The sequence below is a fragment of the Pseudopodoces humilis genome, chromosome 1 (assembly GCF_049639895.1).
Source record: "Pseudopodoces humilis isolate 2021_Gansu_Grassland_sample_001 chromosome 1, ASM4963989v1, whole genome shotgun sequence".
NCBI lineage: Eukaryota > Metazoa > Chordata > Aves > Passeriformes > Paridae > Pseudopodoces > Pseudopodoces humilis.
In genome coordinates this window covers 65,385,053-65,673,410 of record NC_142200.1, presented here as the reverse complement: position 1 = coordinate 65,673,410, position 288,358 = coordinate 65,385,053, and the positions used below count along the sequence as shown (strand labels likewise).

Sequence of the window (288,358 nt, the reverse complement as noted above, 5' to 3'; positions counted from 1 at the left end):
GCCTTTGCCTGCAGGACCTCTGCTCATTGTTTTTAAGGAAAACACAGAGAAGCAGCTTTTGGCCCAAGAACACTGACATTCCTGAAGGATGAAAGCACCCTCCTATTGTCCCACAAGTGCATCCCTATGCCGGGTTACTCCTGTGGTTAGCATTGGCCACATGCTCAGCATGCTGGCTTGGAAGCCCCTGTCAGAAGCAGGGGACTTCCCAGGCACACAAGTGTCCAGTGCAGGGCTCCAGGTTCTGGATCACTCGCTTCATCATCGTGTGTTGCAGCCTCTGACTTTCAGACATACTGGTACCTTTCCTTTCTAGCCTGATGGAGCTTTTCTCAGCATACTGTGAGGCTTTGAATACAAACCACAGCCATGGTGTCTCCTCAGAGACACAAGTACTTTGTTAAGTCAGCACTAAGTTACATTTTGTCACAGGCCTTGTCATGCTGCTGTGTCTGAGCTGAAACCATTTACTATTCAGTACAAGAACTGAACAATTATCTGGGCCAAGAACAGCAAAGTGCCATGGAAACTGAAGTGGGACATTATGTGTCCACACAGGGCAAGAGTCCTTTGCTTTCTCTGTGCAGAAAGTATCATCAGCTCTTTAATAAATACAGGCAGTCAGGACTTCATCTTCTGCTTTATCAGAAAAATAGACCCTCCAGCCATGTCAGCCTCCTGGTATTGTTCTCATCCAGGAAGGCTGGAAGGCTGTCAGGACAGCACAGGGAGAGGCTTTAATCTTCTTTTGATAGTCTAGGTATTTGGCTACTTCATGGTTACTCCCTGTGTGAAGGCTGAGTCGCCTGTGACTCACATACCAAGATATTCACCTATGCCTTTTCTGGGACACCTGCTTTTCCTTTTGACCCCATTTCTGTGCCACTCACAGCAGCTGCCCTGCTTCAGAAAGATACTCAACCCCACTTACCTTCTTTGACAGGACATAACAGCCTCTGTAAGTCACAACTACAGCACAAGGTCTTTTTCAGCTGGAGAGGTTCAGTGGCTTGGCTGGAGGATGGAGCAAAGCTGCCTCATATTCCCATCACTATCTGGTTTGTACATCTGTCATCATCAGCATGAGAGTGTAATAATGCCCCAGGCACCATTTCCAGCAAAGGACATCATCAAACCCTTCCAGGACTTTTTTTTTATGCCACTGCAGATTTATAGAATGGACTTTTAATCATTTTTTATTGCTAATTTCACTTTCTATCACTCTACTCATCTACTCAAACCATCTTTTTGGCCTTCTCTGGGCAAGAGATGATCATCCTATTTGAAACCTGAAGCAGAAGCAGGCTCTGTGTCCTGTCTCTGCAAAGAGCAGGCAACTGAGGAAGGAATTTGGCAAAGAGGAAAGGCAAGAAGGAAGGGAGTGGAGTAAGAGTAGCCCTAGCGCTAACACAGCTATTCTAGTTTGAATACTTGGTGGCAGAAATGCTCAGAAGCACATCTAACATTTCTTAGGTGCTGTATAATGTCAGACAGAAACAGCAGGAACTGAGGGCAGTAAGCATCCAGAAATATTTGATCTTCTGAGATTCAAAGTCTACTGTGTATATATAATATATATATATATATATATCTTTGCACAATCCAAGTACCTTTCTCAGAGACCCAAAGGAGAAATGAGGGTGATCGGGGTAACTTTTAAATTTTGGCTATTGGCCTTGAAGCTTTCCTAAAAGATTTTCTTGTTCTGACTACTTTTTCCTTCCCTTAAATATGGGACTGAGTTGTATTTCACCATATAAATGTCAGAAAAGCCTTACATCAGACCACTTGAAGTATAGCTCTCCCCTTATATCAAAACCATGAATTAAAGTTTGCTTTTGGCAAGCTCACAGAGAACCTTGGTCCCTACCTGCTAAATACATTGAGTTTCCAAATAATTTCACAAGCTGTTCCAGATAATCACACAGTAAGTAGGTGAGGCAAATAGATTTATGACTTCTGTTTTTTTCCCAGCCAAGTTTTTAATCTCAGATGTTACAGCACAAAATAATTTGGATATTTCTGTTACTGGTGACTTCTAGACTGTGCTGGCATAACAACAACTAACTGAAGGAGTACATGGCAGCGCTGATATGACCACAGGCCACAAAAGCCTGCATACCCTCACACTGTATGGGACATGGACTTGTGAATGGGACATTGGAAATGTTCATTTTTATTGTTGCTTTCAAAGCTCTGAAAGTCAGGGTGGAGTATTTGTGTTTGTTGAGTTTCAACAAGTGGGTAGTCAGAGTGGGGGGTGGGGATGGGAATGAAGGTGAGAGTCCTTCCTGCATTTGAGCTGACCACAGTTGCTGGTACTTTTGTTCAGCCTCTATCAGAGTGCAAACAACAGGGAAAGACACTGCAGCTTGGAAATTTTACTTCTTAAATTCATTCACTTGTGATTAGCCCTGAGACTACAGAGGTTGCATTTATATTAGTTTAATATTTATGAGGCATGAAACAAGATGTTTCTGGTGAATAAAAGGTGAACTTCTATATGAGCATGTAAAACTGAACTTTAGCCTTGATAGTTTGAAGATAAAGTGTTGAACTTGAACCTAGAAAAGGAATTTGTGTAGACCCTTCTGGCCAGAAAGGTGACACAAGCTTGCCCATGTGAATTAAATTGCTGTCTTTAACCTCTTGGTGCTACTACTGACACTGACATCACCACTTTGCTGCAAAGAGCCCACCCCCTTTGTCAAGAAACTCCAGGTCCTGTCATCAAGGGGTTCATTAGTTTGAAATTAGGAGCTCTGACACAGTTTGGACTTCTTCATAACCCTGACCTCATTGTTCACTGTGAAGCAATCACATTACTTTAAGTGCTCCCCTCTTGTCAAGTTGCCTCCTCTGTTACACTGATGTTCCTGTTTTCAAAAGTGCCCTTCACGTAAGAAGCCAAATAGTTTCTGTTAAATTAAACACATACTATCACCTTGCCTTTTCTTTCATGTCTCCCAGGAAAATCCAAACCAAAGAACAACAAAACCTGTTCTATCTGGCACAATATCTGCCCCTCATTGCACATTGCGCCAACCCCCAGTGAGAGACACTGTGAATTTTCCTGCTGTTTGCAGGCAGAAGAAGGGGAGCACAGTTCCTCCCACCTGAACTTTCACAGCACTGGTGTAACTGAAGGCTTCAGCCACCCTGTGCAGCCCAGCAGTATTTCCAGTGTGTCTGCACTGTTTGCCTTCCTGAGAGGAACCAGTGACAAAATGTACAATATACATGAGCCAAATCTTATTAAGAATGGCTTCCTGATTGTTGCTGGGTTCTCCTGACATCTAACCCTAAGGCTGCCATCCTCTATTCCCCTGATAACACACGCTCAGGTAGGTGTGGGTCTCCCACTAAGCACACTGTCACCAGCTGGCAGTGACTGCCTCCACCTCTGTGCCTAGCCAGTGCAGCAATTGCACACAGTATTTGCACTCAGAGCTTCACACCTAATAATACTTCAGCACCTCTTTAAGTGCTTTATCCATTTTTGCCCATTTTCAAGCCTCAGGCTCCCGATAAGTAGATGGTAAGTGGAGCTTGTAAATTAAAAACCTACATGCTTCAGGCTTTTAACATTAAAAGACCCCAAAGTTCTTCTAGTTCATACCATTTGCCATTAACACCAACTCCACTGTCAGCAGGTAAAACTGGTGGTAATATTTGCCAATTAAAAAGTCTATCACTGTCTTCAATTCACTGGCATTATCATTTTCCGGTGTTAGAGAGCAAGTTCAGAGTTGCAAATACCTGAGAGTGTTCTGCCCAAGGAAGATAAATGTCCATTTTTAGATCAATGTTTGGTGACAGAAAACTGGAAAGGACTAAAAAGAAAGAAGGAATTAAATCTGTGTGTCCTGGTATAAACGAGTTGCTCTTAATGGGCTTTTCTGATAACACAGAAGAGGCAGTTGTGTCCAACCACAGCCCCAGGAGGTAAGAGCTGTATCCTCATCTCAACTCAGATATTGATCTGCTGGGTAGCCTGGGGCTTGCTGACTTCTCTTACTCCTCTCAGCTGATGACAGGACCAGGAACCAGAATAAACCAAGAGTGTTTGCACAGCAAGGACAGTCGTACAAGTGTCCCACCTTTAAAACATAGATCAAACCCTTTTTTTCCTTTCAGCTTGCTTACGGCCTATGCTCTTCTCTGATTGTTTCCACTGTAAGTTTTAAGCAAATAAGTTCATGACTGAACAAACTGGTGACACTGTTCTCTCTCATTCTGTCATGTGTTTGAGAAAAATGGAAAGAACACATGCAACAGCTTTGAAACAGAAAAACTGAGGTCAGCTTGAATACATGATATGAAAACATTTTGAATCTTCGTGCTTTAAATCTTCTATTTTCTGTCCGGCTCCATGGGAATACTACACATCCTACAGGAACTTTGGAGATCTCAATTACCATGTAAGAACAAAATGCTATTGAAATGTCAGACGTGTGGCAAGCCTGGCAGGGTGGGCTGATTCAAAGGCACAGGGCAGAATACTTCTGGAGCGCTGATGCTACGTTTGGTGCTTTAGGACATATAAAAAGCACAGAATAAAAACCCAGATCAGATAAATAAGATCATCTTTCTTATGAAAGAGAAAGTGATATTTAGTATTTCTCCCTCAAGGCTTATAAACAGCTGCCACTCAGGCAGAATAGATAATACAACTTTTAGACTAATCCATGAAATCAGGAATTGGAATATAAACCTTTCCAAGTGTAGTTTTTCCTTCTGGGTACCATGACTGTTCAGCGCTGCTGAAAAAGGGGGCTGTTTGCCCTCTGCAAGATGTGCTCACAAATCACAGAGGAAGAGCCTGCCTAGAATGGAAAGGCAGAAGGATATGTTAGACAGATAGAGATATGCCTGCACAAATCACTAAGGATCACTTTATGAATATGTTCTGGTGTTATGAAACTCTCCTCAGATATTAATGACATCCCACACTAAACCAGGTAGATTTTATATTTTTTGGCAGGGATCAAATTCAGATTCTGAGCAAATTCAGAGGCTTGAAAAACCATTCAGCTCTTTGTTAACTACTGTTTATTTTCTTAGTAACTTCACAAATTCACTGGAAGTTGCCAGAATTCTGCAGCTGTAGTAAATATGTGTGCTTCATGTTCCTCCTGAGTATGGAACCCTCACATCAGACTAGTAGAACCTTCCCGTTCTCACCCGCTCTCTGCTTATCCTGCTCCTCAGCCTTCCTGGCTGCAGCATTCCTGGAATATGGAGCAAACCCTGTGCACACCCAGGCTGGGAGTGCAAGTGCCTCAACACGAGGCAATATCAGGGATGTGCACAGGGAGCTCTGCATTACTCCGAACTGTGGAAAACTGTTTTCCAGGGTCTTCTGCAAGTTTTAAGGTCTGGGTGGGATCAAGGAGGGAATTAGACGAAGCTCATGTTTCAGTGGCCAGCCTGTTTATGTGTGGAGAAGCATTATTGCAGGGATGGCTGGCAGCACGGTGACACTCATGTTATCACTTAGGCATCCAAATTCTGGCTGCCAATTTGTTCACTCTGTCACAGAGAAAGACATAAGCACAGAAAAGCAGAAAACAGCTAATTAACTTTCTCAGTTGGCCAGGGAACCAAACTGATATGTTTCAGAGAGAATCACAGCCTTCAGGCAGAGACCGTGGGTGAGACGGATGAAAAGTGGTGAAGTAAGGTTTTCCATAAGAAAACTAACTTGCTAGTGTACTGTGTAAAGTTGATAATTAGTATTGTCATGGCAGCATTCAGCTGAACCACTTCCCAACAAGCTCTAGAGCCAGCAAGCAGAAAAAGACTGAGCCTCCATTTTCTCTCCTGGGTTTCTTCCTTGGCCAGAGATGGAGAGCAGGGCTAGAGCACAATGAGAGTGAACTCAGGGAGTTCTTCAACTCCCTGCAGCTTTCTGTCTACTCTGCAGTACCCCCTGAATGACTGGGCTTTGGCATATAGATGCTAAGAGAGGTTTGAGCTGTTTTTTGCAAATCTTGCATTTGTGTTGGAGCCAGAATACTTGCACATGATAAATACCTCTCCTAAAGAGTTATCCTTTATCACACGATCAAAACCAGCCATTACCCATTCAGCAATCTGAGACTACACATTGAAATTTACGTGACCACTCATGGCCTGCTCAGCATGAAGAGGGGATCAATGAAGTCTGCAGAAAATCTGCTGAGTAATATTGCGTTGGGCTTCCCAGCAAGGAGAGACTGAAGATTGCTAGAGACTAAAAATTACTTTATAAACATAGGTCTGTGAACAACTTAAAAGCAAGAAGGGAAGTGAATAATTCATCATTATTTGCAGGGAAACATCTAATCTTTTTTTTGCAAGCTAAGCAAATTAAATTCAGGAATTATGGAGAGATTAGGAGAAATATTTAAGATTAGCGTTGTACTTTACATGGAAAGTTCCACAGCTTGAACATTCTTCTTTTGTTTCACTTATATAAAAAATTTGGCTAGGAACTTTCCATTACCTGTAGCCAGGAAAGAATCTCTGCAGCAAACTTCCAAGATATTCCTCAGAATATGTTCCTGTAAATAAAATGAGAATTACTTAATAAATGTGAATTACCAAGACCTGAGCCCTGTGGTGGTATTAAATAAAAAAAAAGGAAAATTTAGTAAGAGAGAATTTATTAAATACAGTTGCAGCTTTCAGCTGACTTTAGTTAACATCCTTTATTATCCTTGAACCTCCAGATTTCAGTGGCCCCTGTTTATCTAAAGTTCTAACTGTTACAGGCATGGAGCCTAGATCAGAGATAATAGCATGCTAACTCAGTGAGGTCCTTTTTGCTGCCTTAGGCCAGATCTGGGACATTGCCATGTCTTAGTTTGCCTTTCCTATCTCATGCATGCTTTCTTCATGCTAAAGTTTTCTGGGGCATATTCCTTAGAAAAAGAGAGTTTTAGAGACAAAGAACTCTCTGCTGGGCATATCTGAAACTGCTAGGCCAAGAAATAAAATAACTGGGACTTCTTATACATTGGGTTTCTTGGCAAGTGCATGCCAGAAATTGTCATGCTGTGTTTAAACAAAAAACACACAAAAATTGTCCCAGGCCTGGAGGACTGAGCTTCTGCAGAGGTCTACATGTTCCTGTTGTTTAAGTGGGATCCTAAACAACTGATTTTGATAAACTGGAAAATATTCAATTTCAGGTATGGGAAGCTCTGTCTCTAATGTCTGGTGTTTTAAGCAGCTAAAATTACATGCTAGCAGGCCCCATGCTCTTAACTTGTTACTCTTCTGATGTGTCCAAATTCCAAGATAAAATTATAAATTCAGTAACTGGCATTTAGAAAAGCCTAAATTTCTTAACTCATTATGCAGGAAGATTATCTCACAATGGCACGTCATCTCAAAACTGTATTTTTATGCAGCTTGAAAATTAAGACTGTATTAGACTTGATTATATCACATTTGACCAGCACACTGTCACAGAACCTATTTTAAACATTCAAAGTGTCGTTATCACTATTATTATTGTTCGTTACATAGACCAATTGGAGCCCCATGCTCCTGCCAAGGTTCTAGAGCCAGTACAAAAGGAACTTTCCAGTTAACGTTTTCCTATACCGTTCAAAACCTGGAAAACCTTTCAAAACCACCTTTAAAAGAAGACAGACCTCTTTCTTATAATTCTGCTCAGAGGGGCTTTTTCTTTGTTTGAAAAGAACAAAGAACCATATTTTAGATTTGCAATCAGACTGAGACTGAAAACAAATGCAGCCATATAACCTGCTGTGAAACAGAACGCATAAGAAGTTATTTTCTGAACAGTGTTGCAACAGAAAACAATTTTTGAGCAGATAAAGAGGAACCTTCTCATTAAATAACAGACTAGAGCAAAGTCAGAATGACCAGGGCTTGCCTGCTTTTCTTCAATTTTATACACTTTGTCTCATCATTAGTCTTAGCAAAACACTTACATCTGGTGTGGAATTGTTACCTTTCAGGCAGCCCATAGCTACAAGATTTGGGAATGTGGGCGTGTGACAAAATTAAATATGACATACTTTTGTGTGTTATAGACTAAGAGGCAAACAGACCCAACATCAGTGAGTAAATATTGAATGAATGCATCCCCCTGAGCTGCAGATTTGGTTGTTTGTGGAGGGACTCTCAAATGGATGGCAATGTCTAAGGGAAAACAGCCAATAACCAGCTTGGTGCTGGGCAAAACACATCCACCTCCTCCTCTGCCATGACCTACAGGAGGGTGCACATCTGCCTGTCAGGTGCAGTGTAACCAGGAGCAGTCCCCTGGGGCATTCACAGCTCTCCTGTGAGCCACCAGTCTAGCTAAGACTGGGACACAGGCTTCAACCATGCACTTCCCATGTCTGAGGGGACAGCTTAACAATACTGTGTGCTGAATGTAAGAGTCCTCTGCTATCAGCCTTCTCCTCAAGTAGTTATCAAAGGAACATGTTCAAGCCACCTCCTAACCTTCTCTTGGATAGCTGAGCTCTTGGAGAATTATGTCTTTTGTATTCATATTGTCCTTTTTTTGGTTCGTTTCTAGAATTTCTCTGCATCTTTTCATAGTTCTTTCAACATCAAAGACACTAGAATCAGAAACATATGGCAGGGGTCTCTTCAACAGCTCTGCACACAGGCAAACTTCAACCTCCATGACAATGGTGTGCATCCTCCTAGATATTTACCCGAACCACTGTTTGCTTGTTCTCTGTTTGCTATTAGCTTTTGAGGCTCTTCCTTTCCCTTGGCCATCTTCCACTATTTCCTGTACATTTCAAGTGGGAGTGCCTAAAGAATGAGGAGTTTTCAAGCCTAACTTATGGTTGAGTGTGAGGCAAAATGGCAAATATTAATTTGGACTCTATTCTTGATGCTGAAAGACAGCAGGGAATAAAGAACAAAGTCATAGTAAGCAAATTGGCTGGAAGAAAAAGATGCTGCCACTGACTACAGCAAGTCACCTACTGTGTTAACAAGCTGGACCTTCATTAGTGTTTTTAGGTTTAGTGTGAATTTCCTCCACTCATAAAATTATTTTCAATCATGCAAGGAAGAAGAGGCCAACTTCATCCACTTTTTTTCAGGGCAACACAGATGCCGACCTAATGTGACCTGCTCACAAAACAGCTGAAGAGCAGAGACTGGGCCGTGTGACCAGGAACAGTCACTGCCATCTCTTTACCAGGGTCCTGAAACATGCAGCTCCCTCTTTCGAGTAATGATGAAATGTAAGCAATCCAAAATGAAACATCTGTGAGCATGGAAAGCTGGGAACATGAACAGCCTTTGTCAGAGCAAGATGTGCAACCTGCATTATGCAGAAATATGGTGGGGAAGGCATGAGGCTCCTGGAGCAGCAGGGTGATAGCGGTTATGGAGAAAAATCAAAACAGTGTACAAATTAAAGGGTGAGTGGCTCTTTTTTTTCTTTTTTTTTTTCTTTTCTTTTAATTAACCACCTTGTTTCCAACCACACCATCTGTGGTATCATGTTTGGTCTTCATAAGTTAATCTCAAAAGAAAGATAATTATGAACTTAGTAACGAGATAGTAATTTTAATATTTCCTGTAATATGTTTCTAAAGTCTTATCCATATGTTTTCAGAAGACTGTATCATAGACAATCAGTGGGAAGCCAGGAACGTGATAATAAATGCCTGTGGTAGAAAAGCTAAGAAAGAAAATAATGGTGGTCCCCCCCAGGCCTGTTTCCTGCACTCTCTCTAAGGCAGTAGGTGATAACATGTTTTCATGTGCAAGTATCTGGTCACTGGAGCAAAAAAGGCAGCCTCTACCATGAGGAAAATGGGTAAAATAGAGGCATATGAACATGAAACAACATCAAAGAAGAGAATAAATGATTTTCCTCCTTAAAATCATAGTTTTAGGGTAGCAGCAGCTTCAAATGAGAAACAGGCTGTGTGAGCTGTCTGACATACAACATTACATTACATTACTCTGAGTACAACATGATGACCACTCTAAAAGCTGCAGAGATGAGTTTGAGAGCTGGTTCCACAATGATAGGAAAAAAACCTGCCCTAAATCTGGGGAGAGTTTTTGACAATTATCTATTCAGAAATACTTCAAGCACAACAAGAATAGCATCCAAAGCACAGCTTGTAAACTGCCATAATTTATTAAAGTGAGGGCATTTTGAGACCTGGGAGATCTAAAACTGAGCCTCTGGGAAAAGGAAACAACCAAGAAATGAAAGAGTCAGAGAGCACTTCTGTAAAAGGTAAACCATTTCAAAAAGTTAAAGATGGAAAAGTCTTGCTAGGTCATGTAAGTCAGTGCCCTTACAAGTGCATGAGAGAGAATGACAACAACAAAAGCGCTCTGGGCTTGAACATCACACAGTGGCTGAGGTTGCAGTGACAAATTACAGAGAAAATGGCCAGCCACCTCCAGGGAGGGTCTCTGCTGTGACCTCAGGGGAACCAGAAACACAGGTCTTGCTTAATCTTGGCACCTGCCTATTGCGTCTCTCTTGGGAAGAGAAGTATCTTGGAAAGACAATCATAAATATCCCCCTAAAGCTATTCCTTTTCCATTGCTGATAAATAAAAGACAGTGAAAAATTCCAGGTATGAGAGGAAACCAGGTCAGTGAGGGAGAAATGGGAGAGTATTTGGTAATGGATTGGATCCTTCTGGCCCAGCTATGTTTCCAATTATTTGTAGGAATAGGTCAGTGACAGCAGTGCAAGCTGCTTCGCTCAGAGGTGAAAGAACCCAGAAATGAACAGCAGCAAATAGAAAAGAAATTGGAGAAAATAGGTGAAAAGAGAAATGACAAGGACAGGAGAAACCTAGCTGAATTTATGCTAACTCAAGCAGTACTGGGGAATAAGAATGTCTTTCATAGATGTCCTGTAGGGGAAAGGAAAGCCTCCCAGAAAGTAGTTTCATTCATAAGTGAGAGGAAGATGAAAAATCCAGTATTTCTTCCAAGGCCAAATCACCTTTTTTTTTTTTTTTTTTTTTTTTTTTTTCCCCAAATTAAACAGAAATAAAAAAGGATGTAACAATTGGGAAATAATTAAAATCCTATCTAAATATCCAAATAGCTATTATTATGGTGCAGGTTGTAGGAACAGTTGGAAATTTTGAATATCCACCATACACATCAGCTGGTCTGGCTGCACTCATCCTCAGGTGATGAGGGAATTAGCCAGTTAATTTACTGAACCATTGGCAATTATTTTTGAAAGTCATGGAGAACTATGGAAGTCCCAAAGGCTGGAAATAAAGCAAATATAGTATTGATTTACACAGAAGGAAGAATGATCTTGGCAATTACTGCCCAGCACTTTTATCTTCAATCTCCAGTAAAATAATCGACCCAGCAGTACAAAAAGAGCTATTAGAAAACTTCAAGAGGGCATTGGAAACATGAGCAACAAGTGACGTGGGATAAAGAAAGAATCCATTCTGGAGGGAGTTATTGATGTTTTCTACATAGAAGACTAGAATCAAAAGGTAAGGGATAAAAGTAATTAAATCGGAACAGAAGCCTCCCTTCAGCAACACTTAAGCTCATGCTTAAATCTTTCCAAGTCCATTTTGGGCAACCACTGCTTGAAAGGACAGGCTTGTTTGCATTCACAAAATTCACCAATGAGCATAAACAATTTGCTTAATAAAGACCTACAGGAAGAGCAACAGCAGAAGGGAGGAGTGATAAGAAACCCTGCACAAAACTGGAGCGAAGACTGATGAGGCAGCAGGAGCAAGATGTTCACAGGGTTCCTTCCAGTTTTGACTCTGAGCAATACCTTCATTAGAAATGCAAAAGATGTTTCAAAGTGCACACTCAGGAACAGAAGAGAAAGGGCAAAAATACAGCAATGCATATATGTCTAGAGAATTAAGAGTGAGAAGTAACAAAAGGGAATTCAATGTAAAACAAAACCTGCACTAACCCCTACTAACACAATACAAAGCAAAAGGTTTCAAGAATAAGAAACCCCAAATAAATAATGTCAGGCACTCAGGAAGAACAAAACTGGACAGAAAATTGTTCACTGCTTGTAAATTATGGATAAAGCCAGTAGATCATAGTGAAGAGGGGTGATGGACTTTCTTACCTGCTCCCTGCTGGGGCAAGGGAACCCACACTGAGAACCCTCATTAGATACCAGCAAACCTAATTAGAAAAACTGGAGAGGGTCCAAAGAAAAAAAGGCAAAAAAATGAATAAGGTGTCAAGGTACCACATTTGAGGAGAGACTATGACATTAAAGTTTCATTTTACAGCTTTGCTGTGTTACAGGACTTCAATCGTGCCATCCATTGCATGTCCTATACAGAGAATATTGCAGAATGGGTTAGGGAGCTGCTCACACGCTATCACTTTTTCTGATGCCTGTAGCTCCATTTCTGGCACAGAGAAAAAAATTAGGAGTTTTCTACAGCCCAAATACCTCCACACAAAATGGAAAGGTAAAGAGTGAGATTTTGTTGTGCTCCTTGCAGAGATCAGATGTCACAGCTTAGAGAAAAGGGGAGTGACACAGATTTAAGCCACGCATTCCTGCTTCTGAACCTGAATGACTCCAACATTTTATATACACATAAGACAAAATTACCTTTTAGATTGCCCTATGGACTATATAATTTCTACAGCCTTACCTTAGATAGATTTTAACAGCATGTCAGATGTATCCCTGGTACCAGGGTTCAGGGTTGGGAGCCCTTCAAGAATACTAAGCACAGCTTCTGCAATTATTTTATAACTTTACTTTTTCTTACTGATGGTAATACAAAATTTTTCCCCTTAAATTATTTCCTTTATTTCTTGCCGTCTCTCACTCAGATCATCCCAATTATTTATCATTACTCCTTGCTATTTTTAATGCTTAACATCTGTTTGAAGAATACATACTCAAGCCTTGAAAAAGAGCGACATAGTAATTCTGCCAGTTTATTGAAGAAAATTATAGGTAGACAATGGTGAGAAAATAGTGTCAGAATTACACAGAAATGAGGGAACACATACAGAAAAATGGAAAAATCTGATACATTAAATACCAATCTAACTGCTTGGCAAAAGGTCATGTAGGTGGTCAGCTATCATTTCTAAACCCCTGACTTAAATCAGACAGAGGCCAGAGCTGACAAAAAACTTAATAACCATTAATGACCTCGTGCTGCCAACTCAGGTCTGATTATTAGCAGGTAGCTGTCCAAAAGAGGTGTGGGCTCACATACATGCAGAAAACATCAGGCTGCCTGATTACCTACTGCTAAACAGGTCAAGACAGATATGAAATATCTTTTTGATGGCTAAACATCATCTCAGAATTCAGGACCGAGAGCTGTGCCCGAATGATGTTGAGAAAGAGCACTCTAGCTGCATTCACTCTCTGGCATTTCCCTTTGGGAGAGGATTGACCAGGGGGGCTACAAAAGACTCCAAAGCACCTCCTTTTGCCTGCCTGCTGCTGCATGGCTGTATCCTGACATGGAGGTGGAAAAGCAGCTGTGCTTCTTCAGGGTCCTTTGCCCTTATCACATCTCCCAGCCCCATTTCAGTCTTCCAGTAATATTATCAATCCCCCAGCTTCTCTAGATGTAACTAAAACCACTATAATGATGCACAGTTATGGCTGCTGTAGGATTTTGTTTCCAAGATCTTATTTTCATTTTTGCCGAAATATCTGTATCTTGAGCCATAACTTCCCAAGACTGCTCTACGCCTGAGGGAAAATTTTGTTTTGTCTTTTTGAAGGCTTGATCAAATGCTGTACAGCCAGGGGTTTAGAACAAGGAGACAAAAGGAAAAGGATGTGGCTTTTTTTATAACAAAGATAATTGCGAGTTTATTTGAGCTTTCTTTATAGTTTCAGCCACAAAGAGATCAACTGCAGAAATGTTTGACAGGATGGTGGCTTTTACAGAAGATATTACGAGGTTTTGAAAGTCATATTTAGTGACGTGGGGAATTTTGTGCACACGCTCTCCTCTCTCAGTTCCAGCACCTCTAATAATACAACTTCCAAACAACATTCTCTGAGAGGGCTGCTTGCTGTCTCAGTCTTTCTGACTTTGCCGTTTTTAATTTTGAAATCCTTCATTTTAGATTCAGAAAGCTGTTGTGAGTTAAAGAAATGCTTGTGTAATCTATCTGCATTCAAAACAAAGGAGTGAGAATGGAAAGAAATACAAAAACTCCATCTCACAAAATATATTCAAATCCTTCAACAATATTAAGGTATCATTATCCCTGTGGGTTACCTATTTACTTTTGACACTTCTTTGGCTTAATCTCTGTCTAGATGAAACACTAACTTGTGACCAGTTATAGTTCCAGCCTCTTAGGAAAAAAAAGAATCAGGCAATGGTTAATAAAAGCAAGCAATAGGTTATTTTCCATCAACTCAGCTGCAGAATTTCTTCAACCAAAATGCCTGACACAGCAGCTATCACATTTCTGAGGACTCTCCAAAGATTTACAGCAATTTATTCTCAAAAAAAATTAAAATTAAATCTGATTTTAGGAGCAAAGAGATGGGGGAATTATTGCCTGGAGGATTGAAAGAAAAAAACCTCACTGAAATTCTGGGTAATAAAGTCAGTGTCTTTCAGCTTTGGCCATTCACCGGTGGTGTTTTTCAAATACATATATATTAAAATATATTAATATTTCTACTGGTCTGTGAGGTATTACTGACTCTGCCACAGTCTGCCATTCCTGAGGAAGCAGTCTCAGGTGCCAGTGACATGCCTCAGCAGCTACACAAGGATGCCTTCCAACTCACCAAGGTGAATTAGAAGCCTAGCAGCACTGTGTTTAATATCCCCCTTGGAAAGGTACAATTCTGTTAGCAATGTAGCACTCGGGAGCCCCTTCAGAATCCTAGTCTGGAAATCCCTAGGCCATCCTATTTCTTCATGCCTTTATGAGCTGGCTGCTCCCTTCCCTCAGACGTCCTGAGGCAAGAATGCCTGCTCCCCAAAATAGCTCAGAGCTGACATCTTTACCTGTGATGCTTGCTCAGCGCCACGGTCTCTGATGCACAAACGAAGCAGCAGCGCTGAAATGAAAGATAAGAATTTTTTAATTGCAGTCGATGAACTGCTAGGATTTTGAATCCTTTTTACATCCTCAGCAATTTTTTATTAGCATCGCTTTGAGAAACAGTAAAAAAAAAATAAAAAAAGTAGTTCACGGATTCTTTTGGGCTTCACTCTGATTTTGGGGTTGAGCTAAATGTTAAATCACTAAGGACTAAAAATATTTCTTCTAGATTTTCTTTCAATTTAAAATGGTGGGCAGCAATGCAATTTCACTCCTCTTTAGCTGGCACTGCTCAGGCTACACAGCAATTATTCTGTCCAGCTTTGCATCCCCAGACACAAGCATGTTTACCAACAGAGTGAAGTAAGCATAGAGTCACCAAGATCCTTCTTGCTATATGAGATAAAGCTGAGGAAACAAGGCTTGTTCATGCCAGGGGGAAAAAATGAATCTACCTACCAGCAGCCTGCCAGTACTTACAAGGAGGTTTTTGGGAAGATGGAAACAGGCTCTTCACTGAGATGTGTGATCATAGAACGACCAGAAAATGAATAAAGGAGTGTCCAGACAGGATATAAAGAGAAACTTTTCCACCATGAGAAAGTCAGACCTTGGTGCAGATTATCCAAAAAGTTTGTGCAGGCTCTATCTTTGAAGGCTTCCAGTGCCTGACTGGATAAACCCAGAGAAGCTAGCTCTGACTTTCAGCAGGCTCTGCTTGGAGGTAAGATCTTCCTAAAGCACTTCCTTCCAGACTGTGTGGTCTGGACTAATTTCTGGCTCTCTCAGGCAGTGCACACTACAAACTGATCAACATTGTGGCCACAGCCTGTGGTGACTCTATACAGTGATTATCTTGGTGGAGCTCAAGGACTTGGGGGAGGTATTGAAGGCCTTCCTCCTCTTTTGCTGAACATCTGGGGGTTTCAAGAAACACTGCCTTCAAGCCCTGGAGTATTCTTATAGCCCACAGTGTTAATGCCTAGTGTACTGACACTGCATTCAAGCCCATCCTTTAGATATCCTGGATGAGTCTGAATTATTTTGGTCCTCATATTCTGTTTTATAAAACAGAAACACCCACAGAAAGATGCAGGAAACTTTCACAGAGATTTCAATCCAGTGCCATGCTACAGAAGGCTGCTTTGTCCTGCTTTCCATTTGCACAGCTCCTAGAAGTATAGTGTGCCACAGGGATATGCAGCTGAGGCTTTAGCTGGGTCTCATAAATATGGGTGTTTCCCTAAGTATTTGTTGATGTGCTTTATCGCTCTGTTTGGAACCATTGGCCATTTAAAAATACTATTATTAAATGCTTATGCAGTAGCAGTCATCCAGTTCTGCAAAAGGTGCTTCTCCAGCCATAACAACTCTGCATTGAAATATCTAATGATTTGCACAAAATCATTGCACAAAGCCCCACACCTGTCAGAAACAGCATGCTAAGCCAGAGATTTTGCTTTCTGAGAGTAAGGGGACACACCAGAGACTTCTCTGTCTAAACTGGGAAAGTTATTTTCAATGTGACTACTCTCTGCCGTACGAGGCAGTGGAGATGGAGGTGTTCAGGGCTCAGGGATTGATCTCTTCCATGTTCCCACTGCTGGATGGGACTCAAATGTTTTATCATCCTGGCCTTCTTATCCAGCCAAGAAAAAGTTTCTCCACATAGCAACACACAATCCTCTGCTAGAAAGTTAATGTAAGTCCCAGAGCTGTGGTGACAGTCCTGAGGACTGCAAAAATTGCCCCAGATTGTAGCCAGATCCATGAACACACCAACATGTTTTAAACAGGCACTCTCCCCATCCAAGCTCATGCCCCTGCTATATCTGAGCATGCAGACACAGGCTGCCTGCCCAGACAGCCGAGGACAGTGATCTGGGAAGTACACTGAACTCCTCCAACCAAACCCTTCCACAGGGAATGATGTGACAGCAAGAGAGGTTCCATTGCCAGCTCTGGCACAAATTCATGGCATGTTCTGCTGCAGCTGTCTCCCTGCCAGAACCCAGCACAGGGCTTGGTTTGGATTACCTTACTGCAAAGTTTCACAGCAGAAGGAACTATGACATTGTTTAATGGAACCTCTCATATACCAAAATTACACCTTTTGTACAAAATAGAGAGTAGACCTGGATTTGATTAAAGACACCTGCTGGACAGGCATTTGTGGCACAGAAACCTCTGCTGGAGTGCAGACTTTGGCATCAGGAGCTGCACTGCTGTTTGCCTGGGACAGAAAACCATCTGCAGTATCTGAAGAAGGAGGGAATAATAGCAGCCTTTTCTTTCCCTCTGCTGGCAGAAAAGAGAGGAAGACTGTAGCCTTGTGCTCATCTCGAGCCATCAGAGCCTGGTGCCTCATACTTCCTTCAGTAAGGGACATGTAACTAGAAACGATCATATGGATATTTCTCTTCTTTTTTTTCCCCATTGTTTGAATTTACCTCCGTTATCAGTCTCTGTGCAAATATTTTAGATTAGAACAAGTGTTTGCAGCCTGGTGATATAGTCATGACAACAACATTTTATAATGAATAGACTTGACAGCCCTCTAACTATTGACTCTCACATTAAAAAAAATGGATGGAGATTTCCAGCAGAATAATTATACACATGTAAAACCAGTGATTAATGAGATTTTTCTAGGAGAGCTAAAACCACTGAATCATAACATGCAACTTTCATATCAAGGGTAAAAATCAGTGTCAGGAACTTGTAGCCTTGCATAAAAACAAAAGCCCAAAATCTGTACTCTTTTTACAATCCACTCAAGCTATCAATTTCTCTGAAGTGGCATGGAATGTGTGTCAGGGGGAATTTATGCTGCACAGTTTCACATTAGTTATTATCCTGATATCAGCTCTGCATTGTGAGGCTTCCAGTTGATCCAGTGGCCCCCATACAAATCAGCCTGTTCACATAAAATAATTATTCACCTTTGCATACTTCACCTCCCAACCTCCAAAAACATTCTTGTAAAGCTTAAAAAGGACGAAGCTTAAGAATTGGCTGGGACTTTTGTTGTTTGCAGACCTAGCCCTTAAATATGTTGATGCCAAGGACAGAGAATGGGGAGACAGAGAGCCTGCCTCCACACACCAAAACCCATCATGTGCTTCTACCACTTCTCATTTGCCATGGACAGGAAGACAAAATATGGAAATAGTGCAGGAAAGGTCATTCTCCAGTTACTTCAAACCCAGCTGAAGCTCTGATCTGCCAGATGTCTTACATGCAAGCTGAGGTTTTTCATGAAATTCTGTATCAATTTCCACACCAAAGAGGTTCAGATAAGCTTACACCTCTGCCTGAACCTCCAAACCTTTTGAAGTTTTCCATCACTGCAGTTTTTCTCCCATACTGCTGTTTTCTCTCCCTCTGACTTAGCTCTTACAGAACTACCCAGCCCTGATAACCATGAAGAAAATGATAGGAAAGAGGACTTAAAAATAGAAGCAAAAGTAGTGTTTTCAGAAATTACAGGCTGGCACATGGAGAATTATGGCCAGTGATCCAGGGAAATCCTAACACAGGATATCTGGTAAGTATGACTTTGAGCACATGCCAGTAAACCTAATACAGACATTTGCTTGTGTTATTTTATACCTCTGCTCATGCTGAGTTGTTATGCTCAACCATTCAATCTGACGTGGCAGAAGGAAGACCTACATGCAGAGAGATGTGGGCCTGGAAGTCAGGAGATAGCTTTCAATTTCCAGCCCTGTTGCCTGCTGCCCTGGGCAGGTCACCTCACCTCTTACTGTCCTGACGGCGCACAGAGGAGTCAGATCTCTCTCCTTCCTAGGCTATGGTGAGGCTTTACTCATCTTGCACCAAAGATGATCTTCCAGTGAATTGCTAGCATGTTTGACTAATATGAAGGTGGGCTAAATTTTGGTGCTCTTATTCATCTTGGAACATGTGAAGCCGCATTTTACCTCCTGAAAAGCTGGGATCCTTAAAGAAGTAGCATCAACACCTTCTTCTTTGGGACTGTAGATGGCAGAGAAAACTGAGAGGGCATAGGTGAAATTTTGAATAATGAAAATAAATTAGGAAATTGAACTGTTGCCTGCAAACCAGAGGCACAATTCCCTAGAGTGCCTTTTCCTGGGGCCAGGAGCACAATGGCTATTTGTTATCAGCAGAGGTGTAGTGCTGCCATGGTAATTGAAACAGACTGCTCCCTCTGGCATACACCAAGCAGCAGTGGTTTGCTGTGAGGGGGGGCTAGACAAGAAGGAGAATGGAAGAAAAAACACGTAAAATATGGGTAAAAGTTCCCATGAATATCTAAAAGCATGACCTCATTGTGTTCAGCATCACACCTAGCCCAGCAATGCCACAGGTGGCAGATCAGCAGTGCCTATTTACCTGCAGCTTTGCTTCCAGGAGAGCAGTTCTTGCCTTTCACTCACAGAGCTCTCCCTCAGGCTGACAGGTTGGCAATTGCTGCTTGATCGCTGGAATATTTTATGCAATAGGAATCTCCTGCAGGGATGTGGTAATGCAGTCCTGGTGTCTCCCTTGGTTTCTCTAGCTGTTCCATGCCCAGCTGTACCTTTGAGCACTGTAAAGTGTTAGATGTTGATCATGATCAAAACATCTATGGCTGGAAGAAAAGAGAGAGATTTGCTTCACTTCTCTATGGTCAGGACAAAGATGGACAGTATTTTGTTGGTAATAGGGTTTTCTTCTGTTTTATGTTCTTTTAATGTACTCCCTAGACTTATTCTCTGTTATCTCTCACTTTGTAGAAAAAGACCTGTGGATTTCCTTCAGCTCTCTGCCAATATCTACATAAAAACTCTGGATACATAAAAACATGTGGACAGAGCACCAAAAGAAGTGCTCTTGACCCTTTATTTCATTGTTAGCAATTGGGAGCACTGTTACTGCTCAGAATAACAGAGATATTCAAAGTGTGCTGGATGCTGGTGGGCAAGACTCAAGAGCATGGCTCCAGCCCTGGGTGAGCATGGTGAGGGACACTGGGACACCTCAACAGGTGAAGAGACTCAGATCTGGGCTTTGATGAATGGTCCTACTCACAGGCTCCTACTCACTGAAGCCCAGAGTCAGATGTAGACCTCATGTCTCAAATTATCCCTCTTAAAAATAATATTCCTAGGATGTTTGGACCGAAGAAACAGCAGCAAATAGCTACAATTCTGCAATCCTTTTTCTTAATGCACACAGTATTTCATGACATCTCAGAAAGGAACCTGGATGCTAAATTCCCATTTCCTTTACAAAGGCTGTTGCAGGAATGCATTGGTGGAGTGATAATGAAAGCCAGCGGATCATTTCATCATTTTGACTTCCAGGGTGGCAATAATAAAGCTTTGGGCTCCTGTTTCATGCTGTTTCCAAATGAACAGCACTTCTTTTGCAGCCATTGAGCTGGAGATTTGCTGCATCATGCTGTCCTGGAAGCTCACCAAGAGATTGAGAACCACTCTGGATTTTTTCTTCCCCTCACATCTTTACTAGAAATAAAAGTTTTACAAGCCAGATCCTGGAGCAGAAGTTTCCTCGCCACCATTCTACCTGTTCGTCATGAGCAAGTCCACTTCTTCCATAGCAGAATCATGGGATGTGGTGCTAAGATGAACAGGAAGCAGCAAAAGCTATTTTAATTACCAGAGATAGAACACATTTGGAGGACAGATATAAAATCTACTGATCTCAGTGGAAGTCTTTTCCCACTGAACTAAGCAGGCTTTTGATCAGATCCCCAGTTAAGGAAAATGGTGTTTCTGCAATTTAGCTCTTCTTCACTGTAGGCTGATCAACCTCTGCCTTTGTTGCTCATATCAGAGTTGGCGCTCTGACCAGCCGGGGCAGAAACACTGGCTCCTTGACTTGGCTGGTCATTCTGCCTTTTACTTCACCTCTCCATTTCCTTGCTGCTCTTCCTGGTTGCTCTATGCTCTTTTTGCTGACTCCCAGGAGAAGAGACAAAGTTTTACAGAGGGGCAGTGAAGCTGAAATGGCTGCTACTGAGAAAGAAATCCCTGGGTCTTCACAGCCCTGCAGAGTTGCTGAAAAGTACAATAAAGATGAGTGTGGTGAAGAATGTATAAGAATGGAGATTGCTTTAAAGGGCCCATGAGATTGATATTGCTCACAAACCATGAGACACCACCTCTCTAAGTGGCAGGGACTGTTTCTCCACTCTAAGAGATCCTTATCCTCCTCAGGACATCTGCAGGAGACCATTTCTGTAAATTGCAGTTCAAAAGTCTGTCACCTGATGTGACTCCTGGGGGCAAAAGCAGCACCACTTCAATGCAATCCCAGCATGAAAAATAAAGTGTATGTCACTGAGAAACCAATTGTACCTGCAAGGTAAGAAAAGGTCACACATGAATGTGTGAAAACTGAACATGCTACATAAACTGTTGATTGAAATCTCCTTTTCACTCCTATGTGAACACATTGAGTACAAACAGGATCAGGACACAAAGAAAAATAAGGCTGAAAATTTTTCAGATTAATGAACTTTAGCTAGATTTTCTTTCACTTTATTTTTTCCATGGTACACTGGCTACTTAGATGTTAGGTGGGCTGGAGATACTTTCTCATTCTTCTGGTAATTAAAATATTGAGACCAATGTTATGTACAGAAGAAATAAAATAATTTGGGCTACTGGCTTCTTCTTTCATGATGTGAAATTCTGGAAGAATTTGATGGCCTCTCCTCTGAATTTCAAAGCAGATGTTACTTGGTGCCAGAAGTTGGATCAGTCTGTGGTGTAAATGATGGTGAGCACAGTGACAGTGCTGTTGATTTCATTATGGCAGCTCCTATAACACTGTGTCATGTGCTTTATGGTCTTAAAAATAACAATTGCATAAGCACAGCCTGCAGTGCCAGCAGTCATATTATCTCCAGGACAAAGAGAGATGCATATGGACTTAATGAAGAGAAAGTGCAGCATTGGTTAAGACTGTAAATGAAATAGGAAATTATTTCATCTAGAGGAGCATATTGGGTGCCATTGCTTTGTTATCTGATTTCCTGTTGCACTAGTAGAGACAGCGTGTTTTAATTAAGGTTTTATAAAGACTTCATTGAGAAAAGATTTATGGAACCAGATTCCGTTATTGCGGTTCTATCAAAACCAAAGGGCTGTGTGGAATTGCCTAAATTTTTCCAGAATTTCCTTTTAAAAGCATGCTGGTGAAAAGCTGTGATTAAAATATGCAAACATAGCCTTTCCATATAGTCATATGGCACTTCTGTCATCCTGATTTGAAATAATTTTTTGTCTTTTTAACAAATTTCATGTTGTATAATATAGTAGATTGCACATAGTCAGAAGCATATTCATAGCACTCCAGTTTGCCCTTTGTATGTTTTGCACATTATACAGCGCAATATAATGCAAAACAAGAAGTCAAATCCATAAGGAAACAGATCTAACTGCTTTAAAAGCACTTGTTTCTGTGGATAATGGAAACATCTTTCAACATAGTTCTTATTCACAGGAGTGATGCTCTCCAGCAAGTCAGATGTTCATCTTCCTTCATAGCTTAGTTTCAAATCAGAGGAAAAATGAAGAACAGGAAGTCAGGAAAGCCATTTAAGAAGACAGGAAAGCTAGAAAAGTGTTTTTACCTTGACGTTAACAAATCTAGGAAGGCACAGAAAAGGTTACTGCAAGACAGTGTGCACATGAATACATGCACACACACACACAGCCATGCAGTATGGTATAATCCTTGCTCAGTCTCCATATATTTGGTCCCTGGCTCCATTTTGACAATTGATGAAATGACATACACTGACAGTGCTTTTTTGTCCAAAACTTGCAATTGCAATACACAGGATATGAAAGAAGCATCATGACCTGGTGGAAACCAGACCCAGAAAAAACCTCACAGAGTCAGTGAAGTCCCTTTTTTGTAAAGAGTTTAAGCTCTCCCATGAGAGCTGCATGCCTAAATGTCTTTGAAGTTTCACCCCTAAACAACAGCTCCAAGAACCCAAAAAAACATATAGCTGGGGGACATACATAAGCCAGATATTTCTAATGTGCTAATTGAATGCTTTACCCACAAAAATCAGCTTCCTTCCCACCTGCATGAGACTGCTGCTCATGTGGCATTCACTGCCTTATGTTCTCCTGCGATAACAGGTTGTAACTGTATGCACAGTAGTCTAAGCTGCTCTCAAGTAACAAAATTATTAAAAACCAAGTAGTGTTCACTACCACAGCTTGCTTCAATAGCCAAAATTGTAGAAACAAAAGAAATCCTCTTTCATTTCTTATTAAATGCTTTGATGGTGTTAGGAGTGTCCTGGATTTATTTATTTATTATGTTATATTAATAAAGCAAAGAATTATAGGGAACCGAAAAGCTTTGAAGAAATGCCTTTCAATCCAAACCAAAAAAGATTATTGTGAGTAAGCCTAAACTCTTTACAAAAAAAGTAATTTAAAATGACCAGAGCAAAGTCAATGTTCACTGTTATAGGCTGCATCATTCATACAGCACAAGACCACTGCTGAATAACCTAGAGTTGTTAAGGCCCAGATTTTGCTCAGAGTAAGGTCTTTATCAGAAGTGGCAGTAGAGGATTGTGCAAATGCCTGAAAAGCACATAGAGATGATGCCATGATACCAACAGGCTATGGAATATTTCTCCTTCTAAGCTACATGCCATTTTATTCAAAGGTCAGACCACCTTCAGTTAAGAGCAAAAGCTGTAGTTCCTGTAACAGAAGAATTAATTAAGATTCAAATGAGGGGTGAGCTTTTATTAATCACTCTGCTATCTTTTTCCCAAACCATCATACTGGTATGTGGAAAGATGGTTAGCCATTTCTTAAGTCAAAATTGTTTAAATTGCCTTCACATTGGCATTGACAAGACCATCCTAAAGTCTCTTTTTACCAAAGCACACTACTCTTTCTCATTGAATTAGTGCCAAGGGTGTATGGAGTCCTGCCCAGACAAATTAAACAGGGAAGGAGGGAAAGCCGTGGCCCCATCAAAATCAATTGAAACACCTGCAACAGGCATCTGTGTGTTCAGGATGGTCTTTTGCTCAAGAAGGCTATACAGCTGGAAGCTGTATTTATCCTCTATCAAACACCATGGAAAAAAGAGAGTCTTTCCCAAGGCATATATTTTGCCCTTAAAGACTTTATATATGCATAGCTGAGTCTCCCCTGGGTCTGAGTGCCGTAGGTCAGATGCAAAGCTGCTTCTTAGGCAGAGTGTCACCCAGTTTTAGTTTATGCTTGAAAATCTCAGCATTTCCAAGGGAGAAATGTTATTGCTGCAGCATTTGCATGGGTGAGCACCTCACGCTTTGTACTTTACTCTGTGAAGGCTTGTTCCTGGCCTTACGCAGCCTCTGGCTCTTGTCCCTGACCTGCCTGAGAGGAAGAGTCTGCTCTGGACACAATCCCATCACTGTTGCAGTTAAACTTTGATTGCAAATGGAACAAGTTGTCTTAGGAGTTTCTGTTCCAGAGAGTGGAGTCAAGCTGCAACAGAGGGAGGGTACCAAGTGATACAGAAGTTTTCTAGGCATAGGAGCAGTGCAGTGACCCTCAGGAGGTACACTGCAGCTTATCCCTTTTCTCCAGTGAGTCATGATACCATTTTCAGCTGTGTGGGAATAGGGTACAGCATTATACAAAGGAGTTTCTGCTCACATCATCAGTGATAGAGAGATGGGAAATGATGGGAGAATAATTATTTAGCTTCCAGAAAAGTTCCAATTAAAAATAGATTTTAAAGTAATGCCGAGTTATTAATTAATCAAAAAGCTGTGTAAATAGTAAAAATGCTATCTCATTTCAGGCAACCAAATGGAAGCAAGGAAGCAAGAGAAAACCTTAGAAACGTTCATGTTGACTTGTCAGATGCTGATGACCACCATGCAGAAAGCACTTCCCTTCACTGTCACCCTCCCACTGCCTGCTAACCCCCCCACAAGGCCCAGCAAGCAAAGTGCCGTACCACCAATTCACCACTGAGACACAGAGGAAGCAAGTTTTCTTTCTTCTTCCTGTATATATATATATCTATATACATATGTATGTATATATATATGTATGTATATGCATGTATATATGTATGTATGTGTATATATATACATATATTTCTTTTTATTGTACCATGCAACTCCCTCCTCAGTGGAACATACCCCAGTAGTGTTAGGGGCTATGACTGGAGACTGAAGACTGGGAATGCTCCTTACCAGCACGGCTGGTGGCACAGCCAGGCTCAGCCTAGTGTGGGTGACTTCCCCACTTCTTGAAGGAGGTGTTCCAGTGCAATGAAAGAAGCGAGTGTGGACATCTCTCCAGGAAAACACCCCATGCTTCAAATCAAAACTCAGAGCCTAGTGGACAGATGTGCAGAGACTGGCTTGGCTAAAGACAGTTTAAACATTGAAAAATACTACTGTGCTCATTCAGGAATTGCAACTAGAAAGGTGAAATATGAAATCTTTCCAGATCTGATGTATTAAAAAACCTACCCTTTCTCCATCAGTTTTTACTGACAGCAAAAACACCTGTGAGTGGGTTTAGGGCAGAAAGTTTCCTTGGAACATTCTAGGATGTTCTTGGACATTGAGCCTTAAAATGTAATTTAATAGTCTCGTAAGGAAATAATCTGGAAGGTTGAGATCATCCAATCAGAGAATAAACAGAGGCTGTGTATCTTATGAATGCAAATAAAATTCAGGAAAATGTGGATATCAAATGCATCCCATGACTTGTTTTTGAACACCCACTGATAGTTTGAGACTCTCTTACATATTATTTTTCTTATATGTACAGATAGCAATGAAAACAGGAAATGTCAAAATAGAAATTATTTCAAGCACCTGTGGGTTGCAGATAATATCCTTCTTTTTGTAAGAAGCAGTCCAAGAATATCTACTTCCTATGGTACTATAAAACTCCCTTTCAAATTCTCTATTAAAGTAACACATTCTGTTAAATTTAATATTTTTTTTCCTGATCAGATAGTTTATAGAGATTATTAGTAAAATATTTCGAACAACAGCTAAATTAACCACAATGTATTAATAGACAAACTGGTAAAGAGAAAACAGAAGAGAAATTAATTGAATAAATTATTCATTACAGTTTATTCAGTCAGCTTTGATTTAAATGCTTGTTAATCCTTTGAGGGTTAATGTAGTACAATGTTACAGTAGCTCTGGTCAGGAATTCCAATAGATGAAGTATGATTTTTTTTTTTTTTCTGAAAAGCAGCACTCTCAGATTTTCCATGAAATGTCAAAGCTGCATAAAAAATTATTTTGGGGCTCTCAGAACATATTATTTCACTAGTCGTTTTCTCCAGCAAGAAAATAATAATTTGTTTCAATAATGTCAAAACATTACAGTATAAAGTACTAATATAAAACAATAAAATAATACAGTATCATAAACCCTGGAAGTATAATAAATGTGCCAGATTTTCTCCAATAAAAAAAAATATTAAAAGTAATAGCTGTTCTGTGGAAATTTGGACAGACTGAACTGTCTCATGACCTTTCTGGACTGTGCCAAAAGTTCATGCCCTCTTTCCTTGTCCATACTGAAGGGCAAGAAACCCCTATTCATCACAAATCATAATTCATTATGATCATTCAATTAATTCAATTTCTAAATTTAACTGCAAATCTTTATCAAGAAACCTCCTCACAGGCACAGTGTTCAACATCCTAGAGTATGGTGTTGGCTTGGCTGGATAGGCCTAGGAACAGTCAAATATCTTGTTTTTGTAAGGGCTGCCTCACATCTTGACATGGTGCTCTTAGCTTTGGGTCCATTACTGTGACACCACCTCATAGCAAAAAAAGCAAGTGTTCAAGTAGAAATAAGTAAAGATTCACATTACACAGATTTAAATACAGGTCACATATTTTAAAGACCAAAACCAGGTGTCAGGAAGAGCATAGACCCAAGTTTACACATTCACCTGAGCTTTTAACGAGCCACAAAAGGGCTCACACTCTCGGCGTTTCCTGCTGTTAACAAGCTGTCTGAACACCTGTAAAGCCTCCTGGCAAGGATTCAGCTCCTAAGCACAGTGACCTTTCCGGAGGATGCTCCTGATGTGGAAATACATGGTGACTGTGAACATAATTCCTCGTCTGCAGTCAATCGAACCTCCTGTCTCTAACTTTCTCCAGCCTATAACTCGAGCAAGACATAAGTTTAAACTCTCCTTCCAGAGGCTTATTGACTGCCCTCACCTAAAAATGAGCAATGCTCTCTCCTCTGGGGTCTGTGTGTGTGGAACCACCTCCCGTCAAAATGACAAAGGGCTGAACTAACTGCAGGCACACCCCTGGCTTGCCAGGAGGTTAAACACTGCCCCTGACTCAGGGAGGCCCAGCTCAGCTCCTTCAAGCCAGGACATCAAGTAGACATGGAGAAATTAGGCTTGCCAGAGTCCCTAAAGAGCAGTAATGGGTGCTGTCCACAGCCAGACTCTGGATGCTGAACATAGTATGGGAAAACACCTGAAGTGGATGTGTGGCACAGCTCCAGGTGGGCTGCAGGCAACTCCAGAAGGAAATTGTCCCATGCCCTCCAGAAGAAGAACAAGGTCTCTCAGCTACTTGAAACCTACGGAGAGGGCTAGCAGACAAACCTCAGGGGCAGCCAGAATTTCTCTACAATGCTGTACAGGCTGGAAAATAACACCTTGGAAGAAAATTACACTTCCCTCTTCTTCTCCTGCCCTCCTGGGCCTGCCCATGGGGTCCAGCAGGGATGGAGCAGGATGGTAATAAAAGATGGATAGCATGGAGAAGCTCTCTTGGGCATGCATGATCTGTCACCAGCTGGTGACAGGAGTTGCCTCAGCTGGGCTGAGACTGGGGCAGAGGCAGTGCCCAGTTCCCAGCACAGACAGACGGGCAGAGGTGCTTAAGCTCTTGTGTGTGCACAGTGTATAATTAGGGCTTAACAAAGTCTGGTGTTCGAAGGCTCGCTCATGCTGCTCAGTTAATTATGATAGGTAATTTATATCTTTTATTGTTCTGTGAACTTGAAACTTCTATTTCAGTGAGACTGGAGCGACAGCTGATGTAAAATGTCTGCTTGTAAATAAACATGGGTTGCGGCAACTGGAGGGAGGATGCTCTACAGCAGCAATCATTCTCGGTTAGAATATTGGGGGGAAAATTGCAGCACATTAAGAAAGCAATAACACTCAACAGGGTGTGCATTCATCAGGCAATATGTATGCACGGGGAGCATGCAGGAGCATGGAGAGCAGCCAGCCATGCAGGCTTAGGTAACAATTACTCTGGTGAGGTGAGTCAGGCCCTGCTGATCGATGCACAAACCAGTGCCGAGAAGAAACATCCACCGGCTCAGCTCTCGCAGACTCCAAGTGCCACTAAGGATTTGCCACAGCAACTGGCAAGTCACATGCCGCCTCTGGGGTCCCATTTTCCTCAAGCATGAAGTGGATTAAACTGACTGACTTTCCCAGGGGAGTCGCTTGTTCTGTACCAGGAGAGAGAGGCAGTACTGCTGCTGCTGCTGACCATGAAACGAGGATAATGGATTGCTGCAGATGATGGTGGGGAAACTCCTGGCTAGCACAGGTGCGTCACTCACTGTGCAGGGTTGGTAGGAAGGGGGAGCAAGCTACTCCATTCAGCCAGAGTGGTGTTAATTCCCAGAAGGGTCTTTGCAAAAATCAGAAGACAGAGCAAGCTATCAATGTCTACTCAAGACTCCTGCTGGGTCTGACCTCTTCTGTAGTTCCCCAGGATATGGCTCAACTGGTCATCTGCGGAGGCTGGCTCCACAACCACGTGGCACTCTGGGATCAGCTGTGCTGCAACCGTAAGGAAGACCTCTGAGACGCAGATCACCCTCCTCACAGTCAAAAACAGTATCAGAATTGTAAACAATTTTGAGGTTCATTCCCCCGCATTGCATTTCAACTGTGCTTTCTTAGAAAAAAAATGCTTTTCATATTTGCTGTGTTTTCTTCTTTTTCTTTTTTTTTTTTTTTTTGAGAAACCAAAGCAAATAAAAAAAGAAAAATATTCTTTCTAAAAGGAGAATGAAATTAGCAAGGCACACCTCAGGGAATCAGTCAGGCAATCCACAAAACAGCCTTCAAATTCTCCAGCTGATTGTTTCTCACACTCATGATGTATGTGCGCATGATACGCATAAATCCACTTGCCTCACACAGAGAAAACAAAAAGGGAGCGAGTTCATGGGCTGCTTTTCATTCACTCACCATACACATGTTTCATTGCTGAGCATATGTATGCACGGCACATCCACAAAGAGCAGCAACAGTTACATATGGTGCCTACTGCTGTTAAGAGCCTGTCACAATGCACTTCCCAGTGTTTGAACCAGGGTAGGCTCATTTGAAAGGATTTTGCGAACCACTCAGACTTACATTTTGGAGGAGATGGATAGGAGAGGGTTATAGGACAGCTTTAATGTTATTTTTATGCACAATCATGAAGCTAAATTCCCTTCATTTCTCTCTCTCCCCTCTAGTTGACATCTCAGCATCTACTTGAGAGCACAAATTGACCAGGAGTCTGCATCTGCCAAATAACTCCCCTTCTTAAGCTGTATTCATTACCCATCTCTTTTCATTCTCTTCCTCTGCCCTTCAGAAATTAATCCAGTGGATTCCTTACAATATATTCCTTTCCACAAACTAAATTTATTTAATCTAAAAGTAAGCCAACGTCCTGAATCAGGGACAAGAAATTCCTCCTTCTACTGTCCTACCAACATCCAGGCACAAGTAGACCAAATACAAGGTGTTGTGTGTGAATAGAGATACAAGCAGTGTAATTAGTGGAAGGCCAGGTCAGAGTTTTAGGGTGCGGTTCTCATGTGCACACCCATTTCAATGCTCTATTCCTTCTTCCAGCCTAGCTTGTCAATCCATTTTGATCCTGGATTTTTCCACTGTCCAATTTTCTATCTTTTGTTTTGTGGTGTCAGACATGACCAGAGCTCATGACAAGGTGAATTTACCTGTGGTATGCCAAGGTCCTATACACATCACTAAAGGGCTGACCTAACAGAGCTTATTGCTCCTGAGCCCTTGCGTATCCCCACAGAAAGAGCACCAGTGCACTATGGCAGGATCAGGATTGGCCCCAAAGTTCCTGTGCAATTCTCAATTCCAAATCTCATGCAGGCAAATTCCCACCAGCTTTATTTGTGCATCAGAAATATTGCACACAAAATTGGAGGGATGGAATACCTGTTCTATGAAGAAAGTCTGAGAGGGTTGGGTTTATCCAGTCTGGAGAAGACAAGGCTCCAGGAAGACCATAGAGTAGCCTTCCAGAACTAAAAGGGGGCCAAAAAAAAAAAAAAAAAAAAAAGGAACCAAACTTAAGATAGGATAAAGGGTTTTAAACTAAAAGAGGGTTAATTCAGATTATGAGAATTGGGGTTGTGAGACATTAGTGCAGGTGCCTCAGAGAGATGTCCCATCCTTGGAAGCACTCAAGGTCATGTTGGATGGGGCTCTGAGTAACCAGTTCTAGTTGAAGATTTCCCTGCTTATTGCAGGGAGATTTACTAGATGACTTTTAAAAGCCCCTTCCAACTGAAACGATTATATGAATACAACAAATTTTCATTAATTTGTAAACAGACATAGCTATTGCCTTTTATTAAAATAAATGCATGCAAGCAGTGACTTAGCACATATAGAAAGAATCTAATATCACCACAGTTAAGTAGAAAATATCCTGTCATTATAAACCTGATCTTGTCTCCCTATCACTATTTAGCTTCACAACAGTTAAACCTGTCTTATTGAATTTTCACAGGCCAGATTTGATGATAATGTGCAATATTGGAAAAAAAAAAAAAAAGCCAAACTGAAAAGTTTGAGGTAAATGGGGTAAGATATTTAGGTGAAGTAGGACTTTCACTACTTCCTCTCTTTTCCTTGGCCATCTTCATATGCATTGGCATGCTGTGAGGAACTACCATTTTCCCTTTCTCCTGGAACACCTAGTACCTCTCCCACGGAATGGAAAAGAAGCTGGTCTCATGTTCTGCAAAGAGCTTATTACTTAGCCCATGCTTAGAAGCTTCTGTTCAGGACAAGCATGAGATGAAATAGAAACATTATTTTGGTGCAGGGACTGCATTAGCTAAGAGGTCAGCAGCCTCTCCAAATCTCAGCAGCCCAAATCCAGGCACAGCTTCAGAGGATGAAGTTGGTGTGGGTGGAACAGGAGAGCAAAAGCCACATGAAGAGAGAAAGCAGACCCATGGAGGGGTGCAACTCAGTTCCCTCTCCTCTGTGTACAGAGCAACAGGATCCCTTTATCTCTTTCAGCTTTGGATAAGCTTGAGCTCAGATTTCTTTTGCTGCAGGTCTTGCCCTTGTTTTCTGCTTCTGAATGCAATAAAGCACAATGTTCTATGACTCTGTAAGCATTTGAAATTACTTCACATATGGTTTTGAATGTTTGACAGATTTATATTAAATATAAATGGTTTTTATGAAATAACTATGTGAAAGTGTTTCTTTGCAAATCACTGTGTCGGCTGTGAGCAGAACTTAAACCCAGGGCTTAAATATACCAATCATAGCTTCAATTTTGCATTAGGCTGTCTGAAAACCCTCTGGGAAATAAAAAAAACAACAAACCTCCAACATTTCAGCTTATGGTGCACCAAGGGGTTAAGCTGAAGGACAAGAACAGAAATATAATTTTAATTGCGCATATTTTTCCTAGTTACTCCAGTACCTTCTGCCTCAAAAATTCTCATGACAATTGCATAGTGCTGAACTTATCTGCTGGGAATACCAAAGGAAAGGCTTAACCCTTTTACTTTTTTGAAGTTTGCTAATTAGTTATATTTCTTTCAGTGAGAGGAGACAGCTTACCCAAATGACCAGTCCCGAAACAAACACTGACGTAGGTACGGTACCGTACTGTACGTGCTTTGTACTTTCAATTTCCCTGCCTGGGTCATTGAGGAATAGGCAAACTCATTCAGGTAAAATTAGAATTGACACAAACCTTGTATTTAAAAAGGTTTTTGAAACATGGGGGCCTATTAACCATTGCTTTGTAGGATGGATACAGGGGCTTGAGTTTAAGGTAATGTCCCACTGAAGTCACTATGGGAAGGATGGAATTAGGCCCTGGGTAGTTTGTTTTCCCCAGCAGTGGCTGCCTGCTAATTGCAACTGTTGAATGTATGCATATTCATTACACCATGGAGCTTAGGAAGCTGCAGCTAATGTGCTGAATCAGACAGTAAATCAGACTGATTAAGATACACTTTGGTTTAAAAGACACACTAATCACACAGCCTTATCTTTGGAGCTGACTTTCAAATCACAACACAAGGGATGCTGTAGGGAAGACAGGGACCTGCACAGGTGTTTAATGTCAACCTCCAGGAGCAGTGGGGCTGTGGGGGGATCCAGGTGTTCCTGTAGGATTGACAACCAGCATAGCCACTGCAGTGGGAGGACTGACAGTGCTTCTTGCTGAACTCAAGCGATCTCAGATTTCCCACAGCTCCTTCTGGCTTCTACCACACTCCAACAATGGCACAGTTCCCCCCATCCCATAAGCAGAAAGCCTTGGGAGACTCTAGCAGAATCCCCAAGTGCAATCTTTGCAGCCTAGGAACTAACCTAGCCCAGTGTTTCTCACTCCTGTTATTTTTAACATTGCTCACCAGGGCTCTGGATGTGATAAATCCTTGCTTTGTGGCAAGCTGGAGGGGGTCAGCTGGAAACCCAATTACAGAATAACTGCCTCCGAGTATATACAAGTGACTGGATCTGCAAGCCATGCCTCATGCTTGGAAGCCCTGGGAACCTTATGGTATGAGATTTTGGGAAGTGTGTGCGGGCACAGGTGTGCTGGAACCTATTTCTGCCTCATACTTGTTCTGTGCTACAGAAGATAACATGCATGAAGGTGCCCTGCTCTATGCACAGTGGGGCTCCTTTTCACCTTAATGCACATTTCTTTACTTGGCTCTCAAGTACACTGTGGGAGAAAATGCAGTCTCAAGAGTTGACTGTGGAGAATAATTGTGGATTCATTGTAGAGCACCTCTGCAATAATATCTTTTTTTCAGTATTAGCCATTTCATGTCTCTCTGTCCTATAGGAAAGGAGTTCTTCCTTACACAAGTAGTTCTGCATCTTCCTGGAAGCCAAGTGTGGGAGAAGAACGAGACCTCTATAAATGTGCTCAGTGAGTTAAGTTGTTTGTTTTGTGATAAAGAGCATGTTATGCTGATGCCTACAAGTCTTTAACATTCATGACTCACAGTTTAAAGCCTGAAACATGTAGTGGTGTTTGCTTCCAGATTTAACCTTCTGAAGACCCTTTTGCTTTTGCTCCAGACTCATTTAGCTTCACAATTATGTGGATTCCAGCCATTGGACAGAAATTTCCTGGTTCGAATGAGCAATGCCTCCCCTTTACACAGCAACCATGGCTGAAAAGGTGCATGCACACAAAAAAAGACACTCTCTGGTTTCAAAATCTGCCAAGTGTTTACAAACACATTTTTGTCTGGTTCACTCTTGGCCTTCTCTATACAGAAGTGAAAGTAGTGGGAGGAAACCTTCCTCCCCACTTCATCTCTCTAGCTACGCCCATCTCAGCAGCAACATACAAAAAGCCACTGCTGTCTGCAAGGTGTGATTGGAAGGATGTGTTGGACTTGCCTATTCTGCCACAAACTTTGTCAGATCTGACAGCTCTGTTACCTTCCTCTGGCTCCTCACAACACAGATATCCAACATAGGAGCATTTCTGCTGTGTTTGCACAAAAGACATACATGCTAGTGCAAATGGTGGCAAAGATAATTTCCAGGAGAAACCTCTAAAGTATCACCAAAGCCCCAACAAATACTGTGAATTAAACCCTATGTCAAAGGATTCTGCATCTGGGGTGAGCATTCTGAGCATTAAGTGTCCTCTTCGTCCTAGTTATCTGACACCAAACTCAACCCTTACCCATCCTTAAAGCCTGCAAGTGTTCAGAGCTGTACCTTAGCACATCAGTCCTGTATTGAGGAAGTACTAATGCTTCTGGAATACACTATCTTCCATCTCCAAATAGCCACTATGCTCACATCCTCTGCATTGCTCACCTTCACTTGAATTACCCATAGAGTGAGGCTGGAAAGACAGCAGAGATGAAAGAAACAGATGCAATACATTAGTCACCCTAATAATAATAACCGAGGGAAGAAGTAGCGAATTAGGAAGCAGAAGTGAGGAAATATTTCAGCTGAGGTTTGCATGCAGATGACACAAGTCAGAAAAGAGTTGAGAGAAGACAGATGTCTCATCAGCCAAATTTAGCTGTATGGCAGGTCAGAAGCAGATCAAGACAGAGAAGTTAGCCTGGAGCAATCCACAGAGAGTTTTGAAAAGGAGAGTAACTTTTAAGCAAAACACGGCCTGAGTGGGCAGTGCTGTTGTGGTCAATCCCAAATTAGCAGAGAACACAGCATGGAGAAGTGTGATCATGCCTTGAAATAATACTGGCAAAAATGGAAAAAAAGTGGAAAACAGCACTATTTGGCATATCTTTCAGCAGCTGCAGAGCAAGCAACAGGAGCAGTCAGAGAGGAATGGCTATTGGAAACAATTCCTATGAGATGGAGTGGCAGAGTTGTATTCAGGAAGGGAAGGAAATCTGTAATTCCAATATTCTGTGGCCCTGCCTGTGCCACTAAGCAAGCAAAAACCCGTGACAGGGTGGGAGAAACAATGGTGTGTAAATCCAAAGAATGACTGACTGTTTCAGCTACCTCTTGATCACTGCGGTGCTATGGAGACTCTGCTCTAACTCATGGTGCTGACTCAGTTGCTCAAGCTGCCATCTCTACCACCTACCTATCACTAGAGAGGATCACCCTCTTTGTCAACCACAAGATATTTTCCTGTGCCCACAGTTCCAGCAACTGTTTGTTTTATTTTTTTAAAGGCACCTTGAGGCTAACGTCCTGAACAGCCTCTCTTCCACAGGTCTCACACCTTGAATGGCAGTCAGAGCAGCAGGGACCAAAAGCACCTCAAGAGGACCATTCAAGAGAGGAAAAACTGATAAAGGATATCTTTTGTACTTTCAAAGCCTCTCCTATCAAGTTCTGCAGGTTTTTAACAGTCACTGCCAGAAAAATTCACATGGCAGAGAAACTCTCCTCATCTCTTACTTGGCAGCAGGTTCTGCCTCCAAAGCAGATTCTTGCACTTGCTTGTCTGTCTCCACTTTACAATCTGATGTTGCTGCACAATGGATCACATTTAGGATACTATTACATTAAACTGTGTAACCTTACTGCCTTATGCAAAACATGTTAGGAAACTGTAGGACAAAAATATATACCTCTTTAAGGCACCTAAAGAACATGGTATCGAATTGGCAAATGACACTTCCTTTCTAAGATGAAAACAAACAAATGCTTCAGAGGAAATGGCTTTCAATATATAATTTTCAAAAGTAGATTTTATAGGCTGAAGTAGCTAGACTGTGTTAGTAAGAAGATATCATCTTAAGCCCAGGGCAAGGGAAGAGGAAGCAGCAGCATGCTGCATAGGCAGACCTTTTGCCAACAGCAGAGATTAACTAGCATGCAGATATACTTTATAAGGGTCCAAATGGATGTTGAGCCACGAAGAGAGACTGCAGTTAAGTGGAAATAAGCTTTGCTGAGTACATGAAATGCCAAAGGATCTGCAGAGGAACTCTTAGCAGAAAGAGCCATTAATCACTGCAGCCAGCTGCATCCCATATACAGTGCTCACCTTGTGAACCTGAAAAATATTACTGTAATAAGAAAAAAGATGTCCTTCAAAAGCTTCTTCAGGTGCCCTGTGCAGAGACTGCAGTAACTCTTTGGGACAGATTATTTTCTGGCTGTATTTCTTAGTAGGCGGATTCCTCTGCTCCATTTCCAACAGCAACTGACATAGCTAAGATCACTTTCATCTGTCGCAGTCACCTTCCCCTATCTTTTCCCTACAAAAAGAGCTCAGACAAGTGTGGGAATGGCAAGGGGGGGGAGCTGAGGGGGAAAGAAATGAATTGGCTCATCTAGTTGTAAACTTTACCACCTCCTGCCTGCCACAGGTAGAGCTAAAATTCCCAAAGGCCTTTCATGAAGGGCAAATACCATGCCTTCTTTTTTCTCCAAATCTTTTGATGTGGCTGTGATCCTAATCAAACAATGAAAAATAAAACCCCATGCATGGAAACAAGATCACCTCTGGTTTCAATCTGGCTTACATTTCCATCCCCTGGAGTTGAGTCAGCATCAGGCGTTCTAGCTGCTTAAAGAAGAAAAAGGTGAGCTGCAAATATTACTCACAGGCGGAGGCAGCAGCAGGCAGGGACAAGTGAGTCAATTCCCAGTTGGCCCCAAGAGTTCCCATCATCCTCTCTACATCAGCACATTTTAAAGTAGGTCCAATATGACCTTGTAAATTCCCCCCTACGTCACCACAGGGGCCTTGAGGACCTCCTCCTTTAAAATTCAGCTTTCATCTCTCTCCCTTTCTCATGCATATTGCATTTTATAAGTTACTTGCCCTAAAAAAGGTACAAAAAGTTGCCTGTGTATGTCAAGTTGCCTACAGAGAAGAGACTTTTCTAAGCAAGGGATCTCTGGCTGGGACTATTCACATTAAATTGGAAGCTAACTCCTGAGGACACCAGGACTGCTGCCTAGAACACCCACTTGATTTTCTAAAAATAAATTGCTGTTATTCATAGAATACCAGGTTGAAAGGGGACCTCAAGGATTAGCTGGTCCAACCTTTCTTGGCAAAATGATGGTAACAGCATGATCTAGATAAGATAGCTCAGCATCCTGTCCAGCCAAATCTTGAAAGTGTCCAATGCTGAGGAATCCACCACTTCCGTGGGGAGGTTTTCCAATGGCTGATTGTTTTAATTGTGAAATATATTCCTCTTGTGTCTAATCAGAACATCCCCAGAAGCTACTCATATCCGTTACCCTCTTTTCTGTGTGACTTCTTGTAAAAAGAGATTGTCTGTCTTCTTTGTAGCCATTGTATGCTGAAACATGGTGACAATGTCTCCCTAAGCCTTCTTTTCTCAAGACTGAACAAACCCAGTTCTCTCAGCCTTTTCTCATATGTCAGGCTCTCCTCTATCTGGATCATGTTTGTGACTTTTCCTCTTACACCCTGTCTAGAGAATCCAATTGTTTGATCTCCACTCTAAAGTGCCTGTACACAAACACACACAGCATTAGGCATAAACAGAAATAGAAATCTATGTGTGGTTGCAGGGCCATGATCTCACTGCAATTACAGAGACATGGTGACACAGCTCACATGACTGGAATGCTGTCATGGGTGGCTGTGTACATTTCAGAAAGGACAGGTCAGCAAGGGGCTGTGGTAGAGTTGTTCTTTATGTGAGGGAGCAACAGGAATGTATTGAGATCTACTCAGGGCCAGACAAATGAGCTGTGGGTTTACAGGTAAGAATAAAGAGACAGGCTAATATGGGTGATGCTGCTGTGGCTGTTTACTGTAGCTCACCTGATCAGGAGAAAGAAGCTGATAAATGTCTTTCTATGGACAACTGAAAGTATCTTCAGGCTCACAGGCCCTGGTTCTCCTGGGAGACTTCAACCACAGTGATACTTGCTAGAGAGACAAAATGTCCTGGCACTGACAGTCCAGGAAGTTCCTGCAGATCATTGATGAAAATATTTTCTTGCAAGAGGTACAGAAGCCAACAAAGAAGGGTGTGTTATTGGACTTTGTACTAAAAAGCCAGGAGGAACAGGTAGAAGATGCGAAGGTTTGGGGCAGCCTTGGCTGCAGTGACCATGAGATGGTGGAAATCAGGATCCTGCACAGAGGAAGCCAAGCAGTAAGCAGGACTAGAACCCTCAACTTCCAGAAAGCGAACTTCAGCCTTTATAAAGACCTACTTATAGGAATCCCATGGGTTAGAGCTCTAGAAGGGAAGGGGGTCCAAGAGAGATGGTCAATATTTGAGCATCACTTCCTCCAGGTTCAAGACCAGTGTATCCCTATGTGCTAGAAATCAAGCAAAGGGGGCAGGACACTTGCATGGATGAGCAGAGAGCTTCTAGTAAATCTCAAATGGAAGAAAGAAATGGAAGAAAGCCACATGGGAAGACTAGAAAAACATCAGAGTATGAAAGAATGAGATGTGGAAGGCCAAAGCCTGCTTGGAACTGAGCCTGGCAAGGGATATCAAGGACAACAAAAAGGGTTTCTACAAGTGCATGAACAGCAACAGGAAGATTGGGAAAATATGAGGCCACTGCTGAATCAGATGTGTGTCCTGGTGATGGAAGACACAGATAAGGCAGAATTACCAAATTCCTTCTTTTCATCACTTTTACTGCTGGTGTCGGCCCTCAGGAATCACAGACCTTTGGAGGAAAAGAAGACTGGAGAAAGCAAGACTTACCCTTGGTTTCAGAGGGATAGAGATTGGCTAGACAGAGTTAACAATCATAAATCCATGGGCCCTGATGGATACACCCATGGGTGCTTAGGGAGATGTTGTTGCTAAGTCACTCTCCATCATCTTTGAAAAATTATGGAGCACAGAAGAGATACCTGATGACTTGAGGAAAGACAGCTTTATTCACTTCTCCAAAAAGATGGGTGACCTGGGAAACCATTGGCCAGTCAGACTCACCTCCACCCTTGGAAAGGTGATGGAACAGATTATTCTGGAGGTTGTCATAGCATATAAAAGTATATGTCAAGCATACAAAAGAAAGTCGTCAGAAGTAGTCAGCATAGATTCACCATGGGAAAATCATGCTTTCCCTATCTGATAGCCTTCTATTATGGCATGGCAGGAAGGGTTAATGAAGGAAAAGCAGAGGATAATATCTGCCTCAATTCAGCAAGGCTTTTGACACTGTCTCCTATAACATTCCCATAGGTAAGCTCAGGTAACCTCTGTTAGATGAGCGGACATGAGTTGAGTTGGATCAAGAATGGCTGAACAGCAGAGTTCAGAGGGTCTTGATCAGCAAAACAGAATCCAACTGGGTTCCTGCTGTCAGTGGCATTCTCCAGGGATCAATCCTGGGTCCAGCCTGGGCAGTCCAACAACCTGGACAAAGGGATAGAATGTACCCTGAGCCCGTTTGCTGATGATACAAAACTGGGGGGGAGTGGCTGATACACCTGAAGGCTGTGCTGCCATTTATGGGCTGGAGAACTTGGCAGAGAGAAACCCAATGAGGTTCAGTAAGGGCCAGTGCAGGGCCCTGCACCTGGGGAGGAAAAGCCCCAGTCCCAGCACAGGCTGGGCTGTGACCTACTGGAGAGCAGCTCTGCAGAACAGGACCTGGACCTGGGAGTCTTGCTGCATGGCAAGTTGACAATGAGCCAGCAGTGCCCTGGTGGCCAGGAGGGCCAGTGGGATCCTGGGGTGCATTGGGAAGAGTGTGGCCAGCAGGTCAAGGGAGGTGATCCTGCTCCTCTGCTCGGCCCTGGTGAGGCCACATCTGGAGTGCTGTGTCCAGTTCTGGGCTCCTCAGCACAAGACAAGGGGGGAATAGAGAGGGTCCAGTGAAGGCCCCAGAGCCAATGAGGGGTCTGGAGCATCTCTCTAAAGAGGTGAGACTGAGGGAGCTGGGGATGTTTAATCTGGCCAAGAGAAGACTGAGAAGGGATCTCATTAATACATATAAATATCTTAAAGGAGGGTATCAAGAGGATGGTGACAGACTCTTTTCAATGGTGCCCAGAGCCAGGATGAGGAACAATGGCCATACATTAAAACTTTACATTAAGGACTGCAGAGCACTGAAACAGGCTGTCCAGGGAGGTTGTGGAATATTCCTTTCTGGACCCATTTAAAACCCAGCTGGACACATTCCTGTGTAATCTGCTCTATTTGACCCTGCCTTGGCAGGGGGTTGGACTGGATGATCTCCAGAGATCCCTTCCAACCATAACATTTCTGTGATTTTGTGATTGATTCCGTAACTTTCCCAGAGATTCTAGTAAGACTGATGGACCTATAAATGCCTGGATCCTCCTTTACAACTATCTGGTAGATGGGGGTGATATCCACCTTCTTCTGGTCTTCTGGGATAACCCCAGTCTCCAGAATTCTCAGGGATTATGGAGAGTGACATCACAATGATATCAACTAGCCCTCTGGCTGGATGGATACCATCACTTGGATGGATAACATCAGGGCCCATCAAGTTCCTGTTCACACACCAAATCTTCTTTAAGTGTCTGTGTTTGCATCAACCTGTATTTTTGATATCAAAACTACTAAACTACTAGTGCTAGTAAAGCCAGAGATGGAGAATGTGTTGAGAATATTTTCAGCATTTTTGGGAAATTATTTCACCTGTCTTGTTTGACATCTGGCCAATAATTTCCTTCTGCTTCTCCTTGTTGTTTACATAGCTTAAGAACTCATTCTTGTAGGTTCTAACACCTCCGGCCAATTTCAAGTGAAGATCTTTTGCTTTTCTAACTGCATCTCTGCATGTCTTGGCAATGTCCTTATAATTCTCAAGTACAACTACTTTACTACTGACTTTCATGTCAAGTGTGCCTGGTACACTGGTTCAGACAGACCACACAGGGCAGGGCTCACCTGGTTGCACTGTAGCCTTGGGATAATCTCATTTACTGAGATGTCTCTTGTGAAATGCCTGGGGCATTGGAAAAGTCGAAAAGCTAGAATACCTCATCCAGCTCACATTCAGACTAGCCAAAGTAGGTGTGGGTCAGGGTCACCAATACTCCGGTGTATTCCACAGACTCACAGCCCTTTCAAGAAGAGAGGGAGACTGCTGACAGTTTTTATTCTTGCCCTCAGAGGTTCTCTGAGGTTGTCTTCTTACTTAAAACACAGTTCCTCAACTGTTGTAAATTACTTGAGACCCTCTGGTTTTCACAGAACAACTCCAGTTTATAACAAGTGAAAACTGAGATGAGTTTCCATGCTTTTCACAAAAGAAAAAGAAACTAGAGACCAATAGCTTTCCAAGTGGCAGACACTTAAAAGTGATAATGCTTAGGATGTCTTTCTGTAAATGTATTTATCCATTTATTTTTATGGCTTATGTAATACCTCTCAAATTATGTATCTAGCACTGTCCTCTGTCTAATGCAGTCCTTGAAATGTCTTGTCTCCGTCTTGTAGAGATTTTGCTCTAAATATTCTCTACAGCCGTACAAGCTCTGTAACACAAGACACCAGACCCTCTTTCATACAGGTATTGGTAAAATTGTTCATACTTTCAGAAATGGCATCATACAGTGAATGCAGACTCCTGGGTCTTGCTTCCCTTATTGACAGGTACACTGTCAGTTCATTAATCAGTTGCTAATTTCCCTTCCACCTATATATAGTGCCAATGCTTAAGGGCATATGATTTACCATGTTGAGAGTCTGTTGACCCTCCTGCACCTCTTTATAACAAGCAGCAACACATCAGAAAGATTAACCTGTGTCCACTGAGTTTATGGTGATGACTTTGGCTTAACACCCAAAGGAAAGTAATGAATGTTTTATACACAAGAATTAATTATTTCACACAGTGATGGATTTGCATCCCCTCATTGCTGTACGATTCCCTCAGCCAAATCCTCCCCTGTGACTTAATAACCAAGGTGATTGCCTCAAGCAATTAAAAACTCCAGGATCTATTCCAAACTCATTTTGTTGCCAAGTTAACAGTACAGTAACAAAGGTAATTTAGAAGCATTGAGTATTCTTCACTTACCATTTTCCTCTCTGGTTTCATGTCACTCTGAGGACACGGTGTCCAGAAATAGGAGCTAAGGTAACAAGATAAAGGAAGGTGTGGAAGAGCTCTTCCCTCATAGAGCCACCAAGGGGCAAGTGCAGGTGGGACACAGCTGCATGTTTCCCTTGGGCACAAGTGTTGCCTTCAACCCTTCACACCTTTCTGCTGTTTAGGGGCATAATTTTCTGACTTCACATTGTGAGACTGGAACTAACATAGCCTGACCCAGTCTCTGACATTCAATTAATCAAGTCTTCTTCTCTCACACTTAGACATACACACACTTTTTAGAGAAAAAAAAAAAACATGAGTATCTAATGTGCTTCATATGTCTAAAGAAGAAAAATCTCCCCCACAGGTTGGAAAACTTTCTGTTATGCAAATCTGCTGACCAACACACAGAACCTTGGCTTCTGAGATGTTTTCCTAAAGCCTTTGAAGTAAAACTGACTTGCAAATTAAAAAAACATCCTTTTGCACAGAAAAAGTAAAAAATAACTTTTGAAATGTTAGTTAGGAATGCAGAAAGAGTGTTTTTGTTGAAATCTGCAATTTTTGAGAGGAGGTAAATCAAAAACTGGGTAGAGTTTCGGTCTTGAGAAACTCCCATCCTGTTTTGAAATAAAACATATCTAGGAAAAGTTTAAAAAACACTTCAAGAAGGCCTACATTTAACTACTTGGAAAAAGTCATTTCAGTCAGGCAACTTAACATGCAGACCTGCAAGCTGATTATGAAGGTAAGAATTAGAAGTATCCAGACTTTTAATTTCCAATTAAATTTCCGTATCACATAGGCAAAAGGAGGACATTAATTCCTTAAATAAACACACCTCCTTCAACCAGGTGTGGAAGAGACTGAAAAATTATCAAACTTTTATAAGCATGTTATAAAAAATGTCATATATAATAAGGAAAAGGGATGCACTCTTTTGTAACTCCAAACTTTCCAAGCTTTGTTGGGAAAAAAATGCATGTTCTGAAAGACCAAATACACAGCTTTACCAAATCAGAGGGAAAAAAATTATTTGAAATATCTGCCACATCTTTAAGTTAATTTTATTTTTAACACTACATGGTCTCCAGCCCACACACTTTTTCATCCATCCAGGTTTTTAAAGGTGGTAAACAAAACATCTAGTTGGCCTGATTTAAGCTCAGTATTGTGGCAAAACATTTCCAGATAAAAATAATGACATAGCTGGGTAGCTCTGCTCACATTTGTAAAGCACCTTAGTATTTCTTCTAGGGCAATAGTAGACAAAGTGGACATGGGGCACACATAATTGCAGACACAATTTCACTTGCTTGTCTGTATTTATCCCCTACTCTGTTTCATTTACTTTTCCAAGCCACTCCATGGCTTTGTTCTTTGAGTTGTTTGAATCAGAGCAAACAAGCACATATATTTTCCATCAGTGAGAGAAGATATTTGGACCATGCTATAGGAAAATAGCGAATAGGGTATTAATTGCCATCCCCAACTCCCCTTCCAGCCATTTAAAAAAACACAAGCTGTCTACTGCCCTGTTATAATTGAGATGAGCCTTTCCTGAATGTTTCACGCACCAATCTAACACACCACAGTGTAATACTCTTTGATATCTTCTTGCTTTGTGGCTTTATGAAGGCTAGATTTACACTAATTTGCAATTAAAGGAAGGATGACTTTATGCCAAATATACACTTTTGAACCCGTCATGTCAGTACTACAGCTGTTCAAATAAAGTTAAATATCCCTAATAATTGAAAAAGGGTTTTTAGAAATATTCTAGTGGCAAAATGTCTTCACTGTAGGCTTGGGACTACTTGGACTATAAATGAGTTAATTAGTAAAAAAAAAAAAATATCCTCCTAACAGAGAGTGGATCTGTGCAGTTGATCACGTAGACCATACACGTGGATCAAAACAAGAAAAGAGTATCAATACCAACAGGTTCTACTCCAAGGTAAAAGCCAGTGTTAGTGGGATACCTGGATTCCCATGAGCGCAGCCAGCCTTCCACTTATCCAGAAAACAAGGAAAATAGCCTGGTGAAGGGGTATCTACAACAGAGGAATGATTTGTGTTTCCTGGATGGATGAACAAACTCTGTCCAAAGCAAATGTAAATGTATGTTGTATACTGCAGTGGGGGAAGCCGAATTCTTCTGCCACTCAGCTGCTCTCCCTGTTTGTAGTAGTGTCCAGTGACAGTCAGGTACTTTATCATTTGTAATGTGGCTCTTGCAGAAAGAAGTCCTGGAGCATTTTTGATACAGACACCATCTTCTGGCTAGAGGAATCGGGGTCATGATCTGTGAGAGGGGCTTGCTCTGGAGGGAGAGACAAAATTTACTGCCCCTTCTCAGACTTTCCAAAAGTAAGTCAGTGTTCTATAGAACCATAAAATGGTTTGGGTTGAAGGGAACCTTAAAGATAGTCTAGTTCCAAAACCCCCCACTATGGACAGGGACAATTTTCACTGGACCAGGTTACTCAAAGCCCCATACAACCTGACCTTGAATACTTCCAGGGATGGGACATCCATAACTTCTCTGGGCAATATGTTCCAGCGTTTTACCACCCTCACAGGTTCTCACAGGAGTTTCTTCCTAAAATCAAGTCCAAACCTACACTTTTTCAAATTACAGACATTTCCCCCTGTCCTATCTCTACATGCACTTGTGAAAAGTCCCTCTCCAGCTTTCTTGCAGGCCCCCTTTATGTTCTGGAAGGTGGCTGTAAAGGCTCTCAGAGGCAGCCTGCTCTTCCCCAAGCTGAATAAGCTCAACTTTCTCCGTCTGGCTTCAAAAGAGAGATTCTCCATCCCTCTGATCATCTTTGTGGCATCATTTGGACTTGTCTCAACAGGTCCATATCCTTCTAATTCTGGTGGCCCCAGAGCACTCCAGGTGGGTCTCACCAGAGCGGAGCAGAGGGGCAGAACTCCCTCCCTCACCCTGCTGGTCATGCTGTTTAGATGCAGCCCAGGACACAGTTGGCCTTCTGGGCTGCAAATGTTCTACAGAGCTCATCCACCAACACCTCCAAATCTTTCTCTTCAGGGCTGTTCTCAGTCCAGTCTCTGCCCAGCTTGTATTTTTACCTGGGATTACCCTAACCCAAGTACAGGATCTATACAGAGTCCAGCTGAGGTACTCATTTTTCACAGTCTCCTAATTTGTAGTACAGCTGTTCTTTGCCTTAAATATCTAAAAGATAACTTTTTGGAGTATAGATGTTCAATATTTTTCTGCAGGTACGTGCGCGAAAAATCATTAAACATGTTTTAATATCAGGCTATATGTATTGACTCTTTCAGACCAAAAAGTGAAGTGTTCAGAAATTTTATCCACATATAAACATCTAATAGTATGAGGGCATCCCCCTATAAACCCACAGCTGAGAACACAGATGGGGGGCAGTTTCCCTCGGTGGCCAAAGGACAGAAATGAGACCAAGCTATTCAGCACCTTGGAGCAGTAAATGGCCTTGTGCCAGTGTCCCATCAGCCAAAATTTAACTTGTGATGCCTTAGATATAGAAAGCCATTGCATAAGCATGCTGGGAGGAAAAAAAATGTAAGAAAAGAAAAAAAAAAAAAGAAAAATCATGCAGCAGTCCTTTCAATGAGTCTTTCCTGATGGTTGAGTTTTTCCCACAGCTGTTCCTTATGGGTGTTCATCTTTCTGCCAAATGTTTCTGAAAAACCTAAAGACTCCAGGTCATGAATAACTAATCTTTCAGTAAGAAAGGCATGAAAACATGCTGGCAACAGAGGGAGGTAGGAAAGGACTAAAAGAAAAAGGCAGTTTAAAGGCTTTCCAATCAGTCTCTCATACTTCATCAATCATCTGCTGAGAAGGCATTTGAGAGGGAGAGTCTTTATGTGCCCTGTGCCCTCTAATCCACTACTCAAATCCACCATTGATATGAGCTGCTTTCAAGGTAAATATGCACAATAGTTCATTTAAGAAGAAATCAACCTGAATTTCTCGTGGCACCAGCCCCAGGTGCGCAGGAATGGCTGCAAGGCACCTTCCATGAGCTAGAAAGATGCAAAATGGCAAATAATCCTGGCTTCAGGAAAACACTGTGGAGACCCACACATTGAGCACACTGAGAGCCAAGGCCCGGGGTGTGAGCACCATCCTTTCCTACCTACCTTCCTACCACAGGACGAGCAACACGCAGCAACAACGGAGCACAGCTGAGGTATTTGCTCCATCACTTAAGCACGTCTGGAGTAAAACCTTGCTCCATCACTTACAGAAAGGAATATAATGCATCATACTCATTTCCAGCTCAACTGTACTGACACCAGTCAAGCTACACCAGGATAAGCTACTCTGTGTATACATATCTGGCACAAAAGATACCTTAGCAACTTCCGTGATACCATGTACATAAACAAAAAGGGATGGAATTGTGCGCATTAGGAGACACAAAGGAAATGTCATTTCCAACGCCAGTTAATTTGTCTTGAAGCTGAATCTTGGCATAGCTATGCCTATGCTCTGGGGAGGCAAGACACAGCTCTAACAACCAGTCCAAGGAGGAGTTCACAATGATACATACCGTATCTCAAACAACTTGACATTTTCTCTAGTGCCCCAAATATGTCTATAGTTTAAGAATAAGCCACCTGTAAGCTTAAAAATATCCCACAGCTAAACACTAGAAGACTAGAAAAGTAAATTCACAGAAAGGGTAGCTTTCCAAAATAGAGTCTGAAGGTCAAGAAAAGCAAGGTGCTGCTTCAGCTTCTGCACTTCTATGAGATTCCTACAGAACAAACAACTCAAATGGAAACATTTAAGCAGATTAATTTAACATTTCTAAATGTGTTACAAGGTATAATCTAGTAGTTTCCAGTTTGTCCTGTTGATGGCTTTCAATTCTGAACCACAGAGGTGTAATAAGTAGACAATGATTTTTGACACCAAAACAAAGGCCTCCACCAGCAGTCATCAAGGAAACCCCCTGACAAGGTGCATGAGGCAGGTTTTGACTGTTTTATGCTGTGCTTGTCCTCGGTTTTATATTATGAAACACACCTGAAAGGTTACATCTGCTCAAGCTGTAATGTGCATGGAGAGGAACACCATTTGCAGAGGTAATTTACAGTACAACACAAACTCAGGTATATTTGTTTATTCACATAAACCTATACAGGTTCAAAAGCCTTCAAAGTTCAGGACCCCATTCAGAGGTTTGATTGCTTGCTGAAATGCCAATACTTGCAAAGAGAGTTTTAGCTGCAATGTAACTATACACTCCTCCCCTCCTGCTTCTCTGCCCCTCATTTCCACCACTTTCCATAGTTTATAAAAATTCTGATAACAGCAATAAATTTTGCCACTAGTAATTAACCCTTATAGAACAAACAGAGAAGCCTGACCCTGAACTAATAATCACCCTTTCTAGTTTTTTTTTGCCTATGCATCCTGGTGCACATGGTAAGCACAGATTTTTTCCTTGCTTATTTTTTAATGCTTTATATTTGTTATGCTACAGATGAAATATTTGTACAAATACAAATATAATGTTGATATATATGAAGAGTCTTCATCACAGGACTTTATGAGACACTTACCTATCCCTATGCAGTAAAATGGTTTCTGCTACCATTCATTCAGTACCACAACACAAAACCTGGAATAGTAAGAGTAGACTGTGGGTTTATATTTTAATTCTGTCTGTAAAAGGTTAATGAATGCCATGATCTAGCAACACTTGAATGGGCCTGAGACACAGAGGCTATTTGTCAAACTTCTTGAAATCACAAGGGCTACAGTGAGAAAAACACTTAGAAAGGTGACAGAGGTATTTGTTTTAAGAGCCCAAGGAGTGTTTCTATGTTCCTGCAAAATCTGTCTTTAACTACGTTCCAGAAGAATTATTAACCGTATTTTGGGCATTGCCATTTTCTGTAAGAACAGAAGTTTTTGAAACTGATTACATCAGAGAATACGGATTTCATGCCCCTTGGTGCTTTCCAGCTCAAGCAGGCCCATCCACAATTACAAGCAAGAAGAGAAGTAGGGCAAGACTCTTCAGGAGCAGATCAGCAGTGAGTCCTGCAGCACCACCCTGAAGTTCAGCCAATCCTCCTCTCCCTTAGGTGGTGCACAAATGCAACAGAAGAAACTGCTCAAACTTCAAAGGGAGGAATCCAATTGGTGCTGGGGACCGCTGAGGCCCAAAACCATCTCAGTGAAAATCTTAGCAGGGGGTTTCTCATATGTAGACATATGAGCTTTCCCAGAGGAGGGAAAGACCCCAGCACCCTCACTCCCTCCCTACCTCCCCTCCACCCTCATCTGTACCCAGCAGGGCTGTATCCACCCCAGTGCAATGGCCCATTTGCTCAACATGACTTAAATGATCTATCATATCTTAAGAGTAAAAGCAGCTGCAGTAGGTGGGATCAAAAGTCTGTTTAGCCTATCCTTTATCTTCAACTAGTTTTCAAAAGTTTTCATCTCAAGAAGAGTTTAGGAACTAGCCTCTAAACTTTTCCCAAGTACTCTCCCATGCACTATACGTGCTTCAGGAATTTCCTGAGTCAGGCACATTTCTAGATTTTTATATGTTCATTGCATCTTACCAATATCTCTGTGTCTTTTCAGCATTCCTCCCTCTTCTCTGTAAATGAGAAGTCCTTTCCTGAGGCAAGTTAGCACAGCTGTGCTGGCTGACTTCAGTCATTCTCCAAAGGCTGAAATGAGAAAGTAGTACAAATGCCTTGCTTACCCAATACTGCTCTGGGTTTGCTCATGTTCATAAAAAGAGGCTCCAGGATTGTCTAAAATGGAGGGCAGTGGGGGTTGCTGAGGTGGGGGGAAACCTCCTCTGCTTCAAAAGAACTCAAGTGAAGAATAAGGAGTTCCTAAGTGAAAAAGCTTGTCCAGAAAGGTAGAGGTGCTGTCGGGTAAGACAAGACAGCCATCTTCAGGTGGAGGTTTTAGGAAGGGAACCAGCTGCTGGTGCAAATGGGAGTGAGCGCTATGTATCAGATAGAAGCAATTCTGGAAATAAATGGGTTTGAAGTTCAGCTCTTCCTTGCTTGCCACAAGAATTACTGAAAAGCCATGCTGTGATGAGCCAGAGGAGAGGACATGGTACATGAAGTACAGCATTTCAACTTGGAAATAAACTAGCTCAGGGTCTTAACAAGCAGTCTGGAGAAGGTGAACGAGGGACTGTTATTCAATTTCATAATATATCACCATGGAAGGAGTAGGAGGGAACTGGGGAAATTATCAGGTGGCAGGTTTAAAAAGAGACACAAGGAATTGCTCTTTCACACATGTATACATAAGTGTGAAACTCACTGATCTGAGACATTGCTGACACCAAAAATAAAACTAGGTTAAAAATAAAATGGTTAGACAAATAAAAAAATAGGTTTGACACAGGCTTTTAAATATGTGATGAAAATACATGAAGTCCACGAACCACAGGCTGCTAGAAGGTAAGACGAGATCAAGGAAAAATCACCCTGTGCTCCTTTGTTTCTCATGTTTTCCTTAAATCTCTGCCACTAGTCATTATACAGACAAAATACTGGGTGAGATGGACTTTTAGTCTGACCCTGAATTGCTGTTCTTATTCCCAAAATTCAATAGAGTTTTTCAGCAACTACTTGTAAAAACATTTGCTTCTGCTGTCACTGTTCTAATGGAGTGTGCCAAGATGTATGGAAATTAATTATCCTTTTTTATTTCTGGAATGTAGGCTGTGGGGATCTGACATTTAATGCATCAAATGCTCTGAATACATTCTATATCTGGTAAGTGCACTTCTCACAACTTCATCAACAAGTTATGGTTCACAGTCCTGATATGATTATAACATTAATTCCTACTGTCAGAGTGTGTTTACTGCACCAGCTTCATGAAGATGGCTCAGAGCCACTGAGTGCAGAGAAGTTCTGTTTCCTCTAATCAGTGACAAACCACAATCTAAACTCGGAAGAGAAAGTCCTACTTTTTCACTATCTCAGACGTCAAGAGAAAAAAATAACACATTTGTCTGAACTGACTGCATTTAAGGAATCCTCCATCAGGGTTTAATAATGGAAGATGATATCATCTTTATCTTGCTGCTGTGCTCTGGTCCCAAATCATTGGACAAATGTTATCTGGCAGTCTGGCAGGCTAGGAGAAAGCTGCACTTTTCTCTAGGCCAAGCTCTTTGCAAAGCAAAGTACTTAGTTCTCCTTAGGGCACTTTTTTTGTCTGTTCCCATTCCCTGCCACTTCAGAACCTCTCAGCCACTTCCCACTGTGACCCCCAGGCCTTGCACCACATGTCCCTTTCTGCCCTCAGCCTCACCTCTTCTCTTACCCTCTGCCCACGAATATGGCAGTACCTCTTCCCCCACCACCCTGCTGCTGGCTGGGTCCCTTTCCCTCTGCCCCTTGCAAGTGTAATTGGGCCACCTCTTCCACTCAAGTCCAGCAGGAGAACCAGGACAGGATAGGGGTCAGGATGTTCAGGCCAGGAGGCCCAGAACATCATCCAGCACTGCCTTGTGAACTGCAGTGTTCCTTGGGTTTGAGTTCCAGAGAGAACCAGGCACACTGCAAGACATCTGCCTCTCTGTCTCTGACAGCTGTGGAAAAATGACTGCTTGTAAGCTCATGTGCCCTCAGTGTGTCCCTGAGCCTAGGCTGGACACTTGAATTCAATCACATATCAGAGGTTTTCTAGTCTCCCTCCTTCCTTTCTACTCCATGAGTTTTACATATCATTTTCCTGCCTCGTCTCCCTCTTTCCCTTAGCAAAATTATTTTCTTTTACCCACTGAATTAGCATGTTATGTTATATATCGCTCAACAGATGTTAGATAAGAGTAACAGTCTGAGAGTGCCCTAGGGTAGCTTACCACCTCCTGGCTTGTTTTTTAAACTCTGGAAAATACTCAAGAGGCTTGAAGCAGTGTGTGTGTATTGACATTTAGTCTCTTTTTCCCCACTTAGTGGCTTATCACCCCCAAAAATTCTAGTTCTGCCCCTAAGCACCCAGTTTGTCCCAGAAATCCTGGAGTTAGTCAGGTGCAACATTTAAAGGACAGCATCACCACCATGCTTTGCCACTTAACTCTAATGAGCCCTCACTGGAGTGCTCCTAGAAGCAAGGTGCAATAAAAATAAGTTCAATGGAAATTCAGTGTTCTATGGGAACTCTCATGTAAGATGAGACCTAAAGTGTCTTTTCTTCCAAACCTGTGTTCAGCTAATGCCACCTGCTCCATCTATTTTCAAAAGCTGGACCATTTTGCTGATGAAATAGCTACAGACATTTTGTGCCCATTTCATATTTATCAGCAGGTTGCTAACAATGCAGAAATGAGTGGAACAGCAATTTGTACTGTGCTGTAATACAGCAGCCCTCCTCCTTTTGATTTATGATCTTTTTTTTCTGTATGGATCTGTCTTAATGACACTCATTTATTGACAAAATTCTGCCTTTTATAGACTTGGAATTATTTAGAGGTCAAAAGAATAATTCTTTTAATAATACAGTTTCTGCTTCCTCAGCAATAGTATTTATGAAACCATCTTTCTTTTGCTAGGTTATTTCCCTATCTTTAGAATAGCCCATTTCCCTTTTGCTCCGTTAGGCATATTTTAGCAGAAGCAAATGGATTATTCTCTCATCACACTTCAGCGTTCCTCTTGACCTCAACTCTGAAAATAACAAAGTGATGAGCAAGAAGCCACTGAGAGTTTAACTGATAATCCTTGACAGAATGTAATTTTTACCTGCTCAGGCCTTGGATAGTTTAGTTAAACCCTCCACAAGCCCTTGAAGACACATGGACTGTGCCCATACTGCAGTAAAGTGTTCCTGTCTCAGCACAGAGGCCTGGGCTGGCTGTGCCCAGAGCTTTGTGCAGCTGAGACTGGTTTCAACCACATTTAGAGCTCATTTAAGGCCAACTCACACCATTACTTACAAACATACAATACATTTACAACCCATATTCATCAAGGTAAATGCTATCAGGTGCTTGAAACATAACATTTTATGCTAAAACATGTATTTTTTAATCCATAAGGAAAAGTTCTTTTCCTTCAGTTGCCCAAATGGCACAGCCCCAGATTAGTTCAGCTGTTGACACTGACCCACAGTGCTGGCTCCAGCCAAGGGCTTCACCTCTCAGGGCTGCCCTTTCCTCTCTCCTGCCTGTCTGGATCATGGACTCCCTGCATAACCAGCCCATCTTCTATGTGTTCACGCTTGCAGAAGTTGAGCTAGGAGACCTCAGACCCAAGTCTTACAGCAGCTAATGCCATGTAAATAACATTGTCATACAAAGGATAATATGGCTATCTAATAACAAGCACTGCATCACTACATTGTTGCTAACAGAAATAAAAGGAAAAAAGATTCCAAGGAAAATGAAAGACTAAAAATATTCCAATAGATTTCATAAAGTCCAATAAAACAAAAAGACAGAACGAGCCATCATGCATGCAGCAAACAAACCATCCTTGAAAAAAGCATTTTTATTCCGAGCTTTGGACTAACAAAAACTGTTCCAAGCTGCAGGCTAGAATAGCTAAACTCTTAGTATTTTCTAAGACCCTCATGACTTCTACACATACATCATTATTCCATCTCTAAGATTTTAATTTATCAAACGGTAATATGACTTTCCATCCCTATTTCAAGCCTATCATACCAGAAAATAGGCTTATACCAGCAGACTCCGTCTTTCAATAAAGGAGCTGATGAGAACTAAATCTTTTGCCAAATGTACATTTTAAAGCAATACAGATTCTTTTCTGGGCAGGTATAGGGTTTGGCTGTTTTTCTGATATTTTTTCTTTTGGAAACATACAGCAAAACAATAGTAATAGTTATGCTCTCCCTTTCTCTTCCCAGCTCAGACCAGTTTCCTTTTCATCAACGTTCCCCATTTCCTTGGGTTGTTCATTTTTTTGATGCTTTTTTTTTCTTTTTTGTTTAGAGGGAAGGCTATTTTTTTCCTTGAAAACTTGTGATACATATACTTGTGAAACAGTGGTACAAGATCTGGTCCAGGTCCAACTAGGAGCAGCTGCAGACAGGGCTGGAGGCAGGGCTGGAGTTGGACCTTACAGCACTGTGTGTACAAGATCCATCCAGGAGAAAAGGTCTTAGACCAGGCTGGAGACAAGCTGCCCACAGAAACTGATGTAGGGCAGTTTTGGATGGGATGCCCTGACCTGGGCTGGAGCCCCCAGGGTGCTGGAGGTGTCCTCAGCAAAACTGCCTGTGGCCATCATGAATTTAGTGTCCCCAGAGTGCCTGGAATCCCACCTGAGATGATGAAATGACGTAATCTTGCTCATTACCATGGCTCATCATGTCATCGTGTTTCCTTTTGCTGTTTTTGCTGGAGAAAACTGGGGTGGTGGCGGGGAGGTGGAATCCAAACTATCTCTGCTATGGCCACGACACGCAAAGTCTGGGCATGGAGCAAGATCCAAACTTGCCAGGGCTTCAGTAAATTAAGACCAGGATTTAGGTTTAGGCCTATATCTCTTTTATCTGTTAACTTTTCTTCAAGTGCTGTCCTGAGTCAGGGAAGGAAAAAACTGAAACACCCAAGAAACAGTGTAAAATTTCCTAACCTCGATCTGAATTCAGCTCTAGTCACACAGTTCTGTAATTTTTCTTCTCCATTCTCTGAAACTGCTTTTTTCCCTCTTAACATGAAACAGTCTAATAAACGCATTGTTCATGGAGTCTTTTCTGTTATTTTTTTTTCCTGTTAAACTCCACCACTTCACACCTGACACCTTCTGACTGAATGGCCCTTCTTAGCCTACAAGTTAGAAAAGGAATCAGAGAAAGAAAAGGACGAGGTGGGGGTGGATCTCAAGCACTGCATTTATGCTAATGCAACATGAAACCACAATCAGGAGCTGCCAGGGAAGGGATGATTAATAATGAGAGGAATATAAGACTTAATTTTGCAAACGCACATTATTTCTCACACAGATTTAAAATTTAGGGCTCAGGGCTGGAGAGCAGCAGTTAAGGGAGCAGAACAATCTGTACAGCAGGCAGAGGTTATAGCTAGGTATTGACAGCACAATCATCATACACCATTATAAAGCCACTGAACGCAGACATAAAAACTCCTCTACCATGTATCCAAGGCCACAGGCTCTGTGTTAGAATTATACTGAAGGTGAGATATGATGATGCCACAGTGTTTCCAATTTTTATTGACATCCTGGCCTTGAGAATTAGGAGGTGTCAGAATGCATCTGTGTATTCAGAGGAAGGCAATGATAACCCCTGTCACAGTTATACATAACAGTTTACTCGGACTGTGGTGAAGGTGAAAATGAGAAAAAACAAAGGAATGCCACATCAGAGTAGTGGCAGCCCAAATAAGACCAGGCAGTCCAGAGTCATCTGCCAGAGCATGGACAAGGAAACCAATTATTAACTACATGACAGTACAGTACAAGCTCAATTCGCAGTAGCAGGCACTGCACATGGGCATATCACGAGCTGACTTTGACATGGAGGGTTTGAAATACAAAGATTAAAGGATAAACAACAGGTGAACATGAAAAAGAAGTTACTCGGGTCAAGGTGATGTATCTCTGCTAAAAACCATTATCTCCAAGCATTGCTGAATGCATTCGATTTTCAGTATTTTCTACTTCTAGGTTCCCACAGGAACTGTTTGCAACACTCTAAGGCTCATCCTCTGTTGTGTTTCCCTAGCATACCCCTCCAAAAAGGGAGGGAGATCAGAGCCCAGTACCCATTCACACCAGAAATCACAACTGTTACATACCCTTCTCAAAGAGATCAAAAAACAGATTTAAATCACTTGCCCACGGCTATTGGTAGGACCAAGCTCTGATCTAGGAGTCCTGCCCACCAGTTCAGAGTCAAATCATTAGACCACATTGCCTTGTGGAAACTGCAGATAGCTAATTATTTCCTGCTTGTAATTACTTCAAGCCTCACGCTCCTTTACACATTACCATGGCCCATGTGGCCAGAAGTGAGTAGTGGCACTTTTCTTGGGGCTCTCATTGCCAAGCAGACTTGGGTAACAGCCCTCACAAGATTTTGTCTGATGTCAGAGCTGATGAATGCCTTTTCCTCTTGGAAAATTGTAATGAGCAGAGAAAGCACAACAACATAAATCTGCGGCAGTGACAGTGACTGTGGCCAGAATCAGGAACGGCTCTCACATAACCAAAGTCTGAATGAGCGCACGGGATTGCTCCTCTGAAACTCTCTGTCTGGTGCTGATGGGGACCTGTGCACTTCCTAGCTCCCCATCACCATCCTCTGGTTATCCAACAAGATGAAAAATAACCTTATTGACTCCAGTGACCTCTTAGTGTCAGAAAAGGAAAAGAAAAAAAATAGCAGCAAGTTTAACTGTGCATTGGGACATTAATTTTAAAAAGACTACTTCAAAGGCATGCAAGCACACTGCATGACCCAGAGCAGTCAGTTTTCTTCTGTTCTTTGAGGAAATTGCTAACCCAATTTCAATCCTACAGATAAAAGTATTTTATGGTTCCAAAAGTCTCTCTTTCAAGTGGGGTTTAAGCACAATCATGGGAAAGGCTGCATCATATGTTTGTGCACATTCAGTGCCTCTTTAATCTCTAATTTGGGGAGTAAAAAAAATGAAGGGAAATTATTTAATCTTGTCATTAACTTTCTTGTTAATCTCAAAATGGAGGCTGAACAAAGTAAAACCCCAGTGAAACAAGTGCCTGAGATTTGGATGGAAAAGTCTAACACAGGACAAGGAAGGAGCTGTTTCTGGCTAGAAAGCTGACTGCTGGGGTAACATTTGTATAAGCAACTCCGCTTATACAAAGCAGCCTTCCCACAGTAATTGTCTAGTGTGCAGTACATGAAACGCTGTGTTACGCATTGGCAGTTTTTGAGGCCAAGTTGCTGCTGTAAGAAATCCACAGGCGGCTCTGGGGTGGAATAAAGATTAAAAACTAAATTTTGGTTCCCTGAGATATTTGGAGTACTGCCCAGCCCCTGTGCTGGGATAGGGTTTGTCCCACTGCAGGGGCACGGGTATGTGTGCTCCTCCTTGGAGTTGTTTACTCCAGGAGGGAAGGTCAGTTTCAGGGCCTCAGGGACAAGCACGTTCCTGCATAGATGACTGCCCACGACTTTTGTGGTCCAGAGCTGGCTTTAGCCTCTCAGCAAAATGGTTTGTGAGCTGGGGCATATCCTGTGAATTGTGAAAGGGCAGAGTTTCTGGGAAAATCTCAGTGTAGAGCAGCCCCAGAGGCAAAAATGGGTTATTAGAGCTTTGGGCCATGCTCCTACCCCAGATCATTTTCTTTTCTGCTCCTGCATAAAGGAAAGCCAAAACTATTTGTCTTCTGGTGGAAAAGGAATTCCTAAGACAAGCTGTGGAGCAGAGAACAGTGCTGCATAAGCTGCCTTAGCAATGTCAGAACTTTGATTGTGTTTGCTATCTCCTTGAGGAAAGAAGGGGGATCCTTAGTAGCTATCAGTCTCTTAGAAGAACCACACAGTGCCCACCAAGTCACTGGGGATTCTTCTTGTTTGCAAAATGGTGTGTAGGATTTTAATGTAAACTGTTCACTGGGCATGCTGACAGCTGATATGGGGTCAGAGCAGATAATTATAGAAAAAGTGAAAGCCAAGCAGCCATCCTTGCTGCCAACACATCAGTATTTTTACAACAGCTAAGCAGAGAATTCAGAAGGAACCACTTTGCCTTTAAACCCTTTCCCTTCAAACAAGCGCCAGCTCCATTTCCAAAATTACATGCTGCTGTCTAAAGTGGTCCATACAGTTCTGCCACAGTCCTGTTATTAACTGGTGTCTCATTAGCCACTCTTGATTCATAGTTTTGTGCTGACAAAATAAAATGATTGCTGCAGTGTTGATCACCATATCTGGAATTTTGCTAAGATGGCTGTATTGGAGATATTGGTTCCCATCAATACCTTCCTTTCCCTGTAAATTTCAATAGCACAGACTGCAAAGCAGCTCCCTGAAAACAGACTGTTGCCACTATAGATTACTGTCTGAAATTAATACTGGCTTTTGCCTGCAAACTTACAATGCTTCCCAGAACTCTCATGCACACATTTGTATATCCAATAATTACACCAACCGTAGTGGTTTTTAGTATTTTTCTGAGAATTTGGAAGCAAATCAGCCCATGCCAACTTGAAGTTCATCTTCCAAATTGTCTCACCTCTGAAATGGCTGAAACACCTTCTAAAGCCAAAGGAATGGCATCCCTGTCTCCAGCCTACTCAGAGAAAACAGCTGAGATGCTCTTTTTTTTAATATACAGTTTAGAGCTCATCTGCACTTACGAAGGGGTTTTGCATTTTCAATTTACCTTTTACAGCAGGCTGAATGTTTGCCAAATGGGCAGCATTATTTTCTATGGGGACCTCACAGTCAAACTATCCAATTTTACTTTATTCCTTTTAAGCTACTGGGTGCCTCCAGGGCTGCTGGTGAGCAGCAATCACTTCCATGGTACCCAGCCAGAGCAGGCTGGCAGGGAGGACAGGCCACCCACCCTGAGCTCCAAACAGCCATGTGGCAGGGGAGACCCAGCCTGAGCTCTGCTAATTCTCTTCTGATTTTTCTCCTCCTTCGTGGACTCCCATTGAAAATATGCTAAGGTAAATGTATCTATAGCCCTGGTTTTCATGTGGCATTTCCAGAGCAGCCAGCACAAAAGAACCTTGAAAAATTCTAGTCCCTTCTAGACCCTTCTGGCCCCTTGGGGTGGTGCCACTGCACACCTCATTTCTCAGCCAGCTGTTTCGGTTCTCTCAAAGCAGGTCTTTTCACCAGACTCCTCTCTGCAAAATGCTCCCCTGCCCAGTTTTCCTGCCCCCATGACAGCACAGCTGTGGGCACCATCAAGTGCCTGCTGGCATCCCAGGGCTGGCTGACTGTCTGTCCGCATCCTGCATCCCTCATGAACGTAGCAGGGTGCCACAGCTTGCCTGCGAGAGCAGTTATTCACTTCATTTCACTTACCCCCATTTACCTCAATTCCCCCATCTGTAAAACATAGATAACATTTCTCTAGCTCGCAGGAGACGATGATCACATTATTTATATCCAGACTCACATTCAGACTATGCAGCTGTAAACACCTAGTGATATTACATAAATGTCATTATGTGTGTGTAACCACTCACAAGAACGTAGGAGGATTTGTGTAAAGGCACAAATGGGGACTTTTAGCAGAGGAGGAATGTGTTTCTATTCTGCCTTAATCTGAACACAAGTATATATGACAAAAATTAATACTACTGTGTCTTTTTTAGGTCCCTCCTGGCAACTATTGCAAGAAATTATTTTTGTTGGAAAGTTTAGCATTTGCATTAGTCTTTGATTTAAATGAAAGACGGGAAAAAGACCAGTGAGAAAGGCAAACACTTCTCTAGTATTTGCCACTTCTTGTTCCTAAAGTCTGTTCTTGCTTGCAACAGGAAAAAAAAGCACAGTTTTTTTCCCCTCCTTCTTGCAGCCTCTGAAACTGTAGTGGTGACTGGTGAACATTTGAGTCATGGACTGATGCTCATCCCAAATCTCTGGGCTTTTGAAGCTGCTCAGCCATAGCCAGGTCAATAGACACACGAGGTTGCGCCAAATTGACTCCAAAGGATTTCTGCACAGACTCCAGAAAGATGGGAGTTGCTCTATTGGATCAAACTAAAGGGGCATGCAGTCCAGGATCCTATTTCCAATCCTGGACAATAGCAGATGCTTCAGAGGTTAGATGCCGTTTAAGCCCCAGTGACTTCTTTGTACGATAAATTTGAACCGTGTGGAGTTATATTGCAACCTGCTGAGAAGAAAATTGAAGATATGGAAATTGCATTTTGTGGCTGAAATGCAATTCAGACCAAAGATATTGTGAACTAGAGGGCTGAGAGAAATGGTCTGAAGGTCTGGAAAAGCAGAGCTGTGAAATCCTGTGCGGTAGTGTAGCCATCTAGTGATCATTTCAAGAAGACTCATTTTTTCTTGGGGAAATGTGATGCGGCACATTGAGAGACAGGGATGATGATGCTGTTTGAAATTAAGAAGGGCGAAGATCTGAGAGTAACAAGATGCTGTATGTGTTTGGGATAACATTTACAAAGCTGGAAAACATGATTACAAGAGGTTGGCGATTCTGAAGGATCAAAAGTTTTATCTGCAGCATGCCTGCCACCTGCAAGAGCATTTACACAATACAAGGATTCAAAAAAAAATATCATCCAGAGAAGAGAGAGCTCACATGCCAGAAGATTTTCAGAAGTGCTTGCAAATTGCCAGTGAGCACAGAAGAGTAAAACTTGCACAGCAGGACCAAAATTCTCTGCCTGGTTGCTTGTAGAATGGCTATTCAACTTCAGTTGAAAAAGATGAATCCATCTAGAAAGGAACACCTTTTTTCATAGACCTCAGGTGGAAGATTTTATTTTCTTTTCAGATGAAAAAAGAATGAGAGATTACCTCGAAGTGCAAACTCTCTCAGGGTATCAGCAAAAAGGATTGTATGTTTGACTGATGCAGCAGGGATAATTACTATATTGATGCATTTATGTCTAGGCAAAGCATGGTGTCAATAAGCAACATGCCGCTGAAACCAAAAGCCCTGTGCCACTTTACACCATATGAGGAATCAGAAATCAGCAAGGCAGGTCCAAAACTAAGAACTGAAGTCACTAAACCAGAATCAACATGAAGCGGTCCCGTATCTTGGCTCCAGCCATGGCCTGCACATTATCGCACCACAGTTTTCCTGTGGGCCATGCTCTATCCCACACCATTTCTGGTAACTGAAGACTAGTTTAAACTCTGAAACAGAAGGCTTAAGAGATCTGTCCACCCCTCAGTGTTTTTAACAATGGTCATTATCATTGCTCTGGGTGTTCTTGATAGGCAGAAATAAGGATATCAAGAGAATGTGTCACAAATTACAGTAATTAGCATAATAATTCAAACTAAAGGCTTAATAAAGTATTTCAGCATTCATACTATGGCAATCTGCTTTGCAGTTCACTTATAAGCAGGCAGAGAAAGTAAGTCTTTCATTTTTTCAGTACTGAATTCCACCTCCTTAGTCTTATCATTCTCACTTCACAAAACAGGGAAAATAGAAGTGCTATCGTGTCTTATATCTCTGCTGTTCTTCATTATATCATTTCCATTCCTCATTACTTTTAATGAAAACCATTTTTATTCCTCTTCTTAGGGACATACAGACGCTGTCCCATTTGTGCCGCTTCCCCCATGCCCTTAGATGACCCCGTTCTTTGTCTTGCTCTGCACTTGAGCATAGCATATGGACCAAACTCCTCTGGGATTTAGCATCACCAGCTATACTGGTGCTATGCTGGGTGCATTGCTGCTGTACCAGAGCTCTCCTCATCCAGACAGCATCACAAGTCACCAGTGGGTTGTAAGGGCACTCAGGTCTGGCTGCAGCTCTGATTTTTCTTGCTTATTCCTAGACTGCTCTGGGTTCAGGTCATATGTGAAAAAAAAAAGCACAGAAGTGACAATAATTGTGTTGTTTCCACTGCACTGTCACAATGTTCAGAAGGTAGCTACACCTGTGGAGATCTCTGCAACTCAGCTGGATGCTGCATCCTTTCTCTTTTTGTCCTGTCTCTAGTTCTTATGATCTAGAAGCAAACCTCCTCAGCTTTGCTTTGCTTTGCTTTGTGAAGCAAACCTCCTCAGCAGGTTATGGCAGGCATCAAAACTCCTGCTGGTTGTTTGGGAGGGTTTGGACTTGCAGCTACTCTATAGCAGACAGAGGCATCTGGGCCCAGTCCTAGAAAAGAGGGGTGAAATAGGTATTACAAAGAGAGGCTGGAGATAAAAAGAATAATTGCATGTACAGTCATGGAGACTTAGAATTAGATATAGGAATTGTATTTATTCGTTGCTGAACAATAAAGAAGCTAACAATGTTAAACCCAAGATTAATTTCCTCCTCTCCTCTGCCCAACAGGTACATTAAATAAGCAGGGCAAAAATATGAACTAACGAAAGAAAAACAATAACTGAGTATAATTCAAGTTTTAAGCCAATCCTTATCCTTTCCTTTATAAATCATTCTTGCTTCACCAGAATTTTTTCCAGGAATTGTTCACAGACATCTTGCTGGTCCTTCACATGACACTATAAATAAGGAATAGGTCTCTTAATTTTCTCAGTCAAATCAGCTTTCAGCAGGAGGATCCTAACAGGGGCTGGTGGGTTATCTCCCATGTGTCTTCTTCACACTTGCTGTCTATCAGGAAGCAGCATCTACTCCTTTAAGTGTGATCAAAATTCTCCAGTTCTGGATGCATGCCCTTGAATGTGGAGGTATTGAAAAAGATTTAGCTCAGCAAAGTCCAGGCCTAACCAAGTAATTCAGTTCAGTCCTTAGAACTAGACTGTCCTTGTTTTTCACCTTTATGTCATCCACCAAATTTATTAACAATGATTATATATTCTTATGAAAAACTGGGGGTATACAAAAGGAACTGAGCCAAGAAGTGACCCCTAGGGAACTCTTGGGGCTTACTGCTTGAGATTTATTGGTGAATGGCTTAATACATTTTAAATGTGCTACTTTTAGTTTATTCACTGCTAACCTTTAATTAGAATCTTCTGTGACACTGAGTCTGATGCCTGACACATGATGAGAATCACATGATATGGGCATACAATGAAATTATGATCACATAAAAAAGCTAAGTTCTACAGGACGTGTTTTCCACCAAAACAATATTGAAAGGCATCAGGTGTCTTCCTGTTTCTCTTCTCCTCCAGTTCTTTTTCTTATTAGACCATATTTATTGCTAGGCAAATCAAACTTTATTCACCTGTGGTTTCAAAGTATCTTTTTAAAAAATTGGTACAATCTGATGCAATTAAGTTCATATCTAAGCACACGCTTCTCTGATGTGATCTTCACAATTTGCTCACAAACAATGTGTGATCTTCATGTGTAAATATTTCCTGAACTCCTGGGTGAAACTTATTTGGTCATGTAAATTTTAAGATGCTCACTGTTAGCAATGGCTCTCTAGCATTTTCATTAGCTACTTTCAAAACAGAATTTCATTCTCACTGTGACTCCTAAATGTATGACAAAGCACCTTCTCTTATCCATAATGAATATTCATTTAGCAGTTCATTTTTTTTTCTGCAGTAGTGCCAATTGTACAAAGTAATGAAGCTATGTTTTCTTAAGGGATGGCTTTCATTTCAGTATCTGAATTCTTATTGTCCTCAACCTCCTTGGCATATGTACATAGAAATGTTAGTTACTCTGCAACAGTTTTGACTGAGGTGGCTGTATATTATCCAGACAATTCCAAAACTGAAATAAAATTCAAAGTCAAAAGGTACATGTTTCTTTTCAGTCCTCACAGTAGTTTTTTCATTGCACTCAAAAAACCTTATATTCTACTTATTTTCATTTCAAAGCACTGTATGCACTATGAATATTTTGCTAGCATCTCCACAGAAATGATGTCATCCTAGCAGGAAAATTAAGTGCACCTTTGCTATTTTATGGCAAGCAGCAAATTTATTTATTTGATTTGACTCACTCACGGGAAATATTTTTCATGGAGAATATCCCCTAAGCATTAATTCTACTAAAATAACCATAAAGAACATCTAACACATGGTCCTATAAATATTTGAAAGTAAATATTCATAGGATCATGTCATTACTCTAGCTAACCTGTCAGCCATGCTTGCTGCCATGCCACCCCCAGGCATTTCCCTTCCCAGCCCCCTGAAATCCCAACTTCACTCTCCAGCACAACTGCCTCAGAGCCAGCAGCACTCCTGAGCTCTCAGGAACAGAGCTGGCCTTAGCTGTGGTCCCACATGTGCCACGTTGCCCATGGTGCTGGAACAACCCCCTGGCTGGCAGCACCGGAGGCATGAACTTCCCCAGCAGCAAGTGCCCTGCTTGCTGCTGTTGTCCTTCTGCCTTTCACACTTCTACCCCTTTTCCGTCATCACTTAATTCTTAATCACTTAATTATCACAAAATCAGGTAAGGATGGATTATCCCAGAGTGGTCTGAGTGCACATGCTTTGTGGTGGCAGAGGACACTGTAAAGATTGACTCTAAACACTGGCATGCATAACCCCAAGTTATAAAGATGATGAGTATGGATATCCAACACCCCAGAGCAGAGAAGTGAAAACACAGGTAGATAGAGCAGTGCAACACCAGCTGAAGCCACCAAAAGTGCATTGAACCAACATGGCACAGCTCCAAAGTAACTGACAATGCACTGTTTTGGATGAACAGTTTGGCTATGGACAGGCATTTTGTTTCTCAGGGTGCACAAGGGAATGACAAGGCAACAAAGGTCGCATAGGAGTCACATCATTGCCAGCAACAAACTCGGAGACAATTATTAGATAAAGAAGTTTGCCAAATGCTGACAAACAACACTTCCAGTGAGGATCTCTTCCACTATTTCCTGCACACCCTAAGGGACATCTTACAGTCTACAGAATTGAAGTTTACATTTCTGTGTTACCCGACCTGCTAGAAGATCTCGCTCTCTTGGAAGTTAGCTAAAGCAAATCCACTTAAACTCCTTGCTGCCAGTCTCCCAACTAAGCCATGCTTCCCCAGAGAGAAATGACACTTTCTGGTCCACAAACCCATTTGTCAATGGTGAGTGACTCAAGGTAATGTTTGTCATGGGCACAACTCTCCCTTTTCATCTCTAGCTTCTGGGCAGAAATATTAATCTCTTCTCTCTTCCCTTGACTGCTTAAAACCCTTTTCTCCACTCTTCACCTTTAATATCTCTGTCTTGGCAGAGCAGGGCATGAAAACCGAAGCGGTGCTGAACAAAAAATGTTACTTCTATACTCCCACAGCAATGATAGCTGCAAAAACAATCAGTTCTGTTACATTGACCATGATCACATCAGTCACTGAATACATCAAGTATACATCAAGTTATGATACTCCTTGTCTTGAGCTGTGAGATATACAGTCCTGGGAAGCTAGTATTCAATTTTTTATTCCTGTATTGGGTAGCAGAGATGGTCCTGAATGGCAAATTCAGATGCAGACCCTCAGCTGCCCTGCAGTTTAAGATATTTGGTTTCCAAGTTCTGGTTCAAGTGCCTCTCCTGCACAGTAGATACTAAACCCAGCAGGTTGTTAACAGCCACTCTGCTTTCTATATAATACACAGAAACCTTTCCCATTGCCCCCTCCGGCCACCCCACACCAAAAAAAAAAGGTGAGAAAAATCAATGTGATAACTTATCTTCACTGCCTGAAAACTCACTACAAACACACACCACAAATAACCAAGTGAAATAGAGAGAGAGAACTGAATAGTGACAAAGAAACTCATGTGCAATTTAGTACAGTCCACATTCCAGTTTCCCTCTGCAGTTCAAAGCAATATGCAACCTCAGCCTGGCCATATTTCCTCATGAAGAATGTTTTATTTTAAAAAACCCAAACCTTTCTCCATTCCTCCTTCTCTCTCTGCTGCATTTGCCTTTCCCTTGAGTTTGTGTGCTCATCTGCATTCGTTTCTCTCCCTGATTTACCTGTGTTATTAAAAAAAAAGTGAACCTCTGAGCCAAGGCTTATCGGTTAATCTAACCCATCTATCAACAGTTTCTGAGCCACCTTTTCAACCTATGCAGCCAGAGATTTTGGCCAGGCTTTTATCATTTTTATGTGCACTGCTGCCACCCGCTGTCACAAGGTCACCCTTGGAAATGATACTATGCCTCAGTGGGTACTTTTTCACCTAATAAAATATACAGCACACTGTATATCAATCAGATCATCTAGGGGCCAAATACTGAACTGTCAAAGGGGGGGTAAATGCTTCCCTCTGGATCAATATTTGACTGCATTATAAGGGTAACCTCTTTGCCAATGAGAGAGACAGAAAGTCCAGCATTTGACCATGGGGACCCCCTTCAGTATTTTTGGAAGCACAGTCTCTCTTTTCTCTCACACATTCAAGGGTCTGAACTCAAAGAGGTTATGAACAAGGCATGTGACAGACCCAACCATCCCAGCAAATTTCACCCCCAGCACTCAGGCACTGTTTGGTCCATCAGGCCCCCTTACACATGAGCAGCAGTTGGACTGACCTCTGCAGGGTTTTGAGCTCATGTGTGCTGAAACCAGGAGCAAAAACTCACTGAATAGCACATACCTGGGGAGAGAGCCCGCTTCAAGAAAATGCATTTTGGATTTCTTGCTGCATAGCTCCCGATTTGGCTTCTGGTTTTACAAGCAAACAAGCAGCAATTAAGGATGAATCTGCTTTAGCCATTCTGTTTGTTGCAGAGATTCCCTGGACACAGGAAAAACACCCCATAGATGTAGGGTCAGATTTCTGGCGACCTCTTTTTCCTGTAAATTAATGTTTGTCTCTCCTTTTCTTTCTTTTTGGCTGTAATATAGCTCTAAAAGCCCTAAAGACAGAAAAGAAAGAACACCAGGAAGATATACCACCCAATTTATATTAATCACAGTGATACAAAAGCTTTTAGAGTGACAGAATTTTAAAAAAAAAAGTCAATATCTTTACAGAAGTTTTGCTTCCAACTCAAAGGCCACCACACCAGGAGGAGAAGACAAGAATGGAACATTTGCTGCTGCTGCTGCTGATAGCATGATGCCTCAGCCCACACCAGCATCAGGACCAGAGAGTCTGGTAACACAGTCCATCAGGTGGGCAGGCACAAGTCCAGCCCAGGGGTCCCACAGAGCTCACCCATACCTGGAATACTATTTCTGCTGACTGACAGACACTGGGCAGACACTGGGCTTGAGGTGTCTTTGGAGCATCAGGTCTGGACACAGATCTCAAATGCTGGGTGTGAGTGGTGGTGGCTCTAAATTCCTGTTTGTGCCCAGACCCAGCCAGAATGTATCCCAGTCCTCCCATCCCTGCAACCACACTGCTAAGCCAAGAGGATCTGTGGGTTCACATACAAGACTTCTGTCCCTGTCTGTCTGCCAGCTCCCCTCCCCTGTTACTTCTCAACTCCAGAAAAGCAATGAGTTCCCTGCATCCCAGAGCCAGCAGAATGAATCCCTTCCCAGCAGGACCAGTGCCTGCTAACAGCATGAGATGTTTCTCACAACCATTGCTAGCCAGTTCCATGCTGTTTTAAATTAAACACTTCCATTAATGCTACAGGCGGGCTCCAAATACAAAGTTAGCTGCTGGATCAGAGCGTGACCCAAGTTTGGGAGCAGCTTGTTACAAAGATGGGCCCAAGCTAATATGCCTTTCCCCTAAGTGGACACTTCCCCTAAGTGGATCCCTTCCTCTCCATTCAAGGCAGAGGAAAGGCCTCTTTAAGCAGGGAAGCAAAGTCCAGGTTCATTACAGCATGACTGCTCTGCTGTCACATCTGGGGGTCTTGCTAGGCTAGTGCTGCTGAGAACCTTAGTATTCAGCCATGGTGTCTGAGCAGTGCAGGGAGACCCTTCCTTGGCACCATCCAAGCAGAGGAGGTGGCCTAGGGCAACAGCCTTACAAAGGCTAAAAAAATCACAGCTTAAAGTTCAGTGCCAGGTCTTTGTTTTTCCATGTTCTTAAGGATGGCAAAATTGAATCCTGTAGAGTACATCTGCTAACCCTCTCCTTCCTCCCTGCTTGGCTGCAGCAAAGGTTTTTCACGGTGCTTATCCAAAACTTGCACTCCAGCACTGCTGGCAAGCAGTGGGGACAGAGGATGATCAACCCTTTCTTATAGCTGGAAGGCAAGGTCACACAGCAAAACAGCAGGTGGAAGGGCAGAGAATGAGGGCTGGAGATGGCACAAGCTCCTATGGGCCAAAATTCCCATCCAGCAGCATTTGCATCCCAGGGGATTCACATCCAGGGCTGCCATAGGGAAAAGGTGAGGCCCACCTCACATCCCTGAGCTTCACTGCACCATCTTTAAATCCACAGGCAGGCAACATCCAGGGGTTGGGCACACAGAGGTGTTGGAGGTGCTCCTCTCAATCTGAGTCAGAATAAGGAGGTCCAAGTCCAAGGGGGCAACAGAGCAAGAAGTGGATGTTTCTCTCAGATGAGGTACTAACAAGAAGCATGCAGACAAGAAAAGGCATTTTTATGTGCAGGAAAGAAATTAGTTACTTGACCTACTGGTCAGACAGATCAGGGGTCAGCTCCCAACAACAGCATAGTTTCTGGTACAAAAAAATTCATGACAAAGGTAAGAGAGCAAACAAAAAACTCATCTTAGGCACGCAAGAAAATAAGCCTAATGCTTCAAATTCACCTCATGTAGCTGTAAAATCACTTCTAAGGACAGGGTTAGATGGTTCCCATCTCACCGTTGTTCCACTCCAAATAATTAATTGAGTTTATTCAATGGATTTTCTATGAAAGACTTAGAGGGTAAGGAACACAGCTGTTTGCAAAGCAGTGTGTAAATCCACAGTACTATAATAAGCTTTTATTAATACAAACAAATAATTTGTCCCTCTCCTTCCAGATCTCCTAAGACACAAACAAAAGAAATGGCACAGGACAATGCAGGTCAGCTCCCTGGAATTTTATCAATGTGTACGGAGCACCACTGTCTGATCTATTCAGCCCCTTATGCCAGTCATTAGCCACAGTGTCACGCCAGTGAACAACTCCCCTCTAGCATTGGCACCAGCACCATGACTCCTCATCCCTGGGATGCAACTCTCCTCTCCACTTTATCTTCCTGTGACTCAAAATGAGAGGGGCTGGGACATTAAATCAGCACTTACCTGTTTTTCTTTCTGGCACCAAACCTTACTTTATCATCCTCTTCATCACATCACTTAAAGAGACTGCAGAGATTGGCTTATCCAGGCATCAGCCGAGGCAGAAATGTAGAAGGAAAGGGTCTAGGACTAGTGCACAGTGATGGGAATTCCACTGTGTCTCTGCATCCAAGGAAAGAAGAAACCCCTGTGGACTGCATATAGACCAAATTCTTGCCAGCACTGCAATGTTTTTATTGTCTTGCTTCTCCCTTAAAAATATCAGGGAGTCCTTTTCATCCCTCCCATACTGCCCATATGAATCCAAAAGAGTGAAATCGAATAACTGCAAAACCCCAAACCTGGCTTCAGGTCTGCCAGAGTAGAGGAGGGGACCTGGACCAGAGCTTTTCAAGAGAGCAACATTACCAGCACAGCTCTGGGTACTAAGGGGTAAATTTACTTCATTTTCTCCTCCTGCTTGAATTGATATAATTTCCACAAAGACTAAAACATTCAATGAGCCAGATCAGTTGTCATCTGGTGAGGGCACTCGGCTCAGAGGAGAAACCCTTATGTTCCAGATTTTGTTCCAATAAACATTAAACTGCTTTACAGATACTGGAAACCATTAACTGGGGAGATGGAATTTCTCCATCCTAGGATACTGTCTAATTCATGGTTTTTGCTAGGGGAGTCTCCAGGGACCTGAGGGTGGAAATGGTCTCCTATGAAAGATGGGGTTAAACTCATGAGGGGTTCTCCAAGTGCTCTAAGCTGCAGAAGAGGTGACTTCAGATTCAGTTGTATGGGTGAAGAGGCAATCATAATCGAAAAAAACCTGCAAGATGTGTCTAAACCCAGCATTTGCCTTGTTTTTGCCAAGGGATGCCCAGAATAGAAATAAAATTAAATTATTTGAAGGAACATTTCTTTTGTTTCAAGCTGCAATCAATGGTTTTTAGTTAACTAGGAGTAAAATTTCCCTACTCACTCATGAGAGGGAACGTCTCCTACAGAGGCAGCATCTTCAGCAGTTCTTGTAAAGACAAAATGTAAAGTACAGTATACCATGGATGCTTAAGCAAACCAGACAAGATTTCTCAAAAAAAAAGACTGTTTTTTTTTTTTTTTAAGATATTTTCACAGGAACATTACCTTCAAGTAAGTTTGAGAGAGGAAAATTGGATGGGGGCTGGGTGCAGTTTCTAGTGCCACAGTTTTTTTTGGTAATATTTAAATATATAATTTGGATTCATCAGATTATTGGGCTACATTCTGCCTGCTGTCATATTTTTAAATTGTGCATACCCATTTTATGAAACATTATGTCATTTAATATTTGGACAGGACCAAAAAAGGAACAAAAATTGAACAACTTGATATTGTCAAAACTCATGGGTTTTTTCCAAACTGCTTTTTTCTTTAATTTGCATGCCACAGAAATACTCACAATTTTCTACTTTTCTTTCCATTTTGAAAGAAAATAAAATTGGAACTGTTTCCTAAGGGATAGGATTATTATAATCCATAATGCTGCAGTAGAAATGTGGCAGTAATGCTTCTCATCTTGCGGATTATGATGGGTTCTAACTGCTGGAGCTATGGGCAATGCTCTTGGGGCAGACAATGATGTTTGTGGCCACGGCAGGGCGCCGTGCAAGCGCGGGTCTGTGGCCATGACAAGGACACAAACCACGCCCGTGAATTCCTGTGTGTCCTGGTGGCTCAGGGAGGGAGCTTCCTGTGCCCACAGGAGGGACACCTGTGAGCAGCAAGCCTCACTGCTGACCCTCCGGGCAAGTGGAAACCCACATAGCTCATGGGAAAGAAGAAACCTCACTCTAAGACTTGTTTTTAAAAGGAGTCATATGATGGGGTGGTCTTTTGGTTGCTATTTCATTTCATTTCATCATCCCCCAACAAATTTCAGTAAGTTCACAACAGCAGCCTTGGGTCTAGGTGCCTTTACCAAGCTTTTCTCTGTAGTTATATTTTCTCCTTTCACAAAAAATCTAGGACCTCATGCTGTGGCAACACTGCATGATGCCTAAATGGTTTTCAAGGGCTTGTTCCTAAAGCACATTAACTGCTTGCCCAGTGCTTGGCTTCCAGCAGAGGTTCCTCCTGAAGGCTAGCCTGAGATCTTCTGGGATCTGCCTTCAGTCATCAGGAGTTCCCTGATACCATTTTCAGTTAAAAAAAAATAAAACAAAAATTTACTGCTATGTCGAAATGTGGCAGAAGAATCCTCAGTTTGACACGGTTTTTGTCTAAAGCTCAGGAATGGGAGCTCAGGCAGTCTCTCCATCCCAAACAAGAGGCAATGTATTTGTCCAGGTGAGGGAAACCCAGTTAGCTCCCAGACAACTCCAGAGGGGACCCACAGTTTACAGAGAGGCTCTGGAGACACTCTCCAGAGAGGCTTTTGGCACCCAGCAGCTCTTCAGCCTCAGCACAGCTGCTCCTGGATTTTGAGGCAGTCATTATTTCAATATAAAATCCACCACAACAGATTTTGTGTCAGGACTGGAGATATAGCAGGAGGGTGGGTTGTTCTGCTTTGTTGGTTCTTCTTTCCCTGAATACAGGTTCAGTCTCTAAAATAATCTGCAATGATTATAACAATGTACACAGAAAATAATAACACATACCATTTTCTATGTCCAGTGATGAGATATGAACTGAAAATACAGCTGTACTGGCCTCAAATTTCTATTATTTTATATTTCCCTCTTGGCTGCTACTCTGATACTGCTTGTGAAAACACAAATACAAACATGAGTTGGTGCCTGAAAGGTTGGGATACAATCTGGGAAAGGGGACAGCGTGCAGCTGAGAGATCTGGCAGAGTGAGAGGCATTCTAAATAGGAAAAAATAAAAAAACAAAAAATAAAAAAAGGAAAAGGAGAAAGGGAATCACTGGTAAGAAAACTTTTTTTATTTTAAGTAGCCAAGAAACAAGGGGAAAACAAGCAATCAAATATGACAGGGGAATTATTGAGAATTCAAAATTTTAAAATATTCACCAAGAAGAAAATTAATTTTATAAGGTGAGCCAGGGATTGTTCTCTACCTAAACTGGAGAGAGGGTGTACAAAAGGGCTTCCATTTAATCTAAAAATGAATTTTATGCCCCATTTACATTTTCATTATTTATGGAGTTTTTCTGATAATCCCTCCTGCTGGGAAGGAGCTGACCACAGTCCCACATCTGTTTACCTTTGTTTACAGCTGGGAACACAGCCATGGATTTGTTCTGCTTCAGCAAGAAGGCAGACTGATTTGATTATTGCTTTCTAACATACCAAAAAGTTGTTGCTAAGAGTCTCACTTAGGAGAGAAATGACAGGAGGCTGGTTTTAGCAAGTTATGGAAAAGGTGGAGAAAGCTAAGGGTTAAGAAGGCTCTTTCACCCTTTGGTCCCCAGGTGCCACCACTGAACTTGGTCAGACAAGGTGAGACCAGGGCTCACCTAATTGCCCTGAACAAGACTCCAGGCTCCACCACTGCATGAACATTTGCTATGATTTCAGCACAACTGAGACCTGCACGCACCACTCTCCTCTCCCTCAGGTGTCATACTGTTTGTGGGGATGATCCAGAGATACAGAGGCAAGTAAGGCTTTTGCTTGATGTATCCAAAAAAAGCTATGGCAAGACTCCCCAGTGAAGAGAATTTCCTTCAGAGCTGCACGGGCAGGTGCAGGCAACCTCCAAATTGAGGTTTTTCAGCTTGTCCTCATCCTTAAATAGACAATTCCTCTCTAAATTATTCTGTCAGTCTCCATCAGTCCTTTTTCTGTCATTCCTATTTGTGTGAGGTGGTTTCTGTTTCTGAGGAAGGTCCAGTGGCTCACTCAGGAGTGACCCCAAATCAGAGCTGAGATATTACACTGGGATTTCTTTAGCTTTAAGAAAAGAATAAGGCCTTTCCAAAGATACCTGGGAAGCTATTCAGCTTTTCCAGTGAAGGCTTCTTTCAATAATCAAGAGAGAGAGAGGAAAGAAACTTTAAGCACTCCCAGCTCAGCTATCATCTGCTACCCACTTACATTGCCAGGACAACTGTAGATCAAAGCCTGCTGAAGGGTTTCTGACAAACTGACAGGACTTTTCATAAAAGCTCCTGATTACCCTCAGAAGCAGAGGCACTGATCCACATCCTGCAGCTGGGACTGATTCTCCTCTGCTCCCCCTCCTGCTTGCCCTACTCTCACTCCACCCAGCCGTGCCTCTGCTGCAGACCCCCGTGAAGGTCACGCGTGTAACAGCAACTTGTCTGAGGATGAAATGCTGCACCAGGAAAGGGCAGGTACCAGCGGACCAGAGCAATTCAGAAACATCATCAAAGTTTAGTTCATCTGTAATGGCATTTTCTCTGATGGTAATTTGCTTTCCTTCTGTTTACCTTGGCATGATACAAGAGTGATTTTAGATAGATCACAGCAGCAAGCAGTTTTTCTATAAAGAACGAGATATGTACCATTCTAAGGTAAAGATGCACTAGAGAGGACAGAGGCCTTGAGAGAGGTACACACTGGAGGGGCTATAGGGGAGTGCTGGTATGGAGTGGTGACACAAGGGACACAGACTGGCCCTGGAGAGCCCACAGCTATAAACAACTCACCAATAGCCCCTTACAGAGGTGAAGACCTGGAGAAAACTCACTCTAGGGGTAAGGAAGAGAACAAGACATGGATCTAACACACATAACAGGCAACATAAACAGTAAGTTTTAGCATAACATGCAGCTGCAATGAGAAACGAGCAAGATCTAAAAGGGTGTTAGAGTCAAAATGGCAAATCAAACATGGCAGAAGGAGAAAAAAGGAATGAAAAAGGAGTGAGGAAGAAACTGTTGGCCCCACTTTCCTCCAGGCAAAGAGTACTGGAAAAATAAAGGTTTTCTTTCTTTCATGACTTACAGTATCAAAACTTGGTGTCCAAATATTATGTAAGTTAAAAACATTGACATTTTCCTGAAAATAGCCCAAATATAAACTTTAGACTCTTGAAAATTCTCAAATTTTGCCAAATTTGACCTGAAAATCACAAAACAGCTTTGGGTGAACTGAGCCAGAAAGTTGAAAATAAATACTTAGTGAAAAACCCCTCAAACTTTAATCAAAGCCAGTGATAAGACAACAGGAGGGATACTAGGCAACAGTTAAAATGTCTAAAGGACTTTGGGAGTTTGGGACTGGGAGGGGAGCTGATGAAGTTTCTTGCTTTGTTTTGAGAAAGTATAGCCTTTTTTTTTACTAGCTGAGGAAGCTTATGAGTTTATCTAGAGCATTTACTAATGTACAGGCTGAGACAGACTGCTCCGAACACTAAATGTCTGCAGAACATACTTCAAGAGAAGAATGGATGAAAAAAAACCCCTGATAAATACACAGATTACCTGGTTGAACGAATACATTATTAAACACATAGAAAACATATCTGGCTCTGCAAAATAAATATTTGGAGAGTATTTGGGAGAAATAGCACACACAGGCTTGTCCTTCATCATTTCCCACTCATCCCCCAGAAGCTGTTGCAGAGGTCATCACAAGCAGTGGGGCTCTGCGCACCTTTGGCCTGGCCGAGGACAACCACCCCTACATTGGATGTGACATCTTGGGCAGACTGAAATGTTTCCCTGCCTCATTGGGATGGGGTGCCGGAAATAAAGGCATACAGCAGGTTTGTAGTAACATGGGATCACAAATGTCCTATCAAAAGTCCATCCAAGGATCTAGAATCTTATCTTTGCTCTCTCAGTGGAGTGCACAAAATGGATTTCAGGCAAGGAGAGTCTCCAGAAACACACAGCCTTGGGAGGCACTGAAATCCTTAATGAGAGTGAGCCAAGTCTCACTCTTGGAGCAATCCCACTGCAGTTTGTTTACTCAGAGGTATTTACCGCCAGCCCCAGGTCTTTGCACACCAGTTGCTGCTGCTCCTTCAGGCAGTTAGTCACTTGCCTGCTCTCCAAATACTATTTATTACCAACTTGCTCCCAAGGTGATTCAATTAAGAAGTCAGAGAAACAGCCACATTGCTCACAAAGCAGTAAAGAATTTCTTTTACGGTATAGTTTGTCATGTGTTCCTCTCTCCTGTATGTAAAGGGAATAATAGGATGCAATAAACTGCACTAGGCAATAAACATCTGTTACAATTATTTAAATGCCTCATACTGGCTTCATTGTTTAATTGACTGCAAAGAAAGCAACTTAATGCCCTTATATATTTTCTCCCCTGCCAGAAACACTGTCCTTTAAACATAAGATAAAACATTTTAAAATGCAAACATTTCTTACAATCCTGCATTTTAAGTGCCATGCTGTAAAACATATCCTGGCTTCAGGTTTCCTGCATTTAACACCACTCCCTTCTGCAGGTGCACACAACTCCATGGCCCTTGAAAAGTACAATAGTGGGGTGATGATCAGTGGCCAGAATGCTGGAGCACTTGATGCAAAGCAAAGATAAAATAATAAGATAATTAATGCCAGTACTCAGTACTCACTTGATAGATGTCAAGTTCAGCAAAGACATGCCAGTGCAAGCCATGGAGGCCTCAAAAGCTGGGGAGAGAGCAGGGCTGGCAACTGAAACATCAGCTCTGAAACTGTCAGCTGACATTTGTTTTTAGGGGCTGTGCAGGTCCAAAGGCAGTGAGGGGAGGCTCAAGTGCCAGTTGGATAAACTGGTGTTGGATAAACCTGCAGGAAACCCATGACACTGGCCCATGTGTCCTGTACCAGAGAGCACAGGGATGACAAACAGAAAGATGCAGGAAGGAGATGAGTGTCAATAAGAGAAGTGGTTTATTTTGTTTACTGAGCTGCATAAAGTAAGATGTGTGCTTTTAATGTAATGTAAAGCTTATGTTATGGAAGTTATTACCATGCTATTACAAACACAACTACATCTGAAAAGCTACCTATTAAAGCAGAAACTCAGTGATTAAGAAATTTAAGAGCTAAAACCACCCACGCAGCTTCCCTACTTAAGCTTCAAGTTAAAATAGAGTCTTTAATTATGTGATGGTAGATTATATTTTTATACAAAGCCCCTGTCTTCCTCAGTGAGCGGCTCAATATATTTTGATTTATTTCTGCTCTGCTATATTATATTCTACTATAATACACATCCCTTATCCTTATTTACTTTACATCATCTAAATCCTGCCTCAGAAAAAAATTTGTGCTTTCCTTCAAATTATTCCCACAGCAGCATCTTCTACTCCACAATTGCTAAGAATTCCTTGTAGTTTGTTTAGGATACCTAAGAATTACTTTCCTCAGTTTACCAACACAGGACTAAGAGATGGGAAAATCTAAGTATAGGCCTAAAAATGGCACCTGCAAATTTTGAATAATGAGACTGAGACCCCCATTTTCCAGAATACTGAGCAGAGTACATATAGCTCAGCAGCCAGACAAAGGTCCCACCAACTGCCTCTGCAGTTACCTCTTCTTGAAAAAAACCCAAAACTCCTGTATGTCTTACCTTGGACACAGAGAAAATGAGAATCATCTACTTTGTGGTCAATTTTTCTGTTTATGGGAGAGAGATAAGCAAGCTGTAGAACCTAGCTCTCCACAAAGACATCAGGCATCCCCTCTGAGACCATTTTATATCTTTCTGCAGCATCCTGCCTTATTCATTATGCATTTGCAGCCTTCACCAGCGAGCAAAGCCAGAGTTCTCCAGACAGAAAGTGCTTTCACTATACAGTCCTGCTCCTTTTCATTAGTTTCTTCTGCTCTTCTCTTGGGCACCTACTGAGGCAGGCATCTACAGAAAAAATAACAGAACGTGATATTTTAATTAAAGTCTAATTACTGTGCATACAAAGGACTAAATTACAACTATATTATATTTCTCTGTCATAACTCCCAGGAGGTTGTGTTTGAGCCCACATCATTCTTCCCATCCTCATTTGTGCACAGGTAGAGATCCTTGGGTTTTTAAAAAGAGCCACCCAGAGTATGGATATGCAGAAAAGTATTGGAACATGCATTACCCCTCTGCCTGCATGGAAAGCATTTTGTGTTGGACCTAAGGGGGCACTTTCCACACTTGACAGTGAGTACCTGGTGTTCCTGGTACCAGCCAGATGTTGGCAGTGGATTTCAGATGTTTTTGCCATCAAGCACACGAGTCCAGGCAATAAAAGCCCTCATGTTCAGAAAACAAGGCATATGCTCGCATACATGTGTAAATATATGCAAATATATGCAATGACAGTTTTCAAGTACATTAAAAAATGGCAGTGTAGGCAGGATGGCTGTGTCTGAAGCTACTAAATGAGCAATATATGGTTGTGGGGCTGCTGTGACCTTCTCCCCAGGTTCAGCACTGTTGTAGCTCACTGTTCACACACATGGCTCCAATCCCTGCAGAAAACCTGCTCTTCAGCCAGCAACCTGTTGCCTTGGTTTCTGTATTGGGAACACTTCAGAGGAGAAGGGGGCTATCTGGAATATGCAGAGGAAAAAAACACTGGGCAAAAATCCTTCTTTGCTTGACTTTTCTAACAGCTTTTAACCTTAAATAAATCAACCAGAAAACTAAAAAACAAATGAACATAACAATTCAGAATTTTCACAAAAGTAAAAAGCAACCAAGTACCCTAGCTTATGTGTAAACAGCAGAAATTGTCAAACTTTCTTTACCATGGATTTGCGACATATCCCATGAAGTTTCTTCTCTTTCTAGGAGCAGGAACTGCTTCTGCCTGCTCTCATTTGCCTTTGATAGCAGTAGGAAAGTGAAACATCTCTGGCAGCTGATTTGAAAACACCTGTTGGCCAGCAATCACACACACTGAGGCACTGCTGAAACCTTCTTGGTTTGTTTTCGTGGTTGGTCCTAGACCATCAACAGGGACTTTTCTATCTGGGGACTTTGATGTCCATTTCAAATGAGACTGAAACCAGCCAACAGAAAGGACAGACACCCAGGGACATGTCACACAAGGCTTGGGAGAACTGGCCAGACAGGTTTCCAAAACCATTCCTTTGGTTCAACACTCCATGTGGGTATCTGCTCTACATAGTTGGGGAGATGCTGATATTGCAACTTTATATTGGATCATAAATGTAATATAAAATTATTGAGCCTGGGTTATTTCCCCTGTCTTCTCCCCCATAAGCTTAGCTCAGCACAACATGCTCCAAAAAGAAGACCCATAATGCTGGATTTGTGCTGTAATTGGAACTCCTATTTAAGACAACAGACCATTTTCAGTAAGGCCATCCTCAAACATTTCAGATGGACTTGGCAGGAGCCCTTTTATGGTGCCACACTTAAATATGCACAAAGGACACAGCATTCTTGTCTAGCCTGACTGCCTTTGCATCTCTCCTAGGCATCAAAATCAGCTTCTCTGCTTAATGGACCTAGAGTTTTTATTCCATCCTTAGGAAGTCTTGAGCTTTCAAGGGGAACAGACTAAATCAGCTCCCTGCTCATTGCAGGACCTTGGCAGCCATGCAAGAGCTGTAATCAGAGATTGTCTGTTCGTGTAGTCAATACCCCAACAGAACACATTAAAGACAGATCCAAATCAGAGGAAAAATAACTTGTCAACTGAAGCAAACTCTGTGAAAGACACTGCTTTCAAAAACACAAAGGAATTACTACTGTGCTCCCCATCTGCTAGAAACGATGAATCAATAGATATTCAATTTTCCCTAAAAAAGGGAAGAGAGAGGTTTTCAGCATGGACATGTCTATTATTTCATCAGCTGTTCTGTTTGCACATTTCAGACAGAAACTTGGCCAGAGAAGTCTGGGAGCTCTGGGTATTGTCAGTTTTGTGAAAGTGCATTTAGGCAAAAAAATAAAAATCAACAAAAAAAATCAACAAAGCAACAATAACAAAAAAAACACTGACAAAGCAGGATCCTAGTCAGCTAATTAAATCAAGTTGCCATGTTTAGAATAGCTGCAGCCCTCAAAATGAGCAAAACCTCACTCAGACAGGCAGAGGCTCTAGACCAAATGTTGTTTTTCTCTCCCATCTGTTAAAAATAAAACCTGCAGAATGGCATGCCAGTTTATCAAAGTCCATCCCGCTGGAATAATAATCAGTGCATTGTATTTAATATTTATCTGTCTATAAACATTCCTTATTATTTTTCCTGTCTTTGTGCATTTTTTGCTATTGGAAGTACTCTTATTCTGCAGTCTCACCACCTACTTGCAAAAATTATCTTTGCTATGCTAAGTAAACACGGAGCTTTATAGCTTTAAGCAATATGGTCTCTGCTCCTAGATGGAATAGAGTTGAAGCTTCATTGATGTGGTTTAACTGACCATGAAGAGAGGGAAGGAAGGGTAAAAAAAAAGAAAAAGAGAGCAGACTGCGTCATACTACGTAGAAAGCAAAACAGCTTTGTGTAGATATTCATTGGAAGAATAGGGGAATGAAAACAGAACAGGATGTATCCTGCTGGAAGACAAATGAAATGGGAATGTATTGAAGGAAAAAGAAAGATGAGGCAAGAATTTAGGGTCAGTGCAGTGGCAGCACCCAGAGGTGGAAGTGAGCTTGAGGTTTTGGTAGCAGAAGAGGTCTTTGAGGGTGCCAGGGAGAGCAAAGCAAAACCAGCTTTTATCTAAGCGAAAAACAGAGGTGGTATCAATCCAAGCTGGAACATTTGGTGATACAAGCAGCACAAGGGACAGAAAGTGTGCAACAGACTGTAGAAACTCAGTAGGAAAAGCAAAACCTCTCAGTGCAGTTCAACAAGGGTGTAAAATGAGGAACCATTAATTTTCAACAAGACTGAAAGTTCAACACCAAGGGGATGAGCAAACTTATCAGTGGCCACAAGTGGAGACATCAGAGAAATGTGGAGACACCAGGTTACTCTATGTTCAGCCTTCTCCATGAAGCCCTGATAGGGAAGAAAACAAACAGTGGGAGAGAACAGAGTAGAGAGGAATCCAGGCTGGAAGGATGTCAGTACTTGGGCAGCACAGCCAAGATGGGATTTGCACAGGATCCCCACCAGGTCAGCACTAACCTACATGAAGCTGCTTTGCTTCAAAACACAGCACCCTCCACCTGAGAAATCTGGCTTTATTGCCAGCTTCCCCACCACATGAACACCTCTTCTAATGTTCTTTTAATTTGCATGCTAACCATTGTATCAAGAACAAACCACAGTTACAGTAAGGAACTAACAGCACACAAATAATATATAACTGGGACCATGCCAGCACCTGGCTGCCCTGGATGCTCACCTCTCTCCCACACGGGGGTGCTTCCAGCAGAAAACTCTGACACACTGACCTGAAGAGTGTGACCCATCTTTGCCCATCAACTACTCCCTGGAAGAGTTCAGGGCTTTTTATTTATGTAAGTCTCACACTGAATGCACAGACAGACAGACCTGCTTCCTCTGGGCACACCAGCCCATTCAGCCCAAGGCTCTCTCACTGCCTGTAGTGATGCAGGCACATGGGGTATCTGTCACCTCCCTCCCCTGCTGGCCACGCTGCTTTGGAGGCAGCCCAAGACATGTCTGGCTCTCTGGGCTCAGTGCACATGTCCAGCCTCTCATCCCCCAGCACCCCAAGTCCTTCTGGACGGAGCTGCTCTCCATATGTTCAATCCCCAGCCTGTGCTGATACTGGGCATTTCACTGACCCAGGTTCAGCACCTCGACACCTCGAACTTGGTCTTGTTAATCCTCCTGAGATTCCCATGTGCCCACTTCTTGTGCCTATCTTGGTCCCTCTGGATGCCATCCCATCCTTCAGGTGTGACAACTGCACCACTCAGCTTAGTCTGGTCTGCAAATCTGTTGAGGGTGCACTTGATCCCTCTATGTCATTAATGAAGATATTGAATAACACTGATCCAAATATGGACCACTGAAGTACACCACTCATATTTCATATAGCAGCCTTCCCATTTTCATCAATAGCAACAAGAATGTATTTAAGAAACCTGCTTGAAAGAAACATAAGTGTCAAGATTCCTCTGGCAAGAAAACAATAATGAAAGAAATGTCTTGTACATGAAAGACACAGAAGACTTTTACAGAAGCAAAAAGATGCAGGGATCTCCCTCCTTCCTGTACCTCCAGTACACCTGGGAGGATCAATGAGCTGTGGATTTTCATAGCCAGATGGAAAGAAATTTGATTAACACCTAGGTTAGAAATAAGGTGGTGTTTGAACAGCTCAGACTAGTCCCATATCAGAAACACAACACCAGCAGTTTTAATAAAAAGCACTAGATGGGAGTAAAACATCAAGCAAAGTCTGATGAGGAGCAGCAGGAAGGTTTTTACAGACAGGGCAAATAAGCAGGAGGTGCTGCTGTGAAGATGTTGTCTCTTATTCTGATGCAGCACCAGAGTGGTTGAAGTTAACTCAAAATAAATGTGTCTGGAAGTGCTGTAATAAAGTTTGGTGCACAGACAAATAAGCAGAACTTCCCTGTCATGATGCAGAGACCTGGCCATCTGTCCAACAGAGAGTTGCTGCAATTAGAGGGAAATAGAGGAGTTACTTCATAGACTAAACAATTTCCTTCCTTAGGTAAGTGTCTAGCTGGTGGTGGGTGGTGCATGTTCCCAAATGTAGGGGGTATCTATCATTCAGCTGGCAGTGGAAATTAATGAGCAGAAGTCACACACCTTGGTCAGGAAGGTAGAAACCCAGAAATATGGGAATTTTGCAGGTTTTGCTTTAAAGAAAGAAACAGCATTTACAAACTAGAGAGATGTTTACACACTTGCAGCACATTAGCAATGCAGCTTCCTCCTCCTCTAAGCCCATTACCAGAGGCAAGCAGCGCTTTCTTTACCTTTCAGAAAATACTAATTCAATTTCTTTTTTTTCATGGATCCTCTCGATTCCCATTTGCACAGAAGAGGATGAGCTCATCTCCCAGATATGTAAATGGTGTTTGCAACATTCCCCCTCTCTTCCCCCTTTCCTTTCTGAGGGCCTTCAGGAGGAAGCTGTGTTTCCCCAGAGCACACAGCCATTCTGAGGATACCAGGGGTTGTCACATACCATAGCCATCAGTACGTTCAAATCATGCACCTGGGCTGACCACAGCAAGTGTTGGCAGGGACACATTATTTCTGCTTTGATTTTTATTTTACCCTCACTTAGGGAAAAAACCAAAACCCACAAATAACTTTAGGGCTGTTGATGTGACTTTAGAGTTGATGAGAAATACCCAGCTCACTTTTGACAAATAAATCTCCCATGTCACAGTACTGTAGCACTTCTCTGCATGCAAGTACTCTTATCTGAGCACTGAAGTCAACCAGAATTGACTTCAGGCTTCAGAAACCCTATTGTCTGAGCCCTGTGCAGTTTGTGACCTGGGGGATAAGGCAAGAGGTCTTGTGGGTATTTCAGCTTCCTCACCATTTTCCTCACCAGTTCAGTCCAAAAAGTCTCTTCCCTGGGTTTAAAGATTAAGCAGGACCTCCCATTAAGTCTCCAGACAGACCCAACCTGATTAAAGGCTCCCAGGTCCCTCCAGCACAATGTGCAGCACCCTTCCACCACTTTAGAAACAGCCAGTCCTCATAATTTCCAGAGAGGAATCACAACAGCATTTCAGATCCATGTGGAAAAAAAAAAAAAAGGGGGAATGATGAGAGGCACCTACACTCAGAAGACAGAAAAGCAGGTTGGGGGACACTGTTATGGCTTCACCACGCACTAAGCCCCTGTCCCTTTCCCCCTGACCCAGACTAGTACCCTTTGGAATTTAGGAAAACCCCAGCATCAGGGAAGGTTAGGAACAGGGCCTATTCATGACCAAGTCAGGAAAAGGCTTCTGCAGGAATAAGCTGAGGCACAATATCAGTGCTCTCATGGACAGTTTGTAGCTGTTACATGGTGCAGGCAGAGTGGAAGGGGGAAGTTCTCCAGCCACACCACAATGCTCCTCACAGTGAAATGAATGCCAAACCATCCTCCAAGGAAGGACAAAGCACAACACTGCCTCCAACCCTTAATCTCCAGGTGCCTGAAGCCATGTGGGTGCCCAGGTTGGGGCCCTGGGGTACTCCATGCTGCTGGGAGTATTGAGGTCATGGAAGGTTACTCCTTCTTCCCTGCTTGCTGCCTTTGCTGCTGTTCCTTCCTCTCTCCATCGGCACATTCCCAACACTTCATCTCCTCTTAACTCACATTTCTCTTTCCCTCTTGCAACTTGTCTCTTTCCCTGTAATCTGTCCTCTGCAGTGTAAGTCTTTGGCTGGCCTGTCAGTGTTGTAGTTCCTGGAGAGGGCACCCTGCCACTCTCCAGCAAGTTATGAGATTTACACTCACCTACAGCTCTGCACCTGTAGCACTGACCATGTAGTCTCCCTTTCCCACTGCTAACTAAAAACAGAACCCATTTCACGTGAAAGGCAGCAGGTGCTTTACCAACAGTTCCTGCAGGACTGATAACAAAGACCACCTCCAACACTCACTGAAGGGCAGTTTTGCTGCCCAGGTTTTCCTGCTCTCACGAGTAAGCAGCAGGCACATCAAGCAGAGAGCAATCTGTCATTGAGAGGCAACGCTGAACTAAGGAATTTGGGAGGAGGAATACAGCAATAACTCACAGGAGACAGAATTAAAGCAACTGTAATTAAATAAACCTTCAACATCAAAATGACATAGTCAAAATGACATATATCGAACAGGACCAATCTGTTTTTATTTAATTGGGACCAGCCTTTCCCAAAGACAAGGGCTCATGGGAAGGTAATTCTGTTTGTTCACTCAAAGTCCAGTTGCATTCTGTTGGTATTAACTATTTTTTTAATTTCTCTGTGCATAAATGATGGGACATACTAGCACAAAACAGTGACTCTAAAAGCTTTATCCATTAACCAATGTTTTGCATGGAGAGCAAAAATGCTACCATGGATCTTGCATTATCATATAATGCAGGAAATAGAGAGGAAATGGCCTTTTCAATTCTCCAAAGCATGCAATTTGACAATTCTCAGCAGTCTTATCTTGTGCAGAGATTAGAACTAGGCAAATAAATTAAAGCAGTGTAATCAATGAATATATTCCTTTTTCCTGTCTGTGAAGAGGGGAGGGAGGCTGGGGTAACATCAGGCACTCAGGTTAATGAATGTGTTCACAGGCCAGAATTACTAAATGAGTATTTGTGTGCACACACATACACTGAGTTATTGATTACTCATAACCTTATTTGCAAAGAAAACTCCTCTGAATAGTTTGCCGTTCTGATTAGACATTGGAACTGTGAGGCTGTCTGTAGGGAGTGCAATTAAAAATATCTGTACCAGCCTAACTTACCAAGTTTATTGATTTAACTGCACCAGCATAAAAATCTCTCGGCTGCAGGATATTGCATTGCATTTCAGGTTAGAGCTTGTGTCATTACACCAGGTTAGCTGAACACCAGCAACATTGCTCTACCTGTGATCTGCCTGAATGACCCAGCTCCAAGGGCGACTTGAGAGCCAGCAAAAAACACCAGAAGAGTCGTCTCAGCTACAAGATCAAACATTGCAGTCAAAAATAAATTTTAAATGTGTGAATATTATTCCTAAAATAAGGTGATAGGAAGCATTTCTAGCTCAGAGATTCAATGCTTAACGTTTCCTGCGCGGCTCCAGGCTCCCTCAGGGTCAGGGCCTACAGTATTTTCTCATCAGGAAGCTGAGAGAAGCACTCAGAGCTGCCCCACCTCCAAGCACATTGTAAAGCAGGAGAGTTTGAGGGTCAGACTGCTCCAGAAGCAAAGGCAGTACCCACCCCAAAAACACACACAGTAATCCGGATAGACAGCAAATGGATTTATTGTGGTAGCTGAACCATCTGATCTGGCTAGCCTGTGTGCTATCCCTTAGGGAGTATAGATTATCTCCTCTCTAATCGCCTCTCCCCTTTCCCTAACCTGCAGAATGCTCCCTGCAAACAAGAACTGTTTGGTCTAGCCTTAAACTGTAAGCTGTTCGCCTCAGGGCCCTACCTTCTATTTGCTCACAAAGCCCCTGGCACATTTTGTCACGGCGTAAAGACGAGGAGAACCCATTTGATTTGCTCCTCCCTGACAGCTGCAGCTTCCTCAGGTTACCTCTTTGTTTGGGAATAATAGCGCTTTTCATACCTTGGATAAATATGGTCAATCCTCTTATAATATTACCCCCATGTCTGCACATTCACTTCATCTGTTTGTCTTGGGATGCTTCCAGCTATTTCCAGTGTCTTTCTATGGGCATTCAAAGGCAGGTCTTTGTCTCCTACAGCAAGATGCCCGGTGTAATGCCGAGCGGTGTCCAACTGCACCGCTCTGGGAAGTGGCAGCTTTTCAGACTGCCAGACAGAGCAGGGGGCAGGAGGAGTCACCATAAGATAATTACAGGCCCATTCCTCTCCTTCTAAGTGCCCCACTGTAGAAGATAGGAATCAAGCTGCTAAAAGATCCACTTTTCCACTCCCTATTTTCCGGTCTCCTTCTCCAAGGTCCGAGCTGAGTGAAGCCACCCAGATGACAAAAGGCAGCCTGCTGTGTTCACCATCAGTCCCTTGCTGCTCCCCACCGCCCCCAGCACCCAGACCACCCCCTCTGCTTTTCCCAAAACAATGGCTTCTTGCCCTCCTCTGCAGGTGAAATCTGCTGACCTGGGCTCCCCCACCACCACATCAGGCTTTTCATATTAATATGAAGAATGTGAAGTAGCTGAATTTGCTACCAGGGCTGTGCAGAGCTTCAATTCACAAGTGCAAGTGCTGCCATTCAATTTGTAGTAATGTCCAATACATTACTAGAGGGAGCCATTACAGTAGCTCTGAAAACTGAACAGTTTCTTCCCCCAGCACATATGATGCACAAGAACAAAACCATCAGGAACTGTTTGGTCATACTCTAATATTTCTTTTTTCACTTTGCATTGCAGTCATACATAGCTGAAAACCGCTTTATCCTTATACAAGCTTTTCAGAACATTGCAGTAACATCAAGAGTTACTTGCTGGTATTTGCCAAGCCTTCAATTGCATTGCCATGCAGCCAGCTAGAAAAGAGTCCCACAGAAGGGTAATATTTGATGGTATAACTTTGTATAGCATAACAGAGAAAAAAAACCCACAGTGCTTTTCAAGTGAATTAATGATGGTTTATAATGTTTTTTAAATGGAAAAAAAAAATAAATGCTGGAATAAAGTAAAAAAGGAAATCAAAAGCACACCACAGTGTGCAAACCTCCTCCATTCAGTCACTCCAAAGCAGCAAGAACAGCTCATATTTGTATGAGTCGGAAAGTAAAGTCTGCCAAACCCTTTCCCAGGAAACTATTTCAAGGAACTCTACTGAATTCAGAATAGCAGAAGCACTGTTATTTAACTTAAACACGGAGCTCATATTTTAATTTGATTTTGCTCTTTGCATTTCAGATACACCAAAAAGCAGCCATCCCTGCAAGGAAAGGGGGCAGTGCTTGACAACTAGAGAGTGCTTGGGGCTCTAGAGAGAGCCCTGGGGAAACTTGGGTTAATGATTCACAGGCAAAGCTCTGCCCTCAGAAGAAGAGCTTTAAAATACCATTAGACCTTTACTAGAGCAGACAGTCTTTGATTAACAAGGTCTCATCCAGAAGAATGTTAGCTATTAGACCCGTTAATAACAGAGACCAAAGATAAAAGCACAACTACACCTGAGGTGTGCCTCTGTAAGATCCTTAAGTGAGGGGAGAAAAACAATTGAGAGCTGTACAGCTAGGGGAGATACAAGACCTGCTCCTGCTCTGACTTGAAAACAACACTTATTCTCTGTAGCAGGAATAAGAATAGGCCACAAATCATCTTCATTGCTTCATGTATCCTTCTGAATGGGAAAGAAAGCAGGGAGAAACATGCAAATACCAAAACCTTCTGCTGAGAGGTTGCATGAGGCTGAATCTTAGTGCTGAGCTGCCCTATTGCTTTTTTTTACAGTAGCAGCTTCACCAAAAAAAGTATGGCTCTGGGCCTTTTAAATCTGAATTGGTTCTTCAACACTGTTTGATTTGGCTCCTCTCTTTGGGAGTCAAGTGCCCACAGTGCAGATGACAGCTCAAATCGCCTCCTGTCACCTCTCCACCCTCCCTCTGTGCTTGAGGGGCACATGGTGGGGCACAGGGACCCCTGCCCAGCCACCCTCTGACAGCTGGTAACTACTGCTCAGGCTCTACCAAGTGCTCTCTACCAGCCTTGCCTCTAGGCTATGCAGACACCCACTTGGCCTGTGGACCTGTGCTTGTACGTGTATTTTATTCTAACTCTTCCCCAACACAGCCTGATGCGGGGGGAGGGGAGTGCCTTTAGAGATGGTGGTTCGCTGACTAGAAACAGCACCAGACAAAAAGGCATCTAAAAAACCAACCAAACTTCAAAAAACCCAAATATATATTCAAAGACAGAATAAGAAGATATTGACCAGAAACCTAAAATCTTACTCTCAGACCTCATTTACTGATATTCACAGCAAAAGAGTGAATTTCCTTTTTTTCCCTCCTTTTAAAGATGGCAAATGTCTCCCAACTCTATAGCAAAGACTTGAGGAAAAAATACAACATGGATTGGTGTTTTGTTGTTTTCCTGTAATGCTCTAAGGCAGGATTTTCCTTATGCTTACTGTACATGAAGCATTATTTTAAAAATCAAGTTGGGAAATTTCCATCAAAATCACCACAATTTACATATAGAAATCAACATATCTGTTTCATCATTCCCTTAAGAATATTTTCCTGAAGAGTTTCATATCAAATCATGACAGATGCATAACAACATTACTAAAAATGCAGTATCCATTACTAATGCATTTAATATATATAATATTATGTGCATAATATTATACTGTATCTATTATCGGACAGCTGTCTTACTGCAGTGCCTTGTATCACTCCTTTTCCTCCATATAGCCCCTTCCAAATAAAGCATGCAAAACCCATATTAACCTCTTTTTAAAGCTCCTGGTTGCAGAAGATTTGAGATGAGAAGGAGGACCATGAGGCCACTGAGAAATTCTGTCCAATCAAAATCAGAGTGCTCTTCTTGTCTTCTTGATTGATAACTTCTCCACAGTGCTGTCATCTTCTCCTTTCAGGAGAAAAGAGGATTTTTTCACTTGGGTAAACCTCAAAGGAAATTTTGTCCTAATCCTTCTCCTCTCACCAGGCATGCAGTGGGCCCAATGGCCCACAGGGTCCTTATGTTTCTACATGCAGCAGAAACCTGGTGTTTCCAGAAAAATCTTACACTAAATTAAAGAGAGAGGAGCTGCAGGTCATCCAAAGGACAATTTTTTCTGCTAGTGCTGAGGAGAACATCAAGGGGTCCAGAGGACCCATCCCAGTGCTGCTCTTTGCCTGTAAAGGATAATGATGATGAAGAAGACAAGGCCAAAGTGCTTTCAAGATGACTTATTCCCATAGAAGAATGTCAGACAGGGAATTTAGAAGGAAAAAGTGAATATTAGTTAAGAAGAGCAAAAATGGTGGTCAACAATCCTGATATTTTTACACACATTTCAAATTTTAGGAAAAAACCCTCTAACATTAGAATCTGAAAATCACTATGGGCAGCTGGGAGAGAGCAGAGATGTGGGCAATCTGGTCTGCAAGTCAGCAGCAAACATCATGCAGAAGAAATTCAAGCCTACTTCTGAACCCTGCCAGGATACAGAGCAGGTTTGCCTGTGCTGGCATGGCTGCTGTTTTCCAGGCACAGGATCCGAGCTGGTTGCTGCACTCATTTCCTCAGTAGTTATTTTCTTGGAACTCAGCATAGTACTTCTTCCTTTTTTTTCCTCCCCAGTAGAAAAACATGTGATGTTATTTAATGTGACATGCCAGCTTTTCCATCATTTTAATTTCTTTCAAGGAGAAGCACCCCACACAGAAATACACAATGCTACACAATAGCATGCCAAAAGGTCTGAGTGGAGAGCAGGGAACTCTTTTGGAGTGTGTCTAAGAGGGTGACATGTAATGCAGGTTTTTTTTCTTCGTTTTCTTTTCTTTCCCCCTCTTTTCAAGGCTTCCAGTCAAGTGACATTTTGTTTGATATTCACATCATTTCCCAATTACAGTTCTTCTAAAATTCTTGTGAACAGCTGAATAACTCCTGGTATGGCTTTGTTACAGCTCATTTCACTGCATTAGCTTCCACTACCTCTCCTCTTCAGAGGCTGAACCTGGAGATGTGGTTCAAATCTCCCCCTCGCATCACTCCCTCTCCACTTTCACTTTTACTGAAGCACATCTCTCTTATCTCGACTTCCATTTCACAACATTTCTATTATGACCTGGTTTAGTGTAATTCTCCCAGTGTATGATAGCTAAAAGAAAGGTTAAAAGGTATCCCAGTGATATAATTGCCCCAGCAGCTCAGCACTACTTACCTGAGGCATTCCTGAGCAGGCAGGGAACTCATGGATGAGAAGGATCAAGAGCTGTAACATGACTCTTATGTTCAAGACTCTCCAGCGCATTTTCGCAGTTGAAGGAGAGCAGTACATTCAGGGTCAGATATTCAGAAGCAATAAAATAAAGGAGCAATCCACATTTTGTGCCTTTGAAAATACAGATGCTTGTTGAACCTCTCTCCTGCAAATATTTGTATTCACCAGCAACTTCACAGATATAACACAGACTGCTGAACACCACTGACAAGGCTCTCTCAGGCTAGACTGTTCACACAGGGAGGAATTTTTTCTCCAGGCACAGCAGTATAAAGTCTGGCCAAGAGGCCACCCTAAATGGATAGAGCAGTCCTGGCCCTGCAGACCAAGTGCTTAGCAATCTGGTTTCTCCTATTTCCCTCTCCCCATACTAAAACAGCTTTGCAAGAGCAGAGTGGAAAATTACATGCTCAGGGAGAAGACCATGATCATGAGTGAGTTCACCTGCACTTATAGTATGGATTCTGGTGGTAGCCAGCCACAAGTCTGAGGGATTTTTCTGCTGCGCGTGCTACACGCCGATCACTCAAATCTAGGCCTAAACCAAGGTTCTTTTGCTCTGGGTAGAGGCAAAGGAGAAAATTCCAACCAAATGTTCTCAAGAGGTAAAAGCACAAAAATATTTTTTTTTATGGCAAATGATACAAACTTAATGAACATTGGCAAAAGACTAAATACAACATAACATCATTTATCACAGCATAGATTTAGCCCACTGAACATAGAAAACATTTAAAGCCATTTGATGCTATGTTCCCTAAGAAGAGAGTTAAAAGAAGAAAGGGAGAAAAAGAGAAAGACAGGAAAGATGTAAAAAAACAGACACATAGCTACCAACTCCTGGGTCGCACTGATGTAAAACTCCAAGATGAAGGTAGGTGTGCTTGCCTTGTGGTCAGGCTTCTTAAAGCCTTGGCCCATCCTGGGCCTTCTTCCCAGGAGGGATTTCTCATCTCTCAGCCTCTTGGGGACTTGGATAGGTGACACTGGGGCTGTCTCCAGTGTGCCATGGTTGACAGACACTGTGGGGGTGGGGGCTCTGGGGCAGGGCAAGGCCTGACCCACCTCCTGCCACTCATTCCAAGCCCCCAGGATGTCTCAAAACAGATCACCTTTTCCAGTCTCTGACAACATCACTTTTGCATGCTGTGACGTAATGGACACAGTGGGGCTGGAGGGGAACTTCCCAAAACACAGGAGCTTTATTTAAAATGGCTTAATGCCTAGAAAGAGACTGAGGAAACACTTCAGTGCAGCTACCAATGTGTGCATGTTGGAGATTTATTTTTTTTCCTGAAGAGGTTGCAGGTAGAGCTTAAGCTGCTTCCAGGGCTCAGTAGAGAAGGCACCAGGGTTCGGAATCAGGAGCCTTCCACTGGTATCTCAGCTACGCTGCTGATGTTGTACAGTGATGAGTATTGCAATGACCCTCTGCAAAGAGAATATTGCATCCACAAGCTGGTCTCAGCACTGAAGTTAACATCATTTTTTTCCACCCTTCCCCTCCTCCCTCCTTATGCTTAGGGAAAAAATTCCTCCTCCACCCAGAACCCATTCCCAGCTCACACCTGTGCTGAGAGGTTGAGATGTCCTTCCTTCCCCAGCCCAGAAGCCAAGCAAAGATTATCTTGAGGTCACCTTTTCAGCGAGAGGCATATTTCTGAGAACATTCCTGACCACAGAGTACCCACCGTGCTCTGTTTCTCCTGCACTGAGCCAAGAGTCTATAGATTTCCTGCTCTTAAAATACATTAATGTAATAAAAGTCAGAATTACACAGGCTGGTGTTTGTGATGTACAGTTCTGGGCCAAACACAATAAGTAAGAAATAAGAACATCCTGTGGCAACTCGAACAATCCAAGACTGTTATGCAGGAAGGTGAACTTTTTACCTGCAATGAGCTTTCATGTCCCTTACAGCCAAAACAAAAGTGACAGAGAAACATCTGCAGTACCTTTTGTCTGGTTTTCAAGTAAGTAGATCAACATTGCTAATGACTGGCCTTGGCAGCTCTCCTGTCTAATTACCAGCTGCACTCAAACATTATCATCTAATATTAATACCACTGGAAACCCTTGTTACATTCAGTTTATCATGATGTCATATCTGGCTTCTTGTCTGTGTTCTCCAAGTCTGCATGGTTAACCTAGACCTATATCCCTCCCTGCTTCCAGACTGAGTGGGTGTTCTCAGACCCTTTTTGCTGAAGATGGTTTTTAAGAAAAACACCACAGGACGAGGAAATCACTGTGTTAGACATTCAGAGTTTTTTGCTCTACAACGGCTTTAATCTGTACAGAGGCTTTTTTTTCCATACCCACATCAGTAGTTAGTCATTGTGCACAAGCACAGCCCCGGTGACCAACTAATGAGGCTGAATTTTAATTTTAAAGTGTGTTCTGACCTGAAGAAAACTGCTATTCTTGGCACTGACTGAAAAACTTCTGTGAAAGGCAGAACTTCAGCACTGTACCTGTAGCACCCAAGAGCAGTAACCCTGAGACAAGACCTTTGCCTTTCAAGCCTATGTATCAATAGCAGAGACATGCTTTTCTGGGACCTTCAATAAGCAAAAAGGGAGAATGGTCATTTAAAATGAATTTGTATGTAAAAATGTATTTAAATGAATTGCCTTAATGACATTTCTGAAGGGAGACCAAGGACCAGTCAAATTCAGGAGAAAGTTCAGTCTGCGGATACACCGTACTGTGTGTTTGAGGTTCTACAAAAACACCAGGAAAATATGCACTGGAGCTCTAGCTCAGGGTCTGCACACTCTTCTGGAGGCAATGTAGGTTCTGAATGTCACATTGAGAGCACAGAAAATAAAGGTATTGTATTGATCTCCAGGCTAAATTTGTGGCATACAATAGGAGTTTGTTTTTTCTTGCTAGCACACTTCGTCAGTCAGATACCCAGAGGAACAGGTCTGCAGGGATGGCATGGGGGGGAGCCAGATCTTGCCTTTGAAGTGGAGAGGTTTTTCTCTTCCTCTCGGTACAGCCTTCTAGAAAATGGGCCCTATTTCCACAAAGATGGATATAAACTGGACATTTTCCCTAAGCTAGTCAGCTTGCTGTTGTTTCCTATGAGCTGCTTTTTTCCCCCTCTTGCCAGGCCCCTGGGGAGATGAGCCCCTATTCCTTCAGCCTCGCCTCCTCAGCCTCCCTTCATCCTGCTGGCAACAGCTGCTGTGGCACTGCTTCAGAAACCAGGTGCTGCCAGGGAGTACACACTGCATGACCCCACTCTGTATGAAAGGGTCACATTAGTCATGGAAAGTGCTTCCAGGAAGGCTAATGAAAGGAAATGGACCCAGGCACTGATGCTCTGCATACTAAGTATCTCTTACTGCAAGAGATACTCTTCAATTAAATAATATTCTAAAGAAGTATTGGTCACAAACCTTTTCTACTATCATCCTTAATAGCTGTTAAAACAGTTACTTTGACCTCTTGATGATGTTGCATGACCACAAAAGCAGTGGAAGAGGGAATGCTGTCATCAGGCTCAGTAAGTCAGAAAGGACTGCACACACAAGGTGGAAGTTTTCTCACAGACATCTGCTCTGAGGCCCTTAGTTCCCACCCAGCTGCCCTCTGGTACCTTCATGATACTCACCTGCCAGAAAACCAGCAGTAGTTTTACTAGGGAGCCTAACTTGAGAACCAGAATCATGTCACTAATATATATATAGGTCTGCTCTTCACAGGAGGGCAAACACAAGTCCTGAGCCGTCACACACAAATTCAGGCTCTATTTTTTCATAAAAATGAAAAAATTGCCCTTTTAGCATGTCATTAAACACAACAGCAAATCTGACTCTGAATTTAATTACCTCAGTCTTAAAAGAGAATAAATTATAAGTGAACATTGAACAAATCTATACAGAGGATCCTTCAAAAATCACAAATAGACTTAGTGTATCTTCAACATACATATGCATATATACAATGTCTAGCTCATCATCAACAGGAAGACCTTATCCTACTCTTCTTCTGCAAGTTTTGCTTTTTTTACTAGCATTTTGTTTTCCCTTTTCTCTTCAGTGCAAATGGCAAGAAATAGGGCAATTACATTTTGAATATTTACACTGTTTTGGTTAGAGTTTTTTAAGTGGATTTAGGAATATACATGCCACAAGCAAGGAACAGCTGAGCATTAGGGCTAAATGTGATCAAAGGGCATATATGCATCGGAATGTCCTTCCTCTGTTTTTTGCTTGCACAGTAAGTACTAGGATCTGTGTCCATAATATAAACAATATAGAGCATGAGAATGATGGAGAACAAAGCAGGAAAGACAAACAGAAGTGGTTTGATATAAAACCTCACATTTAAGCTTGTCTTAGAGAACATAATAATGCTTCAGAAAAGAAAATGTAGAGGGTTTCCATAGCATTAAGCACTACCTGCTGAAGTGTGGTACCTATACAAGAAAAGTCTGCCTCGTTGCAAAAGAGATCCAAAATATGAAGCTGGTAGAATCTGGGAAATTCAGTCAGGTAAGGGTGTCAGTTGTGTGAAACTCCAATGAACTTAAATAAGTCCAAGTCTACTGGGTCTCCAGCCAGTGCACAGCAGAAGCTTGGAGCTCCAGCATTTCCCCACTGTGTAACAGGGCACTCCAGGTTCCTATCATCATTCTTTCTCTTTCTTACCATGGCTGGTGATCTTACATGCATCCATGAGAGGATATCAAAATGTTTTTAATGTGATCACCTGCTGAAGTAGCTTCAGGAGTTTAAAAAAAATATTTTTTTTTTACTTCCAGTGAGGTATGATTTTCTTTAAGCTTCTGGTTTCAGGAGAGCAGCTGTAGTGAAAGGTAAGGATGATTGATTATTTTCTTGCAGAGCTAGCAAGAGCCCTAAACCTCTCTGGAATTACTTTAGACCCCATCACTGGTATTTCCCGTTAATTTCATTCAAACAGATTTCTTTTTTCAGGTGAATGTTCTTATTGCTTCTGGGTACATTTTCTCAGGACTGGCAAACCCAGACCTTTGTGAGAAAACTTGCAAAACCAAAGCACTCACTCCCAGCTGGTTGCTTGTTCCCTTGGGGTACTCATGTATGCCTTCTGTCAAGAAAGCCATTCTCAGTCCACCTGCAAAGAGGAATTGTTATTTTCTCATTCGAATGTTGAAGTGACACCAGGTGAGACAACAAACTGTGCCAGATGGAGAGGTCAAGACAGCCCAGTCTCATTTACAGGACTCCAAATCCCATCAGCTTTTTTTCTCTTTCAGCGTATGAGCCCCAGCTGTGAATCATTTGTTGGTGACAGAAGATACCACCAGTGAGAAAGGGGCAAGACCACGTGGGATCATTCATTTCACCCCGTCCCCAAGCCCAGGTAACTCTGACCAAGACCAAGGTGGTCCCAGCATGTCTCAGGTGGAGAGGGAGAGTAGATTTCCCTCTGAAGTTTGGGGCTCTCACTGATCCCCCGATAAAGGAATAATCTCTCCCCTCTCCCCAGGATTTCAGGCATCTCTTCTGCTGCTGTGCAGACCACCAGGCCCTCATATTAGCCCAAGACATGAAACATCAAATGATATCATAAAAAGCAGCAGTGTGTGTGGAGCACAGCTAAAGGTCACTGCTGCATGTGAATTCACTTTAAAAAATAATTAATTGAACAACTGCCTGACATTTACCCTGCAAAGGGATTTTTCAAAGTTTGCTTGCTGAACCCTGATGTTCACAGGCTGCAATGTTTACTGTTGGGGGAGCAGAGGATCATTGTTATTCTACAGCAAATAAAAGAAAATGGATCGAATTCAACTCTGAATAAAAGAGGAAAAAAAAAACCCTACAGGCAAAACTTGCATTGGATTCACTCAGCTTTGCTCTTTCTCCCTGCTTTGTTTCGTGGGATCGGTGAATACCATTAAGGCTGAACAAATATTTCCAATGCAAAATAATTTCCGCTTGCAAGTAACATCTTTCCTCAGGGCTGAAGTTTCATACACACCTTTTCCTGCCTCAGAAATATTTGTATTAATGCTATTTGGAGGAATGAGAGTCTGAATAATGGCCAGGAAGGGATTTCTTTTAGGAGTGGAAGGAGAAATAAAAGACAGGAAAGGAAATTGTGTTCTCCTTACATCTTTCTAAGTGATATCTCAGCCACAGTGTCTCATCCTTCTGTTTCACAGATGGGCTGGGTGGCATGATCAGCATCAGCTGTGAGGGTCCAAAAGCTTAAACTCTTAAAAGGAATGGTCCTTGTATGTGCTTGGCTTCTGTGTGTCCATGGGCCATCAATTTCCCTCTGACTACATATGCCCTTAAAGTCCTGGAAGGAACTGGCACAGACTCACCATTGATGACATTGCACACAGTGGTTGTTCACACAAAAGCTTGTTCCACACAATATTCATTAAGCATTTTGTCTCACAAGGAAACTAACATGAATTTTCACCGTGGCCTTGGATTAGACTCTACTTCAATTTCAAAGCATCTGAAATTTGAATGGAGAGCATCTCATCCTCTAAACAGCTTTCTGTCCATTAAAAAAAAGAGAGATTACCAAGTCTTTGCTCCAGTCCCACAGCAACCTAGTTTTTTACTAACCTCTGGTGTGAACTCTTGCCTCATGCTGTTTGAAAATCCATGTACAACCCCTTCCTGGGCTCTACTTACCGACACAATTAGTGGCACCTCCACCAGGAGGTTGCAATAGGACCCAGGAGGATACACTGGTAGTGTTGCCCTTTAAAATAGCAGTGCTGCTTCCCACAGGCTGTTTGTATCTACCTGTCCAGTGCTCATAGGCCTTACAGTCAGCTCTATCATCTTGCTGCTGCTGGGAGTCAGACTCACTGCCCTGTGGTTCCTAGGTTGCCTTCTAAAGCTTCATTTAGAAAGGGAGTTTGCAACTGGGGATTTCAACATGCCTTTAAAGAAATGAGCTCTTTATATGCTGTGATACTGGTTTTAGGTTTTGGCAATGCAAATCTGAGTCTGGTGTCTTTATGTTCTTCTATCCACAGGCCAAGCCTGCGATTCTCAGCATTACAGCAGCTACAAACAAAAGCTGGATTCTTTTTTATATATCACATGTCTTGCCTAATCACATGCTATTTATTAAGACACAATTTAAAGTAAATCTCATACACTAGCACATTGTAGCACCTGGTTTTAGAATGCGTAGAGGCATCATGTACATCTCCAAAATCCCCCAATATTGGTCCACAATATCAAACATTTTTCTTAAACAGTAAATGTTTTCTAACATATTTGCAATACCTAGATTTTGTTTGATTTATCCCAATCACAATCAGCCTTCTGAGGACTCATTAATACACGCAGCATCACACTGCAGACTGTGTGCAATGCAGAGATACCAAAGCCAGACTTTCAGCTCTGCTATTGTATAGACACTAGGGAAAGTAAAAAAGCTGGCTGCTGTGTCAGGGTGGTCCCTGCAGTCACACAAGGCCAACTGTGTAATTTACCTCATTAGTTTACCCCTAGCTCTGAAATCAATGGTGCAGCCATAACAGCCTAAGCTTAAGAAGCAGGTGGATTTGCAGATTTACTGCAAGTGCATTTAGGTCAATTATTTTAAAAATAATTTTAATTTCCAGAAGGTACATTATGAAGCCAGTTAATCTTAGGGCTGGCAGCTAGATGTGGCTTGGGACCTCCTGTACTTCTTGGCTCTGGATCCCAGTTCTCCCTTCCTACTGGACAGGGTTATTTATGCTTGACCTCTGTGACAAACCCAGGTGTGGTACCCAACCATCAGTGTTTCTCAAGCACAGCTGATGCACAGGCTCAATTGGCATGGTTGTCAACGCTCAGAACTAACATTTTGCAATTCCTTTATCTACACACTTCATCTGCAGTTTCTCCTGTTTACAGACTGACCCACATGCCATTCTGAACTGTATCAGCTCGGGAGAGCTGAGCAGACAGAAAGATGGCAGGTCAGATTTGGTGACAAGTAAAGCAAGGAAATACACCTAAAGAAAAATAGCTTACCTGGATGTGAAGGATGTGAAGTTTTGAAAAGGCAGTTACAACTGAAAAGAGAGATCTTGGGGTGATCACTGACAGCTCTCAAGTTCCAACTCAGCAACTTCTCATCAGAGAAAAGGAGAACAACATGTTGGGCATCATCAGTCAGGGTAACAGGAACAAGACAGAAAGGAACATTTTACTACCGTGTAAAAAGTTGTCAGCTTATATCCTGAAAACGATGTGTGGCTTGGGTCTCTGCATCTCAAGAAGGACATAGTGAAACTAAAGAAAGTACAAAGAAGGGTAATTAATGTGATTAAGGGAACGGTACAATTGCCAAAAAAAATAGAGATTGTAAGAGACTGGGACTCTTCAACTTGCAAAGAGAAAAGCTGGGGGATATCATACAGTGCAATACCAATATCATGACATAATTTGACAGCTGGTGGCCATGCCGACTGCCAAACCATTGTTCACCAAATCCCATACTGCAGGAACTAGATGACACTCAAGGAAACTGTCTTGAAACTAGCTTTAAAAAGCTGAAAGTTTATTCCTTATGCAGAAGGTAGTGAGCTTCTGTGACTTGCTGCTACAGGAACTTGTGGATGTCAATAGTATCAGTCAGCTAGAAAGGTAATTAAACACATTCACAGATGATATATAAATGATTTCTCAAAGGACTGGCAAAGCTGTGTTCTGCATCATTTTTACAACGGAGATTTCAGATAATGGAGAGCCATGAAAAGCACGGACCAATACCAGAGGAAGGGTTTACACAGTCTCCTTAAATGGCCCCTCCTGTTACCATTAAAATCTATGAGTTTTGCAGTCATCTTCAAATGAGGCCACTATGCAAAAACAGCATAAACCAGCAAAAGCTCCCACATATCATGAATGCAGCGTGTTGGTAGTGTGGTAACTAAAGGCTGTGATGAATTAAAATATGCTTGGTAAGGAGTTTCATTCTCAGGCCTCAAAGGCTTCAGAAAACTTCTGCAATTTTGACTGGCTAATCTAACTCCATCATACATGGCACAGAGTAGAACTCACTGATCTGAGAAAAATCTGAATGCAAACCCTACCACTTGCTGCTTGCCAAAATACAAGGAATATGCTGTTAATACTCCATAGTGCATTTCATCCTAATTGAATAATGTGGAGCCACATTTATTTCTGTAAACATCCTAAGAATATAGTGTCTTGACCTTCATATTTTAGGACAGAGACAAGGAAAACAACACATCATTTGTGAAAGAGCCATTAACAAACTGGGATTCAACACATTGGGCCATGTCAAGGTTTAAGTGAGCTTTTTGTTTTCTTGATTTAGAGAACTGTTTGAGAGAGCAGGATAGAGACACTCTCAAGAGCAATGTTCCCTCTTAAACGCATCTGTAAAATATTTTCTAAGCTCCCTGCCTTTATATAACACATTTTTAAACAGTAGGAAATCCAGACTACAATAAAAAACCTTCCAGCAAAATGCCAAAACCACACGGTAACTTGTTCATCTGGTTTACATTGAGTCTGTAACAGAGAATGAACAAAACTGAGGAGAGGGGCTATTTGCAATGGTTTATTAAATCTCTCCTGTGCCAGTTCTCAGTTGGAAGGGTCATTCTAGTCATGGTAAAGAACTTAAACCCATGCCCTGTGTATCTGCTGATAATGTCAGAGGTAACAATGTGGGAAACATTGACCCTTGCAAGTACTGGAAGAGAGAAGTCCCCAGTTACTGATTGGAAAAGGGATGTCTGGCACTAAGAAGACACTAACACTCCTGGTAAAAAACCTTCAAGAGCTTCTTTAATTCCATACCTAAGGATCATGCTACATTACACTCAGGTGTCTCATTCTCAGACACCTGGTAGGCAGCTCAGTCTTCTATAATTCAGATAGGTGAACTGCAAGCTAGCAGTGGCTTTGCTCTTGCTATCCCAGAGACTGTGAGGGTTGAGGAAATTTTCTAGGTGTAATTTATGTATGCCAACCTACAATTTGCTACCAACATGTATCAGTAAGGAATTTTGAGGAGAGGCTGGCAATAAAGCACACAAGCATCAAATCTCAAGAGTCAGAGCTAGAATTACACACATAATCCATTTACAAAGTCTGTTACTCATTGCAACACAAGTAATCACCCCTGTGATTCTGTTAAATTGATTGGTGTGTCCCAGTTACTGTCTTGCACCTTCAGGTCTGTTTAGACTCCTGTAGATTAACTTTAGTGTAGAGAGTCAGAGATAGCAGCAGTTACTCCTCAGCCATCTGAAATAGTAATCACAGGTACTGCCTACGCATAAAATTGCATTGATACTTAGTTCCAGAAGCACTAACCTTTCACCGAGACACAGACAGCTTTTACTCCGTATGAACTTTTGACTTTTGAATCATGGGAGGGTGTGGAGGTGGGAGGAGGAGACAAAAACAGCAAAAAAACCTCACAAACAAATAACCCCCCACCAAGTCTGTTTCATTCCAACAATAATTTTTTTTCATAAGTTAATGATTACCTAAAACCCACTGCACCTCCTTACCACAATGATGCATTTATGTGGGAGCAATATCATCATTCCCCTTTAAGGAATTACACAAACTCCCCTGTACTCAGCAGCCAAGATACTTTCTGAGGAATTTCTTAGGAGATGAATTAGGAACAGGTCAAAACAGGCTGGTGCCCAGTGCCACCCTCGATAAACCTTGGAAAATACTCACCTAGAAACCTAGATAGAAGGGATCTGTTAATAACATCACAGCTGTTTGATGTGGTTGTGCACTGCTACATCCTGACAGCTCGCTTTCTCTTTCAAAGCCTCAGCAGCAGTGAGGCTGAGCCACAACTTTCTGCTCCTTTGATCCACAGATTTTGTTGGGGGTGAGGGGTGGGGGTGAAAGTGTGAATTGCTAAACTAAAAAAAGAGAGTTACATCTTTGATAACAGTCATTTTCCATCCACAACCCAAGGATATTTTCATCCTTTTACTTCCTTAAACAGATTAGCTCTGATTAACAACTACTTTTAGAAGCCTGTGTTGTAATACCAGCTCCTCCCAGATTTTTTGGTTATTCCTCTCCACTTCACCTACAAGAATATGAGTCATGTCTGGTTCTTGCTTCTAACCTTTGTTCCTTTCTTGATGAGAGAAGATATCCCATATGCCCTTCATGCCCCTGCTGAAACTCTTGAGCACATTTCCTTATGAATGGCTGAGCCATGAAACTCAGCAAACTTCAAACCTTATGAAAATTTCTGTCTATCCTTCACACCACACCAGAGTAGTTAGGTGTAAAACATTCTCTTAATGCAATTCTGTCCACATGAGCTCAGGGTATTACCTCTTCCTGATACCTGTGTTTCCACAGATGAAGTGTCCCCACTAGACACCACTTACAAGATAAGGACATACATGGAGAAAGAGGGAGGCTGCTCCTATAATCCAAAAAAAAAAGATGAAGGCAGGAAGCAAGGGACTTGCGCACACACACACACACAAGTCAACACTTCTCCTGATCTCTGGAACTTTTTTGTTTTGGTTTAACAGTAGAACATAGACATGAAGGGTGCACAGTGTGTTTCTGCTCTGTGATCTCCTGTGCCCTGCCACCACCCACAACTTCTGGAGAAATGGGATTGCTCCGAAATAAGTTCTGAACTACTTCAACAAAAAAGAAAAGAAGAAGCCTCTATGGACTAATTCCACCTATATATGACAACTGTCAATTTTATCCATAAACATGAGTGCAATATTGGCTGCTGCAGAAATCTGTGTGATACATGGACATTATGTTTACTTCCAGTGCACATTACAGGGTTAGAAGAAATTAACTTAAATCTGGCTGATTTAAACAAAACTGAACTAAAAGTATGCCACTATATCTGTTTGTCTGCCTTTTTTTTTTTTTTTGCTATTCCTACAGATAATTTTCTCTGATTGCTAAGCTTCCTTTCCCCTTTTATGCCTCTTGCCCTCTGAAGGACTTGTGCTAATACTTGGCAGCTTATATGAACATGCACGTCCAGCCAAGTGAAGGAACACCCAAGCACGGTGAAGATTTTGCAAACTGCAGATTAAGGCCTGAGAGAGCAGAACATCAAGCAAAATTGACAAAGAAATAACTATTTTTTGTTTTCCACCTATAACTTATTGTTGCCAACATCAAAGAACAAAACACAGATTTGTGGAGGTTTTTTGGGGAGGATGAAAGGAGAGAAAATGTGGGGGCTGCACAGAAGCTAAACAGAAATGTGGACTGATGAGCACAGCCAGCCATCCATCCCATCCCTGCATGAAGCAGGCAATGTGCATTTGAGACAACCACCTGCTTTACCTACTGACAGGTTTTGACTTCTACATCTTGCATTGATAGAGCCAATATGATCCAAACTATGCTTTCATAATATAGCTGCACTTTGAAAGAGCTACGGCTGCTGTTTTTGAATGTTGTTATTATTCAAACCCCTTTCCATCTCTGGAGACTTTCCTTCAATGTGAAACCAGAGCTGATTTTCAACTGAGTTTCTTCTCTTCATGTGAGGCCAATATGCCTTATCTAGTCAAAAGCATTTCTACCTCCAGGATTAGACATCTGATTTCATTAAGACTTCTGAAAGCTTTTAATTAAAGACTTTTCCTCTTTACACATCCCTGCAATCACACAATATAGAAGACACCAGGTGATTTTCTCATTTTAATTTTGTCTCCAGTGGGTTTCAGTAACTGCTCCTTCAGCTGGAAGCCTTTCTGCTGAGCCCTGGCAACAGCCCCTGAATCAGAGCAGTGTGGTGTATGACACATGTACTCGCCTCTGGCATGTAACCAGAAGGATCTGCAGCTCTGGGGCTTCAGGGCACAAAAAGGGTGACAACACCATTCAGGTCCAGTGCCTACCTCCAGGAGACACTGTGTCTTCTGAGATTGTGATACTGATGTAATCAGTCAAGAAGGGCAGCAAAGGCAAGGTGTGATTTCAGTTCAAACCAGTTAATATCTGAATTTAAACATGTAGAAAAAGAGAACAAAGACTGGGAAGCGAATACCAAAACAAACCTGATTTAAGCCAGAATTCTGCTTTTCTGATTTTTTAAAGAACCATTTATAAGCCAAAGAAAGTTATAACACCATTTCTGACTCCCCATCTTTTCTACAGAAACAGAGAAAACAAAAAGTGTTCTGCAGTCCAAGACAAGTAAAGAGTTAAGCCTGTTGGCCACCCCTCTGCCTTCACTTCAGGTTACTCCCACCTCCTTACTCCTTGTATCCCACCAACAAATCAGCTGCATGGTAGCAAATGCCAGAGTATGGAGAAGTAGAGCAAGGCAGAAAGAAGTGTACTGGAGCACAGAGGTGCCTTGAAACCTTTACTGACAGGGACTACCTAGAGAGATTGCCAAGAGACCATGTTTATCCCTACTTGCAGTAAAGGCAATTCCTTTTCTGCAACTGCAAGTTGCACACAACATGAGGAAGCTTAGGGTACACAAACAGGGCTTCAATGCTGCAAATAAGTCTGTTCATCTAGAGAGTCCTTTATTGTTGCTAGTCCCCGGAGTTCCTCAAGAAATTCCTTCATCTTTTTCTCCCCTTAGTGTCTCTATGTAAAATACAGGGGCATCTTTTCTCTCCAAAGAGTGATGATCTTTCACAGCTCACCACTTATATCACACTGTCCTAATCCAAACTCTGAAAAATGAAGTTCCTGCCTTGTGTTCCTCACATATGATAACCCAAAATTTATAAATCTCTTATCTTCTCATAAGACCTCAGATCTGCCTGGACAGACAAAAAAAAACCCCTATCAAGTTTGGTGGATAAAGGACACCCCTAGAGAAAAAGGTCTGGGATGGGTGAGTTTCAGCTTCTGAAAGACAGAGGTTGATGGGCAAAAAATCCCAGCCCCCAAGCAGATGCTGTTTTCTGCCTGTCCTGGCTGCTGCTTTGGTGCCCAGCTGGACCCTGCAGCACCCAGTGTGGGTCACAGCTGGGCTAGCAAGCCACAGAGGACAGCTGGCTCTTCAAAACAATGCACTTTACTTTGCCAAACTCATAAAATGTCACTGCTAAACTTCACAGATGAACCAAATACACACAGAGCGTTGATTAACAGCCAATTAGCAAAGTAAATGACAAAGAGATTATACTCAATCTGCTTCTATGCCTGTGTGTGCAGCAGCAACTGAACACAAACATGCCCATTTAATGACACCAACACATACAGGTGGACTAGCAAAGACTGTACCTAAACACATCCATGCACAGCAGTTTGCCTATTTGGAAATACCTCATTTTGCAGGCCATTTATCAATGCCCTAAAAATAACTTCACCTACCGACAAACAATTCTCATCAGTAAGTATGGACAGTGACTTAAATGTCTTTTTCTAATTGTAAAATATCATCCACAGACCATAACCCCTCTGTAAAATACCCTACCAAAAATACCATGTAGACAGATATTAATATACTGTCAATATTTTTACATGTATATAGGTATATTTAATATGCATACAGAGGCTTATAATAAAAAGGGGTTCTGCAGCTATTTTCTGTCGTAACTACGTGTTACACTTTATTGCACACAAAAATGATTTTGGTGTCTGCAAAATAAATACTGTTCCCTCCATGTTCCTCTCAAAGAGCAGCAACAGACTCCATGCATGTACAGTGGCCAGAAGGCAGGGGTGAGCCCACAAGCAGGTGGTTTGGCTGCCAGAGGCCTGATTTAAGCAAGGGGGTCCATCAGGCAGAATTTCACTTTCAGCCACCTGTGTGCCCTGGGACCAGCCCGCCGGACACCAAAGCCATGTGTGCAAGCACCTTCTGCCCTGTGCAGTTCTCAAACATCAGGCCCTAAGAAGAACTGATGGAAAGAATAGTGTGGGTTTACACACACCTGGAAAACTGAAGGAGTTGAATGCTACGGTATTGAGTACATAGAGACCCACTGAAATGGAAATATTTAAGCAGCAAATGAGGTGAAAACTTGCTAGCGGCAATGAAGAGGAGCTCGGCCGTTTGGGAAAGTGATGTACGTGGTACCCTTAGCAACTGCCAGATGAGACAGGCAGAGGAGGGTAATAAGAAGGGTCTGGGATGAGATGAGAAAACAACACTGTTTTGAGTTTGTGACAGATCCAGGGATGATCTTGACCATCCTTTCTGACACTGTCAGTGCCTGAAAAGGAATCAGGCTGCAGTGGGAGCCCAAAGCAGCAGCCCTAGGGGAGACCTGTACTTATCCCTGGATAAATCAGTTTAGTCTCTGAAGATTGCACACAACCTGGAGCACAGACTCTGATGCTGCAGTCAGGACTGTCTGTCTCCAAAATCCTGCAGCAGGAAGCCATGCTGAGCTTAAAACCAGTCAAGCAAGCTGTGCTAATCTCCACAGGTCAAGACAGTATTACTACATGGGGGAGGGAGGGTGGTGGGAAATAAAAAAGGCATGTGATGGATTGCTTCATTTTTGGCAAACACACAGTGGACAGAAATGATCACCTCAAGCACTGCTAGCTAAGGGGAACTGACAATCTGTCCATAGCCTGCTGCAAAGCACTCTGAAAAGCAAATGATATTAACTTTCAACTGGACACCATTACACAATTAGAAGTCAGCTGCCAGAAACAACAGTATTAAATGGAAGAAGTTCCGAGCTCTGAAAATTTGTCAGGGAGTCAGGGTTTATTGTGAAGAGTCTGTCCTGTAATAGGAGAAAAAAAGCTTGATGCTGATGATTGAACCACCATCAATACTAATGAAGAGGAGAATATTTGTACCAGTGCTTAAGAAAACACTACCTTATCTTTACAGGATGAAAGATGGGAACCGCTTCTCATTGCTGCAGCATGCGAGAAAAATTTCAACTGTTTGAATATATAAACCCTGAAGATCTGGTTACGATGAAACGAAATAACATCTTACAAAGCTTCACCCTCCAAATACTTACCTTCTAGAATGAACACCTCATTTGGTTAAAATATATGGAACCAAAAAAATAAAAGAAAAAAAAAAAAAAAAAAGAAAAATCCAGTGCAAACAAAAACCAAGGCAAGTTTCATAACATGGAACTGTATTAAATAATGAAGCAGCAAGTGATAATGGATGTTAGGCTAAAGTGTGTTTAGGACACATCTAAATTTAGAGCAGATCTACAATATAACAAATTTCTGGTAAAAAAGGAGTTTTAGTGTCAAGGAGAGGGTGGCCGTGATGCTGAAAGCTGGTATCAGACCAGTTGATTTTTTATGGATATATAACAGACAGAAAAATCTTTATAGAAAGCTCTACCAAAATTTTTGGTTCTAGGTCCCACCTCCACTTTCTGCAACACACGCCTGCATCCTCTGTGGACACCAGGGACTTCAGACAGCAGCCATCCCACCAGCTTGCCATTCAGAGGAGTGTGCATTGGGAGATAACAGCCACCCTCAGTTTCAGGGCAAGAGGATGCCAAGGGAGGATGAGGACAGAACTCCTGCTCCCACAAAAGGCATCCAGCAACAACCAAAGCAGATTTAAAAAGTGCCTTGAGAGTGCTACGATAAACAGATAAGGCTCTTTCAGTTACAAGCCCAGGCAGGCACCTGAAGCAAGTTATGTGAACACCAATAGTAAAACCAGGTGCAATCTTGGGAGCTTATGTTGTATTGCAGCAGCCTGCAAAGTTGGGTTTAGCTGGGAAAAATGGATGTGTTGTGGGGACCATCTCCCTCAGGAGCCTACCTACCCATCCTTCAAAGCCCCAAGATAACAATTTTGTTTACACTCCACCTTCATATTGTGCAGTGTTTTCTTCCTTGTAAGAAAAGACAGGAGATAGGGCAGGGAGGGAGAAAAGAGCCAGCCTGCCTTCTCGGAGGGAGCACTGACATACTCCCTTGTCAAACCCCTCATGCAAAACCATCTGCAGTGTGATGGAAACATTGCCTGACAGGGCTCGGGAGGTTCACAGGAAGCAAACTGCTGGTATCAGCACAATGAAGATAAATGAAGGAAAAGTCCACTGGAAGTGCTGCTTAAACAGAAGAACAATAATGCAAGTTTATTTGGTAGCTGCTGGTCAGGCTTTCACTGAAGTTAGCCATAGCTAACCGCTGTGGTGGCTTCTGATAACTAAATACCACAAATACTACTGTAATCTCTTTCTTTTTCTTTTTTGACCAAACTAGATGTACAAAAAAATAACAGAAACACATCCAAATAAGAGCACAACTATTGCACTCAGGATTATTTCCATACAAAGCCTCAGTTTCAATCAGATGATGACCAATGTGTGACATGAACAAGAGCAAAAAATATTGAGTAATGGTCTCCGAAATGTAATTATTTTAAACAACCTACTTAAAGCATAGCTAACATGCTGAATCCACAGGTCCACAGTTAAGAAAGTGGAAGCACAAAGAGGAAACACTTGTGCTACTTGTGTGGCCCTGAATGCACTAGAGGCTGAGGGCACAGACACATGCTCAGCGCCTTCCCCCTCACTTTTCTGTTTTGAACTCTGCTGTGATCCAAACTCAGCTCAGGAACTTCCTGCAAATGCCTGATCTAAGTTTAAAAAAAGTCAAACTTGTCGTCTGAAGCAGTTTCTCCACCTTAAGTCTTCAGCACATGGCACAGTTGCAAGGTATGGCATTTATAGCCCAGAGAAGCCTTTTTGGTAGAGCTATGCACCAGGAAACAAGTCCTGTTGTGTCATAGTAGAAAACCAAAGTCCTTTTTGGAGGTTTTTTACCTTCACTTACAGGTTCAGAGCATCATTGTTATTTCTAAGTTAAAAGCAGGCCATGATATTTTATTCAAATCCTCTCCTCTCTCTTTTCAGCATTCTCAGTTTATTAGAAAAATTTGAAAATTTACTTGCCTACTTGAGCTGAGTGATATTAAAATTCAAGTCAATTCTAGGCCCATTATTGAAGCACAGTAAACTATAAGCACAGAAAGGAAAATTCCCAGGAACCACCATTATTTTCATCCTTAAAATCAGGCAGAAAATGACATAAGATTCTGCAAATTTCTTATTTGGCTTTAAAAGAAACAAGGCTAAGAGTTAAAGCATAATACTTCTACTCACCCTGACTTCCAGGACTGAAGTTCAGCCCTATGTAGCTAAGCTGAAAACCAAAGAAGCAGATTAGGTTTTTTTAGATTACAGGGAAATTCTTGAGTTCCTAACCCTCAGCTGAAAAGGGAAAAAAATGCCCCAAAAAACAGAAAAGAAGGAAAAAAAAAAAGGAGAAAAATTATCACACATACTTTCAATTTACTTACCCAGTCAAGCACAGAAGAGATCATTTATCAGCAGTGCAAATTAAAAACTGGAGCCACCTCTGCTCTTTAAATTAGGACACTTGCTGTCTGTCAAAGCAAAATCTAGAAACTTAAATCATGCCTAACTGTAGTGAAAATTTTAACTGTTGTGCACTGAATCAAAAAGTGGTGCCAATGGCAGGTTGGGTTTCCATGGGCAGCTGCAAATTTTTCAGTGACAGCTAAAAAGATGTTTGATATAAGGATGCAAGATTTGCTTTCCCATTCTTTGTATTCCTCAGGTTTTGGAAAGGCCCAAAACAAGACTGTTTTGGACAGGTGTAATTCCATGCTTCCTCCTGCATTTTAAGCCAGTTATGACAAAGTTTGACAGGACTGCTGGTTATTACTGCTAACCCTACAAGTTTCTAAAATTTCAGATCATAGAATTTACAGCACTCTTAGGCCCAGAAAAGAGTTTTTCATCTCTTTCACATGATTTAGCAGCTGCCTGTGGCCTTGCACAGTTGTACTCATAGTAACTGATGCTCCTGGCTTTAAGAAGAAATAAAGAGGGTGCCAAAAAGAGGTCCAATACAAACATTTCAAATCTGTTTAAGACAATTGTTTAATGGTTTTCTCTAAGACTTAATCCCTTGCTGCTACACAAAGGATTTTGCTTGCAGTGCCCAGAAGTTTTCTGAAAGGTTTTCATTACACAGAGGAGGAAAAAAAAAAGACTGAACTTCTTGGGAGAAACTCAAAATTCAGCTCAAGAGTGAGGAGGTTGTTATAGAAAGAGACATAGCTTTGGCTGGTCAGTGTTCCCTGATTTTAAGTCATCTTTTCATAGGTACTTCTAGCTTGACAAAAGCCTTGCTGATGGCTGAGAGCCTCTGGCCAGATCCCTGGTACCCTTCATAGCACAAAACCAAAGAAGAAGCTGTTGGGTTTCATGTTTTCACACGTTTAAAACATTGTCAAAAAACAATGTGGAATTTATATGCCATGTGGAACCAATCCTGCTACCAACAAATTTTGCCTTTGCTATGGGTTTAAGCTGACACTTTGAAAAGGGTTGTGCCTTTACAGGCAGGTGCAATAAAATCCATTTGTGCCAAGAGCAGTCAACTGATCCGAGGTGCTGTGTGTCACTTGGTGGCAAGGTGGCAAGGATAGCAGGAGCTGGGTGGCCAATGGCAGCCACAGCAGCCCACGCTTTAGCTGTGCCTGCCACAGTGATTCAGTCAGAAAAGAAGTCAAATGAGGCCATGGGTATCGATTGTCAGGGCTCAGACTCTAGATACAAAATACTTTTGCAACAGGAAGGGAAAGTGGAGAGGAAATAAAGTCTGTGAGATACACACTGTATAGGGTAGGTTCTGAAATTTTATGCAGTCTTTTGTACCTGGTTTGAGTTCAGAAGGAGAAGGGTAGGTGGTTGCTCTGATTTGGTGAGGGAAAAGCCACACAAAGTGACTGCAACAGTGGAAATGGCAGGAGGCACAATTGCAAGGATAATTACAGCCCAGGAGAGTGCAGAGCAACCCAAGAGCAGCAAGACACCACACCTGCCTGTCTCCTGCTTTTCTCCAGCATTACACCTCAGATGTAACCAGAAAATTACATTTTTTGCTTTCAGGACAAGGGGAAAAACAAAGAGAAAATACACAGTGAAGTGTTAACAAAAGGAGAATAGACCCCCAAAAAGGCAAAAGTGAGCTCATTTAGCTGTCATCATCAAAATATTTTGCCAATTCCTTTGCAAAATTATGTGTTATGTATTCTTCCTTAAGGGTAAAGATTTAAAAATGCTCAGCCATCTCAACACCAGAAGTGTTTGTTTGTTGGGGTATTTTTCTTTAAAAAAATGCTTTATTTATTATTATTTTTTTCCTGTGAACTAGATACTTCTGCTGACAGTTGCAGAATCCTGACTAGCAGGGCTTTCCATGCAATTTGCCAGAGATATTTAAGTCTAAACACATTATCTTAAGACTTTCTGCTTCCCCATACCTGCACCCTCCCCTTTCATGAAAACAACATTCTTTGAACGTTAAGCAAGGCTCCCTTTTCTTTAAAAATAACCCTATTCTACATATGCACAGGAAAAGGGACAGGAAAACGAGCACAACCTTTTCAATGAGATGAGAAGGATGGCATTTGTGGATTATTCCATTTGTGGATGAAAATTGAACAGGGCATGCAGCAACTGCACTGTTGTGCTTCACTGTTGTGCCATATCACCAAAATTCTGGTCCTGGAGCTGGTGCTGCTTTGACCCTCTGACACTGCCCCAGCCTCAGCATGACCACCTCTTTCAGGATATCCAAAAATCCCTCCTGTGAAGCAGACACAAGTGATGTCATGCGAGTGACAAGGAGTCAGGATGAGTAAATCTTTAGACAGAGCCTCTTCAGAATGTTTCATGTTCGCTTCCAGTTGTCATCACATTTTAATAGACCTCTTATCTTGACTCTTAATAACCTGTCTCTATGGCTACCACAAAACTGGGGAGTCCAGGTCTCTGGGCTGTGCTCTGCAGCCAAAAGCAAAATTTCCCTGTGTATCTGCTATAGAACATGTCACTGAGCTGGTAGTTCCTCACAGAGGTGACAGGCATTAGTACCCTGTCTGTAAGAAGCATGTGAGGTTGAACCCAGTCACTTGTTTCAGAGAAAGGATCATAAAAGAATGGTTTAAGTTTGGCTCAAACTTGTGAAGACATCTTTTTTTTCCATTAGGTATCAGATACACTTTTTGGGTCTCCTAACTTTAAGAAAAATAATTTGTTTTTTCCAAGGACTCAGCTATATGTATCTATTGTAAGTTACTTAAACCAACAGAATGATTCCTGGGAAAGCACAGCTTGCCCCTGTGCTGACCCAAAACATTTCTCATTTGCAGTGGTTGCAGAGACAGCAAAAACTGGTTAAGAAGATACAGCAACTTGGACTTTATAAGAGAAAATTCCTGCTTTCAGTAAGTAGGGAAGCATTAGACATTAATCTTTCAGGAAATCAGAGAAGCAATTGTTCATTGAGGGGTTTTTTTATCCCCATAACTGTCAAAACTTGAAATATAGTATTGCAACTAGCAAGGCTGCCACCTTCTTTGTTGTTTTTTTCTTCCATTTTTACTTGCCAGCAACCAACAAATCCGTTCCTACCCCATTACCTTTTAATCGGAACACTATCAGGTAGAATATGAGCTTCTACTTATACTCTCCTTGATTATATACAGCTGTATTAAATCTATTTTAGCTAGTTAACATTCCTAGTCCAGGCACGTCCTAAAAAAAATTGAGCTGAACTTTAGAGTCATCAAGCTACATCCACAGGATGCAGGAACAATCACTTCATTAGCCTTTTGCAACAGCTTAGCTCTCAATAAGCTTCATGCTCTGAATAATCAAGGCAGTCAGAAGCCAAAGCTCACCTCATCAGTTTAAAAAAATAAAAAACATACAAAAGTCTGCATATAGTGAGATTACCTCTAACTGGGATTCTTCGAGCTGCAGTTTGCATCTTGATTACACATGTACCACAATTCTTTATTTCTAGTATCCATGGTGGGAAAAGTAACTCTTCCTCTCCTCATACTGGGGTACAATTGTGCCTAGCACCATCCAAGTTCCTTCTTGTAAGGATTCTCGTGGAATGGGAAAGGAGAGAGGAAAATGAGCAAAGTCATATGGATTAATTGCACTTGTGGGTTTTAAACTGCTCTATTTTCAAAAGAAATATGTATGGAACCGCCCATGGTGCTAAAGTGAAGTGCCCAACACATTGGTAGCTATTTGTCAGGGGTCACTTCTCACAAACACCTCACTGACATGTCAGCCCTATATCCTCACATCACCTGCTGGAGAAGGGGCAGGAAGAACACAGTAAAAACTCAGGGATAATATAACTGCAGTGAAGAACTCCACAAAGGTGGAGGACACTGAGGTAGCTGGTCCTTAGCTTTGACAGCTAGTACTGCAGACAACATTAGGTGGACTAATGAAACTAAAGAACTTCACACCATTAACTAAAGCAAAACTGTCTGTGGTAATATTTTGAAGGCTTTAATGAAAGAAACCAGGTACTTTTTTGGAACAATTAGAGTGGATGGACCTCAGATGACTACAGGAAGAAATTTACAATGAATTACCTCACTGCACATCTCAAAAAAAGCTCAGGTAAAGGTTGGTGCAGGGCAGGGGCATTGTTATCTCTAAGTGGTATTATCTTCTCTATGCTTCTGGTAGAATTTGTCCTTCTGACATCTCCAGATAGGTTCCATCAGAGGATGTATAGGACTCATGTAACTTCCTTACAGAAATATAATATAATGGAATGTTAACACATCAAAGTGTGGCAATGTACAAAAACCCTCAAGCCCACAAAACAAAAACAAAATTCTTTACATTAATGACATCCGCAAAACCGGACGAACCGAACGAGCCTCCTCCAATTCCTACTGCTCTAACCAGCAATATTAAAGACTGTTAGAACAATCCACTAAAAATTGCAAGTATCTATAGGTGGTACAATTGTTTCTGCTTTTGAGAAAGTATTTTGCAGGGCAGAAGAGATGTTTGATCCTAAGAGTTGTCTCACTTCCATGCCTGGGATAAAGCACTGGAGCATTCTGGCACAGTGCTCCACAGTTCTCAAAAAGAGGTCTGGGAGAAGGAACAACAGCACTAAACAGCTTTGGGAGAGTGATAAAGGCATTCCCACTATCTCCAGACTCCCCACCCAACCACATTGCCATCATTACTATGGCTCTAATTCTGTCATCTCTTTGAAAAATGAAGGAACCTTGTACATCAGCCTTTCCAGTCCTACAGCCATAATCACATCTAATGGATGTCTTTTTTAATTTCTTACACATCACTGGCAGGATGAGAACAATTATTGTGTCTCTTGTTGAAGTCCAAGTCAAACACACAATTAACGGGCAGACTCAAATAACCCCACGTCTGGAAGAAAGTCCATTACATATTCCTCTGATACCTCCCACACAAGATACAGTAACTTGAACCAGAATATTCAGAGTATGCAGCAAATGAGTCAGAAGCAATCTGAGGCTCAGAGCACCAAGACAGTGATGTTCAACTGCTTCTACAGCAAAACACAAGGGCTTGCTGTGTTGTGGATATTACACCAGCTGGTTATGTCGCTCTGTCAGCTGCACCATGCCAAAGGCATTGCAAAGGCATAATTCCAGATTAATCTGACCTGTCCATGCTGTCCACATTGCACAATGGTAGCACCACGCTGGCAGAGGCAGAGAGGTGCTCTCAGGCAAGTGGCTTCCAAAACCAACCGCAGAGCAGACCAGGTGTGATGAACTGCAGTGAACTGGGAGCTCTAAAATGCCAATGCCTGAGCATTATTGAAGTCATCTTCAGTTCCTGGCCTGGAAAAGGCAGAAAACCTCTTCTGTGTTGACCAAGTGCAGAGGGGTGAGGGTGGGAATTTTGGGAACCTGAAGAAAACAATCTAACAATGTCAGTGATCATTTAAGATCATTCCAGATTTATTTGTCATAAATCTGACTTCAGGAACCAACAGAGTTAATGGATTGGCTTAATTGGCTTCTGAAGCCTACATAAGGTTGGAAGAGCATTGGTCCAATTGGACTGAAGTGTTCAGGAACAGAACATATCTTAGGAGACTGATCTCTATCCATTCTATCCCTCTAACCAGGAGACCCAGCCCTTGCAAGTCCATAGCCAGAATAAACCCAGACCTTATGGATCTAGTTTCTACAAAAGCCATGATTCAGAAGACACAATTTCCTCAAAGTTATATTCCAGCACTGTTTCATAGGGTTGAAATGCATGTTTTCAAGGCAAAAGTGCAAGGTAGAAAAGCGGAAATGGCACATGATACCTCATGGCAGCCCAGAGCTGTGGAAGGGAATGAGAACAATGAAGTGTTTCTTCACACCAGAGACCTGACTGAGCAGGGCTGAGGTGGCACTGTCCAATTTCTGTACCAACCAAGAGAGGCAGGGCTAAGCATGCCTACAACATTTAACAAAGTTGTACAACAGCCTCTTGATGTAGACTGGGTGTACATGCTCCTGCTGAGGGGATCAACTTCAGTTCTAATTGAAGTAATTTAATGTGCTTTATCTGAACTACTTCACATAAATACACACATATGCACAATCTGTAATTGAATAAGTCTCTGTTTTCATTCAGTAATTCACATGCAAGATCACAAAAAACAAGGCCAGATCCAAATAATGATTGGCTTTGACTACAAAGGGTAATTCTGAGAGCTACTACATTCAAGCATGCTGTAAGTATGGGTAATACAGTTGGTTCCTGTGTTTTTTCAGCATCTGGGAATGTGAGAGAGGATTTTGGAGTTTGAGATTTGTTTCCAGTTCATTCACCATGTAAGTATAGCCACATTTAAATGGAACTATATGTGCAACTTGATCTCACTGCCTCAAGCAAACCTTTCTTTCAACATTTCACACAGGGAGAGGTTCTTTGCTCTGGATAACAGAAATGACATTTTCCAATCCCAGCACTTCCTGACTCAAAATGGTACAGGAGAAAGCACAAGCAAAGGCTCATTGCCATTCAACAAGCCATCACTTACCATACTACAGCAATCATCTATAGTGACAGCTGTTATATCCCAAGATCCCGGTATATTTACATCAGAACTGGTCATTTGAGCCATGTCTATCTAACTGGCTTAGACTGAAAACACTATTTTGCTAATCTGGTTAGCTACCTGAAAACATTTTCAGACCAAAAAGACCAGCTGGAGAGTCAGATACCCCAATTAATCAATTCATGAACATCAAAACCAGGAGAGAAAACAGCAGCTAGAAAATTCTTCCTGTTTTCACCAAACTTGAAACAAGGATTTTGCTCTGAAACAATCCAGAATCAGGCAGCCAAGGCAACTACAAAACTTACTCTCAAGTTCTTTGGTCTGAATATTTCCAATGCTGAAGTCGCCACAGCAATAAAGGCTGGGCTTCTTTCCCACTTCCTGTGGACTGGACTTGGACCCGATAGTTTTTCTTGGACCACTTCACAGGATAGGTGCCTCTCTGTGCCGAAGTTAAGTTTGTAGGAAAGGCATATTTCTAGAATTCAGAGGAAGTAGTGGTGAAGTCTCTTGAAACACTGGTTTAACCTCTGTTCTACTGCAGTTCACTCTCAGTATATGAACTATACACAGCCAACCAGTTACAGTCCCAGAAGAAGGAAAATGACAGAGCAGACAGTATCTGCAAAGTAAAGATTTATGATTAACTTTGAAAGGCATAGAAAAGTTGCAGGAAAGAAAATTTTGACTAGGTACTGGTGGGGAGGTGGGGGATTCTTCTTCACAAGAGGTGTCAGACACAGACAGGTTGGCCAGAAGATTGTACCCTTCAAGACAAGGAGAGGCTGACTGGGCGAGGTCCTGAGCAATTTGATCTAACTTTGAATTCAGTCCTGCTTTTGCAAAGGTTTAGATGACTTGCCAAGGTCATTTCCAACCCAAGAGAACAGCAAAAGTGGGAACATTCTAAATGTGTGACTGAATTAGTATCATTAAATACTGAGGAAGAAGTCCCAAGTTATTTACGACAGCAAAATAACCAATCCTAGGTGACTAAAGAGCATACATGCAAAGAAAGTAAAAATCTATAAATTCAACTTAATGCAAAATGAAACAAAGAATTACTTCTACAGTCCTGCATAATAAGATAAATATTCAGAAGGCTTAAACGTCACTGAAGATCACTTCCTGAAAACATTTACTTAATGCACTATTACAAGGAATGCCTAACAAATAATACAGAAATAATGCACATCTCTAAGGCAATATATATATCCTCATCACTATCCTAAAAAACACAATCTGATCTTTGAAAATAAAATAAATAAAAAAAAATTAAAAAAATTCAGAGAAAGGTGATGAAAATGAGGACTTAACAACAAGTGAGGCCAAAAGGCTTTTCTGAAGAATACAGCGATGAAAAACATGAGTTATCAGAACACCTAATGACACCTATCCACTGAAAGAAAGGAAGAAGATGCATTTAAAAGTGAAGGAAGTTCTTTGTCGCTTACTATTTACTCTAGGGGTGAGGAAACCAGTCATGATTGTTTCAGAGGCAGGTTACAGTCTATGCCCTGAAACAGTGCTATGACAATTACTTGGTTTGTTGTCAGAAGTAGCAGTTTGCTTTCATATCAGAATTCAATTCTGATATGGAGCAGCATCACCAAGCTGAATGGCCTGGCAAGGTAAGGATCAGCTGACACTGCATGGAATACAAGCAAAATGCTACAAAAACATCCTCCAAGATTCAAAAAGAAAATAAGTAAACAGTGTAGTGAATTAGTTTTCATCTCAATGTCATAATTTCTAGTCTTTAGATAACCTATTAGTTATGTGGCAGTTTTGTTTTCTGTGTCAGAAACTTACTACATAAAAGTATTATTTTGTTGTTCAAAGTACCACGCTCACCACCTTCACGTATCACAACTATGCTTAGCTGAACAATTCTCAATCTTCAGTGGTTAGAGTAAGATGTAAACCTGGGAACTATTTACTGTAAAATGACTGTAAGAAGTGCTGTAATAGAACTGAGAGCAAACAGAACCCTGACACCGTGCAATTTTTTACTTAGCACATTCCTCTCTTACCCTAAATCTCTACTGTTTACAATTTAGTTCAAATCAGACACAAGGCTCTTAAAACTTCCAAAATTTATTCTGTAGCACTTGCTTTCCTACTTGTTTTCCCTTCTTCATTTGAAAACATGAAGGAACAGTTAACGTAGTGAAGGAAAGCTCTGAGTTACTATTTCTTAGTTAATCTTCTGAAGCACATTTGCATCTCCTTACTTACCTTGAAGGGAAAATATAGCAGAATAAATCTGCCAGTGTTTTGCTCATCTCTCTGAATGCTCTGCATTACTTGAAGAAATACAAGCAAGAATTAAAAAAAGATCATCTTAATTTTGTTTCTAACTTGTAACACAGATGCTCTCTTTTGCTTGCAGTACAGATCTCAGATGAGAACCATTGCTGTGATAAAATGAAAAGCAGCTGCCAAGCCCTTTGAATGGAACTACCATAAAAATAACACTACTGAAATACAACTTAAGACTGATAAAGCAAACTGACAGTTTGAGACAACAGTCATAATCATATGTACACACAGATAACTTTTGTGACTTTCAGTATCTGAAGAGACTCAAGATGACCTAGTAAGACCTGGCATAGTGTAGTTATCTAAAGTTTGTATCATAATGTGTAATTTACTCCAACTCAGTTAAAAGGCACTGGTGTTTCTCAATAAATGTCTTCAGACAGGCAAATGAAAAGAGATGGAGAACAGAAGACTGCCTTTAGAGCATGCATAGGAAATTTATGCTAAATGCACTGAGTACAGGACAAAGGACAACAAAAGAGCTTACCAATTCTTTTCAAAATATAGCTACTGATTTCTTTTCACTGCTATGCAACTATTTGCTATCAAGGTCAAATAAGACAGCAGTGGTCTTTCCCCCCCCCCTCCCCCCATCCGATCTGAACAGCAATAAATGCTGAGGAACTAAAGTGGGATTTCTACTGGAAATTATTCATGCATCTCATAACACAGGTGTGTTACACTATAAGGAAAAGGCAATGCTTTGGTTTTTTTTCAGAATGGGTTAAATAAAAATACAGAGGTTCTAAAAATTCTATCTGAAGACTCAAGTACAAGAAGATAGACTAAATGGAAAGGAATTCAGTATGTCTAACTGATAGACCCAACTAATATTCCTACTCAAAGCTGGCACATAGAAGCACTATGCCTGTTAAGTAGAGGACCACTGCTGGGTGACTACAGCTGAGCAGAGCTCAGAGGAAGATCACTTTCAGCAGGAAGCTCTGGTGACATGATCTTCTGTGGTAAGAGAAGCTCTAAGATAACTCTGTGTGGGAAGCTGGTCTGTGGCCATGTTTGAAAAGCGCTTAATACGACAGAATATTTGAAATGCACATTGGTGCAGGGATTTTTTGAAGAAGTCCTGTGTTGTCCACCAGCACAGCACAGCTGCTGGGCACATGTCATGGAGACATGGACAGGCTAAGCACAGCGCACTGCCCCTAACCAGCCCCAGTTACCCACCATGAGACTGGCTGAGCTGAGGGGTTTGGAGCCAAACACGTCAGGGCTGCAGCCACTTTTGGGTCTGCTGTTTCCCCTCCCCATACCCAGCAGGTAAGAACTGGCAACGTGTAGGCTGGAAATCTGATTGCTCCTTCAGCTTGCTGACAACTTGATACATGCATTTTAAGTTTTGCAATTATTTGTACTGCAGTTTTATGTGACCAACATGTAAAATGGCTTGTTGAACTAAGAATGGTTGAGCCACAGTAAGGCCTGCCAGTTTAGTTACCTCCCAAGCCATGGCACTTTGGTTTTGTTAACAGGATATCACAACAGGGATCATAAGAGTTGAAAATACAAAGTGAAAATATGTTTTGAGTGTTCAGTGATGTGCTGTGTGCATATGAAATCTGAAACAAATTAAGGAATTTTTAAAACTTACAGGACTTTCACACTGCATTTCTGATGGTCCTGCTTCTCATTCCATTAAAGTTTACCCAACTCTGATTTAGAGTTTCATTGCTGGAAATGTTTTAAGAGGATGTTTTTTGTTTGGAAAATTGTTTCTGAAGTACAAGATACCACATTCTTAAGCACCACCACACACACATGCCCTAAAAATTGATAGTTTGCTATGATTAAAAAAAAAAAAAAGATGACACTGCCACCCACCTTGTCCTCTTCATTGACTGTAAGAAAGGAATAAGTCTTCTCACATTTCTCACATAACCATTAAGATGGACTTTTTCAGTTTGTTTTTTTTTAAGTAATTTTGGCACACTTCAATATATTTCTCATAAATTATTTTCATAAATCACTTCAATATCATAAGATTTGCAGGGCTATCCAAATAAAAGGGTCAGTAAAAGATAGATATTTGGATGTTTTATCTAATATTAAACCCACATTGTCTCATCCTATGTATTTTTAAAGCAGCAATGTAATAGCACGATTTGTTAACCTTTCCCCTGCTTTCTGTATGAAAACTCTTGTGTACTGCTTCAGAAATAATAGAGAGAACACTGAGAACAGCAACTTGGGATAGTAAATCTAAAATGGCCTTAACAGCCAAATATAGTTTCACACAACTTTTGCATGAGTCTAAGTTTAATTTGCTTTACAGGACAGTTGGCCAAACAATGACATTTATCATAAAAATATCCTCTCCATTAAGCAAATCTCATTTTTCTTTCCAAAAGAAAATTCAGTGTGTACTCTGAGCATTCAGTGGCTCATTTCAAGATCAGATTACACAGCTTTTTCTTAACAAAACAAAGCAATTCAGTTAAAAAATGCAGACCAATGTAATGACATAGTCATATTGCTTTTGGCTACATTAACTTTAAAAACCATGCCAATTTCACTATTTTTCTTCAGGTTTTATTAGAAAAAAGCAGCAGATCAACATTACAATTCAGAGTCTAATCTAAATATGCACTTGACAATGAAGCACATCTGAATATGAAGTGAAAAAGGATTCCAAAAAAACCTTCAGTTTTGCTAATCTTCTTCAACCCAAATCATGTATCTTTTCTTCTGGCTTTCTGATGACTGAAATCAAACAAGGAACAAAAGATTTATTGCTATGAAAACAAAACTGTAGTACAGTAGTACAAGTCTTGGGTGCTAAAGCATACTGAAGTTAATTTCCAAGTGTACTTAAATCTTTTGTTTGGCCATGAAAGTCCATAAGCTGACTCACCCAAGTATAAATTGAAAAGGCAGGTCTGGGAAAAAAAGTTAGACAGCATGTTAACCTCCAGTTTTCAGACAGTAATAAAAAGATACAATTCCAACAGCCAAGAAATTAAAATTAAAAGAAAAGTGGATCTGACATTCAAGAGCTCTGTTTATTCTTTTGCTCATTTTGTTTGCACCCAAAATAATTTTAGACTCACCAGGAAAAAAAAAGTATTTATGGACTATCACACAATTGAAAAAGAGAAACAATTGCCTTTTGACTTGGTTATTTTCCCCCACTGAGGTATAAAATCTACATATAAATTTGATACTTTACTATAACAAATTGTACTTTTCATAGTTCTGATTTAGTTTCATTAAACCCTGTTTACTTTTAAACCACAGAATTCTTATGTCATGATACTGAATCTGGTTTCCAGCTCCCTCTTTCATTTATTTGTGGATCTATATTTAGTAGTCTGGTTACCACTGCTAACCAGGAAAAAAAGAATTCTTGAAACTTTCTTCATTACAACAGCACTTTCAGCAGAGGTTACTGATGTGCAAGCAAACTAAAACGATATGTAGCTCTTCAGAGAGACTATTTCACTGATTATGTTTCCACTGTCCAAAGGTTCTCTAAATCATTTGCTGGAAGAAACTCTTTCGATCTTGTAAACATCAGTGGGCACAGTTTCACTGCTACGTGTGGTAGTTTCCCATCCTTATACAGGAAGGCTGGTTCACAGATACTGAGAAGCTGCAGGAGTTCTAACAGCTGAGGAACTGTGGATTCTGCCAAGCAGAAGTTTCTTCTGTAGCTACTTAACAGCGTAGCCAAAGTATCAGCCGAGGTAGCCCAGTCAATCTTTGCTTTTCTGTAGAACCTCTCAGAATATTTCTGGAAGGGTGACGTTGCGGAGCAGCCACTGCTGGGAGCGGCTGCCGGTGCAGTCTCTGATGCTGGGTACCTGGCTGTCCTCTTCAGTGGCTTTGTCCAGGCACTGGTTACTGTTCACATGCAACAGGGTTAATTTCTTGAAGACAAAATAAAAATAAATTAGCTTTATAAAATTCACCAGGCATAAGGTAACCAAAAAATTTCTAGTTGGCATCAAAATTTTTCCATAGGTACCTATGAAACTAACAGGAACTAGACAAGACCCTGTGGTTACTGACTGCAGATCCCAATCCTAAAAATCACTTAAATATGCGATATGACATTGTAGACACTAAAAGCAGTGGTTTATGAAAAACAAGTCTTAACTTGTAAATTAGGTTCTTTGTCAAGCAACATCCACTATTCTTTAAATAGGGCTATACAGCTAGGGATCTTTGAAGAGCTAGAAGTTACAGGCTGGTAAGATATACAACTTCAGTTATTAGGTATAATAGCTGCTTTTATCAGATCACAATGAACACATTGAATATGTTTTCAATAGTACTTTTTTTTCCTCAGCTGGGGACACAATGCTGATCTTACACTATGTTCTTTCAGCATTTTTTGGGCTATTTTTAAAAAAGAAGTTCTTTTATGAAAGGTATGTGCATCTTCACGGAAGTGTGTATCTTTTGCAATACCTACTAATCTCATTTATGCAATCTTTGGTAAACCACTCCATCTAGAGTAAACCACTCTACCTCAGCACTATCCTCAGGGAGAAGAGATCCTCAGAAGCTGCATTTCCTGCCACTCCTCAGTGCACCAACTTGCCTATGGTACCACAGGCATTACTACTGTATTTCTTCTCTCATTCAGCAGCTCAGCCAGGCAATGACTGAAAAGTCATGGTCTTATGTGCACAAGCAGCAAAAGGTAATTAAAAAAAAAAAAATCAAATTCAAAAACCTGAGCATGTCACTCTCCTGCACTCATAGAGGTGCTGAAGAATGAAAGAAGGAGTTGAATGGAGGCAGAAAGAAAGAAAAAAAAACCACAGGAAAAAAAAAAAATCACTCAACAATGTGGGCAGGAATTCTTTTTAAGCACCCTATAACTTTTTTTGTGCTTTATTATCCAGCTTTCAATTATGCTCTGAAGATTATGCCTGGATTTTATACTGAAAAAATAAAGAGAAAAAACACATATAACAAAATTTATGGCTGAAGATCAGCAGAGGGGAAGTCAATGACAATCACAGCAAGACAGATTATTGTGATTAACTGTCTAAAGATGCATTTTTTTTTCTTATCACTGATAAGATAGAAACCTAATGAAAAGCACTTGCTCTTTGGTAAATCACTGTAGGTGGTAATATTATTCATATTATTTGCTTAAGTCAGGTAAACTAACGACATTAAAACCAAGAACAAATGGTTCCTAAGACTAATTTAATCCTGCAAGCCTTCAGCTTTCTTCAGTGTCCTATCAACCGTTGCCAGCAAAGTGCAGGAATCCTAGCAGAGATCCACTGTCTTCCACATTGACTGCTATCCTAATCACAAAATCATCATTCACACATAATTGCTCTTAGTCTAAAAGACTTTGTTAAGCTTTGCAGGCTTTGTTAACACCTCAGCTACTGAAGTCCATAGCAAGTGCATTTAGTCAGAAATAACCCCCACCTTGCTTTTTAATAAGCAAAATGACTTTTTAGTAGCCAAATACCTGAAAGTTCTTTTTTAAAATAGTCATTGCATATACTGGCAAGATTCTTCATTTACAAATTGTCTCACAACTGTCTTTTTTTATAACTGATTTTAAATTAACAAGCTTGAGAATTACTTTTTTTTCTAACTATCCATGAAGTCAGAGTTCGTGATTGCATTACTCAATCACAAAATCATTTCTAGAGCTTGCAAATCAAATTAACGAACTGATCAATCAACAATGATTTCTAGATCTGTCAGTTCAACAAATGAACTTCAAAGTAAATTTGAACATTATGTAGGAGAAAGAGCATGATTTAAATAAAGGTGTTTTAAGCATCTATTCCTTAGACATAATATGATTAGAAATGTAAAATTGCCTTTATAAGTTTCCAATGCTTATTTTTTTATTAGACAACTATTTCCTTTTAACTTTATGCAAGACAAGACACCAAGTGCTAAATTTATCACATCATTACACTTATCTTTTATTGGTCCAATATATACCTGGAACACTTCTCTGTTTCTGATCTGATTCTAACACAACACTATATTGTCAGACAGTATTTCTCCAGAGGGTCCCAAAGCACATGCAAAATGTTCTTCCAAAAGCTCCCCAAAAACTCACCAGGTAATTAAATCAACACAGATGTCCACTGTGTGACTACACAGTGAATTAGTAACAGAGGGAACATAATCCTGACTTTGTTTCCTGTTCTGTCTGTCCAATAGTGGTCCCACACTGGAATGTTGCTCTGTAGGCTCATGTAAAAGCCAAAGGTGTCTCATTCTACAGTCAAAAGTCATTAGAAGACTTACCACTGGATCATATTCCCAAAGCTGATTTCCTTTTAGATGGTGGCACTTGAGCATCGTTACTGGGCCATTAAGTTTGGATACATCTAAACACAAATCATCTGTTCGAATTTCTTTGTTGGCAGTATATGAGAAAACCTAAACAGAAAAAGAAAGAGAGGAACTGAAAAAGAAATGCTTCAACCAAAAAATTCCTGGAGTGAGGGGAAAGGGGAAACATTTGTGCATTATTTCATTTATTCCCACTATTTTTTAAATTTTTTTTTCTGTTCCCTTCATAATAGCAACTCTTGGAAAGATATTTTTAAATTTCCTTTTTTTTGGGTGGGAAAAAGTATAAACACAATCACAAACTGTTCAGTCAAAACAGACTTTTTGAATTGAAGATTGCTTGCTGTGAAGGAACAGGAGAATCCCCAAACAAAGGTAATCTCTGTTTATGTGAAAACAATCAAGAATCATTAAGAAGTAGAATAGAAAAACAGATGAAAAATAAATCCCAAATCTGACACCCAGAAAAAAGATAGATTAAAAATATATTTCAGGCACAGGCATGTTTATGTTGGTTTTTTTTAAAGCAACAATGCCCATCAGTAGTTCAAACCAGAATGCATTTCAGAAGAATCTACAGGAGGTGAAATCTAGCTCATAGCATTATTTTCCTCCCATGATTTTGTTTTTGACTTTAAAGTTGATATAAAATGTATTGCAATCAGACCTGAGAAACATACAAACAGAATCATCACCAAATCTTCTCATGCATTTCCTCTTACAGGTACTTTCTTTAATGAGGGTTTCCTAAGTATGTTTTGAAGATAACTACTAAAAACATCCAAGAATTGTCCCAAAGTGCAGCAGTGTCTCAAATAATTCAATACATTAAGAAAATTCCTTTAAAAAAATTGTCACCTGATTGCCACCCATTCCATGGCAGTTAAAGATTCCAACTTTCTCATTTTCTTTTCTTGCCATGTTATCCAGACATTGATTTGTCTCCACATTTCTTATCTAGGAGGGAAAAAGAGCACCAAAGGCTGATATTTTCAGAAGATAATTAGGTCCATATCAAACCGTGTTGCCACCATAGTGGCACCAGTTCTCTCCATACACCATAACCAGAGGTTATGTGAAATAAATTATCCATATTAGCAATGAGGGATCAGTCTCCAAGACTCAAACTCTCAAACAGCTTACAGAACCATGATTGTTTCTTAGCTTTCTTTGGGAGATTCTTACACCTTGCTTTTCCACTTTTTGCTCAAAGACTCAGCTACAACAGTATGAACTCTGTTGAGTGTGCAGCCCAAAACCTTCAAAAGTATGAATCCCTATATCACTATATATAGTAAGTAGGCAGGAATATCAAGTCTCTTTGTAGTCATGAAGAAGCACGTTCTGCTAAAAGTTTCTTTTAAAATCAGCAGTACAAAATCAATCTGTAGAAAGCTTGATATTTAGTTCAACAAGACTTGTAGAGGAGAGGGTGCCTACTTATTTAGGAGATCATCATCTGTACTATTTCTACAGTTAAAAACGTTAAAGAAAAAAGAGAAATGCCCGGCAAGGCTTAGGGGTCACTAGATTTTGCTGGTCACTGGTGAGGGTTCTAGGAGTAAAGTTCAGAACAGCTTTTAGGCAAAGACCTTGCTTGACCTAGTACAGCTCCAAGCAAAACTTCACTCATACTCTATGTAGAGAAAGTTATACAGAAAATTACGCACAACTATATTTCTGAAGGAATATTTCTAAAGCCATTTATATTACATTTTGTACTGTAGTAGAACAAAGGAAAACATTCAAATTACAGTACTGTACACCACAGTTCAGTTGTCTGCCCCACTGAGAAGCCAGATTTGTCATTCTACATGTGACAGAAACAGGTGCAAGATACTTGAACTTTGCTGGAGACAACTTGCTTCGAAACACAACTTACTGTTCAATGTACTTTACACTGAAGACAAATATGAAAGATAAAATCTTACCTCTCCCAGAGAAAAGTAATGGCGTGGAATTTGGGAATCAGGATAAACATTCTCCAGGTACCAGGAGAAAGGCTTGCACTGGAGCTTGCGCCTTAGCCCAAGTCGTGATGATATGTCCCCATAATCAACTTTAGTAACTCCTGAAAAAACAAGGAAGTTGTATTCAATTTCTGACAATAAAAAACATTTAATTCCACTTCATAAGAAACCCACCAGTACAATTTACTACTTCCATGAAAGGCTTTTTCTTTAAAAAGTCACCTCTATGCTAAGGGGTTTTTGCTTAATATAGCATTATGTTGTTTATACTCAGAGAGAACATGTCTGTCAAGACCTGTGTCTTCTTTTTCCACAATAGAAAGAATTGCTACATCTGGGCTGTGCATGACAATTTCTTACCTGGGGTTTGTGGAACAATTTGAAGGTAGTTGCTTACTAAGTTAATAGAGGAGAAAGGCTGAAACCTTTTTAGTCACTAATGCCATTCTATCCCCAGTGGTAACTGGAGTATGTATCTATGCAGCATAATACAGCAGTCTCCTTCTGTGGAGTAAGCAGAATTCCAATTAAATTTATTTCTGTAAGCCAGGTACCACCTGCTGGACTCTTCATCATCTATCCAACTGCACAAAGAAGCAGGCAGAAAACAGCCTTCATACAGAGCATTAAACCTTAAATAATTCAGCATTTGTTCAATATAACCATAGTGTTTGCAGGACGTATGTTCACCATTATGACTGTTATCATTTTTTGTGGTAGTTTGCTTGCTATTTTATGCCTTTGCTCCTCATCTATCAAAGTGCTTCTTCTTCCTGTATCTGCCCACTCCTTTCTGGTTGCTTTAATTTCTTCTGAAAATTAATTTGTGCAAGTCCCATTTGCAGATGGGTTGAGGATGGTATGCATGAGCACTAGATATATTTGCTTCACTCGAATTCAGAACTATTGTAATTAATATTTCAATAATAACAATAACAATTATTATTAATAATAATTATAGTAGTAGTAGGATAATTTCTACTTCTTAAGCATCATGTCTTTTGTCTATTTCCCACACCACGCTCCATATCACACAAGTCAAATGCAGTACACTACTGAAAAACCCAAATCAATAAAAAAGAACAAAAATTTGCCCCAGCAATCCATATTTCCCTAACAGAAAACAAAATATGGCTCAGCTGGTCACCACACTACAGATCTCCAGCTGCACACATTTTTCAGAAATCTCTCCACTTGAAGGACTGCGAGTTACCTCTAAAATTCTTGACCTCGGAAAGAGTTTGAGACCTTTCTGAACTGGCATACTGTGTATTAAACGGACTTGCCAGCAGATGGTGTCTTTCTACTCAATTGAGACAGATAATTGGATCAAACTTTAGCTGTTTGTAAATGCCAATGAAAAACACAATTTCAATATTCCAGAAAGAAAAAAGAAAAAAATGTTAGCCAGATTTTTAGGTGGTTTTTTTTTTTTTGTTCTTTTTGTTTTTAAATATTTTATTTTAATAAATATTTTGGAAAGCTATACTGGTAAGGGAATGAAAGCAAAGGAAATAATTTTTCCATAGAATCTGAGAAAACTTCTGTCTGGGCTTTCAAGTCACAAAAGAAACCCTCGAACCAAGAAATAAAAGACAAATTAAAAAAACAAAACAAAACAACTCAGCTACAGAATGCTGCTCTATCTTCATGAAAGCAAATATTTCCTCTACAAGAAAAGCAACACTCTCTCAAAAGCTAATGCAAGAACAGAAAGGTTCTGTCCACAGCTTAGCACTGGATTCTTCATTTTTCAGTGATGAAAAAACAGCTGATGGATGAAACAGTTATCATGCCACTCTTGCAACAACCTTACAACACTCAAAACATACTCAGGTTGCTACACTGATCTCCCAAAAACAGTGCTGCTAACGTTTTGTCACATCACTGAGTGGCAATAAGAATTAAAGTCACATCCATAAATAATTAAATGTAAAGTGAGATTTAGTAGCATATAAGCAAGCTGTTTCTTAAAGTAGCTTTAAATGTCACCACACACACAAAGCGCCAGCTGATTTTTCCCTGTTACACTACATTCCATTAAACCATTTTGTCATTCTAATTAGGAACGGCGAAAAGAATGACATAGACTCTCAAGGGAGTCAGAACAGGAGAATCTCTTAGTTTATTCTTTCAGGCCTGTTTTATAGACAGATATATATGTGGAAAGTACAGAAAGGAAACTCTTATTGGTTAGTAAACTGCTACATCACCATCATTGGTCAGTGGGGCTCACCACCCCCTGACCTTCTCCTGCAAGGAAAACAAGGAATAGAAAACAACACCTGCAAGGCTGTTTTGTGTCCCTGAGGATTGTTTTAATTCCTTCTCATGTTTTTCCCAGACTACTTTCTCAGGCAAGCCTGAGGAGCCATGCGGCCTGTAATTTATACAGGCACTCTGGCTCAGATTTAGCATCCATACCATTTTTATTCAGAAAGTTTTTAAAAATCCTCTCTTATTTCAGGTCTTCACAACCTGAAGACCATACACAAAGACTACAGTCAGCGGCAGGTTAGCAGATGGACTGAAGAGTAGAGTAAGGCTGAATTATTCTGTTTCCAAGATTTTTGGTACCTTATCACTATTACTCTAAGACAGATTGAGTTTTCCTATCCAGTGCAGTGCCAGTTACTCATGGGGAATTTCTTTTGGGGGAGGGGGAAAAAAGAATGGAAGAAAACAAGGAAAACTGCAGCAAAGTATAGAGCATACAAAAAATTAGGTACAGGTTTAAATAATTACTTCCTCCAAATTTTATGTGTACACAACAGTACCAACATATAACCCCCCTAGAAAGGGGTTTTGGACATTTTTTCAAAGACTCAGCTGAAAAGCAAAATAAAAACAAAACTGCAAAACATGAACTAGACCACATTTCCTCTGAGGACACAATTTTGCCAGATTCAAAAGATATGTGCATTGTGAGGAAGACAGTCATGTCCACTTGTTTTTTCAAACCTTTGGTCCATTAAAAAAAAAAAAGAATTAGGAAAGAATCATATAACCACCGAACCGAATGGTTGGAGTTGTAAGGGACTTGAGGATCATCTCATTCCAACCCCTCTGCTATGGGCAGACACCTTTCTCTATACCAGGCTGCTCAAAGATGCATCTAACCTGACCTTGAACATTTTCAGGGATGGGGCATACTCATCACACAAATCAGAAATAGTATTTAAAAAACCTTGCTACTATTGTCTTTATTTGACCATAACTATATTTTTCCTCAACCTCCCTGACCCCAACCCTAATTACATTTAAAAGTTTGTGCCTCCCTGATGGCTCTATTTGTCACATAGCTTGCTGTTAACTGTGGGACAATCACAGGCGTTTTTTTCCACACACATGCTTAAAGACATACTCAAAATATAAATATTGGCAATGTAAAAAATATCTTCTTGAAATCATCCAGCCACACCAGCACCAGCCATGTTGCAACAGTTGTGCCATCCTCAAAATTTCAAGAGCTGAAGATTTCCTTGCCCAACTTAAATAATGTACGACAATATATTTATGCTAAAGTCCCTTGAAAAAAAATAGCATGTTGTTATCATCATGATTATAAATTGCTCAGTCATTTTCAAAAGTAGAGTACAAAAAGTATTTCATCTAAACATATATATGTAAAATATATATCTCATCTTCTAATAAAAATAACTTGTTTTTATTTATTATTATGAAATTCCATAAGAAATAAGAATTAAAAATTAATTTGAATAAATTAATTTTGCATTCCCAATTAATGCTAATAGGGACTAGCAGCTGAACACAAAACCACATGGAAACATTTAGTATGTACTTTGAGCACAGGCTTAGCTACACTCTCAGCTGTGGACTCAGTTCCTCCTCTGTCCCTCATATCAACCATAGATGTTTTCCATTTCCAGTCTCTACATACTGAACCTTGACTTTCTGTGCCTGGCTAGAGACCAGGGCATGCAGTGATTAGATGCAAGGCCTACTGCTCCAGTTTTCAGGGTAACACATCCGTCTCTGTCTAGATGACTCCTGCTTAGGTAATTCCACACTGCTGTCTTTTCAGGCTTTCTTCCTGCCCTCTTAGTCCCAGGCCAAAACACCTTCTGGGTGTATCCCAAAATATATCTCAGAATATACCCTTTGGGGCAAAGCTGACCAGCCTAAAGCTTTGCAGCTGCTGCTGCCAATGGGGCCGCTTTCCCTCACTCACCTTCAGATTCCTGCTGTACCTCCTGTGCTGACACAGATCCCAACTTAACCCCGGGGAGCCAGCCTCCAGGAGAAATAACCCTGACAAATCCAGCAAGTCATGGAAGCAGCTGATGCAGATGAAGGATCAGCAAGTGAGGGGAGGTGAAGCCCTTATTACCTACCTGCTATGAAAAGCAAGGCACTCCCCTGACAGGCATCACCATCAGCCTCTCATCCTGCACTATGCAGTCCTAATCTTTTAGCCTGGAGGAAGTGATGAATGACCAGCACTAGAAATGAAGAAGTGGCAGAGTCCACAGAAAGAACGACTGGAGCCAGGAAACAGATTATTCACATGCTGGATTTGTTTTCTGAAAGCCAAAGAGAAAATGGTCTGGGAAACAGGGCCCTGGTGTAACACATGACTGACTGCGAGGAAAGCTACCAGCTAATGAGGAAGGCCTGCAGCCAGTGCCTGCACTGCTGGGGAGAAGAGCTGCTGCCTGCAAAGGGACAGGCTTGGTTCTGGCTGAGCAGCAGCTGCAACAAGTTCCTGCCCAACCTCCATCTGTACCTAGCCGCTCCTAAACAGGCTTCTAAAATGCACACGAGCTTAAAACAAGACAAGTAGAAGTTTCTACTGGGCTCTACGTATAAAAGAAGGAAAGGATTACAGGCTTACTTTTCAAGAGGGCAGCTTTCCATGTAACAACGTTACATCAATAGAGAAAAAGTCTCTTGAGTTCCTATCATTCAAGCAGCAAGACTTTTTTTCCCAAACAACACAGATTACATGAAGTGGGAAAGCTACCTGAGAATCTTACATTTGCTTTCCCGAATGAATCCCTCTGTGATTCACTATCTTAGGGGAACAGAAAAGAAAATATAAAGGAGGAAACAAATGTCTTATTAGCTAGGATCAGTGATGCTTGTCAGTATATTATCTCCTTCAAAATCCAATTTTTTTCATCCATATCAACTAGTGAGAAAAATCCTGGGTGCACAGAGGATTGCTTGTTTTCCTCATTCATCTGCACCCAAGGCTTGCAAACCAGCATCAGCTCAAAAATCCTCACCTTGCTCCTTGCAAGGACGTGTGACAGTATCACAGTAATACTGAAAGTACACTTTTGTACTAGCAAAGTTTCACAGGCTGCACACTGTGTTCTGCCTGAACTACACCAGCATTCTGTAAAAACTATACATTAAAATTTTTATATTAGAAGGATATCTGGAAAAGCTAAGTGAGCTGAGCTAGGAGAGATTCACTGAGTTCCTAAACAAGTAATGCCCACAAGAGATTATTGAAACCTGTACTGATGCTATTTGTCGTCAATGGGTAAAGTCACACTCTGCAACACTCTGCTAAGATTGGAGATACCGGAATTACAAGAATAAGGTGTTTGTGAACTTCCAAAAATAGTAATCCTTGTTAGTTAATATCTACTGGCTCTCACAACTTAGATGGACTTGGTGGGGTGAGAGGTATGAGTGGCTCTGAGCACATTAGTGTGTTCATTCTCTGAACAACAGGTTTTCATCAGAGCTAAAGAAAGACCCACACTACTGGGCATTCTCCTCACAGCCCCAGGCAACAAATCAATTTCAGAATAACCCAACTTATTCAGATACAATATTATTCTATTCTTGAGACATTTGAAATTTCTGGCATCGAACTTCAGTGCACAGTCAATATGGTCATGGGGACACAAACAAGAGTGTGTGACAGGAGGCAGGTGCAGATGCTCCAAGAGCAGCTTGGCTAGAGCACATCCCTATCCAACAATCACTCAGGCTGTTGGCATACAAATTATGCAGACAAGCATCCTTTGAAAGAAAAGAAAATATACAGTGCAGTTACAGAGAATTGCTTAATGTACTTTCACCATTCAGAATTTTTACTGTCTTTGGAGAATGCATGTATATTCTGTAATACCATGAAAATGCTATGAAAGCCACATCAAAAAACCCCAATACTACAAAATTCAAAGAGTGTAACTCCTTTTGTAATTTACACTTACCACAAAAAATGGAAGGAATACAGAGGTTATATATAAAGTAACAGAGCCTTATCATGGCTTATAAGTAATTTACATTTTTAAAATAATTTAGTTCTGTTTTATAATTAGGTCTTCCTGCAACTTTGTACCTTTTAAAATCTAGCTTGACATGGATGCATAAGGGCAACCTTTACCAAAAAAGACTACACTTATTTATATATAACTTTTCTGAATATTTATACATGAGCATGTTTGAATTCATTATGCTGTATTAATTACATAACAGAGCAATAACAATAAGCCGTTAGCTTCTGAATTCACCTAAAAAGCTTTGAATAGTAGCAAGATTTTTTTTAGTTAAATGTCTTACACAGTCTCATTTGAGTAAAGCATTCTTTTAAGACAAAACCACTGTAAATCCACATTGTCAGCTGCTCTTACAAGCGTCTGCAAAACCCATGATCTAAAATTTGACACTGTTCAGACTCATATTACATTGTATGACAGCCTTTAAATGTCAATACTAATGTAGGCTTAATAAGCAGGTCATAAGCAAATACTAGTTTTAAAGGAATTTCTTTGGAAAAACAGATGTGGCATATAAAACTACCACTTGGTACATAAAGTCTAATGTCTCAAGTATTTAGAAATGTTGGCTGTTGCTACCTGAAGTTTGTCTTTTTATATAACAACAAAAATAACCTGTAGTTGAAAGTAAAAATTCACTATTTCCCAGTCTTTTCTTCTCCTCAATTTTTTTCAGAAAATTTGGGTTCACAGGAAATTTTCTCTCATATTTTATATCCTCTTGTTTTGCTAACACCCACATAAAAAAAACATAATAAATATCATCAGTCAATTATATTGGCAACTTGCCTGTATACTCTAGATAGTGAAGTACAAATTCTATACAGAAGATATTCACTTTTGCCACTCCTACTTCTGGGTTTCACTTAAATCACTTCTGATGTATCCAGCACAGAATGCTTACAACATGGAAGCCAGAGCCCAAAATTCAGCACATTACGCTATGATTTTGGATGGCTAATTTTCAGCACTACAGCTGAGCTTTTTGATGTTCCACTGAGCTTCAATTCTATTGCACAGGAAGCTCATTCATAAACCATATTCATGTTAAAAACCAACAAAACAAAAACCCCTTCAGGGTACATCTCTGGCTAACAAAATTATTTTTCAATTAAGACCTTACCTTTTGTACACCTTAAGTGACTTCTGTCTTAACAAACTTCAAAGCAATAACATTCTTATATAAATGTTATTTCCCAGTAGTAGCAACATTTTAATTCTTAATAAGTATTTCTCATAACCAAAGACCTGCTCACCTGGGGAAATAATGTAGAAAAAGTTTTTGAATTCATCCATCCAGACTTCTGCGAGCCGCCTGTTATTTTTGTTGATAATCTGCCCTGTACCTCCTGGGAAAGTGTATGGTGTTGCTTTTCTGAACACATGCCCAACATGTGAACAAGTTACAATTTCCAAAGTGCCACCACACTGCCAGATCTGGAAGCGATAGAACAATTATTGCATAGTTACAAGTTGTTAAAAAAAAGTTCCAAAACATTAATCACTTGCTTCTGTTCAAGGTGGGGAAACAACCTTAGCTGATGTCTAGAACAAGTGCATACTGCATGGAAGAGAACTGCATGTTTTTTCCTGCTCAACAGCTACAGATGCTCACAAGCCCAAGCAATTTAGAATATGAAATTATTCAGCCCCCAGAACAATACCACATCAGCCAGAGATTACTTTAAAGAACAGGGCAAGATGACCACAAAGGAAGGAAAAGGCTCACATGAATCACAGGAACTAACAGGTGTCTAAAACAGTCCATTATGAAACAGAATCTACATGTAAAAGTACCCATACACTTCCCAAGTCTCTGAAAATACTTTCAGCATTATCCTGGACCTTGAGAAATGGCAGATTCAGAAAGCTGTAGTACTTAGAAGAATCCCACCTATGTACTTTTTGCTGACATGTAAAATGAAAGGAAATGGTGCTATTTAGTAGGAACAAAAACGAGAATAACACTGGTTAGGTCCACAACCAAATGAAGACATGAAATCACGATGTTGGGAAAGAGCAAGAAGAGAGGGTTTGTAACAGAGGTGCTCACATTACATTGACACATTAAACAATGCCAGGACAGTTGATATCACCCTTAACTGATGCTCCCCAACATCGTTTCTACCTGAATTCCTTTTAAGACACTCATTCTTCAGAATAACCATCTTAATCTTTTAATCACAAAGCTCTACCAACAATTCATCATGTATTTGTTACTGACAGATACAGATTTTGTGTATCTCTGCTGGAGGAACTTAGCAAGGAAGGGAAGGGCCAGCTGCAACATTGGTGCAGGCAACAGATCTGTGTTTTACAGAACTCCAGATGCACTGTCCTGATTAATAAATTAATGATAAATAAAGCATTGAAGAGTTTTACCTACCCTGAAGGAAATTTCTAAGTTTTCTCCACCCCAAATATCCATTCCAGCATCATATGTTCCAATTTCCTGAAAGTAATCTCTGTCTATTGAAAAAAGGCCTCCTGCCATTGTAGGTGTCCTGGGAGGAGGAAAAAAAAGTCACATAGGTCACTATAAAATCATACTTAGATATATTTCACACTTACACTGACATAATGGCTGTTTATTTCCCAAGTTCCTAACATATTCCTTCTCAGTAAGCTTCATTTCAAACTCGGTTACTGCTGGTGTACTTGCTAGCTCAAATTTTTCCAGAGATGGAATTAGGTAGTGGCAGTTCTCCTTATTTTCTCACTTCAAACTGGTGTCTGGATAGAGAAACAGTCCCTAGAAAGCTGCTGTCATTCCTGAGAAAGACTTCTGCCTCCAATGCTCGTAACTCATAAAGAAGAAACCAGTTTCACACAGGAAAATTGTACTTCAGGCAACTGTTCTTGAAACAGTTTTGGGAGGCCATTAAGCAGCCTGCTTGCTTTCACTTTTATTGTGTCATACAGGAAAATTGTACAGTCAGGGTTACATCCAGATCTTCCTTACAGATTCCTTATTGGTACAAAAAAATAAAAGTCTGCTAGTAGTTTCTCAGACCTTTAGAAACATCTCCCAAATTTCAATTTTTTTAGACAACAAATATACAATAAGTAAATTACGTTAAGCAAATAACATAACTTTGTAGTTAAATTATTTACACTTTTAGTATAAATGATTTTATATCACTAGCTATTTTCCTGAAATGTTTAGGGCTTTTTCTGAAAGACACACAAAATACAAGCTAAATCACAAGCTAACTAAAAACTTACATGTCCCCACAAAAGGAAACAGGGGACTACAATTACCCATATCGTGAGAAGACCTCTTAATTTCTTAAACTAAAGACAAACAAAAACCAGCAAAGGCCAGATCCTGACCTTTACTGCAAGTAAATAATGCCAAATTTTCAGAAAAGGACAGAAAATGTACACTTGCAATTGTTAAAATGTACATATTACACATAAGCTATCTTGCTCATCACCTTTCTCATAAACATACATGACATCCAAGTATAAATTCACCTCCCATTCCCCCTTTTAAGACTTAAAGTTTGCATATAAATGGACATATACAAATATATATATATACATGTATATACCAAAAATCAATGCATATTTACAAAATACAGTTTACTTTGTTGTAATAAAAGATAAAAATAAGGTTCCATTAAAAAAAAATAAAAGCTTTGTTAAAAACTTGTGCATCATAAGTGCTTTCTGAAAACTAGTAATTCTTCAGCAACTACATAGAACTGAAAAATATTTCCAAAGTGACAGAGTGATTGATTCCTTTATTGCTACCAAAAGTTACCAACAACCAATCCATGCAAGAACTTTCATGCTGCTCCTTCAACCAGACAAAAAAGATGCTAAAATGTTTCACGAAGTACCTAACAACCTTAAGTACTTACCTCCATGTTTATCACAAAAAGCAAATATCACATAAAGATTTTAACCAATTTAATAATTTCCCATTACCTAACAGGGAGGGTTCGGTCTCCTTTCCGTCGATCCATCTCTCTCTGAGGAACAGGGTACCAACGAAAATTCAGCTTCCAGTTGAATCCACCATAGGTCATGTCAGAACCTGCCATATATTCAAAGGTGTCATCACTGATAACATCAATGATGGGACACACTACTGTCCTCCTAGGAAAATGAAAGAAGCAAAATTATTAAATTTTAAATCAATAAAATCTATTAATCAAAAGGGTAATAATATGTTTGAGAGGTTTTTTTAATTTTTTTTTTTTTTAACACATACAGTTGAAATTTTTATAACATCCCTTAACAACATTATTCAATAAATTATTAACAGGAAACATACTAAAATTCTGTCTTGCTAATTATAAATCTGATACAATTTTGGCAATGCCAGATTTTTTTTTTAAATCATATTTGCATTATTATTAGTAATACATATTCATCCTTCTGCAGACAGAAATAATGATCCCAACTTTCTCATTGCTACAGAGTGATTAGACAGAAAACAACAGGTTCTTGTTTCTAGCCGAGTGGTCAAAGTAACTTGAGTGTTTTGAAATTAAAATTTGGATATTAACTTTGGGTATGTATTTTATACACACTCAGGACTAAGAGATGATAGTAATTGTTAACAATGTACAACTACTGCATCACAGTTGACACAAAGTGGCCTTGTTGCCCACTGTCCTGGCATTATTAATACATATATTCAGAGAAACCAATTCTAATCACCTTAAAGACACTTAAGTAACCATGCTCAGAGCAGTCTTCCTCTCATGGGAAGCTCTGTAAAACGATTCAGAGGTTGCTTGCAACTGAATTCAAAAGACTTAAGTAGAGATATTTGTACAAATTGTAATAGTGTATGTACTGTAGTCTCACAAAACCTTATTAATGATAACAAAGTTTACTTTGTCTTTGCACAGTACTGAACAAAGATTCTTCAATATTTGTAGCTTATTCATCATGTAACACTATATTCTGTAACATCACATTTTAAGTGTGATTTTTATCTATAACAATAAAAAAGCTAGGGATCTTTAGCACCATATTTTATTCTATTTAATATGCTGTCTACTGGCAGACTAGTGCACAACTGCTGCTCAGATGCATGAATATTTTATAAAGCAGACAATTCTCTCACTTTCGTCCCCAACACATTTTCCATCACATCTATAAGTGTAGATCAGCCTGATCTAGTAATTATTCTAACTTTAGAAAACACATCCCAGAAGACCAAGACACAGCCCAGATTTCCACAATCAAAACCATTATGTAATAAAGAAATCACAATGAGAGTCTGAAAATAGTTCTTGTTCATGATGTTGGTGCTACATGAGATCAGGGCTTGATTTCTTTCTCAAGAATGTCTTCCCAAATTCTTGAAGGAATAGGCCAAGCTGCAGACTGAAGACCTCCATTTCCCTTAATTCCTCAATTTCATTCATTGCTCCTGCTATTTAACACATTATTCCATGCATCCCCATATGGGCTTCACTTGAAACAGAGTTTTACTTTTAAAAGTTTAACTAAATTAGCCTTTTATCTTTACACCAATGAGAATTTATTCAGCTCTTCAGAAAGAAGATATTCGCTTGCAGGCTATTTCGTAATACTTGGAAAAATTCTTAATAAGTGAAAAAACCCAACATGGGCGAATAGATGGATAATTACCTGTCAGCTTTGATCCTTGCCAGCAGAGGTTCAAGCCAGCCTACTGTACATTCACAATGAGCATCTAAGAAGGTGATGACCTGGCCTTTAGAAGCAGCAGCTCCCTTTAATCTTGCTCTAATCAATCCAGAACGCTGTTCCATTCGAATCACATGAACAGGTACTTTTAGTTTTTTCACATAACTCTCCAGTGGTCTTTTCAAGAAGTCTGTAAAGAATGATCAAAAGCGTCAAAACTGTTAGTCACATAGTTCAGCTTTTTTTTTTAAGGAAGAGACTTGAATTAAGACACATTTCCCCTGTTCTTGTCCATCCTTTTTCTACTTTCTCAGCTAGCTTCCCCTACAGTTCATAATACTCCTTTCCCCATCTCCCCAGTGTTTCACTTGATAGCACAGGAAGTTCTTCCTCCTCTTTATTTATTCATAATGGAAAACACCAAAAGTAAGAGAGAGTAGAATGCTTACACAAAACCCAGATGGTATTTGCAAGTTTTTACAGAGGAGAAGATGTGATACTTATTTTCAAAAACATGCATAACTGCTCTTGGACATAACAGCTCTCTACCAAAGAAATACAGAAATGGTTTGACTAGCTAAACATAATGAACTGCCTCCTACAGTAATGCAACTTAGAGATAATTTCTTTGTGAGAAGTTTAAAACACAATCAAACTGATTTTTCAATTGTGCTTTCTCCAGGGTTTTCTGGCTAATATTTTTTCTATTAGATTATAACACCCCCCCAAAAAAGACAATAAGCTATACATAAATGAGAATCTGTAACACCAACAAATCTCAACATAGCATGAATTATGAAGAATTAAGTTATTTAAAATATAACAGTGAATTACCATACACCCAGAGACTCAAAATTCCTTGCACTGCAAAGAGTTGTTTGTGATGATTGATGGCAAAGGAAGAACAAAGAAGTGAGGAAGAATGCAATGGACAGTCACAGAAACAGACTTCTGCAATAACTCACAGTTTCTAAATGTGGAAAAAAGGCAAAATCGTTCTATTGCACAGCTATGGAATATTAGACTCTACACCCAAAGCACAAGGAAGTTGGAAGTTGTACTACCTATGGTAGAAAGTACCTCATACAAAAATAAGTGTGACACTGGAGGGGTGGGGGGAAGCTCGGCACTATTTTGTAAACCTCATGAGGCAGGGCTGACTAGAAGGTGATTACCATTCCTTACCACTTTTCCAGATGAATGAGTTCTAATTGCCTTCTCATTTTTTCTGTGCATTGTTAGACTGCCACAAAAACCCACAGAAATAAGTTCTGACATGTCTTGAAAGCTAAACTGTGCTAAAAGTACATAAGAGTTTGACACATCTAAATATTTGTCTCCAGAGAAACTCAAAGCAAGCTAATTCTCATTTTGCATATGAACAGAGACTCCAATTAATACGTTTTTTAGTACAAACCAAGTGTACATATCTGAACATTTTTTCAAGGTTTTTGGGGTTGAGCACAGAAATGATGACTCAGTCTGTAGCAAATATAGTCTCATCTCTTTACAGTGTAGCTTTCCAAAGCCACTACTTTAAAAGAACTAGTATCATGGCAATGTTTATAGCTTTAATGTATACATGATAAACACAGAGAGAGTGCACAGCATTTCTCTCTATGCTCACCATCTGATGAGCAAGTCACAAATCAACATGTTTCTCTGCACATTTCAGGTGTAGTACTGATGAGCTTTTAAAGAAGTTCCATTGACTTTAAACTTAAATGAATGAATATGGGCTGTGACATTGGTTCTTGAAAGTAGTTACATTAGCAGAATAGTAAAATTCTGGTAGGGGAAGAGAAATATTGCAATAATACAACTGCAGGCAGTCAAGAACTTGCATAAAACACAAACTTACATTACAGAAAGTCATGTTCAATGTATTGCATATGAAAATCTTGAGTCCTACCTATATTTTTCAGTAAAATATTTAAAATTTCAATTTATCAAGTGTTTTAACTTTATTTTCTCTAAGAAAGAATCAGAGATGTGTGTAGTGTTTTCACTACAGAGGGGAAAAGGTTAAGAAAAGTCCTTCTCCTATGTTTAACCATGTCCATAAGAACATTCTTATGAACTATCACCTTGTTCAAAACTTCAGAATGGACTATTCCCAGAAACAAAACATTGTGACAGACCAGTAACTGTGTCCTTAAAATATCACTAGAACTTCAGCAAAGTATGCAGAAAAGATAAAGATTGATATCTCATCCCTATAAAAGCATAGTAAATAATTCAGGCATCAAGATTTCCAAGTTCCTCTGCTACCAGCAGTTAGGGTAAAATGCTCAAATCTAAGCAGCTATTTTCCCTCCAGAACACGCTCACTAAGAGCAGTGCACATCCCTTACAAATTGCTCCCTTTGTTCAAGTAGCAAGAATCTAGATTTTTTGATTAGTCATTCATCCAGAAATTACTAATAGCTTCTTGTAAGGGAAGACCTATTTTTTTTTTCCCTTAAAGACAAAAAAAATTTGAATAATCTTTTAATGAATGTAATACATTTTGGTCTACAAGAAACATCAGGATAAAGGCATGGAGATTATTTTTTATACAAGCCTATTGGTCATACTAAATTCTATATTGAACACTGCGATGAGAAGTTTAATGCAGTACAGAGTCAACTGCTTATAAGTGACCCAGGATTAGAGCTCATTTTTCAGCATTGCTTCATACACTTCCAACAGAGTAAGGTTTGATAATATTTAAAAAAAAAATCTCCACAATACTTCTAATTTAGAGCAATATGTATTCATGTAGTTTTTTAGGTATAACTACAACTCTTTGTGGTAGATATTATTTTCAAGTCTTTTCTCTGTCAAAAGGATGCATAGTTTTACCTAGGACTGAGGCATCTTCTGTGGAAGCAGCAGAACTAAGGAAGCCAAAAGAGCAAATGTATTCAGTTCAAGTAAATTAGGTGCATTAGTTGAAAAATACCTCACCAATTCTATTACCAAATCACACTTACATGAATATAAATGAAAAATTAGTTTTCAACCCCTTTTTTTTTAATAAACTACAATAAAACACAAGTCTATCATTTTTATAAGCATGCAAAAATGTTTTTCTATAAATTTATAATTTATACATTTTTTTTAAGAAGTATGGAAATTTTTGTAAGTATTGGCAGGGTTTAGTTGCAGTCACATTGCTTTGACCTGTATCTCTGTAGCTAAGTTCTGTGGATGTGGCCTATCCTGATGCAATCTACCCACCACACTTGGCTATTGGGTGCTGACCTAGTTTGAGATACCAGCTAATCTTGATTTCTCCTGTTAACTGTTTCGAAACTAGTTACCAAAGATCAATACTTGAAAACAAAAGTTCCAGTTCTGATCAGTTCTGATCGCAGTTCTGTGAGTAACTAGAGAACAACGTTACAGACATGTCTTGTTTCTCCAATGCGTTTCTTTTGAGTGCAAATAAATGCACGCTATTATGCAAATTCATTCTTTTAAGAGCATGACAGTAGCAGGTACAAAGTGTGCTTCAGCCAGACTGAATGCTTACTTTATCCTAATTAAAATTACTCTGATGTTAGAATTCAATATACAGTACTCAGGCTGAATATTGTCTTTTTCTGGAAAAGTACGCTGCTTTAATTCAATACAAACAGAATGCTTAAGTAGCAAACACAAACCCTTCACATCTTCAGGCAACATACCCTTCTGTTTTGTTTAATGTAAAAGCATGCTTGATGGAACCATAACAAGTTCTTGGAAAACAGAACAAAAAAAAAAACCCTCTCAGTAAGTGTTGAAAATAACAACAAAGATGCCTAAGTGATCTGAAATGAAGATCACAGGCTTCAAAAAGAAATACTGGAACAGGTTCTGTAACACCAACAAAGAAAGTACGAAATGCTTTGTCTTTCAGCCTGGAATTAAGTTAAATTGTTTTTATTACCAAAGCCAGAAACAGAAAATTTATCTAGAGAAAACCACATGCTTTTTTAAGTGGACTATAATACTATGATTCATAGTGAGGACACAGTATTGCTAGGTTAAAATTGATTTTTTTCTAAAACATAAATTGAGGAGGCAAAACATAAGTAATATGATGTCTACATATCCTAATATTAGCTTGCTCTTTATTTCTAGGTCATACTGAAAACTGACCTGTCACAAATAATAATTCACACTGATTTAAATTAGTGCCAAGAACTGTTTTGATAAATAAAATGTAGAATTTTTACATAAAGGTTAAAACACTACAACGAATCAAGGAGTATAATTACAAATTACCCACAAGTGCAAAAAGCAAAAATTTGATGTCATGCCTTTGTAAAAGCAAAAGTTGATCATGTCTCATTTAATCTGGAACACGTTTCTGTGGCACCTTGCATAGGCATTTCTCCTCTACTGCCAGAATGTAATTGTATTTAATGCTTCTGTTCCTTCTTCCAAATTGCACTGGAATTAGCAGAAGCACTTAGAGTTAGTGAAAAAAAAAGGAAAAGCAAAAGCAAGTGGGAGTGCCCAAGAGAGGAAAAGAGCAGAGACAAGTGCAAACACAATCCGAGCACGTGTGCTGTGCTTCCTTAGGAAAGCAGAGTGGTGAGAGCACAGCTGGCTGATGGGATTTGTCCTTGGCTACTGCACAGGCATCTGTGCCCCACACCTACCCAGCGTGGGACAGGCCAGCTAACACAGCAGGCATCAGGCACACACACACAGCCTGAAGGAGCAGCTCGGTGTACTTGCTACCACCTTAGCTGTAGAGCAAAAATCCATTTCTAATGCTCTTCAGCTACACAAGCTCCTGTTAACCATGATAGGTTCCCAACTATCTTAAAACCTCCCATTAGCCGCTGTAACTAGTGTATCATAGGGCTCCTTGGGGCAAATCCAGCTCCTGTCTTCACACACACAGATCTCGGGCTGATCTTGTCATCTGGACAACAGTCCGACATCTTACTCTGGAGCTGGATCTACCATAGACAGCAAAACATGAATTTTGCATCACTGGAATGAGAAGCAACAGGCTGAGATGTCAGCATGCTGTAAAACCCTTCTATGTCTGACACATTTCCATGTACTCCTTCTGATACAAGCAACAGCCTAACAACTGGTGAGCGTCAAGACTTTTTCTCTAGTGGCCTACTTGGTATTGGTTCAAATAGAAAATTTTTTAAAAAATAGAGGGGGGAAAAAAGGTTGGATCAATATAAAAATATAGACATGTTTTATATAAACCTATACTACCCTCTCACCTCCATTCACCAACACAAGGAAGAAAAGTACTTCATAACCCATACCATCAAGAAATATTAAGCAAAAAGCAAGCCAAATATCAACTATTAACCAAAATTAAATGTTCTGTTATATAGAATATTTTTATTTCTAATCTTAAAATACCATGAATATTAAAATCTAAATAATATTAGATTTAAAAAAAAAATCAGCTTCAAGTTTTGCTTATTATTCATGGCAAGTTTCGTTCTGTAGTGTAGAGTTTTCATCTGGAGCACTATTTAGTAAGAAATGGAACCCCTTGCAGCACAGAACCTGAATTTTAATTTCCCGTGAACTGAATAACCAAAATTGATCCCTCTGAACACCAAGCCTAATGGATAGTAAATTTAAATGTGTGCAACAGAGTTGCCTTTGCCATTATTACCAGGTGATTCAGGTATTAAACACCCTCAAGCTGTATGAAAGTGCTAAAATTCTAAATGCAAAACACTTAAGTTGTAATAGAATAAACCCCCTGGCAAACACAAAGTCCATGCTGACAACAGAAAAGTAACCAGACAGATGAAGTTACACCAGCTTTCAGTGCAGAACGATCCATCTGTATTTCAAAATGAGCATTGCTCCCTCTGCCTTCCCCTGCTTCAGGTGCTGTGTTTTGCTAAGGAGGGCTAAGCCCACATCAGGTCAGGTTCAGTTTTTGAAAGAGAAAGAGTTAAGAGCAAGTTAAGCATCCTCACCTCTTTCACTGGCGTCATCGACGAGGACGATCTCTTCCAGCATGTGCCGCGGGGAGCGGTTTATCACGCTGTGCACAGTCCGCAGCAGCGTGCTCCAGGCCTCATTGTGAAACACAATGACAACGCTTGTCGTGGGAAGGTTGTCTGCATACACCTTCGTTTTACACCTACAAACCAAATAAGAGCAGGTATTTGTAAAGGCCAAGCCTTCAGTTAGAGCTGCGAGTCTGAGGTTTCTCTCTCGAGTATTGCTACTAACATCCCTGATATATCAATTTTATGCAGAGTGTGACAAAGGAGCACACAGTGCACATTTTATACATGCTCAAAGTGCTATAAAGTTCATCAAATTAAAAGATTTATATTCACTTTCCAAAGTTAGCCTGGAAAATCATAAGCATAGGTTTAGCTCTCCTAACAGCATATATAGGGCATTTATGTAAACTATGACATACACTTCAAGTAACCCCACATGCAGCTAAAATTTTTATGTTCTGCAATGTTATTTTAAAACAAATTGTTTTCATTGTCTTCTAGAAAAATAAATACACTGTACACGAAGTACTGATCACAATTCTGAAAAAATTCCAATTCTGCTCTAAAAAAATAACCACACAAATGTAAGTGTTCTCTGCACAGATCTGCTCCTCCTGCACATTTAAAAATAACAGATACTTATGTAAGATTTGATGTTATTAATCCTTAAAGAATCAAAATTTAAGAGATATATGCAGATCTCAAACAAAAGGAAAACACTGAGGTGGAAAAAGAAATATATTCAATGGAGCTCCAGTCCAACAAAAAATCTTTTACTCAAGTTGTTGAGTCAGCTCACTGGAATGTAACCTGATCTAAACACCACAAAAATACATTAACAAGTATTCAGGACTATCATCCTAACAGCAGCACTGTCCAAGGGCTTGAGAAGCAGAGTGCATGTCCTCTACCCTAAATACACAGAAGCAGTGCTTAAGGAACAGCCTGCCAACACAACAGGATCTCAGTGTCAGCATCCAATACCATGCCAAACAGTGACACCAGGAATGTCAGCCAGAACTAGGCTTCCTACATCAATATTTTATTTGCTGGATAACTCTTTAAGCCAGAGCTCTTCTCAGAGCAGCTCTCACAGCAAACCAGCATTTCAGCTCTGAGGTGGTGACAAAAGCCCAGCATGCACAGATATCTCAGAAAGGATCAGTAAACCCAGGTGCAAATGAAGAAATACCTGGAAGGGCTTCTGTGAAATCATTTCTGAGAACTGAAGCAGTCAGATTCAGCACTATCTTCCTTCAACATTACACCTACTTATTATACAGCTATTCCAAATTTAATTATTCTTCATACTGAACTGAACATTATAAAATCTTTATGAAAAGCTTCCGTATATCCCTATGTTATCCTGATTTATTTCACATAAAAAAAACAAAAGCTTGCAAAGCATGCCAACTGAAAAAGCTACTTCTTTGGTATCCCTTGAAAAATAAAATAGCTTTTCACAAAAACACTATGAATTTCAGATGAAAAATTCAATCATAAGCCAAATAATTTTATCTCCATGTTTGCCACTTGTTCAGTCTACTTTGCTACTTTAAACCCAAAATGTTTTTTTCCTTCTGCTGCACTGCTTCCTAGACCAGAAAATAAGTCTCTGATTGTAGACCTTCAGCTACAACAGTAATACAAATCCACCAATTGCTCCTCTACTTTTTGGAAGAATATTTGTAAAAAAGTCGAGAGAAGCCTGTTAGCAGGCTTCTTCTATAAAAAGCAGTAACAATGTGTCATTCAGCAGGAATATCATGTTGGGATAGCCACAGAATCTACTGTTATAGTATAAAATCTCTCATCTTCAGCCTTACCTTTTATCATGGTTTTACGGAAGATTTTATTTTTCTGAGCTCAAATCAATGAACTGGTATAAACATCAGCCAAGTGATCAGGGACTACAATATTTATACAGCATTACACTGTCTGAAATATGACTATATCAAAACATTTGAGATCTGTCATAGAGGGAGAACTTTTTAGCACTAACAGGAAGGCTTACAGGAATTTTCTGGGGAGGAACTCCCCTCCCCACTGCAAGGCATTCCTCCTGCTCTGCCCTGCAGAAGGTGAATCTTCACCTTGCCATAATGAAGCATGTCTATTCTCACCCCCAGAGATCAGCCCTTCCTGGGGTAACAGTTTAGGAGTGACCCTACACTGGCACCCGGTTGCTGGCTGGGTTTTACCCACAACACTTGTTTATCAACATATAAAAAAGGCTGCCAGGCGTAACATAGGGGTGGTTTCATAAAAAAACTGGCTTGATATTTTTGAATGCCATTCTTAATAGAATATTCAGTATGGAATTATTCTGGAAAGATTCATTGATGCAGGCAAGACAAATTAAAGGTTGGAAATATGAGACCTGGCTTTTAATATTTCTTTTACCTGCCCTTCTATATATACCTTTTAGCTATATGTGTGCAAATTGAAATGAATGCATACAAATAAAACCTCCTGGTTTTAATTTTGAAAACACCAGTACCTCCCTTCCACCCCTCAGGAATATATTGCTGCTGAACATAAGACAAATAAAATGGAACACTTGATGCCCATGATTAGACATTAGCCTTCTGAGGAAACCTCATGTTTTATTCTATTAACAAACATTTAAATTAAGAATTCTTTTTGTCTTTCATTTGAAAGCAAATTACCCCAGAAAGGAGTACTATAGAATTTAAAATAAAGCATTAGCTTCAACCAAATTATGCAACATTAGAAGCAGAATAAAACCATGAGGGGTATGACACACAGGCTATGAATTAAGGACAATTTGAATTTTAATGAGCTACTAATACGTTATGTTCCTTTTGTTGGATCGTGCCTCAAACAGTTTTAAAATTGAGTGCATAGCATTAGGAAGGCATACCATCTCCAGTAATTTAATGAAGACTCCAAACAGCAGCTGAGAACGTCTACTCCTCATGGAATGCATCATTCTTTCCTTAATCTACAGCATTCACTATGCAAACTCTCAGTTAATGTGACTCCATATATTATTTAGATTGTGGAAACTCCCCAAAAAGTCATATATTTTAAATAGAAACAAAGATTTCTGTCCTATTACCTAAAGACAAAGAATAGGCCAGATTACTAAAATATGATGTGATGGTGTGATTCAGTGATGGTGTTTGTCTTCCCAAGTTGCTGTTGCAGGTGACGGAGCCCTGCTTTCCTGGAGATGGCTGAACACCTGCCTGCCCATGGGCAGTGGTACATGAATTCCTTGCATGTGAGGCTTTTGCTTTCCTGATGAAACTGAGTATCTCAACCCATAAGTTTTTTCACTTCTACCCTTCTGATTCTCTCCCCCAGCCCACTGTGGGGGCAGTGAGTAAGTGGCTGCATGGGGCTTAGTTGCCAGCTGGGGTCAAACCACAACAGAAATAAAGTGGAAAATTACATAGGAAATAGAATTAGAATTATGAAATATTTTTAATGCCCCATTAAAATCAGATGTGAGAAAAAATAATTAAGTTTAGCACCTATGCTTTTTTAAGCTGTTTTACAAACACAGGGCTATAAAGACATGACTCTGCTCTGACCTTTTTAAGATGCTCACACTTACCCTTCACAGAATTTCATCTTTTTGCAATCTTGCATCATATATTCATAATATTGAGTACTGCAGTCTGGTCTAGGGCCTTCAAAATAAAAATGACATGTACTTGCTGGAGCAAATCCAGAGGAAAGCCACAAAGATGATCAGAGGGCACCTCTCCTATGTAGACAGGCTGAGAGAGCTGGAGAAGAGAAAGCTCTGGAAAGACTTTTCAGCACCTTCCAGGACCTAAATGGGGTATAAATGAACTGCAGAGGGACTTTTTACAAGGGTCCAAAATGACATGACAAGGGAGAATGGCTTTAAACTGAAATTTGGTCAGTTTAGATTAGATAATAGGAATAAATACTGTGAGGGTGAGGAGACACTGTTGCCCAGCTTGTGGATGACCCTGGAAGTGTTCACAGCCAGGCTGGATGCGACTTTCAGCAACCTGGTCTAGGAGAAAGTGTCCCTGTCCACAGCAGTGGGGTTGGAATTAGATGATCTTTAAGGTTCCTTCCAAACCAAACCATACCATTCCATGCTTCTATGAGAATAGTTTGGCCCAGTTTGTTCCAACCACACAGTTAGTTCACATCTCCCCAAGAACACAGAGCAGTGTAACAAGTTAGAATACGTTATAACTTGAAATCAAGTTTACTAGACCAAAAAGCAAAGAAAGGTGGACAGATCCTAGCATTTATCTATAACAATGCTAAAGAAGAACAACGACAGCAAAATAAATAGATGTTGTTATACCTTACACCCTGTAGCCAGAATTTAAAATTTTAAATCCATTACAAAAGCCTTTTAAATGAAAGGCTAAAAGGTACTATGAGTTTTGTTTTGCTATTCATTATTGTGACTCTTTGTGAAGGTATAAGTTGAATATTTCATATAAGTTCTTCAGATTTTACACAGGGAGAGGTTCAGAAAAAAAAAAAATCTGAGGGAATTTTATTCAATGGATTAAGCATAACCACTTGAAAACTACATGATGCTACTTCAAATGCATCTGAAGAGCCTCTGAATAAACTGCTTTCCTACATTCTCTTTCAGCCCAAAGTACAAATAGTCCACAGGAGACATTACAAAAATAACCAGAAGAGACAACAAGTAAGGCAACTATGTCCAAATAAAATTAAGCCATTAAATCTCAGAGCTTAATTGTTGCTTCAGCACAAACTTGCAGGCAAAGAAGACAAGTTTTCATTTTGCACTTTCTATAGCATAACCACACACACTCAATCCTTCTCCACACCTGGCAGAACTGGAAGCCTCTCTTCTCTCACACCAGTGAGGAAATAAGGGAACAAATGTACTTTGCTATTGCAAGGAGAGAAGAAATCTACCAGATGATCCTACAAGATGCCTTAATTGAATTAAGCAAAGGTGAAATTCTTCTGATACCTATCTGATCTCCTCAGTGTCCAACTCAGAGATAAAAAAAGTTACCCACTCTAGCCACAGCCAGGCACGCAGAGACTCGAGAAACCCGGGACATCACCTGTGCTGTCCTCATGCTGCTTCTCTCAGTTTACTGGTGCATCTTTGACAAACATTCTAAATATTACATTAGAACAACCCTGCAACTGTGCAGCCATCTTATAACAGAATAGCACTTGGCAATTTATCAATATTATAAAATTGCATTTATGGATCAATTTATCTAGAAATTATTCCTGAAACCCAAGATTGAGTGCTACATGTGTGATGTTGGCAAATCTTGAAAGACATATATTTACACTGTTAGTAGTGATTCTCTGCACATCCCTCAAAGACATTCTAAATAATTTCTGGAAGTGAAAAACAAGGATTTACTGTTCGGATAGCTCTTAAATACATTTTCATAGGCTAAAAAAATCACACTCCAAACAAAGCTACAAGCAAGGAAGTGGTCTTTTAGGAAATCAGTTATATACTAGCATAATGCTTATGCAGTGAGATACAATGAGGAAAATCTCATTCACTGAGGCAAAGCATGAAATACATTTCAGGTCATTTTCTAGAAAGACAAGGCCATAATTATAGTCTGCATCAGAAATAAATGCTAAATTTCTAAAGTACTACAGTGCAGATTTCTACCCCTTCTGATGCTACCGACATGTTATTCTGCACAGGGAAGAAATGAGAGAACAAGATACACATTGGAACCTTTTTTTTAATATGGATTGTTCAAAAAAAGGCCACTGATAGTTACCTAATCATGAAAATTAACAGTCAGACACTACCTGAGCCATGATTTGCTCTACTTTTTTCCAGTTATATTCCCATATCCCACCAGCCTTTCAACAGAACAAGTCATCAGCAATAATTTACAATGGCTCAAAAACATTAACAGCAGTAAAACATGTATGCAATCCTTGTTTTCTAGCCCAGTGCACACAGCCCAGAGCACTCTGATAAAGGGCAGAGATGGAACACAAGTAAAAGTGTCTCCTGTGCACTGAGCAGCTCAGTTGGGAAATCCCAGTGGAGCTCAGATTGGTGCTCATACGTGCAGCATGATAACACAGTGCCAATGCATTTTTGAAAGCTGATCTAGCAACAGATTGGGGCAGGAAGGGAAGCACGTTTAGTCATTTTACAAATTTAGTACAATCTTATCTTGCATACTACAAACAAGAGTTATAAATAAAAACTGCAGTTATAAATAAACTTCATCTCAGGACTTAAATTTGACAATGACACATAGGAATAATCCAAGTCTTGCTGAAAATCAGGTTAGAGCTGAAGTATTGAGGAAATAGTACATAGCACAGCCTCTGTAATAAATTTGTTTAATATTACTGATGCAGTACATACAACACACATTTCAGTATTAAATATATTGAGAGTCTCTGGAAAGTAAGCATCAGTATCCTTTGACTTGGAAACACACATTTATTTTCCTTTGAGGTTACAAAAGTTAATTCCAGATCGATAGAAAACAAAATCAGAAAATCTGAACTCCTCTCATGAAACTTCAGGTTTAATTACTGATATCTGATGAATATCACTGCAGTGCTATAAAATGTCAGTATTCCATTGCTTACTGTTCATATGCCTTAAGTTATAGCCTGCAATAAAGTTAATGTAACAGAGCTGAGGCACAGCTATGCCCAACAAAAAATCACCTCTCTACTTAAATCACAGGTGAAAACAAGTTTTGAAAAAAGACTTTGAGAGTCACCCCAAAGCTGCTGAGACTGACCTACATTTCCACTGAGGGAGAACGCCCTAGAGCAGGGTGTCAGAGAAAATGTCAAAACACTACATCAAGAACCACTAGGACTCAAGTCACGTGGTGTTTTTTTGGTAAACACTGACAGTCTTTCCTGGATCACAGAATATGCCGAGTTGGAAGGGATGCGCAAAGATCACCGAGTATAAGCAGCAGCCTCATAATATCATTAAAGAGGGGGTGCTAAACAATCTGCTTTTTACATAAATTTTAAGAACATCTCAAGCTTATAAATTGCAGATAATCAAGCTGGATAAAGAACTAATTTTCATATAGAAGCAACACGGCTAAAAGGACTAAAAGCAAGTCTTCTGAGAGATATGGGATCGCTAGCTGTCGTAACACACCAAACCACATTTCACTACTCAGACTTTGCATACAACCACAGCTTTAACATGCAACTGAACAAAGAGAAAGCACTGCAGATAAGGTTGCAACAAAACTTCACACTCCCCTGAATCTGTTTCTTCCAATCAAATCAGAACAATTTATTATAGAAAGAGGCCTCCTTTTCTATAATTCATATCACAACTTCAATTAATCCTTCTGAACAGGTGCCCTGAATGCAGGCAAATCCCTTATCCTTATTTAAACATTTAAATGCAGCCTGCTTAATACCTGCCTTCAATAGTATTACATAATTTACCTGACATCAAGAGTATGAAATTTTCCTTTCTTCTGACCTCAAAGATTTGGATATAAGAAAGGTCGCATTATCTCATGAGTCAAGTAGAAATCTTCTTAAACCCTGAAAACAAAATCCAAAATGGTTCTTAAAACCATTGTGGTTACAGAATTCGAGCAGAACTTCACAAAAATAATAGTAGCTGCAACTGTTTTCCTTATCCTGAAAGCGATCACAGAAAAGCATCTCTTGACAGAAGTAAAACCAATTCTGTCCTCAGAGACTGAAATTGAACTTTAAGATCTCTAGACCAATTATTTTCCATACCTGACCTAACAATCTGAATAAATTTCAGGATATGGCAGCTCATCCAAAATGGATGAGCATGAATAAGAAGACTGCAACTAAGAATGAGACTGCCAAGTGCTTGAGCACATATACATCTGGGTGTGTATATATAAATAATCTCTCTGCATGCGTGTGTATAGCGTAACCCCCTCCCACCACCCAAAAAAACCCCAATTTACACGAAGTAAGCTGATTTTTAATGTTATTTCTCCCCCCCCCCCCCCCTTAAGCTTTCTCTAGGGAAAAGGTTTATAGAGAATTTCTTTCAGCTAACTCACTAAATCAATGTGAACAAGGACAATTCCAAACATTGATTCTACAAGGGGTCAGTAACAAGCTCTAGGCACCACAAAAGCCAGATGAAAAAACATTCCTGCTTGAAAGAGCACTAAAGTCTTTAATACCTCACATGCTTTCAGACTTCCATGACATTGCTGAAAGTTACATTGCTGGTGATGAGGTCAGCAGATGCCAGGTTAATTAACAGCCTGGATTTCTAGATTGAGTCAAAAGCTCCCGAGTCTTCCACCACTTATGCTGACAACTTTGCTCTTTTTTAATTGTCTTTACATTACTATGACCTAAGCTAAATGAATAACCAAAGTTCACAAAGTATATCACAAATTTTGAAGCTATTAAATCCCCATGGCCTTATGGAGATTTTAATGCTCAGGTTCTGTAAGAAAGCTTTTCTCCCCACATTCCACATAATTCAGTGCAACTGTGAGCTGCTGCCAAAAGCAATAAACCCACTTTTTGCCATTACAGTTTTGTCCTAACCCCTTCTTTCCACCAGATCTGGTAGTCATATGGCTGCTGTGCATGTTGCTTCAGCTTGCTGAATCAACAAACCATACTTTTTTCCACCTTTTGGTGTCCATCCAGCCAGTGAACATCCAGGCCACACAGTCATCAGATTATTATCAACAAAAATGATGAAAAAACTTCTTTCATCTGCAGTCCACATTTATACCAAATTATATGTAGTATAAAACTTAGCTATTCTCCTGAATTAAAATAACTAAGTAGAGACCACACTTTCACAAGCCTCAAATAGAAGCAACTACCTTGAGTACTGTCTTTTTAAAAACCCATGAAATATCACACTTGAGTTCAGAGCACACTCTTGCATGTGTGTCTTCATTTGTTTTACTATGAATAGTTCTACTCAAGTTATTTTCCTTCCATTGAGATTGTGTTAATTCTATGGATGTGTTATATTTTGATTCAACTATAGTATACTAAAGTATAAAGCAAATAAATTTGCTTTGAGAAGCTAAAAATCCGAATTCCAGTGTATTCTCACATGCATATGTCATACTTAAAATCAACATTACATTTTTAAAGCACAGATATGAAAACCAGATTGTGGTAACTGAAAAAAATTATATTGTATCATCTAATTAATGGTGTCTAAATTTAAATTCTGTTTTTTCTAACCAAAGATCAGACAGAATCAGTCGGAATTATTATTTACTAGATTTACTTAGAAAGAAGACCAGCATAATTGCCATAAACTCCAAAACATACATGTAACTTAGAAGAATGGCTTTTAACCTGGTCTACTTCCTCCCAGTTGTGGAAGAAAGCTTGGCAGCAGGAACTGAGCAGGGTAGTTTGATCCAGAAAAAGACATTTCAATAATAACAATCTGACAACATTAACGCTCCAGTTAAACATGAAGCTCTCAGAGATATGCACCTTTCTTTATTCCATAAAGTGGCTGAAGTTGTAATTTGTATGGATTTAAACACAGTTGATTCAAAATATGTAGGGTCATCTGGCTAAAAACTCTGATTAGACTTTAATATGATTTATAGCACTCAAAATGCCAGCACACCTACCTTCCTGAGTACAAACAGTTTGAGAAAATGATAGTTAAAAGATCCCAGACTCTATGCAGAACTAACTGAGGTATAATAAGATGCCTGATACCCTTAATTCTGGCAAAATTATATCAACTGGAAAAAAAGAAAAGTAAGATCTTCCATGCCAAATGGTACAGAGCCTGTTAGCCTTGGAGAAAGGGTTGCTGAGGACCATGCAAGGAGTGTGGATACTCCTGCTTGCTGCAGGTCTGCTTGGGGAAGCTCATCACCTTTCCAAGAAATATCAGCCTGCAAAATATGACACCCTACTAGCAGTGCATCACAAGCTCCAGTGGGCACCAGAGCCTACATGAACACAAAATCATTCTGTCACAGCCATGCCTTCATTGTTGGAAGACTTGATTGCTTGTGCCTGAAAAAAAAAAAGAGTGTTTTAAGCAGCTTTTTTCAACTGAAAAAAATCTCAGAATTTGGTTTAAATTCTCACAACAGGGAACAAATATCTGCTTAAAAGTTTTATATATTCCACAAATTGTTAATTAATGAGTTCAGGCTGGAAAGCTCAGCCTCAGAACACAATATTCATTCTTCATTTTGCAAAGCAGTTTCTGAAGTCACCTCCAACTGCATTGAGAGCCAAACCAAGTCATACAACATGTGCAAATTTCATGTTTTCAACCCCTCCACTCTTCAGCCTGAACGCCAATCTAAGGCACACAGGCACAGCTGAACATGTACTTTACTCACTGGCACCTATTTTATTCATCGCCTCCCTCATCCTCAGCAAAAACAAGGCAAGACTCTAGTGTTCCTGATCATCCATCTTCTACTCTTTGCTGTCACGTCAAGCCCACAGCTGCATATTTTCCAGGCAACTGTGAATCAACTCCCACTTTGATGATTGATTCACAGGCTAGAATAAGACATGCTTGCAAGAATAATTATATTAACAGCTTAAAACCAATCTGGTATGCACAGCTGCTTCTTCCCATGCAACAGCTTTCCTCCAGAGGTTGTAGCCTTGTCCATTACATTAGTTTGTTACACTAACATGTCCCAGTCCAGATTCAGGGAAGTATCCAGGTTAAAAAAATTTCTTCTCGTTTCATTTTTTTCTGTTGAGCAAATGCCACTGAGTTGGGATAAAGAGAAGTAGTGCAACGTTCCCAGTTACAGACACAAAGTGACCAGCAATCAGGCACATGGCCATGATTTTATAGGTGTCTGTGTGCATCAGTAATTTTGTGCCAAATAACAAAAATATATATGAACCTGTAAATACAACTGGGACACACTTGGCAGAACAGAGATGCCAGCTTCTGTAGATGTCTTGTACTGAGGAGTTCCCTTAGCTGGAGAAGTGCCTAGAACTTTTTAAAGAAGCTCACATTTTTGTTCTTCTAGTAAGGGAGCAAAATTTCTTGGCCGAAACAGAAAGAGGATGCCCAGAGTGGATCATCTGCAGAGATTAACCTGTGAGCACTGCAGGACCAATGCACTTGTCTTTGCACAGGTGATAGGGACTTGGCAGAACTAGAAATTAATTGAAGGATAAAGCAGTCTACTTCAAAAACTGCTCTCCAGCTGACACATCATGCCATCCCCATTAAATACATGTGGCAAAATGGTCCTGGCAGTCTTAATTCCACCAGCTTTCCGATGATTAACCGCTAGGCAAAACCTCTGCAGGCATCTGTACTTCAGAAAAACTGACATGCTGGAGAATTAGAGGACTTGAAATAATCACTTCTTCTGGCCACGCCACATTAAAGGAAGCAACCCACAAAACTTGTGAAGAAAATAATTACATGGTTGAACAGCTAAGCGTGCCTTTGAACATATCCTGCTTTTTCAAAACCTTGATTGAAAGTGCTACAGGCAGCTGTGCTGTAGGCACATAAATATGGTAAGGAATTAAAAATTACCCATTCTCATTCTCCACAAACTATTTCTATATTATCAGGGACATAGATAGAAGAAGTTATAACAGAAGTAATTCCACTAAGACAGCACGGAGTGTTTCTGACTTTGGAGTATTTTGACTAATCAGATAAATAGTTTCATCAGACATACACACAATACCAGCGTATATTTATAGTCTTCACAATTCTGAAAATGGTTACAGTGCTCTGGAAGAGTAATACTGATCCACACATACAGATTAAGATACCCTTGCATTGTAAACACAGTATTGTTTTCAAATCTGCCAGAGGAATGTTAACATAGTCCATGACTTCTTAGTTAGCATGCCCTTATAAAGTACACAAACTGAAGAGATTTTTGGAAAGTATTTTCCTCTCCAAAAACTATTAAAAACACATACACACGTAAATGTTAAAATTTTGGCAGGAATTTACAAGAACAGAAAAATCCAATTCTGAGACTATACCTAAAATTTTATACCAAGTATAGTGGGAGTATAGTATCATGAAAAAATGGAAAAGAGAAGCAAATGCAACATTGCAAAACTTAGAGCACACATCTTACTGTAAAACACAATAACTGCAGAGCATAGGCAAATGTGAAAGACAAAAATTTCTCTTTAGCTACACTGGATCTTGAAATTGCAATTTCCATTGCCTGCAAACTTGAGTGATGACTAGGTAATAATTTTTTAATAGTTTATAACAAATTATTTTTCCATTTTTGTCTAATTCAAAGTCTAGACCTCACAAAGGTTACGATTAAGTCAACCTTTTAGATCCTCAAATGTATGTTTTTATATTTGAAAATCAATTAAAAGCCTAGATTATGTCAATCTTGTGAAATAATATTTTGAAAAATATGCCTCCATTATTAAGAACACCAGCAATGCATCAAGAACACCAGCACTACCAGGAACTTACAGAATCACTTTCATCACAACAGATGAAGGCACCTAAAAACCAGTTCTTTATCACTCATTAAAAATGAAAAGCAGCAAGAGCTTCATCTCACTCTGCTAATATTATCTTCTGAGGTAGGATATGAAAACAAATTCATCCAGGAGCTAGGCCTTGCGTATACAGCAGCAAAACAGAGCTTTTAAAGAAACGGGGTTTCCATAGCATATGATTCTTGCACGAGAATGTAGATAATTAGGAAGATTTTATTTCATAAGATTTATTCAACCTGAATGTCCCTTTCATAAGGAAGAAGGGTTGGGGTGCAGGAAGTCATCAGCTATCATGTCAGAATAGTCCCAGGAGAGTAAAGCAATCTTATTTTTTGTTATATCAAGGCTACAATTTTCTTTTTAATTACTTAAGACTCAAATAGCTCTGAAAGGATCAATATTCTAAAGGCAAGATCAAAAACAAACCAGATGGATATTAGAAAACATTATAATACAATCTAAATGAGGCTTTGCACATTTCATTAGGTAAGAAAATTTTTGAAGTATTTCTCTCATCACCCAATCTCTTTTATTTTATATAATGCAGAATTTTAGTCAGCCTCAGTGCAAGCATTACCTGAATTTTTCAAACAAGTGATTTTTTTCCTGAAATGCCAACGCTTAAGTTAACTTTCCTTCAACCAAATTAATTTCTATTCCCTGAACAGGCATCATACTTGTAATCAGATTCAAAGTTAAATTACACTGAAGAAAACTGGTTTCTGCTGGTCCATCTTATTTTACAAATAAGTATATTGTATACAGGAAATTCTCCAAATGTTTGCTTGAACAGTAATACCTTAGAGACCTGTTGTTTTGGATTAGTCTGCACACTCTTCATTTAAAGAGAGTGCATTTTTAATACAACATAAAGTACTTACCCTTCTAACCTGACATCAGGTAAAGATCTGTTGAGTGCAATCATTTCACTTGCCATTAAATTAAATTGATTTATTTTAAACATTTCTTTCATTTTCTCTTGCTCCTCTTTTGGAATGACAACGGGCTTCCCCATCTCTCCAGGTCCTTCATGTGGTTTTTGTATGGGTTCTGGAACTTAGAAAAAATAAAATGTTACTAACTCCTTTTAAGCTTGTTTTTGTTTGTTTATACATTAAATTACACTGTAGGAGTGCTCACATTTAGAACAGTTCTAAACTCACCAGGTTTTGAAAGTGAAAACCAATCTTCACATTTGGGAGTTTAACAGAAAGAGTTAGGTGCTTTTCTTACACACCACAATTCATGTAAGGAACTAATAAGGATTTATTTCTATCTACTATTTCATCATAATTGACTTTATAAAGTTCATCATAATTTCATCATAATTGACTTTATAAAGTTCCTGTAAAGGAAAATCCACTTTTTCTAGGAAAGCCTACATGCGCAAGAAAAATCTGGGATATAAATGAGGGGAGATCTCATCACAGTCTGCAACTTCCTGATTGCCTCTTCTCACTGGTGACAGTGACAGGACCTGAGGGAATGGCCTGAAGTTGTGTCAGGGGAGGGTTGGGTTGGATATTAGAAAAAGCTTCTTCATCCAAAGGGTGTTTGGGCACTGGAGCAGGCTCCCTGGGGAAATGATCACAGCACCAGCCAGAGTGCAAGAAGACTTTGGACAACACTGTCAAGCACATGGTGTGACTCGTGGGGTGTCCTATGCAGGGCCAGGAGATGGACTCAGTTATCCAGATAGGGCCCTTCCAACTCAGCTTATTCTGTGACTCTGTGATAAATGTTGTTTAATCAAACAGTGAAGGCTTGATTAAAGTAAAAGTGTACCTTTACATTTATTTCCACGTATTGATTTTGACATAATGAAATTGGCAGCAACAGTTTAGAAACAATTCTCTTGTTTGTGCTAAAGTTATTTTTATGCAACAAAATTACATTTTCAAGCTTGAATTCAAAATTACATTTTGAAGTTACATTAGTACACAAGACAGTAACACTACACATCTTAAACCCAATGAAATCTTAAATACCAAATACATAATCAAACTGAAGAGGAAGAATGGGAGAAAAAGAATTCAGACTCTGGAATTATTTAGGGTTTTAAACCAAATACGTAAAAAAAATCAGAACAGTTTTTGAAAAAAGTTACACTTCTCTTTATCATTCACTTTTCTCCTGAACAGAAATGCTCAAATACTGTATTTGAGTTACATTACTGCTTTATAAATTCAGCAAAAGTTTTAATTTTAAAAAATAGCAATTAAAGATGTAAACAGAGGAACAGAAAGTATTTTAAAATAAAGACACCAAATACCCAAGAAACAAGCCTAGCTTCAAATTATCTTTAATTTCCATCTAGGATAGCACAGTGAAATTAAACCTTAGGCAGAGAGTAAAAATAAATTATCCACTTAAAAAAATAAAAAGGAAATTTTTAAATTTTTAAAAATTTAAATTTTTTTGAAAAAAGGCCTGAGCCTTCCATCCTGGCTGAAAACTTAAGACTTAAACATATATTACTAATAAGTGAGGCTTTTTTCTGTTCTGCATTTAGCGTTAACTGGTAACAAGCACAACATGCTCCTTGAGAAACTTTCATTTTCAAGCTCCTGAGCAATTGCACCAGTTGCATTCACACGGGGGCTTTTAGCAGAGAAAATCCGCCCATCACAAGGGAGCTTTCTCTTTACCAAACTGCTCTTAACTGCCAGTTGAGCTTTAAAACCCTAGAAGCTGCCAGCCAGCCACCCATCCACTGAAAATCGATGGAGTAAGTGTGTTTGAGCAAACCCTGAACAGATGGGTCGAGGCGCTCGTTTCAGCCATGGGCTAAGCTGAGCAAGCAGTTTGCTTTGCCTCTTCAGAAGGTATGGTTGGAACCTGCATCCAAACCTGCTGACTTGCAACTGCATAACCTTTTAAACTAGAATTTGTGCCTTCTGGGAGGTAATTAACTTAGAATCACGGTATACAATAAAGTAATTATTTGGGCTTAATTTTATACATTCAGCTTGGTATTATTATGTGGGCTAGCACAACAATTTTTCTTAAGTGTATAGCAATGAGTACATAGGTTCACTTAGACAGAAAATGACTAAACAATGGGTGTTCCACACACCTAAAACAATTTTTAAAACCCTATCAGAATATAGTTGTATGCAGCATGTTTTTCAGAGTTCTGAAGAGTGAATGTCTTATCCTACCCAATCACCTATTTAGAAGGAAAAAAAAATCCTGTTTCATTTACACTTCCAGTTCTTAACTTTTACTAAACCAGTTAAACTGAATAGTTAAATCAGCCAAAAGCTCACATCTCACATTTGCAGATCTGTTAAGATAAGAGTTTAGCACATCAGTGACTTGGATACTGGTGTACAAATTCCACAAATTCATCGGTTGATTGTTAAAATTTCATTAATAAATACATACTGCTTGATTGCACATTTTACCTCAGTACCCCATTCTTGCACAAAAGTCCAGCAACAACTAACTAGATCCAGGTATTCTGTGCAACTCACTAAATGCAGTCAAGATGGGGCACAGGCAAGGCAATGACTTTCCAAGAAAAGTTAACCATCTTCTCTAAAGTTTCTGAGAACCATCTTCTCTTGGGTTTTTTTTTTTGGCTTTTTTAGTGGTTATCTGTTTTCCTACAGAAGCACGTAGTTTTCACTTAAACACAAACCAACAATGTTCTCCCAAAATGACTAATAAAAGCATTGTTGAAAATTCAAACCACGGCTCTCTTTTGTCAATTAAATGCTAAAAAAATATCCATTCAAGGACTATATGTAGTGATGGCAGTCTTCTAACAAACAGAAATTTAATTTATAGCTAGTTATTTAGTTTCAGAACTAAATGAATGACCGAATCATGACCTGATTAAATAAGAAATCTAGTAATGTATTTCCAGATATTTCTTATTTGTATCGGTAAACCATTAGTTTCAAAGAAGGCTTGATCTCTTCCAGACCTTCATTAAAAAATCAGAAACTCTTAATATCTGTGGATTACAAATTTCTTTTTACCAGGCAATACGCCTGACGAAAACCAGATACTTCAAAATGTAAGACCATCTAAAGGCAGGAAAAAGGCGTGGAATCTTCTGGTGAGATGTCTTTAGAACCCATGTAAACTGACCAATGCTAAGTTCAGCCACCTTTGGAGGCATCACCATAATTACTTGAAAGCTCCTTGGACAGGTAAAAGTTCAGAGCAGTTCTGCCTCTTACACACACCTCAACTTTAATAGAACAAGACTGATTTATGATAAGTGGTTCACATTTTCAATAATTAAATTTTGAAAGTGCTCACTTTTCCTTTTAGGATTTTTTTCATGGAGATGAGATTATCCAGAACCAAGACACAATTTAGAGATTCCATCTTTAGCAGAGCTCAAAATTCAGAATGCAAGGTCTTGATTGGCAACTGACAAAAATGGCTGATCCTAGTTTAACTTTGTCATTGCTCCATGAAAAGAGTGCAAATAGCAAGGAGCTGAGATTACATGACTCTTGCAATTCACCAGTCCTAATTCTGAAAGATTCCCCAGTGCCCAGGGCTTCTAATCATTATGCAAGGGGAATGCACCTCAAGGTAGAAAAAGCAAAGGGAAAGAGGATGAATCTGAAACTTTATTTAGAAACAACTTCAACTGCCAAAGCTGGAAGTTTTTTTTTCAATCAGACCTTTAAGAAGCCTGTAACTGGGAGTAAAGAATGACTCATTTATTCTCCATTTAAGTCAAGACCTCAGAGATGACATACAGGGTTCTTACAGAAATAAGACAGAGCTACATAAAAAAAAAAAAAAAATCTTTATTACTTTATTAGTAAAACCACATTATTACCTAGGCATATTTTGTTTACAAGAATGGTCCCTTATACTGTTAAAGAACAGCTTGAACCTTCTCTGTAAGTCTGAAACTTGTTTGCATTTTTTAAGCTCTATTGCAGTCTGTGAAATCTAAATTGTAATGCTACCCCCATATGAAAACAATAATGCTCGAGTAACAATCCTATGAATTTTAGATTTGGAAAAAAATCCTACATAACATGGATGACATGGATGATGCTTACTAAAGCTAAGTGATTTTCTTTCCAATCCATAGCAACATTTAAACTTACAGCAACAGCCTTCCATAGACAGCAATTAATTACTCTGTGAATTTTACTGAGTAACCTTTGGGAATTACAAAAGGGGAACCACCACCCAGAAGATGTGTCAATAGGAAGAACACGTGTGACATTTTGGATAACAGGTGTGCACTATCCATGTCAGAGTACCTGAGGAAACCTCAGAGCTGAGCACTGGGAGAGAGCTTCCCCCAGTTTTCCCCCAACCCCTCTGGGGTGGTCACAGCAGTAACAAAAAAGAGCAGCAATATCAGTCAGCACAAGCACAGACTCCCTCACAGCTCATGGATTGTTGCTGGAAACAACACTATCAGGTGTTCTGATCCCAGTTCCCCAGGTTACCTCATGAAGATATTGCAGACGTCTCCTGCCATGGTGGAGGGGGTGGGCAAAAGCTTAAGTCCACAGCCAAATCACCCCACACAACTACAGTCACTAGATTCCAACTATCCCACCCTCTGGTATAATCTTAATTACTCAGCCCTGTACTCACCAGACCCCAGAAGGCATCTTCATCTCTACTGTCTTCCTACCTGGCTAGTGGCCTTCCCCTTTTCTACCTCACATATTGTCCCCTCAGCTCCACACTTGTGTCATTTCAACTCCCAGCCCTCAATCTCTGTCATGGCAGACACCAAGGTTTTTATCTCACTCATCTTACAGTTCTCCATAACCATGTACACTGAGTTTTCCACAGATGCACATTCCTTAAGTGTTCCTTATTTTGAGCAATTTAAAAAATATTATAGCAGTATAACTAAAATCCAGTATTTGACACATAACCTGGAATTCCTGATTTAAGATGGTGGTATCTTATGCCATCAATACCCAAGGAGAAAGCTTTCCCCCAAAAGCAATTTTGGCTGTGGCTCTTGCCTAATTCTACAAAAAGAAAATCCTCCTGTTTTCTGTATTAAAGACCTATGGAAAACATTCTTCTAACTTCATGAAAGCCCAAACTGTCCAAAGTCGTCCTCAAAATCCTTTGCTCCTGCTGAATAGCTAAAGACTGATTTTTCCAACTAGACAAGTACAACAAAAAATAAACTCTTCAGAAAAACTGACTCCTGTGTTGAGCAAGTTCATTAAATATCATGGAATTCCTCCATGAATTGCAAAGAGGAGCTATATACCAGAGTGACATGGACAAGAGGTTATTAAATTCAGAACACCAGCATAATTTATGCTGAATCAAGAAAACTAATTCAATTATGGAAATTAAAAACAGAGGAAAAATTGAAGTGAAAAAGCAGATTTTGAAAAAAGCTTCACAGACAAAATAGCCTCAATGTTATCTGAGAAGACTCCAGGCACTCTGAGCGGGAGTAAATCCACTACAGATTCCAAGTCAGTAAACTACTGGAACAAGCAAAAATATCTATGATCAGGCACGCAACTTGGTTAAAAAGAAATGTCACAGGGTCAACCAAGGTTTCTAGCAGACCTATTCCTGCATGTACCTTACTACAAATCAGCTATTAAAAAAAACTAAAAAACAAACAAACAAACAAAAAACAAACAAACAAAAATCCCCAAGAAAATGTACAAACCTATACACAAGGTTTTGTTTGGGTGGTTTTTCATTAGTTTGTTTTCCAGCCAACTATAAGCTATTAAAAATAGATCAAGAATTTTAACACACACAGGTCTGGGTAAAGGTCAGAATGAAGACTGTACTCAGCTACGTAAAATTAGTGTTGCATAGGGAAGTCATAATACAAATCTGTCAAAACTGAAGACTTTCCCTCACCTGAAGGTTTCCCCAATGACTTCATGTGTAAAGTCATCTGAAATTTCAACATTATCAATACATCACTCTAACTTGATAGATATTGACTTCACCTGCTGTTTGCTGGCATAAGTTATCTGCTTTATGGGAAGCCTAAAAGTGGATCTATTCCTACATAATAACACATCAGTCATTGTCTTACCATATAAGAATTTCCAAACTTCTGAAAGGAAAAAAAAAAAGAAAGAAAAAGGCAAAAAAGACCGAGTTCCTGTGCAAGACATACTTTCTACATGAGCCTAATTAATTTTCTTGCCACTTTCCTTCCCACTTACTGAAAAAGAAACGCAAAAATTGCAATGCAAGCAATGTAAAATTTAAGTTCTGCAAAATTCCGGTGGATTAGAACCCCTTTAAAATGTTCATATGCAGTCATGAAAACAGCAGTCCAGAGGTGCTGAACACAGAAATTTTACATTCTATACAGTGCTCTCTGTGGAGATTTATTGGCTTGTTTTCATCACAGAGAAAGAAAACAAGTAAACCAAATCTGACATTTCCTATATATCTCCCCAGTGTTATTCTGTAACAGACCAACATTATTCTTAAAATACTTCTGAAAACTTCCCAAGAAGATCAAGGTTCATACCAGATTGTCAACAGGTGAAAAAGTTTTTTTGTGATGGAAGGCAATAACCTTGAGTGCAATTAACTGATTGGACTTAACAATTAGCAGTACTGAATAGTTTTCTAATATCAGCAGTGAAACACAGACACAGCCTTTTCAGTGGGAGAGACACCAAACTACAAAATTAGATGTTTCACAAACAAACTGGAGGCGGCAGCTGCCTGCAGTTCTAAATGCATATGCTGAGACACTGCAGGGATGAGAAATCTCCCTGCACCAATCCTTTCTCCCATGTGATCAACTATGCTGGCTTCCTAAAAATAAAGTTGGCAACATCAATAGTAGTGCTGTCAAAAAAAACCCAAAACAAAACAACCCCACACCCAGCTCATCTAATTGGCAATAACAAAACTGAAAGCTTATCTAAAAACCTTTAGTATTGAATAATACAGCTCTCACTTAAAAGTTATGTACATATTCACTCATATTTGTCACTTTTACATTCAAGTTCATTCTATTACCATAAACCCTTTCATTACAATATTTACTGTGCTTTATTGCTATAGTCCTTGACCAAGTTTTGAGTTAGGTAGGTTGTGGGGCAGGGGGTGTTTTTCAATTTGGTTGGTTGAAGTCTTTTTGCAGAGGCAGGCAGCCAAGTGAGCCTGGTTATTGGTTTGGTTTGTTTTACTAGCAGGTCTAATGAAGTTAATAGTGCTTTTGCTTCCTCACTCATGGGAATTTAAAATACACTTTAGACTGCATTAACATGGCTTACATTTCTGCACTTCTTGTTGCATAGATTTTAGAGTTTATTTCATATACATTAGTGCTTAAAATTCTACACCATAAGTGTTTTAAATCTGCAACACTCATCTCAGGCAATATGGTTATTCCTTAGTCATTCAAAGAAACATGGAACATTCTGTGATACCTAAATGCTGACACAATGCAGTATTGTTGAGAAAAAAAAAATCCCAAATCTTTAAAAAGTCTGCAATTTTAAAGGAGCATAATTTAAAGAATAATCATGCAGAAAACTTACCATCTCCAGCTGGCAGGCCTCGTTCTTTTTTCTCATCACATTTATTGCATTCACTGAAGTACAGCAACAGAAACATATCCAGAAGGACCCAAACCAATGAGGTGGCAAGGACCACCTTGCAATATGCAAATTTTTTCATGGCACTTTAAGTCAAATACAAAAATAAAAAAGTATAAATAAAAATATCAACAGGTTTTTTTAATCCAGTTTGAGAGACCACGTTCTATATCTGGAAAAGAAAAAAAAAAAAGAAGTCACAAAATTAACCTGAGGACAGATGTTGAAAGCAGAAATTTTAACTCCATTTTAAAGATAAGTTACTTTATGATGTATGCAAGACAATGAATGCCCTATGCATTTCAGTGAGATAAGGGAATGGGGTCAATTATAGCAGCATTATTCCAGTCCTTTATTATGTTACCATACATAACCTGAGACATTAAAATGAGTGACCAAAACAGAGTTCTCTGCTGAGCTACTGGAAAAGAAGGTAGGCACATCTAATGGCATTAGGAGATACTCTCTGGATCCTCTGCAAACCAGGACAACAAATGATTGGGAACCAGGAACATCTCGGGAACTAGGGTATCAGTCTCTACTGTGTGAACCCCATGGCTAATATTTCTCATGCTTCTCCCATGTAGCACACACTGACATTCTGGGTCCATCACTAGGAGTGCCAGGATTTTACACAGGTTCTAATGGCATATTGCACATTCATCACAAAGACAAATGGTTTACTTTCAGCAAACCAAAAATAAACCTCCCTTTTGGTAAAATTAAACTGTAGGCAAGGTTAACAAAGTACCAATAAGCTGCCATGATAATTTACTAGGTAGTCAAAGCTTAAGTTGGAAATTCTGACACTTAAACTGCCCTTGTTAACTTAATGTTTGATTATAGAGAAAACCTTTATACATTTTTTAATGTGTATACATTACAATTTTTGAATACCAACCTTTGAAATTCTCTTTTGCCCTATTCAAATTACAGATTTTATTACAAAGACTGCATATTTCCATGACTGGTAGGGCAGAATCAAGAACAGCTTTGAGTTTCCTCATAGTAAAATATGGAGGGGTTTAATTTTTAATTTTTTTTTTTTTTTTAACCACCACTGACATATTTCAACTCAAAGTACTCCTGAAATGTTTACCAGTGGGAATGGCTTACCAGTTAAAACCAGAACTGTAGACACTCTTCACACAGAAAATGAAGGGAGTAAAATAAGGAGACTTCAAAGACATTTTAAAAAAGGATTTTAAAAATTACACAAAATTTTTCTTACATGCTTTCAGTGAAGACTAAAGAATTTATTGAAAAGGAGAACTTTAATCACAAGCCTTTGTGGTGGTTTGAACTGAGATAATTTCCTTCACTGCAACCAGTAGAAGCCATGTTTTGGATTTGTGCTGGAAACAGCATTGATAATTCAGGGATGTTTTTGCAACTGCTGATCACTGCTTACACAGTGCTGAGATCTTTTCTGCTCTTCACCCCACCCCACCAGAGAGGAGGGTGAGGGTACACAAGAGGCTAGGAGGGGACACAGCAGGGACAGCTAACCTCAACTGACTCAAAAGATACTCCATACCATATGGAATCATATAGAGCTCAGCATATAAAGATGGGCCAAGAAAAAAGAAGGAGGGGATGTTTTGAGTGATGGATTTTGTCTTCCCTAGCCATCATTGCATGTGATGTACCCTTGCTTTCCTGGGACTGGCTGAACATCTGCCTGCCCATGGGAAATGGTGAATGAATGGTGAATGAACTCCTTGTTTTGTTTTACTTGTTTGTGCAGCTTTTCTTTAATTCAACTCATTTTTCATTTTTATTCCTCCCATTCTCTCCTCCATCCCATCAGGGAGGTGGGGAATGAGTGAGTGGCTGTTCCTGGGGCTTGGATGACAGCTGGGGTTAAAGCACATTAGCTATGACTATGCAAAAACCTCATTAAAAGCCTGCACTGTTAAGACTACACTTCCTTTAGTATTTCATTGCTGTAATTTGACCCCTGACTCTCCCCCCACCCTTCTTAAGGGAAAAACCCTTTTCTAAATACAGTTTTTTTCTTCTTACTGGCAGCAGACACATTGCTATCTCCCTGCACCCCTTTACACTGAAGTCACACAGGTCTGGATGGCAAAGCAACATAGGAGCCTGCAGGCTCCCACTTGTACAAAGCTAGAGGGGTGTACAGCCCTCTGCCTCTTGCATGGGTGCACATCAAATGCCAAGAATGAATTTTGTTTGAGATCTCAGTTGCATCTATATAGCTTTGGTCTACAGGGATGACTATATGAAATTAAGAACTGTAAAAGCATCTGTAACTAACAATTTGATGATAAAGTAGCAGATGAAATTACCACAATTAAACATTAAGTGACATACATTATGAAAAAAAATCCCAGGGGTTGCTTAGTTGATGGTTTTTTAGCTGGTTTTTTTGGTCAAGTTTTTTTTTTTTTTAATAGACAGGAGGACAGACCTGAACTCTGGATCTTGGGAGCTGTACTACGAAATTCTGTAAAACTATCAGGAGCAGTGAAAGAAAAGTAAATTTATTACAGACTACTATGTAGAAAACAGAAACCAAAGCATCACTATTCCATTACATAGTATCTACTTTTTCATCTTGAGTGCTGCATAAACATTCAGTCTTGTCATTTCAAAAAGGATATAGAAGGATTAGAAGGAACAAGTGAGAAGTGCAAAAGGATGAACACAACAAAGAACAACTTCATTACAAGATGAAAGTAGCATTTTTCCTGTCTGGAAAAGATGTAACCTAAATCAAGTGGCAGGTCTATAAAATCAAAAGCTATAAGGAGATGGCAAACAGGGATTGACTATTGCCTTTTACTACTCCTTCTTGTATTGGCAGAAATCAAGCGAATTTAGCAGCAAGAGCTTAAAACCCAGGAAAGGAATGTATTCCCTACAGTGTGTAGTCATCCAGTGGAACTACCTGCCACCATTCCCTGGCAGTGCTGCAAGTCTCTCCATCAGCTATTAAATACCAAGTCCTCACCTGTACTGTGGGCAGTCCCTGACTGTGAACTTCAAGTCACAGGAGAGCATAGTGAGGACGTATCAGTCCAGTTTCTCCCATTCTCTGCCCTAGATATGCATATCTAACACTGGCAGAAACAAATACAGTATACAGACAAAATTTGTCTGACATAGTGCATGACTGCCCTTAAACTCTTCATACAGTAGGTTTCTTTTGGTCCAAACTGGGATGCCATAGAAATGATTTGGCAAAGAATCAAGTCATGACACCACTCTTGTACTTAAAGAACACAAATGCTAATAAAATGTGTTTTTAAAGAAAACTAACAATTCTTTCAATTTCATACATCATGAAGTTTAGACCTGTGAGACATTAGGCTATAAAACAATGTGAAACACACAGAAGCACAGTGCTTTGGGGTCCTCAAATTAGCAAGACAACAGGAGAACCACAGTCTAGACCTGCCATCCATAAAAATACCAACTATATCAAGTGCTTTAGAATGCATAGCCTGGTGGTATATCCGCCTCTAACAGAAGAAAATTCTTTTGCCAGCTTAGTGAAATGTCAAAAAGACACTTTGCAAACCCTTTGAATCCTTTGAGGGTTCAGGAAAGTGATGAAAAGACAGTTCAACGCACGGTTTGCCATCGATAAGGCCCTTCCCTGTACCTTTAGATGAAGGCTCTCATTCCCTTGGGCAGTCTACCATCACATGAATTACACTGCATTTTTACCACTGCTTTTATAACAGCACTCCCCCTGTCTGCTTCCCCAGTGAAGCAGAGGGGCCCAGAAACTCCAATGAAGCAACTGCTCTTAGCATACCAGAGCCCTGACCCAGAGCTCTGGGAAAAGGGCTCTACCATCCAGGGCTTGGATTGTGGTCTTGGTTCCTCCCTCTGTTGCTGGAGACGTGGTGGTGGCCTCAACCAGAGGAGGAAAGCTCTGCCTGAGCGCTGCTTCTTCAGTGGAAGAGGCTATGGAGCAAAGTGAGCAAGGATGAATGGCAGGTGGGTGCATCTCCACAGAGACCTTGAAGTGCCACGAGTCTGGGTCCCATGATGCAAAAATAGAAGAGAGAGTTAAACATTGCACTCAAAGGATAAGTGGATGGAGACTTCCAAGATGGGGGCTGAGAAAGACAAATCCAGGAAACTGGCAACTTGTGGCAACAGAAGGAAAACCTGCAGATGTGCCCTTCCAGAACAATTATACTGCCTGGGATCCTGCTGAAAGGCTGATGGATATACCTAAGTTACATTTCCCAAGCATGTGAGGAGGTTCTCAGATAATCCAGGATGTACAAGTTGAAACAAAGCAAGAGCATTAACAAGAATGGCACCTTAAGGATAGCATAAAAAAAAAAAAAAAAAGGCAAAAAAAGAAGGCTGAGGATAATGCAGATCCAGTGCTTGGCACAGCAAAGGTACTCAGTGCCTTTTTCACCTCCTTTGTTATTGCAGCCTAGTGCCAGAGTCTGCAAGAATGAAACTTCACATGCAGGACAGACAGACTGGGTCAGGGATCTCTTAAACCACTTAGACATGTGCAACTGCATGGCACCAGAAAGGCAGCATCTGAGGGTGCTGAAGGAGCAGGCTGATCTTACTGCAGGGTCATTTTCTATCATCTGTGAAAGGTCTGAAATGGTGATCCAGAGTTTCCCAATACTCAAGATTAGGAAAAAAGTTACCATCATGCAGGAAAGGAGAATCTGGAGAACTATCTGCAAAGTCAGTCCCATTTCAGTCCTTGCAAAGATTATGGAAGAAATCTTACATACAAACACACAAAACTGCAAACTAAACCAAAAAACAAGCAACAAAATAAAGCAAACCCAACCCCAAACAGATCACCACAAAACAAAAACCAAAAGGGGAACAGGCAGCACAGATACACCAAAGCTATACCACACTTGAACAATTTGGCAACTCAGTTCAAGGAGAACATTGGTTTGGTGAACAAAGGAAGAGCAGTGAATGATGTTTGCATTAACTTCAACAGGGACTGTGACAGTCTTTCAGAATACTTTTTCAGAGCTCAATGAGATTTAATCTAAAGAAGTGGGCTATCAGGGGGATGGACTACTAGCTGGACCACCAGGCTTTGTGGGTTTTGACCAGCCAGAGTCCAGCTGACAGACAGTCCAGCTGGTGGCAGCTGTCTGAGGCCAAAACTGGAGCTGATGCTTGTTAGTATCTTTACTGAGAAGCTGAGGGACAGGACTGAAAGCACGCTCAGCAAGGTTGCCGATGACACCCAGCTGGGCTGGAGCATACAGACAATACCCTGAAACAACATGCAGGAATGGATCTGTGTGGCCAATACAAGGGACTTCCAAAGGCTAGAAAAACAGGCATGTTAAAACCTCAAAAATTCAGTAACTAAAAGGTACAAATTTGTCTTCTTAAAGGCCAAGTTGGATGAGGCCCTGAGGAACTTGATCTAGCTGGTGGCATCCCTGCCTATGGCAGGGGTTTGGAACTAGAATATGACCTTTGAAATTCCTTCCAACCCAAACCATTTTATGAATCTGCGATTATTATCTATATAGGCTGGGTACTACTACCATGCTAGGAAGCTGTTCTGCTTCCTAGGAAACCTTTGGAGCCCGAGAACAAATTCAAAATGAATCAGCAGTGTGTTCTTATAGCAAAGCAAGTCAACTGCATCTATAAACCAGCCTAGTAACCACAGAAATAATCCCCAAATGCATAGGCTTAAAAATTGCATTTACCTACAGAGTAACGTAATAGAATTGAAGATTTTTGGAAAACCAAGTATTTTTCATCCCTTTAAAATATTGGATTATAGATTACAAAAGCCTTATACCATGGAAGAAAAAGGAGTATTGAAAACACCTTGGAAATAGTAGGAGCAAAGGCTGTACTTTATCATGAATAAAGTGAAAAGAGGAAAAATGGGTATATTCAAGTCTTGTTACTTCTGAAGGTCAAGTGAATTTTTCTTCCCCATGACAAAATCCATGATACATTTGACACTATAGGAAAAGGTCATCTGTAAAATTACTGCTCATATAAAGAGCATTGTTTCACTTAACAACCTCTTCTACAAACACAGTTGGCACGGTGAAGAAAACTTCCTCTTTTTCAGTATAGCATACAAATACTCAGTCATTTTTATCTTTGGATCAACTTTATCTCTGTTTATACTAGTGATCAGTCTTCAATACGACTTTGTAGCAGACTTGACAAAGGACTTCATTGCCATTATTCAGCTAAATTAGGATTCTACACTGGATGCAGCACGTAACCAGACAAAGCTGATGTAAAGTTTGTTTTCCAGAATTTCAGATATGAATAAACAGAAGCTGGCACAAAATAAGGGCTCGTCAAAATCCTGACACAACATTTGCTATGTTTAAGCTATTAATATCAATTTAAACCAAACAGAAAATGATTAACTGAACAGCATCTAAGGAAAGATTGATGGCCTACACAAAACTGAATTTTCAACTTCTCAGTTTACTTAGTAATGAGGGAGAAAAACTGGCATACTGTAAGGTAACATATTAGGCATGTGTATGGATTTTTGAGCAAAATTCTAAAAAATGGAGCCAACACAAATTGTTGTGAGCATTGTCTACAAATTTGTATCTCTGAACTATTAGTGAGGCCAATCTCATTGGCTACATCCTTATTTTAAAACAGAAGTCATGCCAACACTACAGTTAGGTTTGCTATTGGGGTGATGTGTTTTGTTTTATTATTGTTTTCTTTTTTTATTGGCCTATGCTCTAAACTGGTTCCAGTGCTTGTTTGCAGAGTTCATCACCATCAGAACATCAGTAAAAAGGTCACTTTGAGGATAAGCAAAGCACTACCTTTCAGTGTTATGAAAGTGATAAAAAAACCTTTCAAATTAGGCAGCCCATCACCTGTGGAAAACAGGTTATTCTTAATCTTTTTCACAGTAACACAATCGCATCAACAGGCAAAAATTTCAACAGGCAAAAATAATACTAACGGGTTTGAGGATGCCAGACTTCTCAGAAGTTAATATAAGAGAAGAATATTTCATGGGGCTATGCTCATTTGATGGATTTTGAAAGGTTTTAGTATTCATCTGTTCAGTACATTTAAGCAAATAAGTTCTGAGGAGGTGATGAGAGAAAGCAGATCATACTAGTTTGAACAGTATGAAAACAATTCATTAAAAGCAAGCCTTCACTTCATAAAAATCTGAGAAATATAGGTCAGTAAAACAAATTTGTATTCTTCTTGCTCTGTGTAGGAAGACTATACTTCTAATTCATCAGAAGCAATTTTTTAATTCATAAGTCAATTTTTTAATTGGCCATTTGAAAAAAAATGTCAAATGTGTTTCTAAAAACAGTGGGTCTTGGAATAAAGGCAGAATAACAAACATAGAAGTAGTTGACTACAGTTGAAAAACAAGGATGAACTTCATACACAAAGGCAGAAGCTATTGTTTCATACCTCCTTTCCTACAAATTAATAGAATGCATCGTTGTACTCACAAAAGTAGAAGCTCTCATGAGGTTAAAATCTCTCATCACACAGAAAAGCAATACCAAAAATGGAAAAATAGTTATGCACTCCAACTACTAATTGTGTCAAACTGTTTACAACTGTATGGAACTATGTGACTATGTACTTGGACCGCTGATTCTCCCTACTTAGAATCACAGAATCATAGAATACTTCAGGTTGGAAAGAACCTTTTTACTGAAGTAGTCTTTACTTAACCTCCAAACTTTTACGATTAGTTCTAAATACTTCTACATAGTATGGAAATAACCTTTCTGAATTGAAAAAAATTGGCTTTTAAAACAAATTCTTTCAATTAATGCAAGAAGGTTAATTGAAAAGACGATGTTCTTTTGGTACCTATAGTTTTCAGGAACAACTATAGTCACTGAACTTCTGAAAACAGCTTATAATTTTGCATATCAGTGCTTAATGGTTTCTCAAATGAGTTTGTAAACATGCCAAATTCTATCAATACAGCATTTTTGAGAATGAAACAAAAAGATCATTTACACAACAGCTCAAATGAAAACCTTTGAAATCACTTAAATTACACTTTTTCCCAGTCATAGCCAGACGTCTTTAGATTGACTTTAAGAAAGCCCTGTCTTGCTTGCAGGAAGAAACTGAGGAGGGCAAGGTTTCAAAGGACCAGATGAACAATGTTATAATCCAACAATAAAAGTTCAGACCAATTCAATGTGCAGATTTTGGATTTATATTCTTTTTTCACAACTATCCTTTTTGCTATGCAAGAAAAGGAATAAATTGATCCAGGAGAAAGATGAAATATTTATTCAGTATCAGAATATCACTGTAAATATTGCAAGAGCTCAAGAGGATAGCTAAAATTTGGAAATTAAGAACACAATAAAAGTACAAAGACTACTGCTGTCATATAACCAGCTGAGATTCACTAGATGTCTATTCTATGACTTTGAAGTGGATTTCAAATGTCTGAGGCAACAACTTCATTTCTCTCTTGTTCTACAGGGCACATAAAAATTATCTAAAATCAAACATCTCATTCAGGGATTCTTCACACATTCCCATTCTCTCAACTGCTTTAAAATCTAAAATATACTCCTCTTATGTCCAGTGAGAAATCAGAATATATTACTTCATATTGCCAATCTGATAACAAAAAAACAACTACAGGTATTTTTAAAGAACTGCTTCAAATATTTGGAGTACATCATTAGCCCAGGTTAACTGCAACACATAAGGAAATTAATAACATCCTGAAGCAAGGAGAAGTAGGTGTTTGCATGGGCATTAATTTATTGGCTGTTACAGTCCTGGCAGGTAAGTTCAAATCACTGGTATTCAAATCTTTTGCCTCATAGATTGAACAGCAGAATTGCCTCTTGTGACAGGTGCAGAATAGGCAATCCTTATTGGAAAGCAGATTTATAAGCCAAAAGACAGTTATTTCTTTTCCTGAAACAACTGCAGTCTTAAATTGGATTACTGACACCTCAGATGCTGACTGAGAGCAAACACTCCTCTTCCAAGCCATAGCTGCTACACATGCACACTCTGGGAGGGCTACTGAGGGTGCTTGACTAAGAGAAACAGCCAGCTTGAGAGTACAGGCAGTATTTTCATCACTGAGTATCAGAAGCAGCATGAAGACAATGAGCAATTCATGAGTAAAAAGCTTTTGTTGTTAACAGCAGCAAGAGATGATTTAAACACTAAGCTCATAAACCCTTGACATCCAGTAGTTAATGGCTGCAGATGCATCAATAAGACCTATTTGAGCCTTCTGCTACCCTTCACAGCAGCCTAGAAGGCTGAAGTGGACTAGAACCACTGGCATAGTTTTTCTTTTTGGAAGATTCACAGATGGTGACCCAGCACTTAGCTTTTTCAGCACAGCAACACTCCTGCCGATCAGCATCTCAGAGCTATAAACTGACTCCAGTCTTTAATAACTCCCTGAAGAGCTGTGTTAGCTGGTCTTTCAACTCCAACACTACAGGACTTTTAGAGAAAATTGAGGTCAAATCAACACAGGTGTTTTAGGTGAGGACCTCCATTTCGTCAAGAAAAACAATTTGTCATGTGAGGTACAGACTGTGTAAGTTTACCATTACTCAGAAGAAACAGCTTAAAACTAAGTAATTCTAGGCTCCCTATGGGATCTAAATGGCCTTTTAAGAAATTAAAAGCTGAAAATTTATATTGCAGTGAAGTAGTGTCACAGTAGCAAAGATTAGGCTATTAGTACACTATTAGCTGTCTGCAAGGAAAAGCTGTAAACACCTCCACATGTTTTAGGTACTCAGTCTTGTGACAGGATATAACAGAGCCTGAAGGCTTCTTGCCAAAAGCAGCATCATCTGGCCTTACAAGGCACAAGTTGCCTAAGAAACAAAGCATGCAAGCAGTCAAGAATTTCTAATAATCAAGAATTCATACATTTCCAAAAATTATTTAAAATAACTTTGCAGGTGCCAGTTCAGCTGCAAGTAGAATACACTACCTGATAGGACTTCTTTTAAAGTTAAAATTCTTTCTGAAAAAAATTGAATTTAGCATTGTTAGCAAGCTTCTTTAAGAAATCATATGCACTAGATTAGACTATGTGAAAGTAAAGCCACAGGAAGCTGTTTCATATTCTCAATGCTCATATTTTCCATCTTCATTTACAATGTTTCTGCATGATTCAGAAAATCAAATTGTCTTCCAAAATATTTTAAAAGTCCTACATTAAAATGTCCAACAGTAAACTCAGAATTTACCAGCTGAGACTGAACTAAAATGGATACGATCCTTATCAATAGGTCACTCTTCAAACAAATGTGTCAAATAATAGAATTTTCTGCAGATTATACTCTCTTCAGTCTGCACATGTCAACGCTCAAATGGCAGGTAGCATTTGCTTTTGAAGTATTTTGAGGAAATAAGCAAATTCTTCTAGAAAACAGTGATGAACACAGAAAAAGGGGTTTCAAATTGACTCTCTATACTGCTTTTAAGTTAGAAGAGAACTAGAAACTCAGGTGTCAGTATAAAAGAATTACAGACTTCAAGGAGTAATCTTTCACTACTTGAAGGTCAGGTGAATTCACCATCACAAAACTAGCTACATATTTTTCATAGACAAGAACCTATGCAGGCTCTGAACAATCAAGTGGATAAATCTTATTCAAGACATTCTTGACACCTTCTTTGTACTTTGTAAGAAATTATTAAATCTTTCAAGCTAAGTCTCAAATGTTCAGAAATATCAAATTTCCATAAAGCTTCTGATTATTTTTTAGGTATGTATCAAAGCCACAAGCTAGAGTGGAATAAAATTGTTCATTAATTCTTCAAACACTTTTAGAGATGGAAGAAAATTGCAAAGGCAAATAGCCATCATTCAGGATGAATCACTAATGGGCAAGAATTTGATTTAAAGAAAAGCAAAGTCAGCTAATTAGAGGAAAAAAAAAATATTATAGAGAAGACTTCTGGATACATTGAGTAAATTGCAGCAATAGATTCAACCATCCTTATGCAAGCAAGTGCAGAAATCTCTAATCCTGAAAACTTTCTAATGTAGATTAAAAATCCATCAGGGAAAATTGAAGAAATGTCAAATAACTTGGAAGAACACTTTTTCTCTGCCTTCAGTATATGTGGAAAATATTCAAAATAGTTTTTTAGAAGAAAAGCTTTGAAAAAGTCACAGATAAAGAAAAATTCATCATACGTGCTAGGGCTATAGGGTGTTTATCATAGAGAAGCTGGCTGAATTCTGCCAGCACAACAGAGTAACAGCAGAACTTGCTGAAAAATCAAGAAAAGGGAGATATCAAGTTAAAAACTGATGAAAGGATAACACATGTGACTAACTGTGAAGACTTGAAGAGTTACGATATATAATTTGAAAACATACAGATGGCAATCACTTAATGTGGTGGTTCTACTCCTGCAAGTAAAATGAAGAATGATATTTCAAGTAGAATGAAGAATGGCAAAGAATTCAAACAAACTGACAAGTTTTACTTGCCATTCCTTTAAAAGTAGCTCTGCACATAGTTTAAAATAAAAAACAAAAAGTACCACACCTCATCATGTCTAAGGAAACACCCAAATTCTAACCAAAACTAAGTCAGCAGTTTTGCACAGCTAAACACTTTTTGAAATGCAGAGAAAACATCAGATCTCTCTCCACAAAAGTCTAGCAATGAAAACAAACAAACAAAAAATATCAAAACATATGCATGATTTTCTTTCTCTAGAAAGAAAAGACTGATCAGATACAGAAAAAAAAAAAAAAGCTAGCATTTTCAAATTTTGAGATACATGGAATTTTTGCAAATTTTCTCCCAAAAGCTTGTGCTCCTTTGTTTTATATCCATAGGCAAACAAAAAGTCTATCTAGAGAGCAAAAAGGCTGTATTTATAGAGAAAGCCCATATAGCTTTTAAGCATACATTCCCAGATAAGCCTGTTCTCAACATCACAGAGCTGTGTGCTCAGCAGGTAACTTCTGCTGCTAACAACTGTTTTGTACTTAATTAACGCACACAGTATTGCACTAAAGAGAAGATTCTTCACATCCATCTTTCCCTTTACCCCTTAGACTCACTTGCTTTAGATGCAGTTTTTCTTAATTCTGTCTTTCCAGAGATCACTGGCAACACAAATTTGAGAAACACCACATTTTTAAATCCTTTGTTTCAATTGTTAATCCACTAAAATGTACACGTGGTATAAAAAGAACAACCATGAGATTTTCTTCAACCATGAGACTCATAAATTTTTCCATGTAAAGTTTATTTCTAAAGTAGCTAGTATGTATATTTTGGGTTCTACACTGAAGAGGTGAACAAAAAGGAAAGAACTCTTAGATAAGCTAAAAAGGCAGAATGATAAATGCAGAGTTCTGGAAATCCTTTAGAACTTGAAAACGTTTTCAAGACTGGCAATTCAAAAAACAAGAAGAAATTGATAGGGAGAAGCTGCTAGAATAGTTTGCAAGGAGACTGATAGAGCAATTGCTCTTCTTCAGGACTAGAATCCTGGATCTTTGTCCATGTGGCACCTTGGTCTTCAGCACCGGTACTGATATCTCCACAGGAACTGTGCTTAAACTAGAATTCAGACTTCAGGTGAGCTACAGAGGTTTATATGCTGACCTGTGATGCCTATCACAAGAGAATTCACAGAGGTATCAGTACTGCCCATTTTGAACAAAGGCTTGCAAAGGCTGGTTTCACACTGAGACATTCTCACCACAGAGCTCTACTTTCCCCTTCCTTTTCAGTGCCTTTTTCCCTTTGCTATTCAAACAAGCAAACTATCCCTAACTCTGACAGGGAGCAGCTATGACCAATTTGTGTCCCTGTAAGCAGATGACCCCTCCTACCCCATTGCTCCTACATCTGCATCTCCTAATTTGCTACCATACCAACAAAATTTAAGATAACAAGTAATGTAGAGACAGGATGGAAAACGATCTGCTACTGCTGGGCTCAAGACTGCAGAAGAGGAGGAGAAAACTGCCGAAGAACCCACCTATCTAAGAAGTGTAAGTATCCACCCATCCATTAAATATGTGTCTGTAACTGTTAAAGTAGACAAATATGTGCCAAATCACAGAGATTTTAATTGATCATGCACATATTTCTTCCCAGGTTTCAACTTCATTGAAATACATAAAAATTTACATTCAAGTTCACATTTGGTCAAAAGCAGCACTACGGAAAAGATAAATTGAGAGAAACAAAAGTTGTATTCTATTAATAGCTTCAAAAATTTGCACTTTTTTTTTTTAAAAAAAAGAACAAACTGATCATGCTTGGAGTTTGTTTATGGGAGAAAATTCTAAAAAAACAAAAAACAATAGAACTTAAAAACAAGTTTTCACTTAGGCCATGGAAATTATTTAAACAAGGTCATTTTCAAATGAAAAAATGAAAATGCTGCATTTTCATTATTCTGTAATAAATGCTTTTCAAATGTTGCTGGATTTTATTTCTTAAATATTTCTTAGAAAGAAAAATGGCAGATTTGCTCAGACATGAAATTTCAAGACTATACTTTAAAAGCTAGTGATTCCAAAACATGTTTTTCATCTGGCCCAACTTGTAAATTTTCATCCTAGTTTAACAAATTTAAAAAAAAAAACATATCAAGATGCAGAAAATGCATCAGTAAGGTAAAAAAGAAAAAAAAAGAAATTAAAATTTAGATTATTTTATTTACCGTGCTGTACACCAATCAAGAGCAATCTGAAGAGTCTGATATGCAATTTGAGGCAGAAAGATTATTTTGTGGAAGAATTCACTTGTTTCCCCAGTTACCTATAAGTGTAAGGATAACAATTTTCTGCATAGTTTGCATAGGGAAAACAATGAGCAGAACATTCAGTATGGAAGGTATGCATCAGACTTCAGTGAATTACTTAAATTTCTTCAAATACTTTGGTGCTTATTGCTTTGTTTTCCTTTTTTTTTTTTTTTCCATGCCAGAAACTGTCAGGCACTTCATGAAAAAACAGTTAGTGTATTTAACTTGACATCAAACAATTTTTGAAGGTATAAAGCTTGTAGCAATTTGATCTTTTTACAATTCAAAATTAATTCCTGCCTAGAAGCCAAGAGACAAACTGGTCACCATAAAAAAGGTGAATCTGTCAGAAAATATTAAAGGAAGGAATATGATGGAACTGTTTTGGAAATTCAACTATTTACACAATTAATTGAAAATCACAGAATTTAAGTTATAACAGTGATTTTATTTTTTAAATCAGAGATCAGATATTTTAAAAACATCTTTTAAAATTCTGTGTCCCAAGACATTTAAAATTACTCTTCAATACCTTTTCTGAAAGATTTTTATCTTCCCTGAAAGCTCTAGAATTTTTACAAGAAGAGTAGATATTCCTTTGAAGCGAGGCCATGGATGAAGATTTATCAGCACACTATTACTGTGTAAGTAGCTGCTACTCTAACATGCCAGCCTTCTGCTCTGCCAGCAAAAATCTACACAACAACGAAGAATCTTAATCAGAAAACTGACACAACTGAAAAATAACTAAGAACAATTGTGTTTATTCAGCCACATCAGTCTCCCAGTGGAGACTTAGACTAATCAGGCATTCTCCCCAAAAGTTTTTTCTACTTAAATCTGTGATCTCATTAAACCCAACATTGCTGACCAACCACAGAAGAGGTGCTTGGGCTACCATGAAAAAAATCAGTGAACATACCACTTGAGTGGCCAAAGGAAGTAAACCCAGAAATAAAAAATTTGCTCTACTTTTTTTTTTTTTTCCCTAGATTTCTTTTCTTAGCAGTCTCTACTACTGAAGAGTATTAGGTAGTAATTTTGGACATACTTTTTCCTCTCCTCTAAACTGATATGTGTTCCAATTATAGCTTTGAAGCACTCAGTTTAAGACTACATGTTAGATCTTTTGAAGTTGACTGGAAAAGGACCCACTCAAACATGAAACACACTTTTCCCATTTTACCATGCTGAACCTGAACTTCAGAATTAGACCCAAAGAGTCCTTCAGGACTCAGTCTTTGAAAAGTAATCTATGAAAACTGCTAATAGGTTTCAGGAAAGAAAAAAATCAGAAAGAAAAATTAGCATAAAATGTCATTACCAATGATTCCAAGTGCAGGACACCATTTAACACACTAAATACAACTGGACTGGTTAAACTGTTCTGCCAAAGGAAATGGTCCTGTCATACCACATCTTTGCCTGTCCATCCCATTAAAATTTAGCTCTCCATCTTGCTTCAGTCAAGCTCAAAAAAAGTGTAGGAGATGCTCACAGGAGGCTTCACGAATACTCAGTTGTTAAACACCTCACTGCACAGCCAATGACTACGCAGTGGCAGTTTAATAAATCATCTTTTGTCTGACAAGGATGCTTTAAGGGTACTGTGTTTGTTGTAGAAACACAGAAAATAAAACTCAGGCTTTCTTAGGTCATCTGGATGGAAAGTTGATCTGAATTCTAGTTCACTGGACTAAATAACTCTTTTCAACATATACTGAGAGGGTAAAGGTGAATTTAGGAAAACTAATAATGAGGTCCTTTATCCACTTGGATGCTATACTTCTCAATACTCAGAGAGAACCACAATAACAGTTTAAGTAGGTCTGCAGCAATATCTAAACAGATTCTTATGGAAACTTGTTTCACAGCTGCAGAAAACTGAACTGTTCCCACAGGATGCTGAAGAAACTGTAAAATATGGCATATGCATGCGGAGTATTGACCCTGGCTGGATTCCAGGTGCCCACCAAAGTCAATGTCCTATCCCTCCTCAGCTGAAGGAAAATATAACAGTGGGTCAAGATAAGGGCAGGGAGAAATCTCACACCATCATAGACAAAACAGACTCAAGATGGGGAAACAGTTCAGTTTATTACCAATCAAATCAGAGTAGGATGAGAAATAAAACCAAATCTTTAAAAAACTTTCCTCCCACCCCTCCCATCTTCCCAGGCTCAACTTCACTCTCAGTTTTCTCAACATTTTCCTCCCCCTAGCAGCACAGGAGAACAGGCAAGGAGGGTTACAGTCAGTTCAGCACATCCTGGCTCTGCTTCTCCTTCCTTCACAGAGGGAGGATTACTCACACTTCTCCCCTGCTCTCACAAGAAGCAGCTCTTGACAAACTTCTCCAACCTGAGTACTTCCCATGAGCTGCACTTCTTCATGAACTGCTCCACCATGGGTCCCTTCCATAGGGTGCAGCCCTTCAGGAGCACACTGGTCTAGCATGGGTTTCCTGTACAGTACCCCAGAGTCTCTAGACCTGTCAGTGATGGGCTTGGCCTTGGCCAGTGGCAGGTCCCTCTGGGAGATGGCTGGCATTGGTTCCATTGGACACAGGGGAAGTTTCTAGCAGCTTCTCAGAGAAGACACCTCTAACTAAGTCACTAGCAAAACCTTGCCACACAAACCCAGTACAATCCAGTGACAAAGCACACATGCAGTCATTAAGTGCTCCCTTTGCTCTGAAACACACCCCAAGCAGGCAGACCTGACCAAAGCATCAAAAATTCCTGGAATGGATTTCGTACTCACCTCCTCTGCAGGTTTACAGCCATCTGGATGGTCCACTAGCACTGGTGGCAAAATCCTGACACATTGCTGTAGAGCACCTGTGGCAGGAACCATAGAGCAACAGACTGGCCTAGGGCATTTTGACATGAACGTAGAAGCAAAAGAGGTATTCCACCAGCAAGGTCTTAAGGCTGTCCTAGAGGAAAAACAGAAATTCAGATAAGTTCCTAGCTAAGTTCTGGCAGAGCTTGAGGTGGAAGGGGAGGAAAGTTCCTCATTTAAGATTTCAAAATCTAAAATCCCATGCAAGGGAGAAGGAGTCAAAGACTGTTTCTAAAAAGAGGCAGTGAACTGTGCCTGTGAGGAAAACAACATATGCAGGGAAGAGTGGAGAGGTGGAACAAGTCATCAACATTTTTTAGCCTTCCAGATGATATGATTTAAGTGGGAGGACTGCCTGTCCTCCCAAATAAGCTGTTATCTATTTTTGAGTTCTATATATGTCGTCCTCTATCCAATCATGAATACTTAGCACAACAAACTATGAATTGTTCTCAATAAGGCAAGAAAACAGCCTCCTCAAAAAACAGCACACATTCACATGAGCAGCTCCCCAGATGATCACTCTTTTGGACTAAATTTTCCTATACATATTCTAGTTTATAGATGTAGGGGTTTTTACATTCTTTCATCTCTCGCCCACGAGTTAAACATTAGCATTTATAATGACAGCTTTTGTAAAAAAAAGGTGTTATTACAGTAACACAGATTTGACGCTTAAGAAGCAACGTTTTTTCACTTATAGAAAAAAAAAAGTGACACCTGAAAAATGATGCCTGAGCCTTTCCAAGTCTTATCTGTGAAAACTTTAGCAATACTGAATGAATTCCTTCAAATCTCTGCCTTTGCCCAGTTAATACAGCAATGTCTGAAGCAGCTGAAAAGTAAAGAATGTGTCTTTACAGTCAAGAGAGATTTGAAATTTGTCTTCACTTAGGTAATATTTGCCATATATTATTCAAGCTTGTATCTTGCACTTGCCATATTATATCTGAACTTACTAAGATACTCAAGTTTCATGCTCTGCCTGTTCAAACTGTTACTTCTAGGTATCTGTCCAGATAAACTTTATAAAAGGGAGGAAAAAAAAACCTGATACTGTGGTAACATGACAGTATGGAGGAAGTATATGGTAAAGAAGTCTAAGATTGGCAGAAGAGGTGTTTGTCAACCACCTAATTATTAAATATTACCCCAATACTGAAGCAGGTAAAATAAGTATAACACTTGGCAGTTTCCCTTTTTTTTTTTTTTTATACCAAAGTAGAAGGGGAAAATGTCTTGGCTTAAGGTCTGATTATTAATAGAACTGGCTAAAGATCTCCTCAAAATGATACTAAGTTTTACCAAACCTGGAAAAAATAGGGAAGTTTCAAAGGGCCAGAAAAACATGATCCAAGACATATCCAGCAGGCAACCTAATATAAATGTTTGTTTCTTTTCTGAACATGTTAATATAAGAGATCATGATATAATTCTGAAGAGACCCAACTACTTTTATCAAAGCAAATTAGCTGTTGCCTTCAAGAGGTTAAACAGATTTCCATTATATATTTGACTAGTCTCTACACACTGCACTGTAACATGCAATACACATACAAAAAAAATACTCATATTTGTGTTGCTTATGTTAAAATAGCCCTTTGCATAGCACTTTTCTTCACTAAAACTCATGTGTCTTACAGAGGTGGGTGGAGAACATGATCCATTTTTGCTGATGGGGAAACAGGCCTGTTACTGGCCAAGTGGCTGGCAAGTCTGGGAGCAAAGTTTCTTCTATCTGCTCTAAAGTTTAAACTGAAGTTTACGTCTGTCTGGTTAGATGAAGATCCTTACTGTAGTGATTTTGCTAATTTATATATTTCTTCAAAGGATCCTAAAATTCAGGATCTTTGTTCAGTGCTGTCCAGACACTGACTATAAATAGTCCTTATAAAACACAAAACCGAAAGCCAAACAGTGAGAGGAGGACACACAGGGAATGGCCCATGTTGCCATTAGTAAGCAAGGCACAGCTCCCAAGGGCAGATGTTCACTTATTTGTAGTGAGCTTTCACACACTTAAAAGCTTATGATTTCCCTTGATCTTTTCTTTGGGTTACAAAAATGCCAATTCTATCATTCCTTCTCATATATATTCTCTATATAGCACCTTTTCTAAATCATCAGTCCTTACGTTTCTGAGGCAAATTAAGTGTGCCTACATCCTTCTTGAAGTACAATGGCCAAAACAGACACAGTACTTGAACTTCACATAGAACAAAGCAACAGGTTTAACTCTGCATCCTCCAGATTATACCACCAATTAGTCATGCCAATACACACCTCTTCTTTGTCAACCATATTGCAGTGTCAGCTCTCATTTTATAATCCATAGTGAGGAATGGGACGGCAGGAGGAACTTAACAGATGTTCTCTGTATTTTATTTTGACCTAAATATAAAGCAATCCACTTTTTCTTCTAAATCAAATCCTATTCTCCAAGGCCACCTTTCCAACAATTAAGATTTTTCTGAATTGCCATCCCACCTCTGTGTAACTGCATTTATTCCCAAACACATCTTGTCTTTAGATTTCATAACTATATGCTAATTAGCCAGTATGAACAAAAAACAGTTAGCTGAAACAATTATACAAAATCCCATACAATATGCTTTCTTTGCTGATAGAGAACTACTGAAAAACCTCTGGCTACTGTTAACCTAATGAGTTTACACACATCCTAAAATAGCCTTTTTTATCTAGGCCATATTTCCTTAGTTTGCTCTGTAACATGTGGCTTTCTGCAGTCCACAAGCTTCCTGTTAAAAAGGATATTACATTGCCTTGATTATGCATTTCTGATCTTCACAGAATCATAGAATGGTTTGGATTTGAAGGAACCTTAAAGACCATCCAGTTCCAGCCCCCCACCACAGGCTGGGACACCTTCCACCAGAGCAGGTTGCTGAAAGCCCCATCCAATCTGGCCTTGAATACTTCCAGGGACTGGGCATCCATAACATCTCCAGGCAGCTGGTTCTTGTGCCTCATCACCCTCACAATAAAGTTCTTTTTAGATCTAATCTACTCTCTTTAAGTTTAAAGCCATTACCCATTGACTTATAATGATCTGTCCTTGTAAAAAATCCCTTCCCAGCTCTCTTTTAGCTCCCTTTAGGTACTGGAAGGTCTAAGGTCTCCCTGGAGCCTTCTCTCCTCCAGGCAGAACCGCCCCAAGTCTCTCAGCCAGTCTGCACAGGAGACTCACTCCAGCAGGTGCACATGCTTTCTTTGCTGGAGGCCCAGAGCTGGACACTGCACTGCAGGTGGGCTCTCACCAGAGCAGAGCAGGGGGGCAGCATCCCCCACCCCCTTGCCATGCTGGCCAGCCTGCTTTGGATGCAGCCCAGGGAATGCTCATCCTTCTGGGCTGTAAGTGCACATTGCTAGGTCATGTTGAGCTTTTCATCCATCAAAAACCACTCGCCACACAACCTGCATTTGTACTTCAGGCCAATTCCCCATCCCCCCACCTCCTGCTTAACTACTGAGCATGATGTTCTGTGGTATGGAATATCCTTTTGGCCTGTTTGGGTCAGCTGAACTGGCCATGCTCACACCCAGCTTTTCTGCACACCCCCCACCATCAAGAGCGTGAGGCACTAAAAATTCCTTGTCTTGGAGTAAGTCCTACTTGGCAACAACTAAAACATCAGTGTGTTATCAACATAATTCTCATACTGAATCCAAAACACGACTGTAGCAGCTAGTAAGAAAAAATTAATTCTATCATAGCCAAAACCAGGACATCACTCAAAAATGAAGAAAGGTTTATTTGAAACTTATTTAAATCTAAACAGATTTTAACCAGTCAGTCTAATATGCTGACCAGAATCACAGCCACAGTGTTTGTAGAGTGCAAAATATAACTCTCATATTCAAGCAAGTGCCTATATTGAATAGTCTCAATAATTGCATTCTTATTATGCAGAGAACTTCCTTCTGATACATTTAATGTTAAAAACAGCAACAATCCTGCAGAGCTATCTATGCCCAATGAAATAGCTATCCCTACTTGTCACACCCCACTCACCACTTTCACCTCTTCTTAAATAAAATATGGATTGACTGTATGATTCTTTAGCCACGCATTACCTCTCCAGTCTGTGCAGTCAATTTCTTTTGTATTCGGTGAAACACCTCCCCACCACACACACACAAAGTCATGCACGTGCCACAAAATATGGAGCAAACTCCATTGCATCAACATTTTTTTTCTACCAGGTCAATACAGTAGTGTGACCTTGCACAAGGTCAGAAAAATCAGTGCAAGAGACTAAACAGAACAGCATTAAATTATTAGGGTGCCATTAAACTCTAGAGAAAACAGATTTGTAACACTGAGAAAACCACATCATCTTCCTGTTATTCCTGAAGTGACCAAAAATACATTAAAAAATCCAGAGTGTACAACAAAACAACCACAGTTTTGCTCCACAAGTCTCCGCGGCTTTATCTTATACAGAAAGACAGCAAGGAAAAAAAAATAATCTGAGTAAATCTTTCTTAATGGAAACAATCCAAAGTTTTTTGGTTTTTTGCTTTTTTTTCCTGCATGCAATTTGTCTGGGAAAAAAAAAAGATTCATAGGCATCATTTATAATAGAATCAGCAAAACCATAAAGACAGGTATTATATTTAACAGCTGTTAAGTACACACTGCTATCATATTATCTCCCCAAAACTTAGGAAGAAACTGTCAAGGTAACAGCTGCTTTGATCAGACTGACATCTAAAGTGTATGTCATTACTTTTCTTGGCCTTCACTAACAGGTTGTTCACCAACCAAACAATGATTCTGGCACACACAGCCAGGCAAACAACGCAGCAGCACCTTCCTGTCACAGGCCTCCTGCTGCCTATGGGGACAGGGACTCAAAAACAACACAAGCGGTGTATGAAAGGGACCAAGAGTGATGGAACCCACAGAGGTATTTTGAAGTAAATATGATTTGTAGAAGTCAACTCTAAAATGCACCCCAGCCTGTATCCCCAAATCAAGACTACTGAAAAGCTGTTTTTCGTGTAGCTTGAGAATACTACACTCCTGGAAAGCACCAGAAAAAAACAAAAATATGAGACTGTCTACCGCTTTCACCTGTGAAGTGTATACTGTCATATTCCACATCATTACTAAATCCCTTTGAACTGCAAGAAATAGCTTTTTCATAATTCAAACTACCTACACAGAATTGTTCAACTCACAAGAAAAAAAAAAGAAAAGCAAGAAAAAAAAAAAGCTATTTTTCATAACTGCTCAACTGCTTTCCAGAAAGACAAAAACCCAAATTATTCACAAATGAGGAAAAGCACTGCAGGTTTGTAAAGATGATAGAAATCTTTCTAACTCCCATGATTCAAAAACATCAGTAAGGCAATCAAACCAGTTTATTTTTATAGCATTAACTTACATCAGCTTTAAGTAGGAGCACAGAGCATCAATCCAGGCATGCTTGCCTCCAGTGGGACTATCAACAAAGAGTTGTGTGTTGACTGCTGCGAGCTGGCAGACACCCTCTGCACCTTCTCTTCAGCCACCGGGAAACACTACCCTCATTGTTTCACAAGTATGCAAAGCAACCAGCACTGGTGTGTATGGAGGATGTGAGCCACAGTGAAAAATGCATTAGACACCTCTCAGCTCCTTCAATTGACAAAACATTCACTATGAAGGAATCCAGAAGTCAAAAAAAAAAAAATTATGTTTGTGTCAACTAAAGTTTTTTGTTTGCATTGTTTGTTTATAAAGAGTAGGTAGTGTAGTTTCCCAGTAATGTTTCCACTGTAATAAGCTATGAAAACATAAAGACTGAGCTGTACTTTGCTCTAAAATCTCCACCCTCCTATCCAATTTCAACTCCAGTCTTGTCCTCTCACCCCCTTGCTGGGTAGAGCTCAGGTGGGACCAGCAACAGATGCACATCCCCAACACATTTCCTGTGTAAAGAGCACTGACTTTGGACCTCACCCACAACTCTTCACAAGTCACATGAAGCTCAGGAGACATCAGATGGTTATCACTTACCCTAACAGATCAAGTCATCTTCCCCAAAAGACACGAGCATTTCAACAGCCTTAGATCGAGCAGCAGCAAACAGGCAGAAACATCAGCCCCTCCAGCAAACAAACCAGCAGTAACCCCAGATATCCATGTGTGTGCATGTGCATAGCCACATAGACAATGTGAATTTCTTCACTTAGCTTTTATAAATGTGGCTCAGTTTCCATTTTCAGAATACTGCTCTTTGCTAGAAAAAGTGTACATAACATTAGCACCGGCAAATGTATTAACCAGGGGCCCTTCAGCTGAGGAAGATGGGGCTTTAGCACTTGTCTTCTCTAACTCCTGAGAAAAGACTCAATGTTTCCAGACCTCCTGAGTAAAAACATCCTATTTAATAATGAATGCAAAATAGCTAAATACATAACTACATTAAAATCAATGACAGCTGCCCTCATAAATTTTACATTCTGTAAAATTGCATGCCCTATGATCAATGATTTTTTCAACAGCACGCAGAGGGCTTCAGAAGAGCTGCCTGCTTTATTCTAGGTTTAATATTCAAATGAACAACCTGTAACCTCCCTTTCTCTGATCTGATGCAAAACACCCAGGTAGTAGTAAAGCTTACAGGTGTGGATGGCATGGGAGAAGAGAGTTTAGGGGAAAAAAAATGTATACGAGTTATTCCCATACTCATTTCATTCATTTCCACTGATAATTACTGTATGTACTGTTCCATTACATAATAATGGAACTACAAAGTGAAATAGCTACAAATATTTCCCATTACCTCAGAGATGATTGGAGGGATGCAAAGTTACAGACATTCAAATATACTGTTTTGATGGTGCTTAAAAGATCACAGCCTCTGCCTTCTATGGGCCAAGAAATCAGTTTGCAAGTGTTAACAACTGCGGGATAATAAAGTTACAGCAGCTCTATCCAAAATGCAAAGAAAGAGAATTACAGAATTGTTCTACTTCGAATCAAAGGCTTAGGTTTTTTTGACTTCACACACACGGAGTATCATAGCAGGAATGATAGCACATCACTTAGAGTGAGAAAAGTGGGAGGGGGAGGTAACTAAGCAAGATCCTAAGACTCACCATTCATAAGTGCCAGTACTTGAAATAAATCAACTGGTAAATTTGCAAAAGCAAATGTCACATTTACACAATGCTTCTCAACATTTACAAAGGGCATCAATGATATTAATATTTTCTCACAAAGATAATAAACAAAGTGCTAAGTGGTAGAAAATCCCCAAAGTAAAACCACTATTCCACACATCTAATTATGTCTCTTTGGACACTGAGAAATCATTTCTTGCAGCACTCTGGCAGGAGACAGACCACTATCTATTCAGCTCCATAGCTTCTTTGCAAAAGAAATATAAACATTAGAGTTCTAAATTAAATAATTTGTGGCTGTATACAGAGCTAAAAAAGGCTGTTTATATATTTACTAACTTAGGAACCAAATGAAGCTATAAAAAACCCCTCACAAATCTAACAGGAAGTTGTTTCTTGCACTTTGTAATTAGCACTTGTTAATCAAAGAGGAAAATGAGGAAATTGCATTCTTGTCCACAAGATTTTCCTAAGTCTTATATTATCACACATTACAACATTAGCCCCCAGTAAGTAATGGAAATCTTAGAGACAGCTGCTTAAGAGGTGAACAAGCATATCATAACTCCAAAGTCCAAAATAACACATTGCTTATTAGGAGGACTTTAATTCAGGGAACAGTTAAGTTTACAGTACACAAAAGTAGACCTTTAGAAAAAAGTTACCCTAGGGCACAGAAGTAATACAGACAACCTCCCCTAGGGACAAAAAAAAAAAAAAAAAAAAAGTCTGGCCTAGGAACTCAGTCCTTTGAAAATATTAATGTTCTATTTAAAAACAAAATTTTGTGGTGAGGGAAATAAATAGTGAAGAGGGAATGGTTTTCTGCCTTCTGCCAGATTTAAAACTTTTCAGTATGACTGTCTGTCAGTGTCAACAGGAGAAAATATACTCAAACCAACAAACTGCTTGGCTGAGCATATGTCTTCATGCACAAATACTAACCCTCCCACAGAAACTCTAGTTTCGGATATATGCATCTGCCTCCAGGCAAAGCTCTGCTGCTTGCAACAGTATCTGAAATTTGGCTGAGCTGACAAATGACTATCATTTCTCACTTGCAAAAGTAGCAAGATCACTTTAAACAACAACAGCAACAAAGTATTCCGTTCTTCTAAGTAAAATAAAGCAGACAAACTTTTTCTGGCTTCAGGTGAGATAATGGTCCCTAATTCAGGAAGTTTTGTTTAACACGGAGGAACACAGGAAACATTACGTTATCAAGTTTCCAAAACAATGCATTCAGTTAGTAATACAGATCCCAATTTTTTTCTTGTCCCTTTTTTTGTAAAGTCAGTAACTACTTTCAGGTAGTTGAAACAGAATCCTGAGAGCCATTAACACTGTCAAAACAAGGATGAGGAAACTGCGACAATAACCCAATGAATTAGCTTTTCTAAAAAAAGCACTGCTGTTTTAATGCAGCCTTTGGCAATGCAGCAATCCAGCCCACAGTTTCCCAAATCATGCTGCAAACCTTCAGGTTTCTTCCTAGAAATATCCCATTTCATTTGATTTACTAATTGCTGAGTCAGTCAGCTGTTTGCAGCATTTTTCTTTTTACAAGCACAAACCCAAAAGGTACTTCAGTATGCAGGAAACAAGGTATGCAGTTTACGTAATACATCACTCTTAAAACAAGTGAAAAGAAAAAAAAAAGTTAAGAATGCTGAAAATCAGCACTGCAGCTCAAGGACTGCATAATAACACCCATAGTCCTTAAGCATTTGCTCTATCCCCACACTCCTTTCTGACAACATCAGAGTTGAGTACAGATTAGAGCTAATTCAGCACAGAAATATACTGCAATTGAGAAATTTTTGCAATCAATTTCACAATACTTGCCTAAGGAAGGGAAAGAATGGCCAGGAAAAGACTACTTCAGCAGCAGGGGCAGACACATGAAGCTAATAACCTAATTCTTAAATTTTGAGAGTTGCCACTCTCTTACACTAAATCTCAACATGCCTATTATGAGGTAATTATATCTTCTATTTTCTCCAATTCTGTAGTGTTTGTCAGTTATTCTAGATCAGTTTTCCACCTCAATTTTACCAGCCCTTTAGAGGTGGGCCACAAACATTGTTAATTACATCATGAGGAAAGGATTATTAATCTGCTGTTTGGCAGAATGCTTCACAGAATGAGAAACTTTCATTGCTGGAAATCTCCATCAGTCATTCAGATATGAATTTGACTATTTAGCATTTTCAATAACTGGCAAGACATGAGTTGCTTGCCTGAACACCTGACTGATTCAGGGTTAAGGAATAATTCTTGCTTGAATATTCCAGAAAGAGATGAAACAGGAATCTTCTATACAGAGGCTCATCCTGGTGTACATCAAAAGCTATATTAAAATATGCAGAATGTTTAAGTTTCTAATCAGCCCCTAAAAATAAAATTATTTAAGATAAAATAGTGCAACAAGTAGGCTAGGGACCTGCTATGCTGAAGGGAAAGTCAGGATATTGAGAACTATGACTTACAGAAGAATAAAATCAGAATTTTTTTTTATAAAGTAGGTCTGCTATGCTATAGAACTTTTCAGCAAGCATCAAAATGAAAGAAGGCACCTTTTAAAAATACAATTAAATGTAAAGCAATTAAAAAATTACCACACTACTTTTGTTCAGTCAACACTGAATTATTTTTATTCCTTTAGACACATGGGGAAAAATTTTGGAAGCACTATACTGTCTTAAATCACTTATCCCAAAATTTTTAACTTATCATGCAGCAAAGCAAGCAGGGAGCTCTCAACATTTCTGCCAACCTCATGACAGACCAAAACAAAGCCTCCCAACTCATTCAGCTCTCAGCTCAACTGTTTGACAGAGTTAAATGCTTTGCAAATGACGCCTCAACACTGGCTCAGGTGGAAAATGTCAACTAACTTCTTTGTATAGGTTAGGAAATGTACTATGCTTTTTATGAACTCAAATTCAACTCATCACTAGTAACTAAACTAGAGAAAGCAGTGCCAGCTCAGACAGCGTTTCTAAAACCTTCCTCTGCAACTGAAAACCTCAGGCTTGCAAATTCCTTCCTGTGAAACTCCCACCAAAACAGAAGACCATCCATTTTTCAAAATACCTGAGCTGAGTTTCCATGATGATAGATGAACATTTAGCTTCAAGACACTTTGATATAAAATTAAGAAGAATCAACTCATAAGTAGTAGTTCAAGTGCTTCATCAGCTGTGAAAGAATAGCAAGTGCTGAGAATGGGTATTTGCTTTGCAAGCTGGAGTGCTCTACAGACCAAGAATGCTCAAAGCAGTGATTTGTCAGCATTGCTCTTAGATTTGTAGCAAAAAGTGTTGCGCACTTCCAGAAAGCAAGTTCTAAATAAACTCTAAATAAAAATATGATGACTTAAATACCATCCTTCCAGCAAAAGCCTTATCAACCTTCCATATTAATGGGAAAATTACATACAGAATGGAAAATTAAATTTGATTTTCCAAATCATAATAACATTCAGCTTATTCATCGAGAATGAATACGGCAAATAAGTTTGTAAAAAACTTATATTTCAGTGTTATCTTCAGCACATGAATGTAAAAGAAAATTACAAGTATTTAAAGAACACATACATCTAACTTCTTATATATGGTCCACAGTTTGGAATATCATATAACTTTTTGCTCAAGAGACATCATATCTTATCCAAACACATATACTGTCTTTCCCACCTCCCCAAAAATTATTCCAACATACTCCAGGACTATATTGGTGTGCCCTATGCTGTAAATGAAATCAGACAATGTACCTATTCTATATTTTACTGGGGCATATAAACCCATCCCAGATCTTGCAAAGATCCCACTGGTATTTTCCTGGAAACTAAGTCCTTTGTCAAGAGTAAATTTTGTCTTTGTCAGAGTCAAGAGGGGCAGGAAGGAAGAAGGTCAAACTGATTTTTTCCGATGTGAAACTGGCTACACAGGCAAACCATGCTAATCAAAACCTTTACCTATCAATATGTAAATTGTCCCCAGTCAACACTTTCACATTCCCTTCACTGTTCTGGATTTGCCATCTCTTTTGCTAATTACCTTGCTATACCTCTGTAACGTCACTCTTTGACAAAAGAAAGAGTGAAATATTATTTAGCCACTGAAATATTTTGTTATCTTCTAGAGCAACACATTTTATTCTCTCTCGACAATATTTCTGTTCCCTTTTCCTACAGGTTATATGTTGCCCAATACTTGTCTTCCTTTATTTTGAGCCCCTGATGAACACCTGCCAAAAGCCTCTAATTCTGACAGAACACAAACTACTTTTATCTACTGAAAGATGCTTTGTAGCATCACTCATGCCATCCAATCCCAATTCTCCTCAATCTCAAATATTTGCTCCTTGAGGTAACCTACTTCCGCAATAGTTTTCCACAAAGCAATGTCTCATTATCAGATTTTGGGTTATCTTTTAGAAGCAGAGGCCTAGCCTTTAACTATGTACAAGTTACATACTGAAATAATTCCAAGCTGAAGAGACAACAGAACAGTTTTTCAGTATTGAGACCCAGTGATTTACATATAATGCTTTGAAAAGTATGTCAATGACTCATGAACATCACCAGAATGACAGGAAATTTTAGTGTAGCAGGATGTTTTATATTACATGCAATTTTGAATTTTTTTGCTAACATGCAGTGTAATCCCTGTTAGAAAGACCACAATAAACATATAATTCAGATACCATTACCAAGAGATTAAAAAATAGTTAAAATGCACCTTAAGATAACCTATGTTTTTTCTTAGGATTTAGTAATTTCAAGGCTTGAAGTAACCAACTGCTTTCATGATTACACTGGTTTGTGCCAAGAAAGTTGTTATTTATATATTACATGTACAAAACCCAGATAATTCAGGTAAAAACTGAAATGAAAGGACATAGGGGACAGAAATGTTAATAATATGCTCATTCTTATACTAAATTTCACTTTAATAACAGTCAAATCCTTAAATTCCTATCAGCTACTAGCATTCACTCAGAATAGTCAAGAATATTGTTTATATTCGTATTCGCAATATAAAAAGTCTCTCTTAATAGTTGCTATGACATTACAGTGTAGAAAACATGTCCACTGAAGAAACAAGGTCATAACTAAGTATCCAACAACTGAATTTGAAAGTATTTATTAAATTTTTGAACTTCAGAAAGTTGTTTTATTCATGTTCTCATACCACTCTTCTATACAGGTATCTGTCACAGTTAAGAAATCTCAGCTTTTCCAATAAGAGTAAGCACTCTTATTGGAGTAAGAGTAAGGTACCCAGTTTAATTTTAGTGCAGGAAATATTAGCACAAAGACAGTAAATTAAGATTCTTTCCTTCCTTTTCCTCATGCAATTCAGAAAGCAAATAACCTAGGTTATCACTTGCCTTAATTACATCAGCTTACATACTTTACATGCATGAACAATACATTAATCTTCTCATCTAGTCTATAGTCTGCTCTCCTGTGCTACTCTTTGGTTTTCCAATAGAGGAACAGGTGATGTCATACTTACAAAATAGTCACTTTATCAGCTAATTGTCTCTTCTACAAGAAGCTTTCAACTATTCCCATTATGAATAAAAGATACAAAAATAACTCCTTCCATAACTTCAGACCAAACAGTTCTTAAGCAAACTGTGGAAACTTTGTTTCAGGGAGAAGAAACATGATCAACCATTCATTAATATAAGCAGAGTCGTTTAATTTTACCACTATGCTCTTCTAATAAACTACCCTGTAGCAGCAGCTGGATACTTTTTTTCATAATTTAAAAGGACCAGCTGCAGTACCAGACACAGCAATGAAAAAAAAAAAAAAAAAAGACTGACAGAATGTTGGTGCTTAGAAATAAATTAAATAAATTATGGTCTACCTGCAAACAGATCTTGTTAAAATAATTTATCCTGCCCAATTTATCCTGCCTTTTGAAAAGCAGAACTTTTGGGGTTTTCTCCCATAAACAACAAAAACCTCAGCACCTAGCTGCTGCTGCCCCTCACAAGCTCTCCTTTATTCCTCCACCTCCAAAATATCCATTCCCCTCACAATACTATGGCATCTTCCCTATGTCTCTTAATTAACAAATCATCAAGGGGTATCAGATACCAGTGTTTGTTCCAAGTATTTCAGGTATTCCATCTGGCCAGTGAAAAGCAAGGCTCACTGATGAACTGGCAGGCTAGAAAACTACAGGTAACTGTTAAGTTGCCTTTCTTCAATTTTCCCCAAAATTGTGTCAATTTAATATTTTAGGGATTTTTTTGCCCATCAAGTATTACTAAAAGCTATCTACAAATTGGAGCAGGAGAGTGGTGGAGGCACAAGGTAACAATGAGGGAGGGCTGAGGGTGAACAGAGCAGATCAAACTGTCTTGAAAAGGCAACTCCTCCTCTCCAGCCAAAATTATTTTTGTTGCCTGACTGGGACAATCTTCAAGAAAAAACACTATTAGCTTTTACAAAAAGGATTACCACACATCAATATTACCACATTTGATATACGATCAGAAACTGGACAGACAAACTATGGGCAGGGAACAGAATCCCAGCCAGTGGTGGTACTCCCAGGGAAATGGCCCTCCCATCACTTAAGTCTGGACATTTTATCTATACATATGCAGGCAAAGCCAAAAGTTTTCAAGTTTTGTGCATTCACTTTTTGTGTATTCAAGTTTCATCCTTAACTTTCCTCTTGAAAGAGCAATGTAAAAAAAAAAAAATTACTTATACATCTTAAGTTTTCTTTTTGAAGCTGAACAGAAAATAATTTTTTTCTTCCATAAACCTTCATTACCAGTGAATACAAAAATGTTCAGACATATACACAGTTTTTACACAGAAGTGTTATAAAATTTCCCTAGTCAACACACAGTTGACTTCATAAGCTTGGAGGCTTTTCATTTATGTTCCTCCATAAATATTCAAGTTTTTTTAAATATTTTTGGCTTTTTACGCCTCCATCTGAAACAAATCCCTTCTGGAAAAGGAAGATAATTCTTCAACAAGTATGCATAAGACTGACTAAACTTCTCCAGTTCCAGCAACCACCAAATGAGCTAAACTTTTTTCCTCAAAACCTAAGACTTGCATATGGAAATTTTAAACACAGTGTTTGTCAGTTGGGTCATTGTATGATTTTCTCTTCAATAAACCTAACCACAACTAGACTTCAATCTACTTCAAATACACCAGTCTTCACTTTGTTCTTAAAGCCTCACCTCTCTTCCCTGACATATCCTCATTTACCTTTTATGCAACAGTTTAATAAATTGTTAAAACATAAAGAAACTCATTAAATTATTCAAACTACATTGAAATGTCTTTAGTAAATTAAATTATGTCAATAACTCACATGCAAAGGAAAATACAAGACCTTACATCTTTTCTGCCTACTCTCCAAGCATGAGTACAGTAAAATGAACATTCTGTTAGCTGACTTTGAGGTAACTAGCTTCCTTTTTTTTTTTTTTTTTTTTAAAATTTAAATACTTGTGAAAACACTGGAAAGCACCAAGCTTCATTTTCAGACAGCCAGATCTCCAAGACATGTGAAACCATGTATCAAAAACCCCAAATTACTAGCAATTTCTATTATTTTGACTTCCTTTAGATACATTTCTCCACTCTCATTCTTGAATCATTACCACATTCTTCTAAATAAAATTAATGATACACCCAACCACTCATCATGTACCGAGACAGATGGAAGAAATGGAGAAATCACAAATCATGGAAACTTAAGATAGTGTGCTACAACAATAATTGATACAAGCCGTTTTAAACTAACAATTAGCCAGCATTTTACAAGTGATAGATAAAGAAACAGTCTCTTAGAATAATGAGAAACTCCTCTTGGTCCACAGAAATATACCATACAGCTCATCCCTGACGACAGAAGTGGTAGTGAATAATAATTTCATTTGCCTCTGCAGTAAAAGATGGTTTGGTTGTAAGAAAGTTGGTTTCAAGTATTTTTCCAGCCGCAGAGTTGAAAATTTAGCTATGAAGACTGCAAGGGCAAACATCTGATTTGGAAATAAGTGTCTGATGTGCATAGTATTTAACTCTTCTGTACAAAAGTGGTCATAAAGGAAGTCTGTTCACGTTAAAAATCACTCCACAGTGGACTCTGATTAAAAATGCTGTTGATCCAAACTAGCAGATTAGTGCAAACTAGTGACCACAACTCACTGCTATTTAACTCCACTGCAGATAACATGAGGTATGCTATAAAAAACAAATAAAAGGCATTGTTTTCCTGGCAGAAGGCAAGATGTTTTAAGAAGTTTTCCATACAGAGGAAAATGTGGTTAAAAAAAGGAGTCCTTAGATGCCTCTTAAATATACATAACACTCACAAAATATAGAGAAACCATTGTTTCAAACTCTTAGAAGCTCCTACTGTGTTTGGGAAAGCACAATTTGGGGAAAAGAATGAATAGTCATAATAGTCTAAAACTGCTTAAGAAAGCTTTGATATGATCCAAAGCAAGAAAATTACATATTGTTGTACTTTCATGAATCAGATCCCAGCTGGGGTTGGGTCAATTGGTTTCTTGTATATAGCAGATTTCAAGCATTAACTGCTTGCAGAAGAGTTATTAGTTTTCCTGGACATGGAAAGACAGAATAAAAGATGTGATTTGACGGCTCTGCAAGATCCAAAAGCAACTAAAAGAAAGAAACATGAAGAAAGGAAAGAAAATAAATAATGTGTAGTAACAAGGGAGTTGGTTTAATGGTTTTTATAGGGTTTCTTTTTTTAAAGATTTAACAATTCAATACACAAGATTATTTTGTTTCCTGTGGGCATTGGTTACCGTAATTTTTTTTTAATTAACTACTGCAGGTATAAAGATTTTATTATTTAGAACTGTAGCACAAAATTAGATATAGAATCTGGCAAGTATATTTTGCTAAAGAAAAAAAAGTTTTGTGCTGAGTCTGCATATAAAAATGTATTAATCGCTTTAAAATGTTTCAACCAGCTCTGGTTGCTCACTAGACTCCTAGAACTCTTCATGGTTTTTAAACACTCCTAATTTGATGACATGACACCATAGCAGAACAATGTGAATAATATTATGAAATAGCATTTGAATTTGTAAAAGAATAAAAGAAAAAAAAAAAGGCTGTACCCACATACCTTTCAAATATCCAAGTTAACATTTTCTTCAGATGCTCTGATGTACCACATTTAAATATCTTCCAATTGCACTTTTACAAGAGTTGATGGATTGCTTAATATTTTCTGCAGGAGTCTGTTAGTGTTACTGGGAAGCACACTACCAATGGTTTTCTCTTCTTTAGTATTTTGTACAACCAAGTAGTATTTTAACTACCAACAAACTGCTTTAGACTTGAAAAAATATTAACACAGTTCCCAGCAATTCAATGAATCTATTCACAGCCAAATATAAAGTACAAATTTTAGAGCATACAAAACCTATAATGAACACTATTTTTTCTAAAGCTATACTAAGAATAATTTTAAGCTCTCATCACATCAGTTGTTTTGAAGGCGAGATTATCAGTCATTTACTTTGTTGCCTAAGCTGTGCTTAATGATGATTTAGCTATACAATTTTAAATTTTTATTCCAATGTTCATAAAATCTGTGATACCATACATAAAACAAATTTGATGCTGAAAAGAATAACTAAACCAACTAAAACATTTTTGATGAGTATGCCATCTAACATAGCAGTAGCTGCTTCACTCTGTTGTTTTAGCAAGGAACTTGACAAAGAATAAAGAATTCCTGAGCATCCTTCATATCATGTTGTTCTCCCTGCTCACTTCAGTGTTCAATTAAACCACAGTAGAAGTTGAAGGAAGGGGACGACCGAGCAGCTTGGAGTTTTCTCACAGCTATTTCAGACCACATTTCCAAAAGGTTACCAGGCTGTTCTTCTAGATTAGATTAAAACTAAGTCTGAAGCAAATGTATTATGTCTTTATGTATAAATGTATTTAACTTACTGGACTTTCCTATCATAGCTGTAATCCTGCATATACACATACAGCACTAGAGCAAGAAACAAGTCCCAGTAAGAATCTAAATGCCTTTCAAAGACTAAGAAAGTACAGAGTGTATTTTTGACCTGCATTAAGGTTTATGGAGGTGGTACTGTGCCTTCCTACTCCCTAAAGTTATTGAACAACTTCATACTTTTCATATCATTTCTGAGACTTTCAATTCACAAAAATAAACCTCAGAATCAAATATTTAGAAACATCAGCCTGAGGAAGTCCTTCAACTTTTTAACCATTCTTTGCAGACAGAGGGCCTTAAGGGATGAGTTTATGCTTTCTTGAAACATGTATTTCAAATAAATGTATTTAAATCATAGCACCTCTGCTACATGTTAGGAAGCTTAATATTTGTTGTGATGTGTACACCTCCACACTATCTTCAGAATTTGAAAACAAAACAAGTTTACTAAACTATTACTAATTTAAGTACCTAGCTTTCTGAAACTTCTGATCAGCAAGTCCTGAAGGAAAAAACTGAAAGGGTATACTAGAAAAGTGATATGCAGAGTTACACACTGCTACCAGGGTTGGGGTTTTCTTTGCTATTCTAAGTAGAGCTGTTATTTAAGATTCTCTTTGGGACAGGGCTGCTCTGGTGTGCTGTCTTCAACTGTTTTTCAAAGATAAAGATAGAAGATATTTGATTCATTCACATGATACTACAGACAGTAGCCTTTAAAACCACAAAGTCATCTAAAAAAACCCAAGTTATGTGAAAATGCATACTTAATTTCTTTATGGCAAGCTCACAAACTGGACATCTAAATTAATATACCAATCAGGAGAAACAGAAATAATCCTTAACAGAAGTATTGTCTGGCAACAATAGTTAAAGCTGAGTTTTGCACCTAAAATTAGGTTTCAGGTTCTGTGTTTGAAAAGTGTATCAATCCCAATTACCCTGAGTACATAACAAACTGAAAATTAAATAAATCCATTAGTTTAATTTTAACCAAAATGAGTCCTTAAAGATACTTTAAAAGTGCTCCATCAAGTCAATGTTCTCAATTGAATGTATTTAGCAGAAATATAATGAACAGGATATGCACATAAGAGCCTGGGCTGTTCTTAAAGCTAAATTATTCATAGTGGTAATCAAACTGATGAATGTCACTGAGTGAAAAGACAACTCTGATCAATCTTATTTTTTTCACCAGCAACTAATATGCATTTGGGCCATCAGAAGATTTGAAAGCCTATTGTATATGTGATTTGTTTTCTCTGTTCTTAAAAAAAAGTAACACCTAGCTAAGTTGAGAACAGACCTCATGAAATTACATCTACTTGCTATCCACTTTGAGCTGGGGTGAGAGAGCTTTATCTTTGATTTTAGTCCCTGCTCACCCTGGCCATGATAGTTAAACTTTTTTGAACACTGTTGTGGAGACATCTGGTCAAGGGAGGGGATTGTCCTTCTCTTGGGCAGCCTCACCTTGAACACTGTGTTCAGTTTTGGGCACCACAGTATTAAAAAGACATTAAACTGTTAGAGAGTATCCAAAGGAAGGCAATGAAGATGATGAAGGCCCTTGAGGGGAAGCTGTGTGAGGAGCAGCTGAGATCACTTGGTCTGCTCAGCCTAGATGAGACTGAAGACCTCACTGCAGTCTTCATCATCCTTGTGAGGGGAGGAGGAGGGGCAGACATGGTTATCTTCTCTGTGATGATCAGTGACATGGCCTGAAGCTGTGTCTGGGGATGTTTAGGTTGGACATGAAGAAAAGATTCTTCACACAGAGAGTGTTTAGGCACTGGAAGGTGCCTGAGCTCCCCAGAGGAGTGGTCAACCAGCCTTACAAGGTTCTAGAAGTGTTTGGACAATGTTTTCAGGCACATGGTGTGACCTTTGGGAATGGTCCTATGCAGGGGCAGGAGTTGGACTTGACAATCATTGTGGGTCCTTTCCAACTCAGCACACTCTGTTATTCAGACCAATACTAAATACCTCTTTGTCTTTATAGATATCCATGGTCATTTGATCAATTTTTCATTCTGTTTTTCAATCAGCTTCACCATTCAGGTATAATAAGGTAATAAGTAAGAACTTCCAAATCTCTCTATATATATTGACAATTGATTCCAACCTGCTATCCCCTGGTTTATTCCTCACAGGAATCTGAAAAACAGATAAAAAAATCCCCAAACAAAACAAAAAAAAGCACACCAAAAGCCCAACCCTAAAATTAGCTTCCCTCTCCCTGGAAGAATCCTGGCATTATCACCTTCCCTTTAATTGCCAGCATAATTCTGGTTATCATTCACAATTTGCACTAAAGCACTGCTAGCATACTGAGTGCAGGTTTAAAAGGCATGAAAAAAAGATAAGATAACAATGACCTGTGGCTATGGAAAAGTAAACAGATTGGGATTCAGGTTCTTCAGGTTCTGTTGGCCTTTATCATGTGGTGCCTGTAAACTCAGACCAGTACTCCTGCCTCCCGTCAAACCACTTATTGAGAGATACGAATGCACTCTGCTATTTTCATCATTCCTGTGGCTGACACGAAGTACCAGCTGAAATTCTGGAGTCTATTCTAATGCACTGTAAAAAAAAAAAGTAAGAACATGACATACCCTCTCACTTGCCTGTAACAAGTTTTCACAAGCAACTTAGATGTTGAATATATCATTCTGACTCAATTGTTCCACAAAACCACGATGACAAATTTTGTCGTATGACTTCATTTACACATCAGGAACTGTGTTACAGGAAGATATATTGGAACTCAACATGAAAATAGTACTGCATCACATTACAAAGAAATATTATTTGTACAAAAAACACTAAAAGTTCATCTACAGTAAGAAAGCCCATCCAAAAAAAAAATACCTAGAGATTCTATCACTTGCACAGTTTAATCAATATTAGTACTAGTGAAAACAAAGTAAATTTTTCCCAAAAAATTGACAATATTACAATGGTTTGCAATTTATAGGACAAAGTCTTACAAAGCAAGATGAGAATTAAGGAACAAAAGAGCAGTTCACATATACAACCCCCAAAGGATGCTAATGTTCTTTCAGCTAGACAGCAAGACATTGAACAGGCTTATACTTTGGATAAGTTTTCTAAAAGAGTAAAGTTTCTGAAAGTTGATACCAGCATGGTACAAGAAAAAAAAAATATAAAAGTATGAAAATACTTCCCTCCTTAACTAAGAGTGAATTTCACAGCAGCTTTACATGAGCGTGTCCCAGAGTCTGAATGTCCACAGCAGCAAACGGCTGCTGCTTTATCCTATTCTTCTCTAGCAGCACCATCTCACAGGAGAACAAACACAAATGTCTTGAGGACCATCAGATTACACAGAACAGCAACACAACACAAGCAGTGCTCAAATTCCTACCTGTATCTTTCTCTTAAATGGTAGTCTGACAATAGAGGAGAAAACTCAGGAGCTGAAGCTATCAGTGAGAGTTGCTATGGTCATTAAACACTGATTCCAGTGAAAAGACACCATTACAAAGCTCTTACTCTTGAGGATAACTTTTTAATTCCAAAGAAATGAAACTGACCACTCCAATACCAAAATGAAATACCTTGGGAAAAAGAAAAAAATCTTTTGAAGTCAATTCATAATCAAGTACTATATCACAGTTACCTACCACTTAAAGAGAGGAGGGAAAAAAAAAAACCAAAAAAAACCAAAAAAAGAAGTTGTGACAGAGTTTTTTAATAATTGAAAATAAAGCTGTGGATCATAAAAACAAGGTTGGTAAATGGTAACAAAAGACAGTTTAGGAAGACTACCTTGACAAGGGTACCTTTTCTTAACTAAGTCTCCAAGCACATTTGCTTTCAGTGACAAATGAGGCTATGAGCTAAACACACCTGTTCCATCCTGACTTCAGTTCCATTGGTCAAAGACAGGAGGAATCAAAATTGCTTTTCCTGCACGGAACTACAAACCATCACTCAGTATCATGCATAGTGCAGGGGTTTAGAATTCAAGCTAATTCTCTTTTGTGGGTTATAAAAAGACCTTTATGTGAACCCAATGGTAAGAATGCCTCCATGAGCTGGGAATTACTACAACAGCACATGCATGAGATAATTTATGCAGCGCTCAAAGTCACAAGCTTCCAATTTAGCCAAAAGTAAATGCCCCAAAAGAACCTTCATATTTCATACTGCAAAACCGTATTTAAGTAATCAAAAAGTGAATAATAGAGCAGTTAGCCAGCTCTTTAATACATTAGCTAAAAGTATATCAATTCCATTGATTTTTACGATGGGCTGGTTTCACATAATGGATTAAGCTCTCTAGAAAGACTGTAAAGGGGAAAAAATGCCAGAATTAGTGGAAGATGGTGTCAAAGTGCTTTTATGACAAGCATGCAGTTAAAACATTTTATTTGGGGATGCTAAATTTAGAGTACTTCTGACAGGAATAGACCTGGTGCTAACAGTTGAGTAAAAGCCATTATTTCAACACTGCAGATATATTTTCAAGATTTCAGTTATATTTTCCTTTAAGTATTTTATTCCTAGCTAAGAAACAGTAAGTTCAAATTAGGAATATGTAATCAAACTTCAACATGGCAAAAGGTTAACAGCAGGATGCTTCAAGGATCCATGAAGCTAGCAACATTTAACAGCATTAATTAATGAGCTGAAAAAGAAAGTAGAAAAGTTAATAGTTATATAGGTTAGTCAAGTACATAACTCCAAAAATGTAACCAACTGGAAGCTAATCAACCATGATGTACACTGGCAGATAAAAGTCAATGCTAATAAATGCAGAAGAAGTGTCACTGAAAGTTAAATAATTACCAGTATGGTCAGCAACCTTCTAAATTAAGTAGGCCTAGTACAAACAAGAGGATTACAAGCATCCCTGTGGAACTCGGGGAAGATCTCTGCTCAATATCAGAACATTGCTGCTGATAATTAAAAGCGTCCAGATTCAAAAGCAGCAGTGGCAAGCACTAGCAAAACTGCCTTCATATAAAACTAGTGCTTCATTCTTAATGATGACCTGGAAAAGGCTGCTGCAGCATTAGATTAGGTAAATAATTAGAAACCAAACAGAAAGGTTCAGAAGACAAAGCACGAAAAAACACGGTTATAAGATGACTAAATGCAAACAGAAGGAAAATAATTTACACGTCAAAAATTAAGATGCTGCTCAGTAAAAGCAGGAAGTATACAGCCCAGAGGCACTCTTTTTTGATACGATGCATAATTGAATATTCACTTATGTCCAGTACATCTTTATAATAAAGAATCTGTCAATATTCAAAAGGAGGACAGAAAAAATTGACTGAAATGAAGACCGTACCATGTAATGATCCAAGCCTACTTCTATTAAGTATTGGTGCAAGACACATAGCATAACAGAAGCATCCAACATTTGCCTTCTTTAACACTTGCTATATCTGTCACGAGTTATTCATCCAGATAAACTCCAGAGTCACAACTTCAATACCAAAATCAACATGCTGACCATTTAAAGGAGGAGGGGGGCACCAAAACCACCTCTTTCCAAACAAATTTTAAAAAATCAAAGAGCAACACTGGAATGCAAATGATGCACTATAAATTGGCCTGAAGGACAGCACCACATGCTTCCAGATTTTGATTATCATTTAAGACAGATAAAAGAACTCCAAAATTCTTAAGGAAGTGATTGGTTAAGTATGAAACAGCACCATTTTAAACAGAGCCAGTACAACTATTAAAACGTATTTTAGTGCACCTTACACACAAAAAGAACTTTATTTGAATTTGTAGGCTATTTCTTTTCTTTATAAGCAGTAACAGCTCCTGATCCAGCTCAGCTTGAATCTAGAGATGGTCCCTGCACTTCCATGAGAAGACATTTCAAGACACAGGCTGGGGAAAACTGCAGAGCCAAAGACCATACCATTTTGGTCCTGTGAATCAAACTTTCATGCTATGTGGACAGTCTGACACTATATGCCCTAAAATAAAAAAAAAAAATTAAAAAATCACCAGAAATATAAAATGTAAAATCTGTCAAGAATCTCTTGACTCTTGAAAAAAACATGATGCAAATTGCATTCAAAGGATTTAAGTATTTGGAAGTACTTTATTTTTAGATGAGTGTCCCTGGAGCTACTTTTTGTTCTCACACCAAAGAGAAAGATTACATTCCTTCTGTGATAAAGAAAAATATTTAACATGTTTGCAGCTAACATATAGGTTATCAACACATATGTAACAATGAAAGGACAGCAGGATACTATTTCTCTAAAGCAGCAATTTGGTATTAAAATTTATTCTCAATTATCTCCATTCTTTTTCTGTGTAGCTTATTCCTGAACTCATCTGAACAAATTCCCTTTGAGATGATGAGGGGGGAGGAATAAATATTTGTATAAAAGCGAACCAGTACCACCTCACCACTAAGCTAAGAAATTACTGTCACATGGTGTTTCCAAAGCATTTTCATGACTTTCATTAGTGTCTTTGAACTGCCCTGTTCCTATAAGAACAAGGTGCATAAGGAATAAGGTACACTCATTCATGCAGCTTACAATTTTGGACAGACATCATCCAGTAATACTCCATGTGCTGTCCCTATCACCTTGATCTCAAGGGTGACTTGTGTGCGGTGTCCTTGCCAGGTAAAATTTGTATCATTTTTCTGAGGATAGCCATGCTGCCACAATTTCCCTACTAACAATAATTGTCTCAGGTTTACATTCCTGTTTCACAGATAAGCCTGAGAAAATGCAGCAAAGCGTTAGCAATACCACTTAATAAAAGGCCAGCATCACAGGAGGACACAGACACAATTCCAAGTCACAGAAAATGATGAAGCTGGCATTAGAAATTGAAGTGCTTTCTTCAATATAAGTAATTCTTTGTATTTACAAGAAAAACAAGTTCTGTGGTGTTCCAAGTGTTCAGGGTAGCATGATCTTCAATGTATTTGCAAAGGAATGAAGCTGAGAGCAGCAATGTATAATAATGCATGGTTAGTTACATAGTTTTGGTTTGCACAGCTGTTGGCTATGTTCGTTTACAGTTCATGTAGTGCCAACATCATTTATACAAACCGAAGAGGCTGTTTCACTCCTGTTCATCGCCATAAAAGTTATTTCTCTCAGCAGCTGCTGCACAAAAATCAGTTTCTATTTCAGTATCTCACGCTGTAAGTTCACGAAGTGGCAGGTTCCAGAATCTACTAAAAACAAGCGGGACCTAAAGAAACTTACCCATTTTTAATAACATAAGGGGGGAGGAGGTAGAGGGAGCAGAAGACACGCACTTCTGCTTTCCTAGAGTGGAAGGAGGTAGTAACCCTCTCTCAACACTGGCAAAGTCACATGAAAACCAAGTTCCATTGGACAACCAATTAGAATGAGAGCTTCCCCGATTCTCTTCAGCCTTATGAATTAAAAAGCAATAAAACAAGGCTAATCCAGAGCCCAGCAGATAAAATAAACTCTAAAATATTAGTCACATGTTACGTAATACACATAAACTGAACGAACTTGATGTGACAGCGGGGAAGAGATAGAGCCGACGATGCTGCCCTGGTACTCCCCCCCGCACAAACACACAGCCACGCTGCCGGAGGCTGCTGACACACAGCAGCTCCCGACCCCTGGAAGCAGCAACCGGACGTCCCCAGCTCCCCGGCAGGAGCACCTCGGGGAGCCGCCGGAAGGCAGCCGCAGGCTGTGTGTGCCCGTCCCCCGCGCCGGCTGCCCCCGAGCGGGCACCCCAGCGGGGTCACCCCGCTCGGAGGAAGCGGCGGCCGGCCGAGGCGGCGGCTCTCCCGCAGGCGGCCGGAGAGGGAAGAAGCCCGGCGCTGCCCGAACTTGGCGCTTCCCTTCCCCCGAGCCCCAGCGCGGCCGGGAGTGGGGCGGGGGGAAGCGGAACCCGAGGCGCCCGGAGCCCACACTCACCTCGGCCCTCCTCTCCGTCGCTGCCGGGCGGACGTCGGGGCCAGGCGAGGGACGCCGCCAGCCCCGCCGCTGCCGCGCCTGTCACCGGGCGCCCGAGCAGAAGAGTCCCGCAGGGTAAATCCTCCGGGCGGCGGCGGGGACGAGCCGCGCTCCGCCCGCTCGTCGCGGCGGCCGCTGCCTCGCACCACCACCACCAAGTTGAGGCGCGGCCGCCGCTGCCGCTGCGCTGCCGGGCTGCCGGCGGTGGCCGCTACGGCCACGGGGAGGCGGCGCCTCCGCTCGCCGCCTCGCTCCGCGGCCGGGGAAGCAGCGCCGCACCGCCGCCCCCTCGGCCCCCCTCTTCCTGCGGCTGCCGGGAGCCGCGCTCCGGCCGCAGCGGCGCGGTCACACGGAGCCCCGCGGAGGAGCCGCCGCCGCCTCGCTCGGCGCCTCGGGGCCCGCAGCTGCCGCCCCCCGGCGGCGCCCGCTCCGCATGCCCCGCGCTCCGCCGCTGCTGCTGCTGCCGCCGGCGGCGGCGCCCCCGCCCGCTCTCCCGCGCCCCACCGCCGCCGCCCCCGCCCCCCTCAGCGCCGCGTCTCCATCGCCGGCGGCAGCGGCGGCGCGGAGAGGCGGGATCAGGGAAGGGGCGGCGACCGCCCCGAACGGCCCCGCTCCGCCCCGCCGCTGCCCCGGATGTGTGGGGGTCGCCGTGGAGGGGATGTCCGTACCCGGGGCTGGGATCGCTGTTGCGGGCGTGCGGATGCCCGGCGCGGTCGGGAACCGCCGCCCACCCTGGTGCAGCAAAGCCGGCGGGCGCCGGTGCCCTCGGTGCCCCCCTGCCCCGGGCGAGGGCGGCTGCCGGCTTTGGCGAGTTCTAGTGCAACACGTACCGACCCGGGGGTCCCTGGCTGAGGGGGCCGTGCGGCGCTCGGAGCGCGGCCCTGCGGGTGCGTGGCTGCCAGCCGTGTGGCGGCTCTCCGTGCGTGCAGGCTTTGTAAGCCGGTGAGCAGATGTGGTGTTTTCCTGTGTCATCCCTGCTGCGCCCCTGCTTAACGTGTGCTTTAAAAGTAGGTCTGGGCGGTGAGGACGAGCGGGAACTGCGTGGCACCGGCTCGTCCTTCCTATGTCTTGTGATGGGGGTCAGCAGCAGCAGCTCCCAGCTCTTTGCTGGACCACACGGGTGGCTTTGGCATAGCCTGTGTGCCATCATCGTGGTGCCCCAGCAGCGATGTCGGGACGAGTAGCTGAAACAAATGTTGCATTGGATCATTAGCCTGCAACAAGCCTCTCCTTAGCAGTGGCCCCTGGGCAAGGAAGCGTCAAAATGTTACATATGTGCCCTAGGACCACGTTCGTGTTCTAAGATTATTCAACGCAACTAAAAAATTGCTTCACTCACACACTCCAAGATATATTCTGACACTTGAATTCTGTGACGTGTTTTATCTTCTCCCTAATCTTAAATTCAGCTTTTTAAAGTTTATAGATCAAAGTTTGTATGCCCCCTTTAGAAAGTCTAACTCTCAAAGTTTCAGTGAAGAAAACATTGAGCTTCCTTGACGAGTGAATCTTAAGACTCTGAAATGATAACTTTAAAAAGGTATTTGTTTACAGAATCCAAAAACCATGCTGTGCTCATTATAAACATTTTTAACAAGTTTCTTGGCAGAAACCCTATATTCAAAACAGAACTTAAACAGAGAAAGGGAAGAAAAAAGTGTGCAGACAAAGTTAGGTAAATGCTGAACACGTTATACTGATGCCTCATAATTTTGGGGGGAATTTTGTTGGTGCTTCCATTTATTTCTCTTTAAATTCCTTTTGGTTCTGTCACTAACTGGTTCTTTTATCCACAGCATACTTGAAGTTGCCCTATGGGGTTTTCATTTTATTTAACCCTAAAGATATTTTTTATTTTGTTTGAAATATCTGCAGGTGCTACTTGCTCTTGCTGACCTCCAAAGTAACTTAGACCTTTTTAAAGGCATTTAGGTTTCCCAGCCATTCATTTGGGATGCTTTTTCTTCAGACAAAAGCAGCCATTTCAGAATCCTTATGTATCCACAAAGATCTATTGAGGATGAGTACTTAGTTTGCAAGGTAGCATACAGGACTCTGTTTCTCCATATATTTTGATGTATATTTTGAAGCTATTTCAGGCCTAGCCTCTTTAAGCAGTAGAATGCAGACAGCAGCACGGTGGTTGCACCTGAAGTACATCTGCCTTTTCTCCCCTCACTGAGGAAAAGTCAAAAGTGCAGGATGGATTCCTGAGAACACCGGGGTGCACTGAATATTAGACTAAAAGGGGATTTGACTAATATTGACTGAAATTGTTTGAATAAAAAACAAACAAAAAAAAAAGCCCAAAAAACCAACCCATTTTGGAAAATGCCTAAAGGTGTAGTCAGGTGACAGAGTAAACATTCCTGTGAAAATACCAAGGTAGCCAATGCATAAACAGTAGGACAAGGAGGCATTCTTTGCCCAGTGGAGGGCTCTCACATACGTTCACCTTCCATGAGCTGAATGGGATTCTTTGTGTGCTTAAACAACTTAAATGTTTGAGCTTTGCTATATTGCTCAGCTGATATATCCACCAGGGAGTGTGCACTGTGACAGGGAGCTTCCCTGTGAGAGGTAATGCACACAGGAGCTGTTGAGCTGCCTTCATTTAGCATTTATAAGCTGGGATAATACAAGAAGTATCAGGCTATCCCATGGCGGGGGAGGTGGTGGAAAAGTGCGTTTTAAATTTACACTATTTTTTAAAAATAATCTATTATATGCAAGCAGATTAACACTTGTTCTTTTATGACTGATGATGCCATAGGATGTATCTCAAGTTCCTCTAGTGGAATGTCTTTATGACACCTCAATTATCTATTCTATTGCATTGCAGCCAAGTCCAGGAAACTCATTCAGCAAAAGTGCTATTCATTTCATGAAAAGTAAAAGTCAATGTGAGATGTCTAGATACAGCCAGAGACACTTTAGAAAGTGACATGAATTCACTAAACTCTGTAAATAAAAAGATGTAATTTTGGAGTAAGTGAATATTCAAAAATGTTGTTATGATTTAAAGGCTAAGTTTATGGCATTTGTATTTAGGGAATTATACTGAGATTCAGGTTTATGGATTGTGGAGCACTACTAAGTCAACTTTGTAAAATTACTATTGGAGAGATCTTTTACAACATGTACATCTTTAAGTCATGAGAACAAATAAATTCTTTTAAAAAATCTTTGTGATAGTTTGTAATTTTAGTCAATGTTAGCCTCTTGATTTCATGAGACTCTCAAATTCCTCTAATATACATACTGCAGAATTGCCTGGAGGGAAGCAAGAAAAATCTTTGAGTATTTTTCTTACTTGGGTTACGTTTGCCCAAGCTGTGACACTCCTCTGATGCGCCCAGAACCCCACAAAATAACAGGTCTAAGGAAAACAGTAGAGGAGCTCCAGCACCGTGTAATTCATACTACACCAGACACTAAGGGGCACGGTTCCCTGCACAGGTCTCCATCCTGTATCTGCAGCCCACCTGCAGCTGAAGGGGGATGAATGGACCATGACAAATGCCAAAGCTACCAGATGAGGAATTGAAGTTCAGGCTCACTACAAGGTAAATGAAAGCATCAGTGACCAGACCCCACAAGCGAGGCACGTGTAACTATAATTCACATCAGCAGCATGACTTAGCATCCTGAGGACAACAGCCAGGAGTAGCCTTGCCAAAGAATCCTCACAGAACTGGGATTAAAATACTCCCCAGCTGAAGGAGGTTACAGTGCCAGGGTTTGGCAGTTTCCTGCGTCTGAGGCAGCATCCCATTTGAGCTGAATGCAAACAGGCAGTACCTTAGTGGAGGTCATTTTGCACTCATTCAGTATTTAGATGGTGCTTAGAAACCTTGGAAATAAAAAGTATACTTATGTGCCAGATACAGTCTGCTTTGTCAAAAGGAAGAAACATGTAAATACCGTCTTCACATCTAATTTGGGGAAGTGTTTGTCTCACCAGAGCTAATTACCAATGAGGAAATTGGCATTTATTGTCGAGGTTTTAACAAAGGTTGTCATAAACTAACTTTATTACAGCAAAAGTTGAACTGTATTTTCATTATTTCCATCGCATCATCTTTTCTTTACAAGCTGTCTGAAATTGCTGTTCTTGGAAGGTCTCCAACAAAGCATTCTCTTTGGGGCTACTGACTGCAAATAAGATTAAAGTTTAATATGTCTGGTAATCAGTTTTCTTTTAAAGAGTGCAATCTGATTTCTTATGGTCAGTTGGGATCCCACATATCCTCATCTCCTCTGTTCTTCAACTTGCTGCTTTCAATAACCCAAAAAAGGCAATTTGCCAACAGATGTCCTTTCACCACTTTTCCTGAAATGGAGCACCATCTGAGAGGTAGTCATACATGGCTTCTACTCCAGAATCCCAGGCTTCTGTCTTCTAAATGCCTTTTTTTTTTTTCCTTAAGCCTGAGCAAGAACAAAGTGCTTTATGCCCTCCATTTGTTCCCATGACATGCAGTGAATAAAGGTGGGTAAATCTCCTTTGCTCAAAACTGAACAACAGGAGGAGGTAATCTCTGTACTCCTCACTCAGATCATTAATTCACTCTAAAAGAACTGTGGCTGTACTGAGTGGATTTCTCTTGATATCAATTAAAATATCCTTTGGGGCAAATGACAAAAAAAAAGAGAAAGCACCACAAGAACTTGTCTATCTTTCATGAACCCAGCCCTACCTCCCAGCTGGATCTGATCTCACACTATTTTTAAGGATGGAAGTAGGGAGTAGCAGGGATCTGTACTGAAACCCAGAGGGAGGGTAAGAACACTGTCTCACCTCCCGAGGTGAGGAGTGCAAAGGTCCCAGCACTCTCACTTCCCATGAATGTACCCTGAGCCCATGAGCACACAGCCCTTGTCTGCTTTGCTCCTTTGCTGAGAAGGACTAGAGAGAGAACAGGTCTCCTTCACAGAATTCCTTCCCCTATATTGCACTGGAACTTGAATGCTGTCCAGGAGAAAATTAAGGACAGAAAACCAGTGTGACTGGACCTGCGAAACTGGACTGAGTAATCCTAGCCCTAAAGATAGTGGGTTTGACAGCCTAATAATTATTAAATCATTTGGTATCATGTGCAAGCTGCATAGCAGCCACATGGTGCTCCTGACATCTATGTTGTAATACTGTACCACAGAAGGGTCAGGAGTTGCAGGAGACCATGAATCATTAAGGAAAGCTTTTGATAAAAGAGCATGCTGGTGGTGACTTTTGCAATTTTTTTTCCCAATACTCCTAAAACTCATCTTGACTGATACTATACTTTTCCTATTGGGCCTACTTAAGGAAACCACCAGAGGAAAACATCTTCAGACTGTTAGTTTCTCACTGGGGGATTGTTGCTTATATCCCAATACTTAAATTATGGATTTTTTTAACTCCTGTTGAACAAGTTGAACAACCTTCCATAGAGGTTGTGGAGTCTTCCTTATTGGAGATAATCAAGAACCATCTGGACACAATTCCATGGTGTGTGCTCTATAATGACCCTGCTTGAGCAGGGAGGTTGAACCAGAGGACTCGCTGTGATCACTTCCAAGCAAACCCGTTCTGTGGTGAAAACAAGCTTTCAGATAACATCAGAGCATATCACTATATTCGTCAGTTTGGTTGTCAGAGGTCCAAGAGGATTTAAACCAAGTTTGCCAAAGTAGGAGGTTGCTTCTAGATATAAACATTTCAAAGAATGTAAATTGAAAATGTAAATGAAATGTAAAAAAAACAGTTTCCAAAACATTGTTAAAAGGTTTTGGCAGGTATGAAAGTGCTTCCATTTTCATCTACATTAAACCTGGAACATATTCATCACTCTTACACAGTCTGTTGTTATTCCATATATGGTAATTTGTTTTGATGCTTATTTTTAAGTTCTGTAACAGGAAAAAAGGTGAGTCCTGTTTTTCTAAGATATTTCTGTCATAGTAATATATTTCAATATATTACAAAACAATCCACAGCTACATAATATGGATGTTCAAAAGACAAAAAAAAACCCCAAAACAAACACAAAAAAGACCAAATAAACAAAAAAACCCCTATTAGATTTAATTCAAATATATATGCGACCAAATGGACTGAAGATTTATCACAAACAGCTCCAGCCTTTACAAAGTGGTCCCATTCTGGAAGAAATATGAATGTGCTTTCTCCCAAGAAAAATAGAGGCAGCCTGAGGGCAACATAAAGGTATAGTAAACTTCTAAAAGATGAAGTCTCTATCTTATTTTTTACCACAATAACTTTATGTTATGGATAAACAAAGACAAGATATAATTTTATGCAGTCATTTGAAAGTTCATAAGCCTGGCTAAAGCAACTTTTCAGGAGCAGCCCTAAAAAACAGCAGTAAAACTAGCAAGTAATATGTTTGCCTGATACACTGCCTCATCTAGAAGATAGTAAGGTCTGTCTAACACCATCAGCTCTCCCTGCAGATGGGATCCCAGTGTTCCTACTTCAGCAGGATGTTTTTTTTTGTCACTGATTTAAAAATAATAAGTGATTAAACTGAGAGCAGATAAATGTTTTCACATAGAAGCCTGTCACAGATTTCTCACCCAAATGCTTCCATCTATTCTTCACTATTTACTATCGCTGTTCACATAGCAGGTCAGCAGTATAATTTTTTGCCAAAAGTGAAACAAGGCAATTTTGTAGGGAATGCTGGAGGCTGCTTGGAAGCCAATTGCTTGAAGGAGAAGGTACCTTCTGAAAAGGGGCTGTAAAAGCAGCACCTGAGGTTTCAACTTTGTACCTTGGTGGCTCCTTTAATAAATAGGCTCTGTTTATCACATACAGAAGAGCAAAGGAGAGGAAATGGGCTTCCCACAGACAGGTCTGCAAGGCGAAGTTACCGTCTGCTTCACACATCATAGATTAAGCAGAATAAAAAGGCTGAATTCATCAGTGTAGAGATACACTGCATCATTAAATTATGCCTTCAGTGACAACTGAATAGTCCATTTGCCTTCAGCAGCTTTCCAGTGGAGGCAATGATTGGAACTTAATAAACAGTTGTGTTAGAAAAACACTATTTGTTATATATATGGCTTGTTAAGCACAAGCAGCAGAAGAAAGCAGGAACATTTTTTTTTTTTTTTTTTTTTTTTTTTTGTTACAAGCATCAAAAGAAATTACAGGCAGATAAAGGAACTGGATGGATGTGATAAAAATAAACTACTTACCTCTCACTTTTCAGGTAGAATAAGCCCTTAAGATCCAATTGGTAAGTCTTCCATTAGTCCAGTATTCCTAAAATGTGCATTGAGTAATATTCCAACATGTTATTTTCAGTAAAGTACTCCACCCCTAATCTAGATTCCAGTTTGATTTCTCAACTGGGTTTTTAAAATGATTAATACCCACAACAATTCAATTATTTCATTACATTTACCATTTACTGAAATGGCATTGCAAGTGAGCTACACCTGCACCAATGGATGGTTTGGGACAGACCAAAGGTGTGTCTAACTTAGTATCCTCTCTGACATCTCTCAAAATGAGTACCCTGGAAAAGATTATGAAGGCCACTACAAACATGTGTGACAGTTCCCCAGCTTCCAGCTGAGCTTGGGTTTCCTTTCTTTTTTCAATACAAAGGTGATTTGCAGTTCACTTGTTTTCTACAACTTGTTGGAGTCTGCAGCAGTGATAATGCTGAAGACAATCCTTAGCTAGGTCTCTCCTGAAGTACACGCCTAATTGAAATGTACTGACTATATGAAATTGCTGAGCTTTGCAGAAAAGCAAGCTGCTGGCAAAAGCAAAAGGCAAATATCACTTCTATGTCTTAATTCAGTTTCTCCATTATAATCATTCCTAGACCATGGGAATTCGCATACCTTCCCTAGAGGTTTGATTTCTGTAAGCAGCGGATGATATCTATGTGGGTCAAATAATTTATCCCAAGTATAAATATATTTTTTCTCTATAGCCAAGAAATAACCTATCACTCAGATTTCTTTGTTAACAATTTTCAAGAATCAGGAAGATGGCCAAATTTTTACCACCCTGTTCTTATAGTTAAATCTTTCTACAATATCTAAATATACACAAGTATAAAATATTTGGCTCAGGATATGTTTAAGTGATAAGGGCATTCTAACATGTTTCCTTCTGTCTTGCTGTGTAGCAATGATCTTTGATCTTAGTACATTCACTGCCTTCCTTCCAGGCTTGCACTGATTTTAGACAAGGTAGATGAAAATCCCTCCACCTGGAGCTATTTTAATGCTTACTGCCCAATTCTTAAGTCCTGTACAGGAACAGAGTGCACTGTGGCTGAGCACAAGCCCAGGATGGAGGGATTAGAGAAAAAAAAATCTAGCACCTCAAGGCAGTGCTTGGCAGCTGCTACTTCAGCCCTAGAGCTACAGCAGCTGCCACAGCCAAAGCAGCAGTGGTACAAACAAAATAAGGAAGGTTTGCCTGATGTACTTTTTCCCACCTTGTGGCTTGCCTGCATTTTTTAACTCATGCTTTCCATGATGCAAATAGTTCTACCTGGAGAGTAAACCTGTGGATCCAAGAGAATGGCTGTTTTCATCCCTGTTACACAATACAGCCACAGAAACCTCCCCTATATTCCCCCCAGCTAAATATTATGCTAAATTAAAAAGAAACCACATTATTTTCAGAAATTTTATGTTAAATAATTACATATCTTATACATTAAAATTATATATCAGAAATCCTAGTGGTGTACAGTAAGAAAGATCCTTTCCTCAAATGTAACAAATATGGAGACTGTAAACAATGAGCTATACTTTTAGAAAATGGTGAGCAAAAGATTGAGCATATAGTCTAGGACCAACAGAGCAGCATTAATGTATTTAATTCTATATTAATCTATTTTCATACCTTTCTTTTCCTCCAGTCTTTTCCAGAAAAAGGTTTAACTCTCCAGAGTGCCATTTCTGAGACAGCTTCCCATAATGCAAGAGGGAAAAGTCTATGAGCTTTCCAGTATAATAAGCGAGTAGCAGATGTGTGTGAGTACAGCTCAGTAAGTAGGCATTTCCAGAGAGCTTAGATAAAAGTGCTTAATACGATGCCCAAATACCACAAGTCCCAGTGGGATAGTGAAGCTTGCTACAGAACAGAGACAATGTAAGAAAGTCAAAGACAGTGCAAGAATATGATCTTCCATTTTTGAACCATTTCAAAATCCAACAACCTTTGTGTGAACTTGTCAGTCTGATACAGTCAACAGAATGATGCAGCATGGGCTGTGGCCATGGAAGGGAAAATAGTACCTGCTCAGGGCTATTAACAGCATTCCAGTTGTCCTGTACTAATTCTGGGGCTAATCATCAGAACCAGGAGTAAGCACAATATAATTTCTAAAGTACAGTTTTAATGGTGCACCTTTGCATCTAAAAAAAGTCTAGCTTTTTGCTACTCATCTGAATGCACACAAGATCTGAATTTTATTTAATTTAAGGAGCATTGGCATTGGTTAGTGCAAACGCTAGATGAGTAAACATGCACATCTCCCATGCTTACACATGCAGATGCAACTGCCTCAGTCCCATTCCTTTTAGACAGACAGCTACACTTGCACCAATGCCAGGAGTCGCAATCCTAACTACACTGCATGTAACCCTGTAATGCAGGATGCAACCCTGTGACCTCCCTTCCTTGCTTCCTAGGAGGCAAACTGGGGTCTTGCCTCAGGCTGCAAAGCAAATCAATGACCTAGTGCCAAAAGGATTTCAGGTCTCACCCTGCCTCCCATTCTTGGGCTACACTATTAAGTCATGCTTTTCTTTTGTTACATGCATCTCACTTTTCATTACAATGTATCACAGTGTAGCAGAGTTTTAACAATAAAGCTTACTTTATGATTTTAAGTATCCTTTGGATAAAGAGAAAAGAATTTTCTTCTAACATACACTCCCATCTTGAAATGTAAGTGTTAAATCTCTAGATGAAAGACTATGGTCTGCTTATTCTTTCAAGATATGACATCATCCTCAGCACATGCATAGCCTAGTACACGTAAATTATTCTTCCTGAAAATTCCTTTCATTATTCTCAGATTGTTAAACATCACCCAGTGGCAAATTTGTAACTGATGTCTCTTGTCTGAAATTTATTTGCATGTTTATTTCTTTTGTTAACTCCCTGGGGTCTCTTACTTTTTGTGTCTATAACAGAACTAAGGATGCAAATATTCTAGGATTGAGAGAAGACATTAACCTATTTGCCATTTTCTAAACCTGTATTTATTGCTTCTTAAAAATGACTTTTTTATTGCAAATACTCCTTCACACAGTTACACATCCTCTGGTATTACCTCAGATGCAAAATACAATTTTCTACCTAACCTTTGATGTAGGAATTCAGCCTCATCTGCAGACAACTTCTGCCCATGGCCACTCTCCCTGACTTTGCAAAGGAGTGACCTTTTGAAGTTAACACTGTTTTGTTAATTCAATATCACTACTCCAACTAGCTGAACATTACCAGGATGATCTGAGGCCTCTGAAAGTGAGAGGTTTAATCAGAGCCCCTCATTCAGACTTTGGAAGTATTCTTCAGAAAGACAATACAGGCTTAAAATTGATTTCTTGCAGGACCTGAGAGTGGCTGCTGCAGAGAATAAGTAGATGGCACACACAGGAGTCCCATGAGGAAAATCACTTTAACTGAAAACACTGGAATTCCCCAAAGCTGAATGGTGATGAAAGCAATTACCTGAAAACATAGGCAGCGTTTTTATACTTTTGCTATTGCCTTTTCTTCATGACTTTTGGAGCTGGTTTTCTCTTAGTTCTAGTAGTAAAGCCAGCACCTGCAGCTTTCTGCTGTCTATCAGCCAAGCAAGTGGCCAGTATTAGCCTTTTGTTATGGTGGGTCAGGGCTTTAATCTGAACAGTACTGTCTGTAAGGAATCAAAAAACCTCCAGGGCATTCTTCTGTATATGGCACCATTATTTGCTTCCATGTAAAACATGATTTTTAGGCACAAGTGCTGAGCTGTTTCTAATATAGAAACAGTGATGAACTCCTGCTCACCTATTCAAACAGAGCAGGAAGTACATCCCTTTCTAAATTTCTTTCACTTATGCTGTCAGTCAACCAGAGTTTCTATTTTTATTAAATGGCAGAGTTGCCTTCCCTTGTGTGTTCAGTAAAAGCAACCTACCCTAGTGGAAGGTGTCTCTGCTCATGGCACAGGGGTTCGAAATAGCTGATCTTTAAGTTCCCCTTCCAACCCAAACCAGTCTGTGACTACTTTTTTTGTTTACGCTCTCATAGTTGATCACCTTGCTACCAAACAACACGCCCTGATCTTCTGAATAACGTCTTTATTAGGATTGTTGTTCTAGTGACACTTCCCTATTCAAATTCAAACAAATTTTTGGACATACACAGATACAGAGGTAAAGAATGGAGATGGACATAACTGATTATTTTTCTATTTGAAAACAACTTTTCATGCTGTTCTGGACAGATGGAGAGGAAAAAATATAGTACTTAATGAGATGGGACATATTGTACTTCTTGACAGCACTGCTGAGCCAGAATACCATTTTTTAACATGAAAACCAATGCAGTAAATAATGTGTCTTTCAAAGACAGTTTTAAAGTAAAAACCAATACAAAAACCAACACATCTCACCTAATTTTCTCATAACATAATGGCTTTATTGCCTATATTAGTATTTATTACTGCTCCCTCTTCCTCCCATTTTCTACCCCACTCTTTTTTCTCAAAAGAGAAGGAAACATGCTAGAAGAGTAACCATCCAGATAAAAATACCTAAGAAACCATGCACAATTTCCCATGAACTCTTTCAAAGCATGCTCCTAAAGGAGTATGGTCATGCACTGCAGCCTCATAACCGAGCTCTGGTCACTGTGGGACATAGCTTTACACCACTAGAACAGAAATGCTGCTTTAACTGTATCAAAAATGCTTACAAAGTTTATAAACTTGCAAAGTTTTAGAAATTCTCTGCTGGCAAGGTTAAATCACCCCCTGCTCTGAAAGCAAAGACTGAAACCATCTGGGAAGAAAAAAAAAATGAGGTGTCAATTATCTAGAATGAGCTTATACTTTATGTACACCTTATTAATAAATAAATAGTCAGAACACAGAAATTCTACTCAGACAACCCAGTCTGCAGAAAACTTACTTTATGCATGTGGTTTGAGAAGCATGAAGAAAAGAAGGCTCATCCAGAACTGGTGCAGCCACTTGGAAGAAAGTTGTTAGCTGGAATGGAGTTCAAGGAACTCTGATGGTAAAAGCAGATACCTTTGGGTGCCAGCACCAGGGTTAACAAAAGCTGTGATCTTTTACAGTTACTCCCAGCTGCAGAGAAGCCAAAGTTACCTTGACTATCAATGTTCATCAGTAGGCTGGAATCTTACTGTCCAAGATCTACAATCTTTCCTCTCTCAAAAGCCACAAAGACGGCAAAATGAGATGACTCCTGGAACAGCACTCAAAACATAGCTTTTGAAATTTCAGAAAGGCAACTCAAATTCTTTAAATGTAATTTTGGAATAATTCTAATTTAATTGTTGTGTTTTGCCTCAGAGTTTTTGTGTCTATGTGTTTCAGTTAACATTTTCAAGCCAAAACCTAAAAGCACTTTGCTGTAAGTAACAGTAGAAGCTAATGTAAAAGCTAATGTTCTTACCATTGAATAAGGCTCAAAGGAAAATAAGAGCCCCAAAGAATTTACCATCTAAGGGCTCATTAAATTCAGTGGGACTACTTCCAAGATTAAATGAACACTTCTGGGCTGAGTATTTGTGAGATCAGTTTCATATTGCAGACGTAAGATACAAAATTTCCCCTTGAGACTGGGAGAATAATTATGCATAACAGGAGGCATGTACTCACTTACTGTACTCTGTAGCAAAGCTTTAATGATAATAGGAGAGCCCTCTGTTATCTTCTTATACACATTCACTCATACTTCTACATATGTGTATATATACATGTTCTATCTTGTTTAAAATATGTGGTTGCGTCTGGGTATGTGACTTCCAATCACATAATATTGAATTATATGTATCTTTATCTTTATATTTACATTTATGTTTAATTATTCAAATGCAATCTATCACTGCTGTATGACATATAGTATAATAAGAATTCTTAAGCTAAGAAAGCAAGGGGGCAGTTAAAAACAGGCTTTCATACAGGTTGCAACTTCATTCTCCTAAGATATCAAAGCTCCCACTTACAGTTTCAGAAAAACATCATCTCCTTAAGTACATGACGTAACTCCTCTTTCTGCAGGACTTCTGGCTCCTGTTATGGTTAATGGAGAGTTTTCCTCTGCTTTCAAGAGGAATCAGACCAGGCCTTGCTCCATCCAAACAGAAATCACACAGACAAGACTATGGTGTCCCTGCTGATGCAGGAGTAACATTTAAAGCAGTAGCCAATTCATGATCACAAATAAGTGAAAAAAAGGTCAAACAAAACAAAACCCAAACCCAACCAAATCAAGCTTATTTCCTCTATGCTTCAGATGTAGCAAAATTCTCACTTTTGAACCCCATGTACAATTTTAAACAATCAGAATCACATGCAAGTGGGAAAGCAGATATTGATCACTGCTTTGGGACTAGGCAGGTTAACATTCTGGCAAAATTTAAGAATTTAAATCTTGTAATTACAAGGGATTATGATCTGCAGGAAAATCCTTGCCAGGCTGTTAAAACTAGTTTCTGGTATTCATACCAAACTCCTACCAGGCTGGGTATTTTGTTTGAACAAAAATTTGGGATTTATGCAAACATTCCTGAAATACAATGAATTTAGATCTTTTTAAACAGGAGATTGAAAACTGCCAACCTGCCTACAAAATCATCATCACTTCATCAGTTAAAATCACATCTCATACTGCTCTCATTTAATCAAAAGCAGGTCTTCTTAAGTTAGTAAAAAGAAGTGGCTTATTGGGATTAGCTAACACCAACATTAAACAAATAAAAATAAGCTAATATCTCATTCAAAAATTATGGCAAGAGTGGAAAGGAAAAAAATTAATTGGAGTAGACTCTTTTTCTCCAAGATACATAAAGAAAATACCATCAAATTTCAACACGCATTGGCAAAGCACATGTTTAGAAAATCACTTAAGATTTCATCATGGCAAAAGCAAGATAGCACCAATATTTTAGATTCTGTAACATCTGTTTACAGTCAAGAATTTTTTCTGAAGTACTATAAATTGGCAATTGTTTATGTACAGTAATGGACTCAATTACTCCAACCCCAGATTATGCAATAAGCATATTCAGTAACTGAGATAATTAAGCGACACATATATACTCTGAGCTACAGCACAGCCTTGCCAGCATTAATTCTGCCAAATCAGAAGACATACACACATTGCAGTGTCATTTATTCGCACTTCATTTTTCAGTACTTTGTCCTTGACTGCTCGCTTCTGTAATGCTAATGTACCATTGCCTTGCAAATAATTAAAATTATGGTCTAACCACATGCAGTTTGAAGAAATTAATGTGTGACCTTCAACACTACACAGAAACACATACATGCTGGAAAACAAGGTTATGTAGCATTAGGAAAACCACTATACAAACTTACGCACATTATAAAAGTCAATAACCAGTCAAAATTTTAAGACACCTTTTGATTGCACAAAGATGTTACATCCTTACATTACAGAAATGTTCTGTTGTCTCTTTTTTAAAGTGTCCCTCAAAGTCTTAGTTTAACCACCATAATTTATCTCCAGGCTTTAAATCTGTCAAAAATACTCTCCATTAACTTTTTTTTTTTTTTTTTTTTTTTGTATGCCAAACACTTAAGTTGCTGATAGTTTGAAGTACTAAACCTCCTTAAATTTACTAAATCTACGGCAGAACAAAACTGCTTCACATCACCAAACTCACATTTCTAACATCTCTTAGAACTTGCTAATTAGGAGAGACTGAATGTCACTGCAGATTAATGCACCTCCTTTCAGTATGAGCACCTGAGTTGAATCTAATCTGCACAAAAATGACTAAAAATCAATCTAATCTGACAGCGGTGAAATTATAATGTATAATTATATGCATTCTCAGATCCTTAGCTGGAGAAGACAAATTCCTTGAAATACTTCAAGAAATGAATTTAAATATTTGTAGGGTTTGTTTTGTTGTTTTGTTTTTTTAATAAAAAAACATGCAGATAACATTTTTAATCATAAAAGATGAAAGGTGATCAAGCCAATATCTTCTGTTCATATCAGCCCTCAATATTTGCTACAGGAAACAACACATTCCCATGCCAGAAGTGTGCTGGAGGAAGGAAGGAAGGAATTGGGGGAAGGGAAAAACCTCGAAAAGTACTCAGATGCATCATTTTTAATTACCTGAAAATATGCATTACATTTTTAATGATGGGCTCTTTTCCATTAAAGTGGTAGAGATCTTAGCTTGCTCATATAATGACATAGTGAGCAACATTTCTTATTGGCAAAGGGCTGTACATATCCATCCAATACAGGCAAGTAAATTCAGGCTTTTTACCAAATCCAGAGCAATGGACATGGCCAGTAGAGCATAATCCTGATTTGAGGCTACTTTTTCCTCTGTCAGTTTGCTGAGTGATATTCAACTACAAATTAGAAAATATAAAAGACAATACATCTATTTCTATCAATAATCTAAGCAATAATACAACAGCAAACAGTACTGAGGAAAAAAAACATAGTTTGTTTCAATAGGCATGATTAGTACTGAAAAGATTTAAATTGTTTTGCAAATTTTTATTGTACAACATGACATACTCAACAGCACTCAGTTAACAATGATCTTCATCAAAATCTCTCTTCAAGCAGTAAAATGCATCCATTTATAATGCCAATATTAAAAAAAAAAAAAAAAAAGACAAATGATTAAATCGTTATACTTTGAGCATTGAAAAGCACAGAATAGCCATGTGTCAGATTTTGAAACGTGACAGTGTGACTAAACCAACAAATTTGTGTTTGGTGAAGAGAACAGTTTCTCATGTCTAAGATAATCACATTGTTACTACTGTCATAATTTTATTCCCAAATGCACATGGGCAGTAGAAATCCAGATGATACAATCTATCACAATTTCCAGAAGGCTTAAGGAAGCTAAGGACCTACAAAAAGATAATGAAGGCTCTTGCACAGATGAAGAATTTCTGAAAACGAGAATAAAATCACCTACAAGAGTTAGGGAAGTAAACAGTCCTCACAGAAATCTATCCTGGGAGTCGTGCTGCTCATTGTACTTACAAGAAAGCCAGAAAAGGAGATGTACCAAGGTGGCAAAAGTTGCTGATGCCACTTCATTATTTATGGTGGTGAAGCTGAGGGCTTATAATGAAGAGCCACATACAGACCTTATATTACTTAGAAATTCAGCAATAATCCAGCATAGGAAATTAGCTAGAGACGAATGTCTAAAGATACACAGGAGAATAAAGCTTTCCAAATTTAAAATATACAATGAGCTGACCAGTTTTACTCAGGAAGAGGGGCCTTGAGGTTAGGACAGCAGATTATGGAAACATTAGCTTAGTGCTCAGCAACAACATCACAAAAAGAAAAAAAAAATAATTTATTTGAAAAAGAATTGAGAATAAAACAAAGAACATCTCTTTGCTACATACACTGCATCTTAACTTCTGTATTAATTTCATGCCCTCCATATAAAAGGATGTAGAGCTCAAAACGTTCCAGAGAGGGCAACAAGGGAAATCCAAGCATCATCTACCATATAATAAATAGCTATATAAGCTAGAACTTTTGAATCAAGACACATAAATGTTTAAGAATGAATAAGGCAAAGGTTGATAAAGTCTTTAGCTGCAACAGAGAGGATGGGTCTATAATGTTTGTCTAAAAGAATGAGAGCAAGAAGCACCAAATGAAGCTAAAAGTGGGTCAGGTTCAAAACTAAGAGAAAGGTTTTCACACAGGTGATGGGAGATGCAAGAGCTTCGGGTTGTGGAATACCATGAACACCAAAAGCTCAGACTTGTTCAAGGGGCACCAGATAAATTCAGGAACTGGAATCTAACAAAAGCTACTAAATACACAGAAACCATATACAGAAAAAGTATCATCTTGTGTAGTCAGCCTGTTTGTACAGTATTCCCTGTACATCTGCTTTCAGCTCCCACTGGGATGATGCACTGGGTTAAACAGTCTGACCCCGTCCAGCCAGTCCCACATTCTCACTGCTCTGTGTGAAAGCACATGCCTTTAACAAATAACTATGGAACTGACAGAATCACAGAAAACAGAACTGCAAAAATTCTTGAGAGGTCATCTAATCTACTCTCCTATCTCTGGGTAGAATCAGTTGTGCATAATCTTTTGTGGCAGATGTCTAACTTTTTTTTAAAAAAAAAAAATCTTCAAAAGCAAGCTATTGTAGTGTGAAGCAGGCCTTCTCTGAAAAAAAGCTCTTTGTAATACAATGTGAATCTTCTTTGCTGCAAAGTTAATCCCTTTATTTCTTCATTGTTACAGACACAGAGAGAGATTGTCCCTCCCCTTCTGCAATGGCCTTTTACATCCTTGGGCCTAGCTACCAAAACCTAGAAAGAAAACCCAAGCCCTCTCAAATTGTTGTCACCTTATCATTGAAAGAAAAAAAAAACAAGCACTGTTCCTTGAAAATACCAAAATTCCTCTATATATTCCCACTTGAGTGCATCACAGAAAGTAACAAAACAGATTCTTCTAGTAGGGACATTATTAATAAAAACAAAACAAAAAATCACAGAACAAAGCAAAAAAAACCAAACAAAAAACCCCAAATCCAAATAAAATCCACTAACACAAAAATATGTGAAGTCTGTTTGCTATATGAAGAATGGCCTATAGCACATAATAAATTGAGTTCATCTACAGCAAGCACAGAGAACAGATCTTCCTTTCCTGCAGCAATCTCCTCCAGTCCCCTTCTCCTCCTTATCCTTATGACACATAGATAACCCAAATTCTCAATCACTCTTTATAGACCACACTCCCTAGACCTCAGAGGATCCTCTTCTCTTCAAAACAGGAAAGATTTGGAGAGAGCCCAGAGGTGTAATGCCCACAGCTAAACATAGCATTCCAATTGAGCCTAACCAAACTTTTGACAAGTGAAGGGAATACCGTGTGTGCCTTGCAGGCTTCCTGGTTGTGTGACGTGTGTGCAGGGCACTGCAATCCCGCTGATTCATAGCTAGCTCATAAATCACCCAGGCTCTGAAACGCCTTCTACTGCAATTGTTATCCACTCATTTTTATCCCAGCCCATGATTTATGTAGTTCAAATAATTTTATTTTTTTTTCTTTCACACAGAATAGTTTCCACTAAAGAAGAGACAATCTTTTTAGGAATTTTAGCTTTGCACTGACACTAAGCACTATCAATTTGGTCAACTTCTTTTGGTCAGTTCACATGAACTGTAAGGATTTCCCAGGATCAACAGGTGAGACTTTTAAAATCATGGGCTGTAGAAATTTAAGTGTGAATTTGTGCTTGTCTGTGCTGATTTATTTACACACACATATATATATATATATATCTCTTTAAGAAGACCCAAAAAAAGAAGCCCAGAAGCATTTTCTCTAAGTTCTAATCTTATGCTCCAACTGGGCTCCTCTTGAGTATCTGCACATTCAATCAGGGCTTTTTTGTCCATCCAATCATCTGTTTTGCACAGTAACAACTCAGAGCAGACATTGGGTGCAGTCTGAGTAGTTCAGCACATGCCACAGTAGTTCATCCAGCACCTGAAATCCTAGCTAGAATTTAGGGAAAAAACAACTGAGACTGACAAACAACCACTAAAGTCAGGATGTCATCAAGCAGATGTCAGACCTTGGTTGAATTCTACACCTTCACCTTTTCAGTTTTTTCCTTGAAAAAGAAAGTTGAGAATGAATAGTGAGAAAAGCAAGTAACACCCACAGATTGCCCCCTAAACAGTTAGAGACATTGCTGGCATTACTGACCTACTCAAATTTATATCCCAATTGCAATAAAAATACTTTAGGCTTAATGTACAGGCAAATGCAAAGTTACTACAGAATTAAGAGTGTTACAGCACTGTAAGACTTGCTGTAACAAGCAGAGATGCATGAGCTAATCCCTCTGAGCAATTTATTCAGTGATTTCAAACCCTGCTCTGGTAATGAATTAAATGGGACATTTTTATTTCTGTGAATTTATTCCTTAAAATTATTAATAAATTAATTATATAGCCATGCTCAGTCTCCAGATTGCTTGCAAACTAATAGCCATCCCACCAAGATTTTATGTTCATAAATCAGATTATTTATTCAGCTAATCCACATATTTTTAAGTCTACAAACCCTTGAAAACAGCATTTTCAAGGTGGTTACTACATTAAAGATTATGCAAATGAGTATCATGACATTTTTATCTTTCTCAGCTGAGCATTTCAGAAATCAAGAACTTGTTCACATGAATAACTGCAGAAAACATTCATCAGACTCTGAATGCAAATTCTTAACTCATTTTCACTTTCAAAAAGATAAGATTAAATTTACTACAATAAACTAATTCATAAATCTTTTGAGACAGTAGCTAAATATAAAAAATATGGAATAATAATTAATTCTGTGGGATATACAGAATACAGGATTCCATTAATTTGCACAATGGCCAGTTTCTTCCTTTCATACTCTATGCAAACAGAATCATGCTTAAAATCAAAGTCAAATACAACATGCAATTTTTTTTTTCCCCAGCATAAAACTCTATTTTACCATAGTGAAATCTGTAATTCACAAAACTTGTTTGGTTGGATTTCCTTGCTTCACAGTATCTTGGTAAAACCTGCCAGGCATAGCATGAATACAATTTTTGGTCAGTAGTTCACACTTCAAGTAACAACACTGGTAAATGACCACTGTGCTACCAACATAACTTTACTTAATTAGTAGCAAAAATGGAAGTAAAGTAAAACTAAACTGCAAACAGAACAGCACTTTGACTCTTCCTCATTTCTGATGTGTCAAATTTGTCACATTATTTTAAATAAACTTTGAGAAGGGGAGGCTACTAGGAAAATTACAAAAGGCGTTTCTAAAGACCCTGCTTCTCTTTTTGTGTTACTAAGAATATAGAAATGGCTTCAGGAAGATTGCATTGTATGCTAGATATTTGATGTGTGCAGTAAAAAGGCCTTTAATATTACCAAAGTAGTCTCCTTAATCCACAGTTCAAATACCTATTTTAAAGGCATTTGGCATTCTATTTAAACAAAGCTACTGCGGCGCCTGCAGCTGCAAATTGAAGGGAACAAATGCAAATCACAAGGGTTCAAACTGCAGGCTCTGAAAAGTCATCAAAGGCTCCAAGTACTTTTAAAGAATAAGGTACAAAACACCACCAAGACCCCACAAGCCTACCCTGCAGGAACCCATTGCTTTTTACCTGACAGCAGTGAATATAAGGACTTCAATCCTTCCTTTTCCAGAGCCTCTTATGAAAATTCAAATGAATTCAAATGAACCCAGTAGACACATACACAACCAAAATGGGAAAAAAGTTGTTGTTTTTGTTTTTAATACGACTTTAATCTTTTTGAATAATTAAAACCTTACAAATGATAGCACAAATTGCACCTGTGCAATGCTGCTAAAAATGGCTAAATTAACAGAAAAGTTGCCTGAGCATGTTGGAAATTGTAATAGTACAAATCGTTATGTAACTATCACTAGGAGCTATTTCTTAACTCCCACAGCTTCCCATCTTCATTTCAACCTACTAACCAGGAAAAGGTTATCCCTACTTTGAAAAAAAAAACCAAAAACCAAAAAACAGGGAGAAGCTATGTAAGAATTCTAAACTCTTCATCCTATTTCAGTGATATACGGAGCGATTATACATATTCTTTTGCATCATTTTAGCTACCTCATAATCTTACAAACTGCAATATAGCCAATGAGTAAAGCCACAATTTCATTTTTAATCCACTCATTTTTCTGTAGCACACAAGTAAGAATGATAGGAATATTGAAAGCTAAACAGCCAGGAAGGATATAAGTTGGATACTGAGAAAGATTTAAGTTCAAAGCTTGAAATAAAATAAACACACAGTTACAGATACTAGCCTTTTCCTTTTGATGGAGCAGAATACCCATGCATTTGGACTGAAAGCATCCAGCACGTTTCCTCCCAGGCAGCCTGAATGTGTCAGTCAGAAGGCCTCCCACCACAAGCAGCCACACCACTGGGCCAGCTTACCAGTAGGAAGAGAGTTGGCACAGCTCTCCACTTGCTGGGAAACTGTGCTTGGGGCTGGGGCAGGGAGTAGCTCTGACTCACACAGCTCCTGGGGACCTTGCTCTCTCCACTCTGCTTATCCTAACTCACACTAGATATTTCTTCTGGCTTTCCAAACATTTTTTTTTTCTCCCAGCACTTTCTTCCTCCATGAAAAAAATTTGAATCTTAAATTGTGAGGCACCCAGCACCCTTCACATGCCTCAAAAAGCTTCACACTGTACTAATCCCCTGTGCATAATGACAAAACTATCATGGTCAATTTTCATCCAGCCAAAAGGCAAAAAACCCCAAAAATCCAAACCAAACAAAAAAACCAAAACCCCACAACACAAACCTGGGATAGGAGCCTGAGGTCTTCACCCCTAATTCAGGAGATTCTTGCATTTTGGCCCAAATATTACTAAAAAAAGTACCAGGGGCCTTTCCAGCTCCTTAAGAGTATTACAAACAGGCAGGTTGGTGACTTTTCACATCAAAAAGAATGCAGAGTTCTTGCTAAGCTGTATTTCATTTTCTTATTAGCAAGGTAGCATATACAAATACACCTTTGTAGTACCAGTAAGGGAAAGGTATTCAACTCAAGCCACATTCAAAGTTAATAGCAGGAAGAGCCTTGTTGTACCAAGCCAGGCTCGGATTTGCAATTTGCACTTGTTCAAATGAGCCTTTGAAAAAGCAGTCTCACAAAGCGACTGCTTATTTAAGTGTGTAACATAAACCCAGCAAGATACATATGACAGTTATTCAGCAGCAAAACACCTCTTCATTTTCAGCAGGGCTGGTTGAAGACAGCCACTCTTGTGGCTGTGGGAGAATGGAGTGGGGAGAATGTATTATGCAACTCCACAGCCCTTGTCTCATCCCTACTTTTATTACTCATCCCCCACAGACACCGTCACTGTTTACATTGCCATTGGTCCTATTTCTCTAAGAGTTATGGGTGTTTCAGGATTTTAAGTGAGGTGGATTGAGAACTGGTTCAACAGCAGATCCCAGAGGGTCATAATCAATGGCACAGGGTCCACTTGGAGGCTTGTCACTTGTGGTGTCCTCCAAGATTCAGTACTTGGCCCAGCACTGTTTAACTTGTCCATCAATGACTCAGATGAAGAGGCAGAGGCCTCCTCAACAAGTTCCCTGATGAAACAAAGCTGGGAGGAGCGGCCAATACCCCAGAGGGCTGTGCAGCCCTTCAGAGGGACCTCAGCAGGGTGGAGAGATGGGCAGAGGAACTGTCTGAAACCCAACAAAGACAAATGCAGGGTCCTGCAGCTGGGGAGGAATAACCGCAGGCACCAGTACAGCTGGGGGCTGAGCTGCTGGAAAACAGCTCTGTGGAGAAGGACCTGGGGGTCCTGGCAGACAACAAGCTGTCCATAAGTGAGCTCTCCATGAGCCATGGCCAAGAAGGCCAGAAAGATCCTGAGGTGCACATTAGGCATTGTCAGCAGGTCAAGGGAGGTGATCCGGCCCTTCTACTCAGCCCTACTGAGGCTGCCTCTGAGGTGCTGTGTCCAGTTCTTGGCTCCTCAGTACAAGAGAAACATGGAGCTCCTGGAGCGGGTCAACATCTCATGAGGAAAGGCTGAGGGAGTTTGGTCTGTCCAGCCTTGAGAAGAGACAACTCAGAGTCCTTCCAAGGACTAAAGATTCGCATGAAGCTGTGTGGAACAGGAAAGGTATGTTCTTTTGGTACGTCCCCTTATTGTCACCCAGATTGTGGTGCTGTGTTGAAAACCTTGGCAGCAAAAGTGTTTCTCTGCTGGCTTCTTTCTCTACTTGAGAGCTCTGTGCAAAGCTTTGACTCTACAAAACAGAAAGAGGGGAGCTGAGGGCAACTGAAAGGGGACCTCATGAATGTTTGTCAGTATCTGAAGGGAGGGTGACAGGAAGACGGCTCCAGGCTCTGCTCAGTGGTGCTGAACAATAGGACAAGAGGTAACAGTGAGAAACTGATACCCAGGAAGCTCCACCTGAATATAAGGAAGAATTGTACAGGTGACTGAGCACTGGAACAGGGTGCCCAGAGAGGCTGTGGGGTCTCCCTTACTGGGGACACTCAAGAACTGTCCAGACACAACCCTATGCCATGTTTCTGGGATGACCCTGTTTGAGCAGGGAGGTTGGACTAGATGACCCACTGTGGTCCCTTCAGCCTGACCCATCCTGTGATTTGGTACAGCATCTGGTACTGTGTAAAATTCCGTTGTACTTATTGCTGCAATACACATGGGCCTTGTGATTTTTCAGTAAACCAATTGATATTGGTAGAGATAAGAAAATGCTTGGCTAAGCGCTATTCAAAAACTTTCACTGATGCAGCATGTTAAGTCTCTGCATGATTCACTTGCATTAAAGATGTTCCTCTCAGTAAAAACATCCCAGTGATAAGGTATGCTTCCTATTTAATTGAGCATGCCTGGGAGCTGAGCACACAGCATGTGCGTGGGAAAGGGATGGGACCCAGCCCTGGGAACAAGAAAAGGCTGACTAAGACAAGATCCATGTTTTGAGCACACAGCAAAGCAGATCTGGCTTTATCAAGGGACACAACTCCCCTGCGATTCCCAGTGCCCCTGCTAATTCCACACTTAGGCCACCACTTTGAGCATGCTGCCAACTGAAGCGAGAAGAAACACGAACTGCAGAGCACACACAAGCCTGGAACACTCACTAAGGGCAAATGCAATCCAGTTTACCAGTTGGCTTTGTGGTGCTACTGGCAGCCTGTGTACTCAGACAGAAAGACAGCAACTACAGTGGAGAAGGAGAATATGGGGACTTGGATGTTTCTACAAGGCCCTGCTTATGCCCCTGCAAAGCAAATCTTATCCTGCTTTTCTGCTACATATACAGGTGCCTGGAACAGAGCCTGGAAGTCTAGGCTTTTGTCTTCAACTCTCTTTCAGGCCACCTTCAAAGTTTTTGTTTTTACACAGCACTGCCTGGCACCCCCACTGTGCCCAAGCTCAGTCCTCATTACAGCACCGTCTATAAACGCGACCTAATTTTTATGCCTGAATATCAGCTTCTTGGACCTCTGCCACTCTGCAAGGCATGTTTTGGGACAGGATCTCATGCAGCTGCAGCTGGAACCCTGGAAGACTGGCACTGCATAGAAGTAGCTCAAACAAACATGGCAATAAGTTGACCAGCATGTTGAATGCAGGTGCATGCAAGCACAAAGCTCAGAATTTTCTCAGTCATTAAACAGTTTAAGAACTGTGTGACATCACCTCATCACCAACCAGTTCTCTGGGGCATGGTGTGAAACAGCACGAACAGTAAGAGGACTGTGAAAACTCTTCAGAGTACAGTCCAAATCCTCTCAAATCTGTTCTGGTATGTCTCTCCAGTGCAAAATTATTCCAGATTCCAAGAGAAAAAAATCACTGGACCAGGCTACTAGCCATGCCAAAACATTGTAGAAGCAACCAAATCTTTAGCAGTACAAATTACCCAGACAGGCATCAGTATCAGGCAGCTGTGGCTATAGTCTGAAATTTTTAATGCTAACTATAATAACTTGCATTTTGAAAGGTCACAGTTAAAATCATAGAATTGTCAAGGTTGGAAGAGATCTTTAATATCATTAAGTCCAACTGTCAGCCAGGCATCATCTCTGTAACCCCTAAACCACATCACCCAGTGCCAGATTCAAGCACTTCTTAAACATCTCTAGGGATGGTGACTCCACCACTTCCCTGGGATGCCTATTCCAATGTCTGACCACCCTAACAGTGGATTTTTTTCTTCTAATAGCTAATCTCAATCTCCCCTGTCTCATCTTAAAGCCATTTCCTCTCACTGCAGTCATGGTGGAAGAGACAGATCCCATCTCACTACAGCCTCCTTTGAGGGACTTATTGCAGCTCAGTGTGGCCGATCACACTGAGTGCTGGCTCTGCTTGTCAAAGTTCACCATCTGAGAGCTGAAGGGAGCAGTTAAAAGCCCCTGGACTTAATCAAGCCAACTGGAAAAAACTGGACACATCTGAGATTTGCACACCATTCTCATCTTATGAGTGCCTTTCACATAAACTTTATCTCTCCTTACTCAGGCTTAAGACAGGCCCGCAGGCACAGCGCAGTGTTTACATGGAGCACACAGCGCTCCAGCGCTGGCACCGGGCGGGGAGAGGGCCCCATATCCCAAACTACAGCCTCTGTTCAGCCGCTCCCGCTGCTCTCGTTGCTCACCTCCTGCTGCAAAGGCCTTTGTGCTAGAAATTACTCAGACCCAGCACCTTTTCCAGTCCCGCTCACCCTCTACGATGAGAAACCCCACACCTCGACGCACTTCGCTATCTCCCACGCACACGGGCTACCCCGGGGCCGAAGCTGCCACCGCAGCCAGGTCTCTGAGCAGGGGCCCGCGACAGCGCAGGGCAACGAGGAGCCGGCAGAGCTGCTTTCTACGAGACTCGCCCCAGGCGCGGCCGCTCCGAGCTCGAAGCCTCACAAGCGCCGGCCGAACCCCACTCGCCCTCAGCCTCCCCGACCAGGCCCGGCGGGGGGGTGACAGCCGCGCCGCCGCCACTGCGCATGCGCGGCCGCAGCACCGCCACAGTTGCCTGGGACGGGTAGCGCTCCCGGCCCGGGCGCGGCGGCATGGCGACTGTGGTCCCCGCCGCCGCCTCGTCTCCCGCCGGCGCCGCATCCCGCAGCAAGAAGCGCCCGGCAAGCCCGGGCACCGGCGGCGGCCCCGCCAAGAAAAAGAAGGCGACGGCGCCTGGCGGCTCGCAGGTAATGGTGAGAGGCGGGCGGCCAGCGCGCATGCGCGGTAGCGACCTTCCTTTCCCCGCCCTTTCCCGCCGTGGTGGAGCGTGGTCCACAGCCCCCTCCCGCCGGGCCTGTCCCGGCTCCCGGTACCCGCGGGTATCCCGGGACACGCCTCCACCTCCCAGCCTGCTCCTCATCCTCTCCCGTCCCGCCCGCGGCCGCGTCGGAAGCTGCTAGGCCCGCTGCGGTGTCCCTGTGGCTGGCGGGGCCCTGCGGCTGGCGGGGCCCTGCAGAGGTCGGGGCTCTCGGGCCTTCCTTCGTCCCGCTGTAGCGTGGAGGTTGTGTCCCCTCCCCTGCATGTGCACAGCTGGACAGGTGCTGTCATTCTGCCCCCTTCCCCGGCCGGGTGTCCGGCCGGATGAGGCAAATCTTAACCGGGATGCCAGGGAAGTTGCATTTGTGATCACCAGATACCGTGTGTGGTGACACAGGTGTGTGGTGACACAGGTGTGTGGTGACACTTCCTGACCAAGCCGTCCCGCAGCTCACTGTTCCCTCCGCCCGCCTCCAGTGGCAGGTCTGTACTTGAGGTTGTGCCGCACCTGAGCTCCGTGTGTACCCCCAGATTCACAAATCTCTGGCCCTGCGTGATGCTGATTTTAGTGTGAGGCAGCTGAGCTATGGAGAAGGAGGGGCTAGTGCTGGACAGAGCACAATTCGGCAGCTGCTGGATCTGCTGTGTGCAGTGTACATGGCCTTCTCTCAGTTGGACTTAGTGGATAGAACATTTACATGTGAAATGAAGATGTAACCTCAGAGCCTGAGTATTGGGGAAAGGTTCAATCAGGGAGGGAGAAGTGCTATTAATGTCACTTTATCCTGAGCTCCAACCCTCAATCCCAGTGGGTTTTGCAGCCTCATTTTCTGCATTGTGTGACACCAGCATCCATCCCCAATTGATGTTATATGCCTCTTGATGAGGAGGTGTATATCACACTATTATAGAAATAAGCAATCACTCAAACCATTCTGTTTTTCATCTGCCTCTCAATGATGAGATGGCATCTCATGCTTCAAAATTAAGTCCTAGAAGATGTTCAGAGTCAGTGTGTATATGACATCTGTATAGACTATAAGATGCTATTATGTCTTGGATTATTCTAGAAAGATTTTGGTAGCTACAGGAGTCAAAAAAGGGTTGGAAAAAATGGCGGGCTCCTTCCCTCTAGAAATTATTTTTCTCAATAATATTTCATGAGCTATTTCATGAGCTATAGCATACCTACAGAGTCTGCCCTACTGCCAGTTAGGCTGCTTGTTTTCACAGGAGCCACCAGATCAGGGGAGTGCTTATGCATTTTTCAGCAATCTTCTCTCCAGGCAGATAAAAGCCATTGTGCAAGCAGAAGAGCACAGACACAAAGTCTTCCTTGTTTGAATGATGCTCTTGTTTTCACCCCATGGGAGTTACATGGGTTTTTTTCTGGTGGGCTTATCCTAGGACAGGGACTACACACCATAGTGCTTGATGTCACTAGCACACACAGCTAACAAACTGCACCACTGTGAAAGATTACTGCCTGACATAATCATATTTGACAACTTTTTCAAGTTGTGATAAAGGTCATGATCTGGATTGTCCAGTGTGGAGCTATCTGCTCTGTGTGTGTGTGTGTCTGTGTGTGTATACAGATATAAAGCATTACATATTGATATATAACTTAAATGTGTATAAAATAATTTATGCTTAAAAGACTTCCCTTCACCTTTTAGCTTCTACAACTGTTTTCCAAAGTTCACACCAAACTTAAGCTTGTGGATAGCTTCCAGTGTTATGAGACAATCCATGATTTCTTACTCAAACTGGGTTTCAACAGTGTGTGATAAACAGTTTTTGTAATTTGTCTCACAAATCATTTCAGTGGAGAAAGAAGTAATTTCTCAACACTACATCTAAGTCATCATACACATTCATTGACTTCAACAGTACAGATCAATCCCACAAGGAAAAGGAAAAAATACCACAGAAAATGTGTTACCTCAGGAATGGGACAAGAAAACAACTCATTCTAGCAATCTCAGTGTTGCTGGCTAGCTCTGGAGCAAGCCAGTTCAAAGAGAAATTAAATGGGGCCTCTGCATGTTTTGAGTTAAAAATGTTGATATACCTCACCAAAACGTATCATGCCCATAGCTCAGCATTAAATGGTTTTAAGTAAACTGACATAATTTCCTTGGTTAACTAGCAAACTTCAGGTAAGAGAATCCCTGCTGGGAGGTTTAAAACTACCTGCAGGGTCAACTTAGATCTGGAGACACGCCCCCCCCCCCCCCCCCCATTTTATTAAGTAGTAACTTCTACTGAGAACATTGTACTGGCCTATGTGAAAATACACTTCACATTATGCTAGCTGTGAACATCCCTACATCTCTTATTCCATCTTTGTGAAATTAAACAAAAAGGGATTTTTGTTAGTTCTGCAAATCTCATACTTAGTTTTTCTCTTATGTCACAAGTAGCTCCCACAATGCTCACCCTGAAAGACACGCTAGTCTGGTAAAACTGTAAATTTCAAGAATGTGTTCATTTTTTTATATAACAAATTTGCTTAAGTGTAGCAATGTAATCAACTAGTTCGAGTAACTGTGTATATCCTACAAGAAGGCACAATTATTACACAGCATATAGATTTTTAGAAACCCCATTTTGATTTTTCTTTCTCCAGCATGTGAATTGTTACTTTCTCTAAAATACTCCTTAGGAACATTACCAAAAACCATTCTTCATCTTTTTTTTAGAGCGTCGTGGTAATAACACCAAGGTCCTGGGTTTAATTCCCATATGGGCCATTCACTTGAGAGCTGGAATTGGCGGATCCTTGTCAGTCCCTTCCAACTCAGAACATTCAGTGTGATTTGTGTGAGTTACCGACCCAAAGGTGTTGAGTCATACTTGTTTTGGAAGCACATTGCTCATAGGGCTTGTCAGTCATGTCTACAGAAGGAGACACATGCTTTTTGGACATAATGCCTGTATTTACCAAATGTAATATTAAAAGTGAGTTTACAGGAAAGCATGATTACAAATTGATTACTTCACTTTCATCAGCATTACACAATTATTCCTCCCATGTTGTTGTGCCATTGCAAAATACCTCAGTATTTGCTGCAGCCATGTTTAGGATTATTATGTATATTAAATGGTAACATTAATGTGTCAAAACCAGTGCTGTGTAGTGATTTACACAGCACCATTCCCTTAGATATCCCTGCCCAGTGGTTCCCAGTAGCTGCTGATTCAGCTCCATCCTTGGCTTTTGTGCAGACTTGTTTCCAGGTCTCCTGTCTCATTAATTTCTATCACTTAACCTGGGATAGAATCTTTGGTACTGAGCTTAAAATGCCACCAGTTGATCTATCTTAATGTTCACACCATTATTTTTATAAATTGTACTGCAACAGGAAGCTTTTAAAAGAATATATTCTAGACCAAGGAGTAAGTAATGAAGTAAAATGCATTTCTGTGACAGCTAACAGTCTTTAAAGACAAAATTTGCAGTAAGATAGCAGAATGATTTGGAAAAAAAGTTTCTGATTTTATCATGGGAAAAGTTAAAGAGAGAAAATGTGCTAAATAATATAGTATATGTAAATTTGCTTACATTATTTGTGAAATAACTTCAGACTTAAACTGGTGAAGTATTTATATTGATTTTATCTATAATTATTATTATTCCAGCTGTACTACTGGTATGTCTACTTAATGCTCTGTATTTCTTATTCTGTGCTTAAAAGCAAAAACTATACAACAATGTTAGAAAATAAAATAAAAATGCTTTAGTTACTATCCTGTTAAATAAACTCCTGTAATGCACCACACAAAAATAGATGGAGTGACTGATACAATTAGAACTCAATTTTTATTTTAGATGTATCTATATTATATTTTTATCTCATTAACTGAAGATCATCAGATTTTACGGTTCTGATAGCTGTAAGCTTAACAGGTGGACTTAAATATATACATATTAACATGATTACTGTTATGTACTCAAAAGCTGCCCACTAAAGGCAGGGAGCTTATCCTAGTACATAAACAGCACAGAATTTGACCCTAAACATCAGCAAATTTAATCAATTCTCTGATTATGCTGTTTTATCAAGCCTAGCACTCTTAGTAGGAAGCCATCAAATCAATTTAAAAATAACTTATCTTTAAAGAGCCCATTTGATCTGGGTGTTAGTTCCTGAAAATCCAGGTTAGGGTAAAAGGGTTTAACTACACAAATGGCAAATACCGCTACAGCCACTGAGCTGAGCTGCTACTCATGTTCTGGGACAACCTCTTAGAGGACCTCCTTCAGTGTGGCACAGTATGACAACACTCTGAGTGAAAATTACCTTCTTTCCATTTCAGACTTTGTTTACTGCAATCAGTATGATACCAAACTTGTTCTAATTATTTTAGTATTACTCAATATTAGATGTTCTGCTACAGAAAAGCATGATTCTCCTTTGTAGTTGGAAATTTAATAACAAGTAGTATTTCTCACCAATCCACCTGCCCCAAAAGACAAAAGGAATCTGGCACAGCATACTAGTAGGGAGATATAAGTACATACCTATGCCAATTTATTAAAAAACTATCATGTCATTATGCTTTACAGACTACGCTTTTTGTTTTAAAACCTCTCTCATCCTATAAGATTGTAACAGTAACCAAAAATACATTAATTTAACCAGTGCAGCAGTTCTGGTCTGAAGCTACTGCTTGCCTGGAATGATATCTTTAAAAGATGTGTGTTCCCACGGGATCTTAATTCCAACCTAATTAAATTGATTTAAATGACACTTCCATTGGATAAAATACAGATACCATGATACATTGCAGGTGATTGCTAGTTACTGATAAAAACTGCTAAGGTGAGCTCTTCAAGTTCATCCACTTGCACAATTATACCAAATCCTACCCAGGAGTTTTGGCTCTTACAAAACAAACAGCCAGTTCAAAACAAATTGCCATGTCTTAACAAGAGCTTTAGCAGGTAGCATTTCAATTGGCAGAGCTATCCCACACATATTAATGTACTCTGGCATCACAGTGCATGTCACCAGACCACAGAGCACTGAAAATCCCCCAGACCTGCAGTTCTCAGAATCAAGCTCTCAGAGGGTCACCGCCTATGTCTAATCCTTTCAGACTGCACCACAAAGATAGTTTCTGCAAAAAAGCTGATAGTGAATAGCTGGAATACTCTTCCCAAAATACATCTTATTTTCAGACAGTCCACTAAGGAGAAACAGGATTATCCCAAAGAACCAGTTTTTGTCACTTGCACATTTGAAGTTAAATTTGTTAAAGAACCAGAATCCCTTCAGTCCCTGATGGGGAAAAATGGTAATTAAAAGACAAAAAGCAGATTTTCTACAGAAATCTGGCAAAATTTATGTGTTTTAAGCTCATCTTTATTATAAAAAGGGAATTGCTTTTATAGAGCAATCTAGGTTAAAATGGAAACTGTCAAAACAGAGCTAAGAATTAACTTTGCTTGACATTTATCAGATTTTGAAGGCTTCAGATGATCTGTAATCATAAAAGCATATGAATTTCTAAACCAGACTATGCCAATCTCAGAGAATTACCTCCCTCCCCCAACCAAATGTGAATAGATTTTAGAGTAAGTGCAGATGTGTTATGTTTTATTTTTTTTATGGGCATCAGTGCGCTGGCGTCATGGGTTTTTTACCTTTCTTCACTTGCCATAGCAGACAATTTTAATCTCTCCTTTAGTTAACAGAAAATGGAGTTTTACTATGATCACACCTAGTTTCAGGATTCATAATAAACCTACCGGAAATTTAGGAGACTTAATAAAGATGGTTCACCACTTCTATCATAAGGAGATAAAATAGGATAGGTTATTTTTTTGAAGGAGAAAGAACAATCTAAAACACCTCATATACATACTTTACCATGAAATAGTCTATAAAAGGTAGTACCCCTAAAAAGTGATCTCAGAATCCAGTTAATGCTGTAAAAGATCCAGATTAACAAAATAAAATTTGCAATAATTTAACTGTCTAGATATTGCAGATTTGAAGAGGTGTTAGACCGTTTTTCACATTTTTCTAAAGTGCAATAATTATGGTTGGTAGTAACTTCAATTCTTGCTGTAGCAAGGCATTGGTAGTTATATCAATTATATCCATTTATTCAATGTGTTCATTTTGGTTTAGAAAGGCTAATATAAATACTAATTTATTAGCCAGGGAGGGTTGTGAACACACTTTTCAAACATTCCAAGAAAACAGAATGGAGAGATTGTCTGTTTATTTAAACCTGCAGGAAGCGATAAAAGCTGTGACACACTGTGTTGAGAAGTATCCCTGGCCCTAACACAAGAATTCACATCTATAAACAGTGTGCCTTGCCTCACTGTAAAGCACACCTGCAACTTTAAGAGGCTCAATTAGGCAAGTGAATTAGTTTCTCATTATTGAAGTCCCATGCCCTATCTTCTTCCTTCTTATCCACCTCCACAAGTCTCAGCTGTGTGGTCCTACTGCCTGCATCATGCCAGCTTTGGCTCTCCCCAGACCTGTTCCCACTGATAGAGGTCAGCAATCAGGACTTGCCAAACATTCTTCCTCTCCTGGCAGCTGCATTGCCTCCTGCTGCACTGGTGAACTGGACTGATTCACAGGGAACTCTAACAGCTGTGGGGTGTAGCACAAGGAAGAGGCACAACCAAGTGGCAAGGAAAACCACTTTTCCACTACAAGCAATCTACTTCATGAGCTTACATACTCTTAATTCCAGATTTCATTAGCTGACTGTAACAGACTAAATGAAATGCTCCATCTAGTATTCCTGCCTGCAGGAAGGTCTGGAAAGTAACAGCTTCAGCTGTCATATTGCTTGTCTGTCAGCCTCCAAGATCCTCAGCTGATTCTACTAACTGTGAGATGCCACCAAAATAAGCTATCAAGAAATATGTACTAGTCCTAATTATACTTCTCCCTGAAGATTTAGGCAACTTGTTCTACTTGGGATTCAAAACCATGAACATCTGCCTTTTTGAAAGCAGGTATTAAATCCTTTCTTTCAAAAGTAGAAGCACACTTATGCACTGATACTTGCTTTTTATATCTGTCCTTACAGCTACTTAATCTGTCCTCCACTTGAAGTTACCTTTTCCTGCCACTGCCTGAAGGGATTCAAACCCTCTTTTTCCCAAGCACACCCTAACCACTGACCTAGAAGCAGGTCTGGTGTGGGAGTGTGGAAAGGTGTTCTCTTCCACAGCCAGGGATGGAGTTTTCTCTCTGTTCCAAAGAGAACAAAGCCATAGTTTGGTAATGAACATGGTTATCAGAATGGTCTGCTTATGTATTTTAGGTCTTTGTTTTTGTTACATATTTTGTCTTATGATTTTAATTTTAATACAAAATACACAGTTGTGCAAACAGGGATCAGAAATAATTTAAATAATTTGTCTAAACTTTAGACAAAAAGTGAAATAGTGATGCCATCCATCTAATAAGAAGTGTTTATGTTGTAGTAAAAATGCAATACTGTTAATTCAAGAAGCAAATTTGAAATGGATTGGAGGAAACTCTTTTCTAATACATATTTACGCTGTAGCAGAGGCCATCATTTTGGGAGGGGTGAATGGATATATGTGGCTACATGTCTTGTAATTATTGTCCTGCCCCAGAATGTAAGTACTGGCTGACTCAGGAAGAAAAAATGCCCTTGCTGTTTAAAAGACCCTGCTGTGGATAAGGAGCATTTTTGAGAATTAAAAGACAAAATTCCTTTTATAAAGCATTCTTGGCCACTGCTGGGATTTACCACATGAAAAGAGAGTCTTAGGTCATATTTGCCTTTTTATCATTTATTTAACAGAGAAATATGATTTGTTGTATCATATGTCCTTAATTTTCAATAAACACCTAAAATTCCATGCTTCTGTGTACAACCTACCCAATATGTGTACTACATAAAATCTGATGTAATTAAAAAAGATAGCTCATTTTGTAAACATCCACAGGCTTAGAGCTGAAGCCTTCCACACAGTTTTAAGCAACTTAGGTATTTGAGTTTCTGCCCTTGGAGTGCTGACATGCTTGTAGCTTTACTTACCCTGGTGTTCATAATGATGCAGTGTGCTTATCATGACAGCCTTATTTATTACTTCCTCAGATTTTTACTTTCCTGAGTTAATGAAAGAGCAAGAAGAAAGGCAGGAAAGGCTAAGACACCTATGATAGTTTCTGCATAAATTAGATAAGGTTTACAGGTATGGCTAGTGTCACTTAAGTAGTACAGCTGGAAAACTCAAATCAAATTCCAGGATTTAAGTTTTTTTTCATATTTGAAAGTGAAACAGCAACTTCCCAAGCTAAATACAGAGCTACTGCTTAGAGTTTGATTAGATATGAATCAAGGAGAAAATGTTGGCATCTCAGAAGTATAGGGGATGTTCATCATTGAACAAGGCAAGGGGGAAAGTATTGTGAAAACACTCATCATTAGGATAAAGATGGAGGGAGTTAAAACCCTCTAGGAAATTGTATGAAAGCTTTGTGGCATACAAAGTCTTTCTGTTGAGTCTGTGGTGTATTGGTATGCAGTCCATCCAGAAGCTTGTCTTAATATTTCAGATAATCAGGTACATTTAATAAAAGATGACTCCTCTATCTAAAAACTTGGTTGAATTTATGCCCTGAAACCATCAGGACTACAGCAAAATCCTGCTGAATTGGAATATGCAGAAATTAGGGCAGTAATTAATGTGAGTTATATGACTGCTTATGACCAAAAGAGCTTTTTTTTTTTTTTTACTAAAACCATTATTTTCTATTTTATAAGATATTGATTTCTAGCCAGGGAAACAGAGAGCTCTGTGGAGAGTTGTGCAATCTCTGTGCTTGGAAGTGTTCGGGGCCTGCTGGGGAAAAGCCCCAAGAATCTAGTCTGAGGTCAGTTTTGACTCTGCTTTGGGCAGGAGGTGAGCTGTTGCCTCCTGAGACCCCTTCCAGCCTCAGTGATTCAGTGTTACTGTGTCGACTTCCAGATGTCTGATCATGTGACTAAGACGGGTGTGTCCTCTCCCTAAACAAACAGTCCTACACTCCTGCCATAGGCAGGTGCAAACATGAAAATTACCACAAAAATCAGCTACTGGATTTAGACAGTATTAAGTCTCCCTATACTGTAACAATGGTAGAGCTGCTCTTCCCTTGAAAGGAGAGGACAATGTTATGACAGCAAAATTAACTGCTAAAGTCAACAAACTTGAATAGAAGGCCATTTTTCCTTGGTGTATGCACAGTGTGTTCAGGCTCCTCAAACCAAAGTAGTAATCCGGAAAGGCCTTATTCTTTAAGTTGATTATCTTTATTTACATAGTCTAGGACTAGAAGTGCTAGTTTGAGTCTCATATTAATGACCCTGAATTTTCTCAAGTCAGAAATTCCATTTTCACCTGCATTTTTGTTAAACCTATTTGTTGCAGCCAGAATTGCCTTTTTTTACAGATACAGACTTGTACTTCTTATCCTTGTCCTTTTCTTTTTATCTGTCCAAAAGGTATTTTTTTATTTGCTGAATATATATTGTGAGAAATGTCTTAAAATGGGATCCTGTTAAACCCACCACAAAATGTTAAGTACTGTTTCCCTCTCACCTGCAATTGTGGATGTGATGTCAAAACTCCACTAATTCTAATGTAGTGGCAAGTCAAGCCTTTTAATAGTTCTGTTCTATTTCAAGCAAAAAAAAGCAGTTGGGATAGAAGTTTATTTGAAAACACTGAACTGTCTGGCACTTTTCAGATCTGCTGCAGTTCCTCAATTTCAATATATGGTATCAGGGTGAAGTGCCACAGAACTTGCATAGCTGAGTAAACAACCACCTACTTGTACAAATGTTTCTGCAGAAATATGTCAGAAATTTGCTTTCAAATTAGCTCTACCATACAACTCTCTCTTCCCTTTTCCTCCTGAGCTGCCTCAAAATAGCCTACAAGAGATACTTATATTACCTTATTTTCATCTAAATTAGAATTTGCCATATGTTTATTTTGGTTCAGTTGTCAGGGGTTTTTTGGAGTTTTTTTTTTTTTTTCATTATCCGGTTAAATGTTGGTATCCATAGGATAATGCACCTGCTATTTTGCTGATTACAGGAGACCGGTGTACTAGTCACAGTTGGAATGGTTGGTGGTGAGTTTACTAGATAAAGGAAAGTGAATGAAGTATTCAGGGCATGTGCAACCAGATTTTTTTTGTCCCAGAATATGAGACAAACAATAAAGATCACTGATTTAGGTTGAAGAATTTTAAAGTCTAAGGTACAGTTTCTTTTCTTGTCTTCTTTAAAAGACCTTTGGAGCATCTGATAAAATTACTGCTCTCTGATACATTATGCCTTTGATAACTTTTTGAAGGTTCAGAGAAATAATGTTTTTATTCTCAGTTTCTATAGCATTGCAGTGTTTCATAGATCAGTGTACCCAACCTTTGTCTTTCTGACACAGTGTTTTAGTATGGCAGTCAGTCTTAAGTACCTGTGCATAAATGGAAAAACATTCTAAGTAACTTTAGACTGCAATGGGCCATGGCAGAAGTATTGTGGTTAGCAGAAATGAAATAAAACTAGAATTTTTATATTTAAAGTGTATAAAAATTCTGGTTTTATTTCATTTAAAATCATAAAGAATCAAGTGCTAAAATGTGCAAAAAATAGAGAAAATGCAAAACTAACGTTTTGTTTTCTGTATTGGTTTATCCAGTAGTCCATAACATTTTGAAGGTAAGATTTAACTCTTCTAATTCAGGTGTGGTTTTTACTAAGAAAAATGTATAGAGTAGGAGCTCTGACAGATACACTCTGCTTTCAGATGAAACTATTTAATTGCCTTTCCTTGAAGAAATGTAGTTTTGTTTTTCTTTGTTACTAAATTGTTACTTCTCATCAGAATAGATAATGTTCTACAGAATAAACTACAATCAAGAAATTAAGGAGTTTTTTGGGTTTTTTTTCAGAATGAAATTACTCTCCTATCAGTCATAGGAGCCAATAACTTCTTGCTTTCCTTGTCCTTGATTCAGTCACGTGTAGATGAATGGACCTGGATCCTTCTCCTGCCTTGGCTGAAGGCTGTTACTCGGCACAGGGATTCTGGTATGCTCCCTGAGCGCAGCTTTACAATGTTAATGGCACATAAGCATATTGTAATCCTCCACTCTTTTCTCAGAAGTACTTTGACCTTAACTGTTCTGTATCAAATGATGTATTTTAACTTTAAGCAGTTTAGCCAAAGTCCTTGACTGATTTTTTCTGATAGAGAAAGGAACATACTGGCAGCTTTTTTATAAAAATTCAATTGTGATTTACTGTAGTCTTTTTTGCTAGTATGCTTCCATCCATTTTCGGTCTTAAAGCTCATCAATTTAGGAGACTTTTTTTATTTAGAGGAGTCAAAATATTCTGTTAGCTGAGCTTGCTTTTTAGCCTCGATGAAAGTATGACCAAACGTGCTTTTGGATTCTAAATATACTGAAAGTTTTAGCTCTAGGGCCACTTCGGCAATGTCATTCAGCTTATGCTTATGAATTTGTTAAAGTTACAATTTTCTTAATAAAGAAAACTGTCAAACTTTATAAACAAGGAGTAGTCCCAATCCACCAAATGAAATCTAAAAGTTAGAGATCCCTTGCAATTATTTAAACCGAAGGGAGCTTTGTGGCAAATGCAAATTAAACCAAGCTTTTCTGGGATAGTGTGAAGCTATTCACAGTTGTGTCCCAATTACATTTTATTTGAGGCTTTTCCCCACAGGAAATAGCAATTTTTTTTCCTTTAAATATCTGTAAGTTATAAAACTTTGCCTATCACAGTACTTAAAAGTCTTTAAATGGGAAAGCCTGTTTGGCATTTGAAATCTCCTGAGAATAAATCCAAGCTTTTTACGAAGCTTGTTCATCCTTTTCTTTGTTTGACTATTTAATAATTTTGAAGAGAAGAATGTGAACTTGAGTTTTTCTTGCCTTTTGTTTCTTTTTTGTTTTTTTTTTGTTTTTGTGGGTTTTTTTTTAAGTGAGCATTACCATTATGAAAGGAGATCTTATATAATGAAATTGCTATGTCTTTTCCCCCCAGGTTTTTCAGAAATGCTTGAGAGGTGGGGAATGTAATTAAAATCTTAGACTCCCTTTGGTTGCATTTTTAATTTGAATTCTAACCCTCACACATCATGATAGAGCATTGCATTAGGGTGTTTTATACCACTACCGAAGTGACTAAAATAATTAGTATTTTATACATTTTGGTAAGTATTTTGTCACTGAAACCACCAGTACAGGTGAATGATAATGGTTTGAAGCTCAGACACTGACAGGACCCTAAATGAGAATGTCGCCTTTTAATCAAGAGCACTTGGAGTCTATGGTATTGAAATGCCCTACAGAGAGCATAGAAAAGCCATCCATCACTTTGTGACAGTCCAATCTTTCAGTGCATGAGTAAAATTTTATTCAGCCTTTCTAGGCAGTTGGAATGTGAGGTGTTTAACTCGCCTCAGAACAGCAGAAGTTCGAAAGCATAATGTCGAGATTGCTATCTGGGCAGTTATGTGTCTTTATGTATTTATTTATTTAAATTGCAATTGAAGTGTTTTCCATGTCTTGCTTCAAACACTTTCCCCCATACTCATATATCCAACAGCAGAGATTATATCTAAATTTTAGTCATATGTTTGGAGTTAATTTGCACAGCTGATTAATTCGATGCTTGGTGGAAATACTCAACAAGTCAAAGGGAAAGAACTGCTGTTTTAGGAAAGGCAGCTTTTGTAAGTCTCCTACAGGTAAGTAGTTTGACACATGACTCAGAAACCCTCTGCAGAACGGTTAGAAGAAGTGCATTTAGTGATACATGTACTTGGAATTGTAAACTATTATTGTAATAGTCCAACAATCTAATTTCAGGCTTTGTGTTGTTATGTTTGTTTTTAACAACCCTCTTTCATCTTTCTTTATAAGTCAAAACAGCAGTAGCATCTGAGGACAATGTGGTAATTTAAGCAAAAATATTTTTGTTGTCAGGCCTTTGGGATATTTACTTGTGATGTCAGTGGAAGCAGAAACCTATATGAGGACGCTTGTCTTTTAAGATGAGTTGACAGTGAAACCCACTGACTTTGATAGATTTACTCCCAATTTAAACTCTATACACAAATGACTTGCCAACCCTTGTAGGTGCTTGAAATCAAGGACAGTGATCTGCACTGTACTTAACAGCTGGGTACTACTCAAGATTTTGGTTTTTTTAAGTTAATTCAGTTTTTCAGTGCCCTGTGGAACAAAATTTGCTGTGAATGTGCAAGATTAGGTTTTTGTTTTGTTTTTTTCCTTCTTGGCGTGCGAACATTTTCAAGCTGAATTCCAGATGAGGAAGACATATTTATACATCTTACTGAAAAAGTCTTTCCAATAAACCCTTCTGTCACAGATATGGATAGAGTTAATTTTGTTCTAGACAGTGCTGTTTCTTCAGTCCTGCATTGTTACAGAATATTCAGTAAGTTTGCTTTCAGAAATACACCATGGTTATAATGTTGGTGATGAGAAATTTTTTAACCATCATTTTAACTTGAGCTTAAACACATCTAATTCTGACACCTTTCTCAGTGAATTATTTCCAGCAATGTAAAGAGCTGCATTTTTGTCTGCCAGAGGGTACGTGTTCAAGTTTTAATGGCCCCTGTCATGTCATCATGCAAAGTTAAATGATTTAAATATTCAGAATGTGCAAGAGCCTGGGCCAGCCTTGTTATAGTGAGAGCTAATATATTAATCAAACAGCTTAATATATGTTCCAGTATGAGCAGTATTAGCTGGCACTCAGTTAAATAGCTGACATTCAGGATCTACTCCCAATTTTAAAAAGTCTACTCGTATCATCGCTGCTGTCATCTAGTGACATTTGTGCTCTGTTTCCATATGGCATTCTCACTCACTGTAATTGTCTGCTAGTGAAAATACAGGTATTATCCATCGATTTTATAAATTACCATTTTCTTCCCTGGCTGCATGCCACAGCTGTCAGGATTTCACAGAACTTACACACAACTAAAATCCAAGTAAGTTGCTACAAGTTGGATATTGCTGCTTTAAAAGTAACCTACTACAGGAACAATTGGACATCCACCATTATTGAAGCTGAGTTAAAGCAATGTTGTTGTAGTATTGTGATTATGAAAATCAGCTGCCAAAAGAAAGTAAAAGTAATTTAAATTATTTATTGAATTTCACATTGAGAGGTTGAAGTCAAGTGGGTTCCTCAGTAAACTGGGTACTTAGAGGAGCCAGACCCCTCTAATTAGTTCTTTTTCAATAGTTACATACAACACCTTCATCATCACTATAAGACATTCAGCATTTCAAAAATACTGAATGCAGAAACAAAAGCAGAACAAAACCCAACATGTAAAATCATCATCTACGATTTCTGTACTCAATATATAGTCAAAACTAACAAATTAATGATTTGCAGAAAACAGAATCAATGTTTTTAGTATTGTTTTTGCATCCTTAAATGAGAAACTTCCTTTCCAATTCTCACAGAATTTATTTATGCATTTAAGTTTTGATTTACCAACACACTGTTCAGTTACCTTCTGGTTTTAAATTTTGTTTTAGCATGTAAAACTGTTAACACCTAGTGAAACTGGACACTGATGGTTCATAGTATACCTTCAGTGATGTGCAAATATGTTTTTTTTCTAAGCCATGGCATGTGTGGTGTGCAGTGATAGGATGCCAGAAAAGCATGTATTTACATCTTTGACTTAATGTTTCATATTTTCATGGGGTTTTTATATATATAGTAAAATCCTATTAGTCTAAAATAATAAAAAAAAAGTTATAGAATATAATTGGAAAGTAAATAGGTAAGAAATTTTACGTCAGTATATATCTGCTATATCTGATATAATATATCCTGAGGTTGCAGTTTTAATCCTTGCTGGGGGAATTAAAAAAAAATTAAAACAAAAAAAAGAAATTATGAGTCAAACAAGCACTTTTATAATAAGCTAATTTCACCTGATTTATTGCCATTGCAGACACCCATCCCAAACCTCACAATGCTGATTCCACCTAGAAATAGCCAAAACAAAGAAATCAGTTTCCATGGTTTACAAGTTTTGCTTGTCCTCTCTAAATAAAACCAGATAGATGGCACAGTCTTTGGAAAACATATGAAAACATCTGCGGTAGGGAATTTGGAACAGAATATATACAAAAAATTAATAGATCTACCAAAACTTAATACTCAAAGTAGTATGTGAATAGGCAGCCTCCCAGTGTGTTTTTTCCCAGTACAGGCAGTATATACAGCAGGGTCCAAACCAGGCTCATTCCTGGGGTTTGGCTTTACTCAAAAGAAACCAGTGTAGAGGTAGCAAAATTTAGGTCAGGTCTCTTCCCCAGACTTGGCTGCTCCTAAAACAAACTTATTAGGGCTCCCAAGTGTTTGCTGCAGGTTTTCAGTCTCTCTCAAATGTTTGCTACCAAGTCCTCTGCCATCTTCCTCCCTTGGGTTACTGTCACCCAGTCGTAGGTCATAACAGGGAGAGCACTGTTCCACCCAGCAGGGATGCTCTGAATACTCGATAGATGGTCTTGTGAAAAGAACTGCAAAATAGAAGCTCATCCCTTCACTATTTCTCTTGTCTGTCCCAGGAGGGATAGAGGTTGCCAACTTGCCATACTGTGGTTGTAGTTAAAATTCAGCTGAAGCACATAAGCACAACTTTACAGAGGGAATGAAATTGCACAAGTGCTCCTGTAAGAAGTATCTGACCTGCTGCCTATGACTTTTAATATATGCCATTCCAGTCAAGGTTGCTCAATGCCATGGGGATACTGGGAGGAGGAGAGGAACAGAGAGGGGTAACATGAGAAGTGGCTACATGGACTTCAGTGGGGATTAATAGCCACAGAAAGAGGTGCTGGGAGAGGATGAGTTGCTGATAGTTACTGATGGCTTAGCTGCAGTATTTACTGCAGTATTTTTGTCCTGATTTTAGGTACAACTAGCATAAGCATGTTCAGCTGTGTTGACGTCACATCTTCATTTTCCCATGCAGGAGTACCCTGTAAACGTAAAGCCACTCCAAAAGTCTTTGTTACTATAATCTTCAACAGACTATGGAGAAAAACATACTGCTTAGTGACTAATGTAGCACAAATTCCCTGTAGCCCTAGTTACATAAACTACCATTTAAAAGACACAATTTAGTTATAAAGTGCACGTTAAAAGCTGCTCTCTCCTCCAAGTGCATATTGAATTCTCCATAAAGATTGTTTACAAGATCAGTTAGAAAGAAACTTTAAAGAAGCTTTTGAGCATTTCAGCCCATGGTTGCACCTTCTTTTTAGCCCCATGGCAAAGCATTTGGGATTATCCCAGAAGTCTGGGGGTGAGGGAGTTAGCTAAGAGAGTGGCTCGGTAGGGAAAATGTGCTGAGGCTGGGCTGTGGATTGGGCAGGAAGGGGAAGCTGCCCCACACGTGACTGGGGGTTACAGCACACATTGAGCAGAGCGTGTTCCCTGGTGACAGACATTTCCTCACTGTGCTCACGACACCGCCGTCACTTCACAGGACTACAAAGGGCATTTGAATTCTTCCTGTTTGTTTGTCCCAACACATGACAGTGAAGAATGAACCGTCCTCCAATCTAAATGACCAAGAAAACAAGCACATTTGGAAGAGATTTGTTCAACTGATGTTAAAAGTTGATTAGTACCTTTACTGAGCAGTAATTGTTCACTGAGGAATCTCTTTTCAGGCTGTAAATAATGATTTGTATTATCACCGTGTTATTCACTTTCAGGAAACGTGTTTTGCAGAACAAAGGTAGATCCATATCCCCTGCCTTTCAGAAATGAACCTGAAAAATTACATGATGTTTCCTATGCTTTATATCCTGATGTTTAAAACCTAGGCCAGGGAGATTTGTAGATTCTGGAGGCACTTGCAGTTTGTGGCTATAAAGCTGCAGAGGATGTCAGCTGAGACTTCTGCAGGCAGCACGGGAAGAGCTTTTCAAAGCTCTGTATTTCCAGAGTTCACGCCTTTGTTCAATAGCACATTATTCGGGAAGCAGTGCTTCTGCTCAGCTCTTCAATGTTTTTCCAGAAGGAAAAGCACATTAGCTGAGTGTCTCTCTGCTGTGGTCCCAATGCTAAAAATCAGAGTTTTCGTACAAGCAGTGCTGAGTGAGGGAACTGGCATGCCTCTACAGTAGGCTTTATCTCAGTTCCCAGCCTTTAACTGCAATCACGATACTCAGTCTTACTTGCTTCCCACTCTGTCACAGGGCTCTGAAATCATGGTATCAGCTGCATGCCTCAGTGGTATGAAAAACACTTTACAGCCCTGCACCTTTGCTTGGACAAGAAACTGCTGCTCTCAAATTGTCCATGACAGATCCAGAGGCCACTGCTGGCACTGTGTCACTGGCACTGGAGGATGACTTGAGTGATCCCATGAACCTGATGCCTTGATGGGCAACAAACCCAAAAAGCAGCAGTTACTGCTCTAGATCCTGCTGCCTCTGCCACCAAGCAAGGGATACTTGGCACCAACAAAATCAACATCTGTCTTGTAATGAGAACTAACCCAACTCTTAGCAGATTTCTTACCTGAAATCCCTTAGGAGTCAGTATGGAAATTACATGTAGTATTTACATTCAGCAATTGTCATGCCAGCCAGGAACAATTTCTTACTTTATTCCCTTCCCACTGCGCAGCAAGATTAGCACTGAATCCACACATTAGAAAACCACTGAAGACAGGGTAGTATGTAAGTATATCCAGCTGCAGTAATTACAGATTATATGTATGAGGAAGTTTCTTTCCCTTTACTATTGAACTGTTTTTATTTGCTGAATCTCAAAGTACTAGTTACTGTTTTGAGATATTGTTGAAATACTACTGAAAGCCTGTTTCATAGAAACCAGAATACTTAGGAGAAGATCACTGAAGGGGCAAAAATGATAAAGTAATTATCTGTAGAACTAGATTTAAAACCAACCAGATGGTACCAAAGAAAAGTCAAGAATGCTTTGAAGAATAAATCTGAGTCCTGATTCTTCCACTTAAGAGAATTTACACTGATAATGAGCAGTATCAGAGATAATGAATTAATGAAAAATAATCTTTTATCTCAAGCCTTGTCTTTCTCAAAGCTGACTAATGTTTGCTGCTGAAATCGGAAATGCTGGAAGCATGCATGTACAAGAATATACTTTGAAACCTAGGAACTCAGTGTATAAAGCCACTTTACTCAGGATTGATGAATATATTTTCTCTACTCACTGCCTTATAATGTACATGTTTCTAAACATCCATCTGCGTTTGTTCCGTTTCTCTGACAGTCACTGCCTTTTAATGTTTTCTGTCCTCAGTGGAAGAATCAAGTTTAAGCTACAGGCTTCAGTGTTGCTTCTGCTGATGTTATTATTGCCTTATCCCCTGTAATATGAACTTACAGAGGACTGTGTTGTTTCTAAAACAGATTATTTCTATTCATATTTTTATTTTTGTAAGGCACTAGAAACGTTGCTTTTTTACTTTATACTTCCATTATTTAACACCTATCTTTGCTCTGTTGAAAACAGGCACTGTACAATGACTGAAGTATTTCCCCTAAGAAGAATTCAACATGCCTAGTCCCTAATCCTGTAATTACTTTTGCATGTATTAAGAGTAAAAACACTTCCCTTGTAGTCACATGGAGAAGGATATGCTGAATCATGGCCTTTGTTATATAGTCCAGTTTGTAGAGGTACTCCAATAAGCCACAAATAATAATGGTCCTTTTTTCGTACTGCAATGAGTATTTTATCAACACAAAGGGTTTTTACAGTAAAACACTCTTTTTCCCTAAGTATTATTTCTCTAAATGTAACATAAAAGATCCACTCAGTAAATACTGACTTACCTTTTAGCCAAGCTTTTATTCCAAGTAAAAAAAAATAAAAATTTAGGTATGAATTCCTATTGACTAAACTAACAAACTCAGTGGCAGAATTTGCACTGACTTGAGGGTAGATGAGGATTTCAAAGAAACATTTATGTATGTAGCATGGGCTACTTCTGTTAATGTGGAGACTTAAAGGTCACTAACAAATTTTAAAAAAATCCATAAACTCAGCCATGCAGAATTATCAGAAATTGCTTGGATTGACACACAACTTTTTTAGCTTTCCAGTCATACACATCTTTTCTGATTGCTCTTCCTGCTAAATAAATAAACAAACCGTAAAGAAAACCTAGAAAACGCTAACTAGCACCCATGTACATTTTTGAAACTTGCATATAAAAATAATATATAATAAAATACTTCTTCTCAGTCCTGACTCAAGAACAGCTGGAGCCAAGGATGAGGAATAAAATGATTAATCAATTTTTCTTTAGAAAGCTGATGAAAAGCCTTTTTACAAATTTTTTTATATTCCTGTTAATACTTTATAAAGAACATTCTAAAACAGATCCAATGTACATTTCTGCTGTGTTTGGTTGCACATGCTGTTTTGCACTTTATAAAGTGAGATGAGGTGGCTTTAATTAATACTGAAAAAAACCCTATGCAGTTTGTACTCAGTGGGCTTTGGCCATCTATTCCCCTCCTCCCTTTTATGTGTCACTTGTAAATTGATTGAGAAATACTCTGCTTCATGCTTCCCTACTCTTGGCATACAACATCTTTAAAGATTCAAAAGAGATAGGAAAGCTAAGAAAGCAACAGATAGGTAATACAGCAGATGGCTTCATCTCCAGTTAAACTTGCTCATAGTAACAAGCAGTAAGACTGTATTTTTTCTGCAGAGTGCAGGTGGAGAGGCTGCAAGTGAAAATAAATTTCTGAATACAGACTCCAGCACAGGATCAGTGGAAACTACTGCCAAGCCATTACCATTTAAAGACCCAAACTTCATCGTAAGTATATTATTTTAACAATTTGAAATTTCAAACTTTTCCCATAAAAGGCTAACTAGGATTCTATTTAACCATGTTCCTAGTGTAAATATGAAGAAAATAACCTTAATAGCCAAATAGAAGTTGACAATTTTTAAGAAATTCACCTCAATCCATGTAACACCACGGTCTAAAGTGCACACTGTATTATGGCATGAAAATGGCACTGGTCCAGAGGCAGAACTGTTATACTGAATTCTGGAATGAAGTGAGGAAACCTGTTGGGTGCAGGCAAGTGTGGAAGTTTTATGATATGGTATCTCAAAAACCACCACAGCTAGAGAGGAGCAATTAATACTACAAATGTCGGACTCCTAGTCAAGGCAGGATGCAAAGCAGTTGAGCTAGAAATTAGCCAAGGTATCATTAGTAAATGGCATTTTGCTCCTCTTCTGGCCTCTGAAACTCTTAACAGATTTGTGGTGTCTTCTTCCAATCATTGCTAGATTTAGAAGCAAAATGCTCTTTGCTCCCTAGAAGTCTGGCCTGCCAGCATTCACTCATGTAAACACTGACAGCCGATGAAATACAGGCTGCTAACACTTTGAGGGTTAAACTAGGAGAGAAGATGAAGAAGACTAAGTTAGTAATGTTGGGTTTGTTTTTGATATCTTTTTATCTTGCTGTGCCAAGTCTAACTTATTGGCACACAGTACAAATGCTTTCTAGACAAGCAGACCTCTCAGACTGCTGGTCCTAAGCCAGTACTTAGAAAGAAGGATTTTATCCCAGATTTCATTCTGCATGAACAAGATAGAATATCTCACAGCACATAACGAGTAATCAGGCAGCGCACAGCTCACTAAGCACAGGTTTGGCGGGGGTATGAAATTAATCTCTGACATGTGAGTTGCTCTACACCTGCTCTGCAGACAACTTCAGTCATGAGAGGGGCATTCAAACTACTATATACTTTGCTCAATAATCCTCCAGCAAGCACCAGAATCTTTGAGAAATGGGGCTTATTGCAAAAGCTCCTTTTGTGCCCAGAGGCATCCCATGTAGCTTCCACATAGGATTTAAATATCCATGAGGCCCTGAGCTGATCCTTCAGTTCTTAGAGGGATGTCACCATTTCCAAAGAGGCAGTACTAATATCTGCATGCTTGAAATAATAATGAATGTACAGGGTCTTTGGTGACTGCTGCAGAAATAATAGGCAGTTATAATAAAAACCATGAAATTGTCCCCTCCAATACTGTAACTAATTTGAGAAGAAATGCATTGAGTGTTAATCAGCATTTCATTGGTATGACCTGGTAGTAACAATTTGGTTGGATTTTTGCATCTTTCCAGCTTAATTTGCCTTAAAAGGAAGAAAATAAATCAAATAGTGTCTATCTCTCATACATATGCCCAGGTTTGAACCATTAGCTCACTGCAGAGGATAGACTTAAGAGAAGGAGGAAGAACTAACCTTTTCCTAAACTTTCTGATTGGAATTTACATCCCTTGGCAATGAGGAAGGGGAAAAAAACTTTCTGACACTTGTGTAGAGCAATAGCTGCTGTAGAGCATTAGCTCCATCTGTCCTAGCTTTTGCTTTCTCTGAACTTCGCTTGGTTCATTTGTGCTTGAATGGCGTTGCCTTTTCATTGTATGTGTGTGAGGTGATGCTCAGCCCCATTTTTAGGAGGCATAAGTTCATTTAAAAACAGGTTGGTTTTGAGAATACTGAACAAAAAATCATTATGCAGTGATTTGGGGGAAAATTCACGCAATTAATTTGAGTTAGTAGTGTGGAAGTACATGTAGTTTCATGTCATGCTGTAGCAGTCTCTATTACACAATGATCTTTAGATGACTAAGGTGTTACTCTAAGAGCAGATATTGCCTTCTATGTTTTAAATCAGATATCCATCACCAAAACCCAGTATATCATCAGATCGTGAGCGTCTTTTCTGAATATATCTTATGTCTGCAAAGAAAAGCTATTTCATTGAATCCTTCCTCCTGTCATCGTCATCAATTTAACTGGTTAATTTATAAACATTCAAAGCAGAAGTGTGTTTACAGATTTTTGCTGAGTTTCAATGAGACTCATGGGGCAAGTAGTAATTATTAACAGAAATAGCAACTTCTCAAATGTAAGAACATTTTCTTTTTCTGAAGTTAAGCTGTAAATCTGTATCCTTTGATCATTTAGAAGTAGTACAGTATGTTGTGCAGCTTCTGTCTCTGGAGGGACATAAATAAATTACTCTGTAGCAATCACATTTGATAACTGCAACTGCCATTATAGCACCTGTGGCAAGCCTTCCATTAGTGTTCCTTTCAAAATGCAAAACTGTCTCGGCAGCCAACATTCTATTTATTATTCTTTTTCTATTATTCTGTCTGCTAGCCTTTGAAAGAAAAATAAAATTTCTAGAAAGTTTTCATAGTATTCATTACATTTTGCAAAATCTGTTGTGTTTTTTGCAGTCACAGATAATTTGGAAAAGAGCTGCACCTGTAATATGCCATGAAAAGGAGAGAAAAAATTTAGCTGTATAATCACAGTTTTAGAAACAACTTCACAGTAATAAGTTCTAATATGATAGGAAGTACATACAAAATCCTGTAATCTCAGCCTGAGCCTAACCACATTGATTTTCTATTTCCATGTAAAAAGCAGATTTTAATTTCCTTCAGTTAATCGGAAACATAGAAGCTTTGACACAGTCCAAAAAGCTCTGTTTTTGCTTGCAGCCAAGATTAAAGTGTACAGCATAGTAGCCTGCTGATGAAATAAGTGAGAATAACAAATGGTTCATGACAAGATGAGACATATCATCATAAAGACTATGAAATAGAAGTGTCATGCTCTGAAATGGTATTCTTTATTTATTTTTTTCTCTAAACACCATATTTTTAATTCTAGCACTCCGGCATTGGTGGAGCAGCAGCTGGCAAGAAGAACAGAACGTGGAAGAACCTAAAACAAATTCTTGCTTCTGAAAGGGCATTGCCATGGCAACTAAATGATCCTAGCTGTAAGCTGCTTAGATGCTTTGCATGTATTTATAAATAATAGGATCCACACAAATAACTTTCTTTAAAACTAACCTAAATTATTTCATCAGTGTATGCAGTATCCTGCTTGAACAGGGTCCAGTAGTACATTTAAGATTACTCCAATCACACTCATCAGCCCTAAGTGGAAAGTAGGGAGAAGCAAATAATTTGGAGTACCATGGCAAAGTTCAAATACATCTGGGAGGAGAGTTTAATAAGAAAAAATTATTTATCCAAACCAAGTCAGAAATCTTTATTCCCAAGAGTTTTTTGTCACCTTTTCACTGGTTAGGCACATTCTTCTCTTTGTACAGTGCAGAGGTCTTTTGGTGGGTGGCTGCTGCTTGGTTAGTTATATTTGAGCACTTTTCAAATAGTTTTGCGAAGCCACATACCTGCATTAGCTTAGACCTCAGCCCAAGCTTCCTATCCAGCTCCTTATCCCAGATTCTTGGGAGATTTAAATCCTACATCCTCTCTTAGTGCAGCACAGCTGAAACTACACTATTAGCAGTGCTGATTAGCAGTTCTAGCTGGTTGCATCCACAGGAGCAGAGTTACAGCAGTGGTCTTAATCTAGATATTCTTCAAGTCTACTTGTAAAGTAGGATACTACTGAACATAGCTGCTGGCAGAATGCAATTCTCAGATTTTATTTAAGCAAGTGGAGGCATTTCAAAACTGAGCATATGCATATACTTTTTGTCAGAGTTAGTGCTTTATCCAAAAATAGCTTGCTGTTTTTTGAAGTGTTTTAGATGCAACTATTACAGAAAAATGCAGATTACTGTGTGTTCCTGGCCATTGTAACTGGCAATCTGCTGATGTTGCTATTTCTACTATGCTCTGTTTGCAACCAAAATTTTGCAGGATTTTTTATATGGAAGGAAAAGGAATTCAGTTTCATATATAAAACCAGCTGTCTGTGGCATTCGGGTCTTTTGAATTATGAGATGATGAGTTAGAAATTTGATATGGATGGAGTGTTTGAATTGAACATAGCATCTGAATGACTTCCAAGGGAGATTAGGAAAGAGGAAAGAAATTAGTCAGGTATAAGGTATTTTTGTAAACATCCAGAATTGAGGATTTAACTACTTAAGCATACCAACTGTATCTTAAAAAATGTTTATGAGTGATAATTGCTATCTAAAGGGCATCGAAGAACAGCAATTTTCAACCCTCAACCCTGAATGTTTAAACATTCAGACAATTTTCTAGGTCATTGACTGGGCTTAAAGTGGTACATGCTTAAAGATTTAACTGATTTAAAAGATTACTTTGCTTTTCTGGATTATAGTATTTCAGAGCTGCAATCTTGAGCAATGTTTCACGGTCTTAACATACAGTATGCATTTGATAATGGCTATTCTTTGCACATGACTGACTGCAAGGGAATTCATTAAGACTTGGAAGAAATGGACATTTCAAATGGCTCTGACATTTTCCTTTTGGGGAGGGCAGTTCTGCTTGCTGAACTCTATAGGTGAGCAGGATCAGACTGTGATTTACAGTGCTATCAGGCTAAATGTTTTCAGAGGTGATTCTGCTTAATATTTCTTTGCCTTAGTGTTGCTAGTTAATAGAGACATAAGAGAGTTGGTATATGTTATAGAATATATATATAAAATACACTGAGTTAATGCCTTTGTTTCTCTCTAGATTTTAATATTGATGCTCCTCCTTCATTTAGACCTGCTAAGAAATATTCAGACATCTCAGGACTTCCGGTAAGTATTTTTTTTCCCCCTCAAAATTGGCATCACACCTTCCACAGTGAAATAGTGCTGGTGCCTTGTTTTGTGAATGATGTATATACTGAGGTTCCTATTCAGACTGGGGCTTAATAATTATCCGGTGATTTAGAATCAAACCTCAAATAGTTGTCACTACATCACAAAATCCTTAGGTTGCTAATAGATGTCAGGACAGAATAAATACCTTTTCCTGCCAAGTAACTCCTATGACACCTCTTTCTCACCTGTAGAATGTACATTGGTGCCCATAATTTCTAAGTCTTAAGACAGCTACAGGGAAAGCTGATAGTCCACAGTCTCCATGAGTGTTATCTTTGTCAAGATATACCCACACTGACTGAAACTTTACATGCTGTTTGCTTGATTTGGATTTATTTCATTGTATCTTGCAGAGGAAGTTTTAAAAAGATGGCTCAGCAATTTTCAGTAATGAGATTAGGCAAAATTTTATTGTTTGGCCTCTTTTACACCAGGTTAAAAAAAACAAAACCCTTGCTATCATTGCTCTCAAACTTTGCCTCAAACAAATCAGCCTGAAATAGACACTTGGCATACACTGTTGAGAATTTCAAATTCTGTGCTTCAGAGCTGAAAGTTGGAGTTTGGCAGATGTATGCTCTGTGTGTCACAGATGGGGTCTTTTACATGTTTTTGTTAAAGAAAGAGGAGAAAGGGGTGAAAAAAAAAACAAACCACATTTGACTTAGATACAGTTTGCACATTCTCCAGAAAGTCTTGGTAGTTACAATTTGGTGCCTGAATTCCCCAAAGATTCTGTTGGCACAAAGCAGGAGTAAAGTCATTGAATTCTGCCCAACAAAAATTTTGTATCTCTTGTTGAAACTGTTCCTATGTTACATTAATAATTTTACTTAAAACAGAACAGGTATTAGTAACAGCGTGTCTTTTAACTTTTCACCTTCAAATGCCAGTGATTTGTTTTGCAGAAGCCTGTGCATTTCTTACAATTGAAATGAATGGGAATGTTGTATTTTGGAGTAAAAAAATGCTTAAGTAATGGTTACACTAGTAGCTACAATAATGAAAACCCTGTAGTGTCAAGGAGCCTTGCACAGAATCTCTGTGTCACTTGTCCCTGTTTGATGTCTCTTACCCATAGGGCAGTAGCCCACCTTCAAATGTTTGGTATCACCTCCTGGAGATGGCCTTAAAGGTACATGTTTGTTGTGCAGATGTAGGTTAGCATACCACCTTGCATTCTGTGCACTGAATTAGGCAAAAAGTCCTCATTAGGACAGAAAATGGGTGAGCACTTGACTAAGGGCTCCTTTATAGTGGATATTTAGTGTAAGGTATCAAAGAATAGCTGTAGGACCAGCTATAATCCTGCACATCCTAGCATTTGATCTTGACTTGGTAACATGTTTTCTTAGACTTATTTTTTAAGTAACACATTTAAATAAGGAACCTAGTAAGTGGCATGTGGCCAGCCTGTTGCCTCTGAATGTGGTTTGAATAGGGAGTGAGTTGCTCAGATAAAGACTGGTAATCCTTCATTTTCAAAAACAACTTCATTTTCAAAAAGCAACTTCTCCCTAATAGATTAATTGGCAGACAGCAAATGGAAGAGACTGCTCACAAGCACAGGGATGATAATTCCCTGCAGCCAGGCAGAATCCTGCCCCATCTCCAAGGAACCAGATAATGCTTTCCAGCACTAACCTTTGATGTATTTCAAAACTAACAAGTCATTGCACCTATAGTAAGCTGATGATGCAGGGTATAGATGGGAGCGGAGACCACATCCCTACTAGCTATGGGTCAGTTAAACCTTAGGAAATCTCTCAGTTCTCAGCTTTTCTTTACCAGCACCTCTTTTCCATCAGTGATTTTTGTACTATAACTATTCTAGCTTAGTGTAGGTGTTCTCTATACAAACCCATCCAGCGCTACTTTTGTTTTCTTTTCTTCTCTTTCCGCTTTTTTTTTCTTAATTTTCCATTCTCTAATTGCATTGTGAGTCAAGTTTCCTGTTTTACCTGGCCTGCAAAGTTTCTCCAGACGATGATAAAATTACCACATTTAAAAAAAACCCTTTTTTATTAAAATAGCCGAGACAATGTGTCCTTTAAATTGCTAGGCTAGAAATGTTTCATAAGAAGAACTAAATATGCTTTCAAGATCATTTCCTAGTAGGAGGATATGTGGGACAATAGAATATTGTAGAAATGTAGTATTTGAAAAATGTCCCTGTATTTTCTGTGTAAAATATAAAAGCATTTGTGTAAGAATGTATTTTCTGTGGAAATGCTGGATTCCCCATGGGGGCAAAAAATTCCTTAGCATTACCCATTTAGGGAAGAATTAAATTGTCTACTAGGTACAAAAAGAGAAGAGTATTAGAACATTCTTAATCAGCATACCAGCTCTTACATTAGATGCCACAATTAAATTCTACTGATCCCCTTCTCTTTCTGTGTATAAAACAAATGAAATTAAATTTACCAATGGTCTCAGCAGAGCAGCCAATTTATATTTGTAAGGCAGCCTAGAATTCTAAAGCTATTATCTACTGTCTTGACTCTGCAAAATAAACCTATTATTTCCAAGCTTGCAAGGTGAGTATTTAGATATTTTAACATGCAAAACAGAGTCATTTATTGTAAAGCAGATTTTAAAAAAACACCCAAACCTTCACATGTTTATACTTCTCTTCCTTTTCTGAAAATGGATCAGCCCTGTTTCTATAGAAACAGATTGAGATACCTAGTTTATTGTATTTTAAGAGCATGTGTCCATGGCCTTTGACTTAGTTTTTAAACATGACAGAGTTTTTTCTATGCAAATTCATCTTAATTTAATATTCTAATCTTTAATTAATGCTGGAGTATTGGTAAAGTTGGTTTTCAGGCCGAAGTCATGGCATGAATAGCTGGTTACCATACATTAGTGTCTGCCCAATACATAATATCAGAACAGTGAAGAGCTGCCATAATACTTTTAACCTAGATCAGTGCAAAATACAAATTGCAGATATTGCTTGGTTACTCTATTGCAGAATCATGCACATTTGAAGAGCAGTCTAATTGCCTAGCTTTTTCTTACATGAGGCCAGATGTAAAGAGTGAAATAAAAGTAAATTTATACCTGCTGTAATCATGAAGTTACCAGCAGGGATAAATTTATTCCTGATGTTCTAACTTTGCCATTTGTTTGAAGCTTAATTGATGGCTTGAACTGTTAGCTGGCTACATTTAATTAACCTGGCAGCATTTCTTTGTAAAGAAAATCAAGCTACAAATAACACTAAATTTTCCAAGTCATATCAGACCAAATGATTGGCTGGATTGTTACCATGGTCAACAGGTGCCTTTCCAACATAAAAATGTAGAGAGCTCTGCCCTATAACCATGCAGCATGAGAGACTACTCCAGCTCTTCCTGGCCTTTCCTATTTTTAGTACAAATGTCTTGAGGGATCTCAGCTACCTGTGCCTTGCAGACCGCCACCATCTTGTGCTAAAGAAAGGCACAGAAGACACTTTTGGAGCCTTGGCAGGCACTTGGTAATCCAGTGCCGAAGAGGCAGAGATTGTCCTGGAGGCTGAGTGTGGAGGGGCAATGCTCTGATGCCCGTCTTCTCCCAGTGCAGCCTCCTGGCCTACCCCTGAGCTCAGCTGAGCTCCAGGTTTCTGTAGCAACAAGGAAGGGAAGAGGATAGAAGGAAACTGGCACCGCTCCCAGGCACTCAGGGTCCAAATATAGCAGAGGATACCAGCGTAGCCCAGGGTGAGCTGGCCAGGCTGCTATCCTGAAAGCAGGCATCTGGAGCAAACCGCAACACTGGGTTCAAATCTCTTATCAGTTCAGTCACAGAACCATAAGCTGAGACTCCCTAGCTTTAACAACCACTTTAAAGTAAATTAAAAGCTAAATTGTGTGCAGCAGAGAAAGGCAGTCCAAAGCTATCAGAGCACCCATAATTCAGGCTCTTTGTGGGTAATTTATTGGCAGCAGCCTCACTCTTTGGAGAGCTGCCTTGAGAGAGACTGCACAAGGCACAGAGTTGCTAGGGTGAGTTTAGAGAGTTGAGGAATTTCTTTTGCGCTGTGTTTTATAGGAAACTTACTTCAGCCTTCTGTTATGTTTAATGCATTTGTAATCTGATTTTATAGGGGTGTGTAAACTTCTCATAAGTTCTCAAATGAGGAGAAAGAAAAAAAGACAGACTTGTGGCCGCATGGTAGAACAGTAGTGCTGTTACTAGGAAGAGAAAGTCACTGTTTTGTGGTCCTGTAATTAAGAGAATTCTTTTGCTATTATGGTCAGAAATTTAATTTTCTTCCTATCTCTACCATTGTTTCTTTTTCAGGCAAATTACACAGATCCACAGAGCAAGCTAAGATTTAGTACTATTGAAGAATTTGCCTATATTCGGATGCTCCCTTCAGATGTGGTTACAGGATACCTGGCTCTAAGGAAAGCAACAAGTATTGTTTCCTGAACAGACTAAATATTCCTGTATATTGCTTGTGAACAGTGCTGATTTGGAGTACCATGATGGAAGCTGACTGTGGGACTGAGATTGTTTAAAACTATCCATGGATTTTTACATCTGGAAGTAGTTGATAATACATGCATTTGAAGAACACACGGATTTTGTTTTCATAAATGCTGATATTTGTTAGTTTGCCAATTTGTTAGCAATTTAGTTTGGTGAACAGAATAACTTAGACCTTAAGGATATGTATCTATACTATAATGTCTCATTTATATTAATTTCTGTAAAGGTGGGATTTCATCTCCACCCTATATATTTTATGTACTACCCTGGCTCAGAAGAAGCTGTCATTTGAATTAAGGAAAAGGCAACAAGCTATCCAAATGTCTAAAGCTGCCTAACCAGATGTGCTTGCCACTTTGGATATGAAGTTTGTCCCATCTGTAAAATGAAGCTAAAATATCTAGCAAGTGCTGCCATTGTGATGACTTTTCAGGGTTCTGTGGCACTGTGAAAATGAGGACACAAATGTTTATATTGAATTAACTGTCAACATAAATAAAGTTGGTCTCAAACCTGCTTGTAAAATACATTGCCTGTTACATGCTCATTAGTGAACATGTGTAACAGGATCCAATCAAATCACCGTGTAACTCTTAATCATGACACTTTGCAGTTTTTGAGTGCTTCATTTCACAACCTGACTATTCTACTTTCCTAGTGATTACAGTATTTGTACGAATTAGTATGAAGAATGTACTAATTTCCCAGTCTAAAAAGATGCTAAAAAGCAAGATTCTGCTCTCCATTGGCATTCTGACACCCAGATGGCCTTCAGCAAGGCAAGACCTTCTATGTTAGAACACTGAACTTAGCACCATGAGACACCAAAAGAATACTTGAGAGCAAGTTTTGTCATGCTTCAGAAGAAGGAGACTGAAAGAGAGTTTGGACTCTTGCTGGAGGGACGGCTAACAGGTACATGGCAACATGCCAACTTAAGAATGACCATGACTTCCTGAAACTAAGTCTAGGGGCAAAGGGGCAGAGAAGGTTTTCTGCCCATTCTTTCTTTCTGTCCTCTTTCTTATGACCAGCTAATGTCTTCCCATTTCTGAGTCTTTGTCCCAGCCTTAAGCTCTTGCTAGGTTGTAATCTGGACTCCCAAGTTCAGGCTCAGCTGTTCCTAGTCCCCAGTCACACAACCTTCACTCCCACACTCCATCAACAGTCCTGTTGTGGTGGCACTAGAATTGGCTGCTACACAAGTTACCACTTGGGAATGTTCTTTCCCCATGGGCAAAACTGCCAAGTGGAACACTTGTGCCATAGTTTGTTAGTCTTGGACTCTGCGGGTCACTGGGGAGGTGAGGTATTGATCAGGAGACAGCATTCCTGACTCAGCAAGCTCTACCATGGACATCAGGATCTTACACAAGGCATACTCTTCTCTTTGCCTACACAAGCAGTGGTGACTATTCAGTGTCTAAGCTGTGTTTTGAATGCATGTTTCTATAGACATAATAATAATTAATTTTTTTCTGACTGAAAGAAAAAATGTGCAGAGTATTATTAATGCTAGTTTAATTTTTACTCCAAAACAGGAAAAACAATAATGGGATACATTCTTTAATGAAAGTTGGTGGGACTCATTCCTCAGTTTTTGTGATCTAATATTGCCAAAAACAAATTCTAAAAGTCTTTGGCATGCTTACAATAGATCCTTCAAAGCCCTAGATATCTGATAATGCTACAACTGTATCACAGTACAAAAAAGAATAAGACAGGATATCTCTCGGCATGCCAGCAAAGCATCCAAGCCACATTCTCTTTGCACTGGGTTTTATAATGGATATTTTTAAGTTATATTACATACTGAACATGTGTTTATAAGATAAGCTTAAAACTGATACAAAAAGAAAACACATAGAACTGCTGTAAGATCATTTTTGTTTTAAATAAGCAGACAGCAGCTCAGAAAATTGATTTTACAAGCTTGTTCTCTCCCACAAATTTTTTTAACATTCTTTGGGAATGACTGTGTAGGAGCCCAGGCTCCTCCACTGTCAGAAGTGTTCATGAACTCCTGCACTTTATATTAAGATGTTGCTTCTCAGCTAATTTCTCTTGTGCAGCGTTTATGCATTGTTTTCAAAATCTAAACGTCTCACAGAATAGATCAGCATCAGAAATGCAAATACATCTTTAATTTGGCAAAAACATTAGTGACTCTTCTCTCAGTGTTCTGTATCCATATGATGGCTACAAGATTCCCTTTTTTTCGCTTCCATGTTTTTTCCCTTGTTGGCCTTTTGTTCCTAGTCAGTAGTACCTCCCTTTTACTGATAAGGCTGTGCAGTGGTCAAGCTAAGAGTGATGAATCAGCCACCAGCACCATTCAGCATTACATCAATCAACAACAGTTTTCTATGTGGAACAATCTAACCAGGTTTCATTTAGCAGGAAGATGAGGACAGAACAGATCTAGTGGCCAACATGTGCGATGGCATTCAGCCCTGCTGGGTTCCTTTCGAAAACAGCACATGAACCTGCTGCTCTCATCAGTGCCTTCTATGAGAGAACTGAGCAGTACCTTCCTTGCTTTACTTAAGAGAAAATATGGATGAGTGAAAAGCTTATCTGTGCCACAGAGAAGTTTTAAAATGTTTTATTGACAGGTTTAGAAGAAGTGAAAATTGAGAAGTACATTTATATGTAAAAGTACTTACAGGATATTACCTAGATAAACATACGTAAGTTGAATTTAAATTGAAAATAGGATAAAAGAAAAGCTTTTGAAAAGAGAAGCAGCAATGAATACCATTTCAGACATGGAAAGAATGTGTTTTGGCTAATAGCAGTGCCATATCTCAAAAGCAGAAAGCCAGCAGTCAGGATGAGGACTAATTTGTTAGAGTACGACAAATATGTGGGAAGTATCACCTGAGTGCCTTACTTCACAGAGACCATGGATGGCTTCAGCCTCACACACATTTGCTTTGGGATGTTCCCCAGCATCCTCTTGTAGGGCTTTCAGCACACACCAGTTGCTAAGTGCCCACAGAAATCCCACTGACATTAATGAGAAGTGAGCTTGTCCAGCAACTCTCAAGATGCAGTCCAAATGGCAAAGCTTTAACCTCAGTTTTTTTGGCAGGTGGAAAGCACGTTTTCCATGCCTCATTTGCCCTATCCCAGAAGCCAAGCTTCTGTTTTCTTGTGCAGTTTCCTGCCCAACACACGCCACTGGTCCAGTAAACACTGGAGATGGGGAATTGTCTCCAGCCTATGGTGGGGTTTTTGTTTTTGTTTAAGCCTGCAGTAGCTTTGGGTGGATCTGCTTGCCCCCAAAGGCCAGGACAAAGCAGGTAGCAGTTGCCCCTGGGCAACAGAACCACTGTAGCTGAACTGCCTGGTGTGGTCTAAGCCCTGGTGCTGCAAGGGCGCTGTGCTGAGCTGGGGCAGGGGCTGGGCCACATGGGGTCAGGGACTGCAGAGACAGCTGCTCCCAAGGGAAGGGATCTGCTGGGAGCCAAGAGGAATGAAGCAATCAACAGCCACAGCTGCCATCTCTGCACTCTTTAAAGGAAGGGAAAAGAGGGTGCTGGAGCTCCAGGACTCTTCCCTTGATTATTCCCTGCTGTTTCAAACAGCAGGTGTGTGCCCATGGAAACTTCCTGCCCCAGCCCTTCCCTCTGTTGCATCTGAGGTAGGAATGACCTTGGCTCCACATCCTAGAAAGCTGCAAAATTCAATTGAGAGGCCTTGGGCCAGCTCATTTTGGAGCCCCTCCATGTCAATGTCCTGTATTTCTTGGCTTTCTCCCATCACAGTGTTCTAGATCCGTATGGAATTGCTATATACGGGCTTCTGTGGAGGACGGGAGTAGCAGTCGTAGTCAAGGAGATGTACCTTAATCTCCTTTGACACAGAAAAATGAAAGTAAGCAAAGGGGAGGGCTTTTTATTGGTGCAAAATATCAAAGTAAAAGTTATCCAGTATAAGCTGAAAAAGGTTTTTCTAAGTCCACTCTGTTGAGAAAAGCTTGAAAAGCCTGACTACAATAATTTTCCTGAAGGGCTAAGTAATTTTTAATTCATGAAACAATAATTTATGACTGGAAAACTAACCAATGGATTTTAAGGTCTCTTATAATCTGTAACAATGTGTGTGGCTTACATTCTCAAATAGCACATAGTTTTTCTTCCTGAATCACTTCAAGAAAAGAGAGTTTCACAGACTTGATGTCATGTTTCAGGAGGAAAACCCTGACTTAGTGCTCTTTTAAACAAGAGTCAGGTGGTATCTATATTGTTACTGAACATTCAGTCACACTACAATGGTCATACCACTAATATTACAAGTCACAGAAATTCCTTCATAATTCTCTTTTTTTAGTAGGTGTTCCCCAATGAAAGACCACTTTGTCTGCTGGCAAGTGGCTGGGTGGAACATGATAAAATAATACATCTTCAGGCAAGAAAAACATTTTAAGTCCATTTGGTATCTGTAAGTATTGCTTGACTTGTTTTTTTATTACCTGAGAAGCTTAAGAAACCAAATATTTTCAGGTGATTACACTACAGTAAATCACAGCCTACAGACAGCAATAGCACTAAGCTCTTGAGAGAGGTAATAACAAGTAACAAACACTGTTTAAACTAATGTAGTAGTTGAGTAGTGCCTGTGTAATTGCACATGGTTTATGACTTATGAGGTCACTTGTACAGACCATTGCTGTCTCTTGATGCTGTAGTGTAAAATCAATAATCTTGACACAAAAAGCATAGAACTAGTGGACTAGACAGTAAGATAGGGCTGGCTGTGGTTAGTGTTTACCAGCGTGTTCTCCTCTGAGCAAGAGCTCCCCTCAGGTATTGCATGATGACTGCTGTGGCTGTGCTACTTGACTCCAGCACACCCAGCATGGCACCACAGGAAACTCGTCTGGCTCGTGGACTGCCTGAGGCCTTCTCCAACGTCCCTCATCTGGGATATAAAAACTACTCATCTCTCAAGTAAAGAAATAATTTACAAGTCACAGCTCATGTGAATAGTGTCCCTTTCCTCAGCAAGTCTTGAATCTAAAGCACAGTTTATGGTAGAGGAGAATAGGTGTCCCTTGTGTGGATATTTCTGTTTCAGTGCAGATCATACACAAGCAAGTTCTCAGCATCAAGTTTTGGAATTTCTCAAGACAGCTGCCTACACGTGCATGGGAAGAAAGTGTTTCCTGCCTCATCGTATTGAAATAAATGGGATGTGTGTGCATTCAGTGCCACTGCATGGAGCTGATAAATGTACAGCAATAAACCCTTGTGAGCAGAGAGGCACAAGGTCTGCTTGGCTGATACCCTGCTGTGTGTTTGGCACTGAGCAAGCAAGGGTAATAGGGAGTTTTTGAATTTTTGCTGTGATCCCACTTGTATCCTGGGGGACAGCAGCTTCTCTTGATGCTCTTCTCCCAGGAGAAAGAAATGCCTTTAAAAGGACATCATAAACACATGTACATTGCCTACATATTGTATGTCTTAGCCACTAGTTCCATGACATAAAGACAATGCAAAGGGGACAGAATTAAGGATGTTTTAATAAACTGTCTGTGGTCCCAAATCTTGTTCTTTCAACAAAGGCAGTATGGGATCTGATAATAACCTTAATAAAGAAGAATCTCAAGAATTTCAGAGAGAGCTGGACATAGACTAAGGTGGAGGGACTGGAAGTAGAACTGTAGAAGCAATTGCTCTGATAATATATAAAGCCCTGACAGTATATTTTCTCTTCTGTGTTGAAGAGAAATAATTTATAAAACACTCTGTGTTGTGATCCATAATCCTCTGAAGTAATACATACAGCATTAAGGTGGCCTTAATATTTGAAATAAAGACTATAAATGGAGCTTAAATGACCGCTTCAAACTGTGCCTTTCAAGAAGGTGTATATATGTCATATAGGTGTATATATGTCATAGCTGGTGACGTGAAGTCAATGGCTGACATCAGTCTCATGCACAAGTGGCAGCAGCTAATAGGCACAAACCTCATTCTCCTCCAAATAAAGTGATTTATGTTACTGAAACTGGTGGTAAGGCACAGTCAACCAAACATTTCTGGCCTTTAACAACCAAGAATTTGTTTGTTATGCTTCATCTCTTCTACCAGGCTGTACAAAATCAGAGACCTAAGAAATAAATACCACCAACTCTTTTCCACTGTTATGTGAGGCCTTCCCATGAGCTATGTAAACCAAGAATTACTATCACCGTTTTAGTGAGGTACAAGATGTTTCGTGTCCATGGGTTTGGCCCGTGCCTCCTGAACCTTTGGGAAACAGCACATTGACCCCTCTGGGAAACACAGCCCTGAAACGCATAGGTATAATTTACCTAATAATGAATTGGAAGCCAAATTCTCTGTGGACCTTGAAATGTCCTTCTGAAGCATCACACTGGGACAGAGAGTGCAAATGCCATTCTTCCTGTACATTTCCTGTATACAATGCCACTGGGACACACAGACCTCTCCAGAGCCTTTAGGCAGTAGCTGTCACCCCAAGGCCTGTTTATATCTTTCATAAAATGTAGGCATAAGCCACAGGGATGATTCCTGGCAGAAGCAGTGGAATCCTGCTTTCCACCTTTCACACACGTGCCTTGCTCACTGCACTTAACAGATTCTTGATTAGTCCCTCCAACTCTATGAATCAGGATTGCACTCATTGCAAAACAGTTATACACAACCCTGGAAGTTCATGTGTGCCCCAGAGAATGGAAGAGCTTCTTTGAATCTGTTAGCTGAAAGAAGAGACTGAGCCTGTATGAGAGGACCAGGCTGGGTGCAGGGAAGCATCCTTACCCTGGGTGACAGGATAAGGGGAACAGGAACTGCAGCAGCTGCAGCAGCATCCCTGCTGTACTTCAAACAAAGGCAGTAGCCTTCAACAGCCTTTTCTGCAGATGCAATCTGGAAGAGCTGCGTCTGCTGCTGGGGGACAGACCTGGCACTGAGCTGCTCAGTTCTGCTGAGGATGACATGCCTCTGGGCATGCTCAAAGACAAGAGCTTCAGATAGCGTGGTAACCACCCAGGATCCAGTCAGCAGCTGTATGAGGATAAGGAATGCAGGTTTGGGCATAGGCTGTCTAAACTCCAGCCCAGATTCTATTGGGGATTGCAACTTTCTGAAGATTTGGGAAGAAGTCTTAAAAATTCAGTGGATTTTAGACTCAACATCTTTATCATCTGACCGATTCACACAACACACACTTCTTGTGATCAGAGGGCACCAGGTATTGCTCCCAGCACTGGATCTGAAGTGGTGAAATATGAGCATTAGAGGAATAAAGAGGTCAGACAGGGGTCCTCTTATCGTTCTCACAGAACTTCTTTGCCTGTGGAGGCCATGTCCCCATTATCTTTATGATCTGTGCTGCAGTACCTTCTACATCCAGCTTTTGCCAATTTAACATGGATAAGACATGGAAAAGGTTAAAAATCCTGTCCTACAACATACAGTTCTAAGGAGGTCTCAAAAGACAACCAGAATCCAGCAGTAAGAAATGTCCTAAAAGTACTCCTTTGCACCTCTGTATTGCTATAGGTGGCAAAGTTTTGGTAAGAGGAGGGCTGCAGGCATGGCAGCTGTTGGAAGGAGTTCAGGGGCTGTTAGGACTCATGAGAATTAGATGCAGTTCCCTGAACCCCTACAAATGAATGTTTGAAGTAACAGCTGACTTTTTGGGTCATACAGGAAGAGAGGCTTTCTTTTGTCCTAAATAGCACATATGAGTTTGATCAAGTAAGTACTAATTATATCTGAGCCATGAAGTAATAATCTCCAAGGCATAGTTAGTAACAGCACCTTCCCTAGGAGATGTGATTCCCTCCATCTCTCACTTCCCCTCCCTGCTCCAACAAACCCAATAAGTACCCAACACAAACACAAACCTTTCACAAACCACCACAACTCTGTGATGTTCACCTTAAGAATGTGGACTGAAAAATACATGACCAATTTAATAAAAGGAAATGGTTTACACAGAATTACTAGAATTCACCTGCAGATTTGCAGAAATTGCTTTCTGAAAAGAGAAAAGAACCATTAGAAGAAGAAAACTCCCATGTGAAAAGCAAGAAGAAAAACTGAAACCACAAGAGGAAAGCTAATGGCCTATGTTGCCAAAAAGGACATACTTCTACAGAGGATAAACAAAATGCCAGGGTGGGCCAAAGCCAGAAGCTTCACCTGAAAATAAAAAATGGCCTGCCATGGGATCAGCCAGTTGTCCTAATACAGGACAAGTGTGGAGGGAGGCCAGTTGTCTGAAAGGCTTCCTCCTAGGAGGTCTGTGCCCTAAGATAAAAAAAACTACTTAGTCATGGTGACTAAGCTGTGGACTCCTTCCTGCTTTGGGACCCCATGTTTTCTTCCTGTAAACTACTGGTCATTTTACCCCAGTCTTAAACCATTGTGCCTTTTCCCAATTCTCCCCTTCCCTATAAAAACCCTGGCTTTTTCCCAGTTCAGTGGAAGTTCATCACTGGCCCCCTGTGCCGAAGATTGCCAAAAAAGGACTCTGTGGAATGCTACACGGCCTCCTGTCTCTTGACTGTGTGTTGGCTGGGGTAACCCATGAGTGAGCTGAGCTGAGCTGATCACAGAACTGAAATCACATCTAAAAGAGCTGATCACTTGAAGCCTCAGACTGTGCTCATAAGGGTTACCCCTGGCTGGAAGCTGCCTGAGAGCCCTGGACAGCTGTTCCTTGTGGGACCCCTATCTGGGAAGTCTGCGGCAGCCGGGGGTTGGACTGACCCCTGGACCAGCTGCAACAGATAAGCATACTTCAGCAAGTGTATTTTTCCTGCCTAAGGCTTGCAGTTACCACTTGAGACACTTAAACCATCTGAAGTAAATAAAAAAAGAGACACATGCACACACTGAAACCCTCCAAACCTCAGTCAAGAAGGCACATGGACATTTACTGTTCTTTTACTGTTCTTGTACTTACTCTGTTCTTTTCCTGCCAACTTGTCTAGATAGGGATATTTGTCACACCACAACTATATCTACAAACCCCAAGTGTAAATGTATGTACAAATCCTGAGTGTAAATATATACATTGTAAAGATTTTGCCAGGAACCTAATAGTACATGACCACTTCAGGCTTATCTCTAGGTAAGGACTTACATTTGATTCTGCTAAAATTAATTCTCATCTAGCCCAGCCCACATCTGGAGCCATGCAGCCTACATGTACCAACCTCCAGCCTTGGCCTCAGGCTCCTGTTGGAAGCAGTGCTGGGGATGGCACAGTGATCATAGACACAACAGTGACAGCGTTTACTGGGAGATTTTTCTTTTCTCTGACTTCATGCGCATCTCCATACAGAACTCCCCCGAGATGACATTTTTAATGGTGCCTGTTATATAAACAACATGACTGGAAAAAGGATCTACATGACTGGAAAAAGGATCTGCATGACATAGGGTTGCACCTTATAAATAATTTATTGTACTTAAGCAAAAGCTAGGAGATAAACTTTGATTTTGTTTGCTAATATATAATACCTGAAGTTGCTAAAAAGCCACTAAGAGCTATTCAAGAGACTGTCTATTACAAGAAATCTTGCCAGGACCAGGACACTCAAGCAGTTTATGGCCATCTCAGCTATCTGGGAAAAGGTGAAATGGGTCTAATGTTTTTGAAGTTTTGCAGGGTTTTGAGAAATCCAGACATGTATTTTAATATTTGGAAATTCCTGAGATCAGCAAGACTATCGTCTGCAGATTTAACCACAGCTTGGACCTACCTCTTAGCAAGTCTAAAAGTCTTAAAATTGCTGTAAAAACAACAACAAAAACCCCCCACCAAATAACCCCAACCAAGCAAACTAAAAAACTCTAAACAAAACACAATATTTCTTTTTAATATGCACACATAATAATGGGATTTGTGCTTTATCTTTAAATGACAGAGTAGAATGCTGTAATTCTCTTGCTCTCTTCATAAGCAAGCTAACTGGAAGTGTCTCAGTGACTGATTTAAATAACTTGCAGCTTTATACCTGCTTGTCTGTAGTGTGTGAGAGGCGTAAGAGTATCTCAAAGGCTTTGCAAGACTCATGGGCTCACAAAGCTTTCCTCCTGCCTTCTGGACGGTCCTGTCATCCAGCTACCATCACATCTACCTTTAATGGTGGGGTATTTTTTAAACACGAGTTATGTGATTCAGTGAAGAGGTGCTGCATGTACACATCAGTGCTTTTTGCTGGCAGCACAGTTTTCAAAGTTTAGCATTTCCTCTTTTGTTGCTTGTCCTTCCATATTTGAAATTCAGGAAAAATGGGAACGCAGGCCCAATTCTTCACAATTTTTGAGATTTTTAATTGAGTGGGACATTGAAACAATTCTAACACTCTCTGCAGGGACTTTCAACTGAAAACATAATAACACAATGACTTCCTTTTTGGTGTAAGAATCAATCATGTCAAGCACTCAGATTTATGCATCCCTTCATAGGTACTAATCTATGCCACTATAACTGCTTTACACATTTCTAGTATTTACTTTGGCTTTCTACATCCTCTGTTAATCATGTCTTATTTTTCCACGACACAAGCAACTATCTTGGACTTTTCTAGAAGCTGTTATGACACACTCTCCTTTGGAAACGGTAATAAATCATGGATGCACAGCTAATGCAATAGCTACAGTAGAGTCAGTGCTCGTTAAAAAGTGTTAATAGGTGGTCTGTGCTGTGTGATGCAGCAGTGCTGTGGCAGCAATACAACACTGGTCCAAAATGAGATGAAAATCTGAAAATGCTAAAGCCATTTATGGCACTTATCTCCAACAAAGACACTTATTTCAGGTATTTGGAACAAAGAACACAGTGTAGTTCACTCTTTTTTCATCTTTCTACTTATAGACTGGGAAAATTAACATTATTTTCTTACCATAAACCTCTGGAGACATCATGGTTTAAGAATGTCTTTCTGAACTCTCATGCTAAAAAGCAATCAAGCAGCTACTGAGCTTTGCAATAAGGGGGTGGCATCTCTGTTCATAAATCCACCTTAAAACAAGTTATCCTGCAGGGAGCCAGACTGGGTGAACTGAGGCTAGGCAGAAGCACTGCAAAATCCTTTCCATTCCACCCAGAGCCAGCATTGCTCACTAAAGCAAATATTTCACACACACCATACTGATCATCCTAGATTAAAAGACACGTGCACTTCTTCAGTGTGCCTTATCATTATCTAAACCACCAGCTATATGCTGACAAGAAAAGTAGAGAGGCTTGTTGTCCCTCTCTCCTCCCTCTCGGTGCAGGGGAATGCCCAGAAAGCTGGCCTGCTGCCTGCTCTGCTAGCACAGTCCCAGTACAGCAATGCATGATGGAAGTTGCCTAAACTTCAGTGATGGGAAATGTACGTACTTTGCTAAGTGGGAGAAAAACAGAAAATGGAAAGAAACCTGTCTGTCATCCAATCTGCAACATATTTCTGTAGAGAAATGCCATTTTTATATATATATATACACAATTTTTTTTTTCTTCACAGTGGCCAAGTTTTAGTGGTGCAAAGCTTTAGTTTCTGAGAAAGGAACCATAGGTTTGCTGCAGTGCTTCCACTTTCCCTTGGCAGGGATAATGGAAGGGGGAAGAACTGAGAAAATACCCTTTGAACTTTTCCAGCAGGCTCAGGCAGAACTATCTGCCTAACACACCCCAAGCCAAGCAGCTGGGGAGCCCAGGGGCTGATTCAGAGCTGTAAGACGTCTATCTGAACCTCGCAGAGCACACGGATGCTGAGCTTGCTATCTGCCAGACCGATAGTTTTCCGGGGAAAAGCCGTCCCTTCCCCGCTGCCCCGGCTCGGCGCTGCCATGGGGCGCAGGAGGAGCCCTGTGCACTGGCGAGGTGCCGGCAGCCCGGCCGGGCACAGCGGGATCTCTCGCAGCATCAGCCGCTTTCCGCTCCAGGCGCTGACGCGCCGCTCCATCCCCTGCCGGCCGGACACTCCGGGAAGCGAGCTGTTTGCCTTGGACACGGCCACCGTGACACACACGCACAGGTGGCTCCAGCTCCTGCGACACAGGGTCAGGCTTGCTGCAAAGGCTCCTGCTTTCCGCAGTTGTTTCTCTAGGGGTCAGGAAACAGGGTGAAAAGCAGACCCCTTGTTGGAATTACATTCTAGTGAAGTTCACTCTGTGCGTGCAGGTCCCTGGCAATTCTGGATAAAGCAGTCCAGGCCTCAAACAGCATTTTTTTTGTAGCAAAATCTCATTTCTGTACTACATTTGGGGAACATTATAACCCAGACTTGGAAGCCACTTTGTGGCTGACATGTATTTCCGCTGCTGGTTTGGCCAAAATCCCACTTCCTGCTGACTCCCGTTGCAGGACATTTGGGTCTGGCACAGAGTACCTGTGCCCTGAGGTAGGAACTCCCTGACTGAAAGATATACTTGCTAAGATGTGGGACACCTCTAGATGTGTGCAGTTTTGACTTTGAACTGTTTCTCAGCTGTTTTTCACCTCTTCTTGATTTTTGGTGTAGCACCAGTTTTAATGTGCTAGCTGCTATCTACCTGGTGGTATTTTCCTCCCATGGGAGAAAGTGTCAATGTTTTAAATGTATTTGAGGGAAAAATAGAAACTGAGAGTTAGGCTCTCTCTCAGGAACAGGGGCACTTTCATTTTCTGGATGGTCTACACATGCTTCATTGCTGTTAATAATTTTATTCTGAATAAAATCAAATGGAGACCCCTATCTGCCAGGCCTGAGGCAAGCAATTCATGGCTTGAATTGGTCAGCACGTCAGACATTGCTTTTAATACTGATTCTTCTTTGCCAGCACTGTTTGATTAGGATGCAGGAGGGAGATGATCCAATTAATGATGGCAAATGCTGTACGAAAAGTCGTATTTCAGAAAGGGAAACAAAGCACAGGTCATCCAAGTGTCCGAGTGGGGACAGGGTAAAGTGAGGTTGCAGAGCCCAGCCTCAGTGGTCTCTTCCCTCCTATTTCTGTCTGCAGGCTCTTCAGCCAACACAAAGGGTGAGTCACAACTTGGAACTTGTGTCCCCCTCACCCCCTGTCTCTTTTTCATCACTGGTCTGGCAGAGGAAAGGCTTCCCACACGATCCTTGAGCCAAGTCCTGCTGGAACTGCAGTTGTCTCATGGTGGTCTCATCCCACATATCTTAGCTGCGGTTGCTGCTTTCTGTAGTTAGGAACTGCTCATATTTTCTGTTTTCTTAATAGCATGCATCTCTTGATGACACAAGTGAAGGCACAGTGAATCTGGGTCTGGGAGCCAGACTATGGCCTGAGGAACAAAAAGTCCAGTATTGAACAATTTGTTCACATCTCTTCTAAGGATTTCATTTGTAATGCTGTCTTGGAGTTAAAGCAAAATCACTGCCAAGTACAGTAACTGAAGTATTCAGTAAGTTTAATTTGTTGTACTTGATATTTCTGACCACAAATGGGTAACATGTTTTACAGTCTTTTCCTATAACCATGTGGTGAAGAGGTTCAAAAAAATATTTTTTTTGCCCGTGGGTTGCTGAATGGTACCAATATCTCCAAGCATTTTTGTTCAGGATTCAAATATGCTGTGTGACTGGTCACCGGTATTAAACAATAAGGCTTCTATTCCCCATCCAGATTCTTGTAGAGGCCAGGACTATCTGGAAAATTTGTAAAGGCTCTGAAAGGAGATATTGGGAAAGAGTAAATTAAAAAAAATTCAGTAGTCTTCCCTCCTCTTGCCAAAGAAAGTACCTCATATAATGCTGGACATGTGCAGTTCAGACTTGAAAATACCCACATTCTTTCTGTGCTTGCAGATACACTTTTCAAGATGATGTTTTTACTCAAGACATCTACTGCAAGTCTTTCCTTGTACATATATACCTCAAATATTTTATTGCAAAAGGGGAAAACAGGTGATTTTGCTGCTTTGAAATATAAATGCCAACTTGAAGGTTCACAGAGATTCTTACTTTCATATGGCACATACTTTGAACTGCTTTACATATTTACTGGTTCTCTGGGGTTGTCTGCTTTATATCATGATGTGGCTGGCTAACTACAGCACTTCAGGTGTGTAAGGGGCATAAGAGGGTCCAGGATCCCAAGGGTCTTCTTGGTTGCTGGGATTTACAGACCTCACCTAGCTCGAAGTTCTCTCATCGCCTTTTTGACACCACAAAGAACAGTGATGAGCTGGAAGCAATTGGGGCCTTTTGATGTGGTGTCGAGAGAGAAGTCTCCAAATTAGTGAGAAAGTCAAACTGTTGTCTCCTGAGATTTCTGTGTTTTTCTGCTAAAGAGTGTGTGTTTAATGTCTGAAAGACAGGAGACATACCATGTGCTTGTGGGCAGAGGACCTCTCTTTCTCCTTTATCTCTTTATCCTGCTTTTGTGCATCCTTGTAGTCAGGCTAATGAGTTTTAAAACACATCCTAAGATGTATCCATTAGATAACAATATTTACACCCAAATTCAAGCAAGAGCAAAGTCAATGAACTAAACTGTCAGCCTGCCCCAAAAACCTTATCAAGACAAACTGTTTTGTGTCCATGGCTGGAAGCAACTTTATATTTCATCTTGTTTTAAAAGCTCAGTGACTTTTTCTTCTAGAGACTGCCTAGGATACACAGCTTCCATTAGGGTGTTATTTCTAAATCTACCAGTCAACTTAACAAAAGCAAAAAAAAAAAAAAGCAAAACAAAACAAAAAACCAAAATAAAACAGAAGCACAAACAAACAAACAAAAAACCTAAAAACCAAACAAACTCAAAACAAAACAAAACAAAAAGACGCTTATATTTTGATTATTGAGGCCTGTAGTGTGTGTATATGACTGGTGAATATGTTGTTTATTAGCCTCAAAGCAGTAACTACTTCACTTTCAAGAAATTTAATGGAATCATAGAATCATTAAGATTGGAAAAGTTTTATAAAGTCCATAAAAAATCATAAAGTCCAACCTTCGACTGAACACCACATGCCCTCTAAACTATATCACAAAGTGCCACATCTACTTGTTTACTGAATACCTCTGGGGACTCCACCATTTCCCTGGGGAGCCTGTTCCAATACCTAACCACTCTTTCAGTAAGGAAATTTTTTCCAGCGGGAACATTGCCTGGTATAAGAAGATTTGCAAATTTCTGCAGCGTGTATGCAGGCAGCCAGCACTGTTGTATAGGATAGTTTCCCATAGCTTCACAGGAGCATTTCATTTTGATAAAACCTCTAGAAACACAATATTGTTGTTATTGGTCTTTAAATGGTAGCTAGCTCTGAGTTCTGACTATCTATAGTAACACTGCATCAAGCTCAGTGAATATGGATAAAGTTTAAAAGTCTGTGTTTCATTTATCTAAACTTGCATAAGCATACTTAAAATATAAGCCACCCTTAGCTTTGTATTTTTTATCGTGAAAATATATTTATGCTTCAAATAAATATTTTCCTCAAAATATACAGGCTGCTGCAGAAATTCAGCTGTAAGGATGATACATATAAGCCCTCAAAAAGTGAGGCAAATAAAAAATGAGAAACATGCAGTGCCGAGAGTCAAGTACTGAAAAATGTAACCTCAATAAACCTTGCTTTACATAACCAGCTGTTGGAAAAGCATTTCATATGTTGAAAAGTGATTGAATAACAAAAGCTGAATCCTGTCTGCCTTTGCTACTTATACAGGTAATCTTCTGGGGGCTCAGACAACTTAAATATTGTGTTATATAAATGAAACTGGAAGCTTAAACACCCTACATGGGTTTCACAACCTCTACAATATTCTAAATGCTTTCTCACATAAATCATTTGGTCAACCTAGACTATAATATCCTCAAAAATTACATATTTCAAATGCAGATTTGGTTAAAAACCCAAACAAAATCTCTTCTGCATATCAGGTAATAGAATACATAAATTAAACTCTTTGAAAATTGTGCAAGGAGAAACTAGTAAGCATGCATATCATCTGTGCCATAAATTTAGTGACAATACAACATGTGGTATGAATGGAATCTATTATCAAAATGCATTTCCTGGGCACCAAAGCAGAAAATATGTTATCATTTGCTGGAAGCAGTGTAAATAAATATCTTCCAAAGTTTAAAACAATCTACAAGGGGACTTTCCTGCCCCCTGAAGATCCCAGCAACACAATGGAATTGTGTTCAACAATTTTTCTTTCTTCATATTAGCGTTTGAACTGGGTCCCATACATTCCTCTTAAGGTGACAATTTAAAACCTATCTATAGACACTCATCATGTCTACAGCATCTTGTTTCAATTAAAATTTGATCTTGAAACAGACAGAAGGATGGGAGTGGGGGGACACGGTTGTACCAGCTACTGATGATCTATTTAAAGTCCTTTCTGTCCTTTGAATGGAAGGGGAAGCTTACAGGAAAAGACCAGCACAGAAACAGTGCCCTGGAAACCTGCAAAGCCTTCCTCTGTGGCAGGAGAAGGACAGTCCCAGACACCTCCTCCTCTTCCACTGGCACCACATGCTGCCCTGAGCCTTTTTTGAAGTAGGTTTTTGCTCTGCAGGCCCTGTTGTTCACATGCCCTTTTATGCAGTTCTTTTTGCCCCACTTCTCTGGGTTTTTCAGTGTGAGACTGCTGTCTAGTTTAGAACAAGCTTCTGCATTTCAGACTTTTATTTATCTAAGGTCTTTGTGTATTTCTGTTTCGAATGTGCTTCTGGGACACAGGTAGGCTCTTCTGAGTGTCACTGATCTCAAGAATCCCAGCTAGTTTGAGATATTTCATGTACTCCTGCATCCCTGCATTCTACCCCAGAACTGCAGTTCATGTCTCCCAGTCACAGTGAACTCAGCCTTCTCAATAATACTGCTGCTTCTTTCCACGGGTCTCCTCCCTGATATATTACCTCTAACTCCCAAGTCCCCTGGGTCCCCCTTGAGGAGGACTGAGATCTCCACATTTCTGTCTGGCTAAGACTGACACATGTGGACGTGAGCAGGGTCAGGGATGAGGTAACACAGAAGGAGGAAAAATTGATAGAAACATCAAGAGGCCTAAAAAGATAATCTGCACATTTACTGCTACAGCACCCCCTTTGCAAGAGAAAACACCTTACTTCAGGCTACATATGGTGCAGTTCACACTTTAAAATAGTTGTGCTCTTTTGAAAAAGGCAGGGAGATCTGCTTTGGGGCATCTGGAAACTCCCTCTGATTGAACTCCATTTCCACACAAGCAGACAGTACTTTAATATCTAGTGACCCTCTGCCCTCTCAAGTGAGGCTGAAATCAGCCAGCTGGTCCAAAACCCACTGGAGAAATGGTGGAGAAAACTTGCACAGTACAAATGTAAAATAAAACCCTCAACACTGCTGCTGTCAGTGCCTTCACCAAGCATTGTCAGTGGGAAGCAAGGGGATTTGGGAGCACTGCCCCGAGCTGTGGTCTCAAAACCACAGCTGCACCTCATGACAGCAGGCACTCAGTTGCCAAAACACATAAAGCACATTCTATACCAGGCCTGAAGAATGGTGAGACATTTGGGCATCTCTACCCTCACTCCTGGGGCTCCTGCTGCCCCCGGCCCCACACTTCTCCTTGCCTTGTGCTGCCCTCCAAGGTCACAGCGGCCCCCAGCTGACCTCACAGCTCCTCCATCCCACAGGTGTGGGGTCTCACCATCCCAACCCTCCTTGGCAATTGCACCCTTCCTATGCTGACCCAAGTGCTCTTGTCTCCTCCTTCTGCCTCTTACATTACCCCAGACTGCGGTATTCCCTCCTGCATGCGCACACACAAACACACTCTCACATTTCCTTCCTCCATTTTTTTGTCTCTGAAGTTGGACAATTTAGATGTTTTTATGTTAATTGCTTTTGAATAACAGTCTTTCTGGAAAACAAAAGGTTTCCCAGGGTACTGGTTTCTTTGGAAATGTTCCCTTGGCCAGCTACAAGCTGAAATAATAGCATTAATAGGAAAATTTCCACGTAAGTATATAAGACTTTTTTTCAACAAATGGTGAAAGAAGTTGTGGAGTTCTTTTTGGTTGTTTGGGGTTTGGGATTGGTTCGTTTTTTGGCATTTTCAAGCTGGATTTCCCCTCCAGCCTCGGAATTCCCTGCCTCCTTCCAGGAGAAGGGCACAAAGCGGAGTCTTGTTGCAGTTTGCTTCAAGAGAGGGAGAGGCAGTGACCTTGTTTACTGAGAGCAACCTCAGTGTGTACGAGCAAAGAGCTGTGTGGAGAGGCTGCCTGCCTTGGCTGGCATTCCTCTCTTGTTAAAGACCACAGGAAATGATGGACATTTCTAAACCGGAAAAATTTGCAAGCAAGCTTGGGCTAACCACAAGAAAATAAAGCACACAGCAAGAATCACAAGGCTCATGCAGAGGAGGAAAAACTGTCAACTTTTGATTCATGTGCTGTTAAAGGTTATGATGCTGCCATCTAACATTATGGAAATAAAGCCACTGTTCTAAACACTATGCAGGTAGCTGCTTCAGCAAAAAAATGCAGGGTTTGCTCTTTTTCACATATTTGTGCATGAGGTGTTGGTGAAGTTGGGCTGGTCTCAAAGAGACAGTGACACAGGGCTGGAGAGGGCCAACTCATATGCAGAGAGCTACAAGCCCTCACTTGCTTTCCTGGAGCCAAACTGTTTGGAGTACAAGCCTGCTAAAATCTGCCTTAGTCTGGCTTCCATCTCCCTGAACTTCTGGAGTCTTTTAATGTCCCCTTCCACCTTTAAAAAGGGAGGGTCCAACAGGCAGGGGCACAGAGCCAGCAGTCCTATTAGAGTTAATGTGAGTGGGTGAAAGATGAACAACCACATGGATGCAAGCCTGCCTTTTTGCCTTTTGCTCTGATAGCCACACACTGGAAGATTTTCCTTTCAGTTGTTTCTTCTCAGCTTATCCTGTCTTTCTCTGTTATGCTTCAGTTCCACAGACTTCTTAAAAATAAAAACAAAAAGAAAAATCATTTAAAAGGTGTTGTAAAGGAGGGCGTACATTACCCACCATCTCATTTCCATGTAGGATTTTCCTTGCAGCACGCACATGTTTGTTAACTACTAAAATAATTCAAAGAGTACAACCATCTCATATGGTGTGTTGGCAGAAAGAGAGGAAAAGCATTTCAAATCTCAGCTTCCACTAGTGACTGGCACACTTTTGGGCTTGGCAAGGAAAGGAACTACTGAACAACCTTCTGCCAGTGCAGAGATTTCCCCTGAGCTAGCACTGGCATAGCTGTGCTGGGGGTTGTCTACACATGGGGCTGCCAGGAAAGAGGGGAGAAATCATAGAAGGAAAGGACCCTTAAGATGATCTAGTTCCATCCCTCTGCCATGGGCAGACACCTTCCACTAGATCAAGTCTCTCAGAGGGAAGCAGGTTTTGCTCATGGACTCTCCTTCATACCAGTGATCCCATGGCATGCATGGAGTGGAGGAAGATAAAAGCAGAGAAGCACAGTGCTATACAAACCTTTACTTTCTGACAGGGCTGAAGGGCTTCACAAAGGTTTCCCAGCACACTGCCACATTTGGCTGCTGGAAGGAAACTACCTGCCTCCTCCACCAACCTTTTCTCATGACCAATTATCTTACATCACAAGGGCATTATAACGAAAGGAGAAAGGAGCACAAAGGGGAAAAAAAGGACAGGAATACTTGCAAGATGAGAGAGAGGGCACACTGGCAAGCAACAGCTGTTACCAGATAAGCCCAAAAGGCTGTAGCTGCTTTTTTTTTCCTCTAGATTTAAAGCCACAGCTTACAGGAAGGCTGCTGGAGCTTTGCAGGGGGACAAAGAGCCAGACAGGGACCACCAGCTATTTTCAGTGTGGGATATCAGCACAGCACAAAAACCAGAAGATATCATAGAATGATTTGGGTTGGAAAGGACCCTAAATATCATCTAGCTCCAACTTCCTAACTGTGGGCAGAAACACCTTCCACTAGATCAGGTTGTTCAGGGCTTCATCAGCCTGGCCCTGAACACTTCCAGAGATGGGGCATCTACAGGTTCTCTGGGCAGCCTGTTGTAGTGCCTTGCCTTGCAGTGTTTTCACTCCTTTCCAAAAGTATTTTCTGTGTTTGGTGATAGCCTTGGTTTGCCTGCTAAGTAAAACTTTCATGCAGTTTGTGAAGCTGCCTATCTTGACTTCATCTACAGTGAAAATGCAGCAAACTTCCCCGTGAGTCAGGTGAAAATATGGTTTCTAAAATGGGGAGCCATACAAACAGTATTTTGAGACTAAGACAGTTATTAGAGAGGAATTTCCATTTCCTTAGACATACAGTGTTTGCACCATGTTAAAAAAGAGAAAAACAGCTTGCTGTGGGGCTACAATGCTTGTTTGAACTCCACTGCCTATGTGTGCATCCAGACTTGAGTGCTGACAGAATGGTAAGGCGCAGGAGGATCCCCTGTGTCTTAGCAGCACCTGCTGCAGGGAATTGTCTTAGAACAACATCCAAAAAGCCCTCAGTAAGAAATTCCTCTCCCTTAACTACTGAGCTATGTTCTTTCTGCTAATCTGGTAGAAACTGGCTATGGATACACAGATGCTGCAAACCCTGGTACTGTTTTTACAGCAGACTATTTACACAGACATCAGGGTCTATACTCCCAAAGGTACTCTGGCATCTTCTACACATTGCAGTCACAGGGGTCAGCTTCCCATCTGCTACAGGTCCCTATTCCTGCAGTGATTTTCTCCCTTCAGATCCCAAAAACCAGGGGGTTGATATCAGTGTATATCTTACATTTTATGCCTCTGAGTATCATCTTCAGTAAAAGTAGATCCTCAAGATATGAAACAAGTAGGTAAAAGTTGGAGGGAAGAGTCAACTGAAATGACAAATATTTGGGAGCCTGAGGTTATGAACATACAGCTGCTGAGTAAAAAAGCTTTATTCATTCAGAGATGGAAAAAAATAAACAGAAAAATCAATACATTCTCCCTCTATGATGCACATACCCAGATTAAAATAATTAAAATGCATCTCTCTGCCTCCTGTGGGAATTTAACAAAGCATAAATGGACTATGCTCTTCTGCTATTCTAGAGGCATGGAAGAGGGATGAATTAGTGTCAGACACCAAAATAGGTGAAGTAGCCACTTCAGCTCTGCAAGGTAGCACAAAGCAGTGTGAGACAACCACCAGCCATGCGTAAGCACCAGGCTGCCTTCTGTCTGAGTCAAATCCCAGCATGCAGGGAGCACAGAGAGACAGGCTGCTGCTGCTGCTGCTGATGCAGAGGGATCTGCACAATAGGGATGCACACTCACTGCAAGGCAGGGAAATGCTGGTTGGGCCTGGAGACATGGAGAGATTGAGAGCAGAGAGGGACTTCAGCATAATTGATCTTCATCATTGTAAGATTTTGCCCTTAATCTCCCCCACTTGCCAAGAGAAGCTACAGCTAATTCAAGTTATTTAAGCTGGGGCTGTCTACGTGCTGTCAGAAAACTGTTTGAAGTTCTTGCTGTTGAGGGATAAGCAGCTTTTATGCAGAAAAACCTGGCACTTCAAGAATTTTAAAAATTCAGACATCACATAAGGAAATGTTTAAAAGCTGCCACCGATAGAGATTTTGTGTAAAGAACAACTGCTTTTCCCTCAAACAGCAGGGAGGTAAAGAAATGGCACTTTCCTCTCCTAGTGTGCTGAAAGCAGCTGTGGGCTAAACCTGTAAATTTAAAAACAGAAACTGAATGTAAATGCAAAAATCCAAAAAAGTGTCTGATGACATAGATACTAAAAAAAAAGTTGTCAGTGATTTCTACTAATTATTATCATTATTATTGTACATGGAAAGTAATGAGTTATCAGCCCTCTGAGACTGAGTTACTGAAGTGTCTCAGCTTTGGAGACACACAACAGTGTGTTATTAACTATTGGTTATAGGCAGCTTGAAGAGTGCTGCAGGACAGATAACCCTGACCAGCTCTCCTGCACACTCTCAAACATGTGGGGTGTAAGCAGCATCTGCTCTCTGCCCTTACCTTACTAGAAATCAGTCCTTTATTATTCTGGGGAAAGCCCAAATCTTTTCAAGGACACACGTGAATCATGTTCCACCTGCATGCTATATATCAATTCTGCTGTTTAATTTGCTGCCCTTTCGCTTGATATCAACAGTGTTCACATATTGCAAACAGGAAAACTGAGTCAGGAAGTTTGGGAACTTATTTTATGTCACGGATTAAAAAAAATACTTAAAACAGCACATCAGTTACTGTATTGAACAATAGACTAATAAATTCTAGTATTGCATATGCTATATAGTAAAATGTAACAATCCCTTATTCTTTTAGATTAAGTGTCTCCTCACACAAAGTACACCCTGAAGCACTCAGCAACAATATTTTTATCATTTATCCAGGTTCTTATATGGCTCCCATCACTGCAGCACCTGCTTTTATGGTAGCTGTGAAATACAGAGCCATAGAATCTAATACGGAATCAGAACCAGGAAACATTGTTTGTCCAACTACTAATAAGCCAACACAGGAAACTAAACTAGAATTCCAATGAGCTCTGAGCTGTTTTTATGACGCTGGATCAGTTGACTTTTACTTCATTGATCACAAATTGCTATTGTTAAGATTAAGTATAAGAATCATCTGGAAGAAAGTTACCATTTCATGAGAGACTTCATTTTGTGGAGAAGGAGGGAAGAGTGTGATTCCCATTTCTTCTCTTATAAACCCCTCAAAACAGAGAATATTTGTCTTGCTGTCAACCATCAATTGGTATGAGTCACTCCTAACTTTGCTTCTGAAAAAAAATCAGGAAAGGAGAAATGAGAAGTGCACAAGAAAGTAAGTGCACGTACATCCCATCTGTTATGACCTGCCTCTCAGAACAAAATGGTATTATCTCCTCAGGGAAGGACCACTTCATTTCGCTCCCACAGTCATTAACATCTTCACAAAGTAAATACAAGAGACAGCATTGGGCATTGTTTTGTACTCTGCAGGGATATGATTGATGGTACAAGACTGTGGAGGAATCAGGACCGTGAGAACATAAAGCCCTGTTCTCATGTGAATGTGGTGCATTTTAGTAATGAACATGCTCAGGTATTCTAATCTCAGACAAAACCAGGAGTTTTACTTCTGAGCAATCATTCATGTGAACAGGATGAAGCAGACAGTCTGTGGGGCTGAGGTGCAGCTCTGCCTGCAGTTGCAGCTCAGCAGACAGGGACCTGCTACAGAGAGTGCAGGTGCACAGGGATTGTGTGGAAAGTACCCTCAGAGCTGAGAACAAAGTGGATGAGAGGTAAAGTGGGGTAGTGGGTGTTCCTTCGGCAACAGGGAGGTGTAGGGAGCAGTATGTGCAAGAGGGGAGGGAGGCTGGGAGTAAAATGGACATGATAGAACATTAGCCTGGGAGCACTGATCGCCTAGAGAAGAACAGCTGCTGTGCATATGGAGATGCATTAAGGCTTCCCCCAGGAAAGGTTCTCCAGGAACCTCCACAACAGACAGGCTGCAGCAGTCAACCATCTGATCAGTAGGTCCATGGAAACACAGAAAGTTCCCCTCCCAGATTCACCTCACTCAGCCATGGATGATTCCCACAAGCAACATTACTTTGTCAAGGATCTGTCTCGGCTTTCACAAATGTCTCAAACAAGCTCTTAGTCTGCAAAACACAGGAAGTCTAGGCAGCAATACAGAGAAAAAACCACCCACCAGAGCAAACGTGGGGTCTAGGCCAGGAGTTGTTTAGCAGGGAACATTATGACAGGTCAGAAAACATGCTGAAGCAAACGCAGGGTTTGAGACAGAAACGGTGTTTGTGCTGTAAGTGCTGGATTTAGGTCTGTGTTTCAAACAAGACATCTCTCTCATCTCATATGCTGTAGTGAGCTCTAGGGCAACCAGCCTGTACATTAAATGGGTCTTACTTGAGTAAAACAGAGGCCAGAATCTTCTTAGTTCATCCACTGAAATGTCAAGGAGCAAGTGGAAAAGGAGATGTTCCTTCATAGGAGAGACATCTCTCTGACAGTGTCACTTCACAAAGATGTCAAAATGAGAAAGGGAAAACACCTGCAGTGGTGTCTCTTCTCTGTTTCAGAGGGAGGGGAGATAGGAGAAGGAAGAGCTGACAGATGACATTTGGAAGCAGCTTTTCTGTGTCTGAGTTACCACCTGTGGCCACCCATGGATGTAGGTGGTGCCCATGCTGACAGACATTGCTGAAAGGTGAAGCCAGGGAAGGAGGCACAGGTTTTGCAGCACCCAGGATGACCCAGAATCAAACTCTCAGGCTGGGAGAGCATAACACAAGTCCAGACCCACTGTGGCTGTCAGAGTTCCCTTGTCTAGGGAATTAGGTCCCACCTCTGCCCCAGGGCTGTGGAGGGTTACCCTTAAAAACATCCATGCACAGGCAAGGGAGCAATCCACACAGTTTGCATAGGCCCAAAAATTAACACTTTCTATTCCTTAGCATGTTTGTGAGGCTTTATTGTGGCACCCTAAGTGGCTGGAGGGGTGACTTCCTCTGAGGCCCTGGTGCTCACCCTGTTTATCCCCAGCTCTGTTGTGGCAGCTTCTGGGTGGGTGCTTTGGGGAGGGAGAAGCTGGGGAATTCCATCTCCAGGTGCAAGGTGACTGCATGGTGGAGAGGACTGAGCACATGGGGGTGAGGGTCATGGGACTTCAGGGACTCTGATATTTATATGGTTTGGGTCATTGCTTCTAGGCAGGAGCCTGTGTCAGCAGCAGTGACACAACCTCCCTCCTGCCCTTCACTGGGTCCTGTCACTCCACACCAACTGGGAACCCGGTCTTTTTCTGACCTCAGGTCTCAGCCTGTGTGACAGAGGGGACATCAAGTGATAGAAGCTCCTACTTCTTCCAGAGCTCGGCTCAGAAGGTAAAAAAACTAGAATCCCTGGGTCTCACTCCTGTCCTCTGATGCTGGCACTTCTCCTCCCTGGAGAATTCAGGGAGGGAAAAAAAAGATTAAAATAGTCTGGCTAAGCCTGTGTGTCTTTTTACCGCAAACACCTTCTGTTCTGGCCTATGCAGTTGCTTTTACAGCTGGAAAGGGAATATTTTTTTACCTTAAATAAAAGGGAAAAAATGGCTGGACTATTTTCAGTGTGCTCTAGGGAGCTTCAGGAAGCCACATGAAACTAAAATGCTCTCCATCACACCTCTGGCACCTCTCCACAGCTCCCCGGGTGTCACTGTGAATTAAGTTGTGTTGGCTACACTTACAATTTTTTGCAGGACATAAGTCTTAGAAGGTAAACACATGGAAAACCTCTGGCTTTGGTAGTAATTAACGGAGACATTTTGATGGCAAACCCACATGTTCCCTCAGGCCTGGCCCGAGGTATTCTGCCTTAGTCTGCCTGCACCATGCTCCGAATTTTGAGGTGACCCTCGAAGGACACTTTCTACTGCCAGCCTCAAAGGCTGCATGAGAAGGTCTAAGGGGAAGCTGAAACCTGTTACAGCAGAGATTCTGCTTTCAGAGCAGATGTCAGGTTCAGAGCCCAGCAAGGACACAGGCAGGAGGGAACAGAAAGCGTGTGCCCACTCTCTATAAAACACGCAGCTGTCAAGCATTTCCTGTGGTGTTCTCCCACCAGAACAGCCAATCCCTCCAGTAAGCTGGGTGACCAGTGTGGTCCTTCCTGCCAGTTTCTCCTCACTGGCTCTTCCCATGCAGAGCCCAGATCCTTCGTCTGCCTTCCTCCAGAGGCACTGTACAATGTCCGGAGAAGTCATTTGGGTTCTGCTTTCTTTCCTCGCTGGTGTCCCCAGGTGGCAGCGACTCAGGCTGTGAGCCATCCCAGCCCCGGGAGCAGCCCGCACGGGAGCACAGGCAGGACTCTTTTACAAGGACTAAACACTGCAACCAAGGGCTCTGATGAATTCATGTGGCTTATTCCTAAGGAAAGGGGAGGCAGGGAGAGATGTGGCCATGGCTGCTCTCTTCCCATGTGGATATCCAAACAGAGAAAGTTTCCTTCCCTGCGCAGGTGTGTGGACAGGGTGGTTAACATGGCCTTCATTAAGACAGGGCTGGGGGACTGAGTGCTTTACATTTTCTCCCTCTTTTCATTACATTATTTTTAAGAGACAAGTGTTTAATATACTGGGACTGACCCCGACCTTATACCAGTACAACCTGGATTTCACTGACATGTATTTCTATTTATACTAGAAGAAAAATCACAATCACTTTCTACTCGTAGCAGCACTAAGAAGATGAGAAGAAAAAGGACTGTGAGTGCTCTAAGACTAAGTTGTCATAGCAGCATAATTACATTTGAGTCTACTTTGTACAAAAGCAGAATGCCAGAACCTCATTTTGGAGGGAGAATTGCTGTCAGGAGAAAAGGGGAGGGCTGTGCTGCTCTGACTAAATTGTGTTAGACAGCAAACAGCAAACTGGATCTGCATCTCCCTACAAATGAACCTCCTTGTATGAAACCTAGCAGGCCATTTTCATCTGTTGTGAATTCAAAAAGAGATCACATGAAACATTTCTTCATGGAGTTTGAGGGAAATATATCAAATTTTAAACTACAGAGCATAACAATCTATTAATTATAGATGCAAGCAGTGTTTTCCAGAGGTTACATTGTCACTGAATTAAAATTTAAACAATGATGAATTGGTGAGATAAGTAACTGTTGAATAAGTAATTTCAGTAATCATGTAAATTACAGCTTCCTGACCATCAGCATACAATCCCTTTTTAGATGTTCTGATTGTGCAAAAAAGCCCCAAGCAGAATATCCAAAAAAAGACAAATCAAACCCTAATTGCTTATTCTCTGGTATGCATACAGGCTGGCTGCTCAGTGCAGGTTTTCATGGTGTACCTCAAAACGAGATTTCTCATGGATGTGAGCCCTGGCAATTTTGTACATCTCTTTGCATCTTGGCAAACTATCCTAAGGAGAGACATTTTCCCACTGTAACATGGCCATATTCACACCACATGTACAGTGTTTCTTGGAGGTTAAGAGACTAGCTTTGTTCCACACACCTAAAATGAGCATTGTAAAACCCTCTGGCAGTTGTTGCTGGTGTGCAGGCAGCGTGTCCCCTTTCCTTCTGAGAGCCTCATGCCCTCCTGCACTGGTAACCCTGAGTCACCAGGACAGGATAATGGATACTTAGTGCTGCCAGGGAAATTTCTTTCAACTTCACAATCACAGAGTCACAGAATGAGAATCATAGAATTCTATAGATTCCATAGATTCTATGGTAGGAAGGGACCTTAAAGATAACTGGTTCCAATCCCTCTGCGAGGGTAGGGATGTCACCCACTAGACCAAGTTGCTCAAAGTCCCATCCAGCTTGGCTTAGAACACTTTCAAGGATGGTGCATCCACAGCTTCTCAAGGAAAACTGTTCTGGTGTCTAGCCATACTCATAGTCAAAAATTTCTTCCTGATATCCAATCTAAAACAACTCTCTTTCAGTTTGAAGCCATTCCCCCTTGTCCTAGCACTGCATGACCTTGCTAAAAATTCCTCTCCATCTCTCTGTATACCCCCTTTAGTTACTGGAAGATGCTACAGGGTCTCAACAGAACCTTCTTTTCTCCAGCCTGAACAGCTCCAATTTTCTCGGGCTGTCTGCACAGGAGAAGTGCTCCTGCCCCATGTTGATCATCTCAGCCTTCTTCTGCACTCACTCAGAGTTTATATTTTGCATGGTTAACTTGAAAATTGTCTTTTTTTAAAGAAACAGACAATAAGAGACGTAAAAAATAAAACATGCTCCAGATGGCACAGGATTACTAACCAGAAATAATCAGACACACAATTTCTGCAACAACCTGGAGTAGAAGAAACCAAAACCATACAGACAAAGTCTGAAATTGAAGGTCAGAGAAGTAAAACAGTGGAGGCAGTGTCAGCAGTAAAGCAGAAAGAATATATTTGCAAGCAAAGAAATTATTATAGCTAACCAAAACTTTCATCCAGAGTAAAATAAAATTCCTCAGTAAACTTTTTTTTTTCTTTCATTTGACACTTTTATTTCTTTTTCAGATTACAAAGACATTTTTTTGGTTGATGGTTTGTATAACCTTTCTGTTTTGCTTGTGAGGAAAATCTTTATCGTGAAAAAGGTGTAATTGATGTGGTGTCTGAAAACAGCACCTATCATATGCAGAAATAATATTTCTGAATCATAAGCAGTTTCATTCATCTCCAGAAGACATTTGTGCTGAAGCTTCACTGTGACCATCTGAATGTCAACATCATTAAAAATTTTGCAGCCACCTAAAGTTTACTTTCAAGAGAGAAGTGTCCTACCAATCTTTTTTCCTATATTGAGGGCTGCATCTGTGTTTCTGAACAGTCAATATTGTCTGTGCTATATATTTTATTTTTGCAGTAAATATGAGATAAAATGAAAATGCTGTTCATTTTCTCTTGAATTTAATAGTCTGGGAAAATACCCTTACTCTCTTTCCAGATAAACATTCACATTAAAATACATCTTATGGGTTCCTACATTTTTATTATTGTCATGTTACTGTCACTAACATTGTCTAACTCTGAGTTAAAATTCTTCTTTTTCTTAGGAGTGACATTAAAGAAAAAATCTTTAAAAGTTTTGGTTGGTTGGTTGGTTGATTTGTTTTTTACAAAACATGGAGCTGGAGCTTCCTGATTGTTAGGCTGGATACTGTGCCGGGGTGGAGCAGGCTGATATTAAGAGGATAAGACTAGCACCCAGCACAGCTGTCAGAAGAAGCCATTTGGTTCCTTTTTCAAAAATGCTGCAAGCCCAAGTTCTTTGCAAAGGCTGATGGAAACCTTGGTATGTCCTTGAGGAACCAAGACTTTGAGGAGATTCACACCTGCTGCCCAGTGCTGCCCCACAGAGCCCTGGGGGCAGGGGGGAGGCTGTGGAACCTCCTCAGTGACAGATATAAACTCCTCTTTCAGTCTAAGCCTTTGCTCC

At 40.1% G+C, this 288,358-nt stretch overlaps 2 protein-coding genes across 3 annotated transcripts; one reads left to right on the top strand and one right to left on the bottom strand.

Annotated features, from left to right (window-relative positions):
• Nucleotides 1–117,747: 117,747 nt before the first annotated feature.
• On the bottom strand, nucleotides 117,748–204,195 carry GALNT1 (polypeptide N-acetylgalactosaminyltransferase 1). 2 transcript variants are annotated; one of them, XM_014256805.2, is made up of 13 exons: nucleotides 204,035–204,195; nucleotides 178,891–179,065; nucleotides 162,310–162,538; nucleotides 154,696–154,870; nucleotides 141,320–141,486; nucleotides 135,363–135,570; nucleotides 133,683–133,853; nucleotides 132,136–132,253; nucleotides 131,006–131,186; nucleotides 123,451–123,590; nucleotides 122,378–122,476; nucleotides 121,472–121,606; nucleotides 117,748–119,100 (listed from the first exon to the last, which is right to left on the bottom strand). In XM_014256805.2, the coding sequence occupies exons 3-13, from the start codon at nucleotides 162,446–162,448 to the stop codon at nucleotides 118,954–118,956; spliced, it is 1,680 nt and encodes a 559-aa protein (XP_014112280.1). In that variant the 5' UTR covers nucleotides 162,449–162,538; nucleotides 178,891–179,065; nucleotides 204,035–204,195; the 3' UTR covers nucleotides 117,748–118,953. The 2 variants fall into 2 exon arrangements, with proteins under 2 accessions (XP_014112280.1, XP_087917493.1); XM_088061367.1 differs by having other exon boundaries at nucleotides 178,891–179,060.
• Nucleotides 204,196–229,927: 25,732 nt separating this feature from the next.
• INO80C (INO80 complex subunit C) lies at nucleotides 229,928–259,952 on the top strand. Its single transcript, XM_014256789.2, has 5 exons — nucleotides 229,928–230,114; nucleotides 249,998–250,108; nucleotides 253,011–253,122; nucleotides 254,807–254,874; nucleotides 259,234–259,952. Exons 1-5 carry the CDS (start codon nucleotides 229,980–229,982, stop codon nucleotides 259,363–259,365), a joined length of 558 nt encoding a protein of 185 aa, XP_014112264.1. The 5' UTR covers nucleotides 229,928–229,979; the 3' UTR covers nucleotides 259,366–259,952.
• Nucleotides 259,953–288,358: the final 28,406 nt, after the last annotated feature.

What these genes read in the sequence shown, in the direction of transcription:
- GALNT1 (XM_014256805.2), bottom strand. Translation starts at nt 162,448, where the DNA reads ATGAAAAAATTTGCATATTGCAAGGTGGTCCTTGCCACCTCATTGGTT. An exon ending in GCAAGGATCAAAGCTGACAG is followed by an intron (nt 133,854 to 135,362) that starts GTAATTATCCAT and finishes TCATTTTCCTAG; the next exon opens with GAGGACAGTAGTGTGTCCCA. An exon ending in TTTCTACATTATTTCCCCAG is followed by an intron (nt 123,591 to 131,005) that starts GTGAGCAGGTCT and finishes TTGTTTTTTCAG; the next exon opens with GAGTTACTAAAGTTGATTAT.
- INO80C (XM_014256789.2), top strand. Translation starts at nt 229,980, where the DNA reads ATGGCGACTGTGGTCCCCGCCGCCGCCTCGTCTCCCGCCGGCGCCGCA. An exon ending in CGGCGCCTGGCGGCTCGCAG is followed by an intron (nt 230,115 to 249,997) that starts GTAATGGTGAGA and finishes TTTTTTCTGCAG; the next exon opens with AGTGCAGGTGGAGAGGCTGC. An exon ending in GCAACTAAATGATCCTAGCT is followed by an intron (nt 253,123 to 254,806) that starts GTAAGCTGCTTA and finishes GTTTCTCTCTAG; the next exon opens with ATTTTAATATTGATGCTCCT.